The sequence below is a fragment of the Engystomops pustulosus genome, chromosome 7 (assembly GCF_040894005.1).
Source record: "Engystomops pustulosus chromosome 7, aEngPut4.maternal, whole genome shotgun sequence".
NCBI lineage: Eukaryota > Metazoa > Chordata > Amphibia > Anura > Leptodactylidae > Engystomops > Engystomops pustulosus.
The window spans coordinates 121,396,931-121,685,288 of NC_092417.1; the positions used below are offsets into that span (position 1 = coordinate 121,396,931).

The window sequence follows — 288,358 nt, forward strand, 5'->3', positions numbered from 1 at the left end:
TGGAAACATTTTGGCAACATAAAGCAAATGATCAGAATGATTGAAGCCTGTGCCAAAGAAGCATTAGACTAGCTGATGCACAAATTTAACCTTTAACTTCCCTAGGGGTAGAGAGTTTAAAAAAGCTTGGAAGAATATAGGTTGACTTGCCCAGTTACCTATTCCTTGACCCCTTCCAAACATGTGACGTAATAGTATGTCACACTTTGGGTGCAGGTGCATGGAGAGACCCTTTGTGTGCACATTTGTACAGAATGGGGCACATTTACTAAGGGCTTTTGCATCAGTTTTCTGTTGGACTTTGCACATTCTTTTAGTTCTTTGCAGTTTGCCCTGTTCTTAGTAAATGTGCCCCAATGCTGTGGATTTTCAAAGCAATTTTCACCTTTTTCAATGCCAGGGTCAAGCCCCAATGGATAATATATTTATGCCCATCTATTTTTTAAACCTGCTATTAACCCTTTATCTGAACCTGCTTAGACACTGTGGTCTATGTTTGACTGCGGTATCTAAGGGGTTCAATACAGTTGAGAATGACATAAATATTATATTTTCACATGATCTGATGCCCTCTGGTTTTTATGTTTGTCTGTCAGATGTTTTTATCACATACAGAAATACAAGTGCAATCATATTATGAGTAACAAAAGCTTTTATTGACAGTTAGAATGAGGTAATGCAGCAAGTCAATTTGCAGTGTTGACCCTTCTTCTTCAGGACCTCTGCAATTCTCCCTGGCATGCTCTCAATCAACTTCTGGACCAAATCCTGACTGATAGCAGTCCATTCTTGCACGATCAATGCTTGCATTATGTTACAATTTGTTGGTTTTTCTTTGTCTACCCACCTCTTGATGATTGACCACAAGTTCTCAATGGGATTAAGATCTGGGGAGTTTCCAGGCCATGGACAGAAAATCTCGATGTTTTGTTCCCTGAGCCATTTAGTTATCACCTTTGCTTTGTGGCAAGGTGCTCCATCATGCTGGAAAAGGCATTGTCCATCACCAAACTGCTCTTAGACAGTTGGGAGAAGTTGCTCTTGGAGGACATTCTGGTAGCATTCTTTACTCATGGATGTGTTTTTAGGCAAGACTGTGAGAGAGCTGATTCCCTTGGCTGAGAAGCAATCCCACACATGAATGGCTGGATGCTTTACAGTTGGCATGAGACAAGACTGGTGGTATCACTCACCTTTTGCAGAATATCAGTCTGTCCCTGATTTTTTTCTGGAGAGAAGTGGCTTTTTTGCTGCCCTCCTTGACTCCGCATCACCACAGTGCGTGCAGATGCACGCACACCTGCCTGCTGCCATTCCTGAACACGCTCTACACTGCTGGTAGCCCGATCCCAAAGCTGAAACACTTTTAAGAGATGGTCCTGGCGCTTGCTGGTCCTTCTTGGGCGCCTTAGAGCCTTTTGGCAACAATGGGACCTCTCTCCTTGAATTCCTTGATGATGCGATAGATTGTTGACTGAGGTGCAATCTTTCTAGCTTTGATACTCTTCCCTATTAGGCCAGTTTTGTGAAGTGCAATGATTACTGCACATGTTTCTTTAGAAATAACCATGGTTAACAGACAAGAAACAATGATGCCAAGCACCAGCCTCCTTTTAAGGTGTCCTGTGGTGTGATTCTTACTTAACCCCTTCACGCTCCGTGGCGGATATATCCGCCACGGAGCTATGAACGGTGTATGGAGAGGGCTCACGGGCTGAGCCCTCTTTATACAGAGATGGGCTTTGCTGCATATCACAGCAAAGACCCATCGCTAACACCCACGGTCGGTGTTTCCATAATCCTTAAAGCTTAACTGTAACGCTATAATGATTTATACATCAAGGTGCATAGGCCTCTTTACGCATCCATCACGTGGACTTGGTGTACTTCTTCCTAGAAATTATGCATGCGGGGGGAGGAATGCCCCTTGCCTGCCCACTCTGCCGGTGGCCTCGACCCTCCAGATCCACATGGAGCCATGGTGGTGTTGCCGCAAAAATAATCATTTTAATTATTATTTAAGTGCTTGTTCGACAAACTGTCATAGAAGTGTAGATAAATTTCCCCCAATGCATACATGTACACTCACCGGCCACTTTATTAAGTACACCTGTCCAACTGCTTGTTAACACTTAATTTCTAATCAGCCAATCACACGGCGGCAACTCAGTGCATTTAGGCATGTAGACATGGTCAAGACAATCTCCTGCAGTTCAAACCGACAAACCGAGCATCAGTATGGGGAACAAAGGTGATTTGAGTGCCTTTGAACGTGGCATGGTTGTCGGTGCCAGAAGGGCTGGTCTGAGTATTTTAGAAACTGCTGATCTACTGGGATTTTCACACACAACCATCTCTAGGGTTTACAGAGAATGGTCCGAAAAAGAAAAAACATCCAGTGAGCGGCAGTTCTGTGGGCGGAAATGCCTTGTTGATGTCAGAGGTCAGAGGAGAATGGGCAAACTGGTTCAAGCTGATAGAAAGGCAACAGTGACTCAAATCGCCACCCATTACAACCAAGGTAGGCAGAAGAGCATCTCTGAACGCACAGTACGTCGAACTTTGAGGCAGATGGGCTACAGCAGCAGAAGACCACACCGGGTGCCACTCCTTTCAGCTAAGAGCAGGAAACTGAGGCTACAATTTGCACAAGCTCATCGAAATTGGACAGTAGAAGATTGGAAAAACGTTGCCTGGTCTGATGAGTCTCGATTTCTGCTGCAACATTCGGATGGTAGGGTCAGAATTTGGCATCAACAACATGAAATCATGGATCCAGCCTGCCTTGTATCAACGGTTCAGGCTGGTGGTGGTGGTGTCACAGTGTGGGGAATATTTTCTTGGCACTCTTTGGGCCCCTTGGTACCAATTGAGCATCGTTGCAACACCACAGCCTACCTGAGTATTGCTGCTGACCATGTCCATCCCTTTATGACCACAATGTACCCAACATCTGATGGCTACTTTCAGCAGGATAATGCGCCATGTCATAAAGCTGGAATCATCTCAGACTGGTTTCTTGAACATGACAATGAGTTCACTGTACTCAAATGGCCTCCACAGTCACCAGATCTCAATCCAATAGAGCATCTTTGGGATGTAGTGGAACGGGAGATTTGCATCATGGATGTGTAGCCGACAAATCTGCAGCAACTGTGTGATGCCATCATGTCAATATGGACCAAAATCTCTGAGGAATGCTTCCAGCACCTTGTTGAATCTATGCCACGAAGAATTGAGGCAGTTCTGAAGGCAAAAGGGGGTCCAACCCGTTAGTAGCATGGTGTACCTAATAAAGTGGCCGGTGAGTGTATATGTGAAATCTTTGGTCACTGATGTGGGGAAGAGGAGTGGTGAGCGGTAGTTTACACTTCTTTCTGCTGTCTGTCTTTCACTGTCCCGGACTGACTTATTTAATGTAGCTGTTAGCAGGGTGTCTGCCTGCAGAATTCACTCACTCACCTGGTCCTTGTTCTTGGAGGAAAGCAGTCCACCCAATGCAAACCTGACCAAGAGTACAAACAGTCCTAACGAACAATAGGAGTAAAGGCCTTTCTCGAAAGAGCTTACAGTCTTTGAGGATGAAAGGGGAGACAGCAGAGGTTAAAGAGCTTGCTTAATGGTCCAGCCATTATTTATAAAGAAACAGAATAAAATAATCTAATAAATAAGATGCTTCTGCTTGAATCAGCTGTTAGCTGATCTAGGACCTCATCATCACCGAGCTCTCACCAATGCCCTTCTTCTCTGTCTGCACACCACACTTCTTTCTGCTGTCTGTCTTTCACTGTCCCGGACTGACTTATTTAATGTAGCTGTTAGCAGGGTGTCTGCCTGCAGAATTCACTCACTCACCTGGTCCTTGTTCTTGGAGGAAAGCAGTCCACCCAATGCAAACCTGACCAAGAGTACAAACAGTCCTAACGAACAATAGGAGTAAAGGCCTTTCTCGAAAGAGCTTACAGTCTTTGAGGATGAAAGGGGAGACAGCAGAGGTTAAAGAGCTTGCTTAATGGTCCAGCCATTATTTATAAAGAAACAGAATAAAATAATCTAATAAATAAGATGCTTCTGCTTGAATCAGCTGTTAGCTGATCTAGGACCTCATCATCACCGAGCTCTCACCAATGCCCTTCTTCTCTGTCTGCACACCACAAAAAGCCACAGTTGTTGGCAGTTGTGTTTCATTGTTATCGTTGATCTCTTCTGACAGTTGACAACCGACATCATCATTCCGCAATTAAAGTTCTTGGGGATTGGAAGAAACACTGTTTTTTGCCAGTTAATTTCTAATGCGGAGTATGTACCGTATTCTTGTATTGTTTGGATTGCCTTCGGGATAGACTTGACCAAGTTTCCCATGCACAGCAGAACATCGTCGGTGTAAAGCAATATTTTATCAGAACTTCCCTTACTTCCACACCCCATTATATCTCAATTTGATCTTATCAATGCCGCTAAGGGCTCGATGAAATGTTAAACAATAATTGGGATAAAGGGTATCCTTGCCAGGTGCCTCTTTTTAAATTAAATTTTTCTGAAGCTGATCCGTTAGTGATAATCCTAGCCACCGGATCTTTATAACAACTTAACCCATGATATGTATCTTTCCCCGAGTCCACATTTTCTCATAGCGGTCCATAGGAAAGGCTTCCAATAGGAGAAATACCCACTGAGTGTACCAGTGAACTTCAAGTATTGGAACCACATTCAACAATGGAATATCTGGGGGTATAGATCTCTGCTGATATTAAGCGTGGAGTTAAACATCTTGCCACTGATTGCAAAAATTAGTTCCAAAATTTCTGTATGGGTGAAACTGCCCCTTAATATAGCTGATAGAATTGGTTTATTAAAAATATTGGTCCTGCCACCGCTTTTATGCCCAATTTTAAACTATACTTTTTGGCAGCTAAAGTGTGTTTTTTTTATCAAAATGGTGCAATTCAGAGGCATTTGCCCAGCTTCAGCGTAAAACCAAAGGTAATATTTTTTGAGGTCTGCAAATCAGGTCAATTGACAGGGAGTATTGCAAAAGATCTTCCGGTATGCAGATTAATTAATGAGAGCTGGAAACTTCTTAAGAAGATAAGGGTAGGGACGGGGGCATTGGAGGTTACTCCGTTGTGGTACAATAGAAATTTGAAGGAATTTTAGAAAATATTAGATGTTAAAATATGGATAGCACTGGGTATTACTAAAGTTAATCAAATTTTTCAAGAGGGGGTCTTAACAGTGATGGCTAACCTATGGCACTGGTGCCAGAGGTGGCACTCAGAGCCCTTTCTATGGGCACTCAGGCCATTACCAGACATGACTCCAGGCATCTCCCTGCAGTCCCAGGCAGCCCAGGACTTGCTGTGCACAGAGCTATTTTAAAGTGACAGCTGCTTTATTGGAGTCCTCAGAGTGCTGGTATCAATGAAAACTGTGACATCTTCTTACATTAAAATCCAAGGGAAAATTATCCTGTGGTTACCAGGCTGCACGGCTACACACAACATATGTTTAAAAAAATAATTTTCCCTTAAGTTTTAATGTAAGAAGATGACAAATTAAAGTTTCGATTTTTTAACCTTCATTTGGTGCGGTGTACAAATCCTTTGTTTCCTGCATTACCTTGTTTCCCGTGGTCCCGGAACAGTCACCTGCACATTTGGCGGACTTCATATCGGTGAGCGCAAAAACCTTTTTTTTTTTTTTTTACTTTGATACAATTAGCAGTGTGCTGGCCCTTTAAATCTTCAAGCGCTGCTGCGTGCGCAGGGCCACGCGTGGCGCACTGGCGAATCCTGAGCGGGAGCCTGGAGAGGTAGGACAGCACGGGGGTACGATGGGAGTCGCGGAGGTGCCGGGGACCGGAGCGAGACACGGGTGTACCCGCGACCTACGACGTGGGGACACCCGTGACAGTACCCCCCCCCCCCCCTTTGTTTGGCCTCCCCCTCTTCTTGGTTTGGAGGAACCTCTGTAGGAGGCCACGGTCCAAGATATTGTCCTCGGGCTTCCAAGATCTCTCTACAGACTAAAAAACCCTTCTAGTCTACAAGAAAGAACCCCTACCCTCTCACTGTCTTCATGTCCAGGACCTCTTTTACCTCGAAGACATCAGTGGAGTCCGCCTCAAGAGCCAGAGGAGGAGATTGCTGAGAGAAGCGGTTCAGGATGACAGGCTTCAGGAGAGAGACATGGAAGGAGTTCAGGATGCGCATAGTGGACGGCGGAGTTTATCACCTCAATGGCCCCAGAAAACGTGGACCAAGAATGTGGTTGGGAATCTTCTAGCGGACCTATATAGATGATAGCAACACCTTGTCACCCGCAGAGAAAACTGGAGGAGATCTGCGCTTTCTATCAGCTTGGGCCTTGGGGCAGACAGACGCCTGAAGCAATGACTGTCGTGTCTGTTTGTAGATCAATTTGAGGTCCTGGACCAATTCTCCCACTGCAGGGACATCTAAGGCCACTGACAGAGGAAGAGGTGGGCGTGGAATTCCTCCAAAGACAATGAAGAATGGTGCAGCGCCAGCAGACTCAGAATCCAAGGAATTGTAGGAGAACTCTGCCCATGGTAAGAGGGAGGACCAGTCGTCCTGGTGAGCAGAGACAAAGTGACAAAGGTAACAGCCGAGCGTTTGATTAACTCTCTCTACTTGCCTGTTAGTCTGGGAATGATATGCAGAGGAGAAGTCCAGCTTGACCTTCAGTTAATTGCAGAGGGAACGCCAGAATCTGGAAACAAACTGGACCCCACGGTCCGAGACAATGTGCAGAGGGAGTCCATGAAACCAGAAGATATGTATGAAGAACAGACAGGCCAGATGAGGAGCTGATGGCATTCCTAGCAGTGGGACAAAATGAGACATTTTCGAGAACCTGTCAGTTACCACCCCAATAACGGAATTTCCAGAGGAAGATGGTAGACCCGTAATAAAGTCCATGGCCACGTGAGTGCATGGGTAGCTGGTTAACAGCAACGGCAACAGGAGACCAGCAGGTTTTAGGCAAGAAGGCTTGTTACTAGCACAGGACGTGCAGGAACCCACAAACTCTCACACATCTTTGACCAGGTCTGGTCACCAATAGTAGCGAGAAATGAGGGCCACCGAACGCTGCACCCCAGGATGCCTAGCCACTCAAGAGGAATGTCCCCAAGTCAATATCTTTTTCCGCAAAGCAGGTCAGACATATGTCTCGCCAGGTGGGAGTTGCCGAAAATCCACTGGAGCAGAAAGAATCAGTCTTTTAGGAGGGATAAAATGCTGCGGAGCCGGTTCTTCTCCGACCACATCGGAGGCACAAGAGATAGCATCAGCTTTGACTTTCTTTTCAGCAGGGCGGAAGTGGATCAGGAAATGAAAGCAAGAAAAGAAAAGGGACCAGCGAGCTTGTCATGGGTTGAGGTGCTGAGAAGTCTGGAGGTAAAGGAGATTCTTGTGGTCCGTATACACACTGACGATGACGAGCCCCCTCCAGAAGATAGCGCACCTCTTCCAAGGCAAGTTTAATAGCGAGAAGTTCTTGATCTCCAATAGAGTAATTCCTCTCGGCAGCAGAGAAGGTCTTGGAGAAAAACACACAAGTGAGTGTTCGGCCATTAGGCCCTTTCTGGGTGAGAACAGCTCCAGCACCTACAGAGGAAGTATCTACCTCAAGTTGGAATGGTTTCTCTGCGTCAGCTCGTGTAAGAAAGAAATAAAAAGATAAAAGGCCACAGGGGAAGGCGCCTCGGGTGATAACATTTCCACCAGTGAGAAATAATAATAGCAAATAGACTCACCTTGTTGCCACTTGAAATGAACGCAACGTAAGCCCAAACTGGGGTCCAGTAAGATGGTCCAATCCAATAGTGGAATCAAAGACACTAGTCTCTTGGATGCAGCTCCCAAGGCTCAAATATAACCAGTCACCCAAAAGATGCCGGTGAAGAAGACAATGCACAGAAAAAAAAGAGCACTAGATGGGGCGCTATAAACCATCCAAAGAAACAAAAATGGTGTCTTTGGTAAGACTTTATTAATTTGTTAATAATAATAGTAAAGACAATTTAAAAGGTAAAATCATAAAATGAGTATTAATTAGTCCTATTAACGCATTTCGAGTGCTGGGACCCTTTCTCAAAATAAGGTCAATATAAACACAACAAACACTTGGTCTTATATATATTGATAGGAAAGCATACCTGAAACTGGAGTGTGCTAGGATTGGTTCAGTTGTTGCCTTATTCGCGGGAACAGAAGCAGGAAATTCAAAGTTGTGCAAGTTGAATCATAAGACCCGGTTTTCCGTCAGATAAGTGACGTTGCGGTCTCAAGCAGGGAATATTTGCGCATGCGCAATAGCAATAGAATAGCGTTGCTGTTGCTATAGTGACGTGTACTAGTGATGGAATACAAAGAACACTTGTATGGAGGAAAGAACGAACGGAGGTTAGAAAACGAGAGTACTGTAAGAGTATGATAAATTGTGAATATAATACATTAAGTGTAGCCATTAGATAAGCACAGACCATGTGCATTAAGCATAAAATAAAGATAACAACGAAAACATACAGTAAAATACTAGCAACCAATTAATACGAGAAATATTAAACAATAAATATTATGAGAAAATGAGGGTATAGGTTAGTACAGAGTATGCATAAAGAGAGACTGTAATCAAAATACATTCTCTAGGCTCTCATTTAGCCCTGTGGGCACCAAACTTTGCAACTTATATATCCAGAACATCTCTCTTTGTAGGATCGATGATTCTATATGTTCTATTGGGGTTAGGCTAAACTCCTTACAGTTCTTGTTATGATGCATGGCTGCATGTCGAGACACACTATGTAATGCATACCCATTTTCAATATTAGATCTATGCTTATTAAGACATTCTCTCAGGGGTTGTGTAGTGCGCCCAATATATTGAAGCTTACATGTGCATTCTATGAGATAAATGACATATCTAGAACTGCAATTCACAAAGCGTAAGGACAGGAGTAGAAGCAAAGGCAGTTTTAAGCTTGGAAAATGCATCTTCAGCCACCAGAGCCCAGAAATTAGGATCAGCATTCTATTTTTTTTTTAACGCCACAATGGGAAACACGAGAGAGGAAAAATGCAATATAAACTGCCGGAAGTAATTGACGAAAGCCAGGAACCTCTTTATGGCACAAAGTCCTTCTGGGCGAGGCCACTGAAGTACCGCAGATGATGTATCTGAGGAATGGAAGATTCTTCAGATTGAAAAGGCACTTTTCCAGTTTGGCATAGAGACGATTGGCCCTTAGGCACCTAAGAACTTGTCGTATGTGGACATGATGAGACTCCAGGTCAGCAGAAAACACCAAGATATCATCTAGGTAGACTATGACACAGGTGTAGAGAAAGTCTCTAAAAATGTCATTGCACAGTTCAAAGGGTAGCAGGTAGAGTTTTTTACCACGATTTTATTGAGGCCACGGTAGTCGATAAATGGACAGAGGGACCCATCCTTCTTGGCCACGAAGAAGAATCCAGCACCGACAGCAGAAGAGGATTTGCGAATGAACCCCTTCTGCAGATTTTCCTTGATATAGGCCAACATAGCCGCAGTCTCTCTCTCTGAGAAGACGTCAGCAAGGTCCATATAAACAGCAGGAAGACCAACCAATGGCTTGGAAGACTCAGAAGAAGATCTGGTGGAGACTGGTCGGAGAGTCTCGAGGCAGCGAGACTGGCACTCAGGACCCCATCGAAGAACCTCCCCAGTCTGACAGTTGAGGATAGGTGCGTGTCCTTGCAATTTAAGTCCATTGTATGTAATGAGAAAAACCCATTACATACCACATTGATGGGTCAACGTAGCACATTTAGTGACCGGTTTCTGCATATTAAATGTAGAACGAATCGTTTTAAAAACTCCTTTATACCTAGGGCAATTGTATTAGTTAACATGGGCAAGTAATTAGTAATTAATATCTGTAACCATTGTGTTTTTCTCCATTTTAACTTTTTAGTGACTCTTTTATGATAATTGTTATTATTTATATGTATATGTACGTTGTATCTTACTGTTTTGTATATATGTGTAATTGTGATCATGAATGGAGGTGTTGCTGTTGTCGTTGTGACAAAGTCAATTTCCCCTATGGGGACAATAAAGCATTCTATTCTATTCTATTCTTGCAACCACAGAAGTCCCAATAGAACGGAGGACGTGGAGCTGGGAAGCACATTGAAAAACAGTCTCTCTTTATGCAAGGCACCCACTTGTAGACACAGTGGTTCAGAGCAATATTGGACTAGGTCACAGAGGATCTGGCCACTGACAGACGAGATGAGGAAGATGGTGCCGGGAGACCAGAGCGACATCCATGAAATTCCCTGCAGAACCGAGGTCCAGGAAGGCCGAGACTGGAACGGGATCACTGGTTCCAAAGCTGAGCAGAACTGGAAGATCCAGGCGTGGAGAAGCTTTACTCTCTCCGAGGGATGCTCCTCCTAGGAAACTTAAGTGTGAATGACTTCCTAGACACTGTGTACTCACTGGACACGACTGTAGGAAATGTTCCGGGTTGGCACAATAGATGCAGAGATTTCCCTGTCTATGTCAAGGCTGCTTCATTCTAGGAAAGCCAGAATATGGAATTGCACGGCATAGTCTCCCACGGAGCAGTCCCCTTGGCACTAGTTCAGAAGGGCAGTCTCAGCAGAAGACGCCCGGGCTGGTTCCTCAAAGAAGGTCCGTAGTTCAGCAAAGAAAGTGGTAATATCTGCTGTAACTGGGTCTCCCTTGTCCCAGAGGGGTTTGGCCAGGCCAGGTCTCTTCCAGTGAGAAGTCTGATCACAAAAGCCATTCTCGATCGTTCCGTTACGAACTGTGTCGGCATTAGTTCAATATGCAAGGAGCACTGGGTAATAAAGCCCCTGCACAACTTCACATCCCCATCATATTTGGAAGGCATATTGAGCCTCAGCCTAGGTTCTGTGGAAGGTAGATAAAGCAGGCTAGCAGATGGTCGAGGTACCTTAATGGAAGACAGACTCGTGATCGGGTCCAGGCACAGGGTCTGGGCAGGCGGCAAAGATGCCAGGTGAAGTCCAAATCCGGGGTCAGCTACAGGTGGTCCAGGCAGATGGGAACCTGAACACAAGCACACGGGACACGGGACACAGGAACACAGCAACACAGGAACACAGGACTCAGGAGCAGGAACAAAGTGGAATGCACGACTACACAGGAATGTAGGAATACACAGGAACGCAGGAATGCAGGAATACACAGGAATGCTGGGGAGCTTTTTCTATGGCTGTGAGGCACAAAGATCCGGTGGGGAATCCAGGAAGTGGCCAGCTTTTATAAAATTTCAGGAAATGGCCAGCACTAATTAGCGGTGGGCTGGCAGGTGCACCCTAGGCGGCGGGGCCGACGAATCCTGAGCGGGAGCGTGGGGGGCGATGGGGGCCCGGAGGGGGCGAAGGGGGGCCGCGGAGGGGGCGATGGGGGCCGCGGAGGGGGCGGGGACCGGAGCGAGACATGGTTGTGCCTGCGACCCGAGACGTGGGTCAAGGGACACCCGTGAAGATATTCACCTTACTCTAAGTTAATGGAATGGGGTTTATCGAAACACGGCTTTAAGCTCACTAAATATGAATCCTAGGATGATACACTATTATTTCACTCATAGGTTATATTATACCCCAGTACTTCTTAAGAAAATGAGAATGTATGAGGAATCAAGATGCCCTCGATGTGGGAACTTGAATGCTGACTTTATCCATTTGAACTGGCCATGTCCAAGTATTAAAACCTTCTGTCCATAAAAAAATTGATGCTCAATTGGGTCTCCAAATCGCTTTTTCCATCAAGATACTGATATTAAATGACCTACAAAAGGTGCATATGACTGGGTTATCAAAAATACAAATGGTTATTATCCGTAGAATGTCGCTCATAGCTAAGGCTTTGATCGCAAGAAATTGGCTGAAATTTCACCCTCTGAATCTTATACAATGGGAGGCTTTAATGTACAAAATAAAGACATTTGAAAAAATGTATTTCGAAAGTCAGAATAAGCTAGCCCAATGGGAGGAGATATGGGGAAACAAATGAGGATCTTGGGGAACTTGCAACTCTATGGGGCACATTTACTTACCTGAAACATAAAAAATGGAATAAAAAGTGATCAAAATGTCGCACAGACCTCAAAATGGTAGCAATGAAAACGTTGTCTCATTTCACAAAAAATTACACATCACACAGCTCCGTACCCCAAAGGATGAAAAAGTTATTAGAAGATGGCAACATTTTTTTTTCTCTTTCGTACACATTCGTTAAATTTTTGAAAATGTATTAAAACGCAATAAAACCTGTATAAATTTGGTATCAACGCAATCGTACCAAATCGTGTCTTGCACAGAGGAGAGGCTTCTGTTGGAACGTTGGAACACTCTGCCATAAAGCCCCAACTGGCGGGGGGCTGTAGTAATAGTTGACTTTGTGTAACTTTCTCCCATCTCTCTACTACATCTCTGGAGCTAAGCCAGAAACATATCTTGTTTAAGGGTTTAACCATTGAGCTGAGAGGTTTTTCTGAAAAAAAGTCTTATAAAATTATAATGATAATGAAGCTCTGTCGCTTCTATGCCTGGCACGACGCTTCTCCCCTTTCATTAAGTATGCACTGCTTAGAGAATGATGTTATGACTGTGTTGTGCCTGACAGGCTGATAGGGATTTTTTATGCAGGGCCCCAACAGCCCTCTTGACTTTTGTAAGGTGAGTCCTAGTTAACCCATGGTTGTCCTGGTACCAGGAACTTTAACATAAAAAACTAAGACATGTCAATCTCTTAGTGTATGAAAAGATCTTCTACCGTTTAATAATCAAAATGCATAATATATAACAGACAGAAGAGTCATCAAAGGGGCGTGAATAGTATACTCCAAAACTATTGGTCATCAGCACATTCTGGGAAAAAAGTTAATTAATTGTGCTCAGTTCTCAGAGACCTTGTACACAGATATTGTTTATACTAATTTCCTCTGTCAGAAGGTGATAAGTGGCTCCAGAATCCTAATATCATGCAGCATCAAGGACAGACTGGCTTCTCATTAAATGTCAAAGGGTATTAGCTGACAGGCCAGCAAACAGGTTACATAAAATGAAGTATGAATGATGACATTAACTTGACAATGGTCAGGGAACATGGCCGCTGTATCTAAGATGGCGGACAGTAGTGAAGATGGCGTCCGAAACCAGTGCGACCTCCTTAACACAGGCGGAAGTAATCAATCGCTGCACCATTCCCCAGCTGCTGTATATGAGTCATCCAGCTCAGGTTGATAAGTCCTGTCTGGGCAGTTTTGGAAGCTCAATGTAATGTGTTTATAAATGGCCTGCTAAATGCAACCCAACTTTCCCAAGGTCCTGAATGTCATAATTGCTTTTCAGCAAAACCACTCAGTTTAGGGATTCAACAAGATATGTTTCTGCATCAGTGTACAGCATTCTCAAGGTATGTCTGGTTTATAATGCATGAAATCAAATGGTAGATTTCCTTTAAGGATTATGGAGGCCACTGTGCTATTAGAACCCTTTAGTGGTGCAGAAATTCTTTTGTAACCTTGGCCAAACCTGTGCATTGCCACAATTTTGGCCCCTTGCATGCCGCAGTCATATGTATCAAAATTCCTCCTGACACATGCATGAAACTCACCTTCAACTACAAAAAAAAATTGACTGCTGTGCTTGCCAACAAGGGTTTTGCCCCCATGTATTATGTCTGGTTTGCCAGATGGATCAAATACTAATTTCTCACAACAAAATGCTAATACATTTATTCAATATGATTTTCTGGATTTTATTTTTGATATTGTATCTCTCAATATTGAAATTAACCTACCCTTAAAATCATGTCTTAGTCAGTGGGTAAACTGACAAAATCAGCATGGAATCAAATAATTATTTCTTTCACTTTCTTTCATACTAGTAAATAGTATTTGAGGGCCCATTTACAGATTTTGTATATGGACTAAGCTGATTCCAGCAACATACTTGGCTTAGGTCTTGCAATACTAGTGAGTGAACCTCGTACAAAGGCTGGAATTATCTCTTTCAGAAGTACATTGTGTTATTAATTACACAATGATGGATTATCAGTGTGTTAGAAACAGTTGTCCTGACAATTGTTGTCTATGCTTTGACTAATGTATCTTCATCTTCCAGCTGACACGAGAAACAAGTTGTGAACAAGTGTTCAGGAATGTAAGCATAGGGATTTTGGCTTCTTTTTAGAGGTTTTTGAAACTTTACAGCAATTTCTGAGATTACTTTGTTTTAACTTGTTTCTGTCAAGACAACAGATAGTATTTTAAGGTCTGTTGCCTTCACTAATAAAATAAAATAAAACATGGATACTTGTGATTCTTTGATTTGCAAATAAACAGATGGTATGTTGGGGAATTTAGGGATTTTATGATGCTATCCATAGAAAGTAGTTTTAATCGTCTCACATGCAACAAATTTATTGCAGAGATTTCTTTGATTGTTCCATTTTAGTGTGGCCTTGAGAATCCAAACAAAAACAATCCAAACAAAAACAATCCAAAGAACACACCACCCATTTAAAATATATAAACCCTTGTTTTTACCCCCTTACCATATGCCCCACATCGGCTGCAGTTGTATGAAGAGGGCTCATGGGCTGAGCCCTCTCCATACAAGTTGGGAGTTAACTGCATATTGCAGCAAACACCCACCGGTAACACCTGTTGGCACCGATCACACATGTTAACCCTGTAAATGCCTCTGACAAAGTCTTACAGTATTTGGGGGAGAGTGTTATGGGTAGCAGCAGGATAACACTGATGTAGGGTCAATAAGGAACATAAGATGTGGTGATGCCTAATGGAGAAGATAGAGGACAGGTCACCTGCAGTCACTGGATGTAACACATGGGGATTTTCCCTGTGGTTTCTGTAGCTGTATATACACTCAGTAAAGTTGTTATTGGCACAACCAAATGTGAGGGGTTATGTACAGGAGAGGGCATTACTTAAAGTGCCTTTTTACCACCCTAGCAACGCTCCTGATTCAAGTTATTTTAGAGAATACTCATACAGTGGTATTTAGTGCAGGAAGCATCTTAGTTAAGAAATAGTTTGTTGATGCAGATTCTGAGTCTCTAACAGAAGCTAAAATTTAAAATCCAAAATTGGGAAAAAACAGCTGCAACCAAAAAAAAAATCAGTATTCAACAGAAATTATTCACTGACTTACAGTATAAAGGGAAGAAGTCTTTCCTCTCGAATGTCAGAGTTAGTAGATTGATTATGTAGCCCAGTGTTTCCCAACATTTTTGTATTCAGGGACCGGATTCACCAAAATTTATTTTCCATGGACTGGTTACCTCTTACCATGGTCCCTGGAAAAAAAATTGTATGCCCCGCACTCCATAACTAACTACAACCCATATAATGGGCCAAATCCTGCAGCTCCTGGTCTAACATGCCCCTTTTCTACAGCTGCCCCCTTTTCTGTAGCCCCATTTAATAGTGCCCCTTTTTCTGTAGCCCCCTTATAATGTCTTGATAAGAAGGGGGCTACAGAAAAGGTAATATCATAATACCCCTTTTTTATAGCAATCCCCACCCACCTATAATGTCCCCTTGCCTTTGGTCTTTTCATTGTGAGTAAAAAGAATATACCTACCATAAATACTCAAGTATAAGCTGAACCGAGTATTAGCCGACGTACCTAATTTTACTGGGAAATAAATAAAAAAAAAAAAACTGGGAAAACTTAGACTCACGTATAAGCATAGGGTATGGAATGCATCCACTACTCAAAAATAAATGACCAGCTGTAGCCTCCTCTCATCAATAAAATGTTCAGCAGCATCCCCTCACTAATGAAATGGTTAGCTGCAGCCTCCCCTCACTAATTAAATGGTCAGCACCAGCTTCCTTCATTGATAAAATGTCTGCAGCAGCCTTGTCTCACTAATGAAATGCCCTGCCGCATCATTCACCCCTTAATGAAGTTTCCCTATCAGAGCCCCCCTTCATTAATGAAATGTCCACAGCAGAGGCGCCCCTCAAAGAATTGTCCCCAGCAGTGCTCCCACCAATGCAATTTTCCCAGAGTCCCCCTTCCCCAATGAAATGTCCACAGCGTTGGCCCCATAAAAATAATAAAGTCAAAAACTTACCGCTGGATCTCCTTTTCACTGTGTGCAGGCACGGAGCATAGATGTGCCTCTGTTTTCACTGCCAGGATGCTAAGAACAGAAGAAGCCGGATATACGGAGTGAAGAGGATTGCGGAGGTAAGTTTTTTTAATTTCAGGCTCGGTCTTGAAAACTACTGGCATAGCCGACTGTGTGCACACTGACTGGGATGCTTACGGCAATGGATATATACTGTCACGTGATGTGTTTTGTATCCTGTATGTAATTTCATGCAACATCTTCATGAGATCTATGGATTGTTCCTTTAATGTTATTGTCTGGTTGGGCTTCTGTCTGCTGGGAGGATGTGTGGTGGTGAGGGTTCTGGTGGGATGGCGATTTAATGTAATGTTCTGTACTGTACTCTCCTTGTTTTCTTTACCTTTGTCCTGTTACATTTACTCTCTTAAAAAACAAGAAAACTTTCAATAAAAAAATGTTTGAACAAAAAAAAAAAAATAAAACTTCCCTTTTATTACATATGCTGGATAAAAAAAAGCGTTTCCTCTAATATTAAAAATTTCACATGCTGTACTAAACTCAAACACAAGAGGGAACTGTCACCATGTACATTTCTCTGTGAGACAAATACGTCTAGGTGACTTGTGGGTGGGTGATTTGTGTCTAAATGTGCACTGGATCACTAATCTCCAATGTTTCTTCTAGATGGAGAGGCTCCGCACAATTGTCTAGTCCACCCACCCTCAGCTAGTCCCACTACTAGACAGCATCTATCACAACCCTTCACATTTCTATTATTTTACATACACATATTGTATTCTATTACTTGTATAATATCATCACTGATTAAATGAATATACAGAGTCGAACTGGGGTGCCTAGGGCCCACAGATAAAAATGATTCTGGGGGCCCACCCTACTTCTCCATAGTAATAGAACCTATATTGAGGGTGTCTGGGAATGTGAAGGCATTGGAGGGTGAAGTAGCAGAATGTAATATGAAGTTCTGCTTTCTCCTTCCCTCTCTGCTAGTGCACAGCTCTTAGTTTGTAAACTGAGGCTGCAGGGATGACATTTAAAGGAAATCTACCGTTTGATTTCATGCATTATGAACCAAACATACCCTGAGAATGATGCAGCTACACTGATACAGAAACATATCTTGTTAAATCCCTGAGCTGAGTGGTTTTGCTGAAAAAACTATTATAAAATTATGATAATGAGGCTCTGTCGCTCCTGTGGCTGCCCCAAGCACTTCTCCTTCTACCCTAATTTTGCACTGCTTCAGAGAACACTGTATTCACTATGTTGTCCCTGACAGGCAGAGGTAATCAATTCCTGCCCCATCCCCCAGCTGCTGTGTATAAGTTATTTTGCTCAGGTTGATTAGTCCTATCTGGACAGTTCATGAAGCTCCGTGTAATGTGTTTATGAAGGGCAACCAATCCACACCTAGTTTTCCCAAGATCCTGAATTTTATAATTGTTTTTTGAGTTCAGTGATTAAACAAGATATTTTTCTGCATCAGTGTAGCTACAGCATTCTCAAGGTATGAATGGTCCACAATGCATTAAAACAAATTGTAGATTTCCTTTAAGTCAGGGCAATAATGTTGGGGATGGTATATGTATTGCGCCTGGTTTCCTGGGTCTTCTGCTGAATGGGCTTTGATTAGGGATGTAAGTGACAACAGGAACATACCGATTACGAAATGCTGAAAACATTTATAAGAACTTATGACAATAACCTTGCCCTCTGGGGTGCCCCCCCACATACACAAATCGGACTTGGTTTACTGACTTTTATGAATAAAGCACTACATACCGTATATACTCGTGTATAAGCCGAGTTTTTCAGCACAAAAAATGTGCTGAAAAACGTCACCTCGGCTTATACATGAGTCTATTAAAAAAAATAAACTTATATACTCACCCTCCGGCGTCCCAATGTTCCACGCGGCTCCCCGATGTTGGCCCATCCCGTCTTCTTTCTTCCCCTTCTTAGTTCTTCTGTCTTCTTTCATGGATGCGGCCATGTTATCTTCCTGGCCGGCGCATACTATGAAGTCAGCAGCGGCCGCATCATAGTATGCGCCTGCTGGAAGAAAACATGGCCGCGTCCATGACAGAAGAGGACCCGCGGGGAAGAAAGAAGACGAGCCGTGCCAACATCGGAGGGTGAGTATATAAGTTTAAGCCCTAAAACAGCTCTGTCAAACAAAAACTATTAAAGTTTTGTCTCCAAAAAGATGGTGATATGAAAATAAATGAGATTTTCTCTATAATAGTTTTTCGTTAGTAAAACTATAAAAATATATTTAAAAAACTATATCAATGAGGTATCACCATAATCGTAGTGATCTATAGAATAAATATAATACCGTATATTATTTTTATGGTATGGTGTATGACCCCCAGAAAGTGCAAGAATTAAGGAAACCAGAATTTACGATTTTTTTTTTTCCTTAATACATTCAAGAATTAATAAAATCTCATCAATAAGCTAATGACCTACTAAAATGAAGTATTTATAAAGTGCATCTAATCTCGCAGAAAATAAGCCCTCATATGTCCAATGCATAATATGCTCTGAATGGCACACATTTCCTTCAATGCCCTGGCGTGTGCCCATACAGCAGTTTACCACAACATATATGGGGTATTGTTATACTTGGGATAAATTGGGTATCAAACTTTGTGGAGCGTTTTTGTATTTTATCCACTGAGAATTTGTACATTTTTTGAAAAACACATTCATTTAGCCAAAAACATTAAAATGTTAAAATTGCACACAATTTTGTTTTATCTCCTGTAAAACAATTTAAGGGTTAACGTACTTCAGAACGTTTACTTACATTAAGGGGTGCAGTTTCTATAATGGGGTAATTTATGGGGTTTTATTTAGGACTTCATGTGACTTGAAATCTTAGCAAGACCCTGAAAAGTATGATTTTGTGTTTTTGAATTTCGAAAATCAAGAATTTTTCAAAAATTTCACCAAATATCCGATATTTTTCATAAACAAACGCAAAACCTACCATTAAAATTTTTAAACTAACATGAAGTACAAAGTGTCACGATAAAACGTCAGTGTCGGTCTTAACAATTGCTAGTCGTACTTTGCACCTTTCTACTAGTTGCTCTAGTTTCCTGCACTACAATATTGAATTGAAAACTGCCTAAAATGGTCTAAAACATTCAATAAATGTGGCATACGGCAATGCAGGTGCAAATTACTCGAGTTTTCCGGCACAGTCTAATTGTTACATTTCCCCCATTGGTGTTAATGTGGCACCTGGTGCTAATTTTAGCGGACAATCTCTATTTAACTCATAGCCTAACTTTCCACTTTTTACCACAAAAATGATGTGCCAAATGATTGTCCAAATGAGGGCCCAAGTGGTGACCCTATCAGCCACAGCAAGAGAAGTTGGTCATTCCAAGAATCATTTCTACAATATCAATATTGTATCTTTATAACATCACAAACTCATTCAAGTCCCCCAAGATGGGCAGTCACCCTTGAAAGACAAATGCAAAGGTGGAAAACATAATGGGGCACATTTACTTACCTGGCCCATTCGCGATCCAGCGGCGCGTACTCTGCGCTGGATTCGGGTCCAGCCGGGATTTATGATGGTAGTTCCTCCGCCGTCCACCAGGTGGCGCTGCTGCGCTGAAGTCCGCTGGAATGCCTCGAAATACACCGGCCTATCCTGGATGAAGGTGAGTGAAATTTTTGCGACACAATTTTTTTTTTAAATGCTGCGGTTTTTACGAATCCGTTGGGTTTTCACTCTGCAACGCCCCCCGATTTCCATCGCGCGCATGCCGGCGCCGATGCGCCACAATCCGATCGCGTGCGCCAAAATCCCGGGGCAATTCAGGTACAAACGGTGCAAATCGGAAATATTCGTGTAACAAGTCGGGAAAACGCGAATCGGGCCCTTAGTAAATGACCCCCACTATGTAGAATCTCTATGGGTAATCGTTTCAAAACTGCAGCTGGAATTGCTTGCCAGTTCAGCACTGAATGGGCTAAGGCTTTCTTGTCATACGGTGTCTTAAAGTTTAAGAGCATTTGGCCTCCAAGCCCACTCTTCTGTGACCAAACCCTCATTTTAGTGGTGTTAAGGAGATCACACTGGTCTCGCACGCCATGTTGCATACTGTCAGCCATTTTAAGACTCAGCATTCATTTCACATAATTTGTCTATTGAAAACTAAAATTTGTGTGGGGATTCTATTCAAACACAGTAAGGTAGAAAACACAAAGACTTAGCGCTCAGTAGCACCACCTAGAGGAAGGTATTCAGGGGAACACCTGGGCATTTTGTTTGTGTGAAGACAGCCAATGGTTCATTGTGTGCTTGCATCCAATAGTGTTGCATTTCCGAGGTCACACCACCCAATAGTATTGCCTGCTTCTGTACTTCCACGCCCTATGCAAAGTGTCTTGTCATTTTCTATATAAGTGTTTCAGTGCCAAAAATAAAGCAGTCTTGTCTTGAGCTAATCTTCAGTAAGGACAGTGTGTCTTTTCTGTGTTACTCAATCCATTCCAGCGCTGGAAACAAAGACTCACATCATTCGAAAATCACCTTGCAACGCGGAGGGGGACTGTTAAACCCTTGTGTATCCAAAGACCCTTATGGTCAAGTGGTGAAAGCAAGTTGAAATTATTTAGATCTGATGTTCTTCAACAACGTAGGGGGAAGACTGAGCCCAAAGTGTGTAGAGAAGTCAGTAAAAAGTGATGGAGGAAGTGTCATGGTTTGGGGAATATTTTCTGCAGAAGGAGTTAAACCTCAAAAATCTTCTTCAACAACAAGTGCTTCCTTCCTGGCATTTTTCACTCAGTCAGCAATGTTCATGCAGGCCAATGCCCCTGCCACACAGTCCTGATCTAAACACAATAAAAAATCTTTGGTAATAAAATTATGGCCAAACCCACAACCGTCACAGAACTGTGGAAGAGACTGGAAGAAGAGTGGTGCAAAATCCCACCAGAGCAGTGTGAGAGATTAGTAATGCATAGCTCCTAACGATCCCGGATTCGGTGGAACAGTCCAGTTTTTTGGGCGCCACCCCGTTTTTTGGGCGGTACGGAAAATGTCCCTCCTTCTGGTGTCTGCCCCAACAGACTAGAGGTGCAGAGACCAGGAGGCGGGACCAACTCACCTTTCCATCGTTCCCCCACAGTCCTCCTTCCTTCTCTCCATGAGGCTCCGAGATGACAAGGAGAAGGAGGCAGGATCAACTGAGGGGATGGCACTGTGACATCCACCTCATCTTCTTGGAGCCCTGGGGAGAGGAAGAAGCAGGACTGCGGGGGAACAATGGAAAGGTGTTCCACATTCAAAAAAATCCACCAAATGTTGATCAATAGAGATTACATTATTTCTGTAAAAATGAAGTGGTCAAACTTCAATTGTCAAACAATTGTTCTCTAATTTTCTTCTCTGTTGCCTCTGTAAAACATACAGAATCAAGGCCTAGCCACATTCATAAGCAGCTGATTCGGCAGGACAGTCACAGTTGGAAGACTGTCCCGGCGTATCTTGTGTTGTCCCACTTCCTGCTCACAGTCCTGATACACTAAAGGGGCTTTGGGTCCAGAGGCAGAAGGGAGGATCATCTTCTGCTGCCTTCACACATCTCTGTTTCTGCTCTACAGAATAATAATTAATACACAGAATAGGAGGGCATTGTATGAGAGGAGAAGGCCACAGTATGAGAAGACAGAGCCACAGAGAGGAGGGGGCCACAATATGAGAGGAGGGCGTCACAGTATGAGAGAAAGGGGCCTCAGTATGAAAGGAAGGGGCCTCAGTATGAAAGGAAGGGGCCTCAGTATGAGAGTAGATAGCCACAGTATGAAAGAAGGGGCCACAGTATGAAAAGAGGAGTTCACTGTATGAGAGGAGGGCACCACTGTATAAGAGGAGGGGGTGATTCAGAGGGGGGTTCCAGGGTATGAGAGTAGTGGTTCACTGTATGAGAGGGGGGGTCACGGTATGAGATAAGGGGTCACTCATAGGAGGGCACCACAGTATGACAGATGGTGCCACAGTATGAGAGGAGGGGCCCACAGTATGTGAAAGGGGCCACAGTATGAGAAGAGGTGTTCACTGTTTGAGAAGAGGGGTCCACTGTATGAGAGAGGGGGGCACTCAGAGGAAGGCACCACAGTATGAGAGGAGGGGGCAACACTCTGAGGGCAGGGGGCAACACTATGAGAGGAGAAGCCACTGAGAGGAAAGAACCACTGTATAAGAAAAGGGGGCCACTGAAAGGATGGCACCACAGTATGAAAGGAGGGGTCCACTGAGAGAAGGGGAGCACAGTATTAGAGGAGGGGCCACTGAGAGGAGGGGACCACTGTATGAGAGGAGGGAGCACAGTATGAAAGGAGGGGGCCCACAGTATGAGAGGAGAGAGTCACAGTATGAGAGGAGGGGGGCACAGTATGAGAGGAGAGAGGCACAGTATGAGAGGAGAGAGCCACTGTATTAGAAGAGGGAGCTACTCAAATTAGGGCGCAACAGTATGAGAGGAGGGGTCCACTGTATACAAGAAGGGGGCACAGTATGAGAGGAGAGGCCATAGTATGATAGGAGGGGGCCGCTGAGAGGAGGGGGTCACAGTATTAGAGGAGGGCTCCACAGTATGAGAAGAGGGGCCATAGTAAGAGAGAAGAGGCCACAGTATGAGAGGAGGGGCCATAGTATGAGAGGAGAGGTCACAGTATGAGAAAAGGGGGCCACTGAGAGGAGGGGGGCACAGTATGAGAGGAGGGCTCCACAGTATGAGAAGAGGGGCCATAGTAAGAGAGAAGAGGCCACAGTATGAGAGGAGGGGGCCACAGTGTTAGAGACAAGGACCGCTGAGAGGAAAGGGCAACAGTATATAAAGAGGGGGCCATTGAGAGTCAGGGGCCACAGTATAAGAGGAGGGACCACTAAGAGGAGGAGGCCACAGTATGAAAGGACGGGGACAAAGTATGAGAGGACAGGAGGCCACTGTTTAAGAGAAGAGGCCACTTTATGATAGAGGTTAGGGAGGCACTGTATGAGAGAGGATAGGGGGCCACTGTATGATATAGGACAGGGGGCCACAATATGAGAGAGGAGGTCGCCACAGTATCAGAGGAGGGGCCACTGTATGAAAGAGGATAGGGGACCACTATATGATAGGAGGGGGCACTGTATGAGGAAGGACAGGGAACCACTGTATAAGAGAGGACAGAGGATTACAAAATAAGAGAGGATAGGGTGCCACAGTATAAGAGGAGGAAGCCACTGTAGGAGAGGAGGGGGCCACTGTATGAGTGAGGACAGAAGGCCACTGTATGAGAGAGGACAGGAGGCCACAATATGAGAGAGGACAGGGGGCCACAATATGGGAGAGGACAGGGGGTCACAATATCAGAGAGGACAGGGGGCCAGAGTATGAGAGAGGACAGGAGGCCAGAGTATGAGAGAGGACAGGGGGCCACAGTATGAGAGAGGACAGGGGCCACTGTATGAGAAAGCACAGGGGGCCACAGTGTGAGAGAGGACAGGGGGCCACAGTGTGAGAGAGGACAGGAGGCCACAGTATGAGAGAGAACAGGGGGCCACAATATGTGAGAGGATAGGGGGGGATAGTAAGAGAGGACAAGGGTCAATGTATGAGAGAGGACAGGGGATCCTGTTCATCACAGAGAGGTCGAAGGTGGCTTTGATAATCAGCCTTCTATCTGGGAAAGCTCTGGCATAGGTAGAGATTTTGGGTCCATGGCCTGGAAACTCCCCAGATCTTAATTCCATTGAGAACTTGTGGTCAATCATCAAGAGACGGGTGGACAAAGAAAAACCAGCAAATTGTGACAAAATGCAAGCATTGATTGTCCAATCAGTCTATCAGTCAGGATTTGGTCCAGAAGTTGATTAAGAGCATGCCAGGGAGTATTGCAGAGGTCCTGAAGAAGTAGGGTCAACACTGCAAATATTGACTTGCCGCATTAACTCATTCTAACTGTCAATAAAAGCTTTTGTTACTCATAATATGATTGTACTTGTATTTCTGTATGTGTTAAAAACATCTGACAAACACCAGAGGGTAACAGATCATGTGAAAATATAATATTTGTGTCATTCTCAAAACTTTTAACAATGACCGTAGATACTTGATGGATTCTGGCTGCCAGAGGAAGGGAAACAGGGGCTTTAGCTCCTTCCCCACCGTTGAGGTTTGTGAAATGCTCAAAATTTCTGACTTATTCATATTTATTTTAAAGTTAGCGTTGTGACTAAATAGCTCAAAGTGATCACTCAGTGAGGGAAGTGCTTCTTTAGGATTAGAGACTAGGAATACAAGGTCATTTACAAATTCAGCAAGCTTAATGGTGTTGCCTCCTATCTCCGTCCTCTTGAAGCAAGAGTCCTGCCGAATGAGTTAGTTGAAGGGGTTATCCGGGGGAGGGCTAGTTAAACATAATAAACATGTACTTACCTCGTTCGGCGCTGCTGATGTCCCGCGCCGCGGTCAGTCTCTTCTGTATGCCGGTTTGTATACAGGGGTGCACAGGGAGCTTCCGGGCGGCCGGAAGCTCCCATCCGACACCATCTTCCAGCGCTTACAACGCTGAGAGATAGGGACGGATGGGAGGAGCCGGCCACATCGCGGACCGGAAGCTCCCTGTGCGCGGCTTCTGTGCCCTGTAAACAAACAGGAGCACGGATCGAAGAGACCGCGGCATGGGACATCGGTGGCGCCGGAGGAGGTAAGTACACGTTTATTATGTTTAACTAGCCCACCCCAGCCCGGACCTCAGTAATTTTTAACAGCCGGATAACCCCTTTAAGCGCTTCAAGGGATAGAATTAAAAAGGTGGGGGAGAGTGGGCATCCATGCGTAGTACCGTTTATAATGTGGAAGTGTCCCATTCACCCACATACCAGTATGTGGGGAGTGGCAAAGGAGATGGAGGCTGGTGAATGGTCTGAGATTATGAGAGATCCTATTTCTGCCGATAACACCTGTTTCATATGATCCGATTGGTTTATATATTCATTCAATCATTGTTGGGTATTATGGGGAATAGAATTGAACATATATTCTTTGTCCACTGGGTGGTGTAATCGCCAGGAATCTATTAGAGAGAGTTCTGCCAGCGCCTTTTTAGCTTTCCTTGGGGCTATAAAGGAGCAGGCGGAGGGGTCGGTGGAGGAATCTACTAAGGGGTAAAGTGTGATGTTCAAGTTCCCATCCAGTATCAGTATTCCTTCTGTAAATATCTTATAAAGGCGTAAGGATCCTATACAGCCACATACATTGTCCCTGGTTGGGCATATATAAGGAGACAAAAGTATACATAAGCCCACCCATCGCCCCTTTTACCATGACAACCCTCCCTTCTGCATCCCTGTATACATACTTCATGATGAAGGGCATGTCTTTGTGGATACCTATCGTCACTCCCCGGGATGTGGAGTTGCAGCTACCGCTGTGGCTATATGTCGTGAGGGGCAATATGGGGTTCTTATTATTTTTAAAGTGTGTTTCCTGGAACAGTATTACGGTACCTCTCTCTTCAAGTGTCGTAATAGGAGAAAGATCTCGTTTCTTTTGTTCGGTGAGTTCATACCCATCAAATTCCATGAGGTAACTGCCACGGATGTCATCATGGGTTCAGTGGGAAGAGGAAGGTTTTGGCTCTGAAAAACTTGCTCCCAACATTTGCTACCCTGGTGGTGGGCTAGGTGTGGGAAAGACCGAGGGAAAAGAAGGGGGAGGGAAAGGGGGGTTAACATAAACAAACTCAGTTGAAAAACCATACATCGAACTGATAGGTTGAAAGTAGTGGGCCGGCCCGCGATAGTTCCACTTTTGGGAGGGCCACAGCGGGTCCGGTACGAATGGGCCCCTATGCACTAGGGGGCTCCATCTCTCGCAATTCATGAGAGATCACTTGTCTGGTGTGGGAAGAGAGACCCTCAGAGAACTGCTGATGATATATATGGATGCTGGATTACTTAGATTGGAACACATTGAGCGACCCCACATATATGTAGGGGGCTGGTTTCTCCGTGCAGCAATCTGCCGGCATCATTAACATGTTGTGAATAAACATTGAATTATTTTATGAACAGAATAATTATATATCAGATAAAATTGGTTGAATAAACTTATAGCCACAAAAGCTAAAACAGTTTGCAAGAGAGAACGCACTATGCACTGTCTTTCATGAAACGTTCATGATAAAGGATACTTAGAATCGTGGGGAGTTTTCCAGTCCTTATGTGTCTTCTCTCACACTGCCTTGGTTCTTCTGTTTTGCAGATTTCCATGGTGCCACCTTCTGCCACAGAGGGTGAGACTTGAGTGGGGGATTATCTATTTAATCCGATACAGGTAACCAGGATGGCATGGCAATGGGGTCGATCCCTAGCTGTCTCCAAGCCTTCTCCAAGTCCCTCAGGTGCTTGATGAGGGTGGGTTGGTTCCCTTTAGAAAATTGCAGAAAAAATGGGAATAGCCACTTGTAAGGAAGTTGAAGTTCTTGTAGTTGAAGCAGTAACTGTTTTAGTGTACGGCGTTTGGACAAGGTAGACGCCACTAGGCCTTGATATGCACCTTTGTATGTTAGGTTGGGTTGGTCTCTTGCTTTGGAGAGTATAACTGAGGTTTCTATAAAACGTTGTCCGCACAACACATCTCTTGGCGGTTCTGTTGCCACTGGTTTGAGCCTTTGTGCCCTGTGCACCCTTTCTATGACTACAGTCCCAGCCCCCTCCTCACCTAGCAGGGTAGTGAATATATGTTTCATGACGCTGGGTAGGGCGTCTGTGGTTTTCCAGGCCTTCCAGTAACATTGTAGCATAGTTTAATTGCTCCGGACACCAGAAACAGAGCACCAAAAAAGACCAGCAGAGAGAAAGAGACTGCATGGAAATCTCCAAATCAGTGCTACAGCAAACAATCATGGCAGAAACCGACGATGCAGGAACGCACAGACATTTAGAGGTACGGCACTTGGGCCACCAGTTGGAGGCCTTAGAAGCAACCTAGGAAGAACCAGTGGGATATGAAAAAGCAATCATCTGATTGCTTGTTAATGATAATATTCTACTATATTAGCTGTGTCAGCCTTTGCACATTTACTTACTCGGTCCCTCAGAATTCCTGAAAGTGCATTGTAGTCGGACAATGCACTTTCAGGAATTCCGAGGGACTGGGTAAGTAAATGTGCTTATTTTCCTGCTTAGAAAATATGCTATCTGATTGTCTTTGCCTTTCAAATATACCTGAGTGAAGTTGGCCCCCCTCTAACAAAATTGGTGTCAAACGTTTGTGCTGGTTTGTGCAGCAGATATTTTCTTTTGTACTGCTATCGTTATTAAGATATTAATATAAAGTTCCAGAGGTCATCAGAGGTCAACCAGCCCTCCCACATTACCCAAAACAAACAAATCTGGTCAATCAACTGTTCTATGTTTGTGCTGCTCAAATTTTTTGTGTGTGCTATCATTTTTAATATATTCATAGTTTTTTCCAGAGATCAGGAGAGTTCATTCCTTCCAAAGTACAATGTGCTTGCTAGCTCCTCCTGGGGATCAAACCAGAGAAGTGTCACCAATCGCAGGTGTTAACCTATTCTTTGCCGGCAGCAAAGTCGCTGGCAGCATTGAAAGCATGGCGGCACATGGGCGCCGTCATGTTACCTCCGATCGTCGCCCCCCCCCCCGAACGTCATCGAGGGGCGCCGATCGGTTGCCATGACGTCTGACCCGAGGCTGAATGGCTTCTGCAGATTCGTTACAATGAACCAGTGGCTCATTGTAATGAATGACCTGCAAAAACTCCATATACTGCAATACAGTTGTATTGCAGTATATGGTAGGAACGATCTGACAATCTAGGCTTAATGTACCCTAGAGGGTCTAAGAAATAGTGAAAAAAAAAAGAAAAAAATGTGAAAAATTTATAAAATATTAAAAGTTTAAATCACCCCCTTTTCACCAAAAACTGGTATAAAATATAATAAACAGTAAAAATCACAAACACATAAGGTATTGCCGTGTCCCAAAATGCCCGATATATATAAAATATAAAAACGGTTATTGACGGCGGTGACCTCTGAGACAGGAAATGGCACCCAAATGTCCGAAATGCGACTTTTACACCTTTTTACATGACATAAAAATGTAATGAATAGTGATCAAAATGTTGCACAGTCCTCAAAATAGTAGCAATGAAAACATTGGCTCATTTCGCAAAAAATGACACCACCCACAGCTCAGTGCACCAAAGTATGAAAAAGTTATAACATTTATTAAAACGCAATAAAACCTGTATAAATTTCACTGCTACCAGTCAAACTGCAAGCAAATCTACCAGCAGCATTTTAGAAAGTGCTACTGCTTCTGAGTATGTCACCGATAGGGCTAATTATCCTGTAACAATTGCTGACCCAAACGTTAAAAGATTTATTATTTCCCGTTCCCTAGAGATAATGACAAAGATAAAAGATGCTTTTTGGAAAAATATTATGATCGAATCACACAAACTGGGCTTAAACTCCTGTCACATGGTTGTGTTATTCTCCCAAGCTGAATGCTGTGTACTACGAGCCATGCTGGCTCTTTGGGGATCGCAAAAAGCAGGGTTTTGAACCAGCTTGGTCAAAAGGAATCAATAAATGGAAGAGCTTAACCACAAAAATACAATCTCATGAAAGCTCTCATGTTAATTCCTGTGTCGTATATGACCAATGGAGGAAGAAGGGCACAATAGATGAGGAAACTGAAAAGCAAATGAGGAGAGAGAAGAACTTTTGGAGGCAAGCTCTACTATGGCAATGGCCAATCTTCTATTTCGTGGTCATCGAGAACATTTGGGGGAAATTAATAATGGAAACTTCCTCTCAATAATTCTGCTAAATAACTTTTAGCAGATTATGATTCAGTTCTTCATGAACTAATTGAAATGCCCCAAAGATCCACAAAATATCTGAGCCCAAAAATCCAGAACGAGATCATCCAAATTCTTGCGGGACAAGTGCAAAAAGAAATGATCTCAGACATTCAATAGGCACAGTTTTACTCTATTCTAATGGATACTGCACAGGACATATCAAAGGTTGATCAGCTGAGCCGGGTTTTCCGGTACGTGTCTGTTGACAGAGCAGAGAATGGAAGAGTAACCAGCGTGAAAATACATGAAGTATTTTAAGGTTTTTATGCTGTAAAAGATCGGAGTACTGCAGGAATAGAGAAGGAAATTAAACAAGTGTCGTGGCCAAGGGTACGATGGAGCTGCAACCATGAGTGGCATATACTCTGGAATGCAAGCGAGGATTGCAGAAAAAGAACCAAACGCTCTTTATGTACACTGTGCAGCACACAATCTTAACTTAGTTCTTCAAGATGCAATCGCCAATATCAAGGAAGTTGCTGATTTTTTTGAAGTAGTACAGAATTTATACACATTTTTTGCTGACAGCATAAAACGATGGGAAACTCTGTTCATTCACAATTAAATCCACCTTGACATTGAAGAAGTTGTGCCCTACACATTGGGCCTCACGCTATGAATTCTTGGTTGCTTTACGTTTTAGTTTTGTTAATGTATTGCAAGCACTATCTAAGATTGTCCTTACCTCTTCAAAAACAAAAGAAAGAGAGGAGGCTGCATCGTTAAAAAAAAGGAGTCTTTTGAATTCATATTTTTAATTGTTCTTCAGACAACAATTTTGGAAAAAGTTAATACTCTTTCTAAAGTCTTGCAAGCAAAAAACACTGATTTGTCTGAAGCCTCAAGATTGATTAAGAACTTTGCTGACAGTCTAGGGCAGCGATGGCGAACCTATGGCACGCGTGCCACAGACGGCACGCAAAGCCGTTTCTGTTGGCACGCGTACCATCGCCGGTAAGCCTCTGCCCGCTGCCCGTAAAAATTTGTCTATGCGAGCGGCGGAACTACGCGCCGCTCCATAGAGAGAACCGCAGAGTTTTTGCGCATGCGCGGTAACTTGGGAAGCGCTGAAAGTTTCAGTCGCTCCGCTCTGCTCTGTCCCGGTCCGCTCCTCACTGCTCTGCTCCCTTTGTCCCGTTCCGTAGCCCCCCTCTCCTCCGCTCCGTAGCCCCCCTCTCTACCGCTCCGTAGCCCCCCACTCCTCCGCTCCGTAGCCCCCTCTCCTCCGCTCCGTAGCCCCCCTCTCTTCCGCTCCGTAGCCCCCCTCTCTTCCGCTCCGTGGCCCCCCTCTCCTCCGCTCCGTAGCCCCCCTCTCCTCCGCTCCGTAGCCCCCTCTCTTCTGCTCCGTGGCCCCCCTCTCCTCCGCTCCGTAGCCCCCCTCTCCTCCACTCCGTAGCCCCCCTCTCTTCCGCTCCGTGGCCCCCCTCTCCTCCGCTCCGTAGTCCCCCTCTCCTCCGCTCCGTAGCCCCCCTCTCCTCCGCTCCAGGTGGGAGTGGAGAATGCATACAGCGTAACCTGCATGCATTCCTGGAGAACCTTCCTGTAGAATAAAAGAAAATAAAGTAAGTTTATCTGTGTATATGTATGTAATATGTATATGTATGTAATGAGTATATGTATGTGTATATGTATGTAATGAGTATATGTATGTGCATATGTATGTAATGTGTATATGTATGTTATGCGTATATGTGATATGTATATGTATGTGATGTGCATATGTGGGTGTATATGTATGTGATGTGTATATGTAGGTGTTTATGTATGTGATGTGTATATGTAGGTGTTTATATGTGTATACATATATATATAATATATATATATATTCTGTATGTATTTTATACTACATGGCGATAAGCTATATGCATTTTATACTACATGGCAGCATTCTGTATGCATTTTATACTACATGGTGACAAGCTGTATGCATTTTATTCTATATTACGTATATGGGGGGGGGGGGGGGGCGTCTCTCTATGGCTCGTTTTCTCAATTAAAACCTTGTTATTCTAGTTAAATTTTTGTGTTGGCACTTCACTTCAAGTCAGAAGGGTTTGGGTTGCATTTTGGGCACTCGGCCTCTAAAAGGTTCGCCATCACTGGTCTAGGGCAATACAGGAATCAGTTTGAGGAAGCAAAACAAATTGCAGTTTCGCTTGCACAGCAGTGGGGCATTTCATCGCAGTTTGAAAAAAGTCAAGCGTCATTTTGACGAATGGGCAGTTGATGAGAGGTTAAATGATTCAGAAAAACATTTTCAAGTTATTTATGGAAATGGACAAGGTTCTTGGTCGTTTTAATATTATTTAGCCTGCAATGCTTTCATCTGCGTCTGATGGTGTTTGTTACAGGGGACATTATTCATAACTGGACCCTCTGCTCTATTATTATATATATTACATATAGTGTAAATGGATACAGTATATACTGATAGCAGCCACTGATATTCTGTGGTGAGATGTCAGTGTGTACTGAAGCCATTGGGTCATTAACATATCAAAAGGCTTTGAACAGTAAGAAGCCACCATGAACCAGGTGTGAGATTCCCTGCACACACTGGGGTCTATCCTAAGAGGGTCTTAGGGTGGAGTTATAGGTGGTGGGCAGGGACTACACACAAGGATATTTAAGCATGGTAAAAACAGAAATCGCTCTCTTTTGTCTCTTGCTCCTGACCCCCCCGGACGTACAGCACTTAACAAAGGAACAGGTCATATATTGTGTGTGCTTTCTGTGTATGTATATAACTTTATAAGAGTAATTATAACATAGTACTTATTATAATATAGTAGACTTTATACGTGTACCTATAGATATTCCAGGTGTTATGTGTTTTACCATATATATACATAGCTAAGTGTTTACAGTGAGTGTGTATATATATTAGTGTAACTACATAGAGACAAGAGAAAAAGATAGTTCCTGCTCACCTTCTGTCGCACATAGTCCCCAGCGCGAAAACATCCAAAGAAACCCCACGGACCGCAGGCACGAAATCCAAAACGAACAAACGATGTCTGCGCTTTCAGGGATATTGCAGATAAAATAAAAATTCTTTATTGTATGCCGTTAAAATCCAGAATAGGCAGATAGCATAGGTGTGAGGGTCCAAGTATAGCGACCTACGCGTTTCGCCCTTAAGCGGGCTTAGTCATGGTCTATATCATCGTTTGTTCGTTTTAGTGTAACTACATGTATAACCTATAGCCGTATCCCATTCACACGTGGATCTCTGCCCTACACGTGTATTGGAGGAGTAGATATATAGATGCTATTGTGCATGAGTCTCTATATGTACATGTATATGGTCAGGTACTGGATGTGACTCCTGCTTCAGGATATATCCAGGAGCTTCTGTAGTGTTAACTATATATTGTATATACATACACATTACTGTGTCCGGGAGGGGTCAGGAGAAGAAGGTTTGTGTGTAGTTGTGTTCTCTATGTATCTTGTATTGTATTTTATGTAGTTACTTTGTCACATGTATGTTGTTAGTAAAGTCTTTTTGTATATAAGTATCTGCGAGGGTTGTATGTTATTCCTGTGATATATGAAGGACTGGAGTGGGTGCTTATGGTAAATAGCACAGACTAAGGGGCTGGACAGAACCACTGTAGCCTAGAGGAACTGAACAGAAACCCAATCCCCCAACCCCCCTTTATCAATGTTATTTTCCAAGCTGCATCAAAACTCCAAGAAATCTACCGGGAAGATTTATCATCCAGTTTTCCTGCTTAACTGCTGAATTTTTCGGTCTGCGAAAGAGGTACACATTCAGAAGTCGTCCTCTATCAGTGATCTGGCTCACCTTCTGCTGGTAGACAACAGTGTCCTTTCTTCTACACTACTGGACACGTGTGTAGCCTTTTCTTAACACTACCTGTGACAGTAGCTACTGATGAAAGATCATTTTCTAAGCTTAAATTAATTTAAAAAAACTACTTGCGAAGCACCATGTCAGAACAAAGGCTTTCCAGGCTTGCGGTGCTGAGCATAAAAAATGAACGAGCTCGAAAACTAGACATAGACAGCATTGTGGACACCTTTGCTGAAGTCAAGGCACGCAGGCGTGTGTTCTAAGAAATTGTCTTCTGTGTAAGTGTAAAGTTATGGGAAGTTGGGGAGTTGGAAAGTTGTTTAACAACTAACAGTTTAAAGGTTTTCTGTTAAACTAACAAACAGTTTTACTAACACAGTTCCATGCATGCTTATTGTCAATTTTTGTACTATGTCAGGAATGAATATAAGCAGTGAAACCTTGTTCAGATGATAGGCTAAAGGGGGGTGTTGATCATATAGGGGTTTAGCACAACCGTTTTTCTTAGATGACAGGCCAAAATTACATTAAAAAGTGATCTTCCAGGGTTGGTATTCTTACAGGTTATATATAACAATATATGAAAAACATGCTAAAATTAAAAAAAAAAAAGTGCACAAGGATTATGGTCTGTATAGTGGGGTGGACTTAAAGAAGTGGTCTTCTGGAAAGGTTACACTGTATATCCTTCCCTTAGGTCTGGTACAATAGTGACAGTATGTCACAAAGACTTCAGGTTCTTGCTGCTCTATTGTGGCGTTATAGAGTAGAAAGAAGTCTATGTCTCTTTTTTTTAACTGTGTTGACACAATGTGGCATATTTATCAAGCTGTCTGAAAGTCAGAAAATTTCTAGTTGCCCACGTTAACCAATCACAGCTCAGCTTTCATTTTACCAGTGCTCATGAATATTTTAAAGGGGAGCCGTGATTGGTTGCAATGGACAACTAGAAATATTCTGACTTTCAGACAGCTTGATAAATCTGTCAGAAAGTTTATGGTCTATGGTCTGTCTATATCTGTCTAGTTATCTATCTCATATAATTTGACCATTTCTATATCTTGCTTTTTCGCTATCTATTTTTCAATTAATCTTCTATTTCTCTTCTACTATATTTATCTCTCATATGCATCTACTGTATATATCATCTTCTTTATAGTTCTGCATCTAGAAATCTTCTATCATAATAATTAGAATTAATAATTCCTTTATTTATATAGCGCATACAGATTACACAGCGCTGCATAGAGCTTGTCACATCGGTCCCTGTCTCCATGTGGCTCACAATCTATTCAACCTGCCAGTAATTTTTTGCAGTGTGGGAAGAAACCGGAGGACCCGGAGGAAACCCACGCAAACACAGAGAGAACATACAAACTCTTTGTAGATGTTGACCAGCGCTACAAGGCTGTAGTGCTAACCACTGAGCCACCGTGCTGCCCATCAATCTCCCTATCATTTATATTCTATAAAATTCTCCCATATTACAGTTTGTTTTACCATACTAAAGGAGCCTCTTACTGACTGTGACTGGTCATAAAATAGTTTTATTTTGGGGCCCCACTTTTAGTTTTGACCAGGGCCCCACTTTGTCTAGAACCGGCCCTGTGGACATGTCACCAGTAGTCACTGTATGTAACACGTAGGGATTTCTGTGTTTCTGTAGCTGTATATAACCTCAGTAACATTGTTATTGGCACAACCAAATGTGAGAGGGTTAGCAATGCCCCTGGTATGATACAGTATCTGTATGGCACAGCTTGGATTGCCTGCAGTCTGGCTTTAGTGAAGGCTGACACTGCATCTAATTTGCAGCTGAATTGTCTTATAATGCTTGTGTGGGAAAGGAATCCTCTCTTCCAGCTGAACCTGGTGCAGGCCCTGAGTAAAAAGCCAGTGGGAGGAGAGAATCAGGGAGCGAATCCGATTTGACACTGACAGCTGCTTTACTGACAGTAACCTGTACCACGTCATGGCTTTTCCTTATGCCCTAGAGAGACCTGAGATTCATTGTTACTCGCTGTATTCCCACATAGATTGTTGAGGATGGGAATAGTGCTTTTAAATGGGACTGAACTCAACCAAGTGAGTTCCAAGGGAAATCCTCATGAAAAATGATACATTACATGCAGAAAATTCCGTTGTATGCTAGTAATAATACGAATTACCAACAAAGGGATATTGTGGTTTTAACCCAATTATACTTACATACTGGCATGTACCCCCTGAAACAGGATCCGTTCTTCATTTAATTATTTTTTGTGAAAATGGACTTTTAAAAACAGCAAACGAGCCTCAGTGGCTCCTGTGTACGTCTCAGAAACCCCTTCTGGGTACATCAGTCACTAATTATTTAGACCTTCCTTTGGCACTTATGTCTGCCTCCTTGTCAATAGGCAGTACAGTGGGATTGAGTGGTTAAAGGGGTTTGCCCACGAAAGAAATTTCTAAAATTTCAATCCCCTAATGATGTTTACACAATAAAGATGATTTTTAAACTCTTACTTTACAATTTTACTCTGTTGTATTGCTGTTTTAGCTTCTATCATTGATAGTCAGTGTAAAATTCCAGAGTTTGAGCGAGGACTCTCTAAGCAGACACATTGGGTCTTCGCCGGAGTTCACCTTCTTCTTCCCGATGCATGTAAGTGCTTGATCTTGCGACACAATTAGTTTTTAAAATTCCACAGTTTTACCAAATCCGTCGGGTTGTCCCACAGCCATGCCCCCCGATTTCTGTCGCGTGAAAGTCCCGGGGCAATTCGGCGCAAGACGGAAATATTCGGGAAACCCGACGAAAGTGCGGCATTCGGACTCTTAGTAAATGAGCCCCATTGTGATCTTTCTGTGGTGTGAGATGCCTTGTGCTGACAATGTGGTTTAGATTATCAAGGAAGAGAGTTTATCTACACTTTAATTTCGCTTCTAAACACCGTATTAGTATTTCATAGTATCATAGTATATAAGGCTGGAAGGAGACGCAAGTCCATCAAGTCCAACCTTCAAGAATTAAATAAATGTTTTATCCCCATAACCCGTGATATTTTTTCTCTCCAGAAAGTCATCCAGGCCTCTCTTGAACATGTACATAGAGTCCGCCATAAATAACAACCTCCTGCGGCAGAGAGTTCCACAGTCTCACTGCTCTTACAGTAAAGAACCTTTGTCTATGGTGATGGTAGAATCGCCTCTCCTCTAGGCGTAGAGGATGCCCCCTTGTCCTGGTCACAGGCCTAGGTATAAAAAGATCTTTGGAGAGATCCTTGTACTGTCCGTTCAGGTATTTGTAAATTGTAATGAGGTCTCCCCTCAGTCGTCTTTTTTCTAAACTGAATAATCCCAAATTTTGTAATATGTCATTGTATTCTAGTCCCCCCATTCCCCTAATAATCCTGGTTGCTCTCCTCTGCACCCGTTCCAGCTCTACTATATCCTTTTTATACACTGGTGCCCAAAACTGTACACAATATTCCATGTGTGGTCTGACCAGGGATTTGTATAAGGGCAGAACTATGTCTTTATCATGAGAATCTATTCCTCTCTTGATACATCCCATTATTTTATTTGCTTTAGCAGCAGCCGCCTGGCTCTGGTCACTAAAATTAAGTTTACCATCCACCAATACCCCCAAGTCCTTTTCAGCTTCAGTTTTACTAAGTAATTGACCATTTAGAACATAATTATACTTTTTGTTTCCATGGCCCAAGTGCATAACTTTACATTTATCTACATTAAACCTCATCAACCATTTCTCTGCCCATCCCTCAAGCTTCCACAAATCCCTCTGTAATGCTAAACTATCGACCTCAGTATTTATTACTTTACACAGCTTAGTATCATCTGCAAATATTGAAACTTGACTGTGTAAACCCACTACAAGGTCATTAATAAAAATATTAAAAAGAAGTGGCCCCAATACTGACCCCTGTGGCACTCCACTGGTAACATCAACCCAATCTGAGAATGTGCCATTAATGACCACCCTCTGTTTTCTATCACTAAGCCAATTACTTACCCAGATACACAGATTTTCTCCTATTCCCAGCAGTCTCATTTTATATACCAACCTTTTATGTGGCACGGTGTCAAATGCCTTTGAAAAGTCCAGATATACAACATCCACAGCGTCCCCCAGATCCAGTCTTGAACTTACCTTATTTGACAGACAAAAGGGGAGATGAAACAAATCAGAGATGAGATGAGATCCATGACATACGTATTACACATAATGACACACTCCAGCTCAGATTCATCTCCGCTCTCACAGTCTCCACCTCCCCGGATAAAGAACTTATCTGCTTGTAGCTCTCCTTATACTGTGATGTGTTGTCTGCCGGCAGGAAGTGTGTATCAGTGTGAACTCGTCCTGGAATGCAGGGGAGAGGGGCGTCTGCAGGGAGCAGAGAAGACCTCAGCTCCACAGCATCAGGCAAGATCCCTAAAGTCAGAAGATACAGGGTCAGAAATCAGGTGCAACAGGTTGGAATTATATCTGTGAAATGTTGTATTTTTGTTAATAACAGTGAATTAGAGAATGTGTTATTTTGTTATCCTGAGTATATTTAAGAAACTTGTCTTTGTGAAAATATCCCTCTAAAGCATAACCATCATTTGAAATGATTTTTTATATTGTGTATGGGAGGATGTAGTGAACATTTTTCTAATACACTTTATTAACAAATTAACTTTATTCCCCACAATATCAAAAATCATCTGAAATGACGGTTACACTTTAAGTAAAAATTTTAACTCAAAGAATATAATTTTTGTAACTACATAAATAACAAATCTTGCACAAAACAAATCATTAACATCAATCCTGTACAATGTTACCTAACACAACTCCACCAGATCCACTGTAAACTGAACCCCCTTATAGACCCCATAACACACAGTGGTCCACATTTATTAAAGCCCCTGCATCTGACTTCTGACTTTGAATATTCTTTTTAGTGCAACTGTGTGCACATGTATCTACACATTTATATGGCAGCTGCACTCTACCCGACGCAAAACAAACTTCTGCACTGAAATGGTGTTGCACGCCTTATGTTAATAGTGCACCAAAAAAGCGTGCCACGATTCATGAATATGGCGCACCCTGCACACTCCACAGTAAAACTGCACCTTGTGCAGTTTGCATTGTTTTTGGTCAACAATGATTGACCTTTAGCTCTGTTTTGCACTATGTCCCACAAATTTCAAGCTACACATCTAGTAAGGTTAGTGTAAGCTCTTTGAAACTATTCTTTTCAAATCAGTTGCACAAACAAACCAGCACTTACAGCTAAACAATGGGAGGCGGATACCAGCTGAGAGCTGATGAAAATCAAACCATGGATAAACCAGGGACACTTACTCATAGATCCAGGTACCATGACTGTGGTACTCTTATTGGTTATCCATGGCCTCCATCCTTCTAAAATCAACTTTTAAAAGTGTGCTAATAAGCTCCTCAGGCTCATTATGATAATTTGAAAGGTTGATTTTAGAAGGAAGGAGGTCATGGAAAACAAATATAAGATTACCACAGTCATGGTATCTGGATCTATGAGTAAGTCTCCCTGGTTTATTATGATGGATTTTGATAGATTTTCTTTAACCCAGACCCTAAACTGGTGACCACAAAATCAACCAATAGAATCAGGTTGAAAGTGGAGCAGAGCTTAATTACTGATTCCATAACAATGCACCACAGTATAGGGCCTAACTTGCTGATTAGTGGGCTTCTCAGTGATGACACCCCCACAGATCACGAAAATGTGGGGTCCGATTGGGTCCAAAGTACCTCCATCGGACCCCTCGTCACTCAGAGTAATGGAGCAGACGGCCGCGCATGACTGTTCTACTCCATTAATCTTTATGAAGCTGATGGAGATCGCCGAGCCAAATGATCGAGCTCACTAAAAAGTGACTTCCCATCACTGTTTGGTTGGAGCTTCACTTCGTTGCCCCCTGGTCTGAGAAGGCCATTCATAACCATGGCGAAGCTTCCAGTTGAGCGCACGTCTGGAAGTGACATTATGATCCAGGAATCAGGGGTAGGGTAAGTATGAGTTCTGCTTTTTCTCCCCTTCGTGGCCACCTGTGGGTTTTCCATACTCATACAGAAATGTCAGACGATGGAAAGGCCATGGCTCAGAGAGGTCACAATGTGATGCCTCGCACAGGCGTCCATTTGCTGCCACCCCCTGGGGTGACAAGTGCTGACCACTCTGTGGGGTTGTGCTTTACGGGTGTAGGTTCTCTAAATGCTTAGTACAGCTGAAGGTGCGACACAAGGGGTTACATAAGGATTTCGGTCCTGCACACGTCAGGCTGCAGTGACTAGTACCAGTGAGACACAGCTTATTGGCTTGTGAAGGCCATGCTAAGCTTAGTGGTGACCGTGCCCGCCCACGGTGAGAGAGTTCAGCAGCCATTACATCGGGCGCATGGTGTGTTACATGTGGAAGGAGATGCGGGGGTAGACTGTGGCGTGGAGGGAGGGGGGCCGCTGTGACAGCGGTAACCCCCAGCAGACACGTCCTGCCTCCTCCTCCTCCACGCACTCACTAAACCGAGCTGCGCACTTCTCTCAGATCAGCAGCCGGGGGCTTAGCCAGGCAGCCAATCAGCGACTAGGACACAGATATGCAAATGAGGCGGGGGAAGATCTCACGCTCGCCGTAAGGGGTTGGAGTGGCCGCTTTATCACCATTGGGAAACTTGGCCTCTTAGAGCTGCACCAGGGAGAGACCCCCTCCCACCTCCTCCTCATCGGCCCTTCCCCTGGGGGGGATCGATAACCGTGATCGATCCATCGGCGATCAGCTCTGGGGAGGGGGTCCCCGCCTACAACTCCACCCCGTTCGCTCGTGTCTCGGGCGGGATCCCGGGTAAGATCACATGTTGGTTGGGGCACTTGTAGTTGGGTGAGGGTGTCATGGTGGGCATCACTTGGGCAGAGTTGGTACTTGTGATATGTTGGCAGGTGGCTCAGGCATGGAGGTGGCATTGGGGGAGGTGTTCTCTGTTAGTGGTGTTGGCACTGGGCATGTGGCCTCATGAGTGCCAGGTGTGGGCAGAGGGAATCACATGATCATCCGGGGCCAGCAGGCACAATGATATGCCATGTGCAATGCCCCTGTGGCCAGCCTTCCCTGCATAGCTGACCTGTAATTGTCATCAAGTCATACCCAACACTAAACACATACGACTCCTATGGCTCAGTGGTAGAGACTAGATGTGGACGGGTGCCCGGGGCTTGCCCTCAACCCTGACATGTTTGTAATACAGATTTGAAATGAGGAACCTGATCTAAGGTAGAGAGGTGACAATGTCCCCTGGCAGTGAGGCCTAGAGCATGGTGTGTGCCAGCCGTGCCTGGAGTATTCTGCACCAAATAATCTTTAGGACATGTAAAAAGTTCTTTCTAGTGGCTGTAACAGAAGATGAGCTGATGAGTTAATGTGCAGTGCTCACATCCCTCCCACTTGTCTATGATTTCCATATGTATGTATGTGTAAGATATATAATTGTGGTACATGTGTGTATGAAGTCCATGTGGCAAGTACAGGGGGCACTTCCCCAATGCCACAGATTTGTGTGTCAACATGCCAAACCAGGATAAATTGGCTGGACTTGTTCCTACTGACATTAATAGTAATGCTCTTGCTACTGCTAGAATTGAGTTGTGACCAATACTCTGTTACCATAGTGAATAGATGGCATGCCAGTCACACTGGCATTTTTATTGGAGTGGTGGTCAGCGTCATCTGTGCCCTGGAATGCATGGCATACACGTGTAGGCTGATAATGTTGTGTGGTTGTGGTACAGCCATTTACTACTTTTGACTGGGGATCAAGCATTTACTTCTTTTGGATTAGGTTCTCTGTGATCCAGGCATTTCGTTCTTTTGGAGGGGCTCCTTTGGGGTGGAGATATATTAAAATGGAAATGTGTGATAAATGATAAATGTGGAAGGAGGTGGTCTTCTCTCCATGCTTGAAGCAATGTGACTAACTTGTTTTAGGCCACAAAGGGAAACTCTGCAATGAAAACTCCTCCTCTTTCTGCACCAGCTACCCTGGGTAAACTGGCAAAAATTTGGATAAATGGTTTTGCTGCCTGGAAGTAACTGGAGTCCTCCACTATTATTAACCCCTACGGGACGCAGCCTCTTTTGGCCTAAAGGAGGCGGCCCCATTTTTCAAATCTGGCCTGTGTCACTATAAGTGGTTATAGCGTGGGAACGCTATGAGATATCCAGGGGATTTTGAGATTGTTTTCTCGTGACACATAGTACTTCAAATTAGTTTAAAAATTTGGATGAAATCTTTTGCGTTTAGTTATGAAAAAAAACAAAATTTGGCAAAAATTTGGAAAAATTCTTTATTTTCAACGTTCTAAATTCTCTACTTTTGATGCAGATAGTCAAAGCACCCAAATAAATTCATAACTTACATTTCCCAAATGTCTGCTTTATGTTGGCATGGTTTTTTAAGATTCCACATATTTTACTAGAATGTTATGAGGCTCAGAATTTAGGTGCCATTTTTCACATTTTTTGTAAAATCACCAAAACCTGTATTTAGATGGACCTGCTCAACTTTTAATTGACACTGAGAGGCCTATATAATAGCTAGACTCATAAATTATCCCATTGTGGAAACTACACCCCTCAACGTATGAAAAACCACTTTTAAGAAGTTTGTTAACCCTTTACGTGTTTTATAGGGGTTAAAACAAAATGGAGGTGCAGTCTGCAAATTGCAATATTTTTTCACAATACACTCATTTTGGGTGGAAAATTAAACATTTACAATGGATTAAATGAAAAAAGGCTCCACAAAGTTTGTTACCCAATCTCTCCCGAGTACACGGATACCCCATATGTGGTGGTAACCTGCTGTATGGGCGCACGGCCGGGCATAGAAGGGAAGGAGGCGCCATCCAGATCAGATTTGCTATGTCACATTATACAGGCTATAATTTTTTTCTTTTTTTTATTGTGGACCTATAGGGGCTTATTTCTTTTGCCACATGAGATGCACTTTTCTGGTACGTAATTTTGGGGCATCTATAGCTAATTGGTGAGATTTAATTAACTCTTTGTTGGTGGAGGAAATGAAAATCATCAATTTTTAGGAAAATTTTTATGTGTTTTTTTTTTGGCCGTTAACCATACCATAAAAACAGTTTTCTATTTTTATTCTATGGGTCGCCACGATTACGAAAATACTTCATTTATATATATTTTTTATTTTTTCCCATTTGTACTGAATAAAAAGTAATTTGGCGAAATTGTTGTTAATTTTAGCATCACCGACTTTCATATGCATAACTTTTTTATTTTTCACCTCACAAATTGGTTTAAGGGCTTATTTTTTGCGAGAAGGATGGTTCTTTTTAGTGGTCTTATTTTAGATTGTGTAACTTTTTAAAATCACTTTTTAGAGCATTTTTAAAGGGCATTAATAAAAAATCATCTTTTTTTCAGAGAGAGTTTTTTGAGGTTGTTTTTTACGGGGTTCACTTTGCGGATCTAATAACGATTCTGTTTTATTATGCAGATTGTTACGGACGCAGGGATACCAAATATGTGGGGGTTTTGTGTATTTTATTCAATTGTACTGAATAAAAACTAATGTGGAGAAAATCTTATTCATTTTAGCATCACCATCTTTTCATATGCATAACTTTTTTATTTTTTGGCTGACAAATCTGGTTAGGGGCTTATTTTTTGCGAGAACAGTTGTTCTTTTTAGTGGGCTTATTTTAGGGTGCATAAAACTTTTTAAATCACTTTTTAGAGCATTTTTTATAGGGTATTAATTAAAAATTATCTTTTTTCGGACCGTTTTTTGCGGTTATTTCCTCCGGCGTTTACCGTACGGGTCCAGTTTTGATTCTGTTTTATTATGCAGATTGTTACGGACGCGGCAATATCAAATATGCGGGGGTTTTTTGTGTTTTTATGGTTTTTATACTTTATTAAGTGTTTTTATGGGAAAGTGACATTTTAGGGGCTTATATTTTTATGTATTTATTTTTTATTTATTATAATGTGTAGTGTTAAGTGTTTTTGCATATTTTTACTTTTACATACTTGAACTTAAACCAGCGATGCTCTGATCACTGGTTTAAGTCCAATACACTGCTCTACAATACTATTTTATTGTAGAGCAGTGTAAACTGTCTGAGCAAGCTTGCGCATGCTCAGACAGTTTGCAGTCAGACCCGGAAGGGGTCTGGCTGCCATGGCAACCGGGCAGCTCCGGGGCACAAGCCAGTCCTCGGAGCTGCCCAGAAGTGGATCGGATCCCCCGGTAAGCGGCACGGGGGATCCGATCCATAGGTGGAAGACCCTTACACGCCGCGGTCATGTAAGGGGTTAACACCCGCGATCGGAGTCGGCTCCGATCGCGGGTGTTAGCGCAGGCTGTCAGCTGTACTAGACAGCTGACAGCCGCTGCTTCTGGTACCGGCTCCGTTCGTGAGCCGGTGCCAGAAGCAGGACGTTATACTACGTCCCGGTGCGCTAAGCATGTAGCACCGAGGACGTAGTATAACGTCGTGGTGCGCCTAGGGGTTAATTATAATATTTATTTATATAGCGCCACCAAATACTGCAGTGCTTTATAAATTATTATTTATTGATTTGTTTATGTATAGAGCACCATTAATTCCATGTACAGTCAACAAGTCGGTCACATTAAGACAAGAACAGATGCAAGTACAAATACTACAGAGGTCAGGAAACAAGTTGTAGGAGGACCCTGCCCAAGAGGGCTCACAACCTGCCATCACATTTTATTTTCAAGCCTCCACATCCAGCATCCATGGGTGGAGCGGTTGACATAGAAACAATTTGTCTCCATCTGAGACCTTCACTGCAGGTGGCATAGGGGCAGGGACTTCTTTCTAACCAAAGAGAGGGGGTGGGTTCCTGAGTTGACATCTGCATCTGATGATGAATTGTCAGCAGTTCACTTTATACCTCTCAACCAGGTACTAATTCAGGACAGACAACCTTGGTTCTCCAGAGACAACGCTTACTTTATTGGATTTCAGGCCCAGAGACCTCCAGACATAGACAATGGTGTTAATAATAACAGTGATAGATCTGGCTTGCAAAATAGATAAATATCTATACCCCCCTCCCCCCATTCCTCTGTATCCTTCTATCCTTCTCTCTAACTAACTTTATACAGATTATTTCCCATTGACTAACATGTGGAAGATATTGTATTGGCTAACACAGAGATAAATCAATTTTTTTACAAAAACTCCTACTTGCTATTGGTTAATTAATGAACACTATTGCTATGGTGTCAACTGAACCAACTTCTTCTCTTTGAAATGCATAGGGATAGGGTCCATGCACACAAACATATGGGGGGGAGTGTATATACGGCCGCAAATTTACCACTGCATGAACTGATCTTTCCTTTTCTCATCTACACATCAAACGGCACATTGAAGTTGGCATAAATGACCATCCATTGTTAACCAAAGCAATAGATGTCACCAGTTGTTAAAGAACATTCTTTTAGGTCAGATCAATGCATAAAGGAATCAAATAATATAAAATAGGGCGGCATGGTGGCTGAGTGAGTATCACTTCTGCCTTGCAGCGTTGGAGTCCTGGGTTCTAATCCCACCCAGGTCAACATCTGCAAAGAGTTTGTATGTTCTCTCCGTGTTTCCTCCCACACTCCAAAACATACTGTTAGGTTGTTTAGATTGTGAGCCCCATGGGGACAGGGAACAATTTGACATGCTTTGTGCATCGCTGCGTAATCTGTGTGCGCTATATATATAATTATTATTATTAAAATATATGCCTACTTATGATTAGCCTTGCCAGCACCCTCCCAAGTTAGGCTGAGTTGACATCACATTTTTTGTATACGCTAAACATATACGTTGGGAAAGCACCCATTGTATAGCGTATACATTGACAAATAGTGGTAGACGTGGTAGAATGTAAGTCATCAGCTCACCTTGGCAATGTGTATTATTAGGTTATTATGATGCACTGTATACCTTATGTTTTTCTATATACATGACTGCAGGTATCCCATCATGTGTCACGCCACTTAGTTGGACCGGCAGCACCTAGCAACCAGTCAGCCTAGCTACGCGATACTTAGTTCTGAGGATGCGCATGTGCCACTAGTTAGCTAGACACGACACTGTGTGCTAACACTTCCGTTTTACCACCATACTACTTCCGGTCGCGTACACACTGGAATAGGATTCCCGAAATGTCTTTTCATTGCATATAAGGTGAGCTCTCGCTCCTAGATGTTACAGACCCCTGAGGAAGTCGCGGATAGCGGCGATACGCGTGGGGAACCTCCCACCCCTACCAATCTTTGGGTGTTTGCATGGGTATTGTTACCTTGTTTGACCGCTGATCACCCGGGTGCTGGGCCGTGTTGGGGCCCAGTCCAGCTTGCCTTAGAGGTTCAGTTGATAACCAGCACTTTTTTTGCACTTGCACTTTATTGGTTGTTGTTTACATTTTTCCTCATCACAGCTGCCTCATCACAGGGGGCCTTTTGGCAGACAGGCACTTACATCATGTGGGTATATGTATTTATATTTATTGTGCTTTGTGGTTAACAATACTGGTTTACAATTGGACATTCATTTCTGGTATTTTGTATACTCTTCTATAGCTATTGTTAGGGGTGGTGGGTGGATTGGAGCCATTGCGCCAGAGGTCGCGATAACGCCTCTACACGCGTCATGGACGCGTTTAGAGGCTGATTTACTCCCCCAAAAAATCACCAAGCGTATTAATACGCTTGGTGATTTTCCTATGAGCTGCTGCTTCCAAGCAGTGACGGTGCCGACTGCAGGATCGCAGGGCTGAGTGACTGGAGGAGGGACTTCCTGCTCACCGTCCGAGCCTCTCCCGCGGGGCGCCTAGAGATAGGTGAGGAGATGGAGGAGCCGAGCGAGGGGGTGGGGGGCGGAGCCGAGGGAGGGGTGGGGCGGAGCCGAGCGTGGGGTGGGCCGGGATATCTGTTGCCGGGGCTGTGCTCCTGATCTGTGTGCGATCGTGCACACAGCCAGAAACAGGATCGTGCTGTCTATGTGACAGCCCGATCGTGTACTGTGACAGGGGGCAGATTATTATCAGTCTCCTGTCACAGCAGCCCCTGTATACAGTGAGAGGCTCTCCGCATGTCTCTGTAGACAGATCACTGATGACAGTGATCCAATGGGCTGTTACCATTAGATCCCTGTGATCTATATAAAAGAAAAGCAGGGAACACATATATTATGTGTTCCTCCCTAAATGTGCCCCTGTAAGAAAAAAAAAAAAGTTCCCAAATTTAATTAAATAATTTTATTAATTAAATAGTCCACTCTGTAGACAGTAAGGCTGCATTCAAACAAACCGTATGCCCGCCAGGCCGTAGCTGTGCAGGCTTTGAAATACAATTTTAATACATTGGGGACTGGCCGCAACACGGGGACATGTCATTTTCCCGTGTACGGAGCGGTATCACTCCGTGCGGCCATCTATTGGGGACATATGTACAGCCGAAAGCTTGCAGTTGTACATGCGTCCCCCACATGGTTGTGTGCATATGGCCTAAGGCTGGTGCCACACGTATCGCTTTGTCTGCGGTTACAAATGCAGACAAAGCGCAAAACACCGGCGGCTAGTTCCTGATCGCAAACGTTTCCATAGAAACGCTGATGCGATCGGGCCGAGGCACGCCCCGGTGGGCGCGACTTTGTCTGCGTTTGCAACCGCAGATGAAGCACTACGTGTGGCACCAGCCTAAGGGTGAGGTTATTACATACGTTTTCAAATGCATCACAACAGCTGAGACAAGATTTGCCTAATTACATTGCTGTCAACATTTCGTTTACAAAACGCATGCAATAAAATTGTATTGACACATGTGTTTTGTTAACACAATGTTGACAGCAATGTAATTGCTATTTGATGGTGCGTTCACACGATGCGTTGCATTTTTTTTTAATTAGTTTTTGACGCATTCCAAAGGCTTCAGCCTTGATCACATGTTGATATAACATTCTGTTTCCATTGCATTTGCTAAAACGCAATGTTACTTAAACATGTAAAGCCTTTGGATGCGTCAAAAACGCATTAAAAAGGCGTGAATGCACCCCAAAGGGGTTTTCCCAGGAATTCAAATTAGACCCTATCCCGTGTATAGGGCCTAACTTGAATTTGTGGGAAAACCCTTTTAAGCACAGAAAACAGGAGCTGTAACTTTTTCCTTGCATTAATAGACGTCTTATAACGCCATATACGCTAGGAGTTATATATTTATTAGTGAACATTTCGTACTCCTCCTGGGTTAACAATACTCCTCAAAAATTGTGAGAGGAGTATTATTACCCTTCTGGAAAAATGTTATTGCGACCTCTGCATTGCGCTTTGACCATCCAGTGTGTTTTTTGTGTACTCATGTACTTTTAATTGATTTTAACTCTTGTGTAGTTGTAAGTTGAAGTACTAATAAAAATTACGTTATACCATATTTTTGGTCCATGATAACACACTTCTTTCTCTTTCGAATTTTCAGTTTCTCCACCCACAGCCACCATGAGCACAAACGTCGCTTGGCAGGTGGGAGGACCCGGTGATGTCACTGTCCATATTAGGACAGTGACATCACTGGGTGAACACCCCATTCATCGCATGTATACTCCTCCCCCTGCATTCAGAGCGGAGGGAGGGCCCTGGGTGACGTATCCCACTGTATAGACATGGGATATGTCAGAATTCTGGCGTATGGCAAATAATGAGGTATGAACCCAGCCTTACACAATGATTGATGTCCCCTATTGAAATAAGGTGGCAAAAGAAAGGAGCAGTTGGTGGGCCCCGTATTTAGTGCACTAGAACCTCATTTGTATAAAGATGAAAGGGAAATTTTCTCTAAAATGACAGATTACTGGAAAGTATGTCTGGAAAGTGAATAAAGTGCCATAATTGCCTCCTATGTTCTGACACAATCTTTTTCCTTGGTATTTGTCTATTTTTATTTTCTGTCAGTTCACAATTTTATTTCACAATCTTTCTGTATCATTTATTGACTTCCTTGTGCATAGTTGCTGTGTAAAGCATGGAGAATGGACATGGCATCAGCTTGCTCCTCTGAAGCGATTCATGGACTGTGTATAGGCCACGCAGCGCCGAAGCCTCTTCTGCTCTAAAGTTTAAACAGTGTTAAAACCGCGATACAGCGGTTATTAACACTAACGAAACTAAGCATCGGCACCAGCTCACCCTGAGCTGATGCTCGGTACTTACTGCTTACCCCTGCCATTCTAACTGGTAGGTTTCCTTTAATTACATGTGTGCAGGGCTTCTTCTAAGCATTACCCTGAAGCACTGACTATAAGATGTAGAGTTTCTTGAAGCCTGGAAATGCTCTACATCTTACATCTAAAGTTCATAATGCCGGGCCATCCGTGACCCATAAGCCATACTCCCACATTATTACTGTAGCAGAGAAGTATCGATTTCACTTCACACCAGGCCAAAGTGTACTGTATGTTTATTATAACTTATTGTCCCTTTTCTTTTCTGGATCTTATTGGACAGATTAGTATCAGCGTGGATCTCCTTTACTCTTGTCACGATCTACCCTTTTAAGTAGGGAATAGTAACTGGTATTGGCTTTGTTCACACTTGAGAAGCTGCGTAAGAAAACTTTTGCCTCTCTTGATAGATCTGTTTTATTAAGTTTGTTCCTTATGAAATAACAATGTTTGGGTATTTTTTTAATCATGATTCGGTGTGATGATGTTATTACTCTTAGAAATGTGTGAATAAATTTAAAATGGTTTGTTGCTATATGGTGCCTGTCATTGGTGATATGTTATGCTGGTAGTAGGAATATTAGAGGAACAACAAACCTCTTCAGAATTGTCACATTATAGAATAGAAGTATTTATGTCAAAAGACATGACAGGTGTGTCGACTGGTCCATTTGACTGAATTGTCAATAGTCTTGGTATTGGGTTGATATATATAATTTGAGCTGTCGGTCATGAACTCTATGTTCTTGTGTGATTATATGGCTTGGGGCATGTAATCCACCTGGAGTTCTATACAGAGGATTGCTACCAAAAGTATTGCTGTCTTTTTTATGTAACAGACTGATATGTTAAAATGCAGCCATATTTGTTTTATAAAAAATACAAGCTGATCATGTGTATGTTTCAGACTCCAGGGCAGACCTCTCCACTGATATCACCCCCACCATTGTGGCAAAACGGGAGTCCTTGACTGCCTTACGTACCCGGTGGCTCCCAGTGCCGCCAGGCGATTCTAAGTCAGGCCTGCCCTGGTATAGATTTGTACCAAAAAATGTGTGAACATTGAATTGTGAACATCCATAGGCTATAGTACCCTAAAATGTTTATTAAGAGCATTGCAAAAATTCTCAAGGGGTATAACCAGTTATCCAAAAATTCCTTCACAACTCCAAATCTTGGAGCAAATTCCTGGATCGATCATCTCTAGAAATCTAACCATCTGTAATATTATATACTCAAAAGGGGCATCTTGCACCTCTTTCTTTAAGAACCCCTTCTTAGAAAAGACTGCCTGAGCCACAAACTCTACAATCTATAATTCTCATTCTGGGTAGTGGAAAACATAGCAGTGTGTATGAGCCCATAGGAAAGCATTTGTCTGTGCGCTGTCCATTGTTAACATATAGCACACCAACTAATTCAATGTTTGTATACATGTTTACTTTACTATGACAAAATATTGTCATCTGTGTTTTAGGCTCTGCCCTTGTAGATTTCTGCAAACATTTTCAGATAAAATAGTCCTACATGCAGAACACCTGAACAGGCTTCAGCTGAACCCCATTATGGATGATGAGATCTTCTGGCCTCCTTTTGTTGTCTGTGGTCACCTGCTCATATTGTTCAGGCTTTCCCCCACTGACATGATATGACCAGATTCACTCCATCATTTTCCACTTGGTGCTGACTCAGTTCAGTGTTTTGCTGGTGGAATTATTGCACAAATGTGTCCCTAGATGATGGTATAAACACATTGTGGGGAATTATTTTGTGTGGTGGAAGGCAGATGCTGGGCAGTTGGATTTCCCCTATGTCTCCCCTTATTGCTGGTTAATAGGCCATGTTCTACAATGGAGATGTAAGCGACTGTAATCTGAAATTTCTTATGTCTGTATAATGACTGACTGGCTCAGCATATCCAAAATTCTGCATCTTGAATCTTGCCTATGATCCTAGAACTGAAGAATTGACTTGTATTGCAGGTGACTGAGGTAAAGATTTAGTTAAACAGTCAGGACTTATACTTCCTGCTCTGTCTGGTAGAAAAACATGTTGACAGCTGGCACTTCAGTTACAGGACCCCGTCCCTTGGGGCTCACCATTATTTAAGGTCTTTCATATTATAGCGGATGTCCTAAGCATTCTAACTAGAAGCAGCCATCAGTCCGGTCTTCATCTGTCATGCACTAGTAGTTGTGCAATGCAGAGGTTATCTGGGGAAAGGTGAATGTCCTGTCTCCATCTCCTGAGTGCTTATGATGTCAGGCTGATAGTGGTATAACCTTTCTCCTCTTATCAGTTCTGCCCTGACACTGGACAGAACTTTAACGCTATAATATTGTTCTAGCCTAGATGTGGACAAAATAGCCTTCATGCATTTGATTTACATCAATAGGATTCCCTTAGTTTTGATAACTTTAAAGGAAACCTACCACTTGTTGTGGCAGGTTTCCGATGGCAATACCGGGCACCAGCTCAGGGTGAGCTGGTGCCGGAGCCTATTTTAGTTAGTGTTTTAAATCGCGGTTTAAAACACTTTTTAAACTTTATAGCCGGCGCAGGCAGGTACGCGCTCGGCGCTTACCGTGCGCGCGGCTCTCATTCACTTCCTATGTAGCCGCGCGCACGGTAAGCGCCGAGCGCGTACCTGCCTGCGCCGGCTATAAAGTTTAAAAAGTGTTTTAAACCGCGATACCGCGGTTTAAAACACTAACTAAAATAGGCTCTGGCACCAGCTCACCCTGAGCTGGTGCCCGGTATTGCCATCGGAAACCTGCCACTACAAGTGGTAGGTTTCCTTTAAGTAGCCAGGGTCAATCTCCGCTTCCAGGTCACAAGTAACAAAACTTTTATAATTAAAAGAACTTTGCCTGCTTTGGAATATCCCTTCACTTCTGTATTTGGTAGTCCTCAGCAGTGAACTTATTAATGGACAAGATTCTTATATGTAGCATAAAAAGCATCTGTGACCACAGGGTGTGTCCTACATTATATTATGTCATTGTCTAGATTTGGGTTATCCTAATTATTGAATAGAAAGAAAAGGAGAGCAATGCATGAATCTGGAGGTGTCTTGCATGATTTGCAAACTGAGTGGTCAGTGAGAAATAAGCAGCATCCTTACCCCCTACGGGACTCGGCCTCTTTTGGCCTCTAGGACACGGCCCCATTTTTCAATAGTGCCCCCTGTCACTATAAGTGCTTATAGCTTTGGAAATCTATAAGATTGTTTTCTCGTGACACATTGTACTTCAAATTAGTTTAAAAATTTGGATGAAATCTTTTGTGTTTAGTTCTAAACACATTCTTTATTTTCAAAGTTCTCTACTTTTGATGCAGATAGTCATAGCACCCAAATAAATTCATAACTTACATTTCCCAAATGTCTGCTTTATGTTGGCATGGTTTTTTAAGATTCCACATATTTTACTAGAATGTTATGAGGCTCAGAATTTGGGTGCCATTTTTCAAATGTTTTGGAAACTCGGCAAAAGCAGTGAAATTGACTGTGAGAGGCCTAAATAATAGCTAGACTCATAAATTACCCCATTACGTGTTTTATAGGGGTTAAAACAAAATGGAGGTGCAGTCTACAAATTGTAATATTTTTTCACAATACACTCATTTTGGGTGGAAAATTAAACATTTACAATGGATTAAATTAAAAAATGTGGACCTATAGGATCTTATTTTCTTTTGCTACATGAGATGCACTTTTTTGGTACGTAATTTTGGGGCATCTATAGCTAATTGGTGAGATTTTATTAACTCTTTGTTGGTGGAGGAAATGAAAACCATCAATTTTTAGGAAGATTTTTTGTGGTGTTTTTTGGCCGTTTACCATATTGTAAAAAAAAGTATATTATTTGTATTCTATGGGTCTCCACGATTACGCAAATACTTAAATTATGTCGATTTTTTTTTTTCCATTTTTACTGAATAAAAAGTGATTTGGCAAAAATGTTGTTAATTTTAGCATCACCGTCTTTCATAAGCATAACTTTTTTATTTTTCGCCTCACAAATGTGGTTAAGGACTTATTTTTTGCGATAAGGATTGTTATTTTTTAGTGTTATTTTAGAGTGCATAACATTTTTTTAATCACTTTTTAGAACTTTTTTTATAGGGTATTAAAAATAATGGAGCGTTTTTTTTTTTTTTTTTTTACACGGGGTTCGCTTTGCGGATCTAATAACGATTCTGTTTTATTATGCAGATTGTCACAGATGCAACAATGCCAAATATGTGGGGGGGGGGGTTGTGTATTTTATTCAATTTTACTGAATAAAAATGAATTTGGAGAAAATCTTGTACATTTTAGCATCGCCATCTTTTCATATGCATAACTTTTTTATTATGTTCTTTCTAGTGGTCTTATTTTAGAGTGTGGAACATTTTTTTTATCACTTTTTAGAGCATATTTATTTTTTAAAAAAGGTATTAAATAAAAATGATCTTTTTTCGGAAAGTTTTTTACGTTTGCGTTTTGTTTGTGTTTTTTTATACTTAAGTGTTTTTATGGGAAAGTGACATTTTAGGGGCTTATATTTTTATGTATTTATTTTTTATTCTAATGGGTAAACTTTAGTGTTTTTAGATTTTTATTTATTTTTTTTTACTTTCCATACTTGAACTTGAACCAGTGATGCTGGAAGGGGTCTGACTGCTCAGAACTTCGGGCAGCTCCAGGGCACTTGGCAGACCTCGGGGCTGCCCAGAAGTGGATCGGATCACCCGGTAAGCGGTAGCTCTACGGCGTAGAGATATAGGGAATGTATGAAGAGGGCTCACGGGCTGAGTCCTCTTCATACAAGGGTGCGGGTTGTTGCATATTGCAGCAAACCCCCACCACTATTAACCCTTTCATTGCCGCCGGCAAAGTCGCCGGCGGCATTTAAAAGACGACGGCGATCGGTTGCCATGGTAGCCTCGGGTACCCTAGATGGTCTAAGAATTGGTGAGAGAAAAAAAAAAAAATTTAAAAATAAAAAAAAATTAATAAAAGATTAAAAATTCAAATCACCCCCCTTTTGCTAGAACTGATATAAAACATAATAAACAGTAAAAATCACAGACACATTAGGTATCGCCGCATCCCAAAGTGCCCGATCTATCAAAATATAAAAATGGTTACGGGCGGCGGTGACCTCCGAGACGGGAAATGGCGCTCAAATGTCCGAAATGCGACTTTTACACCTTTTTACATCACATAAAAAATGGAATAAAAAATTATCAAAATGTTGCACAGACCTCAAAATGGTAGCAGTGCAAACGTCGGCTCATTTCGCAAAAAAATAACACCTCACACAGCTCCGTGCGCCAAAGTATGGAAAAGTTATTAGATTCAGAAGATGGCAAAAATTTTTTTTTCTTTTTTGTACACATTTGTTTAATTTTTTTTGAAAATGTATTAAAACACAATAAAACCTATATAAATTTGGTATCACCGCGATCGTACCGAACCGAAGAATAAAGAATGAGGTGTTTATTTTGAGTGCACAGTCAAAATCGTAAAAACTGAGCCCACAAGAACGTGACACTTTTTTTTTTTTTTTTTTTTCAATTTTTCAACATTTGTTCAGCTTTGCAGTACACGGCATGTTAAAATAAATAATATTACGGGAAAGTAAAATTTGTTACGCACAAAATATGCCCTCACACAGGTCTGTACACGTAAAAGTGAAAAAGTTATGGATTTTTGAAGGTGGAGAGCGCGAAATGAGCGAAAAAACCCTGCGTCCTTAAGGGGTTAATAGCCCCGGCTTCGGAGCCAAGTACACGCAGCCATCAGCTCTACATAGAGAGAGTACGTAGAGCGCGGACGAGTGCGCACAGCTACCAGGAGAGGATCCAAAGACTTTTTCATACTTTGGTGTAGAATCTGTGGGTGGTCTCATTTTTTGCGACTTTTGATCACGTTTTCAATGCTATCATTTTTAGGACTGTACGACCTTCAGATCACTTTTATAGAATTTTTTTATATTTTTCAAAATCGATCGACTCTCCACGATGATGTCACGGGAAGCGACGATCTCCAACAAGATGGCGGCACCCACACACCGCAATCTTTTTGCGGGTGTTACCGGTAAGTCTTTGCTGCAATATGCTTACAGCATGTGCTCAGGAGCCCTCACCCGCATGGGTCTTTTAAAGGGGTATTCTCATCTAAGCATTGACATTTAGTTTCATTACTCTGCCGTGTATATATACATTTCTTCAATTTAAATGTTATTAAAAGATTTTTACCTATGTGAAGATAATTTCTCATAGATGTAGTCGTATGGTCTCTTGCAAACAAGACTGTGTCCTTGGATACGGCCACCTCTGCTGGAGTGATTGCACAAGGAAACAAAAGGTTTTTATGTATGAAATGCCTTGGGGTTACTGCAGGTCCTTTAACCGTCCTGTGGTAATAATTGCTGAATCCAGGAGATCAGGCAGGGCTCAATAGCGCATGTCTGGCCACTGCTGCCAAAATGTAAGGTGTTTGTTGTTTTTTTATTTTTTTTTTTTTAAATATCCAATTGAAGAAATGTTTACATATGACAAATGAATAAAAATAAATGTGAATGCCCTTCTTTTAGCTAAACATTGTTTCCCTGATATCAACTCAATGATTGTATGTCCTCCCATCGTCACTCATTTATACTCCTCCCCTTGCCTAATTCTCATCATTCAGCACAATATGTCATGTGACCAGAGTGATGTCATCTAAGGTTCTTTACCAACTAACCTTCTCAAAAACTCTCCTACACACCCTCACAAAGTGGTCTTAGGAAAACATGTCCAAAATTTCACATTCTATTAACAAGCTGTGCAGTTGAGAATTCCACGCTTTATAAAATGTTGTTTATAAGATACAGTGTTCTGTTAATCCCAATATATAGATTTGATACTGTATTCATTGCTTTTGATTCCGGCTCTACTCCTCCATTCTGGATTAGGTCCCCTCTAGTAGCAGTAGTAGACAAGGACTTCTTTATTTGAAGCAGCTGCAGTTAGGGTGAGTCGCTTACTAGTAAGTAAATAGCTAAGGAGACATGGAAATCTGATATATTTTACCTGGAGCCAGTAAACAGCAGCTGTGAAGTAGTGTACGGAAGCAAAAGAACAGAGCAAAAGAAAATAACTGGGCTCTAATGCTGCATATAAGGATTGGTTCCCATGCACATATTGCACTGTTGAAAAACTGAACTTGGTTAAGTGAATGGTAAAATAAATATTTGATATTTGTTAAAAAACATCTATAAAAGGTCCCTAGTTGCTATGGCCAGGAAAAACTATTTGTGACCTATCCACAGGCCCTTGCACTGATCCGCTGTTTAGGATTGTGTAACGGGAAGAAGGCTGCTCTGCGCCTCTGTAGCGTCCAGCGCCATTCCTGCAGCTGTGGCTCCAATGGGTAATAAATGTTGTGGCTGTTGTTCAAGTGCGGATACAGGGACATAAAGCCAACTGCTTCTGGTCCTGTGTCTTGTGCTTGGACAGATCCAAACTGTTGTTCTGATAAATCACTAGTAGTATTGCCTTGCCATAATTGTCTGGTACAGGAGCTAGGAGCTAGGATCCATGTCTCTTGCTAAAATAACCCCACCACCACCACCACGCACGCACTGAATTTTATGGCAGACAGTGGTGTTCAGGTTTTACGGAGATGGCACTGAAATACAGTCTCCCTAAATTGAATTCACTTTTATGAGAATTGGTGAAATGGCATACCTCAGCTCTGTAGAACTTGACCACTGATTTGACAGTGGGGGTGTGAGAGTGCATTTTAAAATCGATTGACCTATCGGGCATTTTTGTGAAAAGACTTTTTATTGTACTGGTACTTTGCTGCTGGTTTGGTTTTTTTAAATGTCATTGTGGGGTAGACAAATGTGTTTTTATAATTTCTCCTGGGTGCACCAAGCCAGGGCATTAAAGGGACGCTGCGCCATTCAGGCATTGCACCTTCATAACGGCTATACAATCTTTAGTTTTTTGGCCATATATACCTGTATATTGGGGTTGCACTGATACCAGAATTTTGAGTTTGATACGATACCCAGAAAAGTATTGCGATGCTCAATACTGATACGATACTTTCAAGAAAAGAAAAAAAGTACTGAATGTTTAGGGTGCAGTCACATGGGGCGTTTACATTGCATTTAGAAATACAAAAGTCTGGGGCGGGGCTCAGTCTGATTGCAATTTATCTTTATTCTATTGAGAACTACAATTACGGTGATGCCTCATTTATATAGGTTTTTTTAAAATATATATATATATATATATATATTTTTTTTTACAATTTTAGTGAAGAAAAAACTAATCTAGAGAAAATCTCATTTATTTTCCTATCGACATCTTTTCAGAGACATAACCTTCAATATTTTTTGGTTGACAGAGCTGGTTTAGGGCTTATTTCCTGTGTGTTGAGTTGTCCTTTTCAGTGGTACCATTGTGGGTCACAACTTTTTTTTGATCGATTTTTAGAACATTTTTGTGTTATATAGGTATTCTGCTGTTGCAGCTGGAAGAAGTCGCTCAGCCTCAGGGTATCGACAGACCCCGGGGCTGCCAGCGGAGGATCCCTGTTAAGTGCTGCGGGGGAGGGAGTCCAGTCTAGTGCAGAAGACCCTTGCATGACTGAGTCGTGTAAGGGGTTAAAGCCTGCAATCGGAGGAAACTCTGATCACGGGTGCTAGAGATGGGTGCCAGCTGGCACCTACAGCTGGTGTCTGTCAGTTCAGGAGCCGGTGCCAGAAGCATGACTTACCGTATATACCGGCGTATAAGGCGACTTTTGAAGACAAAAAAATCTTCTGTCTTCTCTGGCCTCTCCATAGCCGGTACGTCTTTGCTGCATATTGCAGCAAAGGCTTACCGGTAAGGCTTACCGCTAGCACCGATCGCGGGTGTTTGCAGAGCGATGGCTGCCGGCAGCCTCAAAAAGACATTGGGTGCATACTCACCCTCCGTTGGGACGGATGTCCGTGCGGATCGTCTTCCGCGCAGTCTTCTCTCTTCTGCTGGGCGCCGCCATGCTTTTCCCCGGGGCGGCGCCTAGTATGACGTCAACAGTGGCGCGTCATACTAGGCGCCGTCCAGGGGAGAACAATGGCGGCGCCCGGCACGAAGTTAGTGAAGACGGGCGCCGAAGGCAGAAGAGGACCCACGCGGACATCGGGGGAGCAGCGCTGCAGGTCGGGGCCACCGGAGGGTGAGTATACCGGGGGTAGTGCTGTATACTACTGGGGGCTGTGCTGTATACTACTGGGGGCTGTGCTGTATACTACTGGGGGCTGTGCTGTGTACTACCGGGGGCTGTGCTGTGTACTACCGGGGGCTGTGCTGTGTACTACCGGGGGCAGTGCTGTGTACTACCGGGGGCAGTGCTGTGTACTACCGGGGGCAGTGCTGTGTACTACCGGGGGCAGTGCTGTGTACTACCGGGGGCAGTGCTGTGTACTACCGGGGGCAGTGCTGTGTACTACCGGGGGCAGTGCTGTGTACTACCGGGGGCTGTGCTGTGTACTACCGGGGGCTGTGCTGTGTACTACCGGTGTTGTGTTTTGTATGCGTTGGAAAAGGGGTAGTCTTATACGGCGAATATATCTTAAACTCTATATTTTAAACAGGAAAGTAGGGGGTCGTCTTATACACCAGGTCGTCTTATACGCCGGAATATACGGTCATAATACTGCATACTGCAGGCATGCACCTCCCGCCATGCAGTACTATTTACGTAAAATGTCGGGAAGGGGTTAAAGTGGCCCTCCAAATTGAGAATGTTTGACGCTCGCACAAATTCCTACTGCCTGACATTGACGTTTCAGACTTCGGGTTAATGGAATATTTAAGCCAAAATGACATTTTCCGTTGTGCTTTTCCCATCTCCTTATGCCTCATTCTGTTTCCGTCTTTGTAGTTAGTATTGTTATATAATACAGCCATAAAATAAAGTTTGTTGTTGTTTGAATAATCTGGGGTAAAATCAGATGCACACAAATGTTAACACAGAATACATACATTACTGTATTACATTACTCCATATTTATGTAAATGCTATGTAGTCATAATGTTAACATGACCTTAGGGTTTTTGTTACGTTCTTCTTTTACGCAAGAGAATAATGAAAAACAAATACTGATAGCAATTGGAAGCTCTTTTAGTATCAATAGGAAAAAATTAAAGGAATCCTCAATGCAGAAATAAACTGACCAAGCCTAGCAGCGTTTTTATTTAATTTTTCATTTGTTCCTACATGAGGCTTCGACACAGATGTGAACTTAGCCTTCTATAAACTATTTACAGTGTTCATTTTTTATGGTTATTTTTTTTTTTTTTTTTTTTATTAAGATTGTTTATTTTGAAGCTATGCCTTAGTAGTGCCCAGTCATGAAATTTGTCTGCTCAGTTTTATCTCTCTGGAACAGTCCCCATGATGCAGATGTCCTTCTACAGCTGGTCAGCAAACTTAAGAAGATAAGCCATGCATTTATGAAAAAACCTACAAATCTCCATAGACCGTTGACACATGTCTTCTATTCAGTGGATGTGTTTTCACACATCTATAGGAACCAGTACATGAGGCAAGAAGACTTTTCAGTGGACAGCCAATCAGAACTGTTGTAGGCATTATATGAATATGAATGCATAAGGTAGTTTGCATATTACTCACAGGTGATGAATCGCTACTGAGGGATTTTCATTTGTGGACTGTGCTGGTATCCTTATATTGGGGTGTCTAAGGGTATGTTCACACATTTCTTGGCAAATATGTTGAATTTTAACTCCTTGTGAATTATTCTAGTGAGAAACCCCCATATTACTTCAGTAGGAAACGACATTGTCTGTATAAACAGGTGCAAACACAGAAAACTACATATGCTTTCCCTAAAAAGTAATAATAATCTTTATATAGTGGCATCAAATTCTTTAGCGCTTTACAGATTCTGGGGAACATATACAAATAATATAAGAGTAATCACAGTCATATGAAACAATGGCCAAAACCATGCACTTATTAAACATGAAAAGGATGTATGCTATATTAAGCTTTTTCTCTCTTTCTCTCTATCTGTGTCTCTCTCTCTCTCGGGCTTTGATGCCTATTATTAGACTATGTAGACAATTGTGTCAACAATCACACTTCTTTTTAATCTCTAATTTTGTAGATTTTTTTTTTCTTTTCCTCTTTCTGTCCACGATTGAGGGATGCCATCTTGCCTGATGTTTAGTAACATTATGACATGTATCACAGCAGCCGAACAACCATAGGCAGCACTGGTCTATCCCAGGCAAGCATACAGCCGTGTGCTGGAGAGTGAGGTATAGTGGCCAGCTGTACATTTGGGAAAAGATAGAGCATGCTCTATCTTTTTCCCGTGAACGACACAGTATGGCGAATGGGCGCCATAGGTTTCTATAGGGACTGATAAGCGTCCACACACACTATGGCCGGATAACGGTCCTTCACACATTCGTGTGAAAGGGGCCTAAATCTGCTTTCTGTCCTGTTCTCCACTGACAGTTGAGAGATGGAGGTATCTGAGAATATTTCTAATCATTTAAAGAGAACCTGTCACTTCAGACGCCCCACCATAAACCCAAAACAATTATTTGCTAGGATACATCTGTGAAAACAGCTATGGGAAGAGGCAGCACCTAATTCTTAGCGCAATAGGCATATGTGATGATTCTGCTGAGGACGATACAGGCGGTCTCCCGACTTACAGACAAGCCCTAGTTAAAGACTTTAGTCCCTGCAATGATGAGCTGTAAGGTGTCTGTAATGAAGCTTTATTGATAATCCTTGGTCCAATTACAGCAAAGAATTTATAAAAAGCAAAAAAAATTTTTGTCTGGATCTACAATTATAAAATATACAGTTTCGACTTGCATACAAACTTGAAAGCAAACCTATGGAACCTATATTGTATGTAACTCAGGGACTGCCTGTAGTTGATAGTTATAGAATAAGGGCAAGGTAAGAAGTCAAAATGGCCAGAAGGAGGCGGAGGGAGTTTGATTGCGTCTTGGAGCGTTCCCACTTCTTTGAAACATGGCGCCACAAAGGGATGTTCACTTTCAGCAAGTTATGTTTGTGAAATGAAAAGTTATAAAACCTTCCAATATACTTTCTGTATCAATTTCAGTTTTTTTGTTTTTTAGACCTCTGCTTGCCATCCTTCTACATGAAGCACCTGTTTCCTTCCAGTGGATAGAAATCTGTCCACGGACATGTTATGTTGCATCAGTGCACGAGCCATTAGAACACTGGAACATAGAAGCTTTCTATAGAAGGAAAGCAAGTAGAGATATAGAAAACTGAGTGTTGTATATAACTTTTTATTTTACAAACCATATCAACTCCTTTAATAAAAGTAATTAGAAACACCAAAAGCAAACTTGCAAAGTAGAGAATAGGGTACTGTTTGCTGTTGGGGGTTTCTGAAGTGACTGGTTCCTTTTAACTCTTTACAGAGAGTCCCTGGATAGTCCTATCTCTTTGGAGCTGAATTGTTAAGGGAAATATTCTCTAGGTATGGATTCAGATCTTATGCTGCTTCCTTTATCTCTGATGTGAATGGGATATCCGATCACTACTCACTGCAGGAGAAAGGAGAAGCTAAAATTATCACTGAGAATTTGCTTTAATCAGCATAATATATTTCAAAGTTTACTATTATCCCTTGCTCTATTGATTTATGAAATTAAAAATAAAAATGTTTCGTTATGCTTAAATATATTGAATAATGAAATGAGAAATGTAGGCAGAGCTGTGGAATCCTAGCTGAAATCTCTGCCTATACACTAAACCGTACTAATTCTGTCTCTTCTTTCCTCCAGGCTAATTATCTAATAATGTAATCATGTTTAACATCCCCCTTGGAGGATTCACTCCGCCATGGCTCGGGTCCTGACGTAAGCAGCCCTTAATGAAGCTCCCGTAGCATTACAGACCATCAATATGACGGATCCCATGATGGATTTTTTTGATGATACACACCTCTTTGATGAAACATTGGGTCTGTCTGATGATGCCTTTGCCCACCATGATCCTGTGTCCCTGGTCGATGAATTGAACCTTGGAGCAGAGTTTGAACCTCTCCACGTTGATTCCTTAAACCATGTACAAGATACTCAAATACACCAAAAACTCAGTGAGTTTGATACGCTCAATCAGTTTGATTCCATTAAGCTGCACCAAGTTGGCCACTCGTACAACAGTCCTGTTGAAAGTGTTTTGTCTCCACGATCACAGTTCAGCTGTTCTCCAATACATCCTCCAACCCAAGGTAATGGTATGTTTGCAGATGATGGAAGTCCCATGTGGGGTCACCAAACTACCACAGCTATTCCAAATCAGAATGGCTCCCCATTCAGCCAACAACGTGGAAACTCTCAGACTATGCAGCAAAGTAAAGGATTTGTAACACACCATGATTTTGCCTTGTTTCAAGCCAGTGCGCAACAGCAGGTCTCAATACAGCAGCACAATAGGAACAGTTTGAACACAGATCAGGAAACTTTGAATCAACCAAAAACTTTCATGGAGGTTAATGTGTCTTTACCCCATAGGACTTCTAATGTCCAGCAAATCCCTATGGTCAATAACACAACTCCACAAGATTCTTTGCCTTTACAGCAGTTTTCTCAATCCACATCAACATCCTTGCACTTCTGTGGCAATCCAGTTGCGACTCAGCACGATAGCGCATATGATAGCCACTCTCCGGTGCCATGTTCTGTGAATGAGGCACCAACGTTTACTTCTCATTACCCTTTCTCCAACAGCCATCTAAATCATGCTACACATTCTCTCTCCGATTTTACTGAAAGTCCAGGGTTTTCAGAATTGGGAGCCAAGCAGGAGCCTGGTCAGCATATATTGAACCCTAGTGAACAACTACATTCTAATGAATTCCAGATGGTGCATTCTTCACATCCTCAGGGGAACTACAATGGAACAAAGATGTCTCCCATGACCATGAACTTTCCATCCCAAGATGCTCACTCTGTTCGTTTGAGCCACTTTAATGATCATTTGGAGAGCAATGGTTTCTCTCCTTTAGAAGACAACCTGCTGCAACAAGTGGATTCTCATTCAGAGCCCTTTACTGGGCTTGATCCAGTGGATTTATTGCAAGAAGATCTCTTGCCACATTTTGATGATAACACGTTTTCACAAGATGGCTCAAGTACAGGTCATTCTGTCTTAAATCATCCTGGCTCAGAGAGCCACATTGAGCAGCAATCGATAAATATCCCAAATGATTTACTGAATTCTCAGCATCACGGTCAACAAGTGAATCAGTGGAACCCCCTCCTATCCAATAACCTCAACGTTCATAATCTGCATTCTGTGGCTTCACAAGGAAAGGTAAATTGCATTCTTTATTATGCTGCTATAGAAAGGTGTTTTCCTTCTAATGGTGTTTATCTTCCATGTATGGGAGCCATTGCTGAAGATTCTTATGAGCATCGCAGAAACTGTAACAATGTCCACGAGGCACTCAGGTGAATGCTGAAGGGACTTGTGAAGAGCTTGTGATCACTGAGATGCAGTGGGACACTTGGAGGCGAAATGATGATATCTATAGTGTAAAAACTTCAGGGTATCTGCACACGGTGCATATTGGCTGCGGGTTTGCTACACAGAATTTCCATGTGGAAAATCCGCAGCACAATATAATATCATCATAGTGTATTGGATTGCCTTCAATCCCATACACAAAAATGTGGCAAATACAACTAAAATGCCTTTCCGCTGCAAGTTTTTCATCTGTGGCAATCTGTGGTGTGGAAATCGTGCATTGCACAGGTTGAGCTCCACCCAATGGCGCCATCCGGAAAGAGGCAATTTTTATTTGTTGCTGATGCTTGCGGAATGACTTTGGGATTTCTGCAATGGGTGCAGAAACCCTTAGACCAGGAAACAAACTGCTTAATATTAAAGAAAGTCCCTGACTTACAGACGACTCCTAATTACTAACATACCGTTTTGCCCTCTGTGACCTCTGAGTGCTTGTAATTTACTGAACCTTATCCCCAAGCCCCAACAAATATACCTGTTACAATCTACATTCAAATTTGACTTCTATCATCAAAATCAAGCATGACAAACCATGTACACTTCACCAGCTACATTCTCACGTCCTTAGGGGTCGTACATACGTCCCCCATAGGCTGGCAATGGGCGCACGGAGCGATACGGTGCGGCACCGTACTGCTCCATACACATGAAAAAGATAGGACATGTCCTATCTTTCCCCATGTTATGGCGCTGTGCATCGCTATGTAGAGGGGAGGGGTCACCACTCCTCCTCTCCATCACTGCAAATGTATGCCCCGCTAGCTATATTTGTTATTCATGGCCTCCTTCCTTCTAAAATTATGCTAATGACCCAAATGGACTCTGGGTGTTCACAGGCTGTTACAGGTTGGGTACCCATGGCTGGTTCTGTAGGTTTTGTTTGGTCCCACCTTTACTTTGGTCTCAGGCTGCAATATTCTGCTGTAAGGCATTTATAATGAAGTTTAAAGCATAACTGTAAATCTGTAGTGATTTTACCAAATTATTATATGTGATTCCCCCTTTGAAAACAAACAGAATGATGCCTACTTTGTGCTGCTCGTCCTTTTCTTTCCAAAGTTATGGCATTTTCTGTTCTGAAAGTGTTTGACAAAAATCTTTCTCACCAGAGGGGAAGAGGGCAGAGACTAATATCAGTCTATGAATACCAATAGCCGTACCCACCTCCAGGGCCGGATTAAGGTTGGTGGGGGCCCCTGGGCGCAAAATCTGGTGGAGGCCCCCACTGAGTGTACCTTACATACACGTCCTCCTGCTTCCTTTCCACTATCCCAGCAGTAACACAGATACATACAGCCGCCTCATCCCTAGTAACACAGCTACATACAGTCGCCTTACCCCCAGTAACACTGCCACATACATCCGCCTCATCCCCAGTAACACAGCTACATATAGCCGCCTCATCCCCAGTAACACAGCTACTTACAGCCGCCTGGCCCCCAGTAACACAGCTACTTACAGCCGCCTGGCCCCCAGTAACACAGCTACTTACAGCCGCCTGGCCCCCAGTAACACAGCTACTTACAGCCGCCTGGCCCCCAGTAACACAGCTACTTACAGCCGCCTGGCCCCCAGTAACACAGCTACTTACAGCCGCCTGGCCCCCAGTAACACAGCTACTTACAGCCGCCTGGCCCCCAGTAACACAGCTACTTACAGCCGCCTGGCCCCCAGTAACACAGCTACTTACAGCCGCCTGGCCCCCAGTAACACAGCTACTTACAGCCGCCTGGCCCCCAGTAACACAGCTACTTACAGCCGCCTGGCCCCCAGTAACACAGCTACTTACAGCCGCCTGGCCCCCAGTAACACAGCTACTTACAGCCGCCTGGCCCCCAGTAACACAGCTACTTACAGCCGCCTGGCCCCCAGTAACACAGCTACTTACAGCCGCCTGGCCCCCAGTAACACAGCTACTTACAGCCGCCTGGCCCCCAGTAACACAGCTACTTACAGCCGCCTGGCCCCCAGTAACACAGCTACTTACAGCCGCCTGGCCCCCAGTAACACAGCTACTTACAGCCGCCTGGCCCCCAGTAACACAGCTACTTACAGCCGCCTGGCCCCCAGTAACACAGCTACTTACAGCCGCCTGGCCCCCAGTAACACAGCTACTTACAGCCGCCTGGCCCCCAGTAACACAGCTACTTACAGCCGCCTGGCCCCCAGTAACACAGCTACTTACAGCCGCCTGGCCCCCAGTAACACAGCTACTTACAGCCGCCTGGCCCCCAGTAACACAGCTACTTACAGCCGCCTGGCCCCCAGTAACACAGCTACTTACAGCCGCCTGGCCCCCAGTAACACAGCTACTTACAGCCGCCTGGCCCCCAGTAACACAGCTGCTTACAGCCGCCTGGCCCCCAGTAACACAGCTGCTTACAGCCGCCTGGCCCCCAGTAACACAGCTGCTTACAGCCGCCTGGCCCCCAGTAACACAGCTGCTTACAGCCGCCTGGCCCCCAGTAACACAGCTGCTTACAGCCGCCTGGCCCCCAGTAACACAGCTGCTTACAGCCGCCTGGCCCCCAGTAACACAGCTGCTTACAGCCGCCTGGCCCCCAGTAACACAGCTGCTTACAGCCGCCTGGCCCCCAGTAACACAGCTGCTTACAGCCGCCTGGCCCCCAGTAACACAGCTGCTTACAGCCGCCTGGCCCCCAGTAACACAGCTGCTTACAGCCGCCTGGCCCCCAGTAACACAGCTGCTTACAGCCGCCTGGCCCCCAGTAACACAGCTGCTTACAGCCGCCTGGCCCCCAGTAACACAGCTGCTTACAGCCGCCTGGCCCCCAGTAACACAGCTGCTTACAGCCGCCTGGCCCCCAGTAACACAGCTGCTTACAGCCGCCTGGCCCCCAGTAACACAGCTGCTTACAGCCGCCTGGCCCCCAGTAACACAGCTGCTTACAGCCGCCTGGCCCCCAGTAACACAGCTGCTTACAGCCGCCTCGCCCCCAGTAACACAGCTGCTTACAGCCGCCTCGCCCCCAGTAACACAGCTGCTTACAGCCGCCTCGCCCCCAGTAACACAGCTGCTTACAGCCGCCTCGCCCCCAGTAACACAGCTGCTTACAGCCGCCTCGCCCCCAGTAACACAGCTGCTTACAGCCGCCTCGCCCCCAGTAACACAGCTGCTTACAGCCGCCTCGCCCCCAGTAACACAGCTGCTTACAGCCGCCTCGCCCCCAGTAACACAGCTGCTTACAGCCGCCTCGCCCCCAGTAACACAGCTGCTTACAGCCGCCTCGCCCCCAGTAACACAGCTGCTTACAGCCGCCTCGCCCCCAGTAACACAGCTGCTTACAGCCGCCTCGCCCCCAGTAACACAGCTGCTTACAGCCGCCTCGCCCCCAGTAACACAGCTGCTTACAGCCGCCTCGCCCCCAGTAACACAGCTACTTACAGCCGCCTCGCCCCCAGTAACACAGCTACTTACAGCCGCCTCGCCCCCAGTAACACAGCTACTTACAGCCGCCTCGCCCCCAGTAACACAGCTACTTACAGCCGCCTCGCCCCCAGTAACACAGCTACTTACAGCCGCCTCGCCCCCAGTAACACAGCTACTTACAGCCGCCTCGCCCCCAGTAACACAGCTACTTACAGCCGCCTCGCCCCCAGTAACACAGCTACTTACAGCCGCCTCATCCCCAGTAACACAGCTACATACAGCGGCCTCATCCCTAGTAACACAGCTACATACAGCCCCAGTCACTCATCTTTACATCCTTCACACGTACCAGATATACAGTCCCATACAACATACACCTCAGCCTGCAAAGCCACGAGTCCCATTTAACAAACATCTCAGCCTGCATCAGACAAGCAGCCACACCAGCCATGCAGGCCAATGTAACATACACCTCAGCCCGCAAGCAGTGGTGTAACTAGGAGAGATTGGGCCCCATGGCAGATTTCTGCATGGGGCCCTCCTTCCTCTTAAAAAAAATATATACATATGTCGGCTGCATTCACATAAACGTATGGTGGCGTTATTGAGAGGAGGAGAGGTGATCGCGGCTCACCCCTCCCCTCTCCATAGAGAATAGAGCCGCATGGTCGTTCTTACAACCATAGATAGTTCAGGCTCTATCTCTCTTGCGACCACAGCACGAAACAGTGAGCACTGGTTGTGCTCACCGTTCCGAGCCCAGGCACTATAGATGCCTATGAGGGAAGTATATCCGGTACCAAATTTGCGGCCAGATATACGCCCCCCATACTTTCTTGTGAATGTACCCTGATACAATTACACACATTTATAAACTGATACTTACACACCTTTATATACCGTGTATACTCGAGTATAAGCCGAGACCCCTGATTTTACCATCAAAAACTGGGAAAACCTATTGACTCGAGTATAAGCCGAGGGTGGGAAATGCATTAATCACAGACACCCCCCAGTATGTATACAGCCTTCCCCAGTAGTATACAGCCTGCCCCCAGTAGTATACAGCCTTCCCCCGGTAGTATACAGCCTGCCCCCGGTAGTATACAGCCTGCCCCCGGTAGTATACAGCACTGCCCCCGGTAGTATACAGCACTGCCCCCGGTAGTATACAGCACTGCCCCCGGTAGTATACAGCACTGCCCCCGGTAGTATACAGCACTGCCCCCAGTAGTATACAGCACTGCCCCCAGTAGTATACAGCACTGCCCCCAGTAGTATACAGCACTACCCAGCCTGCCCCCAGTAGTATACAGCACAGCCCCCAGTAATATACAGCCAGCCCAGCATTAAAAGAAAATAATAAACTTATATACTCACCCTCCGGTGGCCCCAATGCGCAGCGCTACTCCCCCGATGTCGGCGCGGGTCCTCCTCTGGCTTCGGCGACGGTCTTCTTTCTTCACTAACTTCGTGCCGGGCGCCGCCGTCTCCCCTGGACGGCGCTAGTATGACACGAAGTTAGTGAAGACAGAAGACGGCCACGGGAGCCAGAAAAGGACCCGCGCAGACATCGGGGGAGCGGCGCTGCAGGTCCGGGCCACCGGAGGGTGAGTATATAAGTTTATTATTTTTTAAAGATTTTTTTATGACTGTATGACTCGTGTATAAGCCGAGGGGACGTTTTTCAGCACATTTTTTGTGCTGAAAAACTCTGCTTATACACGAGTATATACGGTACTTATATACACACATAAAGTTCTACACACGTATACTTGCACCCATATATACACACACATTCAGTATACAGAGCATATACATACATACCATATACACAGCATATACAAAAACCACATCATTCATATATAAAAAATGTGCACACATATATGCTTATGTAAATATATGCGTATATAAATATAGTATACGCATCTATACACACAGTATATATACGCATCTATACACACAGTATATATACGCATCTATACACACAGTATATATACGCATCTATACACACAGTATATATACGCATCTATACACACAGTATATATACGCATCTATACACACAGTATATATACGCATCTATACACACAGTATATATACGCATCTATACACACAGTATATCTACGCATCTATACACACAGTATATCTATATACACATCTATATACACGCGTATATACACGCGTATATACACGCGTATATACATACACACAGTATATATACACACAGTATATATACATATACACAGACAATTACATATGTATATACTTACCCCCAGTGACCGGCCATGGCGTCAGGGTGTCATTCGGGCGGGTGCTTGTTCGGGCGGGCGGGGGATGGGAGGTAGGTCGGTTGCTTATTCGGCGGGGGGGGGGGGGGGAGGGTTCCTTGCTCGGTCGAGCACGGGGGGAGGGGACGGGTCGAGCGCGGGGGGGGTGTCGAGCGGGGGGAGGGGACGGGTCGAGCGCTGGGGGGGTGTTGAGCGGGGGGAGGGGACGGGTCGAGCGCGGGGGGGGGGCGGAGTCACATGTGCCGTGCAGGGCGTGCGGCTCCGCCAAGCGGGGATGGGCGGGGAGGCCATGCAGGTGGATGGGGAAGCAGTTACCTGTGCTAAGGAGGGGAGGGAGGTTGCGGAGGCGGAGTCACCTGTGCCGTGCGGGCGGTGATGTGCGGGGCGGACAGCGATGGGCGGGCGGCTCCGCCATGCAGCTGTATGGACGGGCGGGGAGGCCATGCAAGGGGGATGGGCAAGCTGGAAGGCCGTGGCAGGGAGGCGGTCCCCTGTGTCTCGGGGCGGCGGGCGGCTCAGAAAGGGGTGCGGGGGAGGAGCGGGGTGTGCGATCTGGTGGGGGCCCCTAGGGGGAGCAAGATGGTGGGGGCCCCGGGACCCCGCCCGTGAACACTGTAATGGAAAATAGCGCCCAAATGTCCGAATTGACACTTTTCCTGATTTTTCCATCCATAAATATTTGAATTAAAAGAACGATCAAACAGTCATTTAGATTCCAAATTGATATAAATTAATACAACAGCATGTACCACAAAAAAAAAACACCTTACATAGATCTGTACACTAAAGTGTGAAACAGTTATTGACCTCAGAATTTGGCAAAATGGAAAATATTTTTTATGTACAAAAGATGTGAATTTTTTTTATAAATCTCTTAAAACCTAATAAAACTTATATAAATTCTCCCTGCAATCGTAGTGATCCAAAAAATAAAGAGAGAGGAATGACATTTGGAGTGCAAAATAAAGTACATAAAAATGTATAAGACAAAAAGGGGGTGTGTCTGCTGCGCATCTGCAAAAAATGCGGACATGTGTGCTGGGTTTCTTTCTTTTGCCCCATACAGTTGGTTGCCTAGCATACGGATGTCATGCATGTCCCGTTTATTTTTTTTTTATTGTTGTGTGTGGATCCATTGACTTCTATGGATGTATATGGTACGCATCCGAGACAAAATAATGCATGCTGCAATTTTTCTCACTGTTTGCACATGCGTGGAAAAACAGACATGTGAACACAGCCATAGGAAACAATGGGTCCTAATGCCATCCGCAAAAAAAGGATAGCACACGGACATCAAAAACGCCCTTCTACATGAGCCCTAAATTATACTATTTAATATATATGATTTTATATTAGCAATACCAGGACAAACTTTACAGCACATATATACAGGCGGTCCCCTACTTAAGAACACTCGGCTTACATACGACCCCTAGTTACAAACGGACCACTGGATGTTGGTAATTTACTGTACTTTATCCTTAGACTACAATAATCAGCTATAACAGTTATCACAGGTGTCTGTAATGAAGCTTTAGTGTTAATCCTGGTTCAGATGACAACACAACATTTTTAAAATCCTATTGTCAGAGACCCAAAAAGTTCTGGATGGGATTACAATGATAAAATATACAGTTCTGACTTACATACAAACTCAACTTAAGAACAAACCTACAGACCCTATCTTGTATGTAACCTGGGGACTGCCTGTAATAAACTGTCATAAAACACTAAAGCTCTCCTGGCAAATCACTGGCTGATCGTTACGAACCGTGTGTGTTTCAATGAAAATCCATATGCAATTGGGCTGAGCCCCGTCCTCAGATGTTTTCATTGCATTTCTAAAAGCAATGTAAAGGCCACATGTAACTGCACCCTAAACATTCAGATAATACTTTCAAGAAAAGAAAAAAAGCACCCACACAGTTGCAAAATACTGTTTTATTGGTATCATATAGGTCAACCAAAAATGAAAACAAACCTTATATATAAAATAAAGATTTAATTAAAACTGGTCTTCTATTTTTAGAGTTTTGCATTACTGGGAAAATTAAAGAGATTTTTTTTTTTAGGCCTGTTATACATTTTTAATTTTGACAAGCACTGTGTCCCGTTGATTGATTATCAGCTCCAGGTCTTGATCCTATATACTGGCGAAAGCTATCACCACAAATCTCCAACTAGCATATATAGAGTATAGTGTAATATTAATGCAGTCCTTGACTTTCCACTAGTTTCCACTAGTCTACACTGACATCTGCAGGCAGAAAAGGAGACAAACTGAAAGGTAAAGAACTTCATAATAATGATCATTAGAAAGAAGTACAAAATAAGGAAGTTTAATTTGTGGAGTTAAAGCCTTAAAAAAAATCTATAAAACCATTGGGACATATTTATTTATACTGTCCTAATTTTTTCACGCAGACACGCAGAAACCAGACCAAATTAATAAAGTGCTGGAGACGAGACTAGACTAGATATGTCCAATGGTTCTATTCATAATGTGACCTCACTAAGCTGGCTAACATACAATTTTTTTTGTGCATTTTCTGTATCTGTTCCACCAGGGTTTTTCTAGATCTGCTTGCTGGCATCTAGTGTAAAGCTCTCCTGAACCATGGCACCAAAAAATTTCCCCTTTTATATAATGCATAGCTCCCAACTGTCCCTTTTTTGCCGGGACAGTCCCATTTTTCTTACATCTACCCCACATCACAGGCAGCTGGTAGATTGTCACGGATATTCCCTACAGGTCCCGCAGTGGCTGGGCTTGTCCCGGCTCTGTGTCCCCATAGTAAATCCTTTCAAAGCCTGAACTCCTAGTACTGAATGGCTTCTACAGACATCAGGCAGGGAATCCTTTTGAGAGAAGTGCCGGGTTAGCGGAGAGCAGGGACCAAGTCATCAGGATTAGATCAGCATCTGTCCATATATGGTCTCCTAGGGCTTCCCCAGACACAAGCTTTCATTTAATTTAAATACATTTTTGCCCAGGCCGAGGGATTCAAACCCCAAGCCCTCTGCATTAGAGTTAGGAGCCTCAACCAACTGAGCTATGAGCCCAGTAATTGTTTACCTGAGGATTTTTGGTAACTGCTACTGTTACACAGTGACACAGACTTAATACACTGATATATAGAGGGATCTTCTCAGAGATTATTATTGTAATTATTGAGACTTAATATGTTATTATTTTTATTATTATGGAGATGATTATTAATAATAGTAAAAATAATAATCCTCTCAATAATAATAAGTCTCAATAATTACAATAATAATCTCTGAGAAGATCCCCCTGTATATATCAGGGCATTAAATCTGTGTCACAGTGTAACAATAGCAGATAACATCTCTTAGTTACCAAAATTCCTCATCTAGGTAATTACTGGGCTCATAGCTCAGTGGATAGAGGCTCTGTGTCATTATTGCTCATGAACTCTGCAGGTTCTAGATTCAAATCCCAATCACGTTAAAAAAAATTTATTATTGAGATGATTTTTATTATTATAATATGGTTAAAAATTGGGGCGTGGCCAGGGAGTGATTGGGGGTGTGGCTTCGGGGGAACGCCACAGCACGCTATGATCGGGTGGTAGGTGCATCTATAGGACGTGAGGATAGCCCTCTTAGGGCTAATCCTCGGGGCACGTTCACACGTTGCGCTTTGGTTGCGTTTTAAAACACATTACAACAGCTGAGATGAGGTGATTTGCCTAATTACATTACTGTTAACGTTTGCGTTTACGCATGCAAATAGTCATGTAATTAGGCAAATCACCTCTGCTCAGCTGTTGTGATGCGTTTTAAAGCGCAACCAAAATGCAACGTGTGAAGGTGGCCTCAGGGTGCGGTCACACGTTGCATTTACTGCATGCGTTTAAAAAAGCATTGCTACAGCTGAAGGGAGCTTTGCTCAATTAAACAGCTGTTAACACTTGCATTTACAAAACGCATGCATTAGCCGCGATGTTAACGTATGGCCACAGTCACACGTACCGCTAGACGTCCGTTCATAACGCGATGCTAGCGCACAGGGGGAGGTCCTCGGCCCGAACGCACATGCTTTTCCAGAGAAACACATGCGATCGGCTTAACAATCGCATGCGTTTCCCTGGAAACGCATGTGCGTTCGGGCCGAGGACCTCCCCCTGTGCGCTAGCGACGCATTTTGACGGACGCCTAGCGGTACGTGTGACCGCGGCCTATGAGTTAACAAACGCATACGATAACCACTATGTAAACGCATGTGTTAACACTTGCGTTTTGTAAACGCAAGCGTTAACAGCTGTTTAATTAGGCAAATCTCCCTTCAGCTGTAGCAATGCGCATGCAGTAAACGCGACGTGTGACCGCACCCTCATGTCCCAGCAATCTTTTACTATTTTTTAATTCCCTAATATGTAAATTTTCTAAAGAGGTTACAGGGGTGTGGAGTAGCAGGAGCTGAGGCTACACAGCGTGGCTACTCCACGTCCCAGTAGCCTCTTTGATCCTCCTACCAGAAATCTTCGGTGTGCAGCTCCTCGTAGCTGTGCGCCCTCGTCCACGAAACCCGCCGTCTGTGCATGCACAGAACAGCAGGCCTGCGCAGAAGGAGATTTCTGGTAGGAGGATCAAAGAGGCTACTGGGGTGTGGAGTAGCCGCACCTTGTAGCCTCGGCTCCACGCCCAATAGTAGCCTCTTCAGAAAATTTACGTATTATGGAATTAAAAGTTAGTAAAAGATTGCAGGGACGTGAGGATTAGCCAAGAGGCGGAACCCGGCGCAGAGGAGAAGAGGTCAGCGTGGGGGGTTTCGTTTCATGGGGGACACACTTACACGCCGCGGTCATGCTTCACTGCGACGTGTAAGGGGTTAAACACCCAGGATCTGAGATTTTCCGATCCCGGGTGTTAGTGCCTGGTCTGGGCTGTGATGTCGAAGGCAGACACCGGCACTTTCAGTACCCAATGTTCCGAAATCTTCTTCTGCCGCGGCACCGTAGAACTCGACATCGCCTGAGGAGAAGTACGCTTAATGACCGCCGTAGAATCCAGAAGGGGTTAAAAATAGTCCTAGAACCGTCCAAAAATGCACTGTAAAAGCACCCTTAGGCCTGTCATAATTAGCTGAGGTACATCAGAGATCATACATCATTATACAATAAACCCCCCCCCCCCTCCCCCAACATATACATAGAACTGTAACCATCCTGGTAGAGTGGTGTCAAGTGAGCAATAAAGTTAAAGGGGTTATCCGAGTTTACAAATAATTTAGGACAGGGCTGGAGACGGGATATTTCTTTAAAAAGTGTGTACTTACCTCCTCCGGAGCTGCTGATGTCCTGCGCCGCGGTCCGTCTGATCTGTGCATCGGTTTGTTTACAGGACAGACAGGGCCATCTACCAGCGCCCTACAATGCTGAGAGATGGGGACGGAAGGGCGTGTTCGGCCAGAAGCTCCTTGTGCGCGGCTTCTGTGCCCCTGTAAACAAACGGGCACGGATCAGACTGACCGCAGTGCTGGACATCAGCAGTGCCGGAAGAGGTAAGTACACGTTTATTATTTTTAAACAGCCTGCCCCTGCCCGGCCTTAAGTTATTTCTTATGGTACTGTTCCACCCTACATCTGGAGATGTAGGAATCCCTCCTGTCCACAATACGCAGAGGAGTGCAGGAAGGGTGCCAACACCCAGTTACAATTGTAGTATGTAAAGTTATAATACCACCTACAACTATAGCACTAATTGAAAAGGGACAAGAGACTCCCTGACTGCAGACCTTAAAAAGGGTATCTGGGGAAGAGCACCAGGAGCCTCTTCGGAACGTATCCGGGTAGCCACAGAGTTTGTAATTATATTCTCGTAAGGTAAAGTCAGATTAACTAATTTCTTCCACTGAGAGACAGTAGGAGAACTATCAGCCATCCAGCGTATAGCAATGGCCTTACGGGCCAAAAACGGTGCTTCCTTCAGAAAAATTGCTTCATAATGGGACCAGTCATCCTCCTGGGCAATTCCCAATAAACACAGGGCTAGCGAGGCAGGAACCGGTTTATTCAGGATATCAGACAGCGGAGAAATTACTTCTCTCCAGAATATGGCTATGTAACTGCAAACCCATATTAGTTGGATGAAATCTGCCCGGTCCACTTGACATCTAGATTTCGGCAATCTATGCATAAGGAACAATCTGACCAGAGTTGTATAGCATTGATGTCTGCCGGTGATATCGAGGTGTGAGACTCCTGGGCCGCCCCCGAGTCCTCATCCGATAATGAGAGCCTTCCATCGGGCTGGCTGGCAGAGGAGGACCATCCAACAGCTCAGAAATGCAATATTTAATAGATCAGTGCTGATTGGTCCAGGTGTCTGTTCAACAGCAGAGCGTGTCCTAGTCTGAACCATTTTTCACTAATCACTCCAAATTTAACTCATGTGAATCAATGAACATGGATACCAGACAGATCCATATTGTTTGAGAGAAACAAATGTTAATGTTTAAAACTGATTTAAAACTTGCAGCAAAACTTGACTTCACCGCAGGGTTTTATCATGGAATAAAGATTGGATATTGTATAAATCCTATCCCTCTAGCCTCATGCACACGACCGTATAATGGAACTGTGAGCTAGTAGTTTTTCTTCCCTCTCCAGCTAACTCAAGGTCACACTTGGCTTGATGTCACCTTTGTGGTCCAGGCAGTCCTTTCCTAATGATATTGGCAGTCCCCTCCTTACAACAAAAGTGCACATGACCGAGTGCATGAGGACGGAGATGTACCGGAACACAGTGTAGCTTATGTAAATAAAGATTTATTTTATATATATAATATATACCGTATATACTCGTGTATAAGTATATGCTGAAAAACGTCCCCTCGGCTTATACACGAGTCTATTACAAAAAAAAAATTACCCACTTAAAAAAAATAAACTTAAATACTCCCCCTCCGTTGTCAGCGCGGCTCCCCGATGTCAGCACGCCCCGTGTGCGGCGTCTATGCCGGAAGAAAGAAGAGAGAAGAGGAGCCACGGAGAAGAAAGAAGACAGGGCGCGCTGACATCGGGGAGCCGCGCTGCCATCGGAGGGTGAGTATTTAAGTTTTTTTTTTTAAAAGCCAGTGGGGGCAGGCTGGCTGTATACTACTAGGGGCTTGCTGTATACTACTAGGGGCTGCTGTATACTACATAGGGGCTGGCAGGCTGTATACTACTGGGGGCTGCTAAATACTACAGGGGGGCTGGCAGGCTGTATACTACTAGGGGCTGCTAAATACTATAGGGGGGCTGGACAGGCTGTATTCTTCTGGGGGCTGACAGGCTGTATACTACATGGAGGCTGGCAGGCTGTATACTACAGGGAGGCTGGCAGGCTGTATACTACAGGGAGGCTGGCAGGCTGTATACTACAGGGAGGCTGGCAGGCTGTATACTACAGGGAGGCTGGCAGGCTGTATACTACAGGGAGGCTGGCAGGCTGTATACTACATGGAGGCTGGCAGGCTGTATACTACTAGGGGCTGCTGTATACTACTGGGGGCAGGCTGTATACTACTAGGGGCTGCTGTATACTACTGGGGGGGTTTGACCAATGCATTTCCCACCCTCGGCTTATACTCGAGTCAGTAGTTTTCCCCAGTTTTTGGTGGTAAAATTAGGGGTCTCGGCTTATACTCGAGTATATACAGTAATATATATATACACACTCACCGGCCACTTTATTAGGTACACCTGTCCAACTGCTTGTTAACACTTAATTTCTAATCGGCCAATCACATGGCGGCAACTCAGTGCATTTAGGCATGTAGACATGGTCAAGACAATGTCATGCAGTTCAAACCGAGCATCAGTATGGGGAAGAAAGGTGATTTGAGTGCCTTTGAACGTGGCATGGTTGTTGGTGCCAGAAGGGCTGGTCTGACTATTTCAGAAACTGCTGATCTACTGGGATTTTCACGCACAGAGAATGGTCCGAAAAAGAAAAAACATCCAGTGAGCGGCAGTTCTGTGGGCGGAAATGCCTTGTTGATGCCAGAGGTCAAAGGAGAATAGGCAGACTGGTTCGAGCTGATAGAAAGGCAACAGTGACTCAAATCGCCACCCGTTACAACCAAGGTAGGCAGAAGAGCATCTCTGAACGCACAGTACGTCGAACTTTGAGGCAGATGGGCTACAGCAGCAGAAGACCACACCGGGTGCCACTCCTTTCAGCTATGAACAGGAAACTGAGGCTACAATTTGCACAAGCTCATCGAAATTGGACAGTAGAAGATTGGAAAAACGTTGCCTAGTCTAATGAGTCTCGATTTCTGCTGCGACATTTGGATGGTAGGGTCAGAATTTGGCGTGAACAACAACATGAAAGCATGGATCCATCATGCCTTGTATCAACGGTTCAGGCTGGTGTTGGTGGTGTCATGGTGTGGGGAATATTTTCTTGGCACTCTTTGGGCCCCTTGGTACCAATTGAGCATCATTGCAATGCCACAGCCTACCTGAGTATTGTTGCTTACCATGTCCATCCCTTTATGACCACAATGTACCCAACATCTGATGGCTACTTTCAGCAGGATAATGCGCCATGTCATAAAGCTGGAATCATCTCAGACTGGTTTCTTGAACATGACAATGAGTTCACTGTACTCAAATGGCCTCCACAGTCACCAGATCTCAATCCAATAGAGCATCTTTGGGATGTGGTGGAACGGGAGATTCGCATCATGGATGTGCAGCCGACAAATCTGCGGCAACTGTGTGATGCCATCATGTCAATATGGACCAAAATCTCTGAGGAATGCTTCCAGCACCTTGTTGAATCTATGCCACGAAGAATTGAGGCAGTTCTGAGGGCAAAAGGGGGTCCAACCCGTTACTAGCATGGTGTACCTAATAAAGTGGCCGGTGAGTGTATATATACTGTTCAATACTTGCACCCAGACCTCACTGTAGTGTTCAGCCCCCAGTGGGTGCAGGGGACTGTGTAACAACACTTTGCTCAGGGACTACAAGGGAAAGCCTTGTAGCTGTGGAGCCTATACAGTCCTGAGGCATCTGCATCAGAGGGGCCCCATCCATTATGACTCAACAGCATGATGCCTGGAAGGAGCTGTGTCCATGCACTGCTCAGGCATACAGGGAACTTACAGCAAGGCTCATCGGCAGCCTCCACACCACAACTCCTTGGTGTCCTCCTCAGCCTGTATGTGAAATATTTTTGCAAATGTAAAACCATACCTCCCAACCGTCCCAGATTTGGGCGTCACAGGCGGCTGGGAGATTGTCCTGGGCTGCTCCTCCCTCCCCTGATATGTCCTGCCTCCTCCTGGTCCCGTACATTAGAGCTGCAGAGCAGCGGATGCATCGCGGTAAGGAGGTGGCAGGATCAGCCCTTGCTGCCTCCTCACATGACTCCTTCAGACATATGAGGTAGTAGCTGCGGCCCTCGATTGGCCCCACCCTCGCCCCGAGTTACAGTCAAAGCCCGGGAGAAGAAGTGAGTGCTGCAAGGCACAAGGTAAGGTAAGTCGCAGAGGTTACAGGAGGCCACAGGTAGAGGAGGCCGGGAGGCCACAGGTGGAGGATATAGGACAGGAGGCCACAGGTAGAGGAGACTGGAGGACAGGAGGCACAATATGTGAGGAGGGGTCAGGGTAGGAGTATTATGTGAAACTTTGAGGAGATAAATAAAAGTGGAAAACCAAATGTAAAGGAAGGATAAAAATAAAGAGGGGTTTTATATGTTGCCGAATTGCATTATGGGGTATTATAGGGGTCCATAGGTGGGTTGGCCCCAGTAACCAGTCACCAGAGGGCTATATTTCACTAGGTACAGGTTCCCATACACGATGTAAAGTACATTACAGATATACTTTTATAATACCTTAATGTTTAATTATTTGTTTCAAAAGCCTTCTTAAAGGGGTATTCTCGACTGGGCATTCACATTCTGTTTCATTAATCTGCCATATATAAACTTTTTTTCAATGAGATTTTATTAAAAACAAATTTTCCTGTGTGAAGATAATTTCTCATAAATGAAGTCTTATGGTCCCTTAGAAACAAGACTTGCTCCTCAGATACGACCACTACTGCTGGAGGGATTGCATAAGAAACAAAGTTTTTGTATATGAAATGTCCAGGAGTTGCTGCAGGTCCCACAGCTGTCTTGTGATAATGATTGGTGAATCCAGGAGGTCAGGCAGGACTCAATAGCGCATATCTGGCCACTGCTGCCAAAATGTGAGATGGTTGTATCCAAGAAAGCTGTCTCGTTTGTAAGGCATGTAAGGGGTTCAGCTCAAATATGGGGGTCGGCAATGACAAAGCTCTCATGAACAGCAGGATTCGACATCAAACAAAACCCCTGCCTGTCCAGCTCTAACTATACACTTGGTGGCCCTCACTATCCAATAGAGGGCTTCTCCCTGCCAGCACGAAAAATACTTTCAGTAACTCACGTGCGGCCTTTCACACAGTCCAGCTTCTGTGTCTCCAGGTAGAGAGCCCCTCCTGACTATTCCACACCACTCTTTAAGGGATTGCGCAGCTCGTGCATTGTTAGACCCATTAGAATGTGGAAGCTTTGGTCTGGAGCAGTGATCACACTTCTGTCTCCACTCCAGCTATTAGAGTCCTGCACCAGATCTTCCAAGAGACCAACACATGGAAAACAGCTTCCAGTGTGACCTAATTCACATTCTGGTAGCTGTAATTCACATGAACACCAATTTTTTTTTTTTTTCCCTCTCCAATTCAATAGTGACCTTGTCACATATCCCCCCCCCCCCCCTTTGATCACAATCGTAGGTGGGATCACTTGACTACAACCACCAGGGTCAAATTTTAAATGGACATCTTTCTTTTGTAACCTGCTCACCCCCTTGTAATAAGGTTTCTTGCGTGGGATGTCGTCCATGTATAATGTTACCTGGATAAAGCAGTTCTCAGGCTCCACATCTTGCACACACATATATTTTATGGGCAAACTGTTTTTAGGTATCAGTCGCACTACACTTCAAGCTTCCAAAAGCAACCTTGGACATATCATAATTGCAATATGCACTGTGTAGTTGGTGCCACATTAAAAACACAGGATACATGCACACACTCCATATGTTTCTCATGTATCTTAGGGTAATACCACAAATGGCGTTTTGAACCCATTTTTGGTCTGTTTTTAAGCAGTTTGTCCAAAAAGGCATTGCATTTTTTTTAAAAAGCATGCGTTTTTTTGAAAATGCATCCGTTTTTGACAAGTTTTAATTAAGATAATTGGTAAAACCTGTCAAAAATAGGTCTGTGATATCATCTTAAAGGCAGTGTCAGCCTATGCATGTGCTAATACCCTGCCATACATGAGTATTGCAGAGTATTATTATGAACAAATCGCATCACAAAAAAATTTGTCCATTGGGACATCTGTACCCATTAGTCATTAAAACTTAGCTTTTATTTATATAATTAGAAGATGGACCAACCAAAAAAACAAAGAAATGTTTAAAATTTCTCAAGCAGTTCGAAAAGGTCGATATTGAAAGCAGTATAGTCGGGGGCATATATTTCGGCGATTATGCCCCACGATAGTATGTGTTTTTGATTTTTTATGATCGTGCTGCTCGGTTGTGGTTCTCACATGTGCTAGCTGAGGGTACCACAGAATACTGCCTGTACTGCTTTATAGCTATAGGGACCCCTTCTCACATAGCCTCTTCACCCTTAGTATTCGCACCTTACATAGTCCAGTTGAGTGCACATATTCTCTGACTTAAAGACTAAGCGTGCTAAGGGGAGGAGGGGAAAGGGGGAGGGAGGATTCCTTCACACTTGCCCTAATGTCTAAGCACTCAATGCTAGCACACAATCATGCATCTAATTTACTCATGGATCTGCCTTATTGAACTGATGATTCTAAAAACATTCACACAGTAGCCCCCCCCGACATGTTTCGTCCTCAGGGGTACCGGGGCTATAATGCGGCACACCGCGTTAGAGTCTAACCTTTATCAACTCTTTGGTCTGACGTAGTGACGGGGGCTGTGCCCACTGTCCAATCAACGACAGAGAGGCTTGGTTCCAGCTACCAATCCTCTCAGAGGCATGACGTGATGTAATCTTAATAATTATTTGCGCATGTCCGTGAACTTACAGCCAGAATTGCTGTCAGGGTCCTCTACTGCGCATGTCTGGGCAATCTCAGCCGGTATGCTAGGCTCTCTGCGCATGCCCAGGGACTTCCGATCGGCAAAGTTGTGATGAGCTGACCACCAGGTGAGAGGCACCGCCATGGGGACCATATGCGCACCAACTTATGCGAATATCTTTTTAGGGTGGTGGGAATCCGTTATAGTTTTCTCGGATGATCTAGCAGAATTCACTAAACACATTATTTTTTGGGGAAGGTATATCAATGATATACTGATCCTATGGGCATCCCAGTCGGACAGTACCTCCGAGCAAGGAGGAATTGCTCGACTGAATCAGATTTTGAAAAAGAATGCCAGGATCTTTACAAACGCTTCTTGATGAGAGGTTATCCAAAAAAGACCTTGCGTAGGGCCTATCAAAAAGCAAAGACATCGAATCGAGAGGACCTCCTGAGAACCGATGGCAAACCAGATAGACAGGGACCAATAAGATGCATAGGAACCTTTGATGGATATACCCGACAGGTATTGGAGGTACTTTAAAAATACTGGCCCCTATTGATCCCAGATGAGGATGCAGATGCAGAATGAACGGTTATTACAGCGCACCCATCAATAACATACCGAAGGGGGAAAAACATCAAAGATTTACTCATACATAGCCATTACACCGAAAAAAGAACGACCCACCCTACATGGCTACCACCCCGTGTAACAGGCTCGTATCCGTGCGGGACCTGTTCATTCTGCAAATACATGCCAAGGACGAGAGAATTCTCGGACTCAGACAATAACCGATCATACCAAATTAGACACTACATTAAAGGGGTATTCCGGGAATATGAACGTCTGACACAAAAACCCTTGATGATATAAATAAATGAATACAACAATACTCAATGTCATTAGTCACAAAACGGAGCTAAAATAATATGATTTTATGATTTACAAAATTTATGGCCTCTATAAAGTAGGTGGAGTTATCAATAAGATGGCCGCCACTGGAAACTACAAGTTCCATGATCCTTTAGTTCTCAGTAACTCCTCCTACCACTTATGCTCTGCTAACAGTGATGATGTAACAGGTTTTCTTGCTCTGTTACCATAGTAATGATGTGTAACAGCCATCACCACAACACTGACCATACTGGATGCACTGCAACCAACCGACTACAGCCAAACGTAGTGGTGATCACATGACCCTGCCCAGGCAGGTACAGGACATGTGATGTGGACATGTGACCAGCGGCCATCTTCTTTTCTGCGACGGACCGCGCAGAGGAAATTAACAGACTGATTAAAGGGCCGGTAGCATTTTAATTCTTCATTACAGTCTATGTCACCAGCATTTTCTGCTAAGGGGAGCAAAATTTTAAATAACAACTAATTACACATTAGCTTATATTTTGAGTGCCCACTTGTATATGAATTATGCTGATTCCTGGAATACCCCTTTAACTGTAGGACATCTGGTGTCATTTATATGGCACAATGCCAATGCCCAAAGCTATATGTAGGCAAGACAGTGCAGGAGTTGAGGAAGAGGATGTCCTCACATTTGAGCACAGTCAGAACCAATAAGGACACATCCCTGTCCAAACATATGAGATCTGTATACAAGGGAGACCTCGAACAATTACGGTTTTGGGGTATTGACTGCCTACGTCGTTTTTACGACCACACAACGCACTATTTGTCACACATGACCTAACACTTAGAGGATTCTATCAGCATATTAATAAAATGTAAATATTTTTCGTTAGGATCCGACCAAAGTATAGGCACACATTTTTACTTTAGTCAGTTATACCTTTATACCTTTTGTCAACAGATATATGGAGGCAATGGATTTTACAAGACTCAACACTTTGTCGTCAATTGAGACGGGGCAATGATGATCTAGCTATTACGATCCATCTCCTGTGACCAAGCCTCTCTGTCACTGATTGGACAGTGGGCACAGCCCCCGTCACTACGTCAGACCAAAGAGTTGATAAAGGTTAGACTCGAACGTGGTGTGCCGCATTATAGCCCCGTTACCCCTGAGGACGCCACTCCACGTGGTGAAACATGTCGGGGGGGCTACTGTGTGAATGTTTTTAGAATCATCAGTTCGATAAGGCAGATCCACAAGTAAATTAGATGCATGATTGTGTGCTAGCATTGAGTGCTTAGACATAGGGGCATTTCCCCTCCTCCCCTTAGCACGCTTAAGCCCCTTCCACACTGGCGTTTTTCACGCGCGAGTTCTGCGCGTACATTTGACGCGCAGAACTTGCATTGCACTCTGTCCCATTGTATTCAATGGGTCTTTCTTCATTAGCGTTGGTTTTCACGCGCCTGCTTGCGTTCGTTTTCACGCGCGTCAAAATCGCAGCATGCTCTACTTTTGCGAGTCACGCGCGTTTTTCACGCCCCATTCAAGTCTATGGAGATGCATCAAGAACGCATTGCACTCGCAATCATTGCAAGTGCAATGCGAGTGCAATGCGTTTTAAACGTAAGGGTTGCTAGGTGACATGAATAACAGTATTTCCCCTGCTCGAGAACGATCATTTAATTAAAAAAACACAATGAAGAACAGTGAAGAATAGAATAAAAACATTGAACACAGTGAACACAGTGACCACAGGATCATTTAAGATAAAAACACAGTGCAGAACACAGTGCAGAATAGATTACAGATGTTCGGCACATCTGCTTACTTGTCGGGAGATACGCGCGGAACGGTGCGAACAAAATAGCATGTGAAGAACACTATATATGTGTGAAGAACATATTGCAGATGTATTTAAACATCTGCAATTTGTTCTTCACACACATATATATTGTTCTTCACATGCTATTTTGGGCGCACCGTTCCACGCGTATCTCCCGACAAGTAAGCAGATGTGCCGAACATCTGTAATCTATTCTGCACTGTGTTCTGCACTGTGTTTTTCTCTTAAATGATCCTGTGTTCACTGTTTTTATTCTATTCTTCACTGTTCTTCACATCTGCTAACTTGTCGGGAGATAATATACACGGGGAACAGTGAAGAATAGATCGCAGATGTTTGCAACTTATCAGAAGACATTATTTTTCAATTAAATAACACATTTTAATCCCAAACCATGGTCCCTTTGAAAAATGCTCGAGTCTCCCATTGACTCGCGCGTGAAAAATGCACGAAAACGCTAACAACACGCGCGTGAAAAACGCTAATTACTCCAAGGAAAAATGGAACAAAAACGCAGCCAAAAACGTCAGTTTTTCACGCATTGCACTCTGACGTGAAATGCAACGCTAGTGTGGAAGGGGCCTTAGTCTTTAAGTCAGAGAATATGTGCACTCAATTGGACTATGTGCGGTGCAAATACTAAGGGTGAAGAGGCTATGTGAGAAGGGGTCCCTATACCTATAAAGCAGTAGCTCAATTCTGTGGTCACCTCAGCTAGCACATGTGAGAACCACAACCGAGCAGCACGATCATAAAAAAATCAACAACACATACTATCATGGGGCATAATCGCCGAAATATATGCCCCCGACTATACTGCTTTCAATAACGACCTTTTCGAACTGCTTGAGAAATTTTAAACATTTCTTTGTTTTTTTTGGGGGGTCCATCTTCTAATTATATAAATAAAAGCTAAGTTTTAATGACTAATGGGTACAGATGTCCCAATGGACAAATTTTTTTTGTGTTGCGATTTGACTTCTCTGAGTACCCAGTCACCTAGTGGTCAGTACGTTTAAACCCTATTTATCTTATTATCAGATGATTGCTTGTTCATGTCCCATGGTGGAACAAGTAAAAAAAAAAAAAAAAAGTTTTTCAATAAAAAATAAACTAATAAATAACTAACAATTCCCATAAGCCCCAAAACATATAAAGAGACATATAACGCAAAAAAAGTCTAAATCATAACACAAACCCCACATATATGGAATCACTGCTTCCGTAACAATCCATAGAATAAAATTAAAAAATTATTGAACCCGTACGATGAACACCGTAAAAAAAAAAGCTTTAAAAACTCGCCAAAAAATATGATTTTTACCTATTGAATACCACAAAAAATGCAATAAAAAGTGATCAACAAAACATATGTACTCCAGAATGATATTGTTGCAAAGTACAATATGTCCCGCAAAAAGACAAGCCATAAACCAGCTCCGTAGCCAAAAACGTAACAATGCCACTTGGAAGACGGCGATGCAAAAATGATAGATTTTCCCACATTAGGGTTTTATTTGGCAAATTTAGTAAAACATAAGAAAAAATATTCATGTCTGGTATCCCCGTAATCGTATCGACCCATAGAATAAAGATAACAGGATTATGAAAAAAAAAAGTAAAAAGTTCAGTACAGAATTGATTATTTCTACTCCTGCTCTCAAAATCGAGTTCCTAAATTTTCAACAATAGGGTTACCAACCCCAAAATGGTAACACTGGAAAAAGCATCACATCCCGCAAAAAAATGCCATATTATGGCCCCAATAATGAAAAAGCTAACATTTTATAGCCTACAAAAAGGGCCAATGAGGAAACTAAAATCCTGGTAGCTGCAGGGTGCTCCTTCCTTTCTGCGCCTCACTGTGTGCCCATAAAACAAGTCACGGCCACATATGGGGGGTCTCTGTACTCGGGAGAAATTTCATAACAAATTGTATGGTGGGTTTTCTCTTTTTATCTTTTAGAAATCTGTAAATTTTAGGGCTAAATGAACATATAACCGGCACAATTTGACCATTCTAAATTTCACTTCCATTTTGATGTAATTGCTATGAAGATCTCAAGGGGTTAACAATCTTCCTAAAAGCTGTTTCTGATAGTTTGAGGGGTGCAGATTTTAAAATGGGTTGTTTATATAGAGGGGGGGGGGGGTTTGACGTTAAATAGTCAATTCTGAAAATCCGAAAAAGCAATTTTCGATTTGTAAGCGGAAAAACAGAGTTCAAAAGTTATAACCATATAAAGAGACACAAGTCAGAATCCAAAAAATGGGACTGAGCCTAAGGGTGAAGACACACATGGCCGTTTTTGGGCCGTTTTTACTAAGTGCGTTTTCAGATCGTTAAAAACGCATGCATTAAAAAACGCATCAGTTTTTTACGATCTGAAAACGCACTTAGTAAAAACGGCCCAAAAACGCCATGTGTGTCTTCACCCTAAGGCTGGTGCCACACGTAGCGCTTTGTCGGCGCTTGCAAACGCAGACAAAGTCGCGCCCACCGGGACGGGCCGCGGCCCGATGACATCAGTGTTTCTATGGAAACTCCTGCGATCGGACCGCGGCCCGCCCCGGTAGGAGCGCCTTTGTCTGTGTTTGCGTTTTCACACGCAGACAAAGCGGTGAGTGTGGCACCAGCCTTAAGCGACAAAATGGCTGCGTTGTAAAGGGGTTAATACTGGCATATTCATAACATTTTCTGTGTTACAATTGGCAACAACATTGACCTCACCTATCACCAAAGCTACAGACTCTGCACTGAGAGGTTGCAGGTGTACACCAGAGGAATACTGGGTGACATTATCACATAGCATTTCATCACACACATTTGTATCATCAGGTAAAGACTCTATGGATGTATGTCCTTTGTGAGAGATCACAGCATTTTCTGGGGAATTTGTCTCCTGTGGATAAACATCAGGGTTAGCAAGGAAATTGTTTTGCCCCAGAATTTTCCACAGAACTTAAAATCTCAGCCTAGCACAATCTCCTCATCAATATCATCAGATTTAACCCCTTAACGCTCTGCGCCGTAGCTCTACGGCGCAGAGGTATAAGGGATGTATGAAGAGGGCTCACGGGCTGAGTCCTCTTCATACAGAGGTGGGGGTTTTTGCATTTTGCACAAAACCCCCACCGCTAATAACCGCGGTCGGTGCTTGCTATTAACCGGGCGCCGCCATCTTTTTTCCGATCGCCGCGGCCCCGAACGTCATCGGGGGGCGGCGATCGGTTGCCATGGTAGCCTTGGGTCTTCTTTTGACACGAGGCTACATGGTTTATGCAGGTTCGTTACAATGAGCCAGTGGCTCATTGTAATGTATGACCTGCAAAAATGCCATATATTGCAATACTGTAGTATTGCAGTATATGGTAGGAGCGATGTGACCATCTAGGGTTAATGTACCCTAGATGGTCTAAAAAATCGTGAAAAAAAAAAGTTTAAAAAATAAAAAAAATTAATAAAATATTAAAAGTTCAAATCACCCCCCTTTCCCTAGAACGGATATAAAACATAATAAACAGTAAAAATCACATATTAGGTATCGCCGCGTCCCAAAATGCCCGATCTATCAAAATATAAAAACGGTTACGGGCGGCAGTGACCTCCGAGGCGCGAAATGGCGCCCAAACGTCCGAAATGCGACTTTTACACCTTTTTACATAACAGAAAAAATGAAATAAAAAATGATCAAAATGTCGCACAGACCTCAAAATGGTAGCAATGAAAATGTCGCCTCATTTCGCAAAAACTGACCCCTCACACATCTCCATGCGCCAAAGTATGAAAAAGTTATTAGCGTCAGAAGATGGCAACATTTTTTTTTTCTTTTTTGTACACATTCGTTTAATTTTTGAAAATGTATTAAAACACAATAAAACCTGTATAAATTTGGTATCACCGCGATCGCACCGAACCAAAGAATAAAGTAGGCGTGTTATTTGGAGCGAAGAGTGAAAGTCGTAAAAACTGAGCCCACAAGAACGTGACGTTTTTTTTTTTCAATTTTTCCACATTTGGAATTTTTTTTCAGCTTCGCAGTACACGGCATGTTAAAATAAATAACATCACGGGAACGTAAAATTTGTTACGCATAAAATAAGCCCTCACACAGGTCTGTACACGTAAAAATGAAAAAGTTTTTGAAGTTGGAGAGCGAGAAATGAGCCGAAAAACCCTACGTCCTTAACGGGTTAATAAGTTCATGTTCCACTCTTCCAACTTCCAGCCTCAAAGTTTAAAGCCACAGTCTTGTGAGTCTCATGAACAACATCCAGAAACACTATTAGTTCTGGCATGATTCTGGAAATATTTTGGTCTGGAACCAAACTAACCCCTAATGGGATTCCACCCACAGTACATTCAAATGTCTTTCTTGGACGTTGCACCTGTTGTGTCATCACAGGTCCAGGAGTTTGGTTCCCTCTCACCCTGGTGCATTGTTAGACCCATTAGAATGTGGAAGCTTTGGTCTGGAGCAGGGATCACACTTCTGTCTCCACTCCAGCCATAAGAGTCCTGTACCAGGTCTTCCAATAGACCAACACATGGAAAACAGCTTCCAGTGTGACCTAATTCCCATTCTGGTCGCTGTAATACACATAAACACCAATTTTCTCTCCAATTCATTAGTGACCTTGTCACAGGGACAACATGACTACATTTATGAGAAATTATCTTCACACAGGAACCTTTGTTTAAATAACATCCAATTGAAGAAATGTTTACATGTGGCTAATGAATTAAATGAAATGTAAATGCCCAGATGGGAATACCCCTTTAAACTTTACCTGTCTCCATGCCAGCATCTTCCTGGAAGTCCTGGGAGCAGTTGAATTTCAAAATATGACGTTTGCATTCTAATTACCATATTTTATTCCCTCCGTGTCCCGCTTATCTATATTCAACACAAACCCTCCCACATCCTTCCTCTGTCCATCCCTCCCCCTCATGACGTCAGCTCACCGCACATGAAGACCATACGCTTGTGCGGTGAGCCTTCTACCTGGCAGTGAGCCAGCTTGTTGTGTTTTGCTGCTCACTGCTTATGCTTATACAGCAATTTTCCAGTTTCTATTTAGGTATTGTTGAAGTTCTTCCATCTATGGTTGTGAAAGGTTAGTTGTGACATATTTTAGATTTAGAAGGAGTTTTCCCCATAAATAGGATAATTGGTGCCTGTCCTTTGGGGGATTTTGCCTTCCCTTTGGATCCACAATGTAAAACTATAATTTGGACCTTTCTTTTTTTTAACCTTAACAAAAAAAAAAAACTATTAAATTTTGCATGTGTATCTATCTCACATCTTGTTATCACTACCATATGTAAGTGCTGATCACTTTGGGGCACATTTACTAAGAACAGTACACAGTTTGCCTGTGTAATTTGCAGGGTGCACCAGATTCATGATTTGTGTCTCACGTTCTTCACGATCTGGCGCCCTCTGCACTGTTCCGACAGAGTGCACCACTTTTTTTCTGGTGCACCTTTAACATGGGGTGTGCAACATATTCCTGTTAGACTTTGCATGATAAATGTGAGGCAAGGTCCGACAGTGGAACGCCCATTTCAGTGCAGAAAATTGTGTCACATTGGGTAAAGTGCAATGTCACGTGCGCCAGAAATGTGTCACACTTCTTAAATACCTGTGCAAGCAGTTTGCACTGAAAAGAACGTGCGAAGTCCGACAGAAAGCTGTCGCAAGGACCTTAGTAAATGGGGGGCCTTTATCTCCAAGCTCGGAGACCTTCCTGGATTTCTCACAGGGTGTGTGAATGATGTGATTTCTGCATTAGTAATGTTATGTTACATCTAGCAGTGAAGTGTGTACGTATTTTGAGCAGCCGCTGCAATACCCTCTCTTCTCTTTACATGATGGCTTTAGCTCTACTTCATGTGTCCGTACATTCTGCTGATAAAGTTCTGGAGGAAGGCAGGCCAACAAGTTACAATACTTCCGTGTCAGCCTGATCTCCTCCTTCTTTCCTACTGACTGCTAAAGAGGGATGTCAGGCAGCCATGTAATCTGATCCCAGTTATTACGCTTGTGCTTGGAGAGGAGGGGGGGGGGGAGATATGATGCAGGAAACTATTACTGAACGTTGGAGACTCACCAAACACCAGCACGTCTGCCTATTGGCCTGGGCCCACTCCCAGGGTGAAAGGTGAACAGGAAGAAGAGTCAGGGAAAATTAAAGAGGTGCCCACATCCCAGGGACACCTGGGGTTAGCACAGGATGCAGTGACCATGAGTGATCACCTCCGCTCACATCTGTAAGTTGGATCTTTACACTTGCTCAGCCTTAAAAGGCCTTGGGACAAATAGCAGGAACCCAGAAGATGCCTGGCCTGCTTGTATTATGTCATATTGGTGTAGCAGAGCTTAGTTTGCTGTTTAGCACAACTCACACTTTGTCTTTTGAACTGCAGACAACTGTGGTGCATTATCTTTATTCACAGATTTATCATAATGCAACAAAGTGATACCATTTAGTCACCACCCCGACATCTGGAACTCTATTCTTCTTCTCCAGGGGAACTGTGTATAGAGCTTCAGGCGTTCTAGCATGGAACAGGTTAAAGATCTTAATCTGCATAATGTTTATTACTAAGCGGTGATAAAAACATGGCTGCTAGAACTTTTCAGCATAAAGTGATTGATGAGGGGAGGTCTCTGGGGTCCTCATATGTTCATTATTGGAATTATTTATTTATGGAGCGTCCACGTATTCTGCAGTGTAGCACACTTTTCATAGCTATCTCATTGTGACTCAACCAGTTTCTTTGTTACCTGCTGTGTGTGGGAAGGCAAACAGTTAAATATGCAGCCCTGCGAAGCCTTTGTATGGCTGCATTTTCTTTTATGATGCAGCAGGGTTTGCCCATTACAGTCAGAGCCGGGTACCCATATATCATTACCGGGACCATCGCCTGAGCCCTGCAGCTGCGGTGATAGGAGGAGGCTATAAAACACCCCTGTTCACCATAACTGGTACATGTTATGATGCAGCAGGGTTTACCCATTACAGTCAGAGCCTTGTACCCATATATCATTATAGGGACCATTGGCTATAAAACACCCCTGTTCACCATAACTGGTACATGTTATGATGCAGCAGGGTTTACCCATTACAGTCAGAGCCTTGTACCCATATATCATTATAGGGACCATCGGCTATAAAACACCCCTGTTCACCATAACTGGTACATGTAAGGACAGTAGTGATTATGGTGATGCAATTTGTATATACACCTTATATTGGCGATATTTTTTATATTGCAAACTTGGGTAAAATTGACCCTGAGAAACTGATTCTGACTAGGACATGCACTACTTTTTAACTGATATGTTTCAAAGTCCATTTAGTGGCTGTGGGCACTGATCCATTAAAAAAAAAAAAGCTGTGGCACATAGGCGATTTTTAATGTAGTGTGCATCTACCCTTACACTAGGAAGCCACAACCCATTTGTTAGTCCTACACTGTTCATCATATAAGATCAGGCACCTTACATGGAAAGGATAGACAGGCGAAACCCCCACATGTCCTACTCTAGTCTCAGCTACTGGAAGTACAGGAAAAGCTGAACACGTTTAATGCTTCAGTAACCACAAGTAGCCACCAGCAAAGGCATTGGTTCCAGAAGTGTGGGGGTTTTTTTTGTCCTGCTAAAGTCCTGCTAAAACGACACAAATATGTGCCCTTGTCATGCAGAACAATAAAAAACAGGCGGCACTGCTCAGGGTGCGGTTACTCGTTGCGTTTTCATTGCTTTTTGAATGCAGCGAAAACGCTTTGAAAACTCATGCAGTTTTTACATACTTTTTTTGGTTTGAAGATTGCCGTGTGAGGGCTTATTTTGTGCATTACTTCTTCGTCACATTATTTAATTTTTCATGCCGTGTACTGGGAAGCTGGAAAAAATTCCAAATGTGGAAAAATTGGAAAACAAAATCATGTTCGCGTCACGTTCTTCTGGGATCAGTTTTTACAACTTTTACCGAGTGCTCCAAATAATACCTCTACTTTATTATTTGGTTTGGTACAATCACGATGATGCCAAATATAGGCTTGTACAAAAAAGCCTATATCTTCTGATGCTAATAACTTTTTCATACTTTGGTGTATGGAGCTGTGTTAGGTCTTATTTTTTTGCAAAATGAAACGACGTTTTCATTGCTACCATCTTGTGGTCTGTGTGACATTTTGGTCACTCTTTATTCCATTTTTTTTATGTGATGTAAATGGTGTAAAAGTCACGTTTCGGACATTTGGGCACTATTATTGAAACCTTTTTTTTTTTTTTTTTTTAGTATTTTTTTTTAGACCCTCTAGGGTACACTAACCCTAGATGGTCTGATTGTTTGTACCATATACTGCAATACTACTGTATTGCAGTAAGTATTTTTCGAGCTATAAGGCGCACCGGAGTATAAGGGTGATGCCACACAAAGCGTTTTGAAACCGTTTTTGGTCCGTTTTTAATCAATCCGTTAAAAAACGCATGCGTTTTTTGAAAACGCATCCGTTTTTGACACATTTTCTGTATTTGCGCAATAAAAAACGGACACAAACAGATGCGTTTTCAAAAAACGCATGCGTTTTAAAAAACTGATGCGTTTTTTAACTGAGTGCTTAAAAACGGACCAAAAAAAACGGTTTCAAAACGCCATGTGTGGCATCACCCTCAGACGCACCATCAATAAATGCCTGCTAACACGTCTAGGTTCATGTATAAGGCACTCCGGAGTATAAGGCACACCTGATTATAAGGATGAATGACCAGCAGGTGGCAGACCTGTGCACAGTTCAAAGCAGCTGTTGTCTGTAATGATGACATTCAGGGATGTAACGATCCGATCCAACATGGTGGCACCCACTTGCCGCCGTGTTTTAAATGCCGGTATCAGCTTTGCCGGCACCATTGGAGGAGTTAATAGCTTTTTATTAGCGGTTGCGGTTTACTGCAATATGCAACAAACCGCTACCAGTCTTTTTTTTTATCCCACCAGTGTCCTCAATAAAGACATTATCATTGCAGCAAGTGTGTATCCAAAATATTTGTAATTTTTTGCACTACATTATGATGGTTGCCTCTTTTAGCTGAATTTACCCTGACATAAGTGGCAGAAAGGCAGCTTTGAAACAAGAATAAACATTGGGTTACTTTTGTTGGTCGACTTAGGATTTCTCAAGCCAATATGAACAGTAAGGTAGGATACCTCTGTCTATGTGTCAATGTTTTTGGAACTTCGTACTGGTGAAAAGCAGATATAAATGGTTAGGGTCCCTAATTCACTTGGAGATTACGATCAACTGGGAAAAATTGATTGCTTTTGCTTAGCTTTGTTATATTTATAGAGAAGGCTGATTTCAGGTTATTTTTACTGTGTGAGTTGTTTTTTTTTTATTGTATACTAATGGGAAATATATAAAATGTGTTTATCAAGTTCTGCTCTCTACAGAGGTGTAGAATATTCTCTGAATTTTCTTTGGCTTCTTCTAATCAGGGACAAAAATGTTTATATTACTGCATTATAAACCTATGCATACATTATATGTAAAGCTGTGGTGTGCAAGTCCACACTAAGGCTACATTCACACTGACGTATGGGGGACCTATATACGGCCGATATATGTCCCCCATAGACGGCAATGGGCGCACGGCGCTCCGTACCCCGGAAAAAGATAGGACATGTCCCATCTTTGTCCGTAGTATGGCGCCGTGCGCCATAACTTCCTATGGAGAGGGGCGGGGGTGAGCTGCGCTCACCACCTCCTCCTCCTCCTCCTCTCCCCGTGCACTGCCGTTGCCCGCTACGGTACAGTACGAGCGGGCAATGGCAGTGTGAATGTAGCCTAAGGGTGATGCCCACACGTGGCATTTTTGGTCTGTTTGCGTTTGGCTGCCTAGAACCTGTTTATCTATTTAGATCAGGAAAAACTTGAAAACGCATGCTTAAAAACGGACCGAATAAGCCATGTGTGGCATCACCCTTTGTCTGACATAGATGGACAGTAGTAATGCCACCTGTCGCTACTCTATTCTAGATTGCTGTAAATTAACTGGCTCTACTTGACCCTTGACCTTGTATATTGAGGATATCCCCTTGTCCAGTAAAAGTAATTCTTTAAATTCTCCACCGTGGTGACCTCTACCTTCTGTGCTACAGGGCTGGTACCTTGGATTAGATGGAGTGATGAAGTTGTCTTGTGTTATATTTGCCGGCTGTCACAGCTCAGAGCGGAAAGGCTTTAAAATTCCCACTCAGCAGGAGGATAAAAGGGCTCATAGGAGTGTGACTGACGGTCCACCACAAATCCTCTCTGTGACAGCCAGACATTGTATATCCTGAAGTCACCATCCAAAGGCTTCCCCTGTTAACGTCTGCTCACCGATCGTCCTGTTTTATGGGCTGTGGGGTTGTAGGTCGTTGTGTGTGATAACCTATGACCCTCACATAATATTTTCTTGTATTGATAACTGCTGCTGTTGTATTTGGTATCCACCTAAAGTATAAAAAATTGTTTTGAAAGCTATTATTGTTCCTTTTGCTTTACAAAAATAGTTTGTCCCATTAAATATTTTCATGATGTTGCCACAGTGCATAAAGAGTTACCTTCTTAATTAGCTTTTTCTGTGTCTGCGCTCGTTTTTTACACAAGGGACAGGGAGTCTGGTGGGTTTTCCCACAAAACAAGTTAGGCCCTATCTACAGAATATGAGACCCCCACAGATCGCGGACTACCCCAGTCGGACCCTTTTGTCGCTCCCCGAGATGAGCGGTGCAGCCGACCGCGCAATGGTGGGCTGGTGAGCTGATGAAGATCCTCTTGATGTTGATCCTGGCGTTGGTCTTCTTCAAGCTTGACACTCCAGGATCACTTAGAAAAGAAACGCAGGGTGGAGCATGGGGACAAGAGGTTCGGTGTTTCAGGCTGCTTTTTCTTTTGCTTTCACTTGACTTCCATTGATGATAACTAGAGATGAGCGAGTATACTCGTCCGAGTATACTGCTCGGTCGAGTATTAGCATACTCGGACCGGCTCGTTACTCGGACGAGTATCTCGCCGGCTCGAGATCGAGCAGTAAATTAATAAAATAAATTTAATAAAAGTATTTTTATTGTAAAAAAAAAAATATTACAGATGTTTGCAGATGTTTTACTTGTAAGAACACATTGAAATAACACTATTCTTCACTTTCCAGGTGTTCGCGCGTGTCTCCCGCTAAGTTAGGAGATGTTCGGAACATCTGGAATGTGAAGAATAGTGTTCTTTCAATGTGTTCTGCACTTAAATGCTCCTGTATTCACTGTTTTTAATGTTTTAATTCTATTCTTCACTTTGCAGCTGTGCGCGCGTATCTCCGAACCTATCGGGAGACACGCGCGCACACCTGCAATGTGAAGAATAGAATTAAAACATTAAAAACAGTGAAAACATGAACATTTAAGGGCACAACACATTGATATAACACTATTCTTCACTTTGCAGATGTGCGGGCGTATCTCCGAACCTATCGGGAGACACGCGCGCACACCTGCAATGTGAAGAATAGAATTAAAACATTAAAAACAGTGAAAACATGAACATTTAAGGGCACAACACATTGATATAACACTATTCTTCACTTTGCAGATGTGCGGGCGTATCTCCGAACCTATCGGGAGACACGCGCGCACACCTGCAATGTGAAGAATAGAATTAAAACATTAAAAACAGTGAACACAGGAGCATTTAAGTGCAGAACACATTTAAATAACACTAGTCTTCACTTTGCAGCTGTGCGCGCGTATCTCCGGACCTATCGGGAGACACGCGCGCACACCTGCAATGTGAAGAATAGAATTAAAACATTAAAAACAGTGAACACAGGAGCATTTAAGTGCAGAACACATTGATAGAACACTATTCTTCACATTCCAGATGTTCCGAACATCTCCTAACTTAGCGGGAGACACGCGCGAACACCTGGAAAGTGAAGAATAGTGTTATTTCAATGTGTTCTTACAAGTAAAACATCTGCAAACATCTGTAATATTTTTTTTTTTGCACTGTTCTTTTACTGTTCAGTTTTATTAAAAAAATGCTCGGGTCTCCCATTGACTTCAATGGGGCTCGTTATTCGAGACGAGCACTCGAGCATCTGGAAAAGTTTGTCTCGAATAACGAGCACCCGAGCATTTTAGTGCTCGCTCATCTCTAATGATAACCTCTCAAATGCTGTGGTCACATCTCATCATTGTATCTCATGGGTTAAAGATCTATCTATATGCAACATCCCTGCTAATGCAAGGCAGAGGAGTTGATGCGAATAAGCCCCTTTATATGTGTGTTCCCCTGGTAGTGAGTCTGATCAGCTCCCCTGCAGGACACTACACATATGCTCAGGTAAGTGTGCAGCGGTAGATTCTGCCTGGATAGGCAAGGGTTAAGGCAATGTTAATGTTATTATCCAATGATGTTACACTTTTTTAACTGGAGTGTGATTGGAGAAGGAGACCACCTGACTAGGGAGTAACTAAAACCTTAGTCAGTCAGAGCAGAGAGAGAGAGTTCTAGAAACTTCAGAGAGAGCAGATCTCTCAGGCCCAGCTCTCACCACAGGAGAAGCTACTAGGCCTTAGCTCCGCAACTTCACATAGAGTGACACTGAACCACAAACAGGACAAAGCTGCAGCTTCCAGCATTGGACACAGCTACATCCCAGCCTGCCCCTGCATCCAGGCTGGTGACACAACTCCTGAGGTTCCTTTCCAAAATCACTCCAGTACTGCATCTGTACCTAATTGTTTGGCATGTTGTTACTGTTGGTTGAATAAAGAACCGTAAGTTACGTTTATGCACAACATTGCCTACGTCTGGTCCTTGCTACAGCTGTATCACCACCAAGGGCTCCCTCATCCACTATCCAGGGACACATACTACAGACTCCAAGGGCTGCCCCAGGGAGAACCAGTACATCAGCCTCTCCCTCCATTTCATTTCTTGCCAACACCACCTGCTGGAGACAAGCTGTAGGACAGCCCTCCGGTCCCTATACCAAGCACCGTGACCACAGCGTGCCTAGGCCGCAACCGCCAGCCACTCTGGTATTCTGGGCCCCGGCTGTCTCCAGGCCCCAAGAAAAGACTAGGCCCCGTTCGGGGATGTTGCATATAGTTTTACTACATTTTGTACATTAAGATAGATTTCAAAGACTTTTGTGTGTTTTTTTTCCTCATATCCAGCATAATGTGGTTCTTTTGCAGCCTATTTCTACGCCCAGGTTCTTTGTTTTGGGCTAGACTAGAGGTTTAGGAAAAGGTTAAATCTGAGTTAGACTCTATTAATAGAACAACATTTGAAATGTAGTTTTCCAGTGAAGGTGAAATGGTGAGACAATTAATTTATTATATACTTAGCTGTAGCTCCCGGCATTGCCCGGGATAATAAATAACTGCTCTAATAGCTACAACAAAATAGAATAGGTTTTAAAAAATATTTAATATGTATCTATGTAAATCTCCCCCTATGTCTGTATCCATTCATCTTACCTCGCACATAAGCTGTCTTCTACTCATTGCCTGTAGTAGCCAATCAAAGCTCAGAGCTTATATTAATGTCCTGTAGCAGAACAGCAACCAATCACGGCCCAGCTTCCAACTGCCGCAGCAGCAGCAGACAATGGCTTCTGTAATAAGTGGGTTTTTTAAAGCACGTGGTAAAAATTTCGGCTCAAAACCTGGTCTTAGACGTTCCCTGAGTCACAGGCAACAACTGTGCAAAATTTGGTGATTGTAAACGTGACGGTGCAGATTTCTTTAGCGGACACACACACAAGCCAAAATCTGCTATTAAAAACTACTGTTTATGTCTTTGCACCATATGATTGGCCAGTATCTGGTGAGAAATCATTTTATAGGGGGTACAAACGGGCAATTTGGTCTGTATTGTAGTGGCCTTCAAGGGCATCAATGAGATTAGGTGGCCACAAGCACAACTGAAGATGGCTGATTTATGGTGGTTAAGTTTACTGCACTCCAACAAAGGCCATGTTCTTTTTTCTTTCCAGCCCCAAAGTGTCTAAAACTGTCCAAAATCCTTGACGTTTGTGGAGAAAAGTGTTTCAGGCAGTTTTTTGTTTCACTGTGCCTTGGCAGGCACCGTTATAATCTTAAACTATATAGTCTGTATTCATACACCTGCATTGTGTCATGACCATATATGATGATGTATCCCCTTTCAGCAATGGAAAAATACAATTGCAATACTTATCTAAACACATACGACTAAATAAGGCGTTGCAACTGTTTAGAAGGAAAGACCCCTTAAATCTCTCACTTTTAATGGGGTTGGCCACTCCTTTACATAAGTTGTCCAGGTGCCTTTACTGCCTCAATTATAATCTCTGAATGCATCAAGTTATTCAGAATTCCTGCTACTTACTTTAGTGCTGTCTGCAAACTGTCCATGGATCTATGTTTACATGTCTGAGTTCTGATGAATAGGATGGGTTGCACCAGGAGAGTAATGATTCGTCCTGCTCTCATCCCCCTCCCTCCCCCTCACCTTGCACTGTGTCTGTCAGTAAGGACGGACTGTGAGAGAGAGAGAGGCTCAGTGTGTGACACCATTATGCCGGCTTGAAAGAGTGAGAAACAGGAAGATATATATATATATATCTATCAGCATTGTGAAAGAAGGGGAATTCTGAAGGAGGCAAAGGTACAGTACAGGTACACATACATACAGAGAAATGTCTAATGGAAAAGATTTATTGAAAAAGGGCCAACCCTCTTAATTCTTGTTTGTTTACCAAACTTTTTATTTTTGAGGTTAGTAGATGTATTGGTTTCCTAGTAATTGCCACAAATTTCCTCATACCCAGTACTGAAGCTCTAGTCTCACATAAGTCACCTACACAGCTCTCTTAAATATTTTCTCAATTTTCCTGTCTCCTTGCTTCAGGCTAGTCCTGAAACGTAATTTTTCCAAAAAAATATTCAGCTCAACACCACAGTATTGTAGAACATTTGCAGCATCTTACTACATACATTAAATGATTGTAGCTTGTTTAGCAGAAAAAGTTTGGCTAAATCTTTCTTATATGGGTAAACCGAATTAACCTTCTGGTGGAGTTTATTTCTATGAATACCAAGGTATTTTTTCTGCCCTCAATTATTATTGGTTCATCTTGTGTTCTCTTCATTGCACAAACTGATCTACTAAATCATAGTCTCCTGCCTTGTCTATCCATATAATAGCAGTGTAAAGTATATGGCTATAGATTATTCCATGACTGCAGTGTGTGTGTGACAGTGTTATATAGTGTATATACTATGTATGGCAGTATATAATGCCATGACTTTAATCTGTATAGAGTTGATGGGGGACAATTATCAGAGCCGGCCCCGCCCAACCACCGCGACACATACATCAAGAGCCTTGGACCTCTTGAATTCACAATCGGGTACAAATGAAGCAGAATTGCCACAAAGCCTGATATAACTAGGGTTATGACTTAGTGTATGTTCACAAGGAAGATTTTATGGCAGAAATCTTTGTTACCCTGTTTCCCTGAAAATAAGACACCCCCCCTGAAAATAAGACCTAGTGTTTTTGGATGGAATCACTGACTTTTGCGGTGCAAATACGCTAAAAGCAGCTACCTGGACAAGAAGGGGTCATTTAAGAAGAGTTCTATTGCTAAACATGAGAGATTGGGGTCATTGATTCCATTAGAAATGGAGCCCCATGAAGCTGTTCATACTATGATCTTTAATATAAAAAATATGGGGAAAGTTAAATGTACCATAGATTGTTGTACATGTAAATAGTCACAAGACTTTATTCAGATGTTTATGCTGATTTATGTGATGACATGACTAAAATATATTAACCCTTTCATGACCTTTGACTTAATAGCACATCACGGGTCGGGTGCGGTTGCATGGAGAGGGGTCTCCATAGCCGATAAAGTCTTTGCTGCATACTCCAGCAAAGACTTACCGGTAACAACCGGTAGCACCGATCGTGGGTGTCAGCCCGCACATCGCCACCGGCGTGGGCGCTGAGATTGTTGTTCCCCGTGACGTCATTGGGGAGCGGCGATCGGTTGCCATGACAGCATTGGGTCTTCCGATTTCATTACTCTGTGCTAATTACACATTGTAATGAATGAGAAGGACAATTCCCATATACTGCCATACTGTAGTATGGCAGTATATGATAGGATCAATCAGACAACCTAGGGTTAAAGTACCTTAGGGAGTCTCAAAAATAGTAAAATTAAAAAAAGTTTAAAAAAAATTCTAATTAAAAAACCTAAAAATTCAAATCCCCCCCTTTCCCTTGAACTGATAGAAATATAAATACACAGTAAAAATCATAAACACATTAGGTATCACGGCGTCCGAAAATGGCAGATCTATCAACGTAAAAAAAAGTTTTTTTTTCAGAAGTCGCAAAAAATTTGGTATCCCCGTAATCGCAATGACCCAAAGAATAAAGTAAACCTGTCATTTGGGGTGCACAGTGAAAGCCGTAAAATCCAAGCCCACAAGAAAAAGTTGCAAATGCATTTTTTCACCAATTTCACTGCATTTGGATTTTTTTTCCTGCTTCCCAGTACTCGGCATGGAAGAATAAATACCATCACTATAAAGTGCTGCCACACAGCTTTCTGTGTAAAAAAAAAAAAAAAGTTATAGATTTTTGATTGTAGGGAGTGAAAAATAGAAATAAAAAAAAAAGGCCAGGTCCTTAAGGGGTTAATATTTTATTTTTTTTTTCCTTTGAACAATAGATATGAATTCTTGGTCATAGAAAAATAAGACCTAGGAGATCCCGAAAGTGCATTGTCTGACTGCTGTGATTCAAGAAGATTGTGCGCCCGATATCCTGCTGTCATCCTGTGTCGCTTCCCTGCTCAGGTCCGCCGGAGTTCACCATCTTCCTCCCCTTGGCTTTAAGTACAATCCCACGCTCTGTCAGAATCCATCATATCGCCCGACGGCTCCCCGATTTCTATCACATGAAAGCCGGCGCCAATGCGCTAAAATCCGATCGCTTGCGAAACAATCCCCTTCTAAATCCCTGTCCCAGCGTTGTGATCCCTGAAAACGTCAGCAAACCTGACGGAAATGCAGCCGCGGAACCCTTAGTAAATAAGCCCTACTGTCTTATTTTCGGGAAAACACGGTAGTCTTTGAAGCATTTTTTTAATGCTTCTCTTTAAAGGAAATCTACCATTTAATTTTCTGCATTATGGAGCAACCATACCTTGAGAATAAATGTAGCTACACAGATGCAGATATATATCCTGTTTAATCACTGAGCTGAGTGGTTTTGCTGAAACAACAATAATAAAATTATGATAATGAGGCTGTGTTGCTCCCGTGGCTTGGCCTGGCGCTTCTCCTCACCCTAATTATGCACTGCTTCAGCCTTGTCCTGCCCAGCAAAAGCCGAGAATACGTCATCACTGTGTTGTCCCTGACAAGCAGAAGTAATCAATCACTGCACCTTCTCCCAGTTGCTGTGTATGAGTGATCCAGCTCAGGTTGATTAGTCCTGTCTGAACAGTTAAGGAAGCTCAGTGTCATGTGTTCATGAATGCAGCCAGCATGCAACCCAGTTTTCCAAGGTCCTGAATTTTAAAATTGTTTTTTTAAGCTAAATCACTCGGTTAAGGGATTAAACAAGATATGTTTCTGCACCAGGGTAGCTACCAAATTATCAATGTATGTTTGCTTCACAATGCATATAACCACATGGTAGATTTTGTTTTATAGAGTATGGCTTAAAGGGAACCTGTCACCAGCCTAAGCCATGTTAAACTACAAAATGTAACTTTAATATGGCCGGTTGCATGTTCTATGGTGATGACTTTATATATGTCCAGTGCTGCCTAACACCCGAAAAAAAATTTGGATAAGCACCCTTTTTCCAGTCGGGGGCTTGTTGCTCAGCACAGCAGTCAACCAGCCACCCCTCTGAACTGCCATCCAACCTTTTCTCTCAGCCACGTCAGGCCCTGCCTCTTGCTTACAGCGGAGACCCTGTCCTCCCACGGTCTTCCATCACTTCTCACGCATGCACAAAGGAGAAGCCGGCTAGATGAAGATTGATCCCGATAAGGGGAACATGTGCATTGTGCCTCTTTCTGCATCCGGGTATGTGCATGGCTGGATAAGAGACGACAGCTCACCGCACATACACAAGTACTGTGGCAACTCAGCCTAGCATGGCTTGGGGAATTGATGGAGGCGGGTTGTCAGCAGTGTTATGGGGTGGCCAGTCTACTTCTGTGCTGAGCACCACACCGCCCTGACTCGAAAAAGGGTGTTCATCTAACTTTATTTTTGGGCGTCAGACATCGGTGGCCATATATAAAGACATCACCAGAGAACCTGGAAAGAAAATCTACCACCAAAATGAAGGTACAAGCTCTTCCATGCTGGTGTGTACCCCCTCTGGCAGGATCTGTTGTTCTTTTAGCTTCGTATGCCCTTGTTGTCTTTTAAAAAAGGGCTTTAAAAATTATGCAAATGATACTGAGAGGCTCTAGGCTCAGTTAACAGCTAAGGAGCCCAGAGCCTTTCAGGCTCCTTTACTTAATTTGTAAAGCCTTTAAAAAAAAACAAGGGCATAAGAAGTTAAAAGTAGAGCCGCTCCAGCCCTAGAGGGTACACATCAGCATGGAAGCACGCTTGGTTACAACCCTTGATCCTGTCAGTAAATTTCCTTTATCAGGCTGGTGAAAGGTTCCCATTAGAATGTGCCAAATTGTTAACCAGTTTACAATTCCCTAACATGAGCTTATATAGTAGCTGCTAGAAAGTAAGGCAAACGTTTCAAACAACGCATCAGACATTATAGGAAAAATTAGTGTCTTTAGTTTAGTTCTGTGCTGTATTTGGCTTATTCATTTTGTTCCTATTAGAAACCTCTGGAAATTAGATTTTTCAATCTACAGAAGAATGGATAAAATATCTAAATATGGCACTGTCAGTATTTCACTGTCAGAGATGAACCCTACACAGAGGAGAAATATAATGGAAAAATCTGCATATTTTCTGTGTTTTATTCCCATTTCCTGTTTTGCATTACAAATACCGATGCAAAATATTGAACAAATACTAATGTGTGAAAATGACCTATGTCTATTTAATTCCTTAATTCCTGGTTTTAGTTGCTGTGCTTTTAAATAGGACTCTATAAATAGGACTGTGGCTGTGAAGGTGTTAAACTTATGATCCTCGCAGAATAAAATGATGTTTCTCCGCGCCCTCTGCTGGATATTCACATTATGCTTTGCTGTGTGTGTGTGCATATATTTATATATATATTTCTTTTTATCGTCATTTCTAATATTCATGCTTATGCTTTTTGAAGGCACAGAGAATTTGTTTTCCCGTTTTCCTTCCCTTTTTCTGTGTTGGTGTTTTTTTTTATAGCTGTTTATATCAGTACCTTGTGTCTATACCCAGACACGGAGTGGAATCCCCCCCACCCCTCTCCCTCCTTTCTTCCATCCCCCCCCTTCCAGCTTCATCAGGAGGAAGAAAAAAAATATAATAACATTCAGGATACACAATGTATAGTTGCTGTGTAAGGTTGATGTTCCTGAATGGGAGAAGCCTGATTCTCTCCTGCTTTTAGAGGCTGTTTTGTGGCGAGGGGGGGGTTACTTTTTGAAGGAGGGGGGTGCAGAAAGAAGGAAAAAGCCTTGGAAATTAAGAATGTCTTCAGCGAAGAGGCCAAGAGGAAGGGTAAGTGAGAGGCTGAATGAGTGAGAGAGGAGGGGGCTGTATAACCTCCCTTGTAACTGGCCTTGCTCCATCGCCATCTTAAGCCGTGGTGCCTGCTCTAGTTCTCTGACTCAGACTGAAGGCCCTTTAACCGCAGCGTCCAAGAAGGAGCAGCAGGCTCTTCCTATTCTTGCCGCAGGACTCCGGGGCACTTACTGCCTTAGGGACTCAGGATGCTGGTGGATACCCCTATCGACTGCCCATGGGAGCTCAGGACTAGGTGAGAAGTGCAAAGAGGAATTTCTTCATCCTGCCTCCTCCCAGCTCCCTCCTAATCTGTTCACTGGAATGGAGGGGAAAATATTATGTTGTATTTATTTTAAGTAAAAGAAAAATAAAGGCAGCACGAGCATCCAGATATTAGTATAAAATAGATGTGCATGTCTGTGTATCTCTGATATACGTGTGTGTGTGTAATATACCTTGGGAGTTTAGCTGTTGTTGCGGATGTGGCCATTAATCTCTGTTTTGTACATTAATCTGCGTAGATTATGTCTCTCCATCAGGAATCATTACATGCCAGGCATTGTTGTGCTGCAAGAGAACAATCATTTTGCTGGAATAAGCAGGAATCTGATAGCAGGAAAATGCAGTACTACATATAACCTATTTATCTGTGTGTGGGTGTGTATTTAGGCATGTCTATATACAGTATATGGCTATGCAGCATTGTAGAAATGTGCAAGATGTATATAGTGAATGTAAATATGTCTTGGGAAATAGTCCATTATATAAATGGTTAGTAATAGTTGGTGTATGATACCTTATGTGTGTATATACAGAACACTTTATTACTCTGAAATGACACGTGTGCCTGGAGTCACAATTTGGCTAGTGTGTCATAAGTAATGGACCACTGATGTTTGTCTTCAGAAACGACTGAAAAAAAAAAAGTGTGGTCTTTGTTTTACAGATGCATAAAACTATTAATATGTGATGAATATGTTGCATCAGATTTTACAATTTTTTTTTATGCACGTGACAGTGCCCAATGTATGTTAAAGTTTACAAGCAACATAGAAACGTATCCAATTATTCTTGAGGACACAGTTTGTGTGACATTCTGCCATCCTCCAATAGGGAACACTTAAAGTAGACCGGTCAAATGCAAGTGGATCTCTGTGCTTCCTGTGTAGATGGGCTTGTGGCCTATGACTTCTGGCCCTGGGCTGACCTCCTATGCTGGAACCTGTACACAGGGGTGGATGCACATTTGCACTGAATAATCATAACCAGACCAACTCATTTTTATTTTGTTCTTTTGTTTTTTCAATACTGCAAGAGCAACAAAGCTTTGCAATGTGCTTTTCTTGGAAAAATTTTATAAAAATATGGTTGCATGAGAGTAATTTTGCTTTGATGGATTTGGCGATATTGTAAGGCATGTCATATGTAACTGTTCACTAACAAGTATATCCATATAAAGAGAAAGGAATACTTTTCATACAAGCTGAACATGGAGGGAGAATCTCCAGAAAAATTAGTTTCCCTGTAACCGTATTTTACTCCTCATACTAGAACTCTATTGCAGGATTTTACTCCCTCCACCAGGACCCTACCTTGACAGTCCTGAACTCTGTTTTCCTAACATTTGCCAATGCAGAACACTGAAAGGTCCATGTGTACTTGAGCTTGTTTGGTGTTCTGATCCTATTGGTGGGTTGTTTGATGTGTTTGTGTTTTTTATTTATTTTTTAAATATGGCTGGCTTAAAAGAAATTTTCTATAAGGATCCAGTAATCTAAACCAAATACACTTACATGGTGATCTGGATCCTTGTTTTCCTAAAAATAAAATAGTCTTAAAATTATTGAAATGAGCCTGTGGGGCTGAGGTGTAAACCAACTGTAAAAAGGAGAGGCACGAGAATTGCACGGGAATTGCCAAGAGCATCATGATTTTTTACCAGATCATGCAAGTGTGTTGGGCTTCGATTACTGGGTCCTGATGGTAGATTTCCTTTACTAGTAGGAATTTATTATTCTCTCTATGCTAGAAGCTGGAGTGAAATTTTTGCACAAACCCACTTTAAAAAAAATTGACAACTTTTGACCTTTTTATGCCATCTGCTCTACATCTGCAGAGACTTGGTCCCTATAAATGTGGCCACTCAATGATGGTGCCTAGTAATAAAGTAAGCCCCCTTGTATAGAAAAATAGCTGTATATTACGCAAAAACTCTAGAAACAATAGTTACTACTATCTTAATAACGCCAATTGCTGTGTTTAATTAAAAAGGTAAAAGACCCACATTTAATGACTTGGTCATTAAAATACAACAATATATTGTTTGCAATATTGTTTCCTCATTCTAAGCGCCCGTGCGGCCACCTCTGCTTACGAGCGAGGGTTCCCAGATCTAGTGTCAACTGATTACTGTTACTATGGGGCAGGTAAGCCCCATTTACGGTACCGTATTTTCCGGACTATAAGGAGCACATAAAAACCTAGGATTTCCTTAGAAATCCAAAGTGCGCCTTATAGTCCCGCTGGAGATCTGCTGTCTCCGGTAGCGGGGACCTATGTAAGTAGGGTCCGCTGCCCTCCTCCACCTGAACGGACTCCCTTCCCCGGAGACCGCTCACCTCTTGCCGGGTCTGTCTCCGCTCCGTTTGCAAGCCACGCCCCCGGACCCTGCGCCTTATATATGGAATTATTCCATATATAAGGCCTTTATTACTAATGCGCCTTATAGTCCGGTGCGCCTAATAGCGCGGAAAATACGGTATATTACAGGAATATAGGTAATTTTTTAAGAATAACAATGAATTGAAGAAATGTTTTTTGGAGGGGTTAGGGATTGAATTAACTGTTGTAGGTGAGGTGGGAATACCCATTTAATTGCAAAAGACCGAAACTTTAAAGAAATGCCATTAATTCAAGAAATAGTCCAAATGATTTAAATATTATAGCAACTAGAAAATACCTCTTTATATCGTAATTTGCTAATCTAATATATAAAGCCCAATGTATGTTTGTATGTCCACTGAAGGAATCTGTATCGTTGCATTTACAATCACAAGATTTCGCACAGACACCTCATGTTATTTGGGGAATGTTCTAGACTATGTTTTAAGTGGAAATTTTTACCCCAAAATTTGCTTAGTAGCCTAACCACCAAACTACAAGAGCCATTGTCTTTTGACTATTGTGGCCTGAATAGCAGCTAGTCACGGCTCCGGTTCTATTTTGTTACAGGTCTATAGGCAATGAAGACATTCTCTGTAGAAGACAGCTTATGTGTGAAATAATATGATTTCAACTCTGAGTCTTAGAGATCATCTATGATATTTGAAGTCACACTAAAAGCAGCACTTCAGTCTCTTCCAGAGCTGCAATCCTCTACCTACCATTATATAATCTCAGGTGACTGTAACTCTGTCTGTGACTGGAGTATCAATCTGACATTACATCATTATCCATTCATATTCAGATCTGCAGTCTCATATTCTTCTCATTATATCATCTCTGATACTCCAGTCACATCCAGAGCAGGAATTTTATATCTGCCATTAGATCATCTCTAACACTACAGTCATGTCCACTGCAACCGTCTATCTACCTTTCAATCATTACAGATGACTGATGTGACTGGAGTATCAATCTGCCATTATGTCTCTGATATGCATCTGGTCACATGCCTGGCTACAAGATCAGGGTAAGGTAGTGTGAACACGGGCAGATACAAGAGCAGAGCAAATTTTTGCCTTTGGTTTGTGATTTGGTTTTGTTAGCTAGGAATGGTTAATTGTTACCCCAGGTAACACCAGGAAGTACATCAAGTTAGTATAAGTAAGGCCTCCTGTGTGCTGGGCCCATATGTCAGCCCAATCCCATGGCCAGTAAATGGGAAGTCCTTGCATCAGACCTTGGTATAATTCAAGAACTCCCCTTCTGTACAAGGTGTGCTGTCTGTGGGATTGCGCTGACATATGAGCCTGTTTCCACAGGCAGCACACAATCTTGCACAGGAGGCCTAAGAGTGAGCTAGATATGGGAAAGAGATGTTAGTATGTCTCATTTTCTTAAATTCTTGTATGCTTGTATTTTTTTTCGTTTTCTTGCATTTGTTTGTGATTTTGGACTTTAACGTGTATAAATATCCTGTAACCTAAATAATGTTTTATTGTGATAACAATGCAATATATGATGATGTACATGATTTCAATTTAAGTTTTTCTTAAAAAAATAAATTAAATATATAGTTATAAAAGGGAACCATTGTTATGATCTCTACTTAACACCTGCAGTATAGATATCATTGTAGGAAGCGAAGACTAACAAGAGCTACTGGAATCACAGTACCATGTATTGTGTGGGAATGGCAGCACCTCCACATTTCCTCACGTTAACCACTATACCAGCAACTCCAATATCTGTAGACAACTGATCCAACTGGGAGATCGCTATTGTCTCTATAAGTAGAAGTCCCCATAAGTACATTATATGACATATATATATAATATGTGCACATCAGTTCAAAGCCCCTGAGGGTGATAAATCACAGACCAGCATTTTCCAGTGCTTGACAACTTTACTAATATATATTTGCTGTGCAACTTACCAATAAAATTATAAATTAATGGTTTTAATATCTCCCCCCCCCCCTCCTCTTTCATAGAAGACTGCAGAGCTGGGGTAGGGTGGAGGAGGCAGAATATTTCTATAGTTTACATGATAAGGCTCTGAAATAAAATGGTGAATTAATGGTTTTAATAGCCTGTATTGGAGTATTATGCAGGAAAAGCTCTAACATTACCCTCTCTAATAATAATAAAAATAATAAACTGTGAATATTGGATTCTTGTTTATCTATGAATTTACAATCATGTTATGGCATCTAGTACGATCCTAAAATACCTAATATATGTTTTTATTTATGTGACTTAAAGGACACCTACCATTTGATTTGAAGCATTATGAAGCAAACATACCTTGAGAATGCTGTAGCTACACTGATGCAGGATCATATCTTGTTTAATTCCTGAGCTGAGTGGTTTTGCTGAAAAAAAACTATTATAACATGCAGGACCTTGGGAAAGCTGGTTCAGGCTGAATGCCTAGACAAACTCATTAGACGCATTATAATTACAAATGGAGCTTAGTCAAGCATGACTAATCAACCTGAGCTGGATCACTTATACAAAGCAGCTGGGGGATGGTGCAGCAATTGATTATTCTGCCTTCATGCACATCCAGGTATTACATCATCCTCTCCTGCAGAGAATAACTCACGTGCTAGGACAAGCGCTGAACCAACCACAGTAGTGAGAGTGCTTCATTATCATAATGTTATATCTGTTTTATCAGCAAAACCACTCGGCACAGGGATTAACCAAGATGTGATCCTGCATCAGTGTAGCTACAGCATTCTTAAGGTATGTTTGCTTTATAATGCATCAAATCAAATGTTAGATTTCCTTTAAGCTCTACCCTAGGGTCTGTCCCAATGCAGCACTTTCATAGTTTAGTTTCATTGGTCCAGTAGGATTAGGATCATGTATAGAGGATATTTGACATTATATGATAAGCCATAATATGGAGTCTTATTGTTACCCATTACAACTTATCACAAACCAAGAAGGACTAGAATCTTTTTTGACATTGGCAATGTGTCCTTGTCAGGTATTGCAACAAAGAACTTAAAAGTGTGTCATGGAGTACTCTGTCAATCTACTACCCAAGAATGTTGCTTGGTGTCCAAGTATGATATAGTCATGCTGTAGTGGAGTTCTGGCAAGTTAGGGTACATTTAGATGCATCCGATTTGTTTTACATATTTCTATCCAGAATGGGAAATTTTTTTTAAAAAGTATGTTAATAGTTGTTCACTTTCTCTTTCAGCCTCCCTCCTCCAAAAAGCTTGATGGTTCTCGGACCAACCACAAGCTGCCGAATTCTAAGGTGAGGTCTCCTTCTGAGAAGCGCCCACAAAAAAAGGCTGATTCTGAGAGCAAGCAGGAGAAGGCTAACCGGATCATCTCAGAGGCAATTGCAAAAGCCAAGGAGAGGGGCGAGAGGAACATACCTCGTGTCATGAGCCCTGAGAACTTTCCTAGTGTGTCCTTTTCAGAAGGAAAGGAGGGGAAACGGGGAAGAAAAGCTAAGTCCAAACCCAAGGAAAAGGAGAGTAAGAAAACCAAAGCTGGATTGACCTCCAAACTTAAAGAGAAGAAGAAAATTGGGTAAGGGATAGTGTAAGATTTGTCTATCATGGATTGTTTTTCCGTAGGGGAACTGAATGATGGCTCTTGATTGGCTTCTATGGAGGTTACACTAAAGTTAGCTGTTTTTTGCCATTGTCTTGACAAACACTAGGTGCGACAGAGGGACCCTACATCCTGTTATCAGCATCCACTGTTTCTTTTTTTGTGTTGGAAAAACCTATTATGCAAACATTTTAATATATATGGGTTATGTTACAGAACCTAGTGATGTAGACTTATAATAAACTGGCTTCATGAGGTTGTCACTTATATGCATTTAGTGCCTGTTATGTTGTATTACTGTGATCTGTGCTTTAATTCTGGTGAAACTGACCTGAATTGGCTACCAAAAGGGAAAAATAAGTACTTGGGACAGATGTTATGCCTACAAAAGCTGTCTGCCTAAATGGCCAAGTTCACACTTGTAGACATTTTCTTAAAGTCCTCTGCTAAGAAGAAATAACAGAAATCAAATCCTGATAGTAAATGTAAGCCTTTCCATTTACCAATTACTCTGCTGCCATAGACTTGTACAGGAAGGATTCCTTCTGCCTTTATTTATCAGGAAAATTGTAAGAAATATGTAAGAGGTCAACTTTGCCTTAGACCATCATTCTCCAGTTTTTGTCCTTTTATAACTTAGGATGCCTCGCAAAGGTGGATATCTGTGGGAAAGTTGATCTGTGGTCTCGCACATTGTTTGCTTGGTGTTCAGCAATCAACAACTGCATCCATTTTCATGTTCTGAAAAATAACTCTGCTATAAATGAATTTATTGTATCGTAGTAAATTATGTTAAAGGGGTTGTGTCACCATAGCAAATGGGTGTAATTGGGTCCAATGCATTCTGACAAGTACTTTCACCATTTACACTTATTACAAAATCTGCAGGTTTACTGAGATAACTCCTTTTGTCCTGGTTGCTGGCGCCCCCTGGTGGTAGCTGTGTCCTGTCCTGAGCTACAGCTGATCTGGCCGAGTCTGCGCACAAGGAGTCAGCAGCTGGTCTGCACTACAGATCACTCCACAGGCTCACAGCTCCTCTCCACACTGAGAGATCAGCTGACACACTGCAGCCAATAGGAGGTGAGAGAGGAGGAGGGGCAGAGATTGTGCCGTGATGGCCACTGCTTACCAGCTCTACAGGAGCTTCCAGCAGCAGATACAAGGTAACTGCAGCCAGACATGACTATATGCTGCACAGAGGAGTCCTCCCCTAACATGAGTTATAGCAATGTAGCAGCCCTCTCCTCCCTCCACCATTAGTCAGGTCACACAGGAGGCTGCAGAGATAACACAAGTAACAGGCTGAGCTCTGACCTCTCCTGATGCAGTCCTCCTCCTGTACTCTCCTCCATGCACTGTCCCTCCATGCTACACTGCTGTCCTGTCCCTGACTAGCAGGGAAGTAGCTAAAGATCAGTAACATGTGAGAAGCTGTCACCTATTTACCTATCCAAGTCCTATTATCTATCGCCTGTCATCTATCTATCTCATATCTATCTATCTATCTATCTATCTATCTATCTATCTATCTATCTATCTCATATCTATCTTCTATCTATCTCATATATATCTCGTATCTATCTATCTATCTATCTCATATATATCTCGTATCTATCTATCTATCTATCTATCTATCTATCTATCTATCTATCTATCTATCTCATATATATCTCGTATCTATCTCGTATCTATCTATCTATCTATCTATCTATCTATCTATCTATCTCATATATATCTCGTATCTATCTATCTATCTATCTCATATCTATCTATCTATCTATCTATCTCATATCTATCTTCTATCTATCTCATATATATCTCGTATCTATATCTATCTATCTATCTATCTATCTCATATATATCTCGTATCTATCTATCTATCTCATGTATATCTCGTATCTATCTATCTATCTATCTATCTATCTCATATATATCTCGTATCTATCTATCTATCTATCTATCTATCTCATATCTATCTCGTATCTATCTATCTCATAAATATCTATCTATCTAGTGATTTAGTTGCAATTCAATGTATTCTCACAGCATCATGTTAGGTCAGGCGGACAGTATAGTGTAAATATGTCGGAGGTCTAGAAAAATGGAGGGACGGCAAACTCCATGCGTATCCTCACTTCGAAGTGGCACTTACACCAGAGGAAGTCACTTTGGAGTGACGATACACGTGGGGTTTGCCTCCCCTGCACCCACCTAGACTTCTGCCATGCATGTAAGCCTGACCGACCGTGATTCTGTGAGAATACATAGTAATGTGTAGTGTGCAGGGGGCGCGAGATTCAGGATTTCTGGCGCACGTTCTTCATGAATCTGGTGCCCCCTGCACTGCTGTGACAGACTGCACCAACTTTTTTTTGGTGCACTTTTAACATGGGGCGTATGACACATTTCTATTGGACTTCTATTGGATCAGTAAATGCGGGGACTATTTGAGCACAGCAGGTGGAAGGAGACTCTGAAGGCTGAGCGCTCTGTAGCACTGAGTTGTGCAATAACTGCCGCTGTCAGTGCTGTGCATGTGCCTGGCTAGGCCCCTCCCACACCTGCTTCTGTGTGGAGCAGAATAGAGGCTGAACAAGCATCATAATAACAAATAGAGAGGTATCTTTAATTCCAGGTAACCATTACAAATAGATTTTTGAAATATTTTAACCTCTTTGACAGCTTTTTGCAGTCAATTGTTTCGTGGCATAACCCCTTTAACAATGACATTAAAGAGAACCCATCATGCAAAATAACCCCCCTAATCTAAGTAGATTTTATAAACTGCCATTTGAAAGCATTGCCTCTATCCCTTCATTGTCCCTCTACATGCCTGTAAACTTAAGGTCCTAAAGCTGTATGCAATTGACCTGTGAAATGTCCAATGAGTCATAAGCATATTCAAGCTGCCCAGCTTATTCATGTGAAGGGGAGGCACAGCCACACCCCCAGTGCATGACTGACAGCCTGTATAATGATGTGAGGCTGTATAATGATGTGCTTCCTGGTGCTGGTGGCCACATCCCCTGCTGCCTGTGTGTGCATGTGTGTGTGTATAGGAGAGATACAAGAGCTCCAGGATGCAGCCATGTTATAGCAGAACATGTCAGGTACTTGTGTAGCTGATGCTGTGTTTCTGTGTATTAAGAGGATGCAGCATGTCATCAGATGCAGCACACACACTAGTGATGCTTTACTATACATTACACACAGATATGAGCAGGGGGAGGAGATGGGAGGGGTAACTGGGGTGACATCACTGCCTTTGACCATGTGACCAGCCTCATTTACATAATAAAGAAAAGATGATTTTATAATGATTAATGTATGAAATTACTAGATAAAGGCTGTGATGGGATCCTTGTGAACTGCTCCAGCAGGTAGTGGTGACAGAAATAGTGACAGAGACCTGATGACAGGTGTCCTTTTAAGCCCTCTTCAAACAAACCGGTAACGGCTGCACACGGTGCCATCACCAATCATGGGTATTAAACTGTTAAAAGTCTACCGTGGCATGTACAACCTCATCTTGCCTAGGATCGTGATATCATAGGGGGGAAGGACAATCCATTGCCACGACAGCTTGGAGTCTCCATGAGAGATTCGTAGCCTCTGTGAGACTCCAGGACCTGTCATTTCACCGCTTCTCGCCGCATGCCTTTTTAGTTTTTTGCGTTTTAATTTTTCACTCCCCCTCTTTTTTTATTTTTCCATGTACAGAACTCTGTTTGAGCTTGTTTTCTGCGTAACAAATTGCACTTCATAGTGATGGTATTTAATGTTCCATGCCATGAAAAAACTCCAAATGCAGTGAAATTGGTGAAAAAACACATTTGCAGCGTTTTCTTGTGGGCTTGGATTTTATGGCTTTCACTGTGCGGCACAAATGACAGGTCTACTTTATTCTTTGGGTCGGTACAATTACGAGGATAACAAATTTGTATAGGTTTTATAATTTTCTCATACATTTACAGAAATTAAAACCTCCTGTACAAAAGAAACATACAGTTTTTTTTTATTTATATATATTCTGACGGTAATAACTTTTTAATACTTCAATGTACGGAGCTGTGGGTGGTGTCATTTTTTGCGACTTTTGGTGACTTTTCAATGCTACCATTTTTAGGACTGTACAATCTTTTGATCACTTTTTGTAGAATTTTTTTATATTTTTCAAAATGTCAAAAAATTAAAATTTTCGACTTTGGGCCCTTCTGGGTTAAACATAGTGAAAAAACGTCATTATATTTTGATCGACATTTTCGGACACGGCGATACCTAATGTGTTTATGATTTTTACTGTTTATTTATATCAGTTCTAGGTAAAGGGGGTGATTTGAATTTTTAGGTTTTTTTTCCATATTTTTTTATTTTAAACTTTTTTTTTATTTTTACTGTTTTTCAGACTCCCTAGGGTACTTTTAACCCTAGGTTGTCTGTAAGATCCTACCATATACTGCTATACTACAGTATATATACAGCATACTACAGCCGGTGCTTGCACTGATTGCGGCTATTAATTCTTCCGATGCCGCCGGCAAAGCTTAAAAGACTGGCACGTGGGTGCCGCCATCTTGGTTCTGTTCGTCACTCCCCCGAACGTCCTCAGGTGAGCGCAATCAGTTACCATGACAGCCTCAGTCTTGGTCACCCTGAGACTGCATGGTTTCTGCAGATTTGTTACAATGAGCCAGTGGCTCATTGTAATGAGCACTGTGCATGAATGCCTTATACTGCAATTCAGTAGTATTGCAGTATATGGTAGGAACAAGGAACAATCAGACCATCTAGGGTTAATGTACCCTAGCCTAGAGGGTCTATAAAATAGTAAAAAAATTGTTTAAAAAATAATTTAAAAAAAAGTAAAAAAAAACCCTTAACACCAAGTATGGCTTACAAGAAGCCTAATAAGGCTGCCTTAATTGGAAACTCTCCTTAAAGGGAACCCGTCACCACTATTTTCACAAATACAGGTAGTGACAGGTTACTATAGAGCTCTAGTAACTGTAATCTGACACCCTGCATGTAGCTAAAAATTATTCCCCTGAGATTCCCATATATTCAACTTTAGTTTTATCTGGTAACTAAGCATGGCTACAGCGAGTCTCGGTGGGTGTGGCCTCCTCGGGCTGAGTCCAGCAGCTTCTCTCTATCCCTATTTCAGTATGCCGCTTTAATGTCATGTGAGTAGCATTAGGAACTGTACACTAAGCATATACAGGCGGTCCCCTACTTAAGGACACCCGACTTACAGACAACCCATAGTTACAGACGGACCCCTCTGCCCCATGTGACCTCTGGTGAAGCTCTCTGGATGCTTTACTATAGTCCCAGACTGCAATGATCAGCTGTAAGGTGTCTGTAATGAAGCTTTATTGATAATTCTTGGTCCAATTACACCAAAAATTTTGAAACTCCAATTGTCACTGGGGCAAAAGGAAAAAAATTGTCTAGAACTTCCATTATAAAATATACAGTTTCGACTTACATACAAATTCAACTTAAGAACAAACCTCCAGACCCTATCTTGTATGTAACCCGGGGACTGCCTGTATGTCATGAAATCACAGCATATTTATCACATGCAGCCTGCATGGAGAGGAGTAGAAGTCCATGGAGGCTGCTGTGATTGTTTTATGTGGTCAGATATGTACATGGGGTGTAGTTTTCATATTAAGTAGCTTAAGGACCTTTGATGATGTCACCCTGGTCACATGACATTAGGCCACACCCCCTGGACTCGCTCCAAAGCTGCATAGATACCAGGCAAGATTATAACTGATTTTTTGGGGGATCTCAGGGAAACTACTTTTAGCTACAAGCAGGAGGTCAGATAGTTACTAGAGCTCTATAGGAACCTGCCACTACCTGTATTTGTGAAAATAGTGGTGACGGGTTCCCTTTAAGAAGAACTTTTACTTCCTGACCCTAGTCAATAGCCTCTCATCCAGCCAAACCAGTTCCCTATGCTGTACTGAAAGCCCTAACCACGATGAAACCGTGTTGTCTTCAGTTGGGAGTCTTCTGGAATAGATATACGGGTTTGCATAAATCCCAAATAATGCTGTTAGGCTTCTTGTAAGCCATACTTTGTGTTGAGGGCTGCCTTTCAAGGAAGCAAAAGAAGTGATTGTTTTCCATTTCCCACCTAGGAAAACGTATTTGCATATTTCTTCTAGGGAAGGAATTTGTGTCCTTGTCTCTTTATTGTGCATAGTGTTTGGACAACCTTTCAGTAATTTTTCCCTAACTAAATCACCCTGAAGTTTGATGATCTGCTATGGTTCTGTAATCCACACCTTCCCATAACTGCCTTGGTCTATTTCAATTATGGTCTTATCTACTGGTCCTCAAAATGTGGATCTGACCAGTGAAATGTATAAGAGCAAACTATATCCTTTTTATGATCCTTTATGTCTCTCCTGATACATCCTATAATTTTGATTTCCTTGGCAGCAATTATCTTTTATCTTCCTGATATATTTATTAAACGGGTTTAGGCTGGGTTCCTATGCGGGCTCATATGTGCTTTGCCCGCTGTTTGTCACAAATACAAATGAGGGATATTAATTGTGTTATCAGCTTGTTGCTGTTCTACATATAAAACAGCAATGTTATTTTCCTTCAGTTTCTTGTACAAGCAGCATGCTCTACCACCCACTGCCACTAAGTGAAGATCATTTACACACAATCATGTAGATTAATAGTGGACCATTATTTATGTGTGGTAACTATAATTAAGATTTCAAGACTTTTTTCATAACTGTCGTAACAATAATTAGTAGCTCCCAGTGTTGCCCGGGATAGTAAATAACTGCTCTTAGCTATAACAAAATAGAATGGGTTAACAAAAAATATTTTATATGTATCTATAGACTGTCTCTGAACGTCTCTATCACTGGCCGTCCCTTTTTATAAACTTTTTTTGACTGTCTCTGATCTTCTCTGGCTGTCTCTTTTGGTGACTGACTGCCTCTGGCAGTCTCTTTTGGTGACTGTCTCTGTCTCCTACTATCACTTTGTCTATGGAGAGATTTATCAGAAGTGTCTGGTCAACTAGAGCAGTTCTGTTCTCAATCAGAGCTCAAGTTTTATTTTTGCACAGCTGTTTATAAAATTACATCAAACCTTTAATTTGTTGCCATAGGCAATTGAAACCGTTTTACCTCTGACTTTTCTGATAAATCTCCCCCTATCTCTGTACCATTATCCTTATTACCTCACACATAAGCGTCCTTTCATCATTGCCTATAGTAACCAATCACAGCTCAGAGCTCATATTAATGACCTGTTGCTAAAAGCAACCAATCATGGCTCAGCTTCTAACTGCCACAGCAGCAGCAGACAATAATTTCTGTATATGGTGGGTAACGAGTGGAGTTTGGAACGCGCAGGGCGAAAACTTTGGCTCAAAACCGAGTCTATGACATTCCCTGAGTCACAGAGAGCGGCTGTGCAAAATTTGGTGAGTGTAAATGCGACAGTACAGATTCCTTTAGCGGAAATACACACACACACACACATATATGTGTGTGTGTATATATATATATATATATATGTGTGTATGTATGTATGTGTATATATATACTCAGCTTTATATTTTTAAAGTATTTTATACTTTATACTAGCTGTATATCCTGGCGTTGCCCGTGATAGTAAATAACTGCTCTTAGCTTTAAAAAAAAAAAATAGAACTGTCTGTCACTAACTCACTCTCTCTGCCTGTCTCTGTTACTCTCCCTGTCTGTCTGTCGCTCACTCACACTCACTGGCTGTCTCTGTCACTCGCTCATTGCCACTGACGTCACCCGCCTGATGATCTTAAGAAAGAGGCCGGTGCCCATGCGCCGCCATGTTTTAAGTGCCGCTGTCGTCTTTGCCAGCAACATAGAAGAGGTTAACGCCCGTGAGCACTCTTCATACACACTTCATAGCTCTGCGGCGGATATAGAAAGATGCCACAAACAAGTAAATATATGTACACAGTGGTAACAAACTGGAACAGCATAAAAGTAAAACCATAATAATGCAAAGGCATATCACAATAATAAGAGATGTACAAAAGTAAGGGAGGACAAGTATAGGCAAAAATGGATGAACGTAATTACATTACCATAGAAATAGTCCTGACAGGGGATAGCAGATGCCCCCCGCGTATTGCCTGTCAAGCAGGCTTCATCAGGGATTACCAGCATGTAGCGCATGCAACACTTAAATACCCTAGCCACCTTCATGAGACACAGCCAGCCCAGCGCAGCGCTGCCCAACTTCCACTCCAAAGACCAGATGTTCGACATGATTGAGATGTCTCCATGGAAAAGTGTGTGCGGTCCACAGGCCATGAAGCGCATGCGTTCCAAAGGTTGAAACGCAAACTGGATGTGCATAATGTCCAGCCCGTATCCTGGTCACTTTCATCTGCTCTCCCCTGACTATTTATATGGTTATGTAATAATGTCCATCCATTTTTACCTATACTTGTCTCTAGGCTGCATTCCTCTCTTCCTTTTGTACATCACTTATTATTGTGATTTACTTTTGCACCTTAACCTGGCATTGGGGATGATTTTGATGTTTATCCAGAATGGGTTTTTAATTGTTTTTAACATTTATCATCATATTTAATAAAGATTATCATTGTTCCTCACACATATTTTTCTTTTTCACCGTTAAAAACATTATGAAAATGTAAAGTAGACATATGGAAATTTTATTCAGCAATGTAAGTAGGTGGTAAATGTATCTGCCTGACAACGCAATGATTTAGAATTTTGAAAATTGCAAATAAAAAAAAAAAATCATAATTTTTTTCTTCTTTTGTAAATAAACGTAAAACTTATCTGCCAAAATTTACCACTAAAATGAAGTACAATGTGTGAGGAAAAAACAATCTCAGAATCGTTTTGATAAGTAACAGTGTTCAAAAATTAAAACTGTATAAAGCGATGCATGTCAGAATCCAAAAATTGGGCTGAGCCTTAAGCTATACAATGGCTGCGTCTTAAGGGGTTAAGAAACTTGTCTTTGTGGGAATACCCCTTTAAGCATGTGGCTAGATATAGATAGTTACTGTATGTTCTTGAGTATAAGCCGAGTTTTTCAGCACAAAAATTGTGCTGAAAATTCCCCACTCGGCTTATATTTGGGTATATTAAAAAAAAAAAACCACACACAAAAACTCAGTACTCACCATTCCGACGGCCTGGGCAGCTCCTATTCTGTCTTCATGTTCGCAGCAGCCGACACCCCAGTTTAACACCCGCGGTCGGAGTGGGCTCTGATCGCGGGTGTTTAACCCATTAGATGCCACAGTCAGCGCAACCGCAGCATTTAACTTGCCTTTGGGGGGGTCTTTCCCCCACAATTTTTTACAGGCTGGCTTTATACTACAGGGGGCTGGCAGGCTATATACTACAGGGGGCTGGCAGGCTATATACTGGGGAGGCTGTGACCAATGCATTTTCCACCCTAGGCTTATATTTGAGTCGATAGGTTTTTACAGTTTTTTGTGTTAAAATTCGAGGTCTGCTTATGTATATCTCACATGATTTATTATATATAATTTATAAAATATATTTTTAAAAAAACATTAAGATGCTATGATGAAATGGATAACATCCGGTATATCAGCTCATGCACATGTTTGTGAACCCTTTGAAATACATTGGCTAAAAACAACATTAGTGTGCTTGCAGCATATGCCAAATAGCTGAGGGAAGCTTTAGTTACATATAGAGGGCACGTTCCAACTATATCAGACTCCTGTAATTTCTTAAACACCACAGTAGATTCTTTTTTATACTATCAAACATGAATACAGAGACCAAACAGCCTACTGGTAGCATCCTACTAGTAGGAGACATATCCATTCTATCTTCAGACAACACATACCATGCAGTCTAATGAAAGTTCTCCTAAAATAACTTTGGTGCAATATTTAATACCCATTAAACTGCACCTTTATCTGTTAGCCGCACGCACTCTCTGCATTATTGTAGTACTGTAAAACTTTGTATTTGCATTTTGTGTAAATATGTCTCTTTATACTTATCTTATATTTCTATATTATATTATACATTGTTCCAGGAAACGTGTTTAGTAACATTGTTGAGGTCCATTGTTCTGCTAAAATATGGGGACTTTATTATCTGCAAAGGCTCCTGAGGCTAAACAGTTTTGACCCTCATATACACCACTGTTATTTTTGTGTGTGGCTATCCACAGATGGAACAGATAGCATGTGGACGAATGAATTTCTCATACACTCATCCTTAGTTTTCACGGTCTCTTTTGTGAGTTGACTGCCCGAGCCACATAACTCAGAGGAGGTGTTATTCCTACCCGTGTAGGGACAGTCTTTTCCCGTCATTTCCTTCACAATGATTTACTGATCTGTTGTTTCTAGCCTATGTTATGTAAGCATTTATGTGCATGAGTGCTTTAACATTTTTTTGAGGGTTTTTCAATGTGAGACTATTTTCTTAAATATTCCTCCTGTAAGTGTATATTTTTATTCATCTCAACAGAAAAATTATCATCACTCTGGGCAAGAAGCAAAAGCGAAAGATTGACTCATCAGATGAAATCTCGGACAGTGAAAGTGCTTCGCGAGCTTTGAAAGATGAAGACGCTCAGGTGTGCACTATTGACATACTAAGTTTTTCATTACTTGTTTCACAGCCTTACATATTTCTTGAGAAGTTTTACATTTGCATTGCTTCAATGTCTAATCCTGCCCATTATGTTGTACTTTTGAATGCAGAGGCAAGGGACATGCTCAATTTGGTGGGCTAATGATTCCCCTATTCTCATGCAAACTGGGGTCCCAGTGGTCAGGTTCCCAGATATCAGAATTATAACATGTTGCATGTCCTGTATTCACATTGCTCTGTATCCATTTGCTTCTAGTAGAAGAGCACCCAGCTGTCTCCACAGCATATGGAGTGGAAACTGTAGTTATGAGATGCTCCAGATAATAGTTTAGTGAATCCTGATGGAGTAGGACAAGATGTCCACGTTGTTTAGCAGACATTGCTGGCCAGTCCCCAGCAACTTACCAGGAGTGTTCTCAGTGGGTCATGGGGGCATAAAGGACTTGCATGCCCTGCTTTTTTTGGATGGAAAAGTAAAACTGTTCTTCAAGCACAACCGTTTTAGAAGGTAGTTCCATGTAAGTTAATTTCCGGTTTCTAAAAGCCATGACACAGGCTTCAAACAATTAAAAGCGGACAATTTTATAGGGTTTTTTTTCTCCACATTTGTACAAAGTATTGTACAAATTGTATTGCTGGTAGGATTAAAAAGAGAAGAAACCCAAAAAAACGGAAAGCGCAAATATTGTGTAGTATTTTTTGGGTTGTAACCTTAATCTTTATTATAATATTTGTATGCTCCCCTTCTCAGCTTGTGTTATAGTCACAACCAACTTTTTCAGCTTGTTGGTCAATCCACGGGGCAGCCCTCGGTATTTCTCACTGTCTTATCCGAAAGAATGTGAGCATGTAGCTCAAGCGTGATTTACTAATTTTATTACTAATTTTGATGAATAACAATTTAAAACTTAGTAGTATATAAATAAACAACAAGGTGATGCGTTTCGTAGCCCATAACTCAAGTAGCCTGACTTGTAGAATTTCAGCAAGGCAACCCACCACTACACAAGAGGCTGCTAACAGCAAAGCCACCACATGGTGTATGCCAAATTACAAATAAGGTTATTCCCTGCCACTGTGTATCCTCATCCTCCTGTTTCTATAGTACTAAATACTGATGATGGAAGTAAGGAATAGAAAGTTAAGAGAGATGACCAAAAGCAGAATATTTAGACTATTTTAATATATATAGATATACTGGTGGTAGATGCCCATAACTAACGTTTCTGCAGTTTTCTTAGGTTTATAAAACACTTACTGCCTGGAGCTTCCTCATAGTAGAAATATAAGGTTATATTCTGCATTCTTATGAGCCGGAGGCGCTAAGGCTTACGTCACCTCAGTGCCTCCTGGCTCCTTGTGCTCCTAATTTATTCACACTCCCTATTGTGCTGCGTTCCACCCTGGTATCCTTCACACTGTTGGCGACACCACCTGGCAGTGTCTAAGTTTCGCACACACACAACACTTCTATCCACGCCCCCTTATTTTGACTGACAGCTCTCCTTGTGTTACATTTATGTCATATGACCAGAGTGACATCATCTCAGGTTCTTTAGCCACCTCACATTAGAACACTTTACCCGTACTGTACTGTATGTATGTGATCACATGAAATCACAGCAGCCTCCAAAGAGGATGGAGAGAAGTTGTCTATGGAGCTGCTGTGATGTCATGTCATCAGGGGTACATTTTGCAAATGTTAAGGGTACAAAACCTTTGATGACATCACCCTGCTGAACTGCTGAATAGTAAGGAGGCATATGTCATGGGGAAAAGTAGATGGGAGGGGCTGGCCGAGCAAGACATGCCTCCTCGGAGTCCAGGTAATATAAGATATAATTGATTTATGGGGAAGTGTATTTTTAGTTAATATAAGGGTGTCAGTTAGTTAATAGGGCTCTATAGGAACATCTCACTAGCTGTATATGTGCAAATGTGGTGACAGGATTCCTTTAAATGACAACTTTCCAACAAGGTAAAACAAGGTTTTGAAAATTCGCCACATTTCAATGTAGCTTTAGGCTGATATTGACAATGAGTCATCTGGCGTTTCAACTGAACAGTGATCACCACAGAATCCTTAAAAAAAAATGAACAAAAAATGAATCTTAATATTGTCAACAGCTATCCATAGTAACAGCCAAACAGCTACTCCCATGCCCCATACACATGGAGCCAAGTGTGTGTTTTGTCAATGGGTTGAGGTAATGGCTAAGATGCTGCCAGATTATTGATTTCTTAAGATTGTTGACTTGAGAACAAAAAATATTTATTTCCAAATAATAATAATTTATGCCCAACCCCTTATCCAAACTTGTATGGTATTTTGGGGAACTGCTAAAATTAGGGACATCAGACAATATGTGGCCTTCTGTGCTTTTGATTTTCAGAAAACGGTGAACTTGGAAAGAGACAATTGGGAATATTGGCCAAGATGTCATCAAGCTTCTAAAAGTATTTTAGTCATAGGTTTTTTTTGTTTTGTTTTTTATATTTGATTTCTTTATTCTAGAAACGAAGATCCAATCGGCAAGTAAAAAGGAAAAAGTATGCGGAAGAAGGAGAAGGGAAGCAATCTGAAGAGGAACCAAAGGCCAGTGTTAAAAATAAAAAGAGTAATGCCCCCCTGCCAGCTGAGCAGCCTTTACAGCTCTTTGTGGTATGTCTACCAGTATGGGCTGACTATATATTATGCCAACTGCAGTGTGTTAATAAGGTTCACCCATCATGTCTACGACCAGCATGCCTCAGATAGCATGGCTGCTAGACCTGGTCATGATATTTTGGACTTTTTATTTTTTTGTGGCAGAAACATGTGTAATTTGTCTGGAAAGCCTTGCTCCAAATGTAACAAATGTTTTAGACAATTTTTTGAATGCCTGTATTTTCATTGTGACGCATTCCCTTATAAGTTGTTAGAAATACTCTTTAATCAGATTTGATTTTAAGGGATCAGTTTTGGTGGCCACTCTTTCCACCATGGGCTCCAAGGCACACAGAGGGGGGTAACCGCATCAATAGTGGTTGCAGCACAGTTAATTTCTGTACTAGGGATAACCAAGAACCTTATTTTTCCCGCAGGAAAACCCTAGTGAAGAAGATGCTAGCATTGTAGACAAAATCTTATCCTCCAGGATTGTCAAGAAGGAGGTGAGAATAAATAAAATCATAAGATATACGCATTGATATTGTTTCTCACAAGAACATGGGACCACATGATTATTTTCCTCCTTTTCTTTTTTTGTTTTCTAGACTGTATCTGGGATGTTGGTAGAGGTGGAAGAATTCTACGTAAAGTATAAAAACTAGTAAGTAAAATTAGCTTCGCTTTCTTTATAAATTTTTCCCCCTTTTTTAGGTATCCCTTATGTCAGCTGTGAAGCAGAAGCTGATATTGCGTGATGAGAAACATATTGTTGAGAAATTAATTTTGTCTAGGTTCATAGGCTATCTTGATCCTCATATTCTAAACTAAAAAAAATATTTTTCTTAATAAATATTTGTTTTAATTATCAATAGGAATAGTAAGTTTCCCTGAATCATTTCCTTGAAAACAATATATCTAATCCTCTTCTCCTGCTCTATAACATGCTACCAACTGACCAGACTGTCTACAGTATGACAGGTTTCTTTTAGGTTTTAGATAATAGGTTTACGTTAGTGTAGTTAGCATATCCAGTTGTAGTTCACTGACCCAAAAAATCTTTGTTTATACATTTTCATCTATTAAATTTTCTTCTTATTTCCTATTTTAAGCTCTTACCTTCACTGTGAATGGGCCACTGAGCAGCAGTTGCTAAAAGACAAAAGAATTCAGCAGAAGATCAAGCGTTTCAAGATCAGACAGGCACAGAGAGCACACTTTTTTGCTGATGTAAGTTAGGGAAGGTTTCTTTGGTTGGAAATTTGGGCATGTTGCAGGTTGTAAGTAGATACTAGTGTTCCTCATGAAACAATATTTGGAACATATTTTACTTTCCTCTGTAGTTTACAGTACTACAGCTGCATTCACACGACTGCCGGGGGGAGGAGGGCAGGGGGAGAGTTGTATGTATGGCCACAAGCTTGTGGCCGTACATATTTCCCCCACAGATGGCAATGGGCGCACGTGTGCTGCACTGTACCGCATCATACACACGGAAAAGATAGGACATGTGCTATCTTTCCCCGTGTTACGGTGCCGTGCTCCATGCATCACTATGGAGAGGGGTGGGGTCACCCTTCCTCCTTTCCATCGCGACAAACGTATGCCCGCCCAGCTATTGGCCGATGGCATACGTTTGTCGGCCTGTAGCCTAATGTTTGTGTTTAAGCACGTGTGTCAAATTCCAAATACTATTTCTAAAAAAAGACACCCAAATTGGGTATTTTTTTGTGGCAACAAAGAGGAGCTTTTAACCTTTGCCTAGCAGAAATTGAAAGGTCCTTCTGGAACCTTCTTTAGGTACTTTTGAAATATGAACAATGGTTTACATGTTATGGGCTTTAAAGGGCAATTTACTTTCCAATGTGGGTTTCAACCTTGGCATGTGAGCGGGCATTGTAGCTAGTTAACCACCTTCAATTTTCTGGTGGTTCACTCACTAGAGGCACTGTCAGTGTATCTTCACACACTAACATGATGACATTTTAAGTTCTGATTCACTTCTATAATTGTAGATGGAGGAAGAAATGTTTAATCCAGACTATGTCGAAGTGGATCGAGTGTTAGAGGTTTCCTTCTGTGAAGATAATGATACTGGGGAGGTAAATCAAATTTTTTTTTTTTTTACTTTTGGAACCCAAATGTATAAATTATCAGTATTGAACGTGATTTAATACTTTATCTTTTTCAGCCTGTTATTTATTACCTAGTGAAGTGGTGCTCTCTCCCGTACGAAGACAGTACATGGGAACTGAAGGAAGATGTTGACCAGGGAAAAATTGAGGAGTTTGAGCAACTACAGTCTCTTAGACCAGATACTCGGCGAGTGGTAAGTTCTCTATCAACCATTGTGATGTCAAAGTGTAGCTCCACATTTGAGATGGCGTGGGCATACCTGGGCATACCTAGTTAATTTCCTTACAGTGGTGCATTTTTTTTAGGATTGGTTTCCTTTAAATAGCTGCAGATTAAGTGTGTGCAATGGAGAGACATTGTTGCACAAGAAGTTTTGTCCGTCCTGACAGTTCACTTCTGTTATTTTTGTTTCTAGGATCGACCACCCCCAAACAATTGGAAGAAAATAAATCGCTCCCGAGAATACAATACTGGTAACCAGCTTCGAGAATATCAGCTAGAAGGACTTAACTGGCTGCTTTTCAACTGGTATAACAGGTGAGTCAAAGCAATAGATTTTTTTGTTTTAATGAACAATCATCCAGAAGGTACCAACATGAAAGCAGATTTGTGTGCTGCCACGCATTGTGCCCTCTGTCTGCTGGAGACAACATGTAGAAAAGCAGCAGTACCACATGCTCCAGGGAGATTGATGGTGCTCAGGATTCTTACTCCAGTTCACAATCTGTATACACCATGGTACACACGTTATGGATTAATTTTAATGATTTAATTCAGTAAAAAACTTTATCCATCTCATAATCCTATTTAAAGGGAACCTGTCAGCAAAAATTGTCCTAATCAACCACTACCAGTATGTCATCAAGTAACTAAATACCTTCTTGATAATGTCTATTTTATCGTCCAGCGCGGTCCAATTCACTGTAATTGATGGTCCTACATCTAGACATATTAACCAGATCTCCTTAATTCTGAAGTGAGGAGAGTTTTGCTTCAATGCTGAGCTCTCCACCTCCATGACTTTATACAACCAATTTATAAATCACTTTAACATTAATTTTCTGAATGATGCCACCATACTGAGCCATGAAAGAAACATGCTCTGAAAGGTGTTAATCTGCTTCACAACATACTGTTATTGGTTAATTAGGTCAATTTCTGATGACAGGGTCCCTTTAAGTAGAATAGCATGATTGTAGCCCGTCCATGATTTTTTTCAGGCCATGTCTTGGGTGTTGAACGTAATGTGGCCCTCACATTGCGTTTATTCCATTGGCAGCTACAAATCTAGCTTGAAGAAGGATTGTCCACCTCTAGAGCAAACACATTCCTTGCTGTAGGCAGTAGAGAAGGTATATGTGCATCTGCAATATCGCTGCGCCCAGGGAAGCGGCTACTGTGTAGAAATGTTCTATGGTTTTTTATTTTATAAAGAAAATTATAATAGCTATGTCTACAATGGAAAATAAAATAAAAACGACTGCTTTCTTCCTAAAAATGATGTCATTTCAGCATTACTCTATTGAAATAAAACAAACAGGAGGCCAACTTTCTAGAAGGAAACATTTTGTAACTCTTGACTGTCCCCATAAGTACAAAATACAACCTTTGTGAATCAATTTCCAAATGTCCAAAACAATCTGTTTTTGGAACATCATTAAAGACGTACCGATGTCTAAAGAAAACATTTTCTAAAATCAAAAGTGACTGAGTTTTTCCCCTTTTTCTCCAACTCTACAGACGGAACTGTATTTTGGCAGATGAAATGGGTCTAGGTAAAACCATTCAGAGCATCACATTTCTTCATGAGATATATTTGTCTGGGATCCATGGACCATTCCTCATCATTGCTCCTCTCTCCACCATCACCAACTGGGAGCGAGAATTTCGCACGTGGACAGATCTCAATGTGGTTGTATACCATGGCAGCATGATCAGCCGGCAGATGATCCAGCAGTATGAGATGTATTTTCGGGATTCTCAGGTATGGTTTACCTAGTACGCATACTGTGGTTTTAGTTTATAAAATAAATAAACTGGAAATGACACATTTCACAGGAATCATGTTTTATATTGGTTTGCTGGGTTAGCGATAAAACAAATTAAAAATTACATGGTAAATTAGAAGTACATCCTCTATTCTTTTTTATAATTTCTTTTATTGGTGATCAGCAACTGGCAGAAAGCAAGAATGCAGTCTCATACAGTGCAAAAGTTTCACAGGCATATGTAGAGTTTGTGTGTACGGTACTACATAAAACACAACAGTTCTATCAACATGCCTTGTATAAGTCAAGTAAAGGTCTACACCCAAGCTCAACCTGCTCGCTCATTATTTTGTGTTTTATATTACATATAACCAAACAACAAACCCAATGGTCCCTAGTGACCCCCAAGAGGGTTTAGTAGGAATCAGGAACTGTCAAGAAAAGAAACAAGTATTATCTGAATTCAACATTAAGGATGCAGTTACATGAGGCATTTAGAAACACAATGCAAATGTGCGGGGAAGGGGCCCAGTCGCATATCCATTTTCAATGAAACGCATACAATCAGTAACAAGCAACCAGTGTTTTGCTTTAGTTTTTTATGACAGTTTAGAATACAGTATGTGTTGTGAAAGTTGCCCTTTTTAATGTTAATATAAAATGTATAATTTATTTTGTGTCTTTTACATTCTTATTAATTCAATTTAACTTTATTAATTATATGTTTTTAAAAAAGGATAATGTAGTGATATATAGAGAGATCTCTGAGAAGATATATCTCTATATACCAGTGCATGGGGCCTCTATGGAAACTGTAGTGAGATAACATCCTCCCATTGAAGACCTGTTATCCCATAGTCTGGTGGATAGAGGCGCTGTATCTCTGGCAGGTAGAGGGTGGAGGCTGTTAGTTAAAATCCTGGCTGGGCAATAAAATATTTTAATTTAATAACATGAAATAATTTAGAGACCTTGTGGCATGGGAAGCCCTGGGGAGATGTAGAGACACCATATGTGGACAGATGATATTTCCCTGATGTCGCGGTCCCTGCTCTGCCGTTGGCCTGACACTTCTATTCGAAGGATTCTCTGCCCGATGTCTCCTCTGAGGATTCCCCTGCAAACAGCTACTAGGAGTCTGTAGAACAGGATAAGACAGTGATGGCAAACCTTTTAGAGGCCGAGTGCCCAAACAACAACAAAGACCTGCATATTTATCGCAAAGTGCCAGCACAGAAATTTAATTTGTGATTTATACTCCCTTCACTGTCACAGTTTTCATGGATACCAGCTCCTGAGGACACCAATAAGCAGAAAATAGTCCCAGGTAGAGCTGTCACTTTAAAATAGCTCTGTGTCCTGGGCTGTCTGGGACTGCAGGAAGATACCTGGAGTCATCTCTGGTGATGGCCTGAGTGCCCACAGAAAGGGCTCTGAGTGTCACCTCTGGCACCAGTGCCATAGGTTAGCCATCACTGGGATAAGACATTCAGTACCGAAAATGACAAAAAAAAACAGTATTGAACCATTCTGAGTTTGAAAGTATAGAACAAGTATCGAGGTTTCAATACATTGTGCAACGCTAGTGGAAACACAATATGAAATATGGGAGTACAATAATTGAAGGCTTATTAAATTTACAGGGTCGTGTTATCCGAGGGACTTACAAGTTTCATGCCATTATCACCACATTTGAGATGATTTTAGGAGGCTGTCCGGAGCTCAATGCCATCGAGTGGAGATGTGTTATTATTGATGAAGCGCACAGGCTGAAGAACAAGAACTGCAAACTGCTGGAAGGATTAAAACTCATGAACCTGGTAGGTACATGTCCACATGCAGGTACTTTTGTTATTGCACATGAATCCAGTTTAGTACATTCTTTTACATGGAACCTACATCATTCCAAAGAAACAAGTCCCTGTTACTTGGAAATCTCTTCTATAACCTGTAGACACACATACATTTATATTGCCATGCGTATTATGACATTTTTGATCATTTCTATTCCTCAATGTCTGTTCATATTACAGTATCTTGCTGCCCAACCCTTTCCAGTAAAAAAAAGTGTACACTGTGGAATAAAAGAACCACTTTTACCATTAAAGGAAACCTACCATTTCAAATGGTAGGTTTAAGCTGTAAACACCGAGCACCAGCTCAGGGTGAACTGGTGCCGGTGCTTAGTTTCGTTAGTGTTAAAACCGCGGTATCGCGGTTTTAACACTTTTTAAACTTTATAGCATAAACTGCTTCGGCGCTGCGTGCGCACGATCGTGCGCGCGCCTACATGTGTTTGTTTACATAGCTCTGGGCAGTGAGGATTAACTCACTATAGGCCCGATGTTTGAGAATACTTCTCATGGCAGACTACAACCAGGGAGAGAGCAGAAAAGATTAACACTACTCTCAAAACAAACACAGAGCAGATTGGAGACGGTCCCATCTTCACTCCGGTAGATAGTCAGTCAGTCCTTGACAATGGGAAAGTAAAGCCGTTAATGTGGGGAACTTTGCAACCTGTTTCTTTACAAACTATGCAGAATTTCTAAATTGTGAATATTTTTCTAATATACTTAACACTCCCCCCACAATATCAAAAATTATTTGAAATGAACAGTGTGTAATTTGCATTAGGCATTGACCAGTGTTAGCGATACTGTAGTAATAACCACTGCAATCCTAAACTTCTCCACACCACAGGAACACAAGGTGCTTCTTACCGGAACTCCTCTTCAAAACACAGTGGAGGAACTCTTCAGTCTGTTACATTTCCTAGAGCCTCTGCGCTTTCCTTCTGAGTCCACATTCATGCAAGAGTTTGGAGACCTAAAGACTGAGGAACAGGTACATTGACTTGCAGCTGGCCTGTGTTATCATGTGTGCTTATATTTTTGAGTACAGAACAAAATGCATACTTAAGGGGGGGGGGGGGGGGGAGTTTATAACCTTAAATTTATAAAGTGTTCATCCATGGAAGTACCTTTTTCCGTGAGTTTTGCTGCATTCTATGATCTCTACTACCGTATTTCTAATGTGATGTGTGTATGTCCTAGTCTAATGGGAGAACATTATATCATATTCAAGCAGCTATGAAGATGTAGCCAAGCACAACTTTGAAAAAGTGTACAAAACATTATTGGTTAGTGGACATTTCTTTGCTTCTATTAATTATATTCATTTCTATTTATTTCAGGTCCAAAAGCTGCAGGCTATTCTTAAGCCAATGATGTTACGAAGGCTCAAAGAAGATGTGGAGAAGAAACTGGCCCCTAAGGAAGAAACGATCATAGAAGTAGAACTGACTAACATCCAGAAGAAATATTACAGAGCCATTTTGGAAAAGAATTTTGCCTTTTTATCTAAAGGAGCTGGTCAAGCAAATGTTCCAAACCTAGTAAACACAATGATGGAGCTACGCAAGTGCTGTAACCATCCATATCTTATCAAAGGTAAGAATCACCTTGAGCCCTACATATGCTAAAACATCTAGAGGTCCCCATCCTTAAAGCGGTAGTCCCACAACGACAAGTTTCTTAAGTATACTCAGGATAACAAAATACTGCATTTCACAGATAAAATTCCAACCTGTCTCACTAAACATCACTAGGGGATTGAAATGTTAAAATTTCTTTCATGGGCAAACCCCTTTAAAGAAATTTCCATCAGTGAGTCAGTACACTTCAAATAGTTGTGGCCATCTACATACATCTACCTTAGCAGATACCACAGGCATTTAATAATTGGGAATTTGGAATATTTAATATCACCAGAGGTCCGACCTCTTTGATGTCCATTTGTGTTTGTTGTACATATGGAGAAGGTGAGACTGCAGTGCAGCAGGGTATGTTCTGCATGCACCCTGAAGCTGCTATAGATAAACTTTGCCTATGAAATGATCATTCTATGTGTAGTAAAGTACTTTGTATTTTGCATATACAGTTGTCAGGTCACTTTAGAGCAGGGATGCACAATCCGTGTCCCCCGCCCTACCGCCTGCAGCTCCTTGTGAAGCAGCGGGGCTGCTATTTATTGTGTTTTTGCCGTAGCAAATTTGCAATAAAACGTGTGTAGTGTAGTAAGCACTAGCTGTGGGCAGGAGAGGGGACTAGCTGTGTGGGCAGGAGAGGGGACTAGCTGTGTGGGCAGGAGAGGGGACTAGCTGTGTGGGCAGGAGAGGGGACTAGCTGTGTGGCCAGGAGAGGGGACTAGCTGTGTGGCCAGGAGAGGGGACTAGCTGTGTGGGCAGGAGAGGGGACTAGCTGTGTGGGCAGGAGAGGGGACTAGCTGTGTGGGCAGGAGAGGGGACTAGCTGTGTGGGCAGGAGAGGGGACTAGCTGTGTGGCCAGGAGAGGGGACTAGCTGTGTGGCCAGGAGAGGGGACTAGCTGTGTGGCCAGGAGAGGGGACTAGCTGTGTGGGCAGGAGAGGGGACTAGCTGTGTGGCCAGGAGAGGGGACTAGCTGTGTGGCCAGGAGAGGGGACTAGCTGTGTGGCCAGGAGAGGGGACTAGCTGTGTGGCCAGGAGAGGGGACTAGCTGTGTGGCCAGGAGAGGGGACTAGCTGTGTGGCCAGGAGAGGGGACTAGCTGTGTGGCCAGGAGAGGGGACTAGCTGTGTGGCCAGGAGAGGGGACTAGCTGTGTGGGCAGGAGAGGGGACTAGCTGTGTGGCCAGGAGAGGGGACTAGCTGTGTGGCCAGGAGAGGGGACTAGCTGTGTGGGCAGGAGAGGGGACTAGCTGTGTGGGCAGGAGAGGGGACTAGCTGTGTGGCCAGGAGAGGGGACTAGCTGTGTGGGCAGGAGAGGGGACTAGCTGTGTGGGCAGGAGAGGGGACTAGCTGTGTGGCCAGGAGAGGGGACTAGCTGTGTGGCCAGGAGAGGGGACTAGCTGTGTGGCCAGGAGAGGGGACTAGCTGTGTGGGCAGGAGAGGGGACTAGCTGTGGACAGAAGGGGACCAGTGGGGGATATCTGGGGGCAGAGGTGGGATAGCTGAGGACAGGGGGCTAACTGAGGGCAAGGTGGGTTAGCTGAAGACAGGGGGGCTAGCTGGGGGCAGAGGGGGGCTATCTAATGTGCAGGTGCTCTTGGAATAGAGAGGGGTACTAGCTGGGGATGGTAAAATAGTATGTTTATTCTTGTACATAGGGGGCAGTATTATAGTAGTTTTATTCTTGTACATAGGGGGAAGTATTATAGTAGTTATATAGTTTTAATAGTGCTGTTCCCTGAAGAGTATTGGTATGACAATGTGGCCCTTGGACAAAAAAGGTTTAGCTAATGTCAGGGGGCTAGCAGGGGGACTAGCTAATGTCTGGAGCACTAGCTGGGGGCTAGCTGAGGGCAGGAGAGGGGACTAGCTGGGGGTAAGGGGGGCTAGCTAATGTCAGTGGGGGCAGAGGGGGACTAGCTGAGGGCAAGAAGGGCTAGCTGAGGAAAGGGGGGCTAGCTGGAGGCAGAGGGGGGGTAGCTATTGTGCAGGGGCTAGCTTGGAACAGAGGGGGACTAGCTGGGGGTGGTATTATAGTAGTTATATTCTTGTACATAGGAGGCAGTATTATTGTAGTTATATTCTTGTACATAGGGAGCAGTATTATAGTAGTTATACTCTTTTCACCTCAGGCAGCAAAAAGGCAAGAATCGTCCCTGTGCAGCAGATAAGTATGAATATGTGGCTACAAGAGCCCCTCTGTGCAGCCAGTTATTCACAATTAACTGCTGAATGGGTTAAGAAAATTTCCATCATTATTATTGTCCTGTCTGTACTGTATTGCAGTATTCTCTGGGGTCTGTGTTACCTATTACAAATCACTAGTGGTTTCTGGGGGCAATTTTTGCTGTACTGTGGTTTTTGGCACATCTATGGTTTTAATAGTGCTGCCCTCTGAAGAGTAGCGGTATGACAATGCGGACCAAAAAAGGTTGTGCACCAATGCTTTAGAGCATGTAGATGTATGCTAAGTTTATGATGTAAATTATTTTGCAGGAGCTGAAGAAAAGATCCTTGGAGAGTTCAGAGAAACTCACAACCCAATGGCACCAGATTTCTACCTCCAGGCCATGATCCAGTCTGCTGGGAAACTGGTCCTCATTGATAAACTGCTGCCCAAAATGAAAGCTGGGGGCCACAAGGTGCTCATATTCTCCCAGATGGTGCGCTGTTTGGACATATTGGAAGACTACCTCATGCACAAAAGGTAAGTACCGTATATACTCGAGTATAAGCCGACCCGAGTATAAGCCGAGACCCCTAATTTTACCACCAAAAACTGGGAAAACCTATTGACTCGAGTATAAGCCGAGGGTGTATTGTACAGCCAGCCCCAAGTGGTATACAGCCAGCCTGCCCCCCTAATGTATACAGCCAGCCTGCCCCCCTACTGTATTCAGCCAGCCTGCCCCTCTAATGTATACATCCATCCTGCCCCCCTAATGTATACAGCCAGCCTCCCCCCTCATGTATACAGCCAGCCTGCCCCCTCATGTATACAGCTTGCCCCCTCATGTATACAACCTACCCCTCATGTATACAGCCTGCCCCCCTGTATGTTGAGCACATAAAAAAAAATAAACTTAATTCTCACCTGCCGGCGATACTCACCCCCGATCCTCGGCGGGGGCTCTCGATCCCTGGCAGCAGCTTCTGTCTTCTTTCTTCTTTTGCTGGGGGAGTCGCGTCTATGTGATCTCCCCGCCGGCGCTCACTATGATGCGGCGGTGTCGCCGCTGATGACGTCACACCGCCGCATCATAGTGAGCGCCGGCGGGGAGATCGCATGGACGCCACTCCACCGGCAAAAGAAGAAAGAAGACAGCCGGCGCCAGGGATCGAGAGCCACCGCTGAGGATTGGAAGCCGGCGCCGAGGATCGGGGGTGAGTATCGCCGGAAGGTGAGAACTAAGTTTATTTATTTAATGTCCTGAACTTTGGGAGCCGGGTATCGGGAGCCGATACACGAGTATATACGGTATATGTATTTGGCACATTCTTATCAAATGTAATGCCCTCTAGATTTGTTCTTCGTCTCATTTATTTGAAAGAGCTTTTTTTACTCAATGTAGTCCACTCTTGTAGCTATCTATAGCCTGTCTATGTACATTTCTTTTTTTTATGTGAAAGATTAAATGGTCCAGGTCCACCAGAGTAATTGTTTTTCTGAATGTGAAGCCCTCTGGCCTGGTTTTTAAAAGAACTGCTAGAATGGGCCATTGAATAGCTTTTACTGGCACTGGAACTACCCAGCGCTCACAAATGTGCAGTGGCTGTCCGAATGTACAGCAGCTCATCTCCCATTATAGGCTTGTAGAGTATAGGATGATGTTCTCGTCAATGTATTATCTAGTGTACACTTGAGGTGTGCATAATTAGGAGCAGAGGGGAGAGTGTGCAAAGAAGCGCCAGAGCCTCATTTAAAGGCAACTTTTTGATAAAAACACAAAATAAGATCCTGCCTCAGCATGTCTACAGCAATCTTAAGGTATATCTAGTTTAAAATGCTGTCATCCAAATGGTGGATTTCCTTTTAAAGGGGACCTGTTACCCTCAAAAACGGCACTAGTGCTAAAACAGACGCAGCAGTGTTACAATGCTAGCATTATCGGAAACCTCCAATAACGCTAACATACACTGCTGCTCTGTACACTAGAAACGCAGACCACTCTCAAAGCTGTTCGGCGTATTCATAAGGGTGCGGGATTGGGGGCGGTGACTGCATGACGTGCTGCAGTCATCGCTGGCATATGGATTAAGCGGGATGGTCAGGGGAAGAGGCAGCACCTCAGACCACTCCCTCATGAATACGTCGGACCGCTTTGAGAGTTTCGACTCTAGTATACAGCGCAGCAGTGTTTGTTAGCGTTATCGGAGGTTTCTGATAAGGCTAGCATTGTAACACTGCTACGTTTGTTTTAGCACTAGGAGCTACTTACTTTAGCCCAAAGTCGAAAATGGCACTTTTTTCCGTTTTGAAAAATATAAAAATTCATAAAAAGTGATCAAAAGGCCGTACAGTCCTAAAAATATAACCAGTAAAAACGTCAATAAAAGTCCCAAGAAATTACACCACCCACATTTGTAAATGTATGAAAATATTATAAAAACTTATACAAATGTGTTATCCCTGTGATAGCACCTACCCAAAGAATAATGTAGACATTGTATTTGGGGCGCAATGTGAAAGCTGTAAAATCCAATCAAAATAATAGCCTGTACCACCCTCCTGTAACTTTGTGACAAACACTAATTATTAAACAAAAAATGCATTGAAAGTGCCATGAAAACAAATGTTTTTACATAAAACTCACATCAAAGCAGAGGTTTACGCACAAAGGCATTAAAGATAAAAACATAAAATTAACAGATTTACAGTATATATACCACAAAAAACAGGACCTACAAAAAATGTACTCTCCCAAAAGTAAGAAGCTCCTATTCTGTCAAAATCCATTTTAAAATTCGTGCACACTACCACCTTCATGCAACTTTGCATCAAACAGTGATAAAATGCAAAAAATACATGAAAATTCCAAATTACTTCTAAAAAGTACAAATCCAGAATACTTGTATAAAGAAAATATACTTTACTAAATACAGTAAAATGTGAGGAGTTCATACATGTGTATTTTCACCAAAGTATGCACCAAAGAGAACGTTAAATCCACAAGGGGTGCCAAACATTTTTTGCAGAAAATTGCACATAGACAATAGAGCATGTTTATGCTCCACCTTAGTGAAGTTGCCCCCCCCCCACCTTGTTCAAATCAAACAAAATTGGTGTTAAACGTTTGTGCAGCTACATTTTTGATTGTGCTGTTATCATTTTTGATATATTCATAATTTTTTCTAGTGGTCAGCAGAGTTCATTCTTTCCAAAGTGATCAAACCAGGAAAATGTCACTAGGTTTGTTTTTTTACCAGTTCATCCTAATCCGATGTAAACACCTAAACCAGCGATGGCGAACCTTTTAGAGGCCGAGTGCCCAAACTGCAATCAAGACCCACCTATTTATCGCAAAGTGCCAACACAGAAATTTAATTTGTGATTTATACTCCCTGCTCTGTCACAGCTTTCATTCATACCAGCCCCCTGAGGACACCAATAAAGCAGAAAATAGGAGAAAGTTGGATGATCATTGTAGTTTCCCTCCAGGGTCCCATAAACAGGAAGAATTGTCAGGGCCGGAGCAGGAGCTACAATGATAATCCAGATCTGTCCACACCTTCCCACTCCTCCAGTAGTCCCAGGTAGCACTGTCACTTTAAAATAGCTCTGTGCACAGCAAGTCCTAGGCTGTCTGGGACTGCAGGAAGATTCCTGGAGTCCTCTCTGGTGATGGCCTGGGTGCCCACAGAAAGGGCTCCGAGTGCCACCCCGGCACCCGTGCTATAGGTTCGCCACCACTGACCTAAACATACCTTAAAAATGATAGCGGCACAAATGGAAATTTCTGCATCACAAACCAGCACAAAGGTTTGACATCAGTTTTGTTTGATTTTAACAAGGTGGGGGGGGGGGGGCAGGTGTATGCTCCTTGTATTAGCCGTACAATAAAGGAACCCTCCGTGTTTCATAAGAATTTGAGTAAGGACGCCATAACATAGGTATAAATAATGGAGGGACGGTGTGAAATAAAAACTTTATTCATGAGCGTGTGTGTGTGCTTTTCGTGTTACATATAACTTTATGGACATGTTCTGGGTTGAATGTTTGTTTCACTTGATTTTCGTAAACAAAAATCACGAAGGCAATCAGAGAGCAAGTGTGTTCTCAGATTGTTCTGCTTTCAAAAAACGGCACATATGAAGTACCCTCGGAGAGGTTCGGAAGCGTGGTTGAAGGATCCCGCTTTGAAAAGCCACGGTCACATGTGCCGCTAGAATTGCGTTCATAATGCAACGCTAACACACAGGGGGGTTGGCCGATTGCATATACGTGTCCATGGTAACACATACAATGGGTAACCGGACCCTGATGCCTTGTATTGTTTAAATGCAATATGCGCATATGCAATCTGTCCGAATCCTAACACCCCCCCCCCCCCCCCCCCAATTGCTATAGCGTTGCATTATGTCCTGGTGATGTGACCAACACTTGGAAATGGTAGTCCTGTACTTATAGTCCCCTAGTTTTACTAAAATACCCTCATATTTGTTATTGCTGCGTTCGTAACTCACAATCTAGAAATCTAATCCATTATTTAACCCGTTTAGTTGGCACCTTAAAAAAACTCCAACAAATTTAGTAAAAATACTGTGTTTTTGTCAGCACGGAAAACAGATAATTCCCAACCCCCCAAACATTTCAGATTCAGGTAGTATTGAGTATCGTGATACTTTTCAAAGTATTGTATCGTACTTAAAATTCTGGTATTGGTGCATACCTAGATGTCAGCTGTAGCTAATAGCTGACATCCCAGGGTAACACCCGAGGTCGTAGTGGGCTCTGATGTGGGTGTTTAACCCATTAAATGGTGTAGGCAGTGCGACCGTGGCATTTAACTCGCCTGATAGGAGGTCTGTACACCACAATCGAAAAAAGATATGTACTCCAGAATAATACTGTTGCATAGTACAACATGCAAAAAAAAACAAGCCATCAACCAGCTCCATAGCCAAAAAAGTTATGCCACTTGGAAGATGGCTCTGCAAAAATTGTATATTTTTTTTCCCACATTAGGGAAAAGACCAAAAAAGTAAAAAATCCAGTACTAACAAGAACTGATGTTAGGGGATACCAACACCAAAATGGTAACACTGGAAAAAGCATCTAGCCCCTCAAAAAAAAATGCCGTCATATGGCCCCAATAGCAAAAAAGCTAACATTTTATTGCCTACAAAAGGGGCCTATGAGGAAACTAAAATCCTGGCAGCTGCAGGTCCGTCCTTCCCGGCTGCCACATAACAGCCACATTTGGGGGGGGTCTCTGTACTCGGGAGAAATTGCATAACAAATTGTAAGATGGGTTTTCTCTTTTGGAAATGGGCTAAGTTTTAGGGCTAAATGAACGTATAACCATTCTTAATTTCACCTTCATTTTGATTTAACTACTATAAAGATCTCAAGGGGTTAACAATCTTCCTAAAAGTTGTTTCTGATAGTTTGAGGGGTGCAGATTTGAAAATGGGTTGATTATATAGGGGTGTTACATAACACAGTGTGATACACCCCCATCCCCCACCCCACCAAAAAAAAGAAAAAAATGTTACTACAGTCACAGAGCTTGGTTTATCATGCTTGATTTTGATACTGGACTTTCTTTAAGGTTCATTCACAAGCGGTATGCCCACAACGACCCCTCCTCCCCCCATAGAAAACAGCGGCCGCACACTCGCAGAGAGATAGAGCATGCTCTATCTTTTTATGGTATGTGGCGCAGATTGGTCCCACACATTGAGTGTTGCACTCTACCGCCCCCATTGCCGTCTATGAGGACATATATGCGCCCGCAAATTTGCGCCGCATGTTCGTCCTCATTAACAGCCATGTAAATGAGCCCTATGTCCAATGGGAAAAAGCAAGTTTATGCTTAAAGGGGTTTTGTGGAGAACTCTGAAGGGCAGCATTTTTGGAGACAAAGGGGGTCATTTACTAAGTGAACTTGAGTGCGTTCTGACGCTCTTCAGCGCAGCAGCGCCACCTGGTGGATGTCGGAGGAACTGCCTTAATGAATCCCGGCCGGACCCGATTCCACCGCAGAGAACGCGCCGCTGGATCGTGAATGGACCGGGTAAATCTGCCCCAAAGACTCAAAATGATAGTAACCCCTCTGGATGGTGTCCCTGACTCCAGGCAATAGACCGCTGTCACTGTAACCTGTCTGCGGTAGATAAGTTTAACAAAGTTCCCCCTTTACGTGTCTTCTTAAATAATAACATAGTGTAGATTTCCATGTATTGTTGTTTAAATGTCTAATTGTCTTTGGCACAGAAAGATCTACTCATTAAGGGATTAAAGAGATTTTCAGCCGGCAGGGATTCTCAATAATGGGGCAGATTTATCAGGCTGTCCGAATATTTCTAGTTGCCCATGGCAACCAATCACAGCTCCCCTTTAAAATATTCTTGAGCACTGGTAAAATGAAAGCTGAGCTGTGATTGGTTGCCATGAGCAACTAGAAATATTCTGACTTTCAGACACTTGATAAATCTGCCCCAATGTGCATGTTCTGTTTGGTGAAATGGGGAGAGTTAGTTTAGGTGATGATTATCTACTAGAATAGCCATCCATGCAAATGAGAACTATGGATAAACATTAGACTGCAGATTCTACGTTTTATAAACTTGGTATATAAAGTCACACGTTTGTGTCAGGTTCATTTTAAGGTTGCCTTGACAGTACATAATTGGATATCTAGATCACTTAAGCAAATAAACAATATATTCACTTTATTAACTTTCTACACTTTTCAGATATCTTTATGAACGCATTGATGGTAGAGTCCGAGGAAATCTTCGGCAAGCCGCTATTGATCGCTTCAGTAAGCCAGATTCTGATCGGTTTGTGTTCCTCCTTTGCACCCGTGCAGGAGGTCTGGGGATAAATCTGACTGCTGCTGACACCTGCATTATATTTGACAGTGACTGGAATCCCCAGAATGACCTCCAGGTTAGTAGGTGCTGAGGTTCCATGGATCTAGACTGTTCTAGAGTCCAGTGTTTGGGTGTTTCCCATAATATATATATATATATAACTGTGCCTATGTATAATACCTTCTCGACTTTACCACCTGTTCCTCGGTGTCAGATCCCCAGTAATCAAATTTCTGTATTTATATTATGTATTCTACAGTAAATACATAATAATAAATGCTATGTTGTAGTTTTTTTAATTTGTTGCTAAGTAAAGGCAAGAGTGTATCATAAACTGTGTATTTTTATGAAATGATTGTCAAAAACTGCACATGACAGTGTGCCCGCCCCGTTGGCTTCTCACCCCCACCCCCCTCCATAGCGATGTATGACGCATGACCATTCGGTGCCATGCGCCCATTACCATCTATGGGGGACATATATACGGCCTATATACGTCGACTGTATATACGGCCCCCATACGGCCATGTGGATGTAGTGTAGCCTAAGGGTATCTTCACACATGCAGAATACTTGCAAATTTTCAGTAAAGATTATCAATGCATTGCGGGGTTTTTTATAGGCTTGTGAAAATATTCATTAAATCTTCATCAAATCTACATTATGATAAAGATTTTTGCTTGAAATTACATTGCATATATACGAGTTGATTTCAAAAACACACGGTACATGACACAAATCTGCATTAAAAACACACATGCGTATTTAAAGGACATCTACCATCAGTTTTACTGTTATATATATTATTTTTTGCTCCTAAAGAGACGCAAGGTCTAATTTTCAGGGGTTTCTTATTTTTCCATGAACAAGAAATTACTGTAACAATTATTAATATACTGTAGTAATGCCATCACATACATCAACATCTGAATTGCGCAAAGAATTTCTTGTGACTCTATTTTCATGTACAACAATCTATGGTACATTTAACAATTCTGGTGTTTTTGAACAAAAAGCATTTTTGATTAAAAACCATCATGTCAGCAACTTCTCTTGCATTCTTATAACTCTACAAACTCTGAATTTCATGTGGCTACATTTCTATGGAAATCTCTGGCCCTTATCTCTCATTTTCCTTCTATGAGGACTTCTTGTCCAGGTTGCTGATCGCAGCGCTGATCGCAGTCAGTGACTTTATCCCATGAATTCTTAACCTATGTCACAACCTCTGCATCTAAGTATTTAAATCATTTACTAATACTGCTGTAATCTGCAGCAATGACTGCTGTTAGGTCTTATTTTCGGGGGAGGCCTTATATTTCTTAGCTTGAAAAAAAAAAATTGTACTAGGTCTTATTTTCGGGTAGTAGACATGTCCTACTAAGAAGTTCCCGAGGAACAATGTTCTTCAGGAATTCTTTAATTATAACTCTATACATCGCGATTCCAGGAATGTAGAGTTATAAAAAATATGCTAATTAATCTGGGGTGTTGCATCACCAGAGCTCGTTTTTTAAATTTATTTACTCCCCCGTATTGATGCATCTTGGATCTTAATACAACTGGAATGTGGTCCAGAACAGGGGGAGTTAAGATTATTCACTGTGAGGCGCTCTGGTGACGTAACGAGCACCTCAGACTAATTAGCGTTATTTTTATAACTCTACTTTTCTGCAATCGCGTTGTATAGAGTTATGATAAAAGAATATACTGAAATGAATATTGTTCCTCAGCAAAACTGATGGTAGGTGTACTTTAATGCAGATTTAGGAAGATCGCAAACAAGGGAAACAACAGCGCTCATAGGGTGATAACGTTGATTCAGGGTATCAGACGTGGTTAGACAGTCGCTTACCTGGTTTAGTTGTGCTTAAACATAAGGCACAACTCTCGTATTGGCATATAGGGTCTTAATTGGGGTCGAGGTGCAGCCAGCGTAATTGGGGTATCCAGACACGAGGTGCTAGTTCGGCTGGAGTAATAGAGTCGGTATAGAGAGGCCAAGAGCAGAAGGCGCACGACAAGACAGGATAATGGTTCCAAATAGGTTTTCCTTTTTATTAAATCGTCAAGGGTACACAGAGGATACACAACGCGGTTCGGGGAACTATGGTCCCCTTTTTCAAGTGGATAAAAAAATCAGTCACTGGAGAGATGCATGGGCAGATTTACATACTGGTTTTTCCAATGATAATCCTCATAATTTGCAGATAGCCAAAGTCTATCCGAACACACAAAAAGGATATTGTTATACCAAAAAAATGCATGTAAATTTGCATATGTGCATATTTCGTGTTGCTTTGTGTTCTGTACTATTATGCTATGCAGCTTTTACCCAGCAAAAGAAACTAGACATTTCTAATGTGGTTATGTGCTGAGTTTATGCTGCAGAATTGAGGGTAATTTTAAACATTGTTTTGCAAAGGTTGCAGTGTGCACTTGAATTCACTGCAAATAAGTGAATGATGTGGATCATAAATCCCTCATTAAACGCGCCGCAGATTTTTCAGCTATGTTTGTATGGGATTTGGTTCACTGCGGTGCTACTACATTACGCTGTAGATTTTATTCACTGAAAGCTAACAAGACAAATCTATACATAGTATGCATTATGTGCCTGTGGCCATTATCCTAAAGGGTAATGTGGTTGGAGAGATTGTGTTATGTGTTTTGTGCTTACAGCATAATTCTGTGGCACCTTTTATACATGTCCTCTTTTCCTAAACCATGACTGACTTCATAGTTTTTATAACAATGATTTAATTTATGGCCTCCTCCTTAGGCTCAGGCCCGATGTCATAGAATTGGTCAGAACAAAGCTGTGAAGGTTTATCGATTAATAACAAGAAACTCCTATGAGCGAGAGATGTTTGATCGGGCCAGCCTTAAGTTGGGTTTAGACAAAGCTGTTCTACAAAGTATGAGTGGAAGAGAAAACAACGTTGGAGGGGTGAGCAATGCTTTCTGTATCAACCGCTACTAAAATATTTAAATTATTAATTGTATGCATGACTTTTATTACTGTGAATATTGTGTGGCTAGATTCAGCAACTCTCTAAGAAAGAGATAGAAGACCTTCTCAGGCGAGGTGCATATGGAGCAATCATGGATGAGGAGGACGAAGGCTCAAAATTTTGTGAGGAAGATATTGACCAAATCCTTCAGAGGAGGACAAAGACCATTACCATAGAGTCTGAAGGAAGAGGATCAACATTTGCTAAGGTATTTATTATATGTAGTATGTATTAGATAGGCATCAAACTGACCATAAAATATCGGAGAGATTAATATCTGCTTTGGCTTCCTTCTATAAGGCTAGTTTTGTGGCTTCTGGTAACAGAACAGACATCTCTTTGGATGACCCGAACTTCTGGCAGAAATGGGCCAAAAAGGCAGAAATTGACATAGATTCAGTGAGCGGCAGAGTAAGTACAATCTTGTTTTATGACATGAGCTTGCCAAGCAGATCCCATAAATCATACAAAAGGCCCACAGAATTGGCATGAAGTAAATTACCGGTAAACAGCTGCACAGATATGATTTACCATTTTGTCAGTACATGAACATGTATGGGGTATACAATTATGAGAAAATGAAAGTTCTCACACATAGGGGGAGGTTTATCATTAGTCCTATGTAGCTTCTTGGTGTATAATTGTTGCAAATTTTTGTGCAAACATTGTTTTTCCAGGGTTTTTTTTAGCAAGAAAAAAATGCGAGTCTAAAGAGTGTGCAACACCGCATTTATCAACTGAGAATTTTTCAAAATAAAGCAAATTTAATCACAAAACTACACCACATAGAATGTGGTATATGTGGGTCCATTTCTACTACGGGGGAGGGGGGGGGGGGATTTATCTCAAACTTGCTCAATTTCAAACACATAGACAAGTGCTCAACATTCTACCTAATGATAAATTTCCCCCATAAATTCTATGGGTTAAAAATAAAATAAATAAATTAAGCGCTACACTTATGCTATGTCCACTTGCAGAACAGCCTGGTCATTGACACACCAAGGATTCGCAAGCAAACCCGTCCCTTTAGTGCTACCAAGGATGAACTTGCAGAACTTTCTGAAGCTGAGAGTGAAGGAGATGATAAACCCAAGCTGCGAAGACCTTATGATCGCTTAAATGGATATGGCAGGACTGAATGCTTCAGAGTCGAGAAGAATCTGTTAGTTTACGGGTATGAAATTCTTGAAAATATTTATAATTCTTAGAATTTGCATCTATGCAAAGAAGCCACCAAGGAGATTCTCAGCATAGTACTACTTACTTAATGCCTTTATAGTTCAACTCAAGTGTCAGCACCTTGGACAGTTGTGATGGCAAAAAGCAGATAATGATCTCTTGTTTGACACAATTGTCATGAATGGAATTAAGAGTAACACAAGCAATTAGTTGTTTAAAGTAAGCAACAACCAAAGGATTGTTAGAACAGATTAGATTGGAACAGCGGACATGTTGGGGTGTGCGGTGCCCATCATAAGTAGTACATTGCACTGCAGCCAGTGGATGGAGTGGAGCTACAGAATGAAAAGAACTTAGACTTTTGTTTTTCGTCCATTCTAGGTGGGGAAGGTGGAGAGACATTTTATCACATGGCCGTTTCAAGAGACAGCTCAATGAGCAGGATGTGGAAATTATCTGCCGCGCGTTGCTGGCGTACTGCCTGGTGCACTATAGAGGAGATGAGAAGATCAAGAGCTTCGTCTGGGACCTCATCACGCCAACTGAAGATGGGAGGACACGGGAGTTGCAAAACCATCTTGGTATGCTGTTGCATTTGATGTGCTATTCTGGTGCTTTGATGTTGAAACAAGGAGTTTCCTGAATTTAATCATGTTTATATTAAGTCACAGGTTATCCATGCAAATCTATGGTAAATTGTTGGAGTAGTGGTGGATGGTTGGTCAAAATTTTCCTGGAAGTTGGAAATATGTATTTATGAAGAATGTAAACATCTATCATTATTACAAAACCTGTGTTTTCAAGGCACTTTTTAAAGGAAATAGAGATTTTTCCACATTGGTTTATGTATTTGAAGATATATGTCCTAATTCTATATACAATTATGAAAAACTAATAATTTGCATGTGACTGGAATGGCAATGGTTGCCAAGTTCTCCAGAGAAAGTCTTAAAATATGTGTTCAGAAATAGAATTTACCATGATTTCAAGGTACGTGTAAAAAATACTATAGCTATTAGAACCAGACAGGCTTCTGTCATGTAAACAGTATCCCTCATATGGGAAATTGTAATGGCATGTGTGTGCCAAGTCAGTCTGTGTATGTAGATCTGGATTGACCTGCACACAAAAGGCAATTTATAGTGTTTGTGAACTCAGTAGATGGGATTTTTATAGAGGATCTTCTATTTTGCAAATCTTTATGTATTTTGTAGTGACTCTGATTCCACTCTTGGACTTCATTCCCTATACAACAGCCTTCAGATCTGAATATGCCTAGTTTACTCTCTTATCATGACAATAAACTATTAGAATCTATTAAAAGTAGAGGTGAGGATAAAGGGGTATACTTATAACAAGGGATTGTCTATCCTAGGTTTATCTGCTCCAGTACCACGAGGTAGGAAGGGGAAGAAGGTAAAGACTCAAGCTAGCACTTTTGACATCCATAAAGCTGAATGGTTGCGAAAATATAACCCAGAACATCTTCTTCAAGACGATGGGTATAAAAAGCACTTAAAGCACCACTGCAACAAGTAAGATAATGCTTCATATTATGATTTTGCCCTAAGCTTTATTTGTGTAATTATAATTTGTATAATTTGGAATTACCGATCGCCCAGAATGCAAGTTAGATTCTCTCCCGATGGAAGAAAACCTTCTTTCTTGTACCACCTGTCGGTACCTACACTGTAAGCCAACATCTAGCATATTAAAGATCCCTTTGGATCCCATAGATATGGCTGATATTTCTATCTGTAGGCAGCACCTCATCAGAATGGAGCAGGGTCTAGGTTGGCATAACTTTATATTTGTGCAGACCTAATGCCTTCCAAAGCAGTTAGGCTACATTCACACTACAGTATACACTTCTATGGGCTCACGGCGCTCTATGGGAGCGGTACGGTGCAGCACACGTGTGGCACCGTACCCCGGGAAAAGATAGGACATGCGCTCACCTCCTCCTCCTCACCCCGCGCTGCCGTGTGCCCGCCGTGCTACGGTGCAGCGGGCTCACGGCAGTGTGAATGTAGCCTTACTCTGAATGATGTCTATAAATGTCTTGTACGGTCTAACATGTGCCTTCTTCTTAAAGGGTATTACTCAGAGTTAGAATGTTGTACTATCTCAAGCAAGAGGTGATTGGGACCCATAGCAAAAGTGTTCTTGAAGGAGTGGATGCCAGGTGAATATTTTGTTCTTTAGTGAATCTGATATGTATTATTTTTTTTTTTGTTCGACAACATACAAAAACCTATCAAGTTCACCAGCGCCCCTTCCTATGTCATTGCCCGGCCCCACCTCTCCAGTTTTCTCTTGTAAAACATGGGGCACATTATTTTCCCTATTAATAACACATAATAGTAACTCTCACTTTTTACCTCACATTAAGACACATAAGGATATATTTTGGTACAGCAGATCACTGTTCCACTATTAATATGTTCTACCACAACTCTACTTCCACCTCGCTGCAGAGCTTAATGTACATATTGTCAAATCCAACTGCCTTATTTCGTTGCCTTTAGTGAAATTGATTTATGGATTCCTGAGCCTGATCACTCCGAATTACCAGTGGACTGGTGGGACGCAGATGCAGACAAGTCACTTCTCATTGGTGTATACAAGCATGGTGAGTAAAGAAGATGCCCAATTTTACCACCATGCCTTTATGAATCTAGGTGGGCAGGGGGAGAAGTCACTTCAATTCATTACAGTCTTTTCTCATATGTTGGTGATGCGTCACACAACTATGGAATTGACCAAAATCTTAAAGGAAATCTACCATTTCAAAATGGTCATTCTGACCCAAACATACCTATACTTAGGGTAGATTAGCTGATGCTGGAGGTGGTTTTGATATTGCACCGAATTCCTTCGTTTCGTCCAAAAATAGATTTATACATTAGCCAAATGAGCTCATTTGTCGCTCCTGGGCCCCTGACACAGTTTGGTCACTTCCATAACAATTCCCGCACCATCGCCAAACTCTCGAGACGAATGGCGCATGCACACTGTATCGATTTTTGGACGAAACTAAGGATTTCTGTGCCATATCAACACCACGTCCAGCATCTGCTAATCTACCCCTAAGTACAGGTGTGTTTGGGCCAGAATGACCATATTGAAATGGTAGATTTCCTTTAACACCTTTACCAAAAGTCTTATTACCAAGTTACTTGTCTCGTGTTGTTAGGTAAATATTAATAGATCATAATGGTTAATCTGACAATTGCAGAATATAATTCTTTCATTTTTTTTATATTATCACCATCTTTTTTTCTTTAGGGTATGAAAAGTACAACACAATCAGGGCAGACCCCGCTCTTTGTTTTCTTGAGCGAGCTGGAAAGCCAGATGAAAAAGCTGTAGCTGCAGAACAGAGAGCAAATGACTACATGGATGGGTAGGTTATAGGATCTGCATTGGATACTGAGGTCCATATTTTACTGAAAAACTTTGTAATAATAATATTCAATTATGTTATTTACAACAGGGATGTTGAAGATCCTGAGTACAAGCCAGCCCCTGCACTATTTAAGGAAGATATGGAAGTAAGAAATGAATTTATGATGATTAACCGTGCAAAACCTGTGCATAGAGTACACGTATAGATGTCATGGCAGGGGACACAATTCAAGCAGCTATATCGTCTGAGCAGTGGCACCTAGAAACACAATTCTGTTGACATTTTTAAGAGGAGATTCTCCCTTTGATCACAATCGGATTGTTTCAATCAATTTTTAATTCACGGCTACTACTCCTGAATGTACATTACCAGTGGATATCTCTTGTTCTGTAGCACCTAGAGAGTTTCCTCTTTAAAATGATATGAAAACTGTTTTGCTAAGTGCCATGATACAAGACATGTACTGTATATACTCGTATAAGTCAACCAGGGTGTAAGCCAAGGCACCTAATTGTGCCACAAATAACTGGGAAAACGTATTAACTGGAGTTTAAGCCTAGGGTGGGAAATGCATTGGTCGCAACCTCCACGAGTAATGAAATGCCAAGCAGCCTCCCCAAGTAATGCAATTCCCTTCAATGCCCCTAATGATGAAATGCCCTGCAACCAGCTCCCCCAACTCATGAAATGCCCTGCAACCAGCTCCTCCAACTCATGAAATGCCCTGCAACCACCTCCCCCAACTCATGAAATGCCCTGCAACCCCCACCCACGAACTCATGAAATTCCCTACTTCCAGTCCCCCTACTGATGAAATGCCTGCAGCCAGCCTCACCTACTGATGAAATGTCCTGCTGCCAGCCCCTCCACTGATGAAATGCCCTGCAGGCCCTCGGAGTGTAAAGTAATAAACATACTCTGACATACTCTTCATCCGGTGCTCGCCGATACTCTGCCTTCTTCTCTTTGCACATCTAGGTGTCTCTGTCCGCTCTGTTACATGCAAACTATGATGTCATTAGTGGCGACACCGCCGCATCATATTGTGAGCCAGTGTGCAGAGTGCCTGGATGCACCTCTGGCCGATTTGCTACACATGACACCATACATCTCTTACATATTTCGCAAACATTTTGTTTTCTATTTTAACCCTTACTTAAAAAGAAGAAACTATTTATTAATATAAAAATTATTCTTTATTAAAAAATGTAATTAATAAAATCAAGTCACATCAACTCATATCAACTCCTTTTGCCTTGAAAAAAAATGTTATGATATGTAAGAGCGACATAAAGAAGCTGTAATAGGAAACCGACTATTTAAGTATTATATAAAAACACAGATCATTATTATTAAATCTGATTTTCAGCTTCATTCAATGTTATCTTCATTGTCTTTCCTTCCTACAGGATGATGCATCCTCTCCTGGTGACCTGGTGATAGCAGATGGAGGTAAGGAAATTTAAGTGAAGGTGATGAAAATAGCCTTCCTGGAGATAAAGCTTCCCTCTGGTTAGTCTTTTAAAAATGTATTGTTTTGATATAGATTTGCTAGCAATGGAGAACAGTCATAAGAAAAGCCCCCTGGTAAATTGCAAAATGTCCTTGAGAAAGATATCCTTCTTCACAACAATTATAACTATTCATGCTACTCCATTATACATTATAGAAATTTACCTTCTCAAAATATATGGAGTAGTTTACCTATTTGGCCTCGTTCCCTGTTTACTGTAGTAAAGTGTCAAATGTTGGAGGGGATGAGGCCAAATAGGTACACTACTCCATATATTTTGGGAATGCCCTAAGCTTACATCATTCTGGCCCTGCATAAGTAATCTAGTTCCAAAGGTTCCCATGTGTTCTGAAACTTGAAATATACCTTTTAAGACTAGGACTAGATGTAATAACTGGGTATATCTAATTGCTATTCTATCACTAATGTGTCCTGATTTGTTTCTATAGATGGTCAGGGATCCGAAGGAGACAAAGGTTACTGGCCTACACAGTCAGCACTCACCACTCGTCTTCGGCGACTAATAACAACATTCCAACGCACTTCCAAGTTTCGTCAGGTTCAACAAATCCCGCCCATGTTTCCTGTTCATCCAACTGTGACACAAACGCTGTATGAGGATGTATCTCTGAATCCAAAAGTAGCTGCAAAAATCGAAAGACAACAAAGGTTGGTGGAGGATCAAAGTGATGGCACATATGATGTCCACAGTTCGGCTATTACATGAGGATGTAACTCCTCCCCACAATGATGATGATCCCACAGTCGTGCAGTCAAACAGATATTACCTGCAACTAATGCAATGGGTTGTTGTGGCCTTGCCTGCTACGGATCACCGCACTCTGGCCCCTATGTGCATCTTCACTCTCATACTTTTCCTTTTTTGATATTTTGAACTAAATTTATGAAAAAGGGAGGTCATTTTTTTGTACTAACTTATCTTGTCTTATGTTCCAAAGTCTATTTAAAGAAAATTTATCATCAAAATCAAGCATGATAAACCAGGGGCACTTACTCATAGATCCAGGCACTGTTACTGTGGTAATCTTCTTATATTTGTTATCCATGGCCTCCTTTCTTGTAAAATAAATGTAAAAATGTATGCTAATGAGTCTGAGGGGCTCTGGTGGGTGTGTCTTGTCACCGGTTGTTACAGTGAGCAGAGAAGGTCTCCACTCATGCTGTGCTTCCTGTTGCTGCTAAGATTATCCTGCTGATAAATTGGGAAACACCCACCGGAGTCCCTCAGGTCATTTGCATAATTGTAAACGTTTATTTTATGGTTCAATAAACTTTATTGAAGGTGAGCGAGAAGCCTACAAGTCAGGCACATGTTCGGGTCGCAGCCCCATATTTAGCTATGACAAGGAATCATAATCAAGTAGGACTCAAGCTCAACCAAGCAAATATAAACGTATCTAACATTAACTAAACATCTAGAAGTGGAAAAATAAGGGGGGTAGGGAAAGAAGGGGGGGGGGGGGGAAGGGGGAGACAAGGAATCAATCACTACACATCAAGGTTAGGGGGTACCCCCTGTTGCTGAAACAGCGGTGCCCACGATTACGACGTCTATATCCAAGAGGTTAGAGCAGGTGAGTTCCTGAACGTGTCCCATCTGTACCAGCTTTTATGGAAAACATCATATTGATTGTTATCTAATGCTCTCAGTTCCTCCATTCGTCTCAGTCTGTCCATCTCCTCCACCCACAATAGTCTGGTAGGTGGAGAAGTGGATTTCCACAATCTAGGGATTACCTGTCTCATTGCCACTATGCAGTGTCGCAGGAGGCCTTTTTTGATGTCTCTAAGCCGCCCTGGGAGCATTGATAACAGAGCAATATCAGGAGAAATGCTCCCTGTGGAGCCGTATAGCTGCTTGTAGAGATCCCAAATGGCGTTCCACACTGCTGCCACCACTCCACAGTCCCACCACACGTGAAGCATGGTGCCCCTGTCCTTGTGACAACGCCAGCAAATAGGAGAAACTGAAGGGAACATGCTATGTAGGCGAGTGGGGGTTCTATACCATCTAGTAAGGATTTTAAAATTAGTCTCCTGGATTTTGTTGGACACCGACATCTTATGGGTTAGAAGGAGGGACTTTTCCCATTGTTCTTTGGTGAAGGTTTTACCCAACTCCGTTTCCCATGCCTTCATATATGGCAGTGGTAGGTCCTCCCCCCCGCAACCCGACAACATCCCATAGACTAGAGACACTCCATGAGGAGTCAGTTTGGCCGAACTGCAGATGGACTCAAAAGCCGTAAGTGTGGAGGTCAAGGTTCCCCCGGGAGTCAGAGCTTGAATAGCACTACGTAGTTGAAGATAATGTAGCCATACCCCAGGATAAGGTCTCCTATCCCCCAAGATGTCGTTTAGAGAGCGTATCCCTGTTGTGGATATTATCTCCCCCAGAGTCTTATGACGACCATTGTCATTTAGTAAAATAGGGCATCTATTTAAGGTTTCCGGCATTCCGGGAAGACCCATGACCGGGGACAGAGGACCGGGGACATTAATAAGTTTGACCCTGATGGCGAATTTGCCCCAGACTTTCAAGATGTGCAACATTAGTGGTGAGATGTTGTAGGAATCCCAATCACTCTTAGGGGGGAGCCAGAACAGATCTGGGAGATGGCCATTATTCAGTAGGGAACATTCCAGGTCTACCCATAGCTTCCCGCTGTTTCGACTTGTCAGATCTAATACCACTTTACTTATGACCGCTCTATGGTAGCGTGAGAAATCTGGAAGACCTGCCCCCCCTAATTCTTTGTGTCTTGTTAAGATGCTATGTTTTATCCGTGGGGGGGAGTTTTTCCAAACAAATTTAGTAGCTAGTTTCCTGAGTCGATCTAGAAAAGCGGCGCTTAGATCTAAGGGAACCGTCTGAAAAATGTAGAGGATCTTAGGCAGGGAGTCCATCTTAAGCGTATTCATCCTACCAAACCAAGAAAGGGAGAGGGAACTCCACGATTTGAGATCGGTTTCTATGTTCCTAAGCAGGGGCGCATAGTTCAAAGCGTAGATTTGGTTAGGATCTGATGGGATGTACACTCCAAGATATTTAATATGCCCATTTGCCCATTTAAAGGGAAGGGAGGAGGTCAGGGAGGAGACCAGATGATTCGGGATATTAATGTTCAAGATCTCAGATTTTTGGACATTAACCTTAAAATTGCTTACTCTACTGTATGCCTCAAACTCCTTCATAATATTAGGTAGACTTACTACTGGATCCGAGACATAAATGAGTAAGTCATCAGCAAACAGTGAGAGTTTATAAGGTTTTCCTTTGACCTCTAGACCTCTAATGGATGGGTTATCACGAAGTGCACAAGCCAAAGATTCCATCACCAGGATATAAAGAAGTGGGGACAATGGACACCCCTGTCTCGTGCCATTACGAATGGGAAAGGGGGAGGATACCGACCCGTTAACCCTGACACACGCGGACGGATTTGTATAGAGGGCCATAATTCTGTTCCTTGTCTTTGCTCCCAAACCCAACCTCGTGAGAGTGGCCCCCAGGAACCCCCAATGTACCCTATCAAAAGCTTTTTCAGCGTCCACCGTAAGCAGACACAAAGGGGTCCCCGAGCGCCGAGCCCACGAGATCAGGGTAAGCGTTTTTAGGGTATTGTCCCTTGCCTCACGACCCGGAACAAAGCCCACCTGTTCAGGGTGAATTAAGTTTGGAATAAATGGGGAGATGCGTAAAGCTAAAATCTTGGAGTATATTTTGAGATCGATATTAATCAAGGAAATGGGCCTATAGTTTCCGCAGTGGTTGGGGTCCTTACCCGGTTTAGGGATAACCGAGATGTGGGCTCTAAGGGATTGTGGGTCAAAGGGACTGTCTATGTCTATAGAGTTGAAGAAATCCGTCAGAGGTGTAGCTAGGGCTTCCCCGAAGACTCTATAAAATCTGGGTGTGAAGCCATCTGGCCCAGGGCTCTTGCCCATTTTCAGTTCCTTTATTACCTGCAGAATTTCTTCTGAGGTGAAGTCGTTATCAATTGTAGAGGCTTCCTTTGGGGAGTGAGATTCCAGATAACCTGAGATCTCCTCCATGAAGCGTACAGGATCAGTAGCAGGAACATCCAGATTATATAGAGCGGAGTAGAAGTTACTAAATTCCCAAAGAATCTCATTCGGTGAGTTAACTAAGGTGCCCTGAGGTGAGTATATGGACATAACTGGTGCCTGAGGGGTCCTAGGATGTAGGGTTTTGGCTAGCAATTTCCCGCATTTATCCCCATATTCGAAGTAATCTTTTCTCACCTTATCTCTAAAACATAGGCTCTTTTGATCTAATATTTGGAGGATCTTGTGTCTAATAGTTGAGATTTCCGTCTTCAAAAGATCAGTTGGGGAAGATTTATTAGCGGTTTCTTTAGAACCCAATTCTGAGAATAAGGAGCTCAGTTTTGCAGAATTTTCCTTTTTAAGTCGCGCCCCATGTGCCATAAACACCCCTCGAATGGATCCCTTCAAAATCTCCCATCTAACTGGCATTGTAAGATGTTGAGCCTGACTTGAGGATATAAAGTCCGTGATTACACCCCGGACTTCAGCTTCACATAGGGCATCATTTAGCAGGTTGTCATTTAATCTCCAGGAGAATTCCTTTGTGCGTTTGCCCAGATGGCCTAGCCACCCGTACACAGAGGCATGATCTGACCAAAGGGTGGAATCGATAGAACTCTTAGGGCCCCGATCTAACAGTTGGTGTGATACGAAGAGGTAATCTAGGCGGCCATAGCTGTTATGTGCTTGAGAGTGATGGCTATAATCTCTGACTCCCGGGTGAAGCACCCTCCACATATCTACTAATTTAAGGTTTAATAATGAGCGTCTCAGCCTACGTAGTGCCAGGTGGGAAAGTGAGGACCTACCTGTGGATGAGTCCAGTGCAGGATCAAGAGGGACGTTGAAATCGCCTCCTAGAATCAATGCAGATCCTTCAGCAAAGACAGCCAATTTTTTCAGAACCCCCAAGCCAAAAGACACCTGGCCCTGGTTAGGAAAATAAACATTAGCGAGTGTGAAAACATTTCCCAGTAAGTCAATTTTAAGAAATATGTAACGGCCTTCCGTGTCTATCTCCGTGGCCAATATGGTCGGATGGAACGACTTGTGAAAAGCTATGGAAACTCCACAAGCCTTCCTAGAGGGGTGGGGGCAGTGGTGCCATACAGGGTAATACTTATTATGCAATTTGGGAATGCTGTCCACTTTAAAGTGAGTCTCTTGAAACATTGCTACCAGAACTCGTCTCTTATGGAGACGATATAATATTTGGCTTCGTTTCTCCGGTTTATTTAGACCCCTGGCATTGTATGTACAGAAAGTTAATACCGCCATAGTTTAGGTAAAGGAGAGCTTAGATCATGTATAGATGATGTAGTGAGGGGAGGGAGGAGGTTAGACCAGGAAAGAACGGGGAGGGAAGAAAGGGGTAAACAAACATGACAAACATAACTTACATAAGAAAATGTACAACCCAGGCCCCTGTCCTGAGGAATTTAGTTATGGCCCCCGGGTCAGCTGCTGGGGGTGCCGTGGTCCTCCTCGGTCCCCTCCTGTGGACCATGATGTAGTCGGGGCTCTTTGCGCTCTGTGCCGCGGGTGTCTGGCGGGAATGGCCGGGAGCTCGCAGTCAGTGCGACTTACTCCGCCATCGCCAAGCCACGCCCCCCCTAAACGTTTATTTTAGAAGAAGACCATGGATAACAAATATAAGAAGGTTACCACAGTCGCAGGATCTATGAGTAAGTGTCCCTAATTTGTTATGCTTGACATTGATAGTAAATTTCATTTAAGGAGTTATTTTGGCCTGCCATTGCCCTAGATTTCCAAAATAAATATTCCTTCCTTGTACAATCTCTTGTCACTTCAATCCTTCTCATTGTCTATTGCGCTACAGTCATTCTTACAGTCCAGCAAACAAAGATGCCCCAATTTTTGTTACTATCAGACAATCCCAAGATTTGCTTCCTTCTTAGTTTTTTTTTAATGTTCAGTTTCTATTTTTGGAGTAACCTGGAACAGGTCCCTGAGGTAAACAGACAGACGTATAGCTAAAAATAAACACTGCTGTAAAAAGCTAAATACAAACATGGCCTAAAGGTAAATGAATATTGAATAGTTTTTGACTTGTGAGTCTTACCAGAAGATATATGCAGGACCAAGGAACTATACAGCAAAGCTCCTTATTGCACTTTTCATTTTACCCCATTAAACTACCAGTCCCTTCAGCTAGGGAATGAAATGTCATTTCTAGAATCCCCTCTGTTATGTGAAATGTCGCCCATTTACCTATAAATAATTGGCTGCAAAGTTGTGCAAAAATGAGCAGTGACAACAGGGTTGTGGAGTCAAAGTCGTGATAAAATGGACCGACTTCAGTTTCAAAACTATGTAATAAATTGGTAAAAATTGATCAATGTAGAATGCGCTGAATACTTTTCTCATAATAATTTGGATAAATTCTGAAATGTCCTTTTAAATGTCTGTTGTTTTCATGATGTAAGGATTTAGACCATGGGTTCAACAACTTTTATTGGTCCGTGGGCATATTGTCATATTGCTCAGCTTTAATGGGCTGCACCAGTAACCAGTACCCTAGAGGAGATAATAGTAGTAAAGACCCCAGAGCATAGAATATTTAATACTGGAGACCCCCAGTGTAGACCAAAAGTTAAAAAAAAACCTCTCTCTTCCTGGCTCCTCTTCTGCTCCCTGTGTCGCTCTGCTAGTAGCAGAATAGGACCCGGTAACAGTGCAGCTGAAAAGTACCACTCCTTAGTTCACCCTAACCTTGACTACCGCCATTACTACTACCCTATAATAAGCCCATCCGCATACAACATACACCCAATGCACAAATAAAATTTACCATATATACTAGAGTATAAGCCTAGTTTTTCAGCACAAAAAATGTGCTGAAAAACCAATCTCGGCTTATACTCGATTAAATAAATATAGGTTTTACCAGGTTTTTGTGGTAAAATTAGGGGCCTCGGCTTATACTTGGGTCGGTTTATACCCGAGTATATAGGGTACATAAATAATAACCTCCTTAAAGATGTGTGCTCTACTAGTACATCACATGTCTGTTACTGGAGCATGGAGTGGGCTCACAGGCCTGATTGCGGACATAAAGGACATTTATTATCAGATTCTAGATGATTTTATCTCACCTCTCCATAGAAGTGATTTTAGTATATATGGAACGGCCACATTTGGAAGAAATAAAGGTTTTTTAAAATATTCAAATGCGCTTGAGGTGCTCTGCATAGCACCTCCCTGCTCGCCTGTCGCTCTCCTCCCCCCACACTCCGAGCAGTGGCTTTCTGTAAATCTTTATACAATGTTGTTTACAGGAGACAACTATGTATACAGAAGATTTGCAGAGAGCCAGCTGACTGAGGGCGGGAGGCAAGAGGAGAGCTGTGAATAAATTAAAAGACGGACCAGCACAGAGATGCTCTGTAGAGTGCCTCAGGCTCATTTGATTAGAATAAATAAAGGTTTTTAAAATAAACATGGGCATTGCTATTTATACTAAAATCACATTACTGCAAAGGGGGAATGATGGGGATGTGATTATAAATCATCTACCATCAAGGAATCTGGTGGTAGATATCCTTTAACGCCCTTTATTGGCTTTGTCTGTTATTCCTAATGCCATCTAAAAGTTTACATTTATTTACTAATGACACCAAAAGCTTGTTTCTAGGTACTATATGACCTAAGATTGGACCTGATCTGAACTGACACTACCTCTGAAGCCTCTAAAATGACCTCTCTAGATGTTCTTAACACAAATGTATATATACCCCAACTCTTAGAACACCTTTACCTGTTCTAAGACCAAATAGAGCAACATCTTTTGTCTCTCCTGACTGTAGTTAAAGATGATCCATAGGCTTTCTTCATTATCTGCCATCTTCAGGTCTTCTGGCAACTGCTTGAACCTTTTCAATATCTCTCTGGATCACACCAGGTTTTGTAAATAGACCCATTAGAAATTCTGACCTAATCAGTGACAATGTACATATAAGGGTGGTATGATGGGGTTAACCACGTAACTTTTTCTCTCTTATAGATGGACCCGAAGAGAGGAAGCTGACTTTTACCGTGTAGTTTCTACTTTTGGAGTGGTGTTTGATCCAGGAAGAGGACAGTTCGATTGGACCAAGTTTCGAGCTATGGCAAGGCTACATAAAAAGACAGATGAAAGCCTTGAGAAATACCTTTATGCCTTTATAGCAATGTGCCGGAGGGTGTGTAGATTGCCTTGTAAAGAAGGTATGTGTTTTAGACAAGTTTTGTAATATTTGTGAGCATTATGCAACGATTTAGTTATTTTGTAACAATTATTAGACATTTTTATATTAAAACAAATGTTTAAAAGTGTTTACAGGGATTTTTTTAAACCCTTTTACCCTTCATCTTGACTATCATAGTATTTCTGGCAATTGTATTGCACTGTGTGTAATAGCATACAATTGATACATTGGGCAGTTCTATGGCATACAAGGCATGAAAAAGTTGCAAGCTTGTGAACAACTAGGCAATTTGTGACTACTTGAGGGTCTTCCGCTACTCTCAACAATTTTTAGAAAAGTGGTCGGGGCACAGGGCGTGTTGGGAGTGCTAAACGCGAGCACCACAATTATCATATGTATTGTGCCTATATTTCAATTTTTTTTAATTAGAGGGGCTTCTTACAATTTTTTTTATAATCGTTTAATTGACATATGAATGACACAGAACAGCATCATAAAAGAAAGAGCATTAGTTGAGTTACATCTGAATAACATCGGACGTCATTAGGTAGTTATTTGCCATTTGTGAAGAATTCTGCACAAAAACAATAACCTTAAAACTCCCTTCTGGTTTCTTACATAGACATCCATAAGTAAAAGGACTAGAAATATTCATAGCTCTTGTAGTTTAGAATGAATAAATGCTTTTTCACTAGTTAGCACTTTGGTCTAATATCTAGATAGGGATTGTATAAAGGGGAAAGAACCTGCCTGGGTTGTCCAGCACTTGAATACACCTTTTCTATCCCAATCACACGTTTTTCCCATATTCCCATCATTGTTATTTTATGTACTTTTATATGGTACAGTATCTAATATTTTGGGAAAGTCTAGAAACACAAGGTCCACCGTCTCCCCCAGATCCGGTCTAGATACACAACGACCACTGCCTCCACCAAGTCCATTCTAGATTCCCCACGTCCACCCCCTCCCCCTACACAACGTCCCCCCCTCCCTCATGTCTGGTCTTTATTGAAGGGATTGCACTGGAGTACTAGGGGGTTGCTTTAATGTTTTAAATTATGGAAATAAGTTGTTTTTTCTATCAGACCTAGGGGATTCCACCATTTCAATACAGCCAATAACTGAAGAGAGAGCCTCAAGAACCTTATATCGGATTGAGCTTCTAAGAAAAATTCGTGAGCAGGCTATCCACCATCCTCAGCTGTTTGAGCGCCTTAAGCTTTGCCAACCGAACCCGGATTTACCAGTATGGTGGGAATGCGGTAAACATGATAGGGATTTGTTAGTTGGAGCTGCTAAGCATGGTGTAAGCAGAACAGACTATCACATTCTGCGGGATCCTGAGCTCTCTTTTATGGCATCTCAGAAAAGCTACAACCACAGTAAAGGGACCTCTTCTACTCCACTCTCGATTACCCAAAGCCAGCTGCTATTGTCTACTTCCCCACTAACTCATTCTCGAACACAAGATATAAAGGGGAGTCCTAATGATGAGGTCAAAATTAAAGAAGAAGATGTAAAAGTCGAAACTTCTGTAGAGTCTGTTAAACTAAAGGTTGAGGAAGTAGATAAAGTAAATGGCCCATTCCCCCTTTCTGGAGAGCACAGGACAGTTGTGAAGCCTGAGATTGACAGGCGTATGGTGGCAGCAAGGACTGAACCGCTCACACCTAATCTAACTTCCAAGAAGCCGAAAATCAGCAAGAGAGGGTCAGCCTCCAGTTCAGACTCCGATTCTGACTCCAACAGATCTTCTTGCTCATCCAGATCTTCCTCTTCATCATCTTCGTCCTCCTCCTCTTGCTCACGCTCAGGATCCAGCTCTTCCTCTTCTTCTTCCTCTTCATGTTCATCGTCATCCTCATCGTCTTCCTCCTCCTCTTCTTCTTCATCGTCTTCATCTGAAGATAGTGACAGTGATGATGGGGATGGACAAAAATGTGGTATGTACAGCATTTACAACGATTATCTTTTTTGTCTTGAGTAGTTAAAGGAGTTACCCAATGAAATGCCCTTATTCTTTATCTACAGTATAGGGCAGTGATGGTGAACCTTTTAAAGGCCGAGTGCCCAAACTACAGCCACAAAGTGCCGACACAGCAATTTAATCAGCTACTTATTGCTCTCTGCTCTGTCACTGCTGTCAATTGTATTGGCATGTTGAGAATACAAATACCGTTGAAAGAAGAAGTGGAAATTCGAATGTATCTTCCTTTCACGGTCCCCTTGGAGTAGTAGCCAAAGTTACCCATAATAATCCAGCTCTGTCCACACCTCCTTGTTCCTCCTGTAGTTTCAGGAAGTTTTGCTTTAGAATAGCACTGAACTCGGCACATCCTGGGCTACCTAAGACTGCAGGATGATGCATTTAAAGGACACCTGTCATCAGGTCTGTGTCACTTGTCCTTTCACCTCTACCTGTTGGAGCAGCTCACAAGGATCCCATCCCAGCCTTTATCTAGTTATTTCATACATTATTCATTGTAAAATCATCTTTTCTTTATTATGTAAATGAGGCTGGTCACATGGTCAGAGGCAGTGATGTCACCCCTGTTACCCCTCCCCTCTCCTCCCCCTGCTCATGTATGTGTGTAATGTATAGTAATTATATTACAAAAAAATGGACCAGTTGTCACGGCAGGGGGTTTATTACACATACGGACGTAAAGCTGCCATTGGCAGAAAAAATACCCATATCCGGACAAAGAAATGTGTGTCTTATTGTAAAACGTCACTTTTATTAAATGTCAAATTAAAAAAGAGAAAAAGTGTGTGTAGAACCATTGCTACAAATTGCTTTAGAGAGTGGAATTTTAAAAGTAGTAGTAGTAGTAGTCAATAGTCACTAATAGCCCTACCCCTGATGAAGCCAGCTTGCTGGTGAAACATGTCGGGGGGCTCTTGTGTTACTTATTTTTAATCAGCAGTACAGACAGGCCCTGGGTCAAATCCACAGCATACAATCAGTTAGCATGTACCTCTCAGATACGACATAGTTTGGCTAGCAGTACGTTATCTACTCACTGACTCCTGCTGTGTAGGGCTCTGGTCATTGTATATGACCAACCCATATACACTTACAGGGGGACAGTAGCAACTGGTCCATCTACTTTTATACATGGATATCAGTGAGATGTCCATCTGAATCTATACAGTATTATCCCTGTGAGAATTGAGGTCAGGTGAATACCTAGTCACCACACTTGAGACCAAGCTACCTAATAGCAACCCCATATGCTGGAAATCCAGCGGAGTCTTACACTCTGCCCATACGCCATAACTGTGGCCGTAAGACCCTAGTTTACATGCATGATACTAATGCGATACTTTAATAGGGGAGTGAGTACCCCTCGTTGACCCATTGAGCCCACTCTACTGTGCTTTTAAAATTCCACTCTCTAAAGCAATTTGTAGCAATGGTTCTACACACACTTTTTCTCTTTTTTAATTTGACGTTTAATAAAAGTGACGTTTTACAATAAGACACACATTTCTTTGTCCGGATATGGGTATTTTTTCTGCCAATGGCTAATGTATAGTAAAGCATGGCTAGTGTGTGTACTGCATCTGCTGACATGCTGCATCCTCCTAATATACAGGTGAGAGACACAGACATCAGCTACACATGAATCTGACATGTTCTGCTGTAACATGGCTGCAGCCTGGAGCTGCTGTATCTCTCCTAAACACACACACATGCACACACAGGCTGCAGGGGGCGCCAGCACCAGGAAGGATATCATTATACAGCCTCACATCATTATACAGGCTGTCAGTCATGCACTGGGGGCGTGGCTGTGCCTCACACTCATGAATAGAGTGGACAGCTTGAATATGCTAATGCTTCATTGGACATTTCACAGGTCATTTGCATACAGCTTTAGGACCTCATTGCTTAGGTTTACAGGCATGTAGAGGGACAATAAAGGGATAGAGGCAATGCTCTCTAATGGCAGTTTATGAAAATATGGGTTCTCTTTAATCATTCAAACTTTGTCCTTGGGCGAAGGCCTGGGTTCCCACAGAGATGACTCTGATTGCTACCTCTGTCACCTGTGTCACAGGTTCACATTGGAAAAGGGTTTAAATGTCAGACTGGGACACCTAACAATCTCTAAAATGGGGGTCTGAAAGTCCCTGTAAATGATGTAGCATTGCACGACCTGCTCAAGATGACCATATCCATGGTTGGACCTCCAGCATTTAGAAACTTTTTCTTGATGTTTTACTTGAGACAACTTCAATTTTTAATTTAAAGGGAACCTACCACCACGGATCCACCTATTAAGGTAGATCGGGTGGTAGGTGCATCTATAGGACATGAGGATAGCCCTTTTAAGGGCTATCCTCATGTCCCCTCAATCTTTTACTAAGTTTTAATTCCTTAATATGTACATTTTCTAAAGAGGCTACTGGGGTGTGGAGTAGCCGAGTTGAGGCTACACGGCGCAGCTACTCCAAGTCCCAGTGGCCTCTTTGATCCTCCTACCAGAAATCTTCGGGGCACAGCTCCTTGTAGCCGCTCCTTGTAATCACTTCCATTTGACCCTTTAGGTGCATGTTTCATGATATTTCTGCTGCCTCTTTTCAAAGTTGTCTTCCTTCAGCACACTTTTGTGTACACCTGTATGAAAAAAAGTATGGGCTTTGATTTATGCTTAAAAAGTTCTAATTCGCTCAAAAATGATAGGGGTCAGAATAACCCCCTTGATCAACAGAAACTACTAACAAAAAGTTTTTTACATAATTGCTCTGTAGAAAGGCATCCAGGCCTCTCTTGAACATGTACATAGATTCTGCCATAAAAACCTCCTACGGCAACCTCCTGCATCTCACTGCTCTTACAGTAAAGAACCTTTGTCTATGTTTATGGTAGAATCGCCACTTCTCTAGGCGCAGAGGATGTACCCTTGTCCTGGTCACAGGTCTATGAAAAAAAAGATCTTTGGAGAGATCCTTGTACTGTCCGTTCAGGTATTTGTACATGGTTTGTTTAAAATTCTTTTTATAGATTTTTTATAATATGAGAACAGTCGAAGCATGTTACCTTTTACAAGACAGATATGCTTCAAGTAGAGAAAACATTAGGAATTAAAATACAAATGAGATAAAAATGGAGATAAAGAAAAGAATAAAGGTCTAGTCAACCTTTATTAAGGTGCTATAAGATGGGTAGTTTGGGGACTAACCTAGTCTCCTGTAAAGGGATGTACCGTATATACTCGAGTATAAGCCGACCCGAGTATAAGCCGAGACCCCTAATTTTACCACCAAAAACTGGGAAAACCTATTCACTCGAGTATAAGCCGAGGGTGGGAAATGGATTGGTCACAGACCCCCTCCCCCCCCAGTATATAGCCAGCCAGCCCCCTATAGTATACAGCCTGCCCCCAGTAGTATACAGCCATCCCAGCCTGCCCCCAGTAGTATACAGCCACCCCAGCCTGCACCCAGTAGTATACAGCAACCCCAGCCTGCCCCCAGTAGTATACAGCACTGCCCAGCTTGCCCCCAGTAGTGTACAGCACTGCCCAGCTTGCCCCCAGTAGTGTACATCACTGCCCAGCTTGCCCCCAGTAGTGTACAGCACTGCCCAGCTTGCCCCCAGTAGTGTACAGCACTGCCCAGCTTGCCCCCAGTAGTGTACAGCACTGCCCAGCTTGCCCCCAGTAGTATAAAGCACTGCCCAGTTTGCCCCCAGTAGTATACAGCACTGCCCAGCTTGCCCCGAGTAGTATGCAGCACTGCCCAGCTTGCCCCCAGTAGTATACAGCACTGCCCAGCTTGCCCCCAGTAGTGTACAGCACTGCCCAGCTTGCCCCCAGTAGTATACAGCACTGCCCAGCTTGCCCCCAGTAGTATACAGCACTGCCCAGCTTGCCCCCAGTAGTATACAGCACTGCCCAGCTTGCCCCCAGTAGTATACAGCACTGCCCAGCTTGCCCCCAGTAGTATACAGCACTGCCCAGCTTGCCCCCAGTAGTATACAGCACTGCCCAGCTTGCCCCCAGTAGTAGGCGCCGTCATACTAGGCGCCGCCCGGGAGACAGCAATGGCGGCGCCCAGCGCAATGTACGGAAGACGGGCGCGGAGGCCAGAAGAGGACCCGCGCGGACATCAGGGGAGCAGCGCTGCAGATCGGGGCCAATTGGATGGCCTTGTAAAATTGTTTAAGGCCAGTCAAACCTACCCCCCTTTCAGTTGTGGGCGTGATTGAGTAGGCCAGTCTGTGCCCTTTTTTGTCCCAGATTTAAATGAGGGCAGCTTTCCTCAGTGAGTCAAAAAAAATGGTTGGGTAATCTGATGGGGAGAACCTGCATCAGATATGTAATTTTTGGTACCAGCATCATTTTGTAGAGATGGACCCTGCCCATCCATGAGATGAAAGGGATTTTCCAGTTCTTGAGGGTATCAAGAGTGGTGTCTAGTAAGGGTTTATAATTAAGAGCAAACCATTCATCATGGTATTTTTCCCCAAGTATTTCACATGGGACTTGGCCCATGGAAAGGAGGAGTTGGCTGTTGCTTCCCTAATCAACTTCTTGGGGCATGAAATATTGAGGGCCATTGATTTTCCGGTGTTTATTTTGAAATTGGATAAATAATGGAATTGTTGGAAGGGGTTTGATAGTGTTTTGAAGGATTCTTGTGGATTGGTGGTTATAATTGGTAGGTTGTCAGCGAAGGCAGCTGTCATATGTACCTTATTTCTGATTTTTAGGCCATATATTTGTGGGTGATGTCTGCTTCGTAGGATTAGAGTTTCCATTATTAGAACAAATAAAGGAGGGGAAGTGTGCAGCCCTGACTTGTCCCATTTGATATATTAAAGGAAATTGAAAGAGTGCCCTTGACTCTTAGTTCTGCCGAGGGGGTAGTATAGAGCGCCATGCTGTTTTCAATTGCTCTGTGGGGGTATCCAAACTCTTTTAAAGTTAGTTGGGGGATCTTTTAAGGGATGTATATCCAGTCCACCTAGTCAAAGACCTTTTCGACGTGTGTAGATAAGAATGCAAGATGGATATTCCTTGACCAGGTGAACTGGATCATATTGAGAACTCGTAAGGTATTGTCTTTCCCCTCTCTCCCAGGTATAAAACCTACTTGCTCAGGGTCAATAAGAGTTGGAAGGAGTGATTTGATCCTATTGGGTAATAATTTGGCAAACCTCTTTAGGTCTACATTAAGTAGGGAGGTGGGGCAGCAGCTCCCGCATTGTGTAGGGTCTTTACATTCCTTGGGAAGAATAGTGATGTGAGCTTGCAGGGACTGTTTGGGGAATTTCATTGAGTTGAGTTAAAGGTGTCCCGCATGTGAGGAAAAAGCAGGTCTTTAAAGGTTTTGTAGTAGGCCGTCGGGAAGCCGTCTGGCCCTGGGCTTTATGCTGAGGGGGGTCTTTTTCTAGTTCCCCGATTGTGAAGGGTTTGGTCAGGGTGTTGGCTTGCTGTAAAGTTAGATTGGGTAGGTGTAGATTGTAAAGAAATTTGGTGATGGCTTTGAGCTTTGTCTGAAGGGGATTCTAGACTGTTAAGATTATAGAGAGACTCGTAGAAAGTTTTAAATTCCTGAGCGATGGCTTTGGTTTCCGTGATGAGAGAATTGGTTTCAGAGGATATGGACTGGATGTATCTTTGGGATCGCATTTTCTATGCTAAGGAGGCCATTCATTTTGAACCTTTGTTACCATGCAATAAACACCTCATGTTGGCTGTAAAGAGGCTTTTGCTGCATATTGATTCAGGAGTTTTTTTTAGCTTTTCCCTAGCTACTGTTAAATTGGAGAAAGTCTTGGGGGATCGTGCTGTTCTGTGTTCGTGTTCCAGTTCTAGTATCTGCTGTTCATTTCATTCCGCTGTTTGTTCCTCAGCTTTTTGACATATGCATTCAATGACTCTCCTCTAATTACATCCTTATGAGTTTCCCATTTGGTACTCAGAGGGGTGTTTTGTTTTGAAATTCCCAGAAATTCTTTTAGCTATCCTTTGTATGTAAATTTCCGTTGCTAATAGTGTTTCATTGAGCCTCCATGTGTACTGTGGTCTAGGTAGGGTGGTTATGCTATCAATGCGAGAGGTTGAAATCAGTGGCAGTGAAAAAGTATGTAATCCAGTCTCTGATGAGATCTGTGGGGGGTGGAGAAGAAGTTGTATTCCCTGTTTGATGGATGCATAGTACGCCAAGCATCTCTGAGGGACAAATCTTGAAGAGTTTTGTGGAGGGATTTGAGTTTCCTAAGGGGAAATCTGTTTTTGTTGTAGGAGGAGTTTAATGTAGGTTCCAGGCAGCAAATGAAGTCTCCCCCAATAATGCAGATACCTTCTCTGAAGTGGCGTAGCTTCCCAAAGGTTTCTAGTAGCCAGTCAATCTGTTGTGAGTTCGGGGCGATTGACTCTTGCGTGGGGACTATGTGACCTTTCAGGAACAAGAATCTCCCTTCTGTATCGGTTATATGTGCAGATTGTCTAAAGAAGAGGGTCTTTTTGATGCCTGATGTTACCCCTTTGCTTTTGGAGGAGGAGGGCTGGCATGAAACCATTGAGAATAATATGATGCTGGGAGGGATGGTATGTTGTGTAGCTTGAAGTTAGTTTCCTGGAGTATGATGATATCAGAGTGAGCCTTTTTTTTGTAACTGGAAGATACGTGAGCGTTTCAACAGGGAGTTTAGTCCCTGGACATTCCATGACAATATGTTATTGTCTGCTTTATGCTTGTGAGGTGGGGAGGATTGGATAAATTGGTGGGGAGGAGCTATGTGAAAAGGGGTTTGTCGGTATGTGTTGACTGGGGTGATGGTCATGTTTTCCTTAAAATCGGTTATTGTTAACCAATGAGGTCAGTAACGCAATCCTACGTGGTGTAAGCGTGGCAAAGTGAGATTGTGGGATCTTTCAGAGGGGCGCTTGGAAAGCGTTTCCCCATGTCTCCTTTTTGGTAATGTGGACCAACTATTCGGGTGAATACCACTCGTCTTATAACGAAATGAGACACCTAATTATTGGTATGAAATTAGGAACTTTGTAAACAAATTAAACATATGGAACATGGTAAATGTGCATAATGTGTAAGCAGTGATCATGTCACTCACGAGTAAACAACCAATAAATAATGTCCTCTGCAAAGGGTCAGTCCATGATCGTGTTTCCTGCTCGACTTGGGTCGCACAGTTTGCCAGTCATTTAGATATTGATATATTCCTTATGCCAGTCTGATTTGCACTGTGGATTCTTTTCATTATTATTTTTATGTATTTTTAATAGTTGTTGGATTAATAAAGCACGGTACATTTGGCATGCATTTGTGGTGTTTGGAACACTGCAAGAGACAAACACACCGGCAAAAAAAAAGGAAATTTATCACCAGGATCAAGGATTTTAAACCAAGCATACTTACATGCTGATGTGTGCCCCCTCTGGCAGAATCCACTCTTCTTTTTGCTTCTTATGCCGATGTTTTTACAAAAAAGACTTAAAATGTGTGCAAATGAGCCTCAGGGGCTATATGTGTAAATAGAACCCAGAGCCCCAGAGGCTCATTTGCATATTTGCAATTGGGGTTTTTTTTTGCGTAAAAACAAGGGCATAAAAAACTAAAAGAATAGCACACTCCAGCATGTAAATGTGCTTGGTTTACAATCCTTGATCCTGGTGTTAGATTTCCTGTAAAGGAAATCTACCAAACACAAAACAACTGTTTAAACTACACATACCTCTAGCTAGCTGCGAGAGAGGATTGTATGGGTAGTTGCCCCTAAGCGCTGTGGCATGTGGGCAGGGGGCTTTTCCCTCTGGATGCATTGGTAGCATGTAAATACCTTATGCCATTTGGTAGTCCAAGGTTGGGGAGGAAACAGTGATGGGAGGATGAAGTAAGGGAACTGTCAATGGAGGAATGGGCAGAAGATTTGTTTGTAATGCTGATTTCGTTGCCCCATAGAGCGAGGGTCACATGTGAAGGCCTACGATGAAGAGAGTGTGGCCTCAATGAGCACTCTACAGGATGAAACTCAGGACAGCTTCCAGATGGATAACGGAACTCCAAACTCCAACTATCTTGTACAAGGATATATGTTTGCTGCTGCCCATTGGCCTAAGGTGACTGCAGATATGTAAATGATGACTCTTTTACCTAGTCTGGATGCTGTGACACCATTGTGCACTTGTATACAGAAGTTCACTTGGGATTTGCTTTTGCCACTTTAGGATTGTATATCAGTAACTGGGGGGTCCTGGACACTCAACAGTTGTGAATTGTGTATCCACCCTAGATTAATTCAGTATATATCTCCCTGGATAACCCCTATAAAATGCTGTTCTCAAACTGTGAATCATAATTGATATTTTGCAACTTGCTATGGTAACATGGAACCTTTTTTGCAGGATCGGGTAATCATCAACAGGTTGGACGGCATATGCCAGGTAGTATTGAAAGGAAAATGGCCAACTTCACGTAGAAACTATGACACCACCAGTGTGGCGTCCTTCTATACCACCAAACTACTGGATAGTCCTGGGGCTGCCACAGAGTATAGTGACTCAGGAACACAGCCTTCCACGTGTGTCGTCTTCAAGGAAGAAAGCAACCAATCGCAACAGATGTCAAAGGTGAAGAAGCATGCACAAGAAAAGGAGTTTACAGTGAAAATCAATGACGTATGTTTCTTTTTTTCTTTTTCTTGCCCTGGGACCTGGTTGCTGTGTGCAGCATGCTCATTTTCAAGTTGGCTGGCTGCTCTTTCTTCCTATTTAACACCTTTTTTTTCGAGGCGTATCTTGCATATTTTTTTGCCAATTTTAAGCTCATTGCGCTTTGAACTTGCAATATATTAATATAAACAAATGTAAATTTTAGGAATTTTCCAAGCTCTGTGGATCTGCTGGCAGTTTTGTGCTTCCATAAGGTGCTCTTTTTATTGCACTGCCTCAATTTATTAAGATTGCGGGGTTTTTTTTGCAGTTTTCTTTAATAGACCTATGCCTTTTTTTTTTTTTTTTTGTGCACATCCACATGCTTTGCAGTGACCTGTGTTTTTCTATTTAACATGCAAATTGTTAAGCATACTGTTTTGAGAAAATGCATGCTTTGTAGGATGTTGTACCATGTATGTTAAACATGGATAAATATCCTCATTATACATTATATTGGTATTGTGACCCACCAGAGTGAGGATAGCTAGGAAGATATATACCGTATATACTTGAGTATAAGCTGAGTTTTTCAGCACAAAAAATGTGCTGAAAAACCTTGAGCCAGCTTATACTGGAGTCAAGAAAAAAAAAAACACAAAGTGTACTCACCTTCCGACGCCCCTTTGCAGGACCGCTTCTATCTATCGCTGCTCCGTCGTCAGCTCTGTGTCCCTGCACGGTCCGTCGCAGACACCATGACGTCAGCCACACACTGACACGTGCCGGAGCATCACTGTATAGAAGAGGACCTGTCGGTGGGGGGGCAGGGGCTGCAGACTATTTACTGGGGGGCAGGGGCTGCAGACTATTTACTGGGGGGCAGGGGCTGCAGACTATATACTGGGGGGCAGGGGCTGCAGACTATATAGTGGGGGAAGTGGCTGCAGACTATATACTGGGGGCTGCAGACTATATATTGGGGGCAGGGGCTGCAGACTATATACTGGCGGCAGGGGCTGCAGACTATATACAGGAAGACAGAGGCTGGCAGGCTATATAGTACAGAGGCTGGCAGGCTATATAGTACAGAGGCTGGCAGGCTATATAGTACAGAGGCTGGCAGGCTATATAGTACAGAGGCTGGCAGGCTATATACTACAGAGGCTGGCAGACTATATACTACAGAGGCTGGCAGACTATATACTACAGAGGCTGGCAGACTATATACTACAGGGGGCTGGCAGACTATATACTACAGGGGGCTGGCAGGCTATATACTACAGGGGTCTGGCAGGCTATATACTACAGGGGTCTGGCAGGCTATATACTACAGGGTCTGGTTAGCTATATACTACAGGGGGCTGGCAGGCTATATACTACAGGGTCTGGTTAGCTATATACTACAGGGGGCTGGCAGGCTATATACTACAGGGGGCTGGTAGGCTATATACTACAGGGGGCTGGCTGGCTACATAATACAGGGGCTGGCAGGCTATACACTACGGGGGGGGCTGTGACCAATGCATTTCCAACTCGGTTTATGCTAGTTATAGAGTATAAATGTATAAAAAGTATTGATATTTACATCCATATATAATTTAATTCTGCCAATATATACTCTTTAATGGGAATTCCTAGAGCATAGACCAACCTGAACTGTCAGCGTTTGGCCGTTATGCATAGGGGTTTCCTTTTTTACATAAGTAAAATTAAATAATTGTATAATAACAGTCCAATAAAATTTTTCTTAATTCTTCAGCATATTAAAATCTCTGGCTGTAAACATGAATGCCTATTTATAGACAGCAAGCCGAAGGTGATTATGGATAGGTTTTCCATCTGCTTGGTAAAAGAAGCACTCTGGTATATGTCCCTATTATTCAAAAAGTATTACCAAACAGTATTTACTTTCCATCTGAATATTTCAGGGATTCTTCTCATGAAGGAAATCTACTATCAAAATCAAGCAAGATAATCCAGGGACTCCCAGATCCCATGCACACAACCTTAATTGTGGCCGTGATCCTGCCGCACCAGGTCATGCGCACAATAGAGGTCTTTGGCACCTGGTCACAGTGTGGTGAGCCACATGTCCTATCTCTTGCCAGATTTGTGGTCACCCTGCTTCTCTGCAGACAGGAGGGCTGAGGCGCATTCTCCCCTGCTCCCTTATGCATCCGGATGAGTGCTACACCCGGGTCCTGCCCCAATTCAGCACATGGTCGTGTGCATGAGGACTTACTCGTAGATCCAGACACTGTGACTGTGGTAATTTTCTTATATTTATCCTTCCTCCTTCCTTCTAAAATCAACTTTTATCATTATGCTAAGCGAGAAGGGCTCTGGTTTCACTGTTTTAACCCCCTTCCCCCCCCCCTCCCCTCAGCACTCCCCCCTTCAATCTTCCTGATGTAATCACACTGTTTCAGGGGAAGTTTAACACACCGGGAGAAGGAAGTGCTCCTTGCACACTGTGAGGCTACATTCACACGGGCGTATGATTTTTCCAATCCCGCATTTACGGGCCGTATGAGCCCGTATATACGTGACGTTTTTCATCTGTATGCAGCACGTATGTAACCCGTATTTTATACGTCTCCATAGACTTCTAGGGCATACAGAACTGAAATACGGGAGAAAATAGGACATGCTCTATATTTTTATACGGCTAGTATATGGTACGGTATGGAATGGAGTTAACAACGGCAACATAAATGATCAGACGTATTGTCCATTGAAATGAACGTGGCCGTATGTAACCTGTAAAAAAACGGTACGGATACGGCCGTTTTCATACGTCCATGTGAATGTAGCCTAACAGCCTTTGAATCTGCAGCCCCCTTCCCCTAAGCCCTTCTGTCTCATTAGCATAATCATAATATTAAAAGCGGATTTTAGAGGGAAGGAGGCAATGGATAAAGAATATAAGACGATTACCACAGTCATGGTGCATGGATCTAGTGTTCCTGGTTTGTCGTGCTTGATTTTGCTGAATAGATTTCCTCTAAGCTTGGACATGTGATCTCCCCCTGGCCACCACAAGGGTTTTTATTTTATCGGGATCAACATCTCAGACATCAGGTTTACTGGATGATGGGTTCTGGATGATGGGTTCTGGATGATGGGGGGGGGGGGCACATACTGTGATGTGTGAGGATAGATTAGACACAATTCTGTTCCACAGAATGTAGAATATGACTGTAAAGCCTTCTGGCTACATAATTGTGGTCTCTAGATAATCGCACTGTCCCCCCAGAAAGCTGACCATGCGTTGCAGCATTACGTATGGGAGAGTTAAGAAACAACAGGGAGATTGGACACCAACATTACATTACATTTCTCTATCAGGGCTGGATTACAGGTGTGCAGGGATGAAAACATTTCTTATTGCCGGAGAGTTTCTACGGGCTATGAATAATTAAGATTATTTTCAGTCGCTAGCTGTGAATATAAATTTTGCTCAACCCTGAAAGAGAGTGCACTGTTTTGTTTTGTTTTTTTATAATTCGGAGTTGCATTCAGTAGGAAAACCCAGTGTTTTAGTTTCCTCTTAGTGTAAGTAGATTCAGAAAGGCATGGCTCAGTGCAATAACATGAGGTTACAGTGTGGAGAATAGAGGCTTTTTGCTTTCAGTGTTGTGAAGCTTCAAGCTTGAGGTCTCAGTACAGACATTTAAGCTATAAATTGCATGCTTCACAATGTGTGGTCTCCCAGTAACACAGATCTGTTACCCTTTTAGGAAGGAGGCTTGAAATTGACATTTCAGAAACAAGGGATTCCTCAAAAACGACCGCTGGACATTGAGGAGGGAATGGGGCAGCAGCAGTACCTGGCCCGACTACAAGATCTCCAGAATGCTTCAGAGGCTAGCCTTGTAACCTTTCCCAAATCTTCTGCTGTGTCAGGTACATGGTCATGTAGGGAAACCTTTAGGTTGGGTCATTTGAAATTCATTTCATGGTGACAAGATTTGTTTTATTAATTATTATTATTTTATTTACTGAACTTGTCTACAGGCTAATATGGACATTGTCTGGCTATTGTTATCTTGCTGGTTTACAATAGTTCTATTGTGTGTTCCTGGTCTACGGTAACCGCATTGTTCATTTCTGAAATGGTTACTAACATTTTAACAAACTGTGCATTTCGCTGCTTTTTTTTACGCATATTGGACTACTGTCTGCAAAGTTTGTTAAGCTTTAAAGGATATCTACCGCCAGGATTAAAGAGAACCCGGCATGCCAAAAACCCCTTATCTAAATATGTGTTCATAAATTGCGATTAGAGAGCATTGCCTCTATCCCTTCATTGTCCCTCCACATGCCTGTAAACCTAAACAATGAGGTCCTAAAGCTGTATGCAAATGACCTGTGAAATGTCCAATGAGTCATTAGCATATTCAAGCTGTCCGTCTTATTCATGAGTGGGAGGCACAGCCACACCCCCAGTGCTTGACTGACAGCCTGTATAATAATGTAATGGCTGCTCTATGTGCTTCCTGGTGCTGACGGCCACTGCAGCCTGTGTGTGTATAGGAGAGATACAACAGCTCCAGGATGCAGCCATGTTATAGCAGAACATGTCAGGTACTTGTGTAGCTGATGTCTGTGTATTACACATGTGTATAGCAGAACATGTCAGGTACTTGTGTAGCTGATGTCTGTGTATTAGGAGGATGCAGCATGTCAACAGATGCAGCACACACACTAACTATGCTTTACTATACATTACACACAGACATGAGCAGGGGAGTAGAGGGGAGGTGTAACAGGGGTGACATCACTGCCTCTGACCATGTGACCAGCCTCATTTACATAATAAAGAAAAGATGATTTTATAATGATTAATATATGAAATAACTAGATAAAGGCTGGGATGGGATCCTTGTGAGCTGCTACCAACAGGTTGAGATGACAGGACTAGTGACAGAGACCTGATGGCAGGTGTCCTTTAAGGATTGTAAACCAAGCACACATACTGGTCTGTGCCCCCTCTTACAGGATTTATTCTGGAGTCTGGAGCCCTTTAGGGTCCTTTCCCTAATTTTTAAAGCCTCTTTAAAGCGTTTTCTTAAAATCAAGAGCATAAAAAATGATTACTGTATTTTTTATATGTGCACAAAAAATCCTTTGATTTTCTCACAAATAACAAGTTTCTCACAAGTCCAGTGCGCCTTGCATATGAACCGTACTTACATACAACAGCTGAACTGTGCACAGGTCTGCCACCTGCTGGTCATTCATCCTTATAATCAGGTGCGCCTTATAATCCGGTGTGCCTTATATACGAACCTAGACATTTTAGCAGGCATTTATTGATGGTGCGCGTTATACTCCGATGCGCCTTATAGTCCGAAAAATACTGTAAAGATAATTTAAAGAAGAGCAGATCCTGCCAGAGGGGGCATACACCTGCATGTCAGTGTGCTTGGTTTACAATTTTTCATCCTGGTGGTAGATGTCCTTTAAGTTTTGTAAATAGTTTCTCTACATTCACTATACCTCACCAACTCCCTTTAAAGGAAACCTACCATTTCAAATGGTAGGTTTAAGCTGTAAACACCGTGCACCAGCTCAGGGTGAGCTGGTGCCGGTGCTTAGTTTCGTTAGTGTTAAAACCGCGGTATCGCGGTTTTAACACTTTTTAAACTTTATAGCATAAACTGCTTTGGCGCTGCGTGCGCACGATCGTGCGCGCGCCTACATAGGAAATGCCGCAGGCGTTGCGCGCGCACGGTCGCGCGCAGCGCCGAAGCGGCTTCTGCTATAAAGTTTAAAAAGTGTTAAAACCGCGATACCGCGGTTTTAACACTAACGAAACTAAGCACCGGCACCAGCTCACCCTGAGCTGGTGCTCGGTGTTTACAGCTTAAACCTACCATTTGAAATGGTAGGTTTCCTTTAATTCTTAGAAATAGCAAACATTGGGGAGTCTTTTAGCTTTTCAGACATAGGGGGGAATTTATTAAGACTTGGCACATTATGTCCCGTTTGTAACATCTCCTCCGCTGGCGCATGACCACCCATTATGTGCCCGGATGAACTGAAAACCCTGCTTCACGCTTTACTGCCTGGAAAGAGAGGGGAAAAATTGGAGCATGGTCACGAATTGCGACTTTTTTGTGCCTTGTACTGCAGAAAACTGGTACATGCTCCCCAATCCCAGAGTTTATAGCAATCTCCACACTCCCGTGTCACTCTTTTAAATTTTGTAATACTGTACTCTTGTTTTATTACTTATATTTGATGAAACCCTAGTTTTCAGCCAGGCCTGAAGCCTTCTTTTTTCCATGATCCCTTTAAATGGACAGTATTAACTGTATTAAAAAATGTTTTGTTTTCTTCAGCTAAAGCACTTTGTAGCCATGAGTTTTCATATAATATGGGTCACTATTATTAGCCACGTTGCGGTGCAGTGTCAATCCTTTTTTGCATAACCATGTGATATAGGGTCACGGTAACCTCTCGAGGAATACATACTACAAGAACGTCTTCTACTAAAAGAATACATTACAGGCCTTTTATCTCGCAGGACACAATCTACAGTGCACTGTACAATTTGCTGTTGAATTGGTGTTAAAGGAAAACTTTAAAGGATTTAAGCCCACAAAACTCCTCCAACCTATTATGCAGGACAGTGCAGGATCGGATCATTATGATATTCATTCTCTATACTGGGAGATTCGGCATTACACATAAAAAGAACTTCAAATTTGTAAGTGGGGGTTGACAAGAGTCACACTGTGGATCTGCATCATATAAACTGCTTTTTAGCATTAGCAGCCACCTTGGTTTGATGTAACTTGCCTTAAGGACATCTGTCAAGCCAGTATGTGACTTTCTTGATCTGTAAAATACTGCGGAATATAATGTCGCTATATAAATAAAGATTTATTATTTCTGGCAGTCCCTGGGTTAAGTACAAGATTCTGTAAGTTTGTTTTTGAGTTGAATTTGTATGTAAGTCGCAACTGGGACTAATAGGTCCTTACCAGAGGTCTCAGTGAGCAGAGAGGCTTCTTTGTTTTTAGGGGTCATGTGTAAGTCAGTGTTTTTAGGTTGGGGACTGCCTGCCTATTCTTCTGTGACTGTTCTCCTCCATCACGACTCCTCAAAAGTTATTTGAATATTGGGGCACATTTATTTACCCGTCCCGTTGACGCCGCCGATCCGGAATGTTCGACGAGGATTCATTGCTGCCGTGATTCACTAAGATCATGCGTCTATTTTCCTGCATGTGTTGCTTCCCCGCTGAGGTCTGCCGGAGTTCACCATCTTCTTCCCGGTGCATGTGAGTGCTGATGTTGCGACACAATTTTAAAGTTAAATTCTGCGGTTTGTCTGAATCAGTCGGGTTGTCCAACGGCAACGCCCCCGATTTGTGTCGTATGAAAGCCGGCGCCTGTGCGCCACAATCCGATTGGGTGCGCCAAAAACCGGGGCAATTCAGGGCAAATTGGAAAAATTCTGGAAATCCGACGGAAATGCATCCGACGGACCCTTAGTAAATGTGCCTCATTGAGTTATTTTTTCGTGTACTGTTTAATTTTACATAATATAGAAGGACATCATTATAACTCTGTTACTTTCTTGGATAACTGGTTGGTGGTGATTTGTGGACCTAAATCCTCATGAACAGTAGGTTCACTTTAACTGTTAAAGACTTATTCTGTACTGTAAAAGAAAAATCTAATAAACTGTATTATTTTACAAGGTAATCCCAGTGTGGTGCCAAATGCCAACATGAATGGCATAGGAAATGATGCACAACCTATCATCAAGAGGAGAAGGGGAAGAAGGAAGAACGTAGAGGGTGTTGATATTCTGTTTATGAACCGAAATAAACTTCTTAATCATGTAAGTCTAGGAGATGTGTTATGGCAATAGGAATAACCTAACCTCCCAGTGATCTGATCAGTTTGTACACAAGCAGTACCTCTGTTGCCCGCTAGCAATCAATTCACTTGCTGTTCCCCTGGTGCGATCTCAAAACAGCTTAAGAAGTCAAGGGAAGGGTAACCCTGACTGTTTGTCAGGAGCTGAAGGAAAGAGAGGTGAGTATATACTTAAAGGGAACCTACCACCACGATTCTACCTATAAAGGTAGAAAGGGTGGTAGGTGGATGTATGGGATGTGAGGATAGCCCTTTTTAGAGCTAATCCTCACGTCCCCGCTATCTTTTTAATACTTTAATACCCTAATATGTTAATTTTCTTAAGGGGCTACTGGGGCGTGGTGTAGCCGGACATGAGGCTTCAAGTCGCGGCAACTCCACGTCCCAGTAGCCTCTTTTCTCCTCCTACCCTGACATCTTCGGTGCACAGCTCCTCGTGGCTGAGCGCCCTTGTCCGATAAGCTGTCAGAATTTTGTATCCTATCCACCAAAATAAATCTCTTAACCCCCATCCTTCTACAGCTACATTTAAGCACGACTACGGGCGAGCGTGCAGGCAGGCATACGTCAGCCACAATGGAGAGGAGGAGGGGGTGACCCCCCCCCCCCTCTCCATAGTGAGCTATTGCGCATGGCCCGTAACATGGGGAAATATAGGAATTTCCTCTATTTTACCCGTGTACAGAGCGGTACCATTTGCTCCATGCGGCCATTGCCTTCTTTCTTTCGAATTTACATTTTTATTAAGTTTTCAAGACGCTAAAAGGATCAGGGGAAGAGGGGAGGGGTAACACCAGGAGAAAAGAATCATGGATACAACAATTGTACCCGATATGTGGGGGTTAAAAATAAAGGTATCAACCAATTCCAGTTTGAAGAGAAAATACACAACAATAGAAATTCAATAAATCATCATGCAGCATCACTGTAATTATCCAGAATAACCTTACTGGCCCACCATTTATCATTTACCTAAAGTGACTCCGGATTAGATGGGGAGTAAGGAGATGGAAGTGGAGGGTTGGCCATTGCTTTCTATTGGGGATGTATGTACGCCTGCAAGCTTGGGGACGTATATACGTCCCTCATACTGTGTGAATGTAGCCTAAATTTACAACTGGCAGTCCTGAGGTTGATCTGTAGTTTGAGGTTGGCACCCTTTTTGAAGGGACCTCCTAAGGGCTATATAAAACCAGGGGTTTTTCTTAAGGATCACTCTGCTCATATTATCCTTACTATGTCCATACTTGCATAAGCCTTACTTACTTACCTAAGTCTGATATGTAATCTTTCCCCTAGTGTTGCTTATGGCCCAAGGCCCCCACATGGCTGTGGGACCTTAACTTTGAGATGGATATCATGCAAGATGTCTCCTTTGAACCCTTGGGGGATCATACACTTTGTACCCTTTCCTGGAAGATGGCATATTTGGTGGCATATTGGTTGTCCGAATTGGCAGCAATCTCCTGTCATTTGCTCTAATGGTCCTAAACCAAGACAAGCAGTGTCTCCGCCTATGTCTCTGTCTCAGCACTACTTCCTTCCTTTTGTCCAGCATATCCCTCATCCCAAAGAGTGGGCACTTTTATTTTTATTTTTTTCATGTAAACAGGGTGCAGCTATCTCTTGTTCTTTTTCTTAAGAAGGTATAATTCTTTTTCTTTTCATCTCAGAGGGACGTTGTAAGGGAATGGCACTTTCAAAGTGACCACTGCTTTCTGGATCTACCATGTGTGGTAAGGCCAATCATGCCAAGAGGCCGACTCCTCTTTTCATGCCTCTACCCTTTCCAGTTTCCCAGCAGTTTCTGTTCTTTTGGACATCACAAGGTCTCTGTATCACCAGTACACACAAGCTAGGCACTCGCTGACTCTTGCTCTGGGGTTTTTCTTATATGTTGGTTTCTCCTAGTTGTACCTACTGCTTGTGTACTTACTGATTAGCTGGAGTGAGGCAAAGCCAACATTTAGCTACGGTTCCTCCTGCTAATAGCAGAGATATGATCTATGTGTCCACCTAATGAACCAAGTGTTGCAGATATGGTAAATGTGGATGCGCATGTTTCTACTTTTTATTTGATGATTTACTATTTACCAAAGTAAAAAATTATGGTGTTGATTATAAAAAAAACTACACCAAGTATTTTTACAACCAATAAGGTGATATTTACATGTATAGCATAGTACCACCTGGTGCTCAAAGTAGAAAACTGGGTAAATGTCCACCTACTAAGCTGATGGACATACTTGCTCAGTCACTCTCTCCATAACCAGGTCTTTTGAAGGCATCTCCTTTTCACTGTTGAGTAACTAATTGAAATAACATTCTGCTCTGCTTGTTTGGGATAACTCATTTATTTTATTTTCTCTAGGTTAATCAGGCGGGTACTCCATCCCTGTCACAAACTGCAACCTGCCCACAGTTACCATCTGCCCAACTTCACAGAGCACTGGATGCTGACAGCCCAGTGCCTGTCATCAATTTAAAGGATGGCACAAGGCTTGCAGGAGATGATGCCCCAAAAAGAAAAGATTTAGAAAGCTGGCTCAAGGCTCATCCTGGCTATGTGGAAGACTTGGGAGCTTTCATTCCTGTGAGATTCCTTATTCATCATTTTATATCATTTTTTTTATTTTTGGATGTGTAGATATTACAAGCACTAACTTCATCGTATGATGTGTTCTTTCATTATTATTTGTGTCCCTATGTAGAGAATGCAGCTTCATGAGGGAAGACCTAAACAGAAGAGGCACCGTTGTAGAAATCCTAATAAGCTGGATGTGAACAGCCTAACAGGAGAGGAGCGTGTCCAGCTTATCAACAAGAGGAACGCCAGGAAGGCAAGTTGGATATTGGGTGTTAGGTGTTTCCGCTTAACCCCTTCACAGCGCCATATGACTATAAATATCATATTTTACATACTTCGTGCAGATAACACATTTGTAGCGTAATGACTGTGGGCCACATTCTGCTTTATCTCCTGAACCCTGGAACCTAGAAACACAATATCCGGATTGTGTGGATGTTTCATAGAACAGGAGATATCCACTGTTAAATTTGCCTTAAAAAAATGTGATTTTTTTTTTTTTTTAATTTATACAGCTTTCTATTTCTGACTGTAAATTTAAAAGTGGATATCTTCGATTGTGTGAAACAAACAAACACAATCGTAGCAACACACATCTGGTGTCATATCAAAGAGGAGAATCTGCCCTTTAAAATGCCAAGAGCCAGGGTTCAGCAGTTGTAAGCAGTTGAAGTGTGCCCCCTCTACCCTGTCGGATGAAGGCAGATTTTGGAAGTTGTCGCAGGAAAGACATTGTTTACAGAAGTACATGCACCCTCTGCATCTGTAGCTGCACCTGGGAAAAGGGGATGGATTGATACAGTACACATTTTTAATTATATTTTGATAAAGATTTATTCAGTTTTACTACTTTGATTGGAAAAATTATGTATTCCACATTTGTATTCATTTATCAGCTAATTTTAAATGGTTTATTGAACAATATACATGACCGTACAATAAAATCCTTGTGGTCAAGGCATAGAATCTTGACAATTATTCATTGTCAAACAGATATTGACATAGTAGCCCAGTGCATGACTAGTACAGCATCCAGCTCCGATACTAACTTTAGTAAAAATCTAAGAAAAACATGGCTGCTTAAGCAAAAAGTAGAGAAAGCATAGTCTCCGAGAGAAAAATGACCACAGCTGCTTGTGAGGGAAGTGGAAGATCAAGCCTGCAGAAGCTCCCTTTCAGTTACCCAGGTAAAGGACACAGTTTTAATATAGTGTGTGTGTATATATAGTAATATAGGAACAAGTCCTGGAAAGCCGTACTTCCCATTGTTTTTGGATGCTGCAATTTAGAAAGTTGAAGCTTGAATCGTATTGGCGGATACATCTGTCAGTGACGTGTTGCTAGGCAACTATAATAAACTTTGATTTATTGGCCAAAGTGACATTTTGATCCCACCCAGAAATTATTTATACCCACCTTAGCTCCTCCCACGAATCAGTAGCCCTGATGCCCTGATGACGCTGGTGCTCCAGCGAAACATGTCGGAGGGGGGGGGGGGGGGGCTTGTGAATGTGTTTTAAGGTGTCTTGTTTAAGGCTGCTTAATAGTGTCACAGCAGAGGTACACTAATCAAATACACTAGTAGAATTATTCCCCCTAAAGGGATTTGTTATGTGTAGCAGCCCCAGCAAGTATTTTTTACTTTATTGAGTGAATTACAGCAATGTATGTTTTATTAGGTGAACATTAATAAAAGTTATGTTTTAGGCCTGACCGATAAGGCTCTTTCTGTCTTAGGACAATTTGTAAATAAGTTGAATCGTGAAAAACCCCATACAAACGGTATTGCTGCAGGACATATAATGTTTTGGGCAGCACCACCATTTTTACCAGATTTATTCTACCCACCTCTGAGAGGAGCAATATTGCCCATACCTTGAACTTTTATGCCTTATTCCGCCTGGTAACAATAATAAGCTCTTTTACTATTAAGATATAAAAGACAGGACTTGCCCCAGTTTATACAAAGGCCTGAGTAATCTCCATACGTCCCCCTATGGTCGTTTGCATGTATTCTTAGTTTGATTGTTAATGGCTCCATAGCTAATGGAAAAAGGAGGGATGAAAGTGAGCATCCCTGACAGGTTCCCCGGGCTAACTGAAAGGAGTCTGATAAATCAGCTAATTTTATAAAGAAAAAAATATGTAATTAATAAAACTTTTGTATCAAGTTAAATTCTCACATGTCATGAAAAACAAGCTAAAATTGTTATGATATGTTAACCTTGTTCAAAGATATCGTCATTTAACCCCTTAAGGACCAGGCCCTTTTTCGTTTTTGCGTTTTTATTTTTCACTCCCCACCTTCATAAATGTATAACTTTTTTATTTTTCCATGTACAGCGCTGTGTGATGGCTTATTTTCTGCGTAACAAATTGCACTTCGTAGTGATGGTATTAAATATTCCATGCCGTGTACTGGGAAGCGGGAAAAAAATTCTAAATGCAGTGAAAATGATGAAAAAACACATTTGCGCCATTTCTTGTGGGCTTGGTTCTTACAGCTTTCACTGTGCGCCCCAAATGACATGTCCATTTCATTCATTGGGTCAATACGATCACGGGGATACCAAATTTGTATAGGTTTTATAATGTTTTCATACATTTACAAAAATGAAAACCTCCTGTACAGAATAAAAATTCTTCATTTTGCCGTGTTCTTGCGCTAATAACTTTTTCATACTTTAGTGTATGGAGCTGTGGGTGGTGTCATTTTTTGCGACTTCTGATGACGTTTTCAATGCTTCTATTTTTAGGACTGTTCGACATTTTGATCACTTTTTATAGAATTTTTTCTATTTTTCAAAATGGCAAAAAAATGCCATTTGCGACTTTGGGCGCTATTTTCCGCTACAGGGTTTAACGCAGTGAAAAACGGTTATTATATTTTGATAGATCGGGCATTTTCGGACACGGCGATACCTATTGTGTTTATGATTTATACTGTTTATTTATATTTATATCAGTTCTAGGGAAAGGGGGGTGATTTGAATTTTTATGTTTTTTTAATATAATTTTTTTTTTACTTTTTTTTATTTATTTTTTTTACTATTTTACAGACTCCCTAGGGTACTTTAACCCTAGGTTGTCTGATTGATCCTACCATATACTGCCATACTACAGTATGGCAGTATATGGGGATTTTGCATACCATCTATTATAATGTGCAGATCGCACATTATAATAGATAGCCTCGATCATGACAGCCTGGGATCTTTGTGTGATCCCAGGCTGTCATGGCAACAGATCGCCGCTCCCCGGTGACGTAACGGGGAGTGACGATCGGAGCCAAGATGGCGGCGCCCATGCGCCGCCGGCTCTTTAATGCCGCCGGCAGCTTTGCCGGCGGCAATCAAAGGGTTAACACCCGCGATCGGTGCAAGCACCGATCGCGGGTGTTAGCGACGGGCGTTTGCTTCATTATGAAGCTAATGCCCGGTGAGTATGAAGAGGGCTCAGCCTGTGAGCCCTCTTCATACTCCCCCATGCGCAGTAAGACGTAAGGGTACGTCTTATTGCGCTATGGGGTTAAAGCAGCACACAGAACTCCAGAAATTGGCATAAACATTCAAACGCAAAGTACTCTCCATATCATTTCATACCAGACATTAATGTTGCTAAAGAAGTTCATTCCTTATGGAAATACTCACATTTTGTATAGTTTTAGGGATTGTCTCGTGAAAACAAGATCTTTGTATATATACTATGCATTATGTTTTGGTATAATGACAAGATTCCTGCATTTTCAGGTTGGAGGTGCCTTTGCTCCTCCTCTGAAAGACCTGTGCCGCTTCCTGAAGGAAAATCCAGAGTATGGTGTGGCGCCTGAGTGGGGAGAAGTTGTAAAGCAATCTGTAAGTACATACATTTTGCAATTATTTTATATCTTATACATGGCTCTCTGGCTGTTGTTAAAAAAAAAAACATATTCTGGAATGCCTGAGGAAAACACAAGGAAAAGCTTATACCATAAGCTTAAATACCAGTGCCTCAAACAATAAATAAGATGTAAAATCCTCTGAATACTTCAATTTATAAATGCTTCGAAATAAATTTTGTAAATCAGAAATTCTTCAGTAATTCATTTCAAAAAAGTGAAACTCGTATATAATATAGAGTAATTACAAACTGAGTGAACTTTTTCAAGTGTTTATGTATATTAGTGTTAATGTTAATTTGATTATGGCTTACAGCCATGGAAAACCCAAAAGTCATTATCTCAGAAAATTAGAATAATTTCTAACACATGCAAATGCTTCCTTAGTGTTTTAAAAGGTCCCTTAGTCTGATTCAGTAGGCAACTCAATCATGGGAAAGACTGCTGACATAACAGATGTCCTGAAGGCAGTCATTGACACACTTCACAAGGGTGTAAGCCACAAAAGGTCATTACTAAAGAAGCTGGCTGTACAGAGTTCTGTACAGTGAATACTCAAAGTATTCAGACCCATTTAAATGTTTTACTCTTTGTTTCATTGCAGCCAATTGGTAAGATCAAAAAAGTTCTCTACACTCCCCCCCTCCCCCATCTTAACAGAAAAAAAGCTGAAATGTAGATATTTTTGCTAATTTGTGAACAAAAAAAACTGAAATATATCATTTAGTATTTAGACCCTTTGCTTTTTAACTCATATGTTGTCCATTTCCTTCTGATCCTCATTAAGAGGGTTCTACTCCTTCATTGGAGTCCAGTTGTGTTTAAATAAACTGATTAGACATGATTGACCATAGATAAGACCACACAGTGCATGTCAGAGCACATGAGCATCATGAAGTCTAAGAAACTGCCCAAGGAGCTCATAGACAGAATTGTGGCAAGGCACAGATCTGAGGGTTACACAGATCAAGGTTACAAAAGAATGTCTGCAGCACACAAGGTTCCTAAGAGCACAGTGGCCTCCATAGTCCTTAAATGGAACATTTAGGATTTAGGATGACCACAACTCTTACTTGACCTGGCCATCAAGCCAAATTAAGCAATCGTGGGAGAAGAGCCTTGGTGGGAGAAATAAAGAAGAACCCCAAGATCACTGTGGCTGATCTCCAGAGATGCAGTAGGGAGATGGGAACGTGTGCCAACAGAAGCATCTCCTTGGTGCAAGACATATGAAAGCCTGCATGCAGTTTGCAAAAAAACACATGAAGGACTCCCAGACTATGAGAAATAAGACTCTCTGGTCTGATATTTTTGGTGTTCATGCTAAGTGGTATTTGTGGAGACAACCAGGCACTGCTCATCACCTACTAAATACAATCCCAACAGTGAAACATGGTGGTGGCAGCATCATGCTATGGGGGTGTTTTTCAGCTACAAGGACAGGACAACTGGTTGCAATTGAAGTAAAGATGAATGTGGCAAAACACAGAGATATCACGGATGAAAACCTATTCCTGACTGGGTCAAAGATAATGGCCCACATTTATTAAAGCACTTTTTTTTTGTCTGACTTGGCACATTCTTTTCAGTGCAAACTTTTTGTGTATATATTTATTATGTGTCCGCAACACATTTGTGTCATGACTGCACAATACCTGATGCGACACAAAATTCTGCAATGAAAGGGGGCGTTCCGGTGCCCAGTCGGACCATATGCCACATTTATCATGGTGTCCAACAGAATTGTTTTGCACGCTATGTTAAAGCTGTACCAAACAAAGTTGGCGCAACACCAGATTCATGAAGAATGTACTGCACAATTCATGAAACTGGTGCACACTTCACAGGAAAACTGCACCTTGTGCAGTTTGCACAGTTTTTGATAAAGTGGGGCACTTTTACTTACACAATGCAGCTCACAGAAAGTGCATTGTCCGACGATCATGCATTGTGCCGCGATTCACTAAGATCGTGCGCCCAATATCCTGCATGTGTCGCTTCCCCGCTCAGGTCCGACGGAGTTCATCATCTTCTTCCTGCTGCATGTAAATCCCACATTCAGCCCGAATCGTCCAATGGCACCCCGTCTCCCCCCCTCCCGGATTTCAGTCGCTTGAAAGCTAGCACAGCTGCACCAAAATCCAATTGCGTGCATCACAATTCCCTGTTAAATATCCGTCGCAGCCACGCGAAAAATGTCGGGAAGTCTGACGAAAGTGCGTCCACGGACCTTTCGTTTATAAGCCCCTCTGTGACCATTGTTGACTGGTGCAGCCAGAGTCCTGACCTAAACCCAATTTGAGCATCTCTGCAGAGACTAGAAAATAGAAAATAGCATTCACCATCCACCCTGAGGGTGCGGTCGCATGCGTTTAAAAACGCATTGGAATAGCTGAAGAGTGATTTGCCTAATTAAACACCTCTTAACACTTGTGTTTACAAAACGCATGCGTTAACCGCAATGTTAAAGCATTCGTTAACAACTGCATGTGTTAACCGTAATGTTAACACATTCGTTAACAACCGCATGCGTTAACGGTTGCGTTTTGTAAACACAGGTGTTAGCAGCTGTTTAATTAGGCAAATCACTCTCCAGCTATTGCAATGCGTTTTTAAACGCATGCGTTAAACGCGACGTGTGACCGCACCCTGAGGGAACTGGAGAGGATCTGCAAGGAAGAATGGCATAGGAGCCCCAAATCCAGGTGTGAGAAACTTGTTGCATCATTCCCAAGAAGATGTATGGCTGTACTAGCTCAAAAGCTGCTTCTACTCAATACAGAGTCTGAATACTAATAAATTTCAGTTTTTTTCTGTCAAGGTGAAGTGCACAGTGTACATTAATGAGCAAATAAAAACAAAGAGGGAAAATGTAAAGGTCTCTGAATACTTTCACCACACACTGTATGAGTGGAAAGAAAAAGTTTTGGAAAAATAAGCACACAAGCAACTGGCATTTGGAAATCCAGGTCCCAGGTTCTTGTGGAAGACTAGAGAGGCACAATTTAAGCTGTTTGAGATCTAGTGTCAAGTTTCCATAATTGGTGTTGGTTTGTGGCGCCATGTCATCTGCTGGTGTAGGTCCACTGTGTTTTAGCAAGCCCAAAGTCTGCAAAACCGTCTATCAGGAAATTTTGTACCACTTCCTGCTTCCCTCAGCGGACAAGCTTTCTTGTGATGGAATTTTCATTTTCCAGTAGGACTTGGCATCTGTCCAAAAGTAGCCATACCTGGTTTAATAACCGCATTATCACTGTGCTTGATTGACCAGAAACCTCTCCTGATCTTAACCTCATTGAGAATCTATGGGTTATTGTCAAGATGAAGATAAGAGACACCAGACCCAACAATGCAGATGAACTGAAGGCTGCTATCAAAGCAACCTGGGCTTCCATAACACCTCTGTAGTGCCATCAGCCTCCATTCCACACCACATTAATGCTGTCATTCATGCAAATGGAGCTTCAACCAAGTATTGAGTGCATTTACTGTATATATACACTTGAAAACGTTCAGTGTATGACTCTATAATATATCAGGACGAGATGTTTGGCGTCTTTTAAAGTTGTGATACACAGGTTTTTATTGTGCCACCACTTCAACTAACATGAAGTACACAGTGTTACGAGAAAACAAACAAATCATATTGCAAGCCATAATAAATTCTGTGCTGACACATTGAAAGCAACAACAATGTTTACTCTTTGTATATCATTATAACTTTCAATAAAATACAGTTGTTAAAAAGTAGCTAATAGTTTTTAGATACTTGATATGAAACTTCTAATGAATGATTATAAATTCTCTTTGTTTTATCTCTCTTGCAGGGTTTTCTCCCAGACAGCATGTTTGATCGTATCTTAACAGGCCCTGTGGTGCGTGAGGAAGTGAGTAGGAGAGGGAGAAGACCAAAAAGTGAGATTGCCAGGGCCACAGCTGCTGCTGCTGCAGTATCTGCAGGCAACTCTGTGAACGTCAACGCACTGTTAGCTAATGGGCTGATTCAAAGTATGGATCTATCCAGTTATCAAACCCTACAGCAGAACTTTCAGAACCTCCAGTCTCTGCAGTTAACAGGATTAATTGGTTTACCCGCTGGCCTTACAACCACTGGTGGTGATGCGAAGAACCTGGCTGCCATGTTCCCTATGCTGCTGTCTGGTATGGCTGGTTTACCCAATCTATTGGGTATGGGAAGCCTAATGAATAAGTCCCCAGAACCCTGTGTCGAAGGGAAAGAAAAAGACTGCACAAAGGATAGCAAAGAAGCCAATAATAAAGAGAGGACAATATCTCCTCCGAATGATAAAACCAAGCAGAACTCAAGCCCTCCTTCCACATCCATGGGAGCAGCACTACAAGCGGGCTCCTTATCTATCAACCCTTTGTTGTTGCCCAACATACTTTACCCAGGGATGCTCCTCACTCCAAGCCTTAATCTTCACATCCCAGCTGTGCCCCAGCCTAATGTTTTTGATGTACAAAATACTAATAATAAAAAGAACACTGATGCTGTTCAAGCCTCAGATTCTGCAGTGGAACCACCTCCTCCTGCTCAAAGTCAGGAAGAAAAAGCTGGGAACGAGGTGGCTTCCCAAAATGAGAACAGCACAGACGAAGGTTCTGAGAAGGCAGACCCTTCATCAGGATCAAACAGCCCCTCATCATCTTCATCTGAAGAATCTGACTCTACGGAGGAAGAGTAAACCTTAACTGAACTTGCACTTAAATTATATTTAAAGGAAAATAAAAACCTTTTGGAACCTCCTGCCTAAAAAAAAATGAATTGTATATACCTGTGTAATAACTGCATCAAATAATTTTCTGGAGAGGTGGACATTTCAGTATTTCTTCTGAAGATGCAAATGGTGTTTTAAGAAAACGTTTTGCATGTAATGCTCTTGCAGAGATGAACTTTTATGTAATACAACAAGTCGACATTGTGCTGTAAGGAAATTACAGCAAAAGGCATTAATTTTGTTTGAGGGAAGTCGGGCGGGGGGGTGGGGTAATTTTATGAAAAATAATGGGGGAAAAAAACGAAAAATGAAAAACGTGCTCTCTAAGAGCTGTATATAAATAATATATTTGCAGTGAAACACAGAATCCTCTAAGTATATTGTGGTTTTAATTTTGCCTTTTAGTTTTTTACAATTTATTCATGCACATCATTTACAGAACTCAGCAATAATTTTGGGCAATTTCCAAATGTTTATTTCTGTGGCCCTGTTTTTATTTCACCTGAAAGGGAAATGAACATGAAGATAGCATTTTATTTTATTTTTGTAAGTTATGACCGCATCATGTAGTCTGCCAGTACATGAAATAAGCAACGTGAATATTTATTTCAAGATTTCTCATCTGAAATATACTTCTTGACTCTGTAAGAGCCTCATTCATGCCTCGCCCATGTGAAAGCACAACTGATGGACGCTATCCGACACACACTTCCCTTGTAGAGTAGAAGTGGAGCGGCAGAATAAGAAATGGGTCGTAAAGCATTTGCAGTTCCATTGTGTCATCCGTATTTTCCCTGTATCTTCCCTTATGATAAGGGTAGACGGCTGTGTGCAAAAGAGATTTTAGTCAGAGATTAGTCCTGTGTCCTGTGTTAGGATCCTTGTTTTATTTATGGCCCATCTCAATTCTTAGTGCCACCAGTTGTTGGTGCCAGTTATAGCGCTGGTGCATTAAAGAAGTTATAAAATGCATTTTATCCAAATGATACAGTGCACGGCAGACTGCACCAGCAGAGGAAGGGTATCATTCAGACATGGAAGTATTTGAACACAAAGTCCTCAAGGTTGGGTGGCATCTCCACCGCAGTGTGCATTATCAGGTGCAAATGTATTTGCTCCCTCTCTTGCAATGAAATTATTGTTATTATGGAAGAGCCAATCCCTGGCTCTGTAACATTCTGGCAGTATGATTTTGGATGCCTATATTTCAAAGGGGGAGATTTATCATATGCCGGAACTCATGCTCCTCCTGTTGTATCAGATCCTACCTTGCGTAGAAATATTCTGCAGCCTCCGAACATTCACTTGTGAAGTTCACTGACTGTGGCAAATGCGGGAGCGCCCCCCACGCCAGCCCACTCCACTGCTAGCCATGCCCCATGTAGAGCTTCTACATGAGTTTTCTATTTATTTAACCTGACAACCTGGTTAAATAAATAATTCCAGTGATATTTTCAATTTCTTGTTTTCCCCTCTCTTATATGGCCCAGGCAGGTATATGTTTAGGCCAATCACCTGAGCAAGCTGTTCACATAAACCAGCTTGAATCCCTACACTGCATCTTATCATGAAGAGACATGGGAAGCCTTCCAGTATTCCACAATGTTCATTTCATTCGGCTACATGGATCAGTATGCGTCTATTGAAAATTGGACAATAAATTGTCTACAGTCCACATTTTTATAGTAAAGTGTTATATGTACCGTTAAATTATTGAACCAAAAAGACGACATGTATTCATCTTGCCTAGAGGTCATCAGCTTATAGATTATTGTATTACTTTTAATGGAAGGACATGACTAGATGTGACGTACATGCTATACCCCATTTAGATTTAACCAATTCTTTCTGCAACGTATATGATCAGACCAGATGGTCAGGCCAGTTCCTGCCTCATAATGAATACATTTCAAGCTTCCCTTTCCCTTTGAAATCCCTTCAAAAATGACCCTTGCATCTGCCCCAGAAAGCCCAGACTGAGCCGTGATTTTGCAGGTGCATAGCACTTTTCCTAGAAGCCAAAAGAGTCTCTGCCTCCCTCTTAACATGGTGGTAGGCAGGTTAGGATCTTTTGTAGAGGATGTGAGAGAAAAATAACTCTAAGAAACCTTTGTAGTCCAATGTGAATGCGAACAGAAGCAGATTTAGAAGAAGTAAATCATTCCAAAGCATTAACACCCCTCCTGAGATCTGTGTAGTGTGAAGTTGTATATTTCTACTACCAACATATTCTGCAGCTCTGTACTGAGCTTACGTCCCCTAGTTACAATGAGATGATATTGGCAGGCACATATTCTCATTTTTGTGTGGATAGAGCAACACAAAACCCAAGTTCAATTATGCTGACCACTTTGCTAATTTTCTACATCTTTAGGCTATATTCACACTGCCGTTGCCCGCCCGTACCGTACCGTAGCGGGCAACGGCAGTGTACGGGGAGAGGAGGAGGAGGTGAGCGCAGCTCACCCCCGCCCCTCTCCATAGGAATTAATGGCGCAATGCGCCGTACTATGGATAAAGATAGGACAGGTCCTATCTTTTTCCGGGTACGGTAGGTAGGGTGCCGTGCGCCCATTGCTGCCTATGGGGGACGTATATCGGCCGTATATACGGCGGCCGTATATACGTCCCCCATACGTCAGTGTGAATATAGCCTTAAAGCATAACTAAATTTTAGAACACTTACAGATTTTTTTTCTCTCATAAATAAATAGAGCAAGAGATGGTAATAAACTTTGTAATATACTTTAAGACAGAAAAAAATCTTCTTCTTCTATTTTTCTACTTTGCATTTATCATTCAGTAAATCCTCCCTGCCATACTTTACCAAAACTTGCCTCCTGGTAATAGGCGACCCTCCATGCCTATCCTACAGTATATCGCCAAGAAGTTGCTAAACCTTATAATGACTCATAGGAAATCAACCATTAAAATTGAGCATGATTAACCAGTGACACCCACTTAATATATTTCTTATATTTGTTATCCATGCCCTCCTTCCTTCTAAAATGAACTTTTAAAATTTTGTTCAGGAGCCAGAAGGGCTCCAGGGGTGTTACACTCAACTTCTTCACTGTTACCACTCTTCCCCCCCCCTGCTGTCTCAGCACTTCTCCCCCACCCCTTCCCCCAGCTGCTTTAATCTCATACAGTGGGAGGGGAAGTGCTCTACATAGTGTAACAGCCTGTATTGTTGCAGCAGAGAGAGCCTCTGGTAACACTCTTCTGGCTCAGTAGCAAAGTGCTCCCGGTTTATCATGCTTGATTTTGATTTACTTTTACTTTTGATTTACAGAACTAAATTATCAAGTGAAATATTCTACATTTGTGTATATCATGCCCCTTATTATCATGAAGGAGGCGTGCATGGTAAAGCCAGCAGGACACCAGATGTCCCAAGTCCTGCTGGCCTGGGGTCATGTGACCTATAGTTATAGACAAACTTTTACCAAGGAAGGTATAATATAGGAGACCCTGTTATTAGCTTTAACCTCCTCTCCTTTCCAGTCTGGTTTGTACAGACTTCATAACTCTTCAGAAAGCATACTAGAGGGTAAAAGAGAGAAAATGACAGTACAAATATTTTCTTTAATAATGTCATTAATGTCTGATAGTCTTAAAATCTAGTTATGCTTTAAATTATGTGATTGACTCTTCCATATGTAAATATGGCCTTATATAAGTGTTGCTATGCAGCAATGCAAGACAACAGTCATTGTGCCTACATTTGTATGTTTCTGTTTCCAGTCCTCATTCTGGAACAGGAAAATTGTAGCTTTCTTTCAGTGCACTAGAGTGGTGGCAGGTGCCATCTTATCATATGCACTTACTAGTAGGGTGACCAGCTATATTACAGACAATACAAAAGTTGTGGTTTCTAATGTATTAGAAGAGTGTGTAAAATGCAATAAAGGGGTTATTCTTCAAATACTGTCTTAATACTAGATTTGGCTAGGACTGAAACCATGGGGGCTTAGTCTTAATATACCTGGGTATTTAAAGTAGCTTCAATTTCTGGGTCTGAGGTCTATAATACATATGGGGCACAGTAAACTTTGCAGTATTATTTTTGCTTTAGGGTCCATCTTGAACATGTTGCATCTACAGAGCTGCAGTCTTGTCACTTGTCATTTGAGAAGAACTTTTGCTGACTTGCATTTCAATGAATAGTTTTTTTTTTATGTTTTATGGGAAGCCGCAATCACATATTTATTATAATAATATTATTATTAATTTTTCCGGTTGGTATACTTCTGGGTATGATATTGACATTGGTAAGTATGCCTACTACTGATCATCAGTGGTTATTGCAAGAATTCTTGAGGATCATACTTCCTAGGATTTCTTTCTGCCTTACAGTTACAGAAGTTGAAGAATTTGTTAGAGGCCTAAGCAAAACTCTAGCCTTAGCCAATTTACGTGTTGTAGAAAGTGTCTGCATTATTTTGTTGGCACTGAGTCTTATCCCATTGGAATGAAACTTCAAGCACTTGCAGTATGGTGACACGAGCAGGACTTTCCCCCTGCTTTATAGGAAGCACAGGCCCGGCTATATCAGGAGGACAGACAATGCACTTTTCCTAAGAAATAAATGAATCCCACTAACAGTATCAAGTCTCTGTCCCTGGATATTTTTACAATGTGTGGCGGTAGATAGTATGAGAATGTTAGCTGTTTTCTGACTCGTATTTATAGCCCATGTTTCCAGCTTTATGATCTGCGTGTCTAATACGTTTCAAGATACCTGCAATATGCCGGTTGTGTTCTGTGTGGTCTGAATCGGCTTGTAGTTGAACATGCGTCTTGAAAAGAAAAGTCCTTTGTAATTTATTGAATTACTTTCTATGATGTTCTATAGAGCAAATGGAAGTTTAATTATTTTTTATTAAACATATTCTTTGACTACCTGTGATTTAATCATCTCTGTTCTGTGAAACTTTTCTAGGGAAAAAGGTGTACAACCAACAATACAAACAATATTTTAGATGTTCCTGTGCTGCTCCACATACATTTTACTCAGTTTAGAGAACCATAAGAGGCCTTGTTTTATGCAAAGCAATTAGGCAGCGTTTAATATTCTGTACAATGCAGCGAGGCAATGATAAAAATCCCCAGGCAGTGGAATTTAAAAGAAATAGTGCACAGAAAATTGCTGGTGAGCATATAAGTTATTAGCTGGAAACCTAGAGGTGAAAAGAGGGTGTTGTAGAATTTTTCCCATAAAATACAGTTTGGTTGTTTGCTTCAATGTACAACCGAATATGAAATGGCCGTCATGAAGGGACAAGCGAGGGTAGACGCCCTATGCAATTACAATATGTTTTCGGGACCATGTAATCATCCACATTATTGCAGGCAAGGCTGCTACTAGGAATTTCAGGGCCTCAACAGGCCCCCTCATTCTCAGTGCACATACCCATGATATGTTTGCCATATGGTGTTTTAGTAGTAAAGTTTAAGAGCCCTTGGCTGTATAGTCATCATGGCCTCCCCTGACGGTCTAGAGCAGTGATGGCGAACCTTTTAGAACTCGAGTGCCCAAACTGCAAGCCTACACCCACTTATCTATCGCAAAGTGCCAGCATGGTAATTTAGACCAATAATACCCACAATAACACTATTTAAAGGCCAAATAATACTGCCACATGATAAGCATCACTATTACAACATAAATGGAATCATGCTTAATATTACCACCATACAGTAATTGCTTTTAATGCCAGTGATGAACATTGGCACCATATAGTGATAATTATCACCGCCATACAGTGAAGATATAGTATCATGTAAAAGGACACCAATGCTACTGCTACACCAGTTTTAGCGTCCCCTTTCTTGCTTCCTCTTAGGATTAGTCTTCTTTAGTCCGTGTTCACACACTGTGACTGAGGGTGCGATCAGATGCACCACTTTCACTCTGTTTAGAAAAAGCATTAAAACTGAATGGGGGGGGGGGAGCCATGGCCTGATCATATATGCATTTCTATGCAAGTGCATTAGATTGTCAACTAGCACCCAGTGTCTTGCATTCAACAAGATTGCATGCGTTTCCATAGAAATGCATATATAAATCGAGCCATGGTTAGTCCCCATGCACTTTAACCCCTTAACGCTGAAGCCACTTTTCACCTTCCTGACACGGCCCATTTTTTCAAATCTGCCCTGTGTCACTATAAGTGGTTATAACTTCGGAACGCTTTAACATATCCAAGTGATTTTAAAATTGTTTTCTCGTGACACATCGTACTTCAGGTTATTTGAAAAATTTTGGTGGTATGTTTTGCATTTATTTATGAGAAAATCAGATATTTGGTGAAAATTTGGAAAAATTTTTGATTTTTGAACTTCAAAATGTTCTACTTTTTCCATACATAGTCATAACCGCAAAAAAACGTAATAACTAACATTCACTAAATGTCTACTTTATGTGGACATGGTTTTTTATGCATACTCTTATTTTTGTAGGATGTTATGGGCCTTTGAACGTTAGGTGCGATTTTTCACATTTTCATAAAAACCGCAAAATCCTGCTATTGAGGGACCTGCTCAGGTTTCAAATCACTTTGAGAGACCTAAATAAAGGTAAAACCCCATAAATTACCCCATTATAGAAACTACACCCCTCAACATACGTAAAACAACTTTTATGAAGTTTGTTAACCCTTTAATTGTGTTACAGGGGTTAAAACAAAATCGGATGCAATTTTGAAAGTAAAATTTTTTTGGCTAAATTAATATGTTTTTCAAAAAATTTACAAATTCTCAGTGGATAAAATACCAAAACGCTCCACAAAATTTGATACCCAATCTCTTCCGTATATAATAATACCCCATATGTGGTGGTAACCTGCTGTATGGGCACACGCCAGGGCATCGAAGGGAGCTGCGCCATTCAGAGCAGATTATGCATTGTCACTTTTTATTGGCTATACAATCTTTATTTTTTTGACAATTTGGACATATAAGGGCTTATTTTCTGCGACATGAGATGCACTTTACAAATAATTCATTTTAGTGGGTCATTAGCTTATTGATGAGATTTTATTAACTCTTGAATGTATGGGTGAAAAGAAAATTGTCAATTTTTGTTTACTTTCTTTTCATATTTTTTGGGGGTTGTACACCGTACACTAAAAATATTATATTATCTTCATTCTATAGGTCACTACGATTACGGTGATACCTCATTTATATAGTTTTTCATTTATTTTTACAATTTTACTGGATAAAAACTAATATAGAGGAAATCTCATTTGTTTTTGCATCGCCATCTTTTCGGAGACGTAACTTTAATATTTTTTTGGTTGACAGAGCTAGTTTAGGGCTTATTTTTTACGTGTTGAGTTGTTCTTTTCAGTGGTACCATTTTTGCGCACATAACTTTTTTTGATCACTTTTTAGAACATTTTTGTGTAGAAATTTTATGAAAAATGTACATTTTTGGCGTGTTTTTCGGGTTTTGTTTTTACGGCGTTCACCAAGCGGGTCCAATAATGTTTCCGAGTTATTGTACGGATTGTTACGGACGCGGCGATACCAAATACGTGGGGTTTTTGGCGATTTTGTGGTTTTTTCACTTTATTGCATGTGTATAGGGAATATTTGTGTTTAGGGGACTCTAACTTTATTTAATTAATTATGTTTATTAAAAAAGTATTTTATGTAGTGTTTTTAACATTTTTATTAACTTTTACAGGTTAGCTTGAACAAGTGATCCACTGATCACTTGTTCAAGCTCTTCTTCACATTACACAGTGTAATACAGATGTATTACACTGTGTAATGTAACACACTGAGCATGCTGCGCATGCTCAGTGTGTTACAGCCGGGTCCTGTCAGAAGGCAGGACCCGGCTACAGGAAGGAGGATCGCGCAGCCCCGGGCACCGGCAGTCCCGGGGCTGCGATCGGAGCAGCAGACCCCCCGGTAAGCGCCGCGGGGGGGGTCTGATTCTTCTGCAATGCCCCTTGCACGCCGCGGTCAGCGCGACCGCGGCGTGTCAGGGGTTAACACCCGCGATCGGAGAAATCTCCGATCGCGGGTGTTAGAGGCAGGTGTCGGCTATAATATATAGCTGACACCTGCAGCTTCTGGCGCCGGCTCCGTTCAGGAGCCGGTGCCAGAAGCATGACGTAATAGTACTGCATATTGCGGGAACGCACCTCCCGCGATGCAGTACTATTACGTCAAATGTCGGGAAGGGGTTAATTCTGTTTCTAAACTTAATCAGAGCGGTACGTCTGACTGCACCATCGCATCCGTGAACTCGCACCACATGTTTTCCATTGTTTACAAGCTAAACATTTGGGGATCTATCTCAATCACAAGAATTTAGGCTTAAGGCCCCTGTCACACTTGTGAGCGTGATGCGCTGAACTTGCAGCATATGCTGCCTGGGTCAGCCGGCCTGAACGCTGCAAACTGGAAGTGAATTCAGCATGTCAGTTCAGTTCTGGTTTGCAGCATTTGGCCCGGGCAATCCAGTGCATGCAAGTTCAGCGCATCACACTCGCAAGTGTGAAAGGGGCCTTAATCTATCAAAATTTAGAAGGTGAAAGCAGCACTGTGGGAGAGGGAAACAGGGGCAGGGACTGAATGTGCCAGGAAAAGTGACTAAATGAGGTCCAAGTCAAATCTGGTAAAATAAATACAAACTATCAGGCACTGAGGGGGATGGGGAAACCTATTTAGCTTTCTAAATTTTAATTTTAAGATCTCCTCACTGGGGCAAAGTGGGTGTTGTGTTGTGTAGGGCACAAAACACTGAAGTCGATTATTAACACTTTAGCTGCTGCCTGCTTACACAGACAGCAGAGAATGGAGTACCTGGCTTCCCCTGCCTGTAATGAGGGACTTCATTCCCTTATCTTCATTATCAGTCATCTTGCTGCTGTGCACTCCTGGCTGCCGGCTTCTGGCTTCCGGGGCTCAGGTTCAGTGATGAGGAGGGGAAGGGAGCAAAGAGGGAGGCAGTGACCCGCTGCTGCTTCACAAGTGATGGCAGGACAGGTCAGCTGCAGCCAGCAAAGAGATGCCGACAGTCCGTCCGAGAGCTGAGGTGTGTGTAGCAGAGCAGAGAGTGTGTTACTCTGCTCTGCTACTCTATGCTCAGAGAATTACTGGAGCTCCGGCACGCAGCAGCGGCTTGTTGTGTGGCCGGAGCTCCATTAATAAAACAGACACAGTGGAGGCAATGATGCGCGTGCCAGCAGAGAGGGCTCTAAGTGCCCGGTCTGACACGCGTGCCATAGGTTCGCCACCACTGGTCTATGAGGATAAAGGGGGTGACACAAGAGCTTTCAGCCTGAAAATAAATGGGATTAAACAATAGCTTTCAGTCTATGAGGAAAAAGATGTTTGTGTGTAATGTATAGAAAAGCATTGCTAGTGTCACATGGCTGCATCCTAGACCAGTTGTATCTCACACACACAGGCTACAGGGGCTGTGGACACCAGCACCAAGAAGTATAGAGAGGAGTCAGCACCAGGGTGTCACATCACCTCGCACTCATGTATAAGCAGGACTGCTGAATATGATAATAATTCATTGGACCTCTCTCAGGTCATTTGCATACAACTTTAGTACCTGATTTAAACTCATTTAAAACAAAAATTCCTTGTGGTGTCTGAGGCTGATAAATATGTTGCAGTACAAGTCTTTTTAGTCTAAGTTTGCACCTCATATTAGATGGTTTAGATTATGCCAAAAATATGCCCGATTTTGTGGCACTTTTGACAGTGGTACTGAGGAAAAGCCTCTTTGGTGAGTTGCAAAAGTGTCTAAAAACTGCACTACATAACTGCAGCACACGAGCAAAGCTCAGTACAGAAATATAGTACCAGAATCGAGTACCATACAAAAATATAGTGTGCAACATAAATACAAAAAAAAACATAGCTGTAACAACACAAGTGACCGAAGTGTACTGCAAGCCGTAGGGAAGATATGGTTGGTGTATCCAGCAACCTATTACAAAGTGTCCCTAGACCTAAGAATGAAATCTAGAGAGCTAGAAAATGTCCATTGTGGCTAACAGTGGTAGTCAGATACTAGGTGTACACGGAGGTCACAGGACAGATTCTGCAGAATTGTCAACCCATGGGTAATACAAGTGCAACACCCTCGCCGATGCAATGGCGAGGTAGTGCTTGCGAATACGTCCCACCTGCATGTAATCCCATTACACAACATGGCTCTAATAGGACATAGGGATATTGCAGTGGTTAATCCTGCCTGGCAAGGCAGATGTTAATATGTGATGTAATTTCTATTATCCAATGATATGTGTTGCATCCTGTCTCTGTGCACTGAGAGGTAATTGGAGGAGCAGCCACCACCTGACCAAGGGGAGGTAATAAAACCCCCTAGCCTGGAATGTTCTAGAGGAGGAAGAGAGAAATCTCTCTCAGGAGAGAGACCGGTCCTAGTCAGGCCCTCTGGGTCTGTAGGACACAAGCAGAGAGTAGTTAGCTGAGCAGCAGCTCAGAGACTCTAGCATACCAGACCAGTGCAGGAAGAGCCTAGCCCCTGCCTGAAGTGGAACAATAAGACTAGAGTTAGTGTAGTGAGGAAAGGGGTATCATTCCTACCTTCAAGGGTGATACCTGAAGAGATCCAGGACCGAGCTGAAGCCTCCTCTAAGGACACAGCTGCCTCCCAGCCTGCCCTATACATCCAGGCTGGTGAAATACATCCTGTGGCTCCCTCCAAATACCTCTCCAGTACTCCACCTGTTAAAGACACGTTTTCTGCAGTTCCTGCCGGTTCAAATAAAGAACTGTAAGTTGTTTTCTTCAACTTCTGTCTCCGTCTGGTCCCTGCTAATACGGCTGCCTTCATCACCGGCACCCTGTCCATCACCCCGAGACTCACACTCGGGACATTAAGGGGTTGCCCCAGGGAGATCCGCTATAGCAGCCTCTCCCTCATCATTTCTTGCCAACACCACCTGCTGGAGACCTGCCAGGCTGTAGGACAGCCCTCCGGTTCCCCCGTACCAAGCACCGTGACAATAGCGTGCTTAGGCCGCAACCGCCAGCCACTCCGGTACCGCGGGCCCCGGCTGTCACCAGGCCTCACCTCAAGGGCTAGGCCCCGGTGGGGGATGTTGCAAGTGGCGTCACGAACAGGATTGATACTTCTGTGCCTTATTACGGCATTAAAGACTTTCCTTTATTAAAAAGACTGTGCTGCCTAACCCTGCTGCCATCCGGGTTTAGGCCCAAGGACTTGTGTGTTTCTGGAATGAACTGTGTTATACTGCTGCCACGTGCGGTCGAGCGCCGCTCCCGCACTCCAGAGGTTAATCCTGGCAAGAACTGTACCAGCTCTGCTACATCCGGCGCTGCCGCGCCTAAAGATTTTTACCTCAGAAACTGTGGCGCAGCAAATAATTCCAGCCCGCCAAAACCTTCACTGGCGGGAAACCCAGATGACGCATCAAGCTCCACCCCTGCGCGAAGCGCGCGAACCCCGCCTCCTGTGGCGCAGGAAAAATTAGAGCCCGCCACAGCTCTTGGCGGGAAGGACTTGGACTCCTCCTACTGGCTCGAGGCGGACTTCCTGCCCTGCCTCAGAGAAGCGCCAGAACTGGAGTGGACTTTGGACAGCGAGGACAACGCCATGTGGGGTCCTCCGCCTCTCCCTCCTGTGGAGCGTCCGGAGTTTTACGAGGTCCTAGAGACTATGGTGGTGGTCTCTGCGCAGCCTGTCCGAAGACCCTCCGCTGGACATCGGCTGCACCGAGGATTGGCTCGGGCCTTCGTCACCAGGACATGTTACCAAACGGTGATGCAGTACCAAATCCCACCCGGGCGGTTCCTCGTCCCTATCCCGGCTACCATCCCGGTACCGCGGGTCCACGTGGAGGCGCCACGTGGGGAGGCCCCGACTCCTACTGAGCCAACGCCGGGGCCTAGTGTTGCCGCTCCACCTGCTCCGAGGCCTACTACTCCTGCCGCGCGGCCTGCTAGCCCCGCTGTAGTGGTTCCTGTCCCTCCGGTGGTTCCTGCTCCTGTTCCGGCACCTACCTGTCGCCCAAGGAGATCCGAGCCTGAACCGGAGCCACGAGCCCCAGCACCGAAACCTCCGCAGCCTCAAGGCCGAGGTGAGGCCGCCCGCCGGCGACTCCGAGACGCTGTCTCGGACCAGCGACGCCGAGAGAAGGAGGCCCAGCGGTATATGGCCGGTCGATCTACAGCTGGAGCTTGGGTCGAGAAGAATCGCACCACCGGCATGGTCCGGTTCTTCGACAAGCGGAAGGGCTATGGCTTCGCCACCCAGGACTACACCGGACGGGAAGTATTTATACCCCGCCGGTCCGTCAAGAGACCTGATCTGCCGGAGAGCATGCACAACCTGAAGCCGGGAGAGTGCATCGAGTTCTCCCTGCAGGAAGGACCTCGAGGACCCTGGGCGGCTGGCGTGATCCGGATCCCCGATTCCGACGAGGACCGTTACTTCCCGCAGGACGACTGGTATGAGGATGACGAGTGGCCGGAGTCTCCGAACACCTCTTCCTCCTCGGCTGCAAGTCCCCGGGCGGTGACCCACGTGAATGCCCCATCCACAGTAATTGTGAGTACGGGTCCCATTGCTATCCATGGGCCGGGCATGATCCAGGGCGCCACCCCCACTGTCTCCCCGGCCGGGAGCATTGCCAGGTCCCGCGGCTCTTCTGTGGGAGAAGACATCCCGGCTAGTGAACCTTGTCCGGAGGTTCCATCTAGGCCCGCATCTCCCCGTGTCGGTTACCAATGGGGTGATGACCCGGCCCCGGAAGAACCGGAGCTGGAAGGAGCCGCGGCGCGGCCGCTGGACTCCGTTTATTTTTTTCCTGGACCCCTCTGTGGTCCCTGGCTCAGTTGAGCCCCCGGCTGGAACAGCCGACACCCCGGGCGACAGCGCTCCTCCCCCTGAAGGTCCTGAGGATGTTGCTGCACCTGCAGTACCCACTGCTGCCACCGGGTGTCCCCAGCCGACACCTACTCCCGCTGAGGATGCACAGGATTCCCTGCAGGAGCTGGATCCTGCCTTTGCTGAACCCAGCGATACTGACTAATCCCTGAAGGGCTGTAGCCCTCTCCAGGTACTTTGTTCATTGTAAATATATGTGTATTTATCTCCATTTACCCCAAAGAGCCAGAGACTTTCCTGAGACTCTTACCCTTATTTATCTCAGTCAAGAGATTATACACTGTCATGTGCTATGATAGCACCCTTCCTCTGCCACAGCAGAGATTTCCTCAAAGGACTCTGTCCCTCTCCAAATAGAGGAGACCCTTTGCAACTTTATTGCACTTTTCCCCACATCAAGGGCTGTACCCAGAAGATGGACTTTTGTCAGTAGAGACCTTCTGAGAGACTTTTGCCAGATACTCCAGGGAAAAGTTGCTATGTCTATTGACTTATTATTCTGCATTTAATGCCTTCCTTTTTAGGTACGGACATTATGCATGCACTTTTATGCCTTTCCTTTTCAGGAAAAGAGACATTCTATTCTGCTACCCTGAGTAGCCTATCTACCTATGTAACGTTGTAACGTTCAAGACGTGTACCCATTGGGCTCCTAAGCCAATGTGAGCTTACAATACGCTAGCACCCTGTCTATATGCCAGTAGTCTGCATTAACCCTTTTATAGGCTTTTCAGGTTGTAGTGTGGCTGTGTCGGACCGTCTTTTTGTGTAAAACACTGACCGCTACCTGATCCCTCAAACTGAGGTTTGCACATGGGGGTAGTCCGTAAACTGCGGGTCTTTAGGGGACCGGGGGTGTTACACAGATAGCACCTGGATGCCACTCATACATGGGTAAGGTTGTCAGTCAGGAGGTACTTGTGTCGCAAATATGCTAACGCAATGCAGATAGACACCTTATATATAATTGCTGCCAGGGAAGAAGCGTTGATAAAACAAATATACAGGCCTTGGTGCAAGGAGTGGATTACAGGACATGACACCACACCTTTCCTACTGTACAGTTCGGTTTAATGGCGTCAGCGACCAACTGTCATACAGCTATATTTTTGTCTTAGTCCGACACCAACCCAGGTGCCTGTCTCCAGGACCATGGGCGGTTTGTCCCTACACCTCACATAGCCTGCACTTCCCAGAAGTGCCCTTAGCCCCCTCTGTGCCCCAAACCATCTGTAGTCGAGCCGAGGGCGGCTCTTTCAATTGCCCCCTTGCGAATACGTCCCACCTGCATGTAATCCCATTACACAACATGGCTCTAATAGGACATAGGGATATTGCAGTGGTTAATCCTGCCTGGCAAGGCAGATGTTAATATGTGATGTAATTTCTATTATCCAATGATATGTGTTGCATCCTGTCTCTGTGCACTGAGAGGTAATTGGAGGAGCAGCCACCACCTGACCAAGGGGAGGTAATAAAACCCCCTAGCCTGGAATGTTCTAGAGGAGGAAGAGAGAAATCTCTCTCAGGAGAGAGACCGGTCCTAGTCAGGCCCTCTGGGTCTGTAGGACACAAGCAGAGAGTAGTTAGCTGAGCAGCAGCTCAGAGACTCTAGCATACCAGACCAGTGCAGGAAGAGCCTAGCCCCTGCCTGAAGTGGAACAATAAGACTAGAGTTAGTGTAGTGAGGAAAGGGGTATCATTCCTACCTTCAAGGGTGATACCTGAAGAGATCCAGGACCGAGCTGAAGCCTCCTCTAAGGACACAGCTGCCTCCCAGCCTGCCCTATACATCCAGGCTGGTGAAATACATCCTGTGGCTCCCTCCAAATACCTCTCCAGTACTCCACCTGTTAAAGACACGTTTTCTGCAGTTCCTGCCGGTTCAAATAAAGAACTGTAAGTTGTTTTCTTCAACTTCTGTCTCCGTCTGGTCCCTGCTAATACGGCTGCCTTCATCACCGGCACCCTGTCCATCACCCCGAGACTCACACTCGGGACATTAAGGGGTTGCCCCAGGGAGATCCGCTATAGCAGCCTCTCCCTCATCATTTCTTGCCAACACCACCTGCTGGAGACCTGCCAGGCTGTAGGACAGCCCTCCGGTTCCCCCGTACCAAGCACCGTGACAATAGCGTGCTTAGGCCGCAACCGCCAGCCACTCCGGTACCGCGGGCCCCGGCTGTCACCAGGCCTCACCTCAAGGGCTAGGCCCCGGTGGGGGATGTTGCACAAGCCTTGCTGTAAATCCGGTGACTTACAGATGACATCTAATTAGAGGAATTCATCTTCTTTTTAGACTGCCAGTCACCGCTTGTCTCTGCAGATTTAGCAACACAAAAATTTTAGGTTCCCCACATTACAGTAGCACATATAGAAACATTGCCCCACAGTAGGCAACTTTGAACGGTGACTCTACTGTATCGGGTATTGTAATGTTTCCCTCTGAATAGCCAATATAGCAATTGTTTCCCCACAGTAAGCAATTTAGCAATGATGCCCCCACTGTAGTGAGTAAAGTAATGGTGCCACCACAGTGGTCATTGTAGTAACAGTGTGCATACAGTAGCTAGAACATTAATGGTTCCCCACTGTAGCCAATATAGTCACAATGCCCTCTTTGTAGCCAACATAGTGTCTCTAAGGTAGCCAATATAGTTAATGTGTTCCCACAGATGTTAAAAGCTTAAAAAGGCCCCCTAAGTAGTCAAGATATTCACAGGATCCCCTCAGTAGCAAGTATAGTCACAATGTCCAGGTGCAGGGTCTCCTTGAATAATCTCTGATGCACCAGGTTTGTAAGGTTTGATATGATGAGGTCTCTATAAAGATTCAACCAGACCACTGTGAACACACTCTGAAAATGAGGGAGGGTTATGAGCCCCCTACTTGACAAAACTTATGAACGGGGCTTCCCATTTCATCTAGTGGTTTGCTAGGGTGGTCACACATTACACGGTCATTGTACAAGTGCCTTGCCGACCCTCTTTGACCTACTGGGCACTCCTTCCTGTGAAGTTCTGGACTGGTTACAAGCTGCAGTCACTCCATGACCTCAACAGCGTAAACATGAGTTCTCCCTGGCTCAATGTGCACCGGGTAGAAAAAACGAATAACCACGTTCAATTAGTGTAACAAAAAGTTAATCTTTAATCTTGTCTATTAAATCACAAGTCATAGGGTAGAAAAATATATCATTATGAGAAGTATCTCTTTACAGAATATGAAATGTCCATTTCTTTATCTTGAGTTGAAGATTTCACTGATCCTTTGCTATAGAGATGGTTCACAAGCTGTAGGTAGCGGAGATAACGCTAGCACGATGTGCAGCATCTAGCACAGACGGCGCTCGCATAGTTCGTGACATTTCAGAGGTCACTCCGCCTTCTTCAGACACGCGCATCTTGGCGTCTCTTCGGTAATTATAATTACAGGGAATCCATAATTTCTTGTTACAAACACTACACAAACCCCATTTAAAATTGTATTCTACTGACATAACCAACGTTTGTCACGATTATTACCAGAGTTCCTAATTTATGTAGTCAGAGGATACACAAAAAACGTAAATAGTAAATATTTTTTACTGTTACACATACTAAATTGATCTTTGCCAAATGCTAAAAATGCAATACCTTTATATCTCTAAAAACACATTGAAATTACATTCTTCATTTAGTCCTTTCAATTTAAGGGATTCTAATTTATAGATCCAATGGACCTCACATTGAGGCAATCGGTTTTTTTACGTCTTTTTTATAATTAGATTCTAATTCTTCCAAAAATAACCATCTAAGTTATGAAATGCAATGCTTATATTCACAAAAATGTCTAGCTAGTGTAGTTTTTCCAAATGTATTTTCTCTTCCAAATCTCTTCAGTTTGTCTAGTGAGATTTTTTTCATGATTTTTAATGGCTGGATCTCTGCTCATTTAGATGGATTTTTTTTTTTTAATATTTATATTTTATTAGATTTTACACAAACATAATACACAACATTTGGGTACGCAGATAGATGGATTTTAACTTGTCTTGTAGTTTGACCTACGTATACTTTACCGCAGGAACATTTAATCATGTAAATTACGTTCTTACTGTGACATGTATGTTTTCCTTTAATATTTATTTGAGTGCCTTTATTTGGATGTGAAATCCTGTCTCCTTTTATTATTTTTTTTGGCATGTGAGACATGAAAAAGTTTTTCCTTTTTTTTTCAACTGTATTCTTATTGGTTTTTCAGAAAAGAGAAATTCCTCAGGGAGAGGGGTTGGGAGATGCAGAAACTTGTTTAGACACTCGCAGGGGTCAACATATAATTCCGGAAATACATAGACATTTGTTATCTGTTTTTTTCTTGCACTCACTGGATGATTGGCTAGGGATTTACCTTTTTTTATATACAAACCAAGGGGGTTCACATCTTAAAAGATTGACTAATCATGTTCAAGTGACGGTCATAAGTAGAAATGAATAAATGATTTTTTTTTTTCTTTATTTGTTTAGGTTTAGTGATTCTTAGTTCTTTCCAATCTAATTTACCAATTTCATTTGCAACTTTATTCAGTTCTTTACTTTATCCGATTTTCTTCAACTTTCTTTAAAAGCTTCTGTTTATGTTACTCTTTGTTACAGATTCGTCTCACCTGCATAAATTGTCCTTTTGGAATCCCATTAAACACCTGTGGGCTATGATAACTTTTTCTATTTAATAATCTGTCAGCTTTGAAAAAAGAGTTGTGGTCACAGTATTTTGATTCCAATCTTTGTACAGTTACATCTAAATAATGTATTTCATTATGATCAAATGCAGCTGTAAATTCAATGAATTTATGTTGTTCATTCAGAAAATAAACCCATTGGGGCTCATTTACTAAGGGTCCGAACGGTGCACTTTTGTCGGGTTTCCCGAATATTTCCGTTTTCCGCGAATTGCCTCTGGGTTTTTGGCTCACGCAATTGGATTGTGGCACATCGACGTCGGCTTGCAAGCGACAGAAATTGTTGGGCGTGGCCGTCGGACAACCCGACGGATTCTGAAAAACGGCGGAATTTAACAATTGAATTGTGTCGCAAGATCATGCACCAGGAAGAAGGTGAACTCCAGCAGACCAGGAACTCGGGTGCACGATCTTAGTGAATCCCGGCAGACCAGAATCCTTGTCGGACAGGGTAAGTAAATCTGCCCCATTATGTCAGTTTGAGTTCTGTTACATCCTGATCTTAGTCATGGCCTCTTACTCAGTTCCCCGCGCTGTACTTAGGAGACCCAATCAGGTTGAAACAATGCTGTCTACAGTTGGGAGTCTGTTCCTTCTGGAATAGATATACTGGTTTGGTATTAATCCTGCATCATGTCATAAGGCGTCATGCTTAATTTCAGGGGAGCTGCCTTACAAGGTAGATAAAAGAGGCGTGGTTTTCCTTATTTCATCCTGGAAAACTTTGCATATTTTCCCACTAACTATACTTGTTGAGCTTACAAAACAACCTCAGTTCTTTCTTGGTTGAAAGACTCCCACTAATAGTATAATAGTTGAACGCATGGTGCTGTATGTACAGATTCCCAGTCTGACCCTGAGGGTCACTTTATATTTGTCAATAGTACAATCCACTCCCAGACTGTCACCTTTGTAAACCTGTCAGGTTCGCAGGGGAGAACGCTGGGACTTCTGGTGGTGCTAGCAGTGTTCTCCGACCTCCGGCGCGTGTCCGCGCAAACTCCGCCTCTCGCCCACTAACAACCGTCTCTGGCGCTTGCTCCGGGCAGCGGCTGCTAAGACCTCTCGCTGTTAAGGGGTTGTGTTCTCGACTGCTGGGAGTTGTGGTACCTCTGCATGGTGTCTGCGATTGTGCTTTGTTGTTCTGCACCATGAGGGGTTAATTCCCAGAATTTGTCCAGCTCCTACCAGGTTCTGGAGGTGGGGTTCTGGCTGCATAATTTGCAGCTTCTCTAGTTACCTGTGCCAGTGTTTGAAATCCCTTTCATAGCTTGCTCCTTGCTATAGCTTTGACTTGCTCTGTGTTCTGAATTGTTGTGATCTCGGCTAGTTTTTGACGTTGACCCTTTTGCTTCCTGATTTTGCTCTTGACGTACCCTCTCGTTGTGACTCTGGCTAGTTTACTACTCTTTTGTGTTTTATGTTTGTTAGTCTCTTCGTGTTGCTCCCATCCCACACTTATCTAGTGTATTCCGAGTCTTCAATTAGTCGCCCCACGGTTTAGTGTGGGGGGCTACAGGAGGTTGGGGCTAACTCAGGGCACACTATCCCTGTCTTCTGTGTTACGCAACCCTAACAAAACCTCTACCTACCAAACACAGTTCAGCCATCGGTTCAAACCTCTCACACATGGAATAAGGGATAATACGGACATCTCAATCCTGACTGTGGAAACCAATGGGCCTAAGCCAATGACCTATTGTTTTTCCTCTTAACTTCTCTGGCCTATATCCCAAACCTTATTAAGGAGTTGAACACGTTTGGAAGACTCTCCAATTTAAGGTCAATATGCACAAATCTGAGGCAATCTGAGGCAATGACAAGTGGTTCCCCTCCTCGATTAAGTACCTCAGTGTCCAGCCAGGAGAGGTAGAACAGGTATAATCTTAACTTCCCCCCTCTATTGGAAACCCTCAGGTCAGAATTAAAAAGATCTTTAAAGGTCTTCAGGCTACTTCTCGTGGTTTGGGAGCATAAGTGTCAACAAAATGAATGCTCTTTCCCATCTACTCTACTCTATTCAGGCCCTACCTTTCAAAATACCTTACAGCTGTCTCTCCTTGGTGCAGCACCTCTTTTCAGCATTCATATAGACCAACAAACCTCCGACAACACTTTAAATAGTGAAAAGTGTGGGCGGCATAGCTCTGCAAGATGTCGCACAATCCTTTGCTGCATACTTGTGTAGGATACTGGACTGGACACCAACACTCAAAGGCCTGGGTCTCGCTCGAACTGGATTGCTCCACGATTCTCCTGCCTTGTCTGCCCTGGGTACAGAGAAAGTGGTGGAGCCCCCCATCCCATTACCCTACCATTCACGCTACTTTGCTAGCTTTTCAAAAGTGAAAAGTTGAATTTTCCCTTGGAGCCTCTCCTCTCTTTGGGCCACCCAGGTTTTCCTCCAGGACTTTCACTGTCTATCTTTAAGCAGTGGACTGCCTCAGATCATTTCAGGGCATGCCACTTTATAGTAGATGGAGATTTGTGCAGGGGTGGGGCTCTAGTCTCTCCACCTGATCTCCCGAGGGAGACCCCCTGGCAGGGTCTACAACTTTTTCCTTACATAAACTTCCTAGCCACATAAAGAATCAGGCATGAGGGCATCTGTGCACAAAAGACCTGTCAGGAGAGCACTGTTGCTCTCTTACAAATTCTTAGTATCTCCCCTACAGGTCTACATCCCACAGTACATGCTTAAGTGGGAACGAGAGGGATATGATCTTCCTTATGGCAAACAAATCATCTCTGAGTACAGCATACCAGGAGGAAAACAAAGAATTACTAACTAGATGGTACAAGGTACCCTATGTACTTCATAAAATGGTCCCGGTATTCCCGCTCAACTGGCGATGTGGGGACAAGGGACACAGTCTAGTAGGTGGTTCGCAGGGTGACAGGTAGGTCGTTGCTCGCAGCTTGGGTTTACCTACATGATGGCTTGGGTTTTCCTACATCATCACAATATCTCCCTTGACACATATAGAATGTCTCTGGTTCTGCACCCACTGATTGCTGCTAAGGGCTGGCATCCGAGCCTGCTGGCGATCCCCTGATCCTGCTGAACTCGGACCCAAAAAGAGCATCTGGTTTTCAGAAAGCCTGGATATTTTAAACTGATTAAAACCTCGCTTGAGTTTTGCACTTATGTATAAGAGATAAATATCAACAGAAATTTACCACTAACATGAAGTATACCATGTAAAAAAAATAATAATAATTTGGTAAGTTTAATTGTTCAAAATCAACAATTATAATATTTAAAATGCACTTTATATTGACCCCTTAAAGACCTGGCCTTTTTTTGTTTTTTTGCATTTCCATTTTTCACTCCCCACCTTCAAAAATCTATAACGTTTTTATTTTTACATGTAAAGAGCTCTGTGATGGCTTGTTTTCTGTGTAACAAATTGCACTTCATAGTGACGGTATTGAATATTCCATGCCGTGTACTGGGAAGCGAAAAAAAAAAATTCAAAATGCAGTGAAAATGGTGAAAAAACACTTTTGCGCTGTTTTTTTGTGGGCTTGGCTTTTACGACTTTCACTGTGCACCCCAAATGACATGTCTACTTCATTCTTTGGGTCAGTACGATCACGGGGATAGCAAATTAGTTTAGGTTTTATAATGTTTTCATACATTTACAAAAATTAAAACCTCCTGTATAATTTTTTTTTTTTTAATTTTGCCATCTTCTGGTGTTAAGCACATTTTCATACTTCGGTGTATGGAGCTGTGGGTGACTTTTGATTATGTTTTCAATGCTACCATTTTTAGGACTGTACCACCTTTTGAGCACCTTTTATATAATTTTTTATATTTTTCAAAAAAGTGCTATTTTTTACTTTGGCCGCTAATTTACATTACGGAGTTAAACACAGTGTAAAACCGTTATTATATTTTGATAGATCGGACATTTTCGGACACGGCAATACCTAATGTCTTTATGATTTTTACTGTTTATGTTTATATCAGTTCTAGGGATTTGAATTTTTAGTTTTTTTTAATTATAATTTTTGTAGGTTGTCTGATCGATCCTGCCATACTACAGTATGACATTATATGTCGATTTTCCACCTCATTCATTAAAATGTGCAAATAAATGGGTTAAAATGAAACAGCCTCAGGTCTTCGAAAGACCCAAAGCTGTCATGGCGACCGATCATTGCTCCCCGATGATGTCACGGGGAGCGACGATCGTCACCAAGATACCAGCGCCCATGTGCCGCCATCCCTTTTAAACCGCAGGTGGCGATCGACAGGATAACACTCGCAATCGGTACTAAGTCTTTGCTGTGAGCCCTCTCCATGCACCCGCACCAGATGCAGGCCATATTATTGCGGCACGCGTTGGGTAGGGGTTAATATACTATTTAAATCAACCATTTTCTATCTAAAATGATTTACTCATATATAGATATATAAAACGCTTTACCAAACCATAAATGTTGTGTTAAATCCAGAAGGTAAAACACATACAGTACCAGAGACAAAATCATCCCATAAATACAGCTTCATAACCAAGTTCTATAGATAAGTACAGTACCAGAACTAAGCTAAATAGTTACAGTAAATACAGCATGTAAGCCAAGCTCATTTATATTTACAGCACGTAAGCCAAATTATTACATATTTACAGCCCCCAAACAAAGCACAGTACATAAAAATAGCATCAGAACTGTGATCAGAAACAAAAAATACAGCACCAGAACCCACTTCAGTAAGAGCAGGCTCAGACTGGCCCACAGGTGGATCCACTGGGGGGCCCCTGAGTTCGGTGGGCCCCCAAATGTGGGGCACAATATGGGAGGGTATGAGAGGGTTTCACATTTGGAGGGATATGAGAGGACACCCACAATATGGGGGGTATTAGAGGGTTGCCACCAAATGGGGGGGGGGGGGTATGAGATGGGGCCTTCAATATGGGGGGAATATAGGAGAGGACCTACAATATGGGGGGATATCAGAGGGGGTCCACAATATGGGGGGGGGGGGGGGTGAGAGGGGCCCACAATATGGGGGGCATGAGAGGGAGCCCACAGTATGAGGGGGAGATGAGAGACCATAATATGACGGGTATATAAGGGGCCACAATAAGAGGAGGAGGTGAGAGAGGCCACAATATGAGGAGGAGATGAGAGAAGCCACAATATGAGAAGATTTGGGGCCACAATATGAGGAGTAGATGAGAGGGTCCACAATATGACGGGAGATGAGGGGCCACAATACGACGAGGAGATGAGGGGCCACAATACGACGAGGAGATGAGAGGGGCCACAATATGAGAGGGAGAGGAGAGAAGCCACAATTTGAGGAGAAGGTAGGCCACAATGTGAGCGGGAGGTGAGAGGCCGCAATAGTAGCTGGCAGAGGCACTGATTGCTTTAAATTAGTCCTACCTACCATCCATACATCCATGTTCACAAGATTGAATTACATTTTAGCCAGTAGTACCAGTACCTGCCCCCAGTAGTCATAGTGCCTGTTGCCAGTAGTCACAGAGCCTGCCCCTAGAAACCAGTAGTAATGCCTGTAGTAGTAATGCCCCTGTTAGCCATGTAACTAGTAGTCAAGCCCTCAGTATCCAGCAGCCATGCCCCTGAGTAGTCATGCCTTCAGTTGTAATAGAGCCCCCACTGTAAAGTTAATAGTCACCTCCCCTTGCTGGCTACACCTTCACTCCTTCCCCTGCGGTGCAGTGATGATGATCACCTGCGCAGGGTCAGACGCATCACAGATCAAACACCTATTTAAGCCTATGGCCTATGAGGCGAGGACCCGGGGGAAGGTGCCAGATCGCAGTCGGCTAGAATTTGGACAACTGACTTGAGTGAGCCAGGGAGAGCAGGCCATAACCATATATATATATATATATATATATATATATATATATATATATATATATAGTCATATATTTGTGGTTACACCGTATACTTGTATTAGTCTCTCACTGAGCTCTATGTAAGGAGCAGAAGTTTGTCTATTTTATCTCCTCTTTGCCCTCTCAGTATTACTTCTAGAGAATTCATGGGCAATTTTTATTTGGAAACTGCTGTTTATGATTTAGGAAAATCTAAAATAAGGAAACTGCTCGGCAAAGGAAGCCAAGAAAATGTCACTCTCCAGCCACGAACAGGTTAATGGCTAGACGTGTAGTAACATGTGACAATAACAAGACAACAGATTCGAGCATTAGACGCCTGAGCAGCCCTGACCAATAAGAAAAGGATGTTTCATTTATCTAACCAATCACATAGAGTTGTATTACAGATCCCGCCCCATCGCTGCTAGCTCAATAAGCGGGCGAATACGCTCTTTGCGTTGGGTTGTGCATCTAGAGCTGTTCCTAGTGACAACCTTGACGTAACGCTTGCTGTGAATGGCTGTGTGCTCCTGTCAGTCACAGGCCATTTAAATGGCTACGCAGTGTCAAGCACAGAAACTGTGTGTCTTATAAATTGCATCGGAGGAACAGAGGAAAAGCCTGAACATGATCAAGGAGGAAGAAGAAGATGGAAATACTCCGCCGGCTGAAGAGCAGCAGCTTCGTCGCCGGTATGAGGAGCTCTGCAGCGCTCTCAACATGGACGAGAGGGCCCGTGCGGAGGCCTGGGAGAGTTACGCAAGAATTAGCCAGAACTACAGTCTGGAGGTGAGGGGGTTAATAAGACCATCTGCAAAATGACGATTTATTATCGGTAGCGGGGAAGAGGGCTGGAAAGCGGCATCTCAAGGGTTAACTGGAGTGCTCCTGTGTAGAAAATAGATGAGCTGTATATATAGTAGAGTACAAAGATGCTGTATATAGAGTACAGTACATAGGTGAGCTGTATATATAGTACAGTACAACGAAGCTGTATATATAGTACAGTACAAAGATGCTGTATATAGAGTACAGTACATAGGTGAGCTGTATATATAGTACAGTACAACGAAGCTGTATTTATAGTACAGTACAAAGATGCTGTATATAGAGTATAGTACATAGGTATGCTGTATATATAGTACAGTACATATGTGAGCTGTATATATAGTACAGTACATCGAAGCTGTATATATAGTACAGTACAAAGATGCTGTATATAAAGTGCTGTACATAGGTAAGCTGTATATATAGTACAGTACAACGAAGCTGTATATATAGTACAGTACAACGAAGCTGTATATATAGTACAGTACAAAGATGCTGTATATAGAGTACAGTACATAGGTGAGCTGTATATATAGTACAGTACAACGAAGCTTTATATATAGTACAGTACATCGAAGCTGTATATATAGTACAGTACAAAGATGCTGTATATAGAGTACAGTACATAGGTGAGCTGTATATATAGTACAGTACAACGAAGCTGTATATATAGTACAGTACATCGAAGCTGTATATATAGTACAGTACAAAGATGCTGTATATAGAGTACAGTACATAGGTGAGCTGTATATATAGTACAGTACAACGAAGCTGTATATATAGTACAGTACAACGAAGCTGTATATATAGTACAGTACAAAGATGCTGTATATAGAGTACAGTACATAGGTGAGCTGTATATATAGTACAGTACAACGAAGCTGTATATAGAGTACAGTACAAAGATGCTGTATATAGAGTACAGTACAAAGATGCTGTATATAGAGTACAGTACATGGGTGAGCTGTAGATATAGTACAGTACATGGGTGAGCTGTAGATATAGTACAGTATATGGGTGAGCTGTAGATATAGTACAGTATATGGGTGAGCTGTAGATATAGTACTGTAGATGGGTGAGCTGTATATATAGTACAGTACAAAGATGCTGTATATAGAGTACAGTATATGGGTGAGCTGTATATATAGTACAGTACATGGGTGAGCTGTATATATAGTACAGTACATGGGTGAGCTGTAGATATAGTACAGTACATGGGTGAGCTGTAGATATAGTACAGTACATGGGTGAGCTGTATATATAGTACAGTACAAAGATGCTGTATATAGAGTACAGTACATGGGTGAGCTGTATATATAGTACAGTATATGGGTGAGCTGTATATATAGTACAGTACATGGGTGAGCTGTAGATATAGTACAGTACATGGGTGAGCTGTAGATATAGTACAGTACATGGGTGAGCTGTAGATATAGTACAGTACATGGGTGAGCTGTATATATAGTACAGTACATGGGTGAGCTGTATATATAGTACAGTACATGGGTGAGCTGTAGATATAGTACAGTACATGGGTGAGCTGTATATATAGTACAGTACATGGGTGAGCTGTAGATATAGTACAGTACATGGGTGAGCTGTAGATATAGTACTGTAGATGGGTGAGCTGTATATATAGTACAGTACAAAGATGCTGTATATAGAGTACAGTACATGGGTGAGCTGTATATATAGTACAGTACATGGGTGAGCTGTATATATAGTACAGTACATGGGTGAGCTGTATATATAGTACAGTACATGGGTGAGCTGTATATATAGTACAGTACATGGGTGAGCTGTATATATAGTACAGTACATGGGTGAGCTGTAGATATAGTACAGTACATGGGTGAGCTGTAGATATAGTACTGTAGATGGGTGAGCTGTAGATATAGTACTGTAGATGGGTGAGCTGTATATATAGTACAGTACAAAGATGCTGTATATATAGTATAGTACATGGGTGAGCTGTAGATATACCTAGTGCAGTACATGGGTGATTTTTAGAGATTACAGTACATGGGTGAGCAGTATATATAGTACAGTACAAAGATGCTGTATATATAGTACAGTACATGGGTGAGCTGTATATGTAGTACAGTACATGGGTGATTTTTAGAGATTACAGTACTTGGGTGAGCAGTATATATAGTACAGTACATGGGTGAGCTGTAGATTACATTAGATTAGCTGTATTTATAGTAAAGTATATAGATGAGCTATATGTACAGCACAGCACATAGAGGAGCTGTATTTATAGTACAGTACATGGGTGAGCTGTAGATATAGTACTGTAGATAGGTGAGCTGCAGATATAGTACAGTACAAAGATGAGATGATATAAATCAGACTACATAGATGAGCTGGATGTACATTAGATTAGCTGTATTTATAGTAAAGTATATAGATGAGCTATATGTACAGCACAGCACATAGAGGAGCTGTATTTATAGTACAGTAAATGAGCTGGATGTAGTAATGTAGTACTTTATTTGTATATGTCCCCTATGATTTGTAAAGTGCTACAGAATATAAGGGCGCTATATAAAGAATATTATTATTATTATTATTATTATAGTACATAAATTAGCTATATGTCTAGTACAGTACATAGATGAGCTGTCTGTATAGAACAGTACATAGATTAAATGTATCTATAGTACATTACATAGAAGAGCGGTCTTTATAGTACTTAGATAGATGAGCTGTATAGTACAGTATGTAGATCAGCTGTATGTCTAGTACAGTACATAGATCTGAGTATACAAGTCATTCTTCCATCTGTGGCATAAGACAGCTAGTCCTTCATTGTCACCAGGCACCCTGCATTGTTACCCTCCTTGATGGACAGCTCCTCTTTATTTGCCATATGTGCCCATAGATGTTCTGGATTATGCGCCATTAGGGTCCAAATAAAACCCATATTTCTATCCAAGCTCTACAGGACCTGTATTTCTACAGGGTCAGGACATCATCGGTTTCGAAAATGTGGGGTTTCTAGTTTTGGGGGTCATGAAGTCTTCTGAGAAAGTAGCTATGTTATATCCTGTGGCTATGTCATGTATCATGTAGCTCATTGCACATTACAAAACATGTAACACCTAAGTATACCATTCTTTGAACAGAGAGGGTACAGAAGTGTACCTCTATATTATCGGGAGCACTTACCATCAAGACAAGAGAAGTTAGCACAGTGCACATTGGTACAGTGCACACCTCCCCCAGTGTGATGCTGTTACCATGGGGCAGTTTGTTGTAGCATGAGAAACCTGCCTATAGTAAAGCCTCGTACACACAGGACTTGTGCTGCTTTGTTTAGGCTTGGCTTGGGAGTAGCTTGATGCAGTCTCCTTGGTGAGATGCTCAGGACACATTTCAGGGATCATTCAGCCACCAAGCAGTGATTGACATGTACTGATCACTTCATTACTCGGCCATAACTAGGCATCTGCTAGTGACACTATTTACTATTAATAATCTTGTGGGAATTGTAATGGATCCATTTACACACATTGGTGTGTGTAAATTTAAAAAAAAAAAAAAAGTTGTGCAAACTGCCTTTGTGCCGGTTATGTCAGATAATTCAATGGAGCATTATCTGGCACAATCTGCACTTCCATTGGAAGTGTGGACACAGTTGCACCTTTTTCTTTTTGGTGCACTTTCCTTATGCAGTGTGTAACATAAATATGTTGCAAACTCCAACTAAGCACTACGATGCCCTTTTAGGTGCACAGTTTTTAAAAGTGTCGGACAAAGTGCAGACACGACACAAAAGTGGCGGAAACATGTGTAAGCTCCAAAGATAGACAAAAAATGGCCTGGACATAATGATGAATCTGGGGCATTATTGTCAGTTATACCTTTGTTTTATTATGTCTAGGACTTTGTCCTTGTCATTCAGAGCCATACGGTGCCTATAGAGATGGTCGGGCACATTATATTGAAGTATCTTGAAGGCTGAATACACAATGGTGTGCAAGGATTGTTACACGTTTCAGCTTCTGTTATCTATACATCGAGCACAGGACAAAAGCTATTTTTGGGAACCTATGGACTACCAACAAAAATTACATAGGATTAATTTCCTGACAATAACATTGTCTCTAAAATAATCGTTCATTGTAAATGTCACTCGTTGACTTTCTTTGAGTTTGCAATCATACATATCCACCAACTTTGACTGTACTGTAGTCCCTTTTTTAATAAGTGGACATTGTAGCATGATCTGCTGTGTGCCTTATTGTGACCCCCATACATTATGGTACAGCAGGCACAGATTTACATGTATGAGTCCTTGGACTGGAAAACTTTATCATCGGTATTATAGTAAATATTTGTGGATTACTTTTACAAATTGTTTTTAACTTGAACCAACTGCGAACCAACATCACAATGCAGCCCCCTTTAACATTTATATGTCTTTTTGGATGGAAGCGAGCTACAATGCAGGTTTCTTCAATAGCCTAAAGTTGGCCATACACGTATAATAACAAATGGCTACATGAACGGCTGTCATCTGTGTTCAAGGACTTGATCTCACCATCAACATAGCATCTTAAACTAGCTGCTTAAATGAAACGCCAAAGATTGTTTGTATTTGTCCAAGCATGCCCTATATAAAGGGTCAGATTTATCAGGGCCTGTACACCTGAAATCTGTACAAGCCCAGAAATAAGAATAATTCTTGGTGCATGTGCAGAAATTTATCAATGGTCTAAAATGGCTTATATAACTTTAGCTGTGGAGGGAGGGACCGAAATGTTATGCTTCAGCCAAAAGAGCACTGTGTAAAATGAGGAGTGACCGAGGACTTCTTTATTTATCAGGGAAATGCACTGCATTGGTTGGCGTGTGCATTGTACGTTGCATGCAGACAGTCTGTGCCAACAGTGGGAAGAGGCACAGTGGAAGGAAATTACGTATCTCTCACTAGGATTTTGACCTCTTCAGAACTAAGGTAATGCAAGTTACGGTAATATTATTATTTTCTGCGTTCTTAAAGTACGCATATGGTTTGTAGGGTGACAGTATGTGCCCCTTCATGTAAAATATGCCACTAACGTCTCATTGGCACTTTCCACAAGGTAACACTAGAAAACAGTCTGAAAGCACAGCACAGTGCACTGTGCAGTGGCTGCGCCTTGTTACTGTTGTTCAATTCCATTTAAAAAAACAGGGCAGTGTTACATAGTGCAATGTGTACAGAGCTATACCTGGCTCTGGAGCATCCAGAAGCTGAGCTGATCAGCAGAGGTCTCTGGAGTCACCCTAATGTCACCTCTACACTGTGCTATAGATTATAGCTGTCATTATACGTAACTGAATATGTTGTTAATAATGTGTATATGTATGTATGTATATACGTAATAATATATATTTATCATGTTGTAAAGGAATGACATTCACAATGGTATCCACAGATAATTCTTTTAAATGTATCTAATGGTAAAAGAGTGCTTGTCCATAGCGGCCAATGCCAACTATACTGTCATCACAGCTCTGGAAATACTTACATTATTGTACTAGAAGCAAAATCATCAAAGACTATTGTGCATTCAATTCTTATGTGCATTCAGTTTATGTAACACATAAATGGAAAATTGCAGGGATTAGTAATAGCAATTAGTCAGTTTGCATGTTTATCTTCCTAGGAGTTTCTGAGAAATAAAAGCAGAAATTAAACTTTATTTTTTTCCTATTTGAAGCCTAATAGATTTTTTTAGTAAGATGAAGAAGTGGGAGGACATGGCCAACTTACCTGCAGAATTCCGAGAAAGAACTAAAAAGCTTGAGCGGAATTTCACTGTCACTGCGGTACTCTTCAAGAAGTATGATCCAATCTTCCAAAAGATCTTCAAGAACACACAAGAAGAACAGCCAAGGCAGCATAGAGGCCGCAAACAAAGGTAGACGTGGAGAATTTTGTGTTTTGTTTCTCCATTCTTTTGTATGTTTTATAGTATTGCCTAAGAAGATAGCCATTGTTTGGTGTTATGGAAAAAGTAAAGTTGTTTAGGGGTTGTTTTTGCTGTGGTCAAATTGAGTACATAAAACCAAAAACTGTTAAAAACATATTTACAACTTAGATTGGCCTAAAATGTACCAGGGGAGCTAGATTAGTCTCTTTCTTTTATTATTTCACTTCTACGTAAATAGGAATTAGCTCCTTTTTTGAAGTTACAGATCCTTCGTCTCTATTATTGTGTGCATAATCTTAATTTTATTTCCCCCTTTAATTCCAGGCGTCAGCCCTGCACAGTATCTGAAGTGTTTAACTTTTGCTGGGTGTTATTCATTAATGCTAAAGGTAAAGTAGAAAGTCCATTTTATAATTTTCTTGTTTTTTTTCTTCCTGATTTTCGAAAATATTAAAAATACCCTATGTACTCAAGTATAAGCCAAGATTTTCAGCACAAAAAATGTGCTGAAAAACCCTAACTCGGCTTATACTCAAGTCTATTAAAAAAACAAAATGTGTCCTCACCTTCTGTGGCCCCCCCGGCAGGTCTTCTTCTTTCCACCGATGTCCAGCAACAGCTCTGTACACGCTATATACTGTGGGGGCAGTGGCTACAGGCTATACACTGGGGGTCAGGGGCTACAGGCTATACACTGGGGGTCAGGGGCTACAGGCTATACACTGAGGGACATGGGCTGCTGGCTATAATCTTTGGGGGCAGGAGCTGCAGGCTATATACTTGGGGGCAGGAGCTGCAGGCTATATACTCGGGGGCAGGGGCTGACTGGCTATATGCTGAGAGGCAGGGGCTGGCTGGCTACATACTGGGGGGCGGGGGCTGGCAGGCTATATACTGTGGGGAAGTGGCTGGCAGGCTATTTACTGGGGGCGGGGCTGGCAGGCTATATACTGAGGGCGGGGGCTGGCAGGATGTACACTGCGGGGAAGTGGCTTCAGGCTATATACTGGGGGGCAGGGGCAGGCAAGCTATATACTGGGGGGCAGGGGGTGGCAGGCTATGTACTGGGGGGCGGAGGCTGGCAGGCTATATACTGGGGGGCAGGGGCTGGCAGGCTATATACTGGGGGGGCAGGGGCTGGCAGGCTATATACTGGGGGGCAGGGGCTGGCAGGCTATATACTGGGGGGGCGGGGGCTGACAGGCTATATACTGGGGGGGCGGGGCTGACAGGCTATATAATGGGGGCAGGGGATGCTGGACATATACTAGGGTCAAAGGGCTGACTGTATACATTCTGGGAGCTTGAGTTGGCATGCTACATACCAGGCTATATACTAGGTTTTCCCAGTTTCTTTGTATTAAAATTAGGGGTCACAGCTTATACTTGGGTTGGTTTATACTGGAGTATATACAATAGATTTGTTTATTTATATCACTGCTGACCACTAGATAAAGTGTTATTTTTTTAATGGGAGGCACCAAACAAAGATAATTTTTACATGGTATCATGATGCCGTGACGAGGGCTGTGTTTGCTGCCTTCTTGAAAGCAGAACAAATTTTGACATGGTAACAGTGCAAGAGCCATTGCATGTGGTAATAAAGACATTTTGACCACATAGTGAAAACCTATAACAGAATTGCACATTAGAGAACTAGTGCTAAGTACTGAAGTATTGTGTTGAGGAACCTTGGAAACAGCCGGTACATAATTTGTGCATAATTTCTAAGAGGGCTATTCCCACAAAGAAAAAAATCTTAAATATACTCAGGATGATGGCAAAATAACAATTTTGTGTTATTAACAAAAATACAGCATTAACCTATCTATCTGTACTGATATTGTGTGTTTTGATTGGCATGTGATATGACCATAAACTCAGTCCTGACTTTATTCAGGCAGGTCTTCCTGTCTACTCAGATTACTCTCAAATGAACACTGTACTGCAGGTGCAGGAGGGAGGAGGAGGGAGAGATCTCTAGAAGCGTGAAGAGGAGAGCAGCTTTACAAACCAGACATAGCAGTGCTGAGTGTGAGTTTGATCAATTAGGTAAGAGCCGAATTTGACATTAGGAATCTTACATCCATCTCATCACTCTGATCTGTCTCATTTTTATTTTTCTATGTGTAGGATATTAGTAGAATCTTCATAAACTAAATAAAAGTGTAGCTGAACCCCGTACCTTGATAACCTAAGCACATAGCAACAAGTGGATAGGAGGATGAGCATAGCAGAGGGATATCAGGAAGTGTCTGCTCAGCTTGCACCCGACCACAAAATGTGCAGGAAGGAAGGATTTGGGTTCATGGAGAACTGGGCCGACTTCTCTGTCGGGTACAAGTCATTTGCTAGGGACTGGCTGCACATGAATGGGGAGGGTGCAGCCGAGCGGGGGAAAAGATGGTTACTCATCTGGTGGGGCTTTTAAACTAGGATGCGGGGGGGGGGAGGGGGTGTTATGTGGGGGGATATTTAGAGGGGGTTGTGATAACAGGCAAATTAGGGAGGGAATCAAGAATACAGCATGACCAAATAAATATATAGATATTAAAATTAAATATTTGTTGGGAAATGCAAATAATCTAACAAGGAGAGAAATAGGGAAACCCATATAAAGTGTATGTTCAAGACCCAAGGGGTAGGAGTGGCACTCTTGGACCTTATCTTGACCAATACGCCTGACAATAGAATTACAGATTAATGATCACCTAAGTATCAGTGAGTACAGCATAATTCACTTTGAATTATTCTTCAATGTGATTTTCAGAAGAGGGGCAACAGGAACTCTGAACTGTAGAAGGGCAAATTTTTCACAGCTAAGGTAGAACCTTAAAAGAGTTTAAACTGGGATAATGTTCTCAAAAATAAAAGCACTGAAAATAAATGGGATATTTTAAAAAATATTCTAAAAAGTTCCTGTGAAAGACATTATACCATATGGTAATAAGCACAACAGAAACGGGAAAAAAAAAGCCTATATGTTTAACTACTACTGTAAGGCGAGCAATAAATGAGAGTTACTAAAACAGGAAGGTAGCGATGAGAGGTTACCGGATTATAGAGAGAAAAATAAATCCTGTAAAAACAGATAGAGGTAGAAAAAATAGAAACTGAAGAAAAATTGTCATGGAAAGTAAAAATAATCCCAAATTATTTTACAAATATTTAAATAGTAAAAAACTAAAAACAGAGTGTGTAGGCCCTATGAGGAATAACTTGGGGGTCATCGTGGAAGGGGATGAGGAAAGGGACAATCTATTGAATGTTGCTTTCTCAACTGTCTTGATCCAGGAAAGTCCCATGGGAAATGACATGATGAGGAATAATGTAAATTCTCCATTGAATATCAGCTGCTTAAGGCAGGAAGAGGTACGCTGCCGCTTCAACACCACTAAAACAGACAAATCCCCGGGCCTCGATGGCATACACCCCTGGGTACTGCATGAGTTATGTACTGTTATAGACAGAACATTATTTCTAATATTTGAAGATTCATTAAGGACAGGTTCTGTTCCACCGAACTGGAGCAAATGTGGTACCAATATTGCTGGAGTGCCAGAGAATTTTAGTCCCAGTAGCATGTGGAAAAAAACTCTAGGACCTTGAGTAATGTCACAAGCATGTGACTGATCAAACATGCTGGAGTCTTCACACTACCCTAGATCTGTTTGACTGTAGCCAAAATGTGTATGTGTAAAATTTTGAATGCTCAAAGATAAAGACAAAGGTCACATACTGTGATGTTGCAACGTGTTCATCTTTTTATTCCTACGTATGTTTTTATTCTGTTGTTGGTCATGTTTTAATATATCTTTTTCTTTGTGGTGCAGTAGATTACTGTATGATAATTTCTATCAGCACTGGGTCTGCCCTGCTTTGCACTAGATCTCTATACAAGCATTAACACTGATTCTGTGTTCTGTTTAGCTGGTCTGTTTGTGCCCTCATTGCTCTGGCCTCACTGCCCTTAGTTGATGTAACAACCAGATCATGATAGGAAGAAGTCAGAAGCATGGCATAGGTATTGTTGAAATTGCTGTCAAAGGCTCTCTCTAGCTGTGCTAAAACTGTAGGTGAACTTGCAAAGTAATGGATTAAAAATTATCTGTGTTATGTTAGCATCACTAATATTTGAAGACTGTCTTTTATGTGCAAACCCCTTGAATCTGGCTTGGGCTTTTTTTGTGAGATGAGAGATGAGTTTTTATTTATACTATTTTTGGTTAAATTAAACTTATTGAGCATATTTAATTCATCTCTATTGAAGAGCAAGAAAACAATAATTTTCTTTACAGTTAACCGTAATATTTTAATTTATCTTTTTGTTACAGAGGTTGTATTCGGAATCCTCAGCCTCTCTGCACAATCTCTGTGCATGGATGCATATGTGTAATGTTTGTCTTTTATGTGTGTATACATGGACAATATTGGTGCATAAGCAAAAGAATTAAATGACACTATATTAGTTATGAATGCATTGTTGAGGCAGCAGTCACATACAGCTTAGATTCTGTTTGAAAGTGCAATGAAAGTACACGGCCCAATCTATGGAAATACATGTGATCGGTAACCTGCACCAGTTTCTATAGAAACGCATATGTGATTGTGCCGTGGCATGCCCCTTGTGCTTTCATTGACCTTCTAAAAGGAATCAGTGGTACATGTGACATCACCCTTAATTATTATTTTCTATTCTTAGACCAACATGAGTCATTTCTGCTTGTTTGGTCACGATCGACGCTTGCATTGCATTTAGAAAAGTAATGCAAGCGTGTGGATGGGACTTGGTCAGATTGCATATGCTATTCCATGGAAACGAACAGCACCCGGTGTCTTGCATTTACAGATTCGGTTTCATGGAAACGACTATGCGTGGCCCACCCCCATATGCTTGCATTGCATTTCTAAACGCAGTGCAAGCTGCTTGTGATGCAGTTTTTGATGTCCAAAACAGGAGGGAAATGAAAAAAAGGAGGAGGAGCAGCATTATATATTCTCACCCATTATAATCCAAACCTGCTGCGGCTTCAAAAACCCGAAGCTGCTTCTGAAAACCTGCTTGCTACCCCTTGCTTTGAGCTACACAACCTGGGGCACATTCACTAAAAACAGTGCAAAGGGAGCCAGATTCTTCTTGTCAATCGCATCTGCATTTGGCAGCTAGCGTCACATGTTTTGTATATTAATGCAAAACACATGATGCTTGTTACTGATCACATATATTTCCCCTGAAGCGCAGATGCAATCGGCACAAGCCCCTCCCCATTCAGATTCCAATGCGTTTCAAAACTCTTTGGCAGAATGTGTGACTGCACCCTCCAAGCACAGTGTATGAAATTGCCCTCAAGTTGTGTGCATTTTAATTACATTTTGAAACACATTGCAAGTGCATTGGGAAATTGCGTTTTGCATCTGTTAAGTAGCAACATCTTTTAAATGACAAAACGTGTAATCCTAGTGCAGTGTGTACCGAAATACTTGTTATTGGTAATAAACACAGAGCGTTTTGCATTGCTCACTGGCAAAACACAGTACAGGCAGTCCCCGGGTTACATACAAGATAGGGTCTGGAGGTTTGTTCTTAAGTTGAATTTGTATGTAAGTCGAACTGTATATTTTATAATGGAAGTTCTAGACAATTTTTTTTTCTTTTGCCCCAGTGACAATTGAAGTTTCAAAATTTTTGGTGTAATTGGACCAAGAATTATCAATAAAGCTTCATTACAGACATCTTACAGCTTCCAGAGCATCCAAAGCATCCAGAGAGCTTCACCAGAGGACACAGTGGGCAGAGGGGTCCGTCTGTAACTATGGGTTGTCTGTAAGTTGGGTGTCCTTAAGTAGGGGACCGCCTGTACTATAATAAGCCTGGTTATAGGGATATAAATATATTTATATGTTTGGGCCACCATATTGGTGGGCGACAATTGGTCACGAATGAGAGCCTGTAAAGTGCAAATCCCTATATACTACAATAAAGTAGTATTGCAGTACATAGCTGGCGTGATCAGACCCTTTAGGGTTTAAGTACCATAGAGGGCTTAAAAATATTACACTGTAGAGAAAAAGTAAAAACCTAGAAGATTATATCAGCCCCCGTTCCCTAAAACCGATAAAGAAATAAACAAAAAAAACCTTAAACATATTGGGGCAGATTTATCAGCTGTCTAAAAGTAAGAATGTTTTTAGTTGCCCCCTTTGGTTGGCATCAGCAACTAAAAACAGTCTAAACAACTAGTTTTTAGTTGCTGATGCCAACCAAAGGGGGCAACTAAAAACATTTTTAATTTTAGACATCTTGATAAATCTGCCCCATTGGATATTGCTGCCTCCCAAAATTCCCAGTACATCAGTATATAAAAATGATGATTTCTACTGGTGAACCCCACAAAAGAAAATGGCGATGAAATGCCACTTTTTGCCATATTCTCACTCCTATTGTTCCATATAACTGTTTGTAGTGTAATTTTGTATTTGTATATGTCCCCTGTGATTTGTAAAGTGCTATGGAATATTATGGCGCTATATAAATAAAAGGCAAACTGCACATATTTTTGATAATTGTGGGTCAATGTGTTACACAGAAAACAGGCCTCAAACAGCTCTGCACACTGAAAAATATAGTTATGGATTTCTGAAGGTGAGGAGCACACACATTACTGTAGACAAGCTGGAGGAAGCGCATTGATTGATAGATAAAAGGGGTTTCTTGGGATTGTTATATTTAGCCAGCGATCAGGAGTTTTAGGTCCGATAGGAGTAGATGCATAACAAATGTGCTATAATCACTTCAAATGCAGCTTCTGATGCCCTAACCAGGAGTGGAGTTAACAAAGAGGCGGATGAGTAGCACTTCTTTTTTTTAAATCAGATAATTTTTATAATTCTTTATTTATATAGGGCACCCCGATTACGCAGCGCTCCACAAAGCATGTCAAATTGATTTTTTATTGATTTTCGCCAACACATTTTCCATTAACAACATTGAGGACAAAACCACAAGAGACCCCCCTCCCCATTCCCCAGTACAGTTCTCCAAAAGTCTATAATTCGATGAGTTGGTAAAATGATGAATCCATTCAGGGTATAAGTTTTCTCTAATTAGAAAATGTAGTGTACAACCCTAGCTATTCACAGCCCCACAGAAATATGCACACCTCCTATCAAAGACGCTGTTAGCCATCCTGGCCTCTGTTTAGCACTTGCACAGCATGGCTACCCCAAGAGGGCAGTGGCACTCATTAGGAACCTGGAGGGGAGACCTGGTGCAGCAATCCAAGGACCTCATATGGTGTCAAACTTCTTCATGGCTTTTCTTTTCTTGTATACCCCTTTTCTAAGCTAATCACCTGATTCAGGCACTCTTTCAGCCTTTCAATAGTGTGTGTGTGTGTGTGTGTGTGTGTGTGTGTGTGTGTGTGGGGGGGGGGGGGGGGGGGGGTGATTGTATCCATGTGGCTGCTATTAGTTTTCAAGCCTGAAAAAGTATACAAGACATGCCTATGATGTTAGGTGTAATGGCCAGATCTGTGGGGATGCCTCCAACCACATTGAATACACCTTGAAAATAAGATCCAGGACGTTTTGCCAATACCCGACCTGGCCCCAATTTTTATTTTTTTTTGCAGAATTGGCATTTTATAAGCCCTGTGCAGTAATAGGAAATGTGAAAATCGCTTACTTTGATCATCTGTAAGTAATCCTATGTCAGCCTCCCATTCGGGCCTACTGGGGAATGCAACACTTTTAGGGCGCTGTCCCACGTTGCGTTTTAGCTGCGTTTGCAAACACAGACAAAACCATACCCACCGGGGCAGGCCGCGGCCCGATTGCACTGGCGTTTCTATGGCCTGCGATCAGGAATGAGACGCTGGTGTTTTGTGTTACTTTAATGCAAACGCAGCCATAAACGTCCCGTTTGACAGCGCCCTTAAGGAACTCGTCCGGCAATGCCAAAGCTTTTTGGTTCCCCGTCCGCTTGGATCTCCGCCAGGGACGCGATGTCCTTACTGGACGAGAACTGAGGCTCCAGGAATAACACTTCTTAATGATAAGTCCTCACCCATTATGATCCTCACCTGCTATTGTCTTCAAAAACTGCATCTGAAAAACTGGACATGTGCGTTCAGGTTCAGTGAAGAACCCTCCATCACCATCAGGCTTTTCTTTATCAGTTCTGTTTTATTCATTGGATTCAGTGAATTACATTGATTAACTTGTAACATTGTTTAAAAAAAAAAATGTGGTCATCTGCCGCAGTATTCTTGAACATAGTGGGCAGTTACATAGTACATTATAATAGTTATATTTTTGTACCAAAGGCGCAGCGTTGTAGTAGTTACATTCATATACACATATACAACACATGTCTATATACAGGCGGTCCCCTACTTAACCCCTTAACGACTTGGCCTTTTTTAGTTTTTTTCACTTCCATTTTTCACTCACCAACTTCAAAAATCTATAACTTTTTTATTTTTCCACATAAAGAGCTGTGTTATGGCTTATTTTCTGCGTAACAAATTGCACTTCGTAGTGACGGTATTTAATATTCTATGGCGTGTACTGAGAAGCGGGAAAAAAATTCCAAATGCAGTGAAAATGGTGAAAAACCACATTTGTGACGTTTTCTTGTGGGCTTGGATTTTACAGCTTTCACTCTGCGTCCCAAATGACATGTCTACTTTATTCTTTGGGTCGGTACGATCACGTGGATACCAAATTTGTATAGGTTTTATAATGTTTTCATACATTTAAAAAAATTAAAACCTCCTGTACAAAATATTTTTTTTTTATTTTGCCATCTTCTGGGGCCAATAACTTTTTCATACTTTGGTGTACGGAGCTGTGGATAGTGTCATTTTTTGCGAATTTTGATGCTGTTTTCAATACTATAATTTTTGGGACTGTGCGACCTTTTGATCACTTTTTATTAATTTTTTTATATTTTTCAAAATAGCAAAAAAATGCCATTTTCGACTTTGGACGCTATTTTCCGTTACGGGGTTAAACATAGTGAAAAAACATTATCATATTTTGATAGATCGGGCATTTTCGGACGCGGCGATACCTAATGTGTTTATGATTTTTACTGTTTATTTATTTTTATATCAGTTCTAGGGAAAGGGGGGTGATTTGAATTTTTAGGTTTTTTTATTATAATTTTTTTTTTTTAAACTTTTTTTTATTTTTACTTTTACTATTTTTCAGACTCCCTAGGGTACTCTAACCCTAGGTAGTCTGATCGATCCTATCATATACTGCCATACTACAGTATGGCAGTATATGTGGATTTTACTCCCCATGCATTACAATGTGCAATTAGCACATTGTAATGCATGGGTTAAAAGGAAGTAGCCTCGGGTGTTCGGAACACCCGAGGTTACCATGGCGACGGATCGCCGCTCCCCGTGACGTCATCGGGGAGCAGCGATCCACAACAAGATGGCGGCGCCCATGCGGCGCCATCTCTTTGAAGCCGCCGGCAGCATTGCCGGCGGCGATCACGGAGAAAGCACCCGCGATCGGTGCTAGCACCGATCGCGGGTGTTACCGGTAAGCCTTTGCTGCAATATGCAGCAAAGACTTACCGGCTATGGAGAGGGCTCGGCCCGCGCGCCCGATATCCAGGTGTCGCTGCTGCGCCGAGGTCCGCCAGAGTTCACCTGCTTCGTCGCAGTGCATGTAAGTGCTGATCTTGCGAAACAAATTCTTTTTTAAATTCTGACGTTTTTCCGAATCTGTTGGGTTATCCCACGGCCCCGCCACCGATTTCTGGCGCGTGAAAGCCAGTGCCAAAATAGTCGGGAAACCCGACGAAAGTGCGCATTTCGCACCCTTAGTAAATGAGCCCCAATCAGTGTGCAATTTGTTTTGCCGTCGTTTGATAGATGGCAGCACACGATGATAACACCAACTTCCCTCAGATACGCCCTCTGTCATCAAACACGGGTACTTATTGAACAGCCCTCATACACGCATACAGTATATACACACAGCATATACACATACAGGATATAGACATCACAGATACAGCATAATATATATATATATATATATATATATATATATATATATAAAAACTGTGCACATCCTTCACTCTATATTGTGTCAGGTCAGATGACAGGGTCCCCTGACTCTATGGGCCCCATAGCAGCTGCTATGACTGCTAGCACTGTATTTATGCCCCTACATAGGAGGCAGTATTGTAGTCGTTATATTCTTGTACATAGGGGACAGTATTATTATAGTTATATTCTGTATATGAAGAATGACTTCCTCACTCATGCCACCTGTGTTGACCATGCCTACAGCACAGAGCCCCTTTTAATTATTTTTTCCAGGGCCACTTTTTTTCCCCAGTCCGCCCATGCATGTAGCTTATACATTCCCTGCACATTCACAGAATGTTAACTATTGCTGTGGATTTCCAATGTACAGTATAGACCAGTGATGGCGAACCTTTTAGAGACCGAGTGCCCAAACTACAACCAAGACCAACTTGTTTATCGCAAAGTGCCAACACAGAAATGTAATTAGTGATTTATACTCCCTGCTCTGTCACAGCTACAATGATAATCCAGATCTGTCCACACCTTCCTACTCCTCTAGTAGTCGCAGATAGCGCTGTCACTTTAAAATAGCGCTGTGCACAGCAAGTCCTTGCTCTCTGGGACTGCAGGAAGATACCTAGAGTCCTCTCTGGTGATCGCCTGGGTGCCCAAAGAGAGGGCTCCGAGTGCCACCTCCGGCACCAGTGCCATAGGTTCGCCACCACTGGTATAGACTCTGCCTACTCCAGCAGCAACAGCTGCTTTCTGCAACAGTTTGAATGTTTGTAGATTACAATCCTTCTGTCTCTGCCCTCAGACAGTTAATCTGCTACAGTGTGCGGAGACTTGCTGAAAGAACTAGTAGCAGCAGCTTTACACATTTCAGCAGGTTCAACTCGACTGTAAATTTATTAGAGAAAATACTGGCCAAATAATAATGTCAAAATACTCAATTTTTGGAGGTGAGCGGGGAAGGGGGGTATATATGATTACAGTTGAAACTTTCACAGGTTTAATGAACAGGTTTGGGTAGCCGGTCTTTCTAGCATTCCATATACTGTATATGGAATAAAGGGACTTTAAAGGGACTTTTCAATAAAAGGAGCCAGATGTGTATATATAATGTTACATAGCAGGAAACTTGGGAATATCAAGGAATTATTCACTACTTTAGGAATTTCACGCCTTACCTTGGCTATCTGGAAAGCGTGAATCTCATCTGTGGCATGGAAAGGGTTAATATCCTCGTTCTAGTAGCCATCAAGTAGGAAATCCAATGGGTTGTTTAATTACCCCCAGCAATTCAGCAGGCACCAAGTTCAGCATCACTGCTAGTCATAACCTGGCAACCAGACATACACAGGGCAAGTTTGGGCTTGTCTCAGTAATACTCGGTCTGAGGCCAATGAGGGACAGTTTCTTTGTCAGGCAAAGCAGTCTTTTTCAAAGCTTTGGATTCCCTCTCAGTCAGTGTGACAGCTGCTTCAAACTTCGGTCTACAGACAGCGTGGAGTCCTGTCGCGTCCTTGGAGCTGGTAGGCATGTTCTGTTTTATGGCTAGCTAAAGGGGTGTCCATGTCCTGTATGTGTGCTGTGGTGCTGCTGCATAGATCCTAGGTATATAGTATACGGATGACTACGGAACATGATGTGAATCATCTAAGTTGGCAGCATTTCCGTGTATAAATGTCTGAAAACTAGTCTGTGATATTTGTATGCAATCTGGATATCTTTTGTAGGCTACATGCATCAGACTGATTTGGCAAGCTCTGCGTAATCTGTGAGCACTATATAAATAAAGGAATTATTATTTTATCCTTTTTGTTATCAGTATTCTAAAGTTCCTGTACTGAAATCCATATTGGGTTTTAACAAAATAAAAAATGGAGATTTGAGGTAATGATTCATCATAGAATTTTCCAAAAATTCTAAAGAAATCTATGTCAATTATCCGCACTTTGGCAGTTTTCTGGCATACTTGCCCTGAAATAAACACTGTTCCTAGTGAATCGCCAGGAGTTGCAATTCTTTCCCACTTTATGCCACTTTCACACCAATTGGACGTGGAGGGGTGTTAAAAGGGGTGTGCCTGGCAGCAAAGTGGGCTGGCACAGGGCCTGCTCACTCGCTATAGCATACGCCCGTCAGGCTTTGTAGGGCTTATGCATCAATGTTCAGCGTATGATAAATGTCCCCCATAGACAATGGGGCGCATTTACTAAGGGTCCGCGGACTGAATTTCCGTCTGGTTTCTCGATTATTTCCGTTTTGCACCGCATTTAACAGGGTTCTTTGGCGCAAGCGATCGGATTATGGCGCACCGACTTTCATGTGAAATTAATCGGGGAGCATGGCTGTTGGACAACCCAAAGCGCGAGTTTTAAAATTCAAATTGTGTTGCAAAACATTCACTCACATACACCGGGAAGAAGAAGGTGAACTCCGGCGGACCTGAGCGGGGAAGCGACTCATGCAGGCTCTCGGGTGCACCATCTTGTTGAATCTTGGCAGACTTCATCCTCGTCGGACAACGCAGCTCGGGGATCGCGCAGGGACCGGGTAAGTAAATGTGCCTCAATGTGCTAGTGTATAATAAATTTCCTGCATAGACTTCAGGACACTCTGTAGAGAATATATATCAAACACAAGGACCATAGGCTAAATCCAGACAACCATTTTATTATCTTTGGACCACAAGGTCCAACATGTTAAAGGGCAACTGTCATCAAAAACGGGTACAGGGTGGTGTTTTCCCATGAAAGAAAGTTCTAAAATTTTAACTCCCTAGTGATGTCTACACAATAAACATTTTAACCACTTACTTTACAATCTTACTCTGTTTTATTGTTTTAGCTGTGGTGGTCAGTGTAAAATGGGCAGGAAGCACATCATGATCCCTGTGTGCTGACAACCTGATCACATTATCGGGTCCAGGTTTATCTACACTTTAATTTAGCTTCTGAACATTCACGCGTAACTGACACATAGAAAAAAAGAGATGAGACAGATCAGAGATGATGAGATCCATGAGATGCACACTACACACAATAACACTGTTAACTCAGCTATATCACACACCGTCATCTCTGCTGTGCCTCCTTCCCCTGATATAAAGATTTACTCTCCGAACTTATGGGGGACATTTATACGGCCGATATATACGTCCCCCATACATCACAATGGCCTCACGGCTCCGTAGAAAGATAGGACATGTCCTATCTTTCAATGGAATATGGCACCGGGCTCTATGTTAGACTACGGAGTGGGGTTGGGTTGAGCGGCGCTCTCCCCCTCCTCCTCTCCCCGGCACTGGCGTGTGCCCGCCGTGCTACGGTACGGCGGGCAATGTCAGTGTGAATGTAGCCTTATGCTGTTGTTTGCCAGCAGGAAATGTGATAGTGTGAGACTGCAGTGTGAGACAGGAGAATCTATTCATGAGAAGAATCTGTTCTGCCTGACCCTAAAGTGAGAAGATTAACAGTCGGATCCCGGGGCAACCGTAATTGTTTACACTAGGACTCAGAGAGTGAGGTTATATCTGTGAAATGCTGTATTTTTGTTAATAACAGTAAATTAGAGAATGTGTTATTTTGTTATCCTGAGTATATTTAGGAATCTTGTCTTTGGGAATACCTTTTAAGGATACCCGAGTTACAGATGACCCCTAGTCACAGACGGACCTCTTTGCTCACTGTGACTTCTGGTGAAACTCCCTGTATGCTTTACTTTAGTACCATGCTGCAACTAACAAATCTTTCTTAGCAATCCATGTACCCATGACAGCACAAAATTTTGAAATCCAATTGTCACAGGGACAAAAAATGTTATTACAGTTACAATTATAAAATATATCCGCAAAGCCTATCTTGCATGTAACTAAGGAACCGCTTGTATAATAAACACTACTCACTAACCCACTGTTAATTTCCTGGTGCCCCTTCTTCAAACCCCATCTTCCCGTTGCCATAATAATTCCCTGACCGTTTTGTGCCCTTTATTTAAATTTTCACTCATTGACTTGGTTGATAACACCCACCAGTTCCATCTCCCATCCATCAATGTTCAATTCGGTTTGACAAATGTCCGTCGATGTTCCGTTGATGGGACAGCCAAGTGCTCATTTGCATATTTGACAGGCAAGGTGGAATGCCAATTTACAAAAGTATTTCAGTACAAAGAGGCATAACGTGTAGGTGTATGGAAAGGTATAAGATAAACTAATTTAGAGGGTTCATTAAATTTGCTTTAGTTAGTGATGACAGGTGTCATTGAATGCTTGGTTAGGTATTTTACAGACTGCCTATTCCAGGCCCCATATTGGTGCGGTCACACATACCGCTCTGATTCCGTTTAGAAGAGCAATGAAAGCAAGAGGGCATGCCGCGGGCCTTTTGCGTATGAGTTTCTATGGAAACACATGCGAATGATAACTAGCATCCGGTGCATTTATTGTTTAATATAAGTTACTAGTTACCATTCGCGTGGATTTCAATAGAAACATATATGCGATCAGGCTTTGGCATGCCCCCATGGATGTCATCTTGGGCAATCATCAGTAAGACAAGGATGAGAGGGAGGGGGGTCCTATCTAAGTTTACTCTTCCTATCCCCCTTCTCACCTGAAATCTTGTTTGTATGAGTCTTAAAGGCCTCTTAGGATGCATTCACATATTCCAGTTTAATTGCTTTTTGAAATGCAATTTAATCACAATGGGGGTCCTTTTCCCGTTTACATATGCGTTGTATGAAATGTATGAAATCGCTAAGGACCCCACGTGTTTTTGATTTGTTTACATGTTTAACACCTGGTGCTTGTTACCGATCCATGGCTAAGGGTGAAGACAAACGTGGCGTTTTTAGGCCGTTTTTGGGCCGTTTTTAGTTTTTTCAGATCGTAAAAAACGCATGCATTTTTGATCAGTTTGTATTAAGATAATTGGTCAAACCTGTCAAAAACGCATGCGTTTTCAAAAAACGCATGCGTTTTTTAACGCATGCGTTTTTTACAAACTAAAAACGGCCCAAAAACGGCCTAAAAACGCCATGTTTGTCTTCACCCTAAGGTTGCATGCACACACGGCATCTGAACTGTGTTTTGATACACAATTAAAGGCTGCAGAGAGGGAGGTTTCCACTTTCCTTATGTGATAACCACTCCCATATACCGTATATACTTGAGTATAAGCCGAGGCCCCCAATTTTACCACAAAAAAACTGGGGAAGCTTATTGACTTGAGTATAAGCCGAGGGTGAGAAATGCATTGGTCACACTGTACAGGTGGTCCCCTACTTAAGGACACCCGACTTACAGACAACCCATAGTTACAGACGGACCCCTCTGCCCCATGTGACCTCTGGTGAAGCTCTCTGGATGCTTTACTATAGTCCCAGACTGCAATGATCAGCTGTAAGATGTCTGTAATGAAGCTTTATTGATAATTCTTGGTCCAATTACACAAAAAATTTTGAAACTCCAATTGTCACTGGGGCAAAAGAAAAAAAATTGTCTAAAACTTCCATTATAAAATATACAGTTTCGACTTACATACAAATTCAACTTAAGAACAAACTTCCAGACCCTATCTTGTATGTAACCCGGGGACTGCCTGTATATAGCCTGCCAGCCCCTGCCCCAGTGTATATATCCTGCCTGCGGTTGATTTCAGATCATGTGATGTCGCACAGACCTGCCGCCTCTGCCGGATGGATCGCACAGAAGATCTAGGGGGGCCGCCGGAAAGGGGAGTTTTGATTTATTTATTTTTTGACTCGAGTATAAGCCGAGTTTGGGTTTTTCAACACATTTTTTTGTGCTGAAAAACTAGGCTTATACTCGAGTATATAAGGTAAATGGTTGGAGGCGTGTGTGGATGTCCTGGGCACGGAGTGGGTAGATAAAGGGGGCATGCATACAGTAATGACAGATGGCCACCTTCATCCACCGGATGAAGACCTGGGATGGTAGCCAGAGACAAACTTTGACAGTGCAAGTACAATATGGGTGACCCTATTAAGATCTTGTACTAACCCTGGTAATGTTTGTTTGGTCTAGTACTCAGTGTTTGATTATTATGTGGTATTTTCTTCTTTGTCTGCAGGAAATTTTCCAATGATTAGTGATGATTTGGTAAATTCATATCATCTTCTCCTCTGTGCCCTGGATCTTGTTTATGGGAATGCCTTGCTGTGTCCTAACCGTCGAGAACTCCTCAACCCTAACTTCCAAGGTAAGAGGTCTTCAAAAAAAAAAAAAAAATGAGCCAGTTAACCCTTTAACGACCTGGCCCTTTTTTTTTGTTTTTTCATTTCCATTTTGTACTCCCCACCTTCAAAAATCTATAACTTTTTTATTTTTACACGTAAAGAGTTCTGTGATGGCTTGTTTTCTGCGTAACAAACTGCACTTCATAGTGACAGTATTTAATATTCCATGCCATTTACTGGGAAGCGGGAAAAAAATCCAAATGCAGTGAAAATGGTTAAAAACGTGTTTGCAACGTTTTCTTGCGGCGTGCGTTGGTTAGGGATTAAAGGGGTTATCCAACTTTTAGAAGGGCTGTTAAAAAAAAAAAAAAGAGAAATAAAACTGTACTTTCCTCCTCCCAGTGCTCTTGGTCTGCCCCACCGCTGTACCTCGGTTCTGTGCACCTGTTTGTTTACAGGGGGAACGGCACCTCCGGTCAGACTGTTTCCGGCTGCCTGCCAGTCCCACCTGTCCCAAAGCCTGATACAGCGCTGGGACAGGTGGGGGAGCCAGGTGGTCAGAGCGGATGCCCCTGTAAACAAACAGGCTTGGCACCAAGGGATGGTAGTGCATAAGACCAGGAGCGTCCCCAGCCTAGTTTTTATCAAAGTCGGACAACCCTTTTAAAGGAAAGCCAGTTTTCATAAAATCAGAAATCTATTACTGTTTTCTAATGTGTTTTTATTATCAAAATGTATTCTATTTTTAGCACATGGTTATGGAGACTGCCATCTTGCTTCTGCTCTGCTCTAAAAGCATTAAGTGATTTGTTTTTCAACTGGGAAAAATCATAAAAAAATTGATGCCACTATTAAATAGCTAGAATCTGAGTTTTAACCCACCCCCAGACCCTTTGTACAACTCTCTTGTGCACCAGAAACTTTTATAGCTGTATATTCACATAGTACAGAATGAGTTAAACGTGAGCAGGTTAATTATGAGGAGGTTTTCCTCAATATTGCACACTAAAAAAATAAAGCTTATCTGACTACCCCCATCTTAGATCTTCCTGACCATTACTGCTCTGAATGGGTTTCTCAGCTAGGATTTTAACTTCTTATACTGACTTGGTTTGAGATCCCATAGGCATATGCAAACAATTACCCTCACAAGTTTCCATTGAGTCAGCACTCTTTCTTTTCCTATGGAGTATGATGTTTTCAAGCATTTATATTGTGGCTTTTGTTTGGACTGGAAAAAAACTCTACCAAAACTTTTTGCAGTCAAAATGATCAGTTAAGGAAATCTACCACCAGGATAAAGAATTGTAAACCAAGCACACTGACATACTGGTGAGTGCCCCCTCTGGCAGGTTCTGCTTTTCTTTTAACTTCTCAGGACCTTGTTTTTACAATAAAAAGGTTTCACAAATTATGCAAATGAGCCTCAGGGGCTCCAGACTCTGCAGATGTCAATGGAGCTTGGAGCCCCAAAGTCTCAGCTGCATAATTGTTAGAACCTCTTTTTCTTAAAAAGGAATGCACCAAGAAGAGCATATCCTGCAAGAGGGGGGCACACACCAGTATGTCACTGTGCTTGGTTTACAATCCTTCATCCTGGTGGTAGATTTCCTTTAAAGCTTCTCTTTTATCTTTTGTATTCTGCTGAATTCTGCTTTTGGGTTATGCACTGATAGACAATCATTGTGAACAGAGCAGGCGGATAATATGACTACATAGGCTATATATGAAAGGACAAAGTTATGAACTTGCTGACTAGAATATGGGATAACCGACCTGTACAAGAGGAAGCCCGGAGGAAAAGGTAAAGATCTGCAAGGAAATGATAAATCCTGAATCTCAAAGAACTGGATAAAGCTGTCAGAAGAAATATGTTGTAAAGGAACTGATGTAAGAAAGAACATTGCCTAACATGTCAGTGTTACAGAAGGGGCATAGGCACCCTTGTTTCTACTCTGTACCATATATATACAATATTGATGCATTATCACTATTTATTCCTCATGTACAGTTCTTTATTCTGGCTTTTTCTTCCCAATTCAATAGGTAACATGGCATTTCTTGCTCAGAATTAATATTTCATTTGATGCCCTAGCCCCATGTTTAAATATCATGGAAAAATGTTTGTTAGGCCACTCACTTTTTTTTTTTTTTTTCAACGTTCTGGGTGGACCCCTTTCTCCTTTCCTAATATTGTCCTTATAGTCTATGGAAACCAGAGTTCAGTTGGTCTACAGCATTTTGGGAAGTTGGACTGTGTTGCTATTAGTCAGAATATTTCTTGGTTTTCCACTATAGTATCATAGTAAAAAAGGTTAGAAAAAGACATCAGCTCAACAAGTCAGACATATACATTATATTAAGTTGAGCCAGAAGAAGGTAAAAACCCTGCAAGGCTGATGCAAATTAGCCCAAAGGAGTTTTTTTTCCCAACCCCTAATGTGGCGGTCAGAATAAACCCCTGTATCAACAGAAACTACAGGCAGTCCCAGGGTTACATGCAAGATAGGTTCTGTAGGTTTGTTCTTAAGTTGAATTTGTATGTAAGTCGGAACTGTATATTTTATCATTGTAATCCCAGCCAGAATTTTTTTGGTCTCTGTGACAATTGGATTTTAAAAATGTTGGATTGTCATAAGAACCAGGATTAACAATAAAGCTTCATTGCAAACACTTTTGATAACTGTTAGAACTGTTCATTGTAGTCTAAGGATGAAGTACAGTAATTTGACAATATCCAGAGGTCCGTTTGTAACTAGGGGTCGTCTGTAAGTCGAGTATTCTTAAGTAGGTGACCGCCTGTACTACATAAAAGTTTTATTCACATACAATGGGAAATAATTGCTCTCCAGAAAGGCATCCGGACCTATGTTAAACATGTTTGAATTATCGGCCATTACAAAATCTTGTGGCAGAGCGTGCAATAGTCTCACTGTAATCACACAGTCTATGGTGATGGTAGTAGAGGATGTCCTATTCCCTGGTCACATGCCTCGGTATTGAAAGATCTTTGGAGAGATCCTTGTACTGTCCGTTCAGGTATTTGTACATTGCAATGAGGTCTCCCCTTTTTTTTCTAAGCTGAATAACCCCAAGTTTTGTAATCTATCATTGTATTGTAGTTCCCCCCCCCATTCCCCTAATAATCTTGGTTGCTCTCCTCTGAACCCTTTCCAGTTCTACTATGTCCTCTTTATACCCTAGTGCCCAAAACTGTACACAATATTCCATGTGTGGCCTGTGTAGTGATTTGTGTAAGTGCAAAACTATGTCCTTATTGTGAGAATATATTCCTATTGATACATCCCATAATTTTATTTGCTTAAGCAAACGAGGCCTGGCTCTGATCCCTAAAATTGAGTTTACCATCCACTAATACCCCCAAGTCTTTTTCTTCATCCGTTTTATTCAGAAATTTATCATTTTACACATAATTATAATTTTAATTTCCTCGACCCAAGTGCATAACCTTACATTTATCTGCATTAATCCTCATCTGTCACTTGTCAGCCCAGGCCTCCAGTTTCCACAAATCCCTCTGTAATGTTATACTATCCGCCTCTGTATCAACTAATTTACAGAGTTTAGTATAATCTGCAAATATTGAAACTCTATAAAAGAAAATGGCTCCAATACTGACTGTTGTTGCAAAATCCACTCGTAACTTTAAACCAATATGACAATGTCTCCTCTGTTTTCTATCACTGGCCCATTTTTCCCTCCAGCAATCTGTGTCTGAAGAAGGTCCGGTTTGAATGAACCGTCACATTTTCTGTGGATTGCTGTACACCAATATACAATGATAAAAAAAAAACTGCATGTCTATTTTAGTACCTAGTTCATTCTTTGACTATTATCAAATGGTATCCTACTAAGACACCAACTATTTACTTAGGAGTGACGTGTACCAACCATGAACAATAAGCTGTACAGGCAGTCCCCTACTTAAGGACACCCGACTTACAGACAACCCATAGTTACAGACAGACCCCTCTGACCTCTGGTGAAGTTTTCTGAATGCTTTACTATAGTCCCAGATTGCAATAATCAGCTGTAAAGTTTCTGTAATGAAGCTTTATTGATAATCCTTGGTTCCATTACAGCAAAAAATGTTTAAACTCCAATTGTCAATGGGGCCAAATTTTTTTTGTCTGGATCTACAATTAAAAAATATACAGTTTCGACTTACATACAAATTCAACTTAAGAACAAACCTCCGTCCCCTATCTTGTATGTAATCTGGGGACTGCCTGTACTTATTTTGGTGCCCTAGGCAGCAAATACAAATTGAGTAGCTGAGTCTTCAAAGGACTACAGGAGTTGAATGCAGGGCTCTGCTATATTTAGGATATCTCATGTCGGCCTGCACCCCAGACCCCTCCTTTCTTATACAGACTGAACCACCTATTTGTTTTCTCATAAAGACAACATCGCCATGCACCCCTTTTCACACTGAATGTCAACCCTGCATCCCATGGGTGCCCACAGAGAAGGCTCCGAATGCCACCTCTGGCACCCGTGCCATAGGTTCGCCACCCCTGGCCTAATATATAGCATGCCAACTCATGCCCCCAGTATATAGCCGGAAGCCCCTTGCTCCCAATATATAGACAGCCAGCCCCCAGTATACAACCAGCCCTTTGCCCCCAGTAAACAACCAGCCCTTTGACCCCAGTATACAACCAGCCCTTTACCCCCCAGTATATTGCCAGCCCTTTGCCCCCAGTAAACAACCAGCCCTTTGCCCCCAGTAAACAACCAGCCCTTTGCCCCCAGTAAACAACCCCCCCCCCCAGTATATAGCCTGCAGCCCCAACCTTACCGCAGTATATAGGCTGCAACCTCTACTCCCCCCCCAAGATTATAGCCTGCAGCCCCCCCACCCAGTATATAGCCTGCAACCCTGCCCACCCAGTATATAGCCTGCAGCCACTTCCCCCAGTATAAAGCCTGTAGGAAAAAACAAAATGTGTACTCGCCTTCCGACACCCCCGACACACACACTAGAATGTCAGCGTGCAGCTGACGTCATGATGCCTGTGATGGACCAAGCAGGGACACAGAGCAGATGCCGGAGCATTACTGGATAGAAGAGAACCTGCCGGGGAATTGGGGGGTGGGGGGTCATCGGAAGGTGGGTACACTTTTTTTTTCTTGACTTGAGTATAAGCCGAGTTTTTGTGTTGAAAAACTCTGCTTACACTCGAGTATATACGGTAATTAGTTGTTATTTTAACATTTTGCTCCCATTAGCAGAAAAATGTTGTGAACATAGACTATAATGAAGAATTAAAATGCTCCTGGCCTTTTAATCAATCCTGTGACTTTGTCCCTGTAGTGGAGACACAGGAGAGAAGATACATAACATGTCCTGCATCTGCCTGTGCAGGTCATGTGATCATCACTATGTTTGGCAGTAGTCAGTTGCTTGCAGTGCATCCAGTATGAGGTGGTGAGACAGTATCTCACTGGGGTAATGTGCAGTGATGGCAGTTACACACATCATTACTATGGTAACAGAGCAAGACAGTCTGTTAGATCATCTCTAGGAACACTGCATGAGAGGGAGGAGCTGTTACTGAGAACTGCAGGATCATGGGACTTGTAGTAGCCTGTGGCGGCCATCTTGGAGATAACTCTGCCCATAAAATTTTGTGAATCATAAAAGCAATCTTTTTAAGGCTGGGTTTACATCACGTTTTTGATATATGCTAAGCGTATACGTTGGGGAAGCGCCAAAGTTTATGCTTAGCATATCCATTGACAAATCATAGTTGTTGCCTCCATCTGACCACTGTACCTAATGTATGCCAAAAAAAGTAGAATGGAAAGACATAGCATGCTTCGTCTTTTCATCCTGCAGCCTCCGCCTGAGCCACGTATGCGTCAGCAGAGGCATTAGATCGCTATGGGGAGCGGATGCAGCGTTTTGCATCTCTTCCCACAGCCCCACTCAGCGCATACATCACTTAGCAGGAGGGATAACCTGGTGATGTCACTGCAGGAACTTCTCATTCATTGGCAGCATCCAATCGCCAGCTGCTGACGATGTACATTCCTCCACTCGCATTCTGGGATTCTGTACAGTGTATGCCTGTACAGAGGGATACTTCTGCGCCATACGTTGTAAGGACACGTCGGAATCCTCATAATGCGTCTTTACAACGTATGACACCAAACGTGATGTGAACCCAGCCTAACACTGTTTTGTGATTTAATGCCACTGAGTTTTTATGTATTTTATTCATAGTATTATGGATTTTAGTAGCAGACGTTCATATTACCAGAATACTACTTTAAGAATTCTCCCCACCTAATGTTTTTGTGCATGGGGCCTAAATTTGTGCAGTCTAATAACTGTTCCTTTTTATAAGAAATCCATTGAAGAACCAAAGAAATCCTCTTATCTGTGTGTTCAGTAAATGCACTTGTGGTTCCTTCTCAGTAATAAAATTGCTCCTACCATCCATTCAGAATTAGTATCTACCTCTATTTCCTTCAGGCCTTCCTGAAGATTTCTGCAGTAAAGACTTCAAACCTCCTTCTGAGCCTCCCTGCATCATTGAAACGCTCTGCTGTCTCCACCAAGGGTTACTGCTGGAAGTCAAAGGCATTAAAGAACATTTTTGGAAGCCATATATACATAAGCTCTTTGATAAAAAGGTATGCTCAGATAACCTGGTCTGTTGTGCTTAGAATTCGTAATATATTGGGCCTTTTCTCTAGGAAAATATAATTTGTGTAACATTAGGTGCTGGATCAAGCTGACCGCATGTAGCTGGTCATTGATGTGTGCTCTAGAAATCAGTTTAAGGCCTCATGCACACGAACATAAGCTTATGCTTATTGCTGTGGATTCCATGGCCCCAAAGCATGAGCTGACTGCCCGGACCGCAAATTACTGAGAAAGTCCAATTCCTGCTAAGTTTGTGTTTAAGGGAGTATTTATCTGTTGTCAATGGTTAGTTACCGTTGCTTACCCACAGATTACAGACCGGCCGCCAACAAGGGATCATGGACCCTTGTTTGGGACCTACAAACTGCACACGCTTGGGTGGGTTATGGCATTTTTAAAAGAAGAATAGAAACGCATACTATGCCATAGAAAATTATGTACAACTTGACAGTAAAAGCCTAAGTCATGAACCCGCTGGTGTTATTCCTATTGGGGCTAGGCATGGGTGTCCTAACCATCTTATAAGGAGCTCCCAGGATTTCTAGGGGGTGTGTGGAAATTTATTGCTACAAATGCACAATAATAAAGTAGTCTGTGTGTTTTTATGAATAGCCTGTGAATATAAAAAGGAAGTTCTGCTAAAGAGAACAAACTTCTATACAGTATACAGTATGTAAGATCGGCCCGTATAGGCCAACTAAACATTCATCCTAGAACTCCATTCAGTCTGTGATGTAACAACTGCTGCATTTACAGAAGGATAATGTAAAGGTTAGTTTTCTTCCCACAGGTACTAAAAGGAAAATCTGACAGCCTTATCGGATTTTTGGATCCAGGGAATTTTGCAGACAGCTTGTAAGTTTCATCTGATCTTCTTTGTTATGTTCAATGGTGTATTCTGTTCAGCAGTGTTTACTAGACGTTGTCTTCTGCAGGAAAGCTGTCAATAAGACCTATGAAGTGTTTGTTCTCTCAGCTGGTCATCTGGATGAGAGAGTCTTTCTGGAGGATGCAGAGGAGGAGATCGTAAGTGTTTCCCGCTGTCTGAATTCTGAGCACGGAGGAGAGTCCTCAGAGAGAGCTCGAGTGTCATACCATTTACAGCAGCACTTTGACAGGGTAAATATAGGAGATAATGGACTGTAGGAATAATGTGTAGCCTTCTCCTACATTGGTCAAAGAACTGTTGGAAATGTTTCTTTTATTTTAACTGTGTGGAATAGTGCAATGGACAAAGTGATGGATGCCATTGTTATGAGTCTTTCTCAGGCATCCAACCTTAGGGAGCTTTTCCTAGCCAATGTGGCTAACTAGTCTTGTAAGGAAAGCAATATACGAGAAAGATAAGGCGTTTAATGTGCTAAAATGTGAAGGTAGCTATGAGGCATTACAGGATTATAGAGAGAAAAATAAATCCTGTAAAAAGCAGATAAAGGCCGGAAAAATAGAGACTGAGAGAAATATTGCGAGGGAGAGCAAAAATAATCCCAAATTATTTTTCAAGTATATAAATGATAAGAAACTAAAAACGGAGAGTGTGGGCCCTCTTAGGAATAACATGGTCATGGTGGAATGAGATGAGAAAAGGGCCAATCTACTGAATGTCGCCTTCTCGACTGTCTCTACCCAGGAAAATCCCCTGGTGGAAGACACAATGAGGAATAATGTAAATTCTCTTTGGGATGTCAACAGTTTAACCCAGGAAGAGGTACGGCGTCGCCTCACAACCACTAAGATAGATAAATTACCGGGGCCAGAGGGCATACACCCCGGGTTCTGCATGAACTATGTACGGTGATAGACAGACCGTTATTTTTAATATTTGAAGATTTACTGAGGACTGGTTAGGTTCCACAGGACTGGCGCATAGCAATTGTGGTACCAATTTACAAAAAAAGAATCAAAAAGCGATCCTGGAAAATACAGGCCTGGGAGACTTCTGTCGTGGGGAAAATATTTGAGAGGTTTGTTAGAGATGCTATCCTGGAGTATCTCACTGTGCACAACCTTATAACCCAGCGTCAGCATGGGTTTATGAGAGATCGGTCCTGTCAGACTAATCTGATTGGTTTCTAAGAGGAGGTAAGTTCAAGACTGGATCTGGGGGACGCTGTGGGAATGAGTGGGCAGAGGAATGGTTGATGAGGTTTAATGTAGATAAATGTAAAGTTATGCACTTGGGCCATGGAAACAAAAAGTATAATTATGTTCTAAAATGTCAATTACTTCGTAACACTGGAGCTGAAAAGGACTTGAGGGTATTGGTGGATGGTAAACTTAATTTTAGTGACCAGAGCCAGGCGGCTGCTGCTAAAGCAGATAATATTATGGGATGTATCAAGAGAGGAATAGATTCTCATGATATAGACATAGTTTTGCCCGTATACAAATCCCTGGTCAGACCACACATGGAATATTGTGTACAGTTTTGGGCACCAGTGTATAAAAAGAACATGGAACTGTAACGGATGCAGAGGAGAGCAACCAGGAATATTAGGGGAATGGGGGGATTAGAATACAATAACAGATTATAAAATTTGGGATTATTCAGTTTAGAAAAAAGACAACTGAGGGGAGACTTCATTACAATGTACAAATACCTGAACGGACAGTACAAGGATCTCTCCAAAGATCTTTTTATACCTAGGCCTGTGACCAGGACAAGGGGGCATCCTCTGAGCCTAGAGGAGAGGTGATTTTACCATCAACATAGACAAAGGTTCTTTACTGTAAGAGCAGTGAGACTGTGGAACTCTCTGCCGCAGGAGGTTGTTATGGCGGACCCTATGTAAATGTTCAAGAGAGGCCTGGATGCCTTTCTGGAGAGAAAAAATATCACGGGTTATGGGGATAAACATTTAATTAATTCTTAAAGATTGGACTCGATGGTCTTCTTCCGGCCTTATATACTATGATATGAGTGCATATGTTAAAAATCAAAGGGGTGGGGCACAATGTGGGATGTAGGATTATAATGCCCCCGTTTGAACCAAGCCCTCTGTCTTGCTATGCATTTATAAATCCAAACTCTGAATTCATAGTGCATCTATAGTTTGACCCTTATATTTATATATTTCCTACTTATAATTATAGTGCCAGCCATTCATTTGTAGTGCCCTCTTACCTTATGACTTCCTCCATGACTACAAGTATTGACTTTATTAGTGTTCTGCAAGTGTTAATAGAGCTCTTGTATACGCTCTTGTATAAATGATGGCCCCAATTTGGCTGAACATACAGTATGTGTGCAGTGATGCCATGTTGAGGTGGCATGGCTTGTTCTTTTTTTTTTTTTCCTTCTTTTTATTACCAAACTACATATAGTATACAAAGTTTAAAATACATATATTGAAACCATACACGGGAAGAAGAAGAGAACAACACCGAAAACATCATATAACCAATCTTCAAGAGACTTTTTTTTCTTTTTTTTTCTTTTTTTTTCTTTTTTCCCTTCTCCTCTCCCTCCCTTTTTTCTTTTTCTCTCTTTTTCCTTTCTCCTCCCCTTCCTCTTCCCTCTTCTCTTTTCTCTTCCCTTTCTTTTCTTTATCCTCCCCTCCCCCATTCCCCCCTCCCTACCCTGGCAGCGGTGGGGGAAAAAAAAACAAAAAAACCCCCCAAAAACCTCCCACATAGATATCTCAAACTATGCCTCCGGCTCCAATAGGGGACCATCGCACCACTTGCTTAGATGTATCTACCTTGTGACCCATTCTGACCAACAACAGTTGGGTTCTATTCTATTGTTTAGATTTCCTCTTGTAGTATCGCTATATCCCATTGGGGTTGTTTCATAGTGCTTCATTCTTTCAACTGAGTCAAGCCAGTCTGTGATATTCAAGCTTTTTTTCCCCTTCCAATGCTTAACAAGAACTAGCCTCCCATTGAACAATAATTTGTGAATTAATTGGGTTTTTCCCCATGAAATCCCCAGAGAGGGAACAAGACCCAGGATAGCCACCGAGACATCGAACACCAAATTAATCTTCAATCTAGTGGATATATACTCATAGACCTCGATCCAAAGTTGTCTGGCCTTAATACAGTTCCATAAAATATGAGAGATGTCGGCTCCCTCCTCTTGACACCTAGCGCACCTCGAGTCTTCCCTAATTTTGGCTTTATGTAACATATCTGGGGAGTAATATAATCTGTACAAGATGTTTAGTTGGATCACTCTGTGGTTCCAGTTCTTAGAGACATATTTTACATTTCTGTAAATGGAAACCCATTGTTCATCCCCAAGTGATCCACACACCTTGGCCTATTTCTTTTGACTGGGGTGCGTTAATGTCTTTTCTATTTCTTCCATTACCCCTTTATATATTCTGGACAGGTTTTTAGGTGCTTTGTCCAGCGTGAAAATCGAGGTCATTAGGGGGCAGGACCCAACTTTTAGATATTCCTTATTCATTTCTGCTCTTACTGCATGTTTCACTTGTATACATCTGAAATAATCATGTTCTTTTAGATGATAACTTTGTAACAAATTTTTGAAAGGTATTAATAGACCCTCATAAAATAAATCGCATATGTATCTTACCCCTCTTTTTTCCCAAAATTGTGAATCCACTATTTTCTTTAATTCTACTACATGCTCATTGTGCCATATTGGTGAAAATACTGTTGGACCCTGAATTCCAAAAGAAACCCTGAACCATTTCCAAGTGTTATGAAGCAATTCCATAATTGGCAAATTATTGGCCTTTTTCTTTAATAAACCTGATTCCAAAAGTGAAAATATATTATCCCCAGTGTATTCAGTTCTGTCTAGTAACTGCCTAAAAATTCTTGACTGTCTATTTTCTTCTATAAATTTCTTCTATATTGTGATGAAACAAAATAGTGAATTGGGGATGGGAGAGAAACCCCACCCCTATCCTTATTCTCACATAAAAACTCCTGTTTTAATCGAACCCTCGATCTCCCCCAAATTAAGTCATTAAATATCTTTCGTAGAAGTTTAAACCATTTGTCCTTGATCCAACAAGGGCTATTCGTCAAAACATATAGTATTTGCGGTAAAAGAACCATCTTAGCTAAAGCTATCCTGTCCGCTCTTGAGAGTGGCAGATTCTAATAATACATAATTCTCCTAATTGTCTGAGATTTAATTTGTCCAATTTATATAGAGTATTCCAGTTAATTTTCAGGCCTGAAACAAACCCGAATTCATCTAAAATCTCCATTGTGTGACTGACTGATTTTTCTGAGTTTCTCAAATGTAATAAAATATCATCAGCGTAGAGGAGTATTTTGTCATCTACTCCTCCGCATCCACATCCCTGTATCTCTGTTGTCCCCCTAATTTTTATCGCTAATGGTTCCACAAAAATGGCGAATAACAAGGGTGACTCCTACTGAATTTAAACCCCTCCAAGATTGCCCCATTTATCTTTACTCTGGCTATTGGCTCTGCATAGAATAGTTTAACAAATTCTATGTATCTGTCTCCGATGCCAAATTTTTTCATTATTTTCCAGAGGGGGATCCACTCCACCCTGTCAAAGCCTTTGGTGGCGTCTAATGACAGGATGGAGCGGGCTCCCCCCCGGCCCATCTGTATAGCTGAGTATAGTCGCCTGATGTTGTCTTTAGTGCTGCGGCCCGGGATGAAGCCACTTTGGTCTTCATTGATGACCCTTCCTATGACTTTTTTTAAGCGGTTGGCCAGTAGTTTTGCTAATATCTTCCCATCGGTATTTAGTAATGAGATGGGCCGATAGGACTCCACCTCGGTAGGGTTTTTGTTTTTCTTGCATATCAAGGTTATACAAGCCTCATAAAAAGATCTGGGTAGTTTCTCATCTTGAAGACTGGCTTCCCATACCTTAAGCAAAACGGGAAACAGGATATTCCCAAATCTCTTATATATCTCGAAGGGGAGCCCGTCGAGGCCTGGAGATGAGTTCCCCCTGCAAGATCCTAGGGTCTCCTGTATTTTGAGAATGGTTATTGGGGCATCCAATGTATTCCTATCTTCTCTCTCAAGGGTGGGAAAGTCTAGTGGATCCAAGAATTCCTGGATCTCAACTCCAGTGGCCTTTAGATCTGAAGAGTATATATCTGTGTAAAAGGCCCGAAATTCTGCCATAATGTCCTCCTCAAAGTGAACCAGTTCCCCTGTGTTGTTTTTTTTTATCACTGTCAATAACTGGGTTTCTTGTTGATTTTTAATTCTCCTGGCCAGCCCACTACCTGGTCTCCCCCCTTCTAGGTGTGCTCTCTGACCCAAAAAGAATAGTTTACTATTCGCTTTATCCTTTATGTAGGAATTGTATTCTCTCTGACATTTTTCCAGGTTCAGGGATGCTTCTTGTGTTTTGTGTTTGATAACCTCTCCTTCTAATTTATTTAATTCTTGTCTGAGTGCCTCCTCTTTCTCATAAAATTTTCTTTTTAAACCTGAGATTTTCCTGCGCAGGAAATCCTTGAGATGTAATTTCAGGGACTCCCAGACTATGGCAATCGGAACTGAGCCCACATTGGTTTTAATAAAAAATTCAAGCTCCTCTCTTATTTCTTCCAAATCCCCTAGCAAAGATAACCAATGGGGGTTCAGTTTCCAGTGGACAATTCTTTCTCTTCTTTGTCCTAGACATAATTGAAGAATTATTGGGGAGTGGTCTGACACTGCCCTATTCCCATATTTCATCCTTGCAATATAATGAAAAAACTGACCATTTGCTAGTGGAAGATCAATGCGAGACCTTGTCTTATGCGTTCCGCTAAAACAAGAGAACATAGGAGTCCCATTTCCCAGTTCCCTCCAGACATCCAGCATCCCCATTTCCCCACACAATCGGGATAATTGAGTGAAGTGGCCTAAATGACCTGTCTCCCCCTTGGGGCTCCATTTGTCCGTACTGGGGTCCATAACTGAGTTGAAATCCCCCATAATTAAGGCCGGACAGTTCTCATACTTGTCCAGGAATAGCAAATATCTTTTTAAGACCTCTAGTTTAAAGGGGGGAGGTATATATACAAATCCTATAGAACACTTAATACCCATTAACACTCTGTGGAGAAAGACAAATTGCCCCTCGTTATCTATTACACTTTCAATCACTTTAAAATCAATGGCATTGTGGATGAGAACCGACACCCCTCTGGCGTAGTTCGAATACACTGAATGGAACTCTTGAATACACCATTTTTTTTAATACAAATCATGGTATCTCTGGTCAAATGTGTTTACAGAAGAACCACAATTGCTGGCAACTGTCTTTTGATTAAATCAAAGATAATACACCTTTTTTTTACTGTCATTTAATCCTCTGATATTCCATGATATCACGTGATCCCCATATATCAAGAAAAAAAAAAAAAAACATGGCCCCACCACTAACACCGCCTATCACCAACCCCCCCCCCCCCGTCACTTCCCTACCCCCAGAATGCTCCAGCCTCTCTGGAGCCCTCAACTAAGGAGCTGCCTATAATCCCCAACGCCTATACCCCCTTTCCTCTGGCACATTCCTATTTGTCTTAAATGCCTTTGGCATCCAGCCACTCTGCTGCTGACTCGGGGTCCCCGAAAAAATGTGTATGCCCCTGATAAATGACCCTTAGTTTCACCGGGAACATCAACGCATATATAATATTGGCATCCCTCATTCGTTTTTTAACCTCATCAAACGATTTTCGTTTGAGCAATGTCTCCTTGGAGAAATCGGGGTAAACTGACACTTTTGTCCCATTAACTGTGGAGTCTGGGTGATCTCGCAATCTTTTCAAAATTAGATCTCTATCCCTAGATAGCAATATCTTACATAGAACCGATTGGGGGAATGCCCCAGGCGGAACCCTTTTTCCTGATAGTCTGTGGGCCCTTTCTACTACAAATGTGGAGGATAAGTTGTCTTGTCCCACTTTATCGATAATCCAGTCATGAATAAATTTGATCATGTCATCACCTTCCGCCTTTTCCAGGATCCCTATAAATCTTAAATTATTGCGCCTCGAGCGGTCCTCTAGATCTGCTATTTTGTCTTTTAACTCTTTATTTTCCGACCTCATTTTGTCCTGAGTTTTTTTCATAGAAGAAAAATCTTTCTTCACTTTTCTAATTTTCTCCTCAGAGACTCTTTGCAATTCTTTTACCTTGTGGACGTCCTCCCTCAAAAGTGATATATCATTTCTAACTGCCCCTATTTGCTTAGACAGGTCCTCAATTGTATTCTGGCACCCTTCTGACACAGCTTTACTGACGATAGAATCTCATTTAGCACATCGTCGTTTTCATCTCTGACCCTCCCCCCTTGTTCCTCGTCCTCTTCTAAATGTAAGGGGGAATAGCTTGAACCCTTTGATTTATTTTCCTGTTGACTCTCCTGACTGGGACCTCGTCCCACCCCTCTGGTCTTTCCTGGGGGGGATTTCCATAGTTTCTCAATTTTACTTTGAGGTTTCCCTTTTTGGGGGGATGTCCCCAGGGATTTCCTAGTGCCTGTTTTGGGCCCCATCACTTTCGTAAGCACACAGACGTATAATACCAGGCCACTAATCGAGTAACGTGTTTTGCGGGCAAAAAAAAAAAATAAAAAAGGGTTTAGGATTATTAAACTGTGTTTGGGCATACACGCCTGCCCTCAAGCTTAAGTCCACAGCTGCAGTGTCCAAAAATGTCCGAATACACAAGCTAATGGGATCAAATAAACGAAAAATCAGTTGTAGCTGTAGGATCTTCTTATACATTGTCCATATTTTCCCTTTATTCTCCCATATTCTCCATTTTCCCATATTTTCCCGGGGTTAGGCGTGGGGATTGCACGGCTCGTCCGTCTGACGGCTACGTCATGCCGTCACGTCCTGCCGCTCTGCTCCTGCTCCTTCCGAGGTGGGATGGCTTAGTGTCCCAAATAGTCCATCTAGGTTTCATTTCAAAATGACAAATAGTTATTGGATATTAAGGTCCAAAACAGACTATCAATACCTCAAATTTTGTGGTATACTGCTATGTTGGAATACTGCTATAGTCTTTATGTTTTTCATCCCTACAGATGAAGTCATTACGGATTTCCACTCCTCTTACCAGTCCAAAATACATTAAGGAGAGCTCGTCATACCATACACCTGTATCAAGTGCTACTTACAGTGTCAGTCGCCTGTTTTCAATTCTATCTGGTTTTAAAGCAGCCCCCAGTGAAAAACTACAGCAGATGCTAAGGTAAGTGAATAAAGTAATATGTATGCGTAGTATTATTGTGAAGGCTTTTTGTTTTCAAATCACGTAAAACTTGTAGATTCTGGATCCATTAAAGGGATTTTATACTAAAATGGAATGGTCACTAATATATTATTAGTAGGGGTCCAACACTCCAGCAGCCATTAGTGCCTGAATAACAGAGAATAGAGTTGGAGGCACAGCTTCATTCTCTGTATGCTGCCTAGCCCAGGCAAATCTTGTATTGGTCCTATTCAAGTGAATATTTAATAGGCTGCCAAATTCCATCCCTACGATTTCAATATGTATGATCAGTTCTCAGATTCTTTTATTTAAAATAAATGCATTTCTGAGTAGAACAGTCTAGTGGCACGTTAAAGGAAATTTACCATCAAAATGAAGCATGATAAACTAGAGACACTTACTCATAGATCTAGGCACCACGACTGGTAGCCTTCCTATATGTGTTATCCATGGTTTCCTTCTTTCTAAAGTAAACTTTTAAAATTATGCTAAGGAGACTGAAGGGCTACTGGGCCCTCATTGTTGTAGATTCACAGGCTTATCAATACTTTCGCAAAAATGGTGTAAAAAGTGCTCAAAAAATGTTACGTGCCCCTTCTCTCAAAAGATAAACTCTTAACAAATGTTATGCCTCTGAAAAGATGGTGTTGCTAAAGTAAACAAGATTTTCTTCAGATTACCGTAGTTTTTATTCAGTAACATGGATGATTTTCATTTCTTTCTCCACCAAGAAAGAGTTAATAAAATGTTGATGATAATGTACCTCTTATCGTTTATGAATCCCCCCTGATGTGTCACACTAAAAACCTCCCAAAAATCAAAGTTACAACCTCTCATAGGGAAACAGTGCAGATTTGAAAAATTGGGCTTCATCCTTGAGGCCAAAGTAGGCTTATTCCTGAATGGGTTAATGGGACAAAATCTAACCACTACAAAAACATCAGTGGAAATTGTCATATCATGTGTTACATGTGTTTTGTAGTGCCTGTTCCAGAAACCCCACACAGACCATTTTTAAGTGCCTGAAGGAAATGCTAGACGTGTTTTATGAACACAAAATATCAGAAGGTGGGGAAAGTCAGCACTGTAAAGGTATGGCTTATATATGAATTATATATGAATTCTGTAACGTTTACTACTTTAAAGAACACTATTGTATATGTGAACAAAAAGGGAATTTCTTTTTGCCTTAAGCCAGCCCCCTCATATTGTGTCCCTCACAGCAGCTCCGCCTTTATTTTGCTCCCCCTGATAATTGTGCCTACCAGCAGTTTCTCATATTAAAGGACCCTCATATTGTGCCCTTCCCTGCAACTCCCCCTATAATTGTGGCCCCACCTTCTGTTTCCCCTCGTATTATACCTTCTTTCTTTGTTACCCTTCAATAGAAAAACATTATAAATTCAATTATTCACCGTCACCTTACCCCTGCAGCCTGCTGTTGTGTGAAGCTCGGTAGCTGCCAGGCAGGATGACATCATATCATCACAGCTCCTTTCACAGCAGCAGAAGCACCGTAATGGTGCAGAGAGTTGATGGTTTGACTCTATTATCATTGTAAACAACTAAATTGACTTCTGGAGGATGGATAATATTGATGTCCCGGGCAAGGCCCCACACACAAGCCCCCCCCAGTGCATAGGTAGTCCCAGCACATGCCCCCCCCCCCCCCCCAGTGCATAGGTAGTCCCAGCACATGCCCCCCCCCCAGTGCATAGGTAGTCCCAGCACATAAACCCCCCCCCCCCCAGTACATAATAATAACAATGAGATAGTCGTTATGGGTTATAATAATTATGAGAAACAAAGCATTCACTTAGTTTAGTAACCCCTACCCAATAAATTATAGTGTGGATTAGCTCACATTTATTTAATGTAGAATCTTTAAAAATGGTAGAGGATAGTTTAGCATGGACCGTTCTGTGCAAAACATATGCTGCCTAAGGCCTCAATGTTTCATACGCTCTACCTACACCCCGCTCTACCTTTACCCCCACTGTCCTTTCCGCTGCATGCAATTGACCATATGAAGCGGGTTCTGCTGCTCCTTGAGCACAAACTTGTTAGAGAAGGGTGTGGGCGAGGGTGTATTAAGATTGCAATGGGCAGTTTGAATGGGGTGTATGAATATTATATCCCCTACAAATTCACTTCCAACATATGGCACTAGGATCAAGCTTCTTGGGGAATGGAGAATGTGTGCCTGCTTTCAATCTGCGGTTTCAGGACCTTTGGAGGACCTTCTAAGGTTCTGCAATGGCTCTTGTGTACATGTGAATTAAGAGCAGGAACAGATGCACAAGGATTACATGGGTGAAAGTTCTTCTCAGTATAAAATTGGACGGGTGGTTTGGTTGGCCATGGGCCCACTATAAGGCTGGGGTCTCAGACTACCGCCCAAATAGCCTATATTATAATGCATTACTGGGTGTAAGTAGGGTAGTAAGGAGGTTCAGAGTAAGGGTGCAGCTAGTTGGATAACATGTAAACTCTTGGACCTTATATTAACCAACAGAACTGACAGAATATCAAAATTACAGGTCGGGTGCACCTGGTATGATGGACTTGATACGCCACTATTCAATCTAAGAAATTGGCTCCTGTTCATATTTTGGGCTCACTTTATTCGTTTCATCCTCTTCATTCCCACCAGTAACTCTTAATTGTATTTTCACTATGAAAATGCAAAAAAGGGCCTGGCCGTTAAGGGGTTAAAAAAGAATTACTTCTGGTTTGATTATAAATCGTATGTGCAAAATGGAGGAACAGAGATACAAGTTTATGATCTTGCTTTACCTGTAAGTTTTAAATATTCCAGACATTTCAAAGAAATATTTCAGACTGGCAGAGGCGCTGTATTATAAGGTTGTGGAATCAGTGGTGGAGCGGGAGAAGAAGCGTCTGGGAGATGTGGATCTGTCTGTAAGTTTCACTCTTTGTCTTAAATTACTGTTTTTATCAAGCAATTTGCATTTCCTTAGTATTGCCGAGCATACATCATCCTCATGAACTGCTTTCTATTGGTTAGTCTCCAAATGGATCCAGACTAATCTTCTACAAGGCAAATTTACTAAGAAAATATAACCTGAAGGTTTGGGCCCACAATGATATTCTGTTGTATGTATGTGATGGCTCAGACCTTCCTTGATATGCCTGAACATATACACTCACCGGCCACTTTATTAGGTACACCTGTCCAACTGCTCGTTAACACTTAATTTCTAATCAGCCAATCACATGGCGGCAACTCAGTGCATTTAGGCATGTAGACATGGTCAAGACAATCTCCTGCAGTTCAAACCGAGCATCAGTATTGGGAAGAAAGGTGATTTGAGTGCCTTTGAACTTGGCATGATTGTTGGTGCCAGAAGGGCTGGTCTGAGTATTTCAGAAACTGATGATCTACTGGAATTTTCACGCACAACCATCTCTAGGGTTTACAGAGAATGGTCCGAAAAAGAAAAACATCCAGTGAGCGGCAGTTCTGTGGGCGGAAATGCCTTGTTGATGCCAGAGGTCAGAGGAGAATGGGCAGACTGGTTCGAGCTGATAGAAAGGCAACAGTGACTCAAATCGCCACCCGTTACAACCAAGGTAGGCAGAAGAGCATCTCTGAACGCACAGTACATCGAACTTTGAGGTAGATGGGCTACAGCAGCAGAAGACCACACCGGGTGCCACTCCTTTCAGCTAAGAACAGGAAACTGAGGCTACAATTTGCACAAGCTCATTGAAATTGGGCAGTAGAAGATTGGAAAAACGTTGCCTGGTCTGATGAGTCTCGATTTCTGCTGCGACATTCGGATGGTAGGGTCAGAATTTGGCGTCAACAACATGAAAGCATGGATCCATCCTGCCTTGTATCAACGGTTCAGGCTGGTGGTGGTGGTGTCATGGTGTGGGGAATATTTTCTTGGCACTCTTTGGGCCCCTTGGTACCAATTGAGCATCGTTGCAACGCCACAGCCTACCTGAGTATTGTTGCTGACCATGTCAATCCCTTTATGACCACAATGTACCCAACATCTGATGGCTACTTTCAGCAGGATAATGCGCCATGTCATAAAGCTGGAATCATCTCAGACTGGTTTCTTGAACATGACAATGAGTTCACTGTACTCAAATGGCCTCCACAGTCACCAGATCTCAATCTAATAGAACATCTTTGGGATGTGGTGGAACGGGAGATTCGCATCATGGATGTGCAGCTGACAAATCTGATGATGCCATCATATCAATATGGACCAAAATCTCTGAGGAATGCTCAGGCATGGTGTCCCTAATAAAGTGAGTGAGTGTAGATGCTGTAAGTGAAGTCGTGTACCGGAGGATGAACTGGATCAGTGCCTAAACAAGGGGGGAGCGGGTGATCTTTCAGAAGAGAAGTAGGGACTCGCTTTTGGTTTGGAAGCAAGTCCACTCACATTAAGCATGTTTATGTTCTGGAAGGGCAAATTTGTTTATTCTTTATATTTGCAAACAAGTGCATTTTTTTAGGGACTACATTTAAATACACAAAGGTACAAACACACACACACACAAACAATACTGATATACAGTAAATCATTAGAAATGGTTTAAGAGGTCACAATTACCGTATATACTGGAGTTAAAACCGAGCTTTTCAGCACAAAATTTGACCGAAGGACCCGAAAAGGATCTGAAGCAAGAAGAGGGGCAGGACAACAGGGGGCAGGCTGGCTATATACTACTGTGGGCTGGCAGGTTATATATTACTGTGGGCTGGCAGGTTATATATTACTGTGGGCTGGCTGGCTATATACTACTGTGGGCTGGCTGGCTATATACTACAGGAGGCTGGCTGGCTATATATTACAGGGGGCTGTGACCAATGCATTTCTCGCCCTCGGCTTATATTCGAGTCAATAGGTTTTCACATGTCGGCTTATACTGAAGGTTATATGGTACTCCATTATTATATCTACATAGTGTTTAGTAGTATTGTTGATCTTTTTCTTTCTTGAAATATTGAACTTTCTTTCGCTAAATATGATATGTTTGGAATATGTTTAGAAAATGTTTTTTTTTAAATTAGATTTGACTTCAATGTATAAAATCTTTAATAAAAGCGACCATATTCTTTTTGCCTGGATTAATTGTAATCACATAAGTCCACTGTTATTGGTCTTTTGCAGAACATATTGGAACAGGAGATCTTCCACAAATCTCTTATAGCATGCTGTCTTGAAGTTATCATGTTTTCATACAAACCCCCTGGTACTTTTCCTCAGATAATGGAGATGTTTGACTTGGTACCCTACCAATTTTACAAGGTACCTATATAAGAAAAATGATGGATATCACCACTGTCCTGCCTGGTATATTAAACCCCATGGAATCTTCTTTCACTGCTTCTTTACCATAAATTGCCTGGTTACTGTAATAAGCTGTCAGCGTAATGTGTCTGGATGACCCATTTTAGCCGTGTAAGCTAAGAATGTGCCAGATTGGAAAACCAGTGTAATGAATGAAAAGTGAAACTCATTGTTTCTTTCATATTTTTCCTTTGCTTTAAAAGCACATAAGATGAATATTTATAATTTCTTCAAGTCTGGTATAGTATGAGAACTATGGAGCACATTCACTTACCCGACCTAGGAGTTCATCCAAAGTGCATTGTTCCAACGATCATGCACTCTGCACGATTCACTAAGATTGTGCGCCCGATATCCTGCATGTGTAGCTTCCACGCTCAGATCCGCCAGAGTTCACCTTCTCCTTCCTGGTTTGTGTAAGTGCATTGTCTTGCGACACAAATTGAGTTGAATCCCGCACTCAGTCCTAATTCGTAGAATCATCCAACAGCATGCCCCCAATTTCTGTCGCATGGAAGCCAGTGCAGTTGTTCCAATACCTGTCCCAGAAGCGCAAATCCTGAAAACCATGAACCTATGTGTCCCTATAGATTCATATACGTATTGCTCTACAAAATGTAGACAAAAAAACCTCCCCCACCATGGGACCTTAATTCGGCACTGCAACTCCTGAGCTCGTTCTGGTGCACAGGAAACGATCCACAGCCGTCTGGTAGCAATATCCAAAATAGTATGATCCAGCACTACATACAGGAGTTCCACGTTGAGTCTTAGCCAAACACATGTCCGTTATTCGATAAAATGCATGATACAACACGAGGAGACAGTATGGTTAACGCCTTTCGACACGAAACATCTTAATCATAACCTGCACTAACTTTCACTGTACTGACTTATAACTGTTTCAGCTGTGCGGGTCAGGGGGGGGGGGACCAAACCCTCCCACCCGATCACATGATGACAAGCAACACTCCCCCTCCCTCACATGACATCAGGTGAGTTGAAAAAATTCTTATACGTAAATTAAAAACGTAATACCACCTTAAAAGTTACATTGCTAGTCAACAATTAAACGGCATCTTTCAGACGTGTTAAATGATGCGGTTAATATATCAGCGGCTTCCAGGCATTTTAGAGAGACACACAAGAAGCCCACTAAACATTTAGTGTGGATGGGAATTGAAAAAGTCACACATCCTATTAGGGGAGGCAATATTAAGAGGAAACTTATGAATCAAGAAGCATTTTGGATATTCATGCTGGAGAGTAGGGTGCCGCTGGGTTTGAATAAGCGGCAAGACCTTATTCTCACGTACTGATTGATTGTGTTCTGCATGCATTACCTTTTTTGCTTTCTCTCCTCTGCTTTTGCGATATAGGTATATTACCCTCAGATATGTTGTGACAATTCCCATGTATTACTCAATCAAATTTGTTTGAGAATTGGAGGTTTGTGTGACTCATACATGCTTATGTACCTATATTATGACATAACATTTACTAATTAATTTATTCATTTAGGAATGTTCTATTTTTAGAATGGATCTGCATACATTTTTTCCACAGTCTACATTGACTTGCGGTATCTGTGCATTGGAAATACATTTTCTCTTTCTCTAGGTTCCCTTTTAGATTATATTTAGTATTTTGATGAAATTTTTAGGAATCCTAAACCCCCAGTTCTCTTCTTATTTTCTTGATGTATGATGATGTAATTTGTACCTGTATTTCATCACCTGTGATATTAGGACACATTGTGGTCTCGGTCACAGGTAGTTTCCCATTGGAAGGCCATGCTTTCCATGCTATTAGTTCACAATTATTGACTAGCAATGTAACTTTTAAGAATTTTTTCAACTCACCTGATTCCTCCCCTGACCCGCACAGCTGAAACAGTTATAAGTCAGCACAGTGAAAGTTAGTGCAGGTTATGATTAAGACGCTTAGCGGCAAAAAGCGTTAACCATACTGTCTCCTTGTGTTGTATCATGCATATCATGCATTTTATTGAATAAAGGATATTTGTATGGCTAAGACTCAACGCGGAACTCCTGTATGTAGTGATGGATCGTACTATTTTGGATATGTGTCCCTATGTGTCACATTTAGAAGTAACCTTTACAGGATCTCTGAGAACCTGGAGGATTGTAAAACATGGTAAATGTCTGTAGGTTAAGAGGTTGCTTTTTTTCCTTTCCAGGTAATTGAACTCGTGATTAAGGCAGAAGATGGTTTATGTCGAGAAGTAGTAAAACACCTAAACCAGATCGAGGAGCAGATTCTAGAGAGCATGGCATGGGCTCCTGACTCTCCTCTGTGGGACAAGATTAGAGACAGTGATGGAAAAATTCCACTGTGCGAAGAGGTAGAAGGGCATTACCAATTTATATCTAGACAATGAGACATTGTAGATTTAGTCCAATATGAATGATTATATGTATTTTTCCAGGTAATGCACCCACATTATTTTGAAGGAGCAGTTGGTAACAATGTTACAGGCTCTTCTGCTCCTCTTACTTCAAGAAGAGTCAACGAAATACGGGCAGATGCATCCTGTCTTGGAAAAAGTGTGTGAGACTTTCTTTACATTTATTATCCGAAAAATATATTTTGTTCTTACAGCGCTTATCATATGTGTACTATGTCTTTTAGACCTTTCCTCATCCTCGCCCACCTTGTTTGACCGATATAGCTCTCCTATAGCCGGCACAGCTCGACGCCGTCTCTTCATTGACTCTGATAGCCCATCTGAAGAAGGGAGTCCAGCACAAGCATCTCCTCATTCTGTTGCTGAATCCACTGCCTCACCTGTTTCTGGGCAGACACTGGTGACCATGGCGACTGCTACTGTAACAGCAAATAATGGTCAAACACTCACTATTCCTGTACAAGGTAAGTCATCTAGAAGTTTACAAGCTTATGAAGATTACATGAGATTTATAACCTCATCTAATAAGCACTGGGAGGCTTGGGACAGGGGCAAAGGCAAACATAAACACACTTGTGCAAAGTAAAACGTTTGGCTGCAGCACTTCAAAAAATCGATATTCATTAAAACTTCATCTTTTATTCCATATAAGTTAAAAGAACATCACTCGATGCATGATTCTGTAACGACCTTCGCGTCGAACATCCATATCTAGTTCTTAGTCATGGTCAGACCATGACTAAAAACTAGATCTGGAATAAAAGGTGAAGTTTTAATGAATATCGTTTTTTTTTTTTTTGCACTTGCTCTCTGGAGGCTGCAACACTGGACAAGGGGAGCCAGAGCAATTTTATTTATTTTCTCCCTGCTTTGACCTTGAAGCTAAAGTTAGAAAACTGTTAACATTTTATTTGGCTGTGACTGTCTGCTTTTATCATCCCCCTTTTAGGTATAGCTAATGAGAATGGAGGCATCACGTTTTTTCCAGTACAAGTCAGTATGAGTGGACAAGCTTGTGGTGTGTCTAGTTCCATTCAGCCACTCACAGCCCAGGCTCTTGCTAGCCCAATGACCACGCAACAGATGCAAGTTGCAGGACAAGTAACCATCCCTCAGGTCCCAGTTTCCCCAGGACAACAAAATGCCAGCAACAAATTAAAGAAAGTGGGTTCTCTGTCTCTTTTCTGCAGAAGGGTAAGAGCAATCTCTTAAAAATGTAATAATTATAACAAATAAGTGTCTTTCTTGTATTTGTCATCACCTTTAATTTTTCTTTTCTTCCTTTTCCTTCTCAATCCTTTCCCCATTATTAAGGTTGCAATGTATGTATTATTAGAAAAAGGAGCGTTGGGGAACAGTCATATATCAGAAACTATTTCAAAATTCCAATGTGGATTGTAACCAAATGTCCTTTTATTTATTAATGCCCTTGCATCTTTTTTCTGCAATCAGTCTGTGGCGCTCACATAACAAAACTGCTCTTTCCTATTGGTTTCAAAGGGAGAGCAACTTTGCCATAGATTTTTCCAACAGAAAACTCAAGATAAAATACATTGTATGAATGAATAAAGGAAATCTACCACTACTGAAAAGTAAACAAAAAAAACTAAACGTACCAACCTGTCCTCCATTTTCATTCCAATCCCAGCGCTACTACTCTACTACTATTATCTTGACACGCCAGGATCACCTGGAAAAAAAGAGTTATAAAAAGCAGGCTGGAGTGTGAGGCTTCGATGTTCCGTGCTCCAGGCTGCTAATTATTTACAACATGTGAGAGGGAGGTATTTATCACGCAAGAGGCATGACCTCCCTCTTTCCATAGTCTTATGATGGGAAAACACTTTGCCAACTTATAATGATGGAAGTCCTTTATTTTGTGGAATTATATTCCCTGTGTAAGGCATCTTGTTTTTTGCCTCCATTGTAAGTATAAGTCAGGAAGACTCTCTGCATATACTTACAACGGATGTATGCCCCTGTATCCTTAAACTGTGGCATACGTAATCTTGTTCAACATCTCCCACTGAAGGCTCGAGCGGGAGAAAACATCGGCACCAGGAACAGATTGGCTGCTGTCGATGTTCAGGGTGTCCCCCTAGTGATGTACCTCTCTATATACCTGTCACTGCCCTCAGTGATGTCACTGTATGGCACCAATACCAACCCCCCCCCCCCACTGAATGCACACCATGGTTGTTCCCTAACAACCATGGTGTGCGTTCAGTGGGGGTTTGGGATGGGTGCCATACAGTGACCTCTTTTTTCTCATTGGCTATTATGGCCTCCGCTGAACTTATACTTGTTTTACAGCATGCATTTTAATCCTGTGTCTAGTTCTTACTGTATGTGATGTATACTGTTCAGACAATGACAAAAATGCAATATTTGTTTAGGAGCACACTGTAAAAGTGGCCTCATATCTGTTTAAATTCTAATGTGTTTCTTCCTTTTCCTACATTAGGTTTATCATCTAGCCAGTGTTCGTCTGCGGGACCTGTGTCACAAGTTAGAAATTTCTGATGAACTTCGGAAAAAGATTTGGACTTGCTTTGAGTTTTCACTAGTGAACTGTCCAGAACTTATGAAAGGCCGGCATTTGGACCAGCTTATGATGTGTGCTGTTTATGTGATGGCCAAGGTGAGGCATTAAAAATTGATTTTATTTATTCACAGAATGTGCAAGACATTGAATTTGAAAACTAAAGAAAATTCTTTTCATTAAGAAAATTGATTTAATATTTAAGAACACCAATAAGAATGAGGTACAGTGTAAAACTTATGTAAGTCTTATACAGGAGATTTGGCGGATTAAGCTGCCGCTGAAAATCACCTCCTATTTTATCCAATTGTACTTGAAGAAGGGCTGATTAGCCCGAAACGCGTCTACTATGGAATAAAGCATTTTAACCCTCTTGAAGACCCTTGTCCGAATAGCTCCGTTCCAGCCCTCTTGGTTTTCTAAACCACCCCTTCTGTCTGTTTATACAGGAGAACAATGAGAAAAATATTGATAGTAGCTTACAATATACTATTGCTTAAACTGGCCTCCATTATTCTTTTTATTTTAAGAAGCACCAGCCAGGCAAATTAACCCCCAAAACTAAATATATTTTCATAAACTGCCATTAGAAAGCATTGCCCCTATCCTATCATTGTCCCACTAGATGCCTGTAAACTTAAACAATAAGGTACTAAAGCTGTATGCATATGACCTGATTATGGTCCAATGGATCATTATCATATTTAGCTGCCCAGCTTATTCATAAGTGGGAGGCACAGCCACACCCCCAAGTTCTTGACTGACAGCCTGTATAATGATGTGACCCAACTGGTGCTGGCTCCTCTCTATACTTCCTGTTGCTGGCGCCCCCTGCAGCCCTTTAGTGTAAGGGACTCTCCTATACACGACTGACAACCTGTATAATGATGTGACACTCCTGGTGTTGGTTCCTCTCTATACTTCCAGGTGCTGGTGGCAGCCATGTGTATAAGCAGAACATGTCAGATACATGTGTAGCTGATGTCTGTATTACACATGTGTATAGCAGAACACAGCATGTCAGCAAATAAAGCACAGGCACTAGCAATGCTTTCCTAAACATTACACACAGACATGAGCAGGGGAAGGAGAGAGGAGGGATAACAGGGGTGACATCACTTTCTCTTTCCATGTGCCCAGTCTCAATTGCACAATAAAGAAAAGATCATTTTAGAATGATTAATGTATGATTTGACTAGATAAACAGGTGTCCTTTCAATTGTTTTAAACAGGTAACAAAAGAAGACATATCATTCCACAACATCATGAGATGCTATCGTACACAGCCTCATGCCAAGAGCCACGTATGTACAAAGCCGCAAACTAAGTTAAAAAAAAGCTGTAAACATGGTCCCTTAACTACAGGATAGGGGGATGATATCCAAACAGGCAGTTGTGACAATGGAGGGCCCATGTAAAAGAGCAGTGGTGTCAGACTCTGTAGAATGTTGATGATTATTGAGGAGCTTTCATGATTATTGATGAGTCCTGTGGTCAAACCTGGCTGCGGGACCTTAACAGAAGTCCTCACAGGTTAAGTCCTGCACATTTTACCAAGAACCACAGTAAATGATCTTTTCTTGTTTTTTTTGTATATGAAGATTATTCCCGACCACTGAGTTTAGGAGAAACAAAATTACCTTTTTGGTTTAGTACATGATTTCAGGTTTATTTTCTTACTGGTAACCCACTCCATTTAATATTTCACTACATTTCTCATCCAACAGATGTTAACCTATAAAATCTCAACTTCAAAGCCCTCCTTTGTCATAATTCAGTGCTAGTCTTAAAGAGAAACTGTCACCACACTAAACCCCTCCCATGAAGCCCACAAATAGTATCTCCTTCTGTAATATGTGTGTCCCCTGGAGGTCTTTTTAACATATTTCTAGTTGTCACGGAGCAGAGGGTGTGGACCCACTGCTCTACTCTGGTTTCTTCAGGACCTGCGATGACATCACTTCAAGTGATGTAAGAGAATTGTTCATGTGACCTGAGCAACCAATCCTGGCCCTCCAGCAGATATTTATTGGAATACCTGCCCTCTCTTTCAGTGCAACTGGCCAGCAGGCAAAGTGAAGAAGAAAATAAGATCTGGAGAAGTGAGTAGGAGAGTACTGGTGCTGCACAGTCCCCCCCCCCCCTTTTTGCTCCCTCTTCTTAAGGACTAGACAAGACGTGAACCTTTTAAGAAGATTAGGAGCATTAATGTTCTCCTCTGCTTCCCAAGACCTCTCTTCAGGACCAAACCCCTCCAATCCACTAGATGATAGGTCTTCTTGCCACCTTTCTTGATGTCCAGGAGGACTTTGACCTTGAAGACATAGGGGCACATTTACTTACCCGGTCCAGTTGCGATCCAGCGGCGGGTTCTCCGACGCTGATTCGGGTTCTGCCGGGATTCACTAAGGTCCGTGCGCCGATATTCACCATGTTTCGCTGCTGCGCCGAGGTCCGCCGAAGTTCACCTGCTTTTTTCTGGTGTATGTGAGTGCTTGATCTTGTGACACAAATGGCTTTTTAAATTCCGCGGTTTTTCCGAATCCTTCGGGTTGTCCGGTGGCCACGCCCCCCGATTTCTGTCATGCGAAAGTCGGCGCGATTGCGCCACAAATCGATCACGTGCGCCACAATCCCGTGAAATACAGCGCAAAGCGGAAATATTCGGGAAAAACCTGACGGATTCGCGGCTGTGGACCCTTAGTAAATGTGCCCCATAGTCAGAGTCTCCCGGGTAGAAGTTGAAAGAACTGAGGAGAAGTGGTTGCAAACACAACAGGTTTCAGAAAGGATACATGGAAGGAGTTGGGAATCTGCAGAGAAGGAGGTAATTGTAGCTTATAAGTAACCTCACTATTTCTCATCAAAATTACAAAAGGTCCTCTTTTCAAGCGATTGTTTTTTGAGGAAGGCCAAACTTATCTCCAAGAGAGAGCTGAGGTGGTTTTCTTCTTCTCTTGTCTGCATAAACCTTCATTCGAGGGACATCCTTACCAATACAGTTCTTAGTCTGGCCCCATATTTCCAAAAAGTTTCTAAAAGAGTCAGCAGCAGGGACCTCAAAGGAAGTAACAACGGGAAGAGAAGTACGAGGATGTAAACCATAAACAAAAAACAGGGAAGATCCTGAGGACTAGCGTAATTATTGTGGGTGAACTTTGCCCAACATAACAACTGGGTTCAATTACTACCTTGGGCAGAGACAAAATGCTGAAGGTAATTCTCTAATATTTGATTCGCCCGTTCAACCTGCCCATTGGATTGGGGATGGTATGCAAAAGAGCTCTCCAAAATTTGGAGTGAACTGGACACCCTAATCTGACACTATGTGAAGAAGCAGTCCATGCAAGCGGAATATGTAGTCTATAAATAGCTTGGCAACATTTGCAGCCGAAGGCAGCCCAGATAATGGCACAAAGTAGGTCATTTTGGAAAACCGGTCTACGATTATGCAGATGACTGTACGACCGGCAGATACTGGAAGTTCTTTAATAAATGCAATGTGTTGCCAGGGAATATTGGGAATCTGCAGAGGCAACAAGAGTCTAGCTGGTTTGGGCCTAGAAGCTTTATTGTGGGCACAGGTGGTGCAGGCTGATACATAACACATCCTTAGGAAGTGTGGGCTCCCAGTAGTTACGGTGAGTAACATAGTCTGGAGAAAACATTAGACTGGTAAACGTTAACCCATACATAAAGCAAGTCCTGGAAAATATCATTCACAAAGTCCTGGAATACCACTTGAGCATTGCAAAGTCCAAAGGGCATAACTAGATATTCATAGTGACAATCACGGGTGTTGAAAGTCTTCCACCCTTACAAATACGGATCAGGTTTTACCTTGCCTCCCCGGATTCTTTTAAAAAGTTCAGAAATTAGCAGGAGAGGATAACGTTCTTTATTGTCACTTTATTCAGTCCACTCTAATCAATGCAAGGCTCCAATGAACCATCCTTTTTCTGGAAAAAGAAGAACCCAGCACCAGCAGGCAAGGTAGGCTTGTGAATAAAGCCCCTCTCGAGGTTCTCTTTGATGTAGTCAGATATCGCTTTAGAAGCAAAAGTGGATAGACTCATCCCTGAGGAGGCGTTGCACCAGGCAATAGATCAATCGGACTGTTGTAAGTCCAATGAGGAGGGAGTGACTGTAGGGGTAGTCCAGACAAATCTTCATGCACTGCAGGTGGAGTCAAAGGTCAGATCTCCGATAGGATTGACAGGAGGTTCCCCAACGTAGTGCCCAGAGTGCCAGTCGAGAGTGGGAGTGTGCAGACGCAGTCAGGGTAGACCTAGAATAATGGCATTCACACAGGCTGGCAGAACATAAAAGGAGAACAACTCTGCGTGCAGAGCCTCTATTTTCATCCTCATGGGTTTAGTAGCAAGGAGCATGGGTTCCATAAGAGGCCGTCCATTTAAAGAAGTCACCAACAGAGGATTATCAAGGCAAGTGGTTGGAATCCGGTATTGCAAAATTAGGGCTTGCTGAATAAAGTTTGCGGTAGGACCCGAATCACAGTCCAGCAGCTCGCATACTGACAAAGTACAAGATGTACTGACAAAGTATTGGTCGTAGGAGAGATTCAGTCAATTTTGAGGAGGATTTCTCTCTGTCTGGAATCGCCTCCCCAACAGATCCTAGAAACGGGCGTTTGCCGGCCTCCGTGGACAATTGCACAGGAAATGATTCTTGTCACTGCAATTTGGATATGCTTGATTTGAATGGGCTCTTCAGCGAGAGTGGGTCATTGCGGAAGATTATGGAAGATTGGTGCAAGGCTAGTTGGTCTTCTATTGCAAAGAACTTCCACACTAGATGACCTGATTTATTTGACCACAAGTATTGATATGCACTACAGGGAGCGGTCTGAGGAAGGACGATCACGACCAGCAAGTTCATCTTTGATTCTGTTGGAGATTCCCTCCCAGAATATGGCCAAATGCGCATCATCATTCCAAAGCAGCTCAGCAGCCAAGGTATGAAAATGAATTACATACTGACCCACTGTCATGGAACCTTGATGTAAACGTTGCATTGAGGAAGATGCTGTAGCTGTGTGACCTGGTTCTTCAAAGACCATCCGGAAGGTAGACCGGAAAGTCTAGGTAGGTAAATGTAGGTTAGCGGCTTTTGGATCTCGCAAGGACACAATGAAGGCTACCCTTGGGAGCTCAGCTGGAAACCTCATCCCATGTAACTCAAAATGGATCAGGCATTGATTAAGGAAGCCACGACAACCCTTAGGATCACCACTATAGCGTGGAGGTAGCGGAAGCACCATGCCAATGGAAGACGGCCCAGGATCCATGGCCGCAGGGCCTATGGGTGTAGGAGTGGGTGCTGTACTTGCATTGCGGTTGGAGAGAAATAGAGTGCATGTATTGCATCAATACATCCTGACATTCACTCTGATGCTTCAGTTCACCTAGTACATCACGTATGGCAGGCACGGTTTGACCAGTGGGGTCCAAGGCTTGAGGGTACTGTCATGGAGCAGAGGGTGTGGACCCACTGTGCCACAAGACCCACCTCCTCAGAGGGCAATGACCCAGTGATCCCCTTATTTCTCACAGAGCTCCTGATGGTGGAGATGGCTGAACCAAGGGGATACCAGATGCACATCTAAGAAGATAGGAACACATGACAGGAAGACTATGGAATACCCGAACAAGGTCAGAGGTAGGCACCATGAAGTACAACCGCTGTGCAGATCCAGAGGACAAGGCTATACAGCAGAATGACAAAGGCAGCACATCAATTCAGGCAAATCACAAGGTACTTTGACCTTCAGGTACTGAAGGAGAGGGCAGGGTCCAATAAATATGTGCTGGAGGGCCAGGATTGGTTGCTTGGGTCAGATGAACAATTCTCTTTCATCACAGGAAGTGATGTTATTGCAGGTCCTGCAGAAACCTGTGTAGAGCAGACTCAATGGAAACTCTGGAATGGACTCCAGGAAACACCATTATCACTGGCAGGAAATCTATGAGTGGAGTAAGGCTTGGAAAGCACCTGGCAGACCATTCAGCCCGGCTTCCTGCACTACAATGCAACAGGCCGGCGGCCAGGGGGGAGATGATCAGAAGGGGCAGCGCCCCTCTGAACACGAGATCTGGAGCAGTGAGTAGGAGAGCACCAGCGCTCCGCCGTCGTCATTATACTAGGTTGGAACATGAATGAAAAATCATCTTTTATTCTTTTGTAAAAGGCAGTCAGGCAACCCCGCCTCCTACAGTCAGTTTGCTCTGCCCACTAATTGCCTACTAATTGTGGATACCCAGAGAATGACTCTGCAATTAGGAGGCAGTGCTAGGAGGCCAAATGTGTGGAATGGGCAGGGCAAACTGACTGCAGGAAGTGGGGGTACCTGAGAGCAGGAGGCAGGGTTGCCTGACTGCATTGTAAAGAAGAATAAAAGATGAATTTTTTATTCATGCTGTACCCTACAAATACTAAAAATATCTCCAGGGGATGTACTGTACCCTTTACAGAAGAGGGTACTGTTTTTGTAGGCTCTGGTGTGGTGCCAGGTTCCCTTTAAGACAAATTTGTCCTCTTTTCTTAACTTTTCTAAAAACATGGTAGCCTATCATAATAGTTACTCAGCAATGAATTTTAGGCAGTTAATATCATCAGACTCTATGGGAGTCATTTATAATGAATTTTTTTGGGCCACTGCTTGAGCAACGAATTGTAAAGCCAAATTTATGACTTGCGATTTTTTTTTAAAATAAATCACAAAAAAAATCTCATAGTCGCTTTACTCCCCTTATCGTGCATGTGCATGTGCTGCTGCTGATTTCTTTTTTACTCATCTTGAGATTACTTTAATAAATCCCCTAGCATCATACATAATAACAAATAACCCCCAATGTCTGTCAAAGGTGGACATAAATTTATGGCACATCATATGCCAGATAGCCGTGTGCTCAATCCAGTAGTACACTTGTGAAGGACATCTTGGAAAGTTTGGAAATTATCCGTTTTTCCATTTCATGTTGCACTTTATTTTTTTATAAAAAAAGATCTTCCTGTTCAGTTTTTTCTTTCTACACGATATAGGTGTACAGAAGAGTTCTTATAAAATCCAGAAGAAGGTGGCAGTCTGGTGGCAGTGAATGTGCACGGTCAGGTTCCCCCACAGAGACCAACAGAGAATTAGGTAAGTACATGCTGTACTAATACAGTTGTACTTGTGCTCCCAGTTCTAGAACTGATGGTGGTAGGTGTTCTGTCTGAATTATAAATCCAACACAAACATGTGTTTAATGTGTTGTAAACAGTGTGTTAAGACATGTAAAATGTTCTTTTCCAGGCAGCAGAGAACCCAGTCCAATAATGCGATCTAGTAGTACCCTGCCCATACCTCAGCCCAGCAGTGCTCCCGCTACGCCAACACGTTTTACAGGAGCTAGCAGTGACTCTGAAGAAGAGGAAAGAGGAGACCTTGTCCATTTCTACAACAACATCTATATTGGAAATATGAAAAGCTTTGCCCTGAAATACTCTCATGGGAATGCGGTAAATACCTTTACATATAATTCTTACTGTCTTTATTCTTTGTAAGAACAGTGTGTAAAAGTAAGAGTTGCCTTTTTGTTGAATCATCTGTGACTGGAACCAGTAGTCTCTTCAGATTGTAATTGTTTAATAATGTTCTCCGACCGATATAATCCGAGACCTAATTGTAACTTACACTGTTACACTTCACTGACTAGCAAAGACTGTGGGGCACATTTACTTATCATGCCACTAGAGTTCACCTAAAGTGCATTGTCCGGGGATAATGCACTGTGCCGCGATTCACTAAGTTCGTGTGCCCAATACCCTGCATGTGCCACTTCCCCGCTCAGGTCCGCTGGAGTTCGCCATATTTTTTGTGGTACGTGTAAGTGCAATAGCTAGCGATACAATTTGAAAGTTAAATCCCTCCCCCAAGCCGAACCAGTCAGATTGTCTGTCGCCACACCGCCTAAATTTTACCGCATGGAAGCCAGCGCAGCTGCGCCCAAAAAGGATTGCATGCGCCAAAATCACAGCGCACACACTTGTTAAATACCTGTACAAGCCGTGTAATCCCAGAAACAGGCGCGCAGTCTGACGATGTGATCTCCGTATGAGGCATATAGACAAAGGGTACTAATAGTTGTGGCTATTGTTATGTTGAAAAGGGATATTTCAGGTCATTAAGGTATACAAGGAGTGAAATAATTATCAGCGAAATATGAAAATAGGTTTTCCTAGATGGGACAAGGAAAATCACAAGTGTTTTTTAAGGAAATCTATTTTTAAAGGTGCCAGTAGCAGCCCATCCAATCCACACTGGTGAATAAATCAAGCCATAGATGTCCATAAACTTCTTTTTTTATAAAAATGCATTTACTTCACTGGTTTTTATACTCGGCTGGTTTATGTATTGCAGAATGAAGCTACTCCCATTTCACCTTATCCTTCTATGCGGATCTGGTCTCCACGTCGTGTGCAGTTATCTCAAAGTCACCCAATCTACATTTCCCCTCACAGTGAAGACTCTGCCACATTATCTCCTCGAGAAAAGATCTCCTACTATTTTAACCTCAGCCCAGCAAAGGTGAGTTTGAGACATCACATGGACAAACTTACATAAAGATCCTTTTTCTCAACATTGCTCAAGTGACTCAAGTACAAGATAAACCAGCCTTTACTTTAAAGGGATTTTTCATTAAAGGACACCTGTGATCAGGTCTGTGTCACTTGTCCTGTCACCTTTACCTGTTGGAGCAGCTCTCAAGGATCCCATCCCAGCCTTTATCTAGTTATTTCATACATTATTCATTGTAAAATCATCTATTTTTTATCATGTAAATGAGGCCGGTCACATGGTCAGAGGCAGTGATGTTACCCCTCCCCTCTCCTCCCCCTGCTCATGTCTGTGTGTAATGTATAGTAAAGTATTGCTGGTATCTGTGCTGCATCTCCTGACATGGTGCATCCTCCTAATACACAGGTGAGAGACACAGACATCAGCTACACATGAATCTGACATGTTCTGCTGTAACATGGCTGCCTGGAGCTGCTGTATCTCTCCTAAACACACACACACATGCACACACAGGCTGCAGGGGCGTGGCCACCAGCACCAGGAAGCACATCATTATACAGCCTCACATCATTATACAGGCTGTCAGTCAAGCACTGGGGGTGTGGCTGTGCCTCCCACTCATGAATAGAGTGGACAGCTTGAATATGCTAATGCTTCATTGGACATTTCACAGGTCATTTGCATACAGCTTTAGGACCTCATTGCTTAGGTTTACAGGCATGTAGAGGGACAATGAAGGGATAGAGGCAATGCTTTCTAATGGCAGTTTATGAAAATATATTTAGTTTAGGGGGGTTATTTTGCATGACGGGTTTTCTTGAAATCACATTCCTGTGAATAGGGGGTAGTTATCTTATCACGAGGGTTCTGAATGCCGGGATCCCATGATTAAGAGAAAGGGGGACTGCAACTTTCAGCATTGGCTTGTCCTGTGAATCATGTCTGTAGGCTATTAGTCTTTGGGGCACTAGATGAAAACTGTATAGGGGACAAAAGCAGTTAATAAGGAAACTTCTTTAATTATCAGAATTGTTTGTGAGCTACAGGGCAAATTGGACAGGAGGCAGGGAACGCTGCAGGACCAGGCCCCTTCAGGACAAGGCACAGTTTTTCCATGGGCCCTGAAGTCTTTTATTATGACTCATCAAAAGTAAACTGACTCTTTTTGTATGCGACTTTATATGTAAATGAGAGAGTTTAAACATAAAAGAGGTACCACTAAAAAGGATATTTATTATAATCATTATTATTTGTAGGGAATTGTTAATTCTGTAGATGGAATTATTCAATATGTATACACTGCATCAATACAAGGACTAAAAAGAACATAGGTTGATCAGATTGTGAGCCCCATTGGGGACAGGGACCTATTTAGCAAGCTCTGTGCTGCACTGCGTAATCTGTGCGCTATATAAATAATTATTATTTATTAAGACACAAATCAAGATTGAATGGGGTCATTGCGTATTAAATGTGGCTGTATGGATTATATTAAGTGGGCAGAGCTGAAGAAATGAGTTTTATTATAAGTACTGCAGTGGTCTACAGGAAGGTGGCATTGTATAGAATAGGTGTCCAGCAAGAATGGCTCTGCTGTTGAACAAATCTGTGACTGGAAACTATTCATTTTTTATCTGCTGGTGCTTCAATAATAATATAATATATAACTAGAAAACCCCTTGCAGTATCCCTGTCTTTTTGTAAAGACAGCATTCTTTTACTAGAGGGCATCTTAACACTGAATTTAAAATTTTAGTTATTTGATTTCATAAAATAAAAGTAAACTCCTTTTTACATCTGCTGTTGACTTTAACCAACAGAGATTGCAAGAGATCAACAGCATGATCAGGACAGGAGAAACCCCAACCAAGAAACGGGGGATCCTTCTAGAAGATGGCAATGAATCTCCAGCAAAACGGATATGCCAGGAAAACCATAATGTCTTATATCGGAAACTTCAAGATGTGGCTAATGACAGAGGCACCTTCTGCACAAGCTAAACGGTTGGAGCATCTCAGCTTCGGGATTTAATATATATATAATAATGCTGTAACATTATGTGACTTCAGACTCCAGGGCTGTAACTTGATGGTGTTATAATTTGAGTTATATGTATCTGACTGAGCACTTAAAGGGAACCTGTCACCAGGGAGCTAATTTTCACTAAAGACCGGTTGCAGAAGCCCATTACACCTGCAGTGTGAATCTGCTTTCTCTAAGCATTTGCATTACAATATAATTGTGTGTTATAACTTATCTGCACCCTGACACAATCCTCTGTGTAGTCCCAGGGGTTGGGCTTTGGTTTGGATGCATTTCAAAAAGCAACATGTGACTTGTCTGTGCTGCAGATTGCTCAGTTCTTGGCCCCACCTTTGTCTTACCTCTCTGATGGATCAGAAGGGAGGAGCTATACATGAGCACAAAGGTGGGGGCTGAGGAGTGAGGATTGAGTAGCACAGACAAGTCTCATGTTGTTTTTTTGAAATGCATCCAAACCAAAGCCCAACCCCTAAGACTATACAGAGGATTATGTCAGGGTGCAAGGTAAGTTATAACACACAATTATATTGTAATTCAAATACTTAGAGAAATCAGTAAGACAGGTTTGCAATGCAGTTGTAATGGGCTTCTGTAACCTGTCTTAAGTGAAAATGTAATCCCTGGTGAAAGGTTCCCTTTAATAAACAAGTATTGCACTAAAATGACTCGTACACAATCGAGTTCTGCCAAAATAATTTGAAGAAATATTATATTAGTGGCAGGGACCAGCTGAAGCAGTAATGCTGTACATGAGTTCTTAACTCGTCATGTATATAGTACAACTTGTAGCTGGACGTGTTATGGCTTCCTGGTAAACAGTCCTGTAGTCCACATGTAAAGTCTCATGTCTCTGCTATGAAGAACGCTTTAGAACACAATATTCCTAATCTATACTATCTTCTAGAATTTACTTCATTGATCAGGCCTCCCTGATGTACATCCTACACAGATGCACCTCTCCCATCCTAGAAATTAGCGTGCTGATGCCATATCCAGGCTCAGGCTAAGGTTTCAAAGATAGAAAAGAGCGCATCATGTGTAAATCTTTCTTTACAAATTTGTGGGAGAAGTAAGTGGCAAAGATGGTTGCTCACCGTTTTGTGTTGTGCAGTTCTGCGCAACATGTTTACTTTGCCTGTGATTATTGATTCGCTGCCTATTCTGGGTACTGGGTCCAGAACTATATCGTTACTTGTATAAAAGTGCAGTTCAGCTTCTCCGTATAGAAGATTGATGTTGTATCCTCTTCATACAAAATCTCAGTGCAGGATTACATTATTCCTGTTAAAAATTATTTTGTTTTATTGTATTAAAACCAATGCCATCCTCTGGGCATTGTGAACAAGAGAAAAATTTTCCTCTTCATGATGCTTGGAGGAAAGCATTGGTTTTATTACAATAAAACAAAAGAATTTTTAACAAGAAAGGTGTAAGCCTGTGCTGAGATTTTGTCTTAAGGGGATACAACCTCAAGCTTCTATACGGAGAAGCTGAACTGCACTTTTATACCTAAGGTGTCACAGAGAGCTTCTTCCCAATAGGCAATGTAAGGCACTATGCAATTCTGTGCATGGTGTATTGTGGTATCTGCATGTGGTCCTATTACAGGGACAATAGATCATTACCATGACCTGGCTGGTGCGCTCAATATGGTGTATACCCTCATTCCTTCTTTATCTGAAAGGACATTTCAAGGTCTGTTATATGAAAGAGTTTTTGTAACTGTTGCTAACACCTGTTACTAATTCTACCTATTAGTAATAATTCTGCTCGTATGTACAAATACAAAAAGCTGTGGGTCCTACACAACCATACATATACGGTGGGTATATGGGCACTGACAGTATATATTTATTCACAAGAAAGATGTGCCATAACAACCCAAAAGTAATTACCAAATATGCTTTATAAGTTCAACACAACCAAGGCATGACAACCCCAATAGCAATCCTGAATTAGGAACCTAGAACCAGCATGGCTGTGTGAGGGGGAGCAAGGCACCCAAGCAACCAGGGAACGCGCGTATCCACCCCACGCGTTCCGTCACTCACGGTGATGCCACACATGGAGTTTTGAACCTGTTTTTGGTCTGTTTTGAAGCAGTGCATTTTTTGACCCGTTTTGATTAAGATAATTGGTAAAACCTGTCAAAAACGCATGCGTTTTTTAACGGACTGCTTAAAAACAGACCAAAAACGCGTTCAAAACGCCATGTGTGGCATCACCCTAAGAAGACTGCATGGTTCTATGAGATAAAAAGACCAAAAAGAGCAACCATTATAGAGCCAGGTAATTTCATCCTAAAAAAAAAAAAAAATAGAGCAGTTTATTGTTGATGACTTTTGTAAAAGTAGGCCAGAAGTAATATTCTCTAAGGGCGCGGTCACACGTGGTGTTTTGGTTGCGTTTTCATTGTGTTGAGAAACTCATTACAACAGCTGAAGAGAGGTGATTTGCCCAATTACATTACTTTTTATTTTTGTTTTTACAAAACAAATTAACATGTGTTAACAAATGAGTTTACAACGCGTTTTGTAAACGGAAATGTTAACAGTAATGTAATTAGGGAAATCATCTCTCCTCAGCTGTCAATGTGTTTAAGGCTGGTGCCACACGTGCTGTTTTGCCTGCGCCTGGGGAAATGCCGGCGATGGAGAACGAGCGGCCGGTGTTTTGCATTAAATTAACGCAAAACACATAGAAACCCCGATGCGATCGGGCCGCGGCCCGCCCTGGTGGCACGTGTGGCACCAGCCTAAAAGCACAATAAAAATGCAACCAAAACGCAATGTTTGACTGCGGCCTAAGCCTTTCTGTCACATTACTATATAAGTGCATTGGCTCAAAGAGCTGTTTTGGGGTAGTCAGAGTTTGGCTTAATCCACGGTGATGCCACACGTCACATTTTTGGACCATTTTAAAGCATGTGTTTGGCTCTTTTGAACCTGTTTATCTTCATTTCTAGAAGTGTGGGCAGCCGTGAAACTGATTAAAACCAGCCAAACACATGGTAAACATTCAAAAACGCATGCGTTTTAAAAACACACGTTTTTAAAAGGTATGCGTTTTTAAATGGACTGAAAACACATGCTTTAAAACTGTACAAAAATGCGACATGTGGCATCATCTTAAGGCCAAGTCCACATCTCTGTTAGGCCTTGAACTATTTCCTTCAGTCATTGTGAGCCCATACCAGGTGTGGTACAACACACAGAACGGGTGCAGGACTTTCCAGCGACTATACAGGGGTAAGATATAATGGAAATACTTATTGAGCTCACATCAACTGAAGGAAATAACTGAGTTGTGAACTGGTCCTTACTGGCATCAAAAAGATTTCATGGGGCTAATAAATGATGTGGTTTATTCTATCATGTACTACTATCTCACTCTGTGGTAATAAGCAGGTACTGATGCCTTCTATTCCAGAAATAAATGGTTACCATGGAAGGCTACATATCCGAGTGGCTGACCATGGCTTCTCCTGTAAAATCAGGTATGTGTCCAGGACGGGACCCAGCTGGGGCGGTCAGCTGATCACCACTAAGGGGCAAAATTACTTTAGATCCCATCTCAGGCAGCTATAACCTCCTTGCTTATGAAGAGCACAACTATATGGGTCTATCCACAGTAATTCCATCCATTTCTTTAAGGTAGCAGTTACTATGTACCCACTTAGATAGATATTGTTTACTTCAGCTTTCTTGAGATCAGTTTGTTAACATTTGTATGTGTTCTTACTTTTCCACGCAATGCTCTGCTTACTAAAGATCAGCTGGTGCAAGAGAAAGCCTAATGAAAAATAACTCCTCCCCAAAAATATAAACATGTAAATTATTTTATTTATTATTTTTCAGCTTATCCCTGATTGAAATGCTCTAAATTAAAAGTGATACGGATGAATAAATACAACCCTTTTATGATATGATGATGGAAGTGACTAATTTCTGTACATAATGTTTAATATGTTGGTGTTTAACATGTTGGTTTGTTAATAAATTACACGTTGTACAGAATCCTGTGTGCTCTGGTTCCTTGTCTTTATTCTCCTCTCCCAAGAGAGTACGATGGGAAGTCTAGGGGCACAGTACTCTGAAGTGCAGATGAATTCCTGATGATCATTTTATCACAACACAGAGTATGCTTGGAATACTCCATAGATCCCACTGAGATGGTTCCAGACCAGGAGCCACTGTAAAGTGCAGGCAAGATGGCAGCCATCATGATCAGAAATCTTCAATCAAATAAGAAAAAAAGGGATATATTTCTATGTGGTTTATATATAAGTCTTAACAAAAAGCTGTTTGGGTTCCCTTGAATCATATTCACATGCTGTGTTTGAATATCGTATTGAAAGACATTTCATAGGCAGCAGGGAGGAGCTTGGCCCAATTAAATATTAATTTACCTTATATACTTAAGTATAGAATTCCCTCGACTCGGCTTATACCCGAGTCTATGGAAAAACCAACAACTTTGTTCTCCGCTTTCCAGTGCCCCCGCAGGTCCTCTTCTATCTTGTGAACCTCCGTCTTCGGGTCCTCGCGTGTTGTGGCTCACACACCATGACGTCAGACTCTTGCTGACATCACAGTGTGTGGGCCGCCATCGGCATGCACTACGATGTCAGCAAGCGGCCGACATGATGGTATGTGCAACGGCAGTGCACAGGACACGGAGATGGAGTTTCATAAGACAGAAGATGACCTGCTGGGGCTTCGGCAAGGTGAGTAGTTTTTTTTATAGTCTGGGCATACTGGGTGAAGGGGTTGCTGGCTATATTCAAGGGGGCAGGCACTGGCTATATACTTGGGGGCTGCTGGCTATATTCTAGGGACCAGACGCTTGCTATATACAAGGGGCAGGCACTGCCTATATAGAAGGGGGTGGGCACTAGCTATATACTAGGTGCCTGCTGGCTATATACTAGGGGGCAAACAGAAAGTAAAATCTACACTGTAATAGTCCACAAATAAATGTATCCAGTTATTAGCTGTACACAAATACCTATACCTATCAATATACACATAAATGCACCTCACTTTATACTGTACAATTTACTATAAACACACATATATATATAGTAATATATATTTGTGAGACATTGAAGGGGTTAACTGTGGATGGGCGGTATGTTTCCCCTGGGTTTTCCTACTATGCAAGGCCTTAGGGTGAAGACACACATGGCGTTTTTGGGACGTTTTTACTAAGTGCGTTTTCAGAATGTTAAAAACGCATGCGTTAAAAAACGCACCCGCTTTTTAAAAATGCATGCGTTTTTTGAAAACGCATCCATTTTTTGAAAGCGCATCCGTTTTTTGAAAACGCATGCGTTTCTGTCCGTTTTCCCGAAATTGCGCAATGAAAAACGGACAATAACGCATGCGTTTTCAAAAACTGCATGCGTTTTTAAAAACGGCTGCGTTTTTTAATGCATGCATGCTTTTTTAACAATCTGAAAACGCACTTAGTAAAAACGGCCCAAAAACGCCACGTGTGTCTTCACCCTTAGGCCGCGGTCACACGTACCATTAGGCGTCCGTCATAACGCGACGCTAGCGCCCAGGGGGAGGTCCTCGGAATGCGATTGTTAAGCTACTCGAATGCGTTTCTCTGGAAACGGATGTGCGTTCGGGCCGAGGACCTCCCCCTGTGCGTGAGTCGCGTTATGAACAGACGCCTAGCGGTACATGTGACCGCGGTCTTAGGCTGGTGCAACACGTAATGCTTTGTCTGCGCTTGCAAACGCAAACACAGACAAAGTCGCGCCCACCGGGGCGGGCCTCGGCCCGATCGCATCGGTGTTCCTATGGAAACGCCTGCGATCGGGAACGAGCCGCCGGTGTTTTGCGTTAAGTTGACGCAAAACACCGGCGGCTCGTTCCCGATCGCAGGCGTTTCCATAGAAACACCGATGCGATCAGGCCGAGGCCCGCCCCGGTGGGCACGACTTTGTCTGCGTTTGCAAGCGCAGACAAAGCGCTACATGTGGCACCAGCCTTAGTGCTGAGGTTGTGTTGTCCAGCACCTTGGACACAGGTGGTTGGAGCAGCCTGATCAGTCTGCATAAAGCTGCTGAGCAGTGCTGAGAGTGTTGTCTCTCTCCGAAAGGAGGCTGGAGAGCACACACAGCCCTGACCCCTGTGCCTGGAGCAGCGAAATCCTTTATGTTTTAGTGGTGAGTTGGGGTGATGCCACACATGGGGGGACATTTACTATGGCGTTTCCGCCAGTTTTGTGGCGCTCTCACCACATGTTCTGCTCTCCGACCTATTTATTAGCTGTCGGGGACAGAAAAAATGCCTTTTTCCGTCTGCTCCGACTCTTCTCCGAAAAGGGGCGTGGCTTTGGCGGAGTGGAGACTCAGACACAATTACTATGTGTCGCAGCCCTTTTTGGGCGGTGTAAACTGACGGAAAGTAGACCAAAAGAAAACTGGTCTAGCAGGGACTGTTGGACACATTTCTGGTGCTCGGGACAGATTTTGTCCCAGGGACAGAAAATAGTCTCGGCGCCAGAAATGTCTCTGCACAGCTCCACAATATTAAATGTGTGTCTTCTTTCCGAGAGCAGGTCGGTAACAAAGCCAATGCAGACACCGACCCTTTATGTAAATGTCCCCCATGGTGTTTTGAACCCGTCCATTAATGTTATTTGACAGGTTTTAACAATTATCTTAATTAAAACTTATCACAAATGCATGTGTTTTTGGACAGACTGCTTGGAGGGTGATGCCACACATGGCGTTTTGAAATCGTTTTTGGTCCGTTGTTAAGCAGTCCGTTAAAAAACGAATGCGTTTTCTGAAAAAGCATCTGTTTTTGTCTGCTTTTTATTGCGCAAATTCGGAAAACCTGTCAAAAACTGATGCGTTTTCAAAAAATGCATGCATTTTTAAAAAACGGGTGCGTTTTTTAATACATGCGTTTTTTAAGGGATTGCTTAAAAACGGTTTCAAAACGCCATATGTGGCATCACCCTAACCAAACTACAACCAAAATCAAAGGCATATTTGCAATACAGCTGTAATGGGCTTTTGCAACCTGTCTTTAGTGAAAATTAAAGGGGTATTCTCGCCTAGGCATTCACATTCAGTTTGATAAATCTGCCATATATAAACATTTCTTCAATTGGATGTTATTAAAAAAACTGTTCCTGTGTGAAGATAATTTCTCATAAATGTAGTCATTTTGTCCCTTAGAAACGAGATGGCTTCCTCGGATACAGCCACCTCTGCTGGATGGATTGCACAAATAAAAAAAAAGTTTTTGTATATGAAATGTCTGGGAGTTACTACAGCCGCCCTGAAGTAATGGATACTGAATCCATGTGGTCAGGCAGGACTCAATAGCGCATGTCCGGCCATCTTGTTTCTAAGGGACAAAATGACTACATTGATGAGAAATTATCATGACACAGGAACATTTTTTTTAATAACATCCAATTGAAGAAATGCTTATATATGGCAGATTTATCAAACTGAATGTGAATGCCTAGACGAGAATACCCCTTTAAGTCTCAGGTTCCCTTTAGGGCTGTTACCTAAGGGTGCGGTCACATGGGTGCGGTCAAAGCTGAAGGGAGATTTGCCTAATTAAACAGCTGTTAACGCTTGGGTTTACAAAACACAAGTGTTAATGCATTGTTAATGCATGTGTTAACATCGCGGTTAACATATGCATTTTGTAAACGCAAGTGTTAACAGCTGTTTAATTGGGCAAATCTCCCTTCAGCTGTAGCAATGCGTTTTTAAACGCATGCAGTAAACGCGCCGTGTGACTGCACCCTCAAACTGTTACTTTCATAGTCAAGTCAAATCAAGTCTAATCATGTTCACAAGGCAAAGGCTCATTTGTGGAAAGCTTTATGAACAAATAGATTGAATGGGATAGTTTCAGATTTGTGGTTCTGTTGTTGGAGGAGGTATGTCCCAGGGGTCTACTCTCCTCTGCCTGGAATGAAAAGGTAAACTGGGGGGCCATCGGCTGTGTGTCAGGGCGCGTTCACACGTTCCGCTATCGTCGCGTTCATAACGCAACGCTAGCACACAGTGGGCGGGGCTCAGGCCGATGCGATTAATAATGGAAACGCATTAATCTCTGGAAACGCATATGCGATTGCCCCAAACTCCGCCCCCCGTGCGCTAGCGTCGCGTTATGAACGCGGCGCTAGCGGAACATGTGAACACGCCCTCAGGCACACAGGATGATGGGTAACAGAAAAGCTATCACTATTAAGAAAAAAGTGCATAAAATTGTAACACACAATCTTGTTTCTATGTGATAAAGAGTTCATGGTTTGAGACATACTCGTGAGATGTGCTGCATGTTTAATCCTGTACCTTCTTCTAGGACAGTGGTGGCGAACCTATGGCACTGGTGCCAGAGATGGCACTTGGAGGCATCTCTGTGGGCACACAGGCTGTCTCCCAGGCACAGAGTTTGCCAGACATGGCATCTTCCTGCAGTCTCAGGCAGTGTCCAGGTTGTGCCCTGCTACTTTAAGGGCGCTGCCCCACGTTGCGTTTGCAAACGCAGATGCAGACAAAACCGCGCCCACCGGGGCGGTCTGCGGTCCGATCGCATCGGCGTTTCTATGGAAACGCCTGCGATCGGGTACGAGCCGCCGGTGTTTTACGTTAAATTAATGCAAAACACCGGTGGCTCGTTCCCGATCGCAGGCGTTTCCATAGAAACGCCAATGCTATCGGACCACCCCGGTGGGCGCTTTTTTTCTGCGTCTGCGTTTGCAAATGCAACGTGGGACAGCGCCCTAAAGTGACCTATCCTGTGCTGCTTGGTCCTGTCCGAAGAGTGAAAAGGCGTGGACAGGGTCAGATACTGGTAGCAATAAGTTTGTTACTGCCTAAATTGCCATGTTGGCACTTTGGGAAAAGCTAGAGTTTTTTGGGTCTCATTTTGGGCACTCGATCTCTAAAAGGTTCGCCATCACTGTTCTAGGAGATGTCTGTGGAATTTGCCCACCATAAACACTTTAAATATCACATATTTCCCTGTTGAAAAATATTTTTTGATATCAACATATCACAAAACAGATCCTAAATGGTGTAGCATAATTTCTAGGAATCCACACAAAATAAATATCTATGTATGTGTCATATTTAGGATTTGTGACTAGATGGTGGTAGAGACAAAGTTAACATGACATGAATATATGTTCATGTAAGGATGGGTGGAATTAAATTTTTTTGAGATGTGAACATAAACAGCTTCCAGGTACTGAAGGTGACAGCGCATTTTTAAAAATTTCTGCTGATTTCAATGTACATTTAAAGTTTTTGTTACTATCCATTGTTTCACTTTTGTTAGAGCTTCTGTTATTCCTTACAAAAGCACTGAGGGCTCTTTCACATTGGTGTTGTTTTTCACATCCGTGGGTCAGTGTTTTCCCCTGATTCCTCACAAAGCCATTGATTTCTATGGGTGTTTTCACATTGGCTTGTAGTTTCCATTGTACGTGGAAAAAATGATGAAACATGTCCTTTTTTTTACGTATTTGGATCATGGAAGGAAATAGACAAAAAACCTCAGTTTTTTTTTTCACTGACGAGGCTGAAAAACCAGGTGTGAGGTTAAACCTTGGTTTGTTTGTTTTTTTGCAGAACCAGAGATAAAACGGAAGCTAAACTGAGAAACACAACTGACTCAAAACGCAACAGATGCGCAACTGAAGCTGAGCACCAACACCAATGTGAAAAAGCACTTAGGGAAGTGTGCACCACTGGGCACTAACAAATGCATCAAAAGTCCAATAAAATTAATGTGATCTGTTAAAATTTGTTATTGTTTTAGTCCCTTGTTTTAGTTAATAGCAGAGGTTCAAATGTGGATGTGAACCAACCCTTGCACATAATATTTATTGCATTAGGAAATGTTTTATACATTCTAAACCAAAATGTGTATAGATACAACACATATTGGGGGGGATTTACTAATTGTGCCGCAAGGACGACTGTCGGCATCGGAGATCAGTCTCCGCAAAGCACAGCCCGATGTATTAAAGTGGTGCACGGCTGTTAGTAATTACTGGATTGATGGTAGTAATCAGTTGTGTGCCAGAAAAATGACGACAGTAATGAAATGTGCGATAAAATCTTACATGGACTGCGCCTTAATTTTGCTCTCAGACCATTTTTTTTCCTGGTCTATCGTGCGCCAAAAATTGCACCTAAAAATGTCAACAAAATACACATAAATGTGGAGGATAATGTGGAAACGTTAGGCCATGCCCACTTGCGGTGTCGGGATAGTCGGAAACATCTGTTCTTTCTGGCGCAAACTCATTATAAATGATCCGCAAAAGTTCTGTGCCAAAAAAACATTAAAATACCGGCATTTTTTTGGGCGCAGATGCGATAGTACATGTGCCCTATTGTATTAATTAAATAGGTCTGTATTGTAGACAGAGTAAAATATTCTGAATGCCATCTTCTGGGGTTGGCTTTTTTTTATTTTTTAAATCAGATTATTTTTATTTAAACAACTCAATCACATTTTCTGTTTACAGCATTGAAGACAGATCCCAACAAACATTCACTCCCCCCCCCCCCCCCCCCCGAGGGGCAGTGAGACCCTCACACTCAGCATCTCATTGTACCTCAAGGGAGTTATTTCAGACAACCTAGAATGATTCATCCTTTTTATAAATGTTAATAATTAAGAAATCCAACTGCTCTGACTGCGATCGGGAACGAGCCGCCGGTGTTTTGCGTTAATTTAATGCCTCTTCATATCACTTGCTTGTACCTGAAGTTCATTCCAAACAGCCTGTTCCAGCATAGTTGGTGAGCACATTATCCATGTACATGCTGACATGCTTTGTTATGCTTTAGTATGAGTGATGTATTACCTCATGTTGTTGTGAATGACAGATTTTGTATTCCATGTATCATATAATTTGTTGTATTCTGAATACCACTGTTATTCATCCTATAGTTTCACCTTTTCCTGTCTACTATCAATAAAGAGAAGATTTTTTTAAGAGGACAGGGAGGTTTAGCTACATGTCAGATTACACACCGTGCGAACGTGTAAGAGGACAGCATAATTATCATGAATAAGCAATCAGATGATTGCTTGTTCATGTCCCATGGTAGAAGTAGTAAAAAAAAGTAAAAAAAAAATGTTTTTCAATAAAAAAATAAAGCAATAAATCACTTAAAATGCCCATAAGCCTTAACGCTAAAAAAAAAGTAATAAACACAAACCCCACATATATAGTATCACTGCGTCCGTAACAATCCGTAGAATAAAACTAAATAATTATTGAACCCGCATGATGAACGCCGTTAAAAAAACTGTTAAAAGCCAGCCAAAAATTATTATTTTTACCTATTGAATACCACAAAAATGCAATGTGTTCAAAAAAACATATGTACTCCAGAATGATACTGCTACAAAGTACAACATGTCCCGCAAAAAACAAGCCATCAACCAGCTCCGTAGCCAAAAAAGTAAAAACGTTATTCCACTTGGAAGACGGCGATGCAAAAATGATAGATTTTTCCCACATTAGGATTTTATTTGGCAAATTTAGTAAAACGTACATATATTTAGTAAAATATTCATGTCTGGTATTCCCGTAATCGTATCGACCCATAGAATAAAGATAACATGATTATTAGCCTTTACGGTGAACACGAAAAAAAAAAAAGGAAAAAAATCTAATAAAGAATTGATTATTATTTTACCCCTGCCCTCAAAAAAAAGTTAAAAATTTGCAACAGTAGGGAATACCAACTGCAAAATGATAACACTGGAAAAAGCATCTCATCCCGCAAAAAAAAAAAAAAAAATGCTGTCACATGGCCCAAATAACGAAAAAGCGAAAAAGTTTATAGCCTACAAAAAAGGGCCAATGAGGAAACTAAAATCCTGGTAGCTGCAGGGTGCACCTTCCCTTCTTACTTATTTATTTTTTTTGTGCATTTTTTTGTGCATTTTAATTTTGTTTTTGGTAAATTCATTCCATTCATTTGCTCTATATATAGTATACCTTTTATCATTAATCTATATAGTTTATGTTCTCATATAAGTAGAATCATCAATTCTGTAATCACGTTTTGTCATCATTGTTTTGTTTGTAGCACATATTTTAAGCAAATGAACAATGCATGAACAGCATTGATTGTGAAACTATGTGTTCTGATATGTGTTACTACTTACTATTTACCCCCATCTCCATAGTTACATATCACTGTACTTTGGCTTGGTTTATTTAGAGTGCTGTAGGTGTTGATAGATTCTAATGTTGTGTGCACATTCCTTATAACTGGTGGGAAAAGTTCTAGATTTTTCATCTAGATCAGGAGTGTCATGGATTGCCACGAGGAATGTCAGGGCCACTTAGAGCCGTCAGTTCACAACACGGCTAATAATTTCGGTTATCTTCTTTTGCTATAAAATAATAGAAATGGAAACTGTATAGAAGGTCCCCATCCTCCCTAATCTGCACAGTGTTAAATGTATGGGTGGTTCATCTTCGCACTCCACCTTCAAAAATCTATAACTTTTTCATTTTTCCATGTAAAGAGCTGCATGAGGGCTTATTTTCTGCGTAACATTTTTTACTTCTCAGTAACATTAATAATTGTCCATGCCATTTACTGGTAAGCTGGAAAAAAAATACCAAATGTGGTGACAAACAAATGCATTTATGTGGACTTAGTTTTTTCACTGTGCGCTCCAAATCATCTACTTTATTTATATAGGTTTTATTGTGTTTTAATACATTTTCAAATATTCATACAATGTGTACAAAATAAAAATTGTTTTGCCATCATCTAATGCTAATAACTTTTTCATATTTTGGTGAACCTAGCCAGGGCCGATTCTAGCATATTTGCTGCCTGAGGCGAATATTAAAATGCTGCCCCCCCGCTCCCTGTTAAGTAAATCCTTAAACTTTACTAACAACCCTACAGACAGCTCCCTGACACTGTGTGACTGACTACAGGATCTGAGAGGCATTAGTGGAATCTAGTACCTTATAGATGACAATCTCTTCCATCAGGAGGACTTTATTCCAGGTTCTCCAATCCATGACGTATCACAGGTGAATTCACGGCCGGATATCTTCAGCTCCGTGCAGCATCTCCACCCGGCGTCCCTAAAAATACCACAGTCACTTACAGTATGAAGTCTCCTGGATAACAACACTGCGCTCCTAAATAATATATACCCCTCACAACACAACTGACCGCACTCTCCCCACATATAACACATCCCTTCATTATCCCTGCTCTCATATATTTAAAGGCCTCGTTATTCACCACCCAATTAAATTATATACAGCTCCCATATACAGATCCCCTACAGCTTAAATAAAATCTTGCCCCACATATACATCCCCCCAGCTTAGTAATATACTGTATCCCATATACATCCCCCCAGCTTAGTAATATACTGTACCCCATATACATCCCCCCAGCTTAGTAATATACTGTACCCCATATACAGCCCCCCAGCTTAGTAATATACCGTACCCCATACACAGCCCCCCAGCTTAGTAATATACTGTACCCCATATACAGTTCCCTCCCAGCTTAGTAATATACTGTATCCCATATACATCCCCCCAGCTTAGTAATATACTGTATCCCATATACATCCCCCCAGCTTAGTAATATACTGTATCCCATATACAGCCCCAGCTTAGTAATATACTGTATCCCATATACAGCCCCCAGCTTAGTGATATACTGTACTCCATATACAGCCCCAGCTTAGTAATATACTGTATCCCATATACATCCCCCCAGCTTAGTAATATACTGTATCCCATATACAGCTCCCCAGCTTAGGGATATACTGTACTCCATATACAGCCCCAGCTTAGTAATATACTGTATCCCATATACAGCCCCCAGCTTAGTGATATATAATATATAGCATCCCCCCCAGTATAAAATAATTATGGCCCCATATAATATATATAGCATCCCCCCAGTATAAAATAATTATAGCCCCAAATCCCCAAATAAAATATAGCATCCCCTCCCCCTAGTATAAAATAATTATGGCCCCAAATAATATATATAGCATCGCCCCCCTAGTATAAAATAATTATGGCCCCAAATAATACATATAGCACCCCCCCCCCTAGTATAAAATAATTATGGCCCCAAATAATACATATAGCATCCCCCCCCCCTAGTATAAAATAATTATGGCCCCAAATAATATATATAGCATCCCCCCAGTATAAAATAATGATAGCCCCAAATCCCTAAATAAAATATAGCATCCCCTCCCCCTAGTATAAAATAATTATGTCCCCAAATAATACATATAGCACCCCCCCCCCTAGTATAAAATAATTATGGCCCCAAATAATATATATAGCACCCCCCCCCCTAGTATAAAATAATTATGGCCCCAAATAATATATATAGCACCCCCCCCCCTAGTATAAAATAATTATGGCCCCAAATAATACATATAGCATCCCCCCCTAGTATAAGATAATTATGGCCCCAAATAATACATATAGCATCCCCCCCCCCTAGTATAAGATAATTATGGCCCCAAATAATACATATAGCATCCCCCCCCCCAGTATAAGATAAGTATGGCCCCAAATAATACATATAGCACCCCCCCCCTTAGTATAAAATAATTATGGCCCCATATGATATCTATAGCGCCCCCCCCTCCCCCAGTATTAAACGTTTTCTAGCCCTATATAGTACCCCCCCTCCCAGTATAACATGAAACCTCCCCACATTTAATTAAAGTACATGAAAAATAATAAAATCATACTCACCTGCAGGCAGCTGCTCCCTCGGCGCGGCTCCAGTCTTCACGCGGCCTTCACTCCGGTCTTCCTGTGTGCCGCGGCTCCGCACAGTGACACAGGCGCATGACGTCATGACGCCTGTGTCACTGCTTAGGACGGAGCGCGCAGCTGCCGGAAAGGCGCTGCGTCGCTCCGCATATAAATCGCGCCTGTGTCTTAAAGAGACAGGCGCGATTTATTTAGCTGGTGGGCGATTCGGGCGTTAATGGACGCCCGAATCGCCCACTTTAGAGCGGCAAATTTCGCCGCCCTTTACAGGGACCCGCATTCTGCCGCCTGAGGCGAGATTTTCATCTCGCCTCATGGCAGATGCGGCCCTGAACCTAGCTGTGTAAGAAGTCATTTTTTGAAAGATGAGCTGACAATTTCATTGCTAGTATTATTAGAACTTTGTGACCTTTTGATCACTTTTTATAAAAATGTTAATGGTAAATGGTATAAAAGTGGCATTTTGGACATTTGGGCGCTATTTTCCATTATGGGGTTCATCGCCAGGAATAGCTGTTTTTATATTTTGCACCTTTGAAATAAAGATCACCTCGCTTTGATCACAATTTGGAGTGCTGCTGTTTTCCTGTGACTACTATTGGATCCCCTGCCGAGGAGTTTACAGATTTTTGCACCCGACAAAAAACTATACAGGTTGTGCTGCCTTGCTTCTCTTTGTTTTTATATTTTGATAGACCGGGCATTTTGGGCAAGCTTTATATCAGTTCTAAGGAAAGGGGGTTGATTTGAATTTTAATTTTTTTTTAAAGGAAACCTACCATTTCAAATGGTAGGTGTAAGCTGTAAACACCGAGCACCAACTCAGGGTGAGCTGGTGCCGGTGCTTAGTTTAGTTAGTGTTATAAACCGCGGTATCGCGGTTTTAACACTTTTTAAACTTTATAGCAGAAGCTGCTTCGGCGCTGCGCGCGACCATGCGCGCGCAACGCCTGGGCATTTCCTATGTAGGCGCGCGCACGATCGCATGCAGCGCCGAAGCAGTTTCGGCGAAACTAACGCACTAACAGCACTAACGAAACTAAGCACCGGCTCGGTGTTTACAGCTTAGACCAACCATTTGAAATGATAGGTTTCCTTTAAATTTACTCTTTTGCATTGTAGAATATAGCATTTTTACATAGTACCACTGGTTCAAGGCTGTCATGCAAACCGATCGCTGCTCACCATTGACGTCATGTGCCACCATCTTTTAAATGTCGCCGCCAGCAATCAGAGGATTAGCAGTTGGCAAACCCCACCTCTGTATGACAATGATTTGCACTCACTAGCTATCTGCAGCCATTTGCTTGCTATCTCTGCCCCTTCTATGGCTCCTTCAGCACCTGGTTCCGTGCTTCTCCTAGCACGTGAGTTTTTCTCTGCAGGAGAATATGATGCAATCACTCCTCTCCCTGCCAGACAGAATAATCAATTGCTGCACCATCCCCCAGCTGCTGTATATGAGTGATCCAGCTTCGGTTGAGCTCAGGTTGTAGTCTTGCTTGACTAACCTCCATTTGTAATTCCAAGCTCTGTGTAATGTGTCAGCCAGCCTGTCCCAGCTTTCCCAAGGTCCTGAATGTTATAATTGTTTTTTCAGCAAAACCACTCAGCTAAGGAATTAACCAAGATATGATCCTGCATCAGTGTAGCTACAGCATTCTCAAGGTATGTTTGCTTCATACTGCATCAAATCAAATGGTAGGTTTCCTTTAATACTGATGCTGTGTCCTCATATATTTATTAGCCCTAAATCTCAGGGTAGGAAGAAGCCAGAAGCATGCTATAGGTATCTTTGGAATTGTTGTCAAAGGTTTTAGTATGTACATAAAACAATATAAAAAGGGTTTACTGAGTAGAATGGAAAATATGCAAATAAGTTTTCCAGGATGGGATAAGGAAAACAATGCGTCTTTAGCTACCTTGTCCTTACATCCAGCTGCCTTAATATCAAGCATGGTTTTCTCTTTCTCCCAGTGACATTGGTTTTCCTCGTTCTCCCATTACTTTCTCTTTCTCCCAATGACAATAGGCGGACATTTTGCAGTTTCAATGTACAGTGTAGGAAAGTGGTTTAGCTGAGTGAGAGGCCTTTGACTAAGTAAGTCATATCCTAGCGCTAGTAGAAACAGTCATATGAAACAATAGGAGTGAGGGTCCTGTTCGCAAGAATTTACAGTCTATGAGTATGAGGAGGTGACACAAGAGGTATAAGATCTTTTTTAATGATCCAACCAACACTTTTTATTTTTAAACTCTGCATTTTGTTATTTCCTGTACTTTACATTATGACATTACACATTTTGAATGGTTGCTAAAATATTACCTGATGTTCACTGAGGCATTGCAAATGAGCCCGTGGGGCATATTTAGCAGGGCCTCTGTGCCACGGATTGCGCCATGTACTGCTAGCACTTGCGATTATTTGCCCCAAACCGCCATCTTAACGCCAGTGGGGTGAGAAGGGGGGTACGGAGTGGGAAGGTGTGGGGCATTACTGTCCCTACACTGGGGCACACCCTGCTGCTGGTGGACGCGGGGCTATCATAGGCCGGCTTATGATAAATATCCCCCTGTGTCTCTATCATGCGTTATATTGCCTTGGAGCTCACCGACAATTTTATTCATCAGAGGTTGCAGTTGTGACAGGACCAATGAGCCAGGGGGCCCACTAGTTTAGTAATGTCTTAATACCGTTAAAAAAATAAAGGCTTGCATCGGCATATTTTGACACCAGTAACTTGCTCACATTGGTGTACGGAGCTATGAAGGTGTCATTATTTGTGGGATAAGATAACGTTATCATGCTTGACAAGTTACTTCATGTTCACGACACAATTGTTATTTTGATAAATTGGGTATTTTGTGACTAGGGGATGCCTAACATATTTTTAATTTTGTTCATTTACATGGGCGTAATAGGGAAAGAAGGATGATTTGAAATTTTCCTTTTTAAAAGGAAACCTATTTAGTGGATATTGACAGATATAGATATTTGTATATGTAGATACATGTATATGTCCCCCTAATGTAGCTAATCTAAAATCCCATATTGGATTCACGTATTGGATTCACACTTTGAATAGATTGGAGCCAAAATATAAATACAATGTACACATCTATTGTGAATTCTGCATGATTTGCTCGATGTTATAAATATAATAAATATATAATTATATTATAGCATATAATATTATTATTTTGATGAATGTATTGCGCAAAATTATTTACTTTCCTGTTTCTCTTTTAATCCTAGAAAAGAAGCCAGAAATGAATGTTATGGTCTTGCTAAGATGCCGGTGGTGTGACGTCAATAGTAGGAGACAAAATGATTTTTTTCTATTTAAGTTCAATCTGATAGCAGTTTATTATTCGTGGTGAAAACTATATGTGTTTATTATATTTTGTTTCTAAAATACATATACTTTTTGTGGTGGAGAGGGGAAACTATTTTATGGCATGTTTCCCTGATTCACTGGCAATAAAACTGGCTACTAGTGCTACATCGATTGTTCATGTGAGCTGCTGTATAGTATTGATGATCTTTAGGAAAAGTTGCATGGGGATCTTTGCTTCATGTTTTTGTAATGTGTGTGTATAAAGTGTGGGGGCAGAAGTTTAGGTAATTTAACAATATACACCTATTTAGTGGGGGTTATTTACTAAGGGTCTCGGATCGCACTTTCGTTGGACTGTTCGCAATTTTCGTGATTTGCGCAGCTTTTGACAGGTATTTAACAGGGGTTTGCGCTGGGAATGTGTCAACGAAATCCAACTAAAGCGCGATCCGTGG

At 42.3% G+C, this 288,358-nt stretch overlaps 2 protein-coding genes across 9 annotated transcripts; both read left to right on the plus strand.

Annotated features, from left to right (window-relative positions):
• Positions 1-39,568: 39,568 nt before the first annotated feature.
• Positions 39,569-191,358, plus strand: CHD9 (chromodomain helicase DNA binding protein 9). Of its 6 annotated transcripts, none has more exons than XM_072117699.1 (39): positions 39,569-39,812; positions 61,076-62,609; positions 108,990-109,330; positions 119,884-119,992; positions 122,525-122,671; positions 123,094-123,162; positions 123,265-123,320; positions 123,769-123,886; positions 124,672-124,758; positions 124,848-124,985; positions 125,208-125,329; positions 126,533-126,776; positions 128,424-128,600; positions 129,484-129,627; positions 129,977-130,232; positions 132,764-132,974; positions 139,187-139,382; positions 142,089-142,256; positions 142,349-142,528; positions 142,621-142,731; positions 143,301-143,497; positions 143,884-144,083; positions 144,878-145,037; positions 145,598-145,687; positions 146,031-146,134; positions 146,791-146,908; positions 146,999-147,056; positions 148,321-148,363; positions 148,874-149,093; positions 156,541-156,743; positions 157,813-158,670; positions 166,664-166,821; positions 167,107-167,379; positions 171,096-171,261; positions 175,070-175,212; positions 177,622-177,843; positions 177,962-178,090; positions 181,587-181,691; positions 185,542-191,358. In XM_072117699.1, the coding sequence occupies exons 2-39, from the start codon at positions 61,197-61,199 to the stop codon at positions 186,418-186,420; spliced, it is 8,613 nt and encodes a 2,870-aa protein (XP_071973800.1). In that variant the 5' UTR covers positions 39,569-39,812; positions 61,076-61,196; the 3' UTR covers positions 186,421-191,358. The 6 variants fall into 6 exon arrangements, with proteins under 6 accessions (XP_071973800.1, XP_071973801.1, XP_071973805.1 ...); XM_072117700.1 differs by having other exon boundaries at positions 167,107-167,331; XM_072117704.1 differs by lacking the exons at positions 39,569-39,812; positions 61,076-62,609 and adding an exon at positions 89,442-89,622.
• Positions 191,359-210,399: 19,041 nt separating this feature from the next.
• Positions 210,400-269,720, plus strand: RBL2 (RB transcriptional corepressor like 2). Of its 3 annotated transcripts, none has more exons than XM_072117706.1 (22): positions 210,400-210,742; positions 215,614-215,744; positions 216,493-216,693; positions 217,030-217,094; positions 232,859-232,987; positions 239,467-239,627; positions 240,431-240,495; positions 240,576-240,759; positions 248,643-248,809; positions 249,813-249,922; positions 251,649-251,752; positions 253,987-254,124; positions 256,367-256,531; positions 256,616-256,733; positions 256,819-257,058; positions 257,544-257,788; positions 259,059-259,235; positions 260,369-260,440; positions 266,199-266,298; positions 266,452-266,657; positions 267,559-267,726; positions 269,538-269,720. In XM_072117706.1, exons 1-22 carry the CDS (start codon positions 210,581-210,583, stop codon positions 269,715-269,717), a joined length of 3,288 nt encoding a protein of 1,095 aa, XP_071973807.1. In that variant the 5' UTR covers positions 210,400-210,580; the 3' UTR covers positions 269,718-269,720. The 3 variants fall into 3 exon arrangements, with proteins under 3 accessions (XP_071973807.1, XP_071973808.1, XP_071973809.1); XM_072117707.1 differs by having other exon boundaries at positions 240,576-240,666; XM_072117708.1 differs by lacking the exons at positions 210,400-210,742; positions 215,614-215,744; positions 216,493-216,693; positions 217,030-217,094 and adding an exon at positions 228,151-228,295.
• The last annotated feature ends 18,638 nt before the right edge of the window (positions 269,721-288,358 follow it).

Excerpts from the sequence above, each read along its gene's own strand:
- CHD9 (XM_072117699.1), top strand. The coding sequence starts at position 61,197 with ATGACGGATCCCATGATGGATTTTTTTGATGATACACACCTCTTTGAT. Across the intron at positions 126,777-128,423 it reads TGTATTTTCGGGATTCTCAG|GGTCGTGTTATCCGAGGGAC; the intron begins GTATGGTTTACC and ends TTAAATTTACAG. Across the intron at positions 175,213-177,621 it reads GAAATAAACTTCTTAATCAT|GTTAATCAGGCGGGTACTCC; the intron begins GTAAGTCTAGGA and ends TATTTTCTCTAG.
- RBL2 (XM_072117706.1), top strand. The coding sequence starts at position 210,581 with ATGATCAAGGAGGAAGAAGAAGATGGAAATACTCCGCCGGCTGAAGAG. Across the intron at positions 249,923-251,648 it reads GGAAAGTCAGCACTGTAAAG|ACATTTCAAAGAAATATTTC; the intron begins GTATGGCTTATA and ends TAAATATTCCAG. Across the intron at positions 254,125-256,366 it reads TACCCTACCAATTTTACAAG|GTAATTGAACTCGTGATTAA; the intron begins GTACCTATATAA and ends TTTCCTTTCCAG.